General features: G+C 46.2%; 8 protein-coding genes, 4 long non-coding RNA genes and 2 pseudogenes across 30 annotated transcripts; 6 read left to right on the top strand and 8 right to left on the bottom strand.

Annotated features, from left to right (window-relative positions):
* The first annotated feature begins 11,797 nt into the window (after positions 1–11,797).
* LOC140600905 (uncharacterized) lies at positions 11,798–15,963 on the top strand. Its single transcript, XR_012004015.1, has 3 exons — positions 11,798–12,195; positions 14,030–14,247; positions 14,506–15,963. It is a non-coding gene; the product is annotated as an uncharacterized lncRNA (long non-coding RNA).
* Positions 15,964–16,853: 890 nt separating this feature from the next.
* On the bottom strand, positions 16,854–24,786 carry LOC140600907 (uncharacterized). The gene is made up of 2 exons (XR_012004017.1): positions 22,873–24,786; positions 16,854–17,181 (listed from the first exon to the last, which is right to left on the bottom strand). It is a non-coding gene; the product is annotated as an uncharacterized lncRNA (long non-coding RNA).
* On the top strand, positions 24,179–98,297 carry SNX27 (sorting nexin 27). 2 transcript variants are annotated; one of them, XM_072769147.1, is made up of 13 exons: positions 24,189–24,718; positions 50,658–50,889; positions 70,263–70,455; positions 72,575–72,639; positions 75,145–75,249; positions 81,186–81,264; positions 82,888–83,051; positions 85,683–85,772; positions 92,151–92,207; positions 92,483–92,632; positions 92,943–93,071; positions 93,481–93,540; positions 94,446–98,297. In XM_072769147.1, exons 1-13 carry the CDS (start codon positions 24,405–24,407, stop codon positions 94,491–94,493), a joined length of 1,686 nt encoding a protein of 561 aa, XP_072625248.1. In that variant the 5' UTR covers positions 24,189–24,404; the 3' UTR covers positions 94,494–98,297. The 2 variants fall into 2 exon arrangements, with proteins under 2 accessions (XP_072625247.1, XP_072625248.1); XM_072769146.1 differs by lacking the exon at positions 92,151–92,207 and having other exon boundaries at positions 24,179–24,718.
* Positions 60,363–61,077, bottom strand: LOC140600628 (calcyclin-binding protein pseudogene; annotated as a pseudogene).
* Positions 98,298–103,767: 5,470 nt separating the features above from the next.
* On the bottom strand, positions 103,768–117,787 carry CELF3 (CUGBP Elav-like family member 3). 9 transcript variants are annotated; one of them, XM_072769141.1, is made up of 14 exons: positions 117,682–117,787; positions 116,868–116,973; positions 115,700–115,782; positions 110,491–110,539; positions 109,956–110,084; positions 109,742–109,821; positions 108,771–108,914; positions 108,467–108,608; positions 108,040–108,189; positions 107,612–107,677; positions 107,194–107,322; positions 106,788–106,931; positions 105,974–106,112; positions 103,768–104,380 (listed from the first exon to the last, which is right to left on the bottom strand). In XM_072769141.1, the coding sequence occupies exons 4-13, from the start codon at positions 110,537–110,539 to the stop codon at positions 105,985–105,987; spliced, it is 1,161 nt and encodes a 386-aa protein (XP_072625242.1). In that variant the 5' UTR covers positions 115,700–115,782; positions 116,868–116,973; positions 117,682–117,787; the 3' UTR covers positions 103,768–104,380; positions 105,974–105,984. The 9 variants fall into 9 exon arrangements, with proteins under 9 accessions (XP_072625242.1, XP_072625236.1, XP_072625235.1 ...); XM_072769135.1 differs by lacking the exon at positions 117,682–117,787 and having other exon boundaries at positions 107,194–107,319; positions 116,868–117,601; XM_072769134.1 differs by lacking the exon at positions 117,682–117,787 and having other exon boundaries at positions 109,956–110,081; positions 116,868–117,601.
* LOC140600901 (uncharacterized) lies at positions 111,201–119,881 on the top strand. Of its 3 annotated transcripts, none has more exons than XR_012004014.1 (6): positions 111,201–111,240; positions 111,487–111,554; positions 114,233–115,258; positions 115,529–115,604; positions 119,002–119,071; positions 119,746–119,881. It is a non-coding gene; the product is annotated as an uncharacterized lncRNA (long non-coding RNA). The 3 variants fall into 3 exon arrangements; XR_012004013.1 differs by lacking the exon at positions 111,201–111,240 and having other exon boundaries at positions 111,262–111,554; positions 114,233–114,631; positions 115,029–115,258; XR_012004012.1 differs by lacking the exon at positions 111,201–111,240 and having other exon boundaries at positions 111,262–111,554.
* On the bottom strand, positions 117,962–122,290 carry LOC140600899 (uncharacterized). Its single transcript, XR_012004011.1, has 3 exons — positions 122,065–122,290; positions 118,904–119,081; positions 117,962–118,625 (listed from the first exon to the last, which is right to left on the bottom strand). It is a non-coding gene; the product is annotated as an uncharacterized lncRNA (long non-coding RNA).
* A 248-nt stretch (positions 122,291–122,538) lies between these two features.
* On the top strand, positions 122,539–131,640 carry RIIAD1 (regulatory subunit of type II PKA R-subunit domain containing 1). 4 transcript variants are annotated; one of them, XM_072769129.1, is made up of 6 exons: positions 122,539–122,920; positions 123,886–123,962; positions 125,127–125,251; positions 128,464–128,510; positions 129,604–129,719; positions 130,335–131,640. In XM_072769129.1, exons 1-4 carry the CDS (start codon positions 122,837–122,839, stop codon positions 128,475–128,477), a joined length of 300 nt encoding a protein of 99 aa, XP_072625230.1. In that variant the 5' UTR covers positions 122,539–122,836; the 3' UTR covers positions 128,478–128,510; positions 129,604–129,719; positions 130,335–131,640. The 4 variants fall into 4 exon arrangements, with proteins under 4 accessions (XP_072625230.1, XP_072625229.1, XP_072625231.1 ...); XM_072769128.1 differs by lacking the exon at positions 130,335–131,640 and having other exon boundaries at positions 122,547–122,920; positions 129,592–129,682; XM_072769130.1 differs by lacking the exon at positions 125,127–125,251 and having other exon boundaries at positions 122,636–122,920; positions 129,592–129,719.
* Positions 131,641–137,863: 6,223 nt separating this feature from the next.
* On the top strand, positions 137,864–138,715 carry LOC140600896 (protein lin-28 homolog A pseudogene; annotated as a pseudogene).
* Positions 138,716–153,628: 14,913 nt separating this feature from the next.
* Positions 153,629–157,961, bottom strand: MRPL9 (mitochondrial ribosomal protein L9). The gene is made up of 7 exons (XM_072769127.1): positions 157,803–157,961; positions 157,474–157,630; positions 156,977–157,101; positions 156,710–156,760; positions 154,856–154,957; positions 154,279–154,362; positions 153,629–154,163 (listed from the first exon to the last, which is right to left on the bottom strand). Exons 1-7 carry the CDS (start codon positions 157,920–157,922, stop codon positions 154,029–154,031), a joined length of 774 nt encoding a protein of 257 aa, XP_072625228.1. The 5' UTR covers positions 157,923–157,961; the 3' UTR covers positions 153,629–154,028.
* Positions 157,962–160,229: 2,268 nt separating this feature from the next.
* OAZ3 (ornithine decarboxylase antizyme 3) lies at positions 160,230–163,636 on the top strand (the record flags this gene model as incomplete). The annotated part of the gene is given in 6 exon segments (XM_072771332.1): positions 160,230–160,402; positions 160,687–160,747; positions 160,749–160,823; positions 161,533–161,708; positions 162,379–162,464; positions 163,389–163,636. Coding segments are annotated over 6 exon segments (714 nt in total), but the record flags the coding sequence as incomplete, so codon positions are not given.
* Positions 163,637–165,618: 1,982 nt separating this feature from the next.
* On the bottom strand, positions 165,619–179,902 carry TDRKH (tudor and KH domain containing). The gene is made up of 14 exons (XM_072769126.1): positions 179,805–179,902; positions 173,117–173,265; positions 172,297–172,403; positions 171,521–171,710; positions 170,481–170,620; positions 170,056–170,383; positions 168,781–168,941; positions 168,395–168,567; positions 168,111–168,175; positions 167,473–167,624; positions 167,139–167,240; positions 166,771–166,867; positions 166,500–166,587; positions 165,619–166,320 (listed from the first exon to the last, which is right to left on the bottom strand). Exons 2-13 carry the CDS (start codon positions 173,238–173,240, stop codon positions 166,535–166,537), a joined length of 1,692 nt encoding a protein of 563 aa, XP_072625227.1. The 5' UTR covers positions 173,241–173,265; positions 179,805–179,902; the 3' UTR covers positions 165,619–166,320; positions 166,500–166,534.
* A 7,068-nt stretch (positions 179,903–186,970) lies between these two features.
* LINGO4 (leucine rich repeat and Ig domain containing 4) lies at positions 186,971–192,097 on the bottom strand. 3 transcript variants are annotated; one of them, XM_072769120.1, is made up of 2 exons: positions 191,871–192,097; positions 186,971–190,003 (listed from the first exon to the last, which is right to left on the bottom strand). In XM_072769120.1, the coding sequence occupies exon 2, from the start codon at positions 189,479–189,481 to the stop codon at positions 187,532–187,534; it is 1,950 nt and encodes a 649-aa protein (XP_072625221.1). In that variant the 5' UTR covers positions 189,482–190,003; positions 191,871–192,097; the 3' UTR covers positions 186,971–187,531. The 3 variants fall into 3 exon arrangements, with proteins under 3 accessions (XP_072625221.1, XP_072625223.1, XP_072625222.1); XM_072769122.1 differs by having other exon boundaries at positions 186,971–189,326; XM_072769121.1 differs by lacking the exon at positions 191,871–192,097 and having other exon boundaries at positions 186,971–189,326; positions 189,876–191,228.
* Positions 192,098–193,528: 1,431 nt separating this feature from the next.
* On the bottom strand, positions 193,529–214,505 carry RORC (RAR related orphan receptor C). Of its 3 annotated transcripts, XM_072769125.1 has the most exons (12): positions 214,396–214,464; positions 212,330–212,359; positions 206,110–206,229; positions 201,463–201,548; positions 201,004–201,145; positions 199,336–199,848; positions 199,009–199,130; positions 197,975–198,107; positions 197,724–197,831; positions 197,450–197,560; positions 196,065–196,174; positions 193,529–194,175 (listed from the first exon to the last, which is right to left on the bottom strand). In XM_072769125.1, exons 5-12 carry the CDS (start codon positions 201,014–201,016, stop codon positions 194,014–194,016), a joined length of 1,272 nt encoding a protein of 423 aa, XP_072625226.1. In that variant the 5' UTR covers positions 201,017–201,145; positions 201,463–201,548; positions 206,110–206,229; positions 212,330–212,359; positions 214,396–214,464; the 3' UTR covers positions 193,529–194,013. The 3 variants fall into 3 exon arrangements, with proteins under 3 accessions (XP_072625226.1, XP_072625224.1, XP_072625225.1); XM_072769123.1 differs by lacking the exon at positions 206,110–206,229 and having other exon boundaries at positions 214,396–214,505; XM_072769124.1 differs by lacking the exons at positions 197,724–197,831; positions 206,110–206,229 and having other exon boundaries at positions 214,396–214,505.
* Between the last annotated feature and the right edge of the window lie 2,624 nt (positions 214,506–217,129).

Here is a 217,129-nt window from a genome sequence, read left to right as displayed (position 1 = left end):
TGGAAAGGGAGGCTCTCAACCCTGGCCTTGAGGGCTTGGTGGGGTGAGCAGAGACTTAGACTGGAGGTGATGAAGTGGTCTGGAGACCAGAACTGGAGTTCTGAGAGTCCTTGAACCAAAATATGCCTCTGCTGGACATTTGCCACAGTTTGATTGTATCACCATGTAAAGGAGCAGGGGCTTGCTCCAGGGGCTAAGGAGGGTCTATGGGAAGAGGAAGTAGTCAGAAAGGTGGTTTATTTATACCTTTTCTATGGAGAGCAGCGACAGGAGGAGGGTGATAAAGCCCAGAGCCTGAGGAAGGGCGAGGTGAGCAAGCTGCTCCTGATTTCAGCAACCTGTTTATTACCTGTGTTAGGTCACTGGTAAGCCAATTCTTCTGCGCTGCTTGAGTATTTTGTGGACGGAAGATTGAATCTGCTTGCCTGGGACCTTTGCCATCAAGGTCTGTTTCTTTGAGCTGGATGCTGAGAGCTGCCCGGACACGCAACTGTCAGCAGCCAGCTTCCTGCAGATCTGGTGCATTGGCCCCAACGTGGGAAAAGCAGCTTGCAGGAGCACTCCTTGCTTTCTGAGCAAGAGCCCCTATTCCTGTGTCTCTTCACATGTCCCCTTCTGCAAATAGAAAAGGCCTGACATGGCATGTCCCCAAGAGGTGCATGGCAACTTTTTAAATTTTTACTTATTTTCATTTTTATTTAAATTCCAGTTAATATATGGTGTGGTATTCGTTTCAAGTGTTTCAAGTGTACAATTCAGTGATTCAACACTTCCATACAACACCCAGTGCTCATCACCTATTTAATGATTGCATCCCCCCACCCATGGCAACTTTAAATTTTTCTTTTTTTTTGTCCCCCCTCTGTCCGCCCACCCCACACGGACCTGCCGCCCAACTTTATTTTTTTTTTTTAGATTTTTTATTTATTCATAGAGACAGGCAGAGACACAGGCAGAGGGAGAAGCAGGCATCATACAGAGAAGCCCGACACAATCCAGGGTCTCCAGGATCACACCCTGGGCTGCAGGCGGCGCTAAACCGCTGCGCCACCGGGGCTGCCCGCCGCCCAACTTTAAAATTTTATTTTTTTTTAAAGATTTTATTTATTCACAAGAGAGGCAGAGACACAGGCAGAGGGAGAAGTAGGCTCCCTACAGGGAGCCGGACACAGGACTTGATCCCAGGACCCGAGGATCACACCCTGAGCCAAAGGCAGACACTCGACTGCTGAGCCACCAAGGCGTCCCACAGCAACTTTTTAAAAAAACTAAATTTCTAAAAAAAAAAAAAAAAACAACTAAACTAAATTTCTAAAGCCCAAAGGTGATTTGTGCATCTTCATCTCTATTCAAAAGAATCTTTCACCATGAAGTGTTCCAAGATTTACCTTGGAAAGATGCTCTGATAAGATACAGCTTAAAACAACTTAATTGACGAGAAGGGTAGCATCCCTTGGGGTTCTGAAGCAGCTTTAAGGAGATCTTCGGGAGGTGTTGCTGTTTTTTGTGGGGCTTCAAGTAATCCCTGGGCTCCTTTGTTCCTCAATGCCAAGTGGCAGAGCCAGGGCCTGGGCTTCTTCAGGCTCTGACCTGACAGCAGATGTTAGCCTAGGGCGGTTGGCTTCTTTTCCATGCTTTGATTTAGTACTCTGGCTTCACAAGGAGAAACTGTGTCCTGTCTTCCATGCTCCAGTTCTAAGCGCCATGGTCTTGAAACTCAAAGTTGGAGACCTAAATACCTTCCAGACCCTCTTTCTCCAGACTGAAGACAAAGTTGTTTTTTACAGGTAAGTGATTTCGAGCTCCACCTGTGCAGAGAGTTGGCAGTGAGACTTCTTTGAACTCTGAAATGTGTGTGGCCTTTCTGCTGGAATCTTCTCTTCTTCTGGAGCCTTTCAGGACACAGGACTGAGGGTAGATGGTGACGGGATAATTAATTTCCTGACAAGGTGTTAGTCACCAAGTTGTAGAACACAGGATCTCAGATGACAGCTAGGGAGGAATGAAGCCATTCACCCTCATCACTTAATCTGTCAATTCAGTGCTGCGTAGACATCTAGGCCTTTCCTCCCACTCCCCACTATGCTGGGTACTATGTCTACAGGAGTCTGGGGACCCTTCAACCTATTTTACGTCTATTTACATGTGTGTGAGTGTGTGTGTGTGTGTGTGTGTGTGTGTGTTGGTGCGTGAGCTGAGCCATCCAGGTCCCCCAGGACACTTCACTTCTGACACTCCTGGTCACCAAACGTGTAGGATTTTCCCCCATACCAAACCACTGAGGACACCTGCTGGGTGTCTTGCAATTTAACTCCATTCTGACATGATTTGCCTGGAGACACGTGTCCATCCTGTCCCTCAGGATAAGGACTCAGTCCACAAGGCTGCCCCCCACTGCAGATGCCAGTCACAAGTAGCAGGTCCCCCAGGTGCCTACAACTTCTGTCTGACTTGGCTACAAACTGGAAGTTCCCACAACCCCCTCATTAGCTTCGATGAATTTGCTAGAGTGGATCACAGAACTCAGGGAAACATTTAAGTTTCCAGTTTATCACAGGACATGATAAAAGATACAGATGAACAGCCAGGTGAAGAGAGAGATACCTAGGGTGTGGTCTGGGAAGGTCCCAAGTGCAGAAGCCTCTGTCTCCATGGAGTTGGAGTGCATCACTCTCCTGGTGTTTGGCAGCCTGAAAGTTCTTGGAACCCTATACTATTGGTTTTTGAAAGCTTTCTCAAATAGGCATGGTCAGTTATTAATTCCATTTCCAGGCCCTCCCCTCTCTGAAAATGGGGGATGAGGCTGCAAATGCTAAGTTTCTAATCATGGCTTGGTCTTTCTGGGGACCAGCCCTCATCCATGAGCTTGCCCAGAGTCGCCTCACTAGAACAACGATGCTTCTGGTGTTCTTTTATCCCTTAGGAATTCACAAGGTTTCCAGGAGCCCTGTGTTAGGAGCCAGGGCCAAAGACCAAGTAATTAGAGCAAGAAATATTCCTCATGCTCTTATCACTTAGGAAATTACAAGGGTTGTCAGAGCTCTGTGCCAGAACTGGGAGCTGAGACTAATATATATAATTTTTTCTATTATCTCACAACTGGTCTAGAGGGCTGACCTCTCTCCTTGAATATATTGTAATCTTAGGATAAGGAGGACAGAAATTGACTACCTTCCAAAATATCTCCCCTATTCTATACTTTCTGTTTGTAAACAGTCACTCTCTTCAGTGATTCAGGCTAGAGACTTGAGATTTTTTTTTTTTTTTTAAATTTCCTTGACAGAGCACAAGCAGGGGGCGTGTCAGGGAGAGGGAGAAGCCGACTCCCTGAGCAGGCAGCCCGATGGGGTCTTGGGATCATGACCTGGGATCATGACCTGAGCCACCCAGATACCCTGAGACTAGAGACTTTAAAGCCATCTTTGATTCTTCTTTCCATTCCTTTGTCCTTTGTGTCCAGTTGGTCAACATGTCCTAATGTATCCTAGTTTGAAAAATCCCTCAGACTTGCCTCTTCTTGTGTCTACAGCCTTGTCTCAGCCAGTCTTGAAGGCTGGATTGCCTCAGAAGCAACGTCTGCCAGTCCTCTAATTTCCCAGTCTTTCCTACCCCAAGCCCATCTTCCTTACAACCATCATTTGAATCTTTCCCAAATGCTAGTTTCATCCTATCAGCTGAGGTTATTCAGTCCAGATAAAAAGAGGCTGTTGGGAAACAAGACAGTCTCCAAAGATGAAAATCTCTTCTGTAGGGAGAGGGGCAGTTTTACCTACCCTCCTCCCCGCCTGGCTCCAGAGGGCAGAACTCAGGTCTGTGTGTGGCTTTGGTGGGACACAGCCAAGAAACAAAAGGATGCACTGACAGAGAGTCAACTGGACTGTGATATCCAGTTGGCAAGTTTCCCCCATAGACACCAGTAACAGCCCAATCGGAAAACACCCTGAAATATAAAATACCTGGAAGTTGGGGTGCCTCTGTGGCACAGTTGGTTAAGTGTCCCGACTCTTGACTTCGGCTCAGTGGGCTCTGTGCTCAGTGCAGAGTCTACTTGGGTTTCTTTCTCTCTCTCTCTCTCTGCCCACCCCACCCCTGTGCTCACTCTCTCTCAAATAAATAAATCTTAAAAAAAAAAAAAAAACTAGAAATAGTCTTTATTGGAAATGTCAATTATCAATATGAAGACAATGACCAAATTTTGTTGAGAAATATGGGAAAAGTCAATGAAGAAAAGGTTCTCTGGGTGGCATAGTTAAAATTGTAAAGATGTCAATTCTTTCTTATTTTCAGGCTTCATGTAATACAGTGAAAAATCCCAACAGAATCCTATTTAGAATTGGGTATAATTTATCTGGAAGAATAAACAGGGGAGATGGCAAAGAAAACGTTGAAAACAGAACTTAATTGGGAGGAGTATGAGCCTTGGCAGATAGTAAAACATATAGCTCACACATCAATTAAACAGACTGGCTAAGCAAAAAGACCCAATTTTATATTAGGATTTAAAAAGAAAAATCAGGAGAAAGGCATTTGAACAGTTGGTTAAAATTTGGGGGATGAAAAAAAATTGGGGGGATGGGGGGAAGGGGAAAGGCTCTATTCTTGAACAGTACACCTAAATAAATTCCAAGTAAAGTAAATATTACAAGTTAACTAGGAAAAAAAAACTCTGAGAGGAGATCCTCAGATTTAAAATTTAGAATTTTAAAAGGTCGTGAAGGTATATGTCAATTACACCTCAATAAAAAAATTTTAATTCATATAAATGTGAATTCTTAATTAAACTAAAGAAAGCCAAAAGAGGGATGCCTGGGTGGCTCAACGGTTAGGCGTCTGCCTTAGGCTCAGGGCGTGATCGCGGAGACCTGGGATCGAGTCCCACATTGGGCTCCCTGCATGGAGCCTGCTTCTCCCTCTGCCTGTGTCTCTGCCTCTCTCTCTCTCTGTCTCTAATGAATAAATAAATAAAATCCTAAAAAAAAAAAAAAAAGCAAAAAGACTGAGGAATTATTAGTGACAAAGATGATGAAAATGTAGGATTTTTATTGATAAGCTCAAACAAATTGATAAAAATACGAAGATCCCATTAGACCACGGGTCAGTATAAGAATGGATAGTTCATACACATTAAGCTCCTACTCTGTGCAAGCCACCTAGCCTCAGACTGAGGATTCAGGTAGGGTGATAGCAGTGAGACAAGTGTGTCAAGTGGGATAATGTGGGTTGCAAGTCCAGTTGGCTTAAGCAATAAAGGATCAGTCTTATGGTTCAGGTAACAGGGGGTGGAAAGTCAGAGATGCTTTAGGCCCTGGCAAGTGTTCACAGAGTATTTTGAGTCTCACTAAAGATCTGGGGGATCCCTGGATGGCGCAGCGGTTTAGCGCCTGCCTTTGGCCCAGGGCGCGATCCTGGAGACACGGGATCGAATCCCACGTCGGGCTCCCTGCATGGAGCCTGCTTCTCCCTCTGCCTGTGTCTCTGCCTCTCTCTCTGTGTCTCTCTCTGTGACTATCATAAATAAATAAAATAAAATAAATAAAATAAATAATAAAAAAAAAGATCTGGGTTGTTCTCTATCCTCTCTCAACACAAGAGGTTTGTTGCCATGCTTCTTCTAACAGTGTAAAATGGGAAGTGTGTCCGACAAGAGAGAAACGGGTTAAGTACGTGAGGATGCAACCCCCCTGGAATATTGTGCATGCACTACAAATGGCCTTTATGAAAACTATGTTGCATCAGGGAACAGTGCTTAGAATGTTAAGTGACAAAAAGTAGGGCACAAAATTGTATGGGCGCTTACTACAGCTTTGCAAAGGGCTAGCAATAAATACTCTGAAACACTCACCAAGCTAGGGCAGCATGGTTTTTCTGTTTGCTTTTTATTACCTTGACCTTTCATTTTCCAAATTTCCTGTGGCCTTCATTCTTCTCCCTCCAGCAAGGCTGCTTCCCATGCTGCCTCTGCTCATGCGGGGACCATTCCTGTCTCTGTACGTTTTCTGGTGTTATTTCCTTCACCTGGAATGCCTTCCTCTTTTTTTTTTTTTTTTTTTAAGATTTTATTTATTTATTCCTGAGAGAGGCAGAGACACAGGCAGAGGGAGAAGCAAGCTCCCTGCAGGGAGCTTGATGTGGGACTCCAGGATCACACCCTGAGCCGAAGTCAGATCTGCCTTCCTCTTTTGACCTATTAGCCCATTAGATATTTCCTGACACAAGAATATTGTGTTAGCATCTGGAAGATAATGTACATGAAAACACTTTATAAAGTGCTTTACAGATACTAGTTTTTGTTAGGAATTAAAAAAGAAGAGGGGGAGGATGATAAAGAAGCCTATCATTTGTACAGTATTGTGCCAGGTGCTAAAAGGGAGGTCAGAAAGGAAAAATCCAGAAGCTTACAATCTTGCCAGGTGGATGCAGGGGTCGGTGGGGTGAGGGTGGGGGTGGAAACATGTGGAAAGTTAATGTGAGAGGCAAGTAGTGCTGTGAGAGAAGGGTAGGGAGGATGTGGGGTTAGAAGCAGACCCTGGGGGCACCTGGGTGGCTCAGTGGGTTAAGCGTCGTCTATCTGCCTTCAGCTCAGGTCATGATCCCAGGAGCCTGGGCTCAGGCCCCACATCAGGCTTCCTGCTCAGCAGGGAGTCGGCTTCTCCCTCTCCCTCTGTGCTCTCTTTCAAATAAATCTTTTTTTTTTTTTTAAGATTTTATTTATTCATGAGAGAGACAGAGACATGGACAGAGGGAGAAGCAGGCTCCCTGCGAGGAACCTGATGGGGGGCACTCGATCCCAGAACCCCAGGATCATGAGCCGAAGGCAGACGCTCAACCACTGAGCCACCCAAGCATCCCAATAAATAAATAAGTCTTAAAAAGAAGCAGACCCTGAAGGATTTGAGCAGGTAGGTTCCAGGAGAAAGGGCAAAAAGAAAGCCGAGTTAGAAAAAATCAGCCTGTGTGGGGGATGGTGAGCATAACTGAAGAGTCTGGCTGGAAAAGTAGTGGAGGATTAGAAGGAGGGAGAAGTGGCTAGTCTGGACTCTAACTTCATAGCAACAGGTCTCCAATGGAGTTTTGTTTGTTTGTTTGTTTGTTTGTTTGTTTTTTCCAATGGAGTTTTTTAAAAAACTAGTATGTAGGTTTCAGGTAGGGGGAGGGCAAGGATCTTCCTCGCCTGTCTTGTTCAGCACTGAATCCCTATTGCATAGAAGAGTAGTACCTGGCATACAGTAGGTGCTCAATAAAGATTACTTGAAGGGAAGTGGGAATGAAGGCTAATCCCAAAGAAGCGGATGACACAGATTGAAAAAGTAAAGGCTGGTGGCAAAGAGACAGGTTAACAGACCGTGAGGGCCCTCCAGGCATGAAGTAATGAAACTGACCTGGAATAATGGCCATGGAGCTAGAAAGTAAGGGACTGCTGTGAGAGTCATTTGGAAAGATCAGATAGTTCTTGGTGACTGATCAACTGAACGCAGGACGTGGCAAGAAAAGAAAGATAACATCAAGGAAAGTCACTTATGCTTCAAGAGAGCCTGGATTCCTCTTCCAAAAAGTCTTCCCAGAATTCTCAAGCCTGTGCTGTGTATTCCCTTTCTGAACTCAACACAAATAATCTGTATCACCCTGTTTTAGAGTGTAAATATTATATTCCAGAGAATGCATATGTCTGTTTCCCCAACCAGACTGCAAGCTTTTATTTATTTATTTTTTAAAGATTTTATTTATTCATGAGTGGCAGAGACAGGAGAAGCAGGCTCCATGCAGGAGCCCAATGCGGGACTCGATCCCAGAACTCCAGAATTATGTTCTGAGCCTGGGGTAGACACCCAACCGCAGAGCCACCCAGGTGTCCCAGACTGCAAGCTTTTAAAGGTCAGAGGTATCTCTAATCCCTTCAATGCCTGAATCTACTACTGCCACAAAGTAGATAGATGCTCAAGAAGTCTTTACTGATTTAGAAGAAACCTGTATTCTCATCTGTGCTGAAGAGGGCGCTTTACTTCCCTTGTGTTTTCTTTTTTTTTAATTGTTTTCATCTTCTCTTAGTTGGCTCCAGGGAGTGAGAAGGAGGCACATCCTGAGTCCTAATACTTTCCCCATGGAAAAGTCAAGTGCCAGCTATTGGCATTGCCACCAGCAATGAAGAATTTCATTCATTCATTTGTTCTTATACTGGGTTAGTCATAGGGGAATATTGTAGCATAGAATCTAAGCTCAGTGGGGGCTTTGGATCTTGCTTATAATCTTAGATCTATCACTTACTGGCCATGTTGATTTGGAAAACTTATTTAACCTCTCTTAGCTTTAATTTCTTCATCCATAAAATCAAGATGATAATGTCTACCTAGTAACATTTACTGAGTGCTTACAGTGTGCCCAGCACTGCCATTAGTTCCCACTTTACAGATAAGGAAGAGGATATACAGAAAGAGTAAGGATGTATAGGTAGGAGATGTAGAACCAGGGGTCAGTTATAGGCAATCTGATCCCACAGCTCTTGTGCTTTGGTGCTGTGCTTTATAACCTCACAGGTGGGGCAGTGGTCAACACAAAGCCATGTGGGAGGATCACATGTCATGTGTCTGGCACACAGTAGACACTGAGTATGCTAATTATTGTTAATATTTTTGAGCATCTGGGCAGGTCGGGTGGCTCAGCGGTTTAGCGCCGCCTTCAGCTCAGGGGGGGTGCCATCCTGGAGACCCGGGATCAAGTCTCATGTCGGGTTCCCTGCATGGAGCCTGCTTCTCCCACTGTCTGTGTCTGTGCCTCTCTCTCTCTCTCTCTCTCTGTGTGTCTCTCATGAACAAATAAATAAAATCTTAAAAAAAAGACAATCTAAATAAAAAAATATTTTTAAGCATCTAATATGTCAAAAGTAGAGACATGGGCTTTGGGATGTGAACAGGAAAAGATACAGACTCTGCCCTCAAGTGGCCACCAGTTTAGTAGTGCCACCACTATTTGTGGGCCAAGAGGCAGACAATCATAAACCATCACTGCTCAAAGAGACCGCAGAAAACCATAGAACTTCCTCACTTTACAGGTGAGAAAATTGAGGCCCAAAGTGGAGGTGGGAGTGGGGGTGAGTCACTCAAGGTGAAAGCTTGGACAACAATCTAGATCTACACTGGAATGCTGTGTCCTTGGCATAAGAAAATGTCAAAAAAAAAAAAAAAGTAGGAGATGGTCCTTATCCAAGGCCTGTGTGCACTTACGAAGCAATTTCCCTTGGGGAGCAGAAGACGGGGTGGGGGAGTCACTGACAGGTGGAGAGAAATCTATTAGATCTTCTCTGTTCATCTGGCTCACCAAGTCTGCAAATTTTTTTTTAATTTTTTTAATTTTTATTTATTTACTTATGATAGTCACAGAGAGAGAGAGAGAGGCAGAGACACAGGCAGAGGGAGAAGCAGGCTCCATGCACCGGGAGCCCCACGTGGGATTCGATCCCGGGTCTCCAGGATTGCGCCCTGGGCCAAAGGCAGGCGCCAAACCGCTGCGCCACCCAGGGATCCCAAGTCTGCAAATTTTAAGTATCATCATGTCTTTCCAAACTTCAAATGGCTACTCTTCTCTTCCTTCCTTGTCTTTCAGTGAGGATGGGAGTTTGATTCCAGACTATTTCCCTAACTGGGATGTGTCATTGACCAAGTAACACAATCTCTCTGATCTTTGGGCTCCTTCTCTTTAAAAAAAAAAAAAAAAAAGCCAACAAAATTGGGGTTGGACTAAGGTCCCTTTCAGCTCTAAAATGACATGGATCTTGTGGGGAACGCTTTCAGAGCAGCACAGTCACTCAGTAAACCTGAAAAATAGAGGATGTTTTGTTTGCTAAGTGAAGGTAGCACTGCACCGCATGTTGTAGGCACCAGAGGGCAGCAGGTCCTCCAGCACCTGGGCAGGTGGCCATGGTGGGCCCCACAGGAAGAGAAGCAGCAGCCTTTCTCCTGGACCTTGCCTGGGGCCCCAGAGTTTCCCTGTTGTAAAGGCCAAACTCACTTCTTTAGCTAAGGGCAGCCAGCCAGGTTGCCAGCCAGGTTGGGGTGAGACAAGGGAGCAATTTTGCAAATTAAGTCTAGCACCAAAAAGATGAAAGACCAGGCCTAAAAAAAAAATTGGATTCTAGGAAAGTAAATATTTTATGAAAAATTTTAAATGCATCCCTGTCCTAGTTTAAGTTGCCTAAGCTCACATCATCAGAGGCAGAATTTTGAGAAGAGCTGGGAACATTTTACAGGCTGATAAAAAGTTTGGCAGGCTAAAAGGTGATTTTAAAAACTTATTTGTGAGGCTCATGGGTTAGATCAACATTTCCTAAAGCTACTTGAGAAGTTTTGGTTTATTTTGCTCATGTTTAGTTAGGCCTTACTCAGGAAAGAATTAGTTCTGGAAGTTTCCAAAGAGCTCAGCCAAGCCATCACTATTTTTTTTTTTTTTTTTTCTTGAGAGGGTTAAATAACCCAGATTATCATGTGTCATTGGGTGAAGAATACCAGCCTGGGCACATTAATGTGTGGAAAGGAGAGGAAGTTTGGTGAGGGTGTTGAGGAGAGCTGGGTGCTGGCCTGGCTTATCCTCCAGAGTTCCAATCAACAATAATCACATTTCATACATTTTTTAAAAATTTTATTCATTTATTCACGACAGACACAGAGAGAAAGAGAGAGGCAGAGGGAAAACCAGGCTCCATGCAGGAAGCCCAATGTGGGACCAGGTCTCCAGGATCAGGCCCTGGGCTGAAGGCGGTGTTAAACCGCTGAGCCACCCAGGCTGCCCTCACATTTCGATCACCACAAAAGCCTGTAGATTCCAGATGACCTGCCCAAGGGCCTTTTCAAATGTATAAAAGACCTTGATTCCTTGAAAAGAGAGTTCCCATTGTAGATTATAATTTTGTAAAACTTCTAGACCACCCATAGAACAGACTTACCTGGAAAGATTACCTTGCTTAATTACCAGCAGTAGAGGTAGAGCTTCAATTTCTTTTGCCCCCACCCCAGGGCCATGAAGGGGTGATGGGATTAAGCTGCCCACTGCCTTACTCATTCAGCCTCATTTCTGGACCTCTACTACCCTGTGAGTTTCCAAAACACACTGTGTCTTTCACCATTTCTGCTTTTGCATATGCTGTTCCCTCTTCCTGTCATTCTTTCCCTCCCCTTATCCTTCTAACAAGCTTCTATTCAACCTTCAAAACCTCACTCAAATGACACTGTTTGGTGAGGTCTTCCCTGACTCCCCAGAGAATCCCCAGACTGTTAATCAGCACTCCCATAGCAGCTGGCACAAAACTTATCCCATTGTACAGTAATTGTTTTCATGTCTGCCTCTCCCCCCAGACATGAGAATTCCTAAAGGGCAGGGCTGATGATTTATCTCTATGTCCCCAGCCCTGGCTCAGTGCCTGACATGTTGTGGATACTCAGTCAATGCCAGCTGAACAGAAATGGATTCTCTTTCCTGTAACTGGCAGAGTGTTTTGCAAGATGACTAACCAGGATCATAGAACTAAACAAAATCATTCCTGAAGGGAGCCCTGGAGCACTTGCCTGGTATCAGGAACTAAATGCAGAAAACTGCTAACGTTCAATGTTTGTGCTTTGGAGGGCACACAGCATTCAAAGCTTAATGGAGGGCATTTGCCTAGAATCTATTTTAAGAAGAAGATTACATGTAAGGAGAAATTTTCTGATCATGTGATTACGCTCTGGGACATGAATTTAAGGGAATGGCGGGTGCTCCTGTTGAAGATCTTCACAATCTATATTTTTTGGAAAAGACTTACGAGTGAGTAGGTTAAATATGAACAGAGACTTCTGATTACAAGTTTATGTAACAGAATTGCCCAGCTCTGGGCACTGGACATGGGGTGGGGCTTTGGTAGCTTCCAGTGGAATGACGTGGCCCTCCATGAATGGGTGTTGGGGTTGGAAACAAAACTGTCACTTCTCTGCACAGCTCCTCACAGCTTTGCCTCATTTGCAAACATCTGAGAGATTAGTAAATATTAGTAGATACGTGTTGTCAGTAAATAGACTTTGTTAGAGCTGTCGACACCTGCTGGTGCTAAGTGTGCTTCTCTCTGGCTCTGAGTCTTTCTCTCTGCCTCCTTGTCCCAAAGGCTCTTGGCATGGATGTGGGGAGATCCAGCTGTACTAAAGAGGACTGAGAGACAAAGGAAGAAAGGTGCAGGTAAACTCAAGGGGAAAGTAAGTGGGTATTGCAGTTGGTTGCATTCTGTGCAGGGGATTCCCTTGCAGGAAGCTTTTGGGGGATGGAATTTCTTGATCTGTATGTCAGTCAAAACAACAGTGTGTTTGAGAAAAGAGGGAAGGATGACACACGAAAGGGAAAGAAGTGATTGCTGAGGCTAAGAAATGATTCTTGGGGATCTCTGGATGGCTCAGCTGTTTGGCACCTGCCTTCAGCCCAGGGCATGGTCCTGGAGTCCAGGATCAAGTCCCACGACGGGCTCCCTGCATGGAGCCTGCTTCTCCCTCTGCGTGTCTCTGCCTCTCTCTGTGTGTTTGTCATGAATAAATAAATAAAATCTTTAAAAGAAAAAAAAAAAGGAAATTATTCTCACCCACAAAGTGGGCAAGAGTTCAACATAATGGTATCAGAGAGAACCATGAATTTATATTGCTTTTCATTATAGGCTTTTTCAAGTTTAGTGCAATTCCTTCATTGTATATCTTAAATAGCATATTAGATTTTTTTATTGTGATAAAATAGACATAACATAAAACTTATCATTCTTTTTTTTTTTTAAGATTTTATTTATTTGACAGAGAGCAAGAGAGCACAAGCAGAGGGAGGGGCAGAGGGGGAAGCAGATTCCCCACTGAGCAGGGAGCCCAACATGGGGCTCCATTCCAGGACCCTGCAATCATGACCTGAGCCAAAGGCAGACGCTTAACCTACTGGGTCACCCAGGCGCCCCAAAACTTACCATGCTAACGACTTTTAAGTGTACGATTCTGTGGCGATAAGTATATTTTCATTGTTGTGCGACCATCACCACCATCCAAGTTGAAGAAGTTGAACTTCTTCAACTTCCCAATTGAAAGTCCATACCCATTAAACACACTAACCCCCCTCATATCCTCTTCCTCCAGCCACTGGCAGCTACCATTCTGCTTTCTTTCTTTTTTTTTTTTTTTATTTACTTATGATAGTCACAGAGAGAGAGAGAGGCAGAGACACAGGCAGAGGGAGAAGCAGGCTCCATGCAGCGGGAGCCCGACGTGGGATTCGATCCTGGGTCTCCAGGATCGCGCCCTGGGCCAAAGGCAGGCGCTAAACCGCTGCGCCACCCAGGGATCCCCCATTCTGCTTTCTGTATAAATTTGACTACTCTAGGAATCATATAACTGGAATTATACAATATTTGTTCTTTTGTGACTTGTTGGTTTCTCTGGCTCTTCTTTGAGACTCATCCATGTTGTAGCATGTGCCTCACTGTTTATTACTATTATTATTTTTAGAGAAGAGGGAGAGGTGGAGGGAGAGGGAGAGAGAGAATCTTAAGCAGGCTCAATATCCAGTGCAGAGCCCGATGCAAGGCTTGATCTCACAACCCTGAGATCATGACCTGAGCCGCAATCAAGAGTCGGATGCTTAAATGACTGAACCACCACTGTTTTGTAAGTGTACCCTACAAAATCTTATTTCTTAAAGCATCTCCATGTGTAGATTGTGGGTAGCATCATCTCTAGTTTACAGTCAGAGAAATCAAGTTGAAGAGAAGTGCATCAGATACAACTGGCTGCTTCTCTGAATCCATATTCCCCTGTACTCTCTCCCTCATACCCTTCTTTCTTTCAGCAGAGCCCCAATTGTGTTATCATATTTACTGGCAAGCCATGCTAGGGACTATTCTTAGCTCCATGAGTAACTCCTGATTAGTTTGGATCAATCTAATTTTAGGTCCTTTGCCAATGATTGGTTTAGACGATACACCTTCGGCCAATGAGACATGAGAGAAAGCTGATGCAAGACTTTTACAATTTCTTTGCTTTTACAGATAGACACAAGAAGAAATTTCCTATTTTCTGCTTCTCAAAGTGGCCGTGTGCCTGCGTGATGCTTGGAGCTCAGCAGCTATCTTGCCACCATGGGAGGAGTTAGCCAAATGTTGAGGTGGCAGAGAGAGATGGAAGGAATCTGATCCTTGATGAAATGAATAAGCTGTTGAATTAATCAACATGGAACTCCCTATCTTAATCTTGCTATTTGTTTGAGGTCACAAATTTCCTATTTAAAGCACTTTACTTTTTTAAAGATTTTATTTATTTGAGAGAGAGAGAGAGAGCGCGCGTGCACAAGGTGGGGGAGGGTCAGAGGCAGAAGCAGACTCCTCTCTGAGCAGGGAGCTTGACACCAACACTGAGTGATCATGGGACTCTGGGATCAATACCCGAGCCAAAAGCAGACGCTTAGCGGACTGAGTCACCCAGGTGCCCCTTGTTTAAAGCATTTTTAAATTTTCTCTACTTGCAGCCGAAAACATACTGAATGACACGTTAAGGATTACAGCTAAACAGGAATGCAGAGGACCCAAGTCTCACTCCCCTTTTCTACTGGATGATGCTAATGACTCAGGATTGGTCTTTTTACTATGCAATCTCCCAACCTATTGTATTATTTCTGAACTGTTGGCTCTAGGAAGTGATTTCTGGGGAAAAGGACCCCTGGAAAATTAAGTTTCGTTTTGAGGAAAGAGTGGGGGGCACTGGAGAAAATTAAGAGAGACACAGATAACAGAGTGACAACTGCCTAAGGAGTTACAACTGGAAGGATGGTGTAAAGTGTTATGTGGGAATGACCCTCTGAAACATAGTGGTCGGGTGTGGTGAGAGGGGATGACAGAAAAAAGCCAGCCAGTGTGGCTGTAAGAGCCATGGAGCTTTTCTTTCCAATGGGAAGCCCAGCAAATCTGGGAGAGGTGGTATGTAGCAAACTGGACAAGGCATGATAAGAAGATGGCCGGGTGAAGGGCATGAACCACCACAACTACAGGACGCTAAGAGAGAAGTAACATAACTACATACCAAGCTGACACCAGTGCTCACTTAAGCCTGTGGTAGATTGTACTGGCTACTTTTTATAGTTTACCCAAAAGCTTTCTTTTGACATGTGCCCTGGGTATGGGATCTAGGTTTGGATATAGTTTTCCATTCTCCTGGCTACTTTAATTGTTCCAGGTGATGGGCACATGACTCAATGGAGGGCCAAAGTCCTGCCCTGAGATTAATATATGAATTCTGAGAAAAATAAGGTGTTTTTTGCTAATAGATAAAGAGAAGCAGAGATGAACAAAAATGAAAGGCAGATGAAAAAGAATTAGGTCGCCCTGAGTTCTGTCTGACCCTGAGGCATTGGTTCCTATGGCACTTGGCTTGAATCCAAGAGCCATCCCAATGTGGAAGATTATATTTTTCAGGGATGGCCATGCTGATATATCCCAGCAGCCATACTCTGATTAAGCTGCAAAATTGACACTCTTCTCATCTAGTGGTGGTTGTGTCTGTGTCCCCTTCATTGTACTTGGGCAGAACTTTGTGACCACTTGGACCAAAATAATATGGTAGAGTGATGTCATGTGACTTTCAATGCTGAGTCATAAAAATTTCATGCACTATTGTTTTATTCTGGAACATTTGATTTTGGAACCCAGACACCATGCTTGAAGAAGCCAAGAAGAAATCACATGAAGAGGCCATGTGTGGGAGTCAGGTCAACAGCTCCAGCTGAAGTCCCAGAAGCCAACCAGTCTCAATTGCCAGGAATAAGAGATTCCCAGATGACCTCAGCCATCCAGTCACCCTTAGCTTTTGAGTCTTCCCAGCTGAGGCCCCAGGAACTGTGGGGGCAGACATCAGTCAACCCTATGTGTCCTATCTGAATTCCTGACTCATAGGGTCCATATGCATAATAAAATGATGGTTTTATATGCCACTAAGTTTTGGGATGGTTTGCTATGCAGCTACAGTTAACATGAATACCCAGTGTCCTTCTTAGTTATGTGCAAAAAATTCTCTTTTTTGCTTAGGCTGGTTTGAATTAAGTTTCTGTCACTTGAAAAAAAAAAAGTTTCTGTCACTTGCAACTAAAAGAAATTTGATTCATAAGCCCTCTAATCTGTAGATGTTATTCACTTGCAAATCAGTTACTCAATTTACAAAAAAATAAATAATTTTTCATATGGTCTTTCTTCATGGAAAAAATACTCTGTAAAACAGTGAGGAGGATAGAAGAGTCAGAATTAGTCTGAAAAAAGGGCCCTCTTTTTGTTTTCTTCAACCCATGAATCTGTGGGTAATGACATAGCCTTATTGCCTCACGTAAGCAATTTAATTTTTCTTCTTACTGTTGAGGTCTAGCCACTGATCTGCTGAGTGACCTTTGATGTCATGATACATTGCTGAGTCTGTTTCTGTTTTTAGAGGGTGGTAGTGGAGAGAGCTATTTCTTCATCAGCAAAATGAGGGAATGGGGCTAGATGTGATATCTATTAGTATATGTATCAAAGATAATAATGTACTAAGCATTATGTCAGGTGTTTTCCACATATCACTCATTTTACTCCTATACAGCAGCTGTTATTAGCCACTTTCTGGTTCTTCTCTAGACAAGACTCCATCAATATTCCTCTTGTGCCTCTCACTCTCCTACCCTCTGAGGACACAAGTCACATGTGACACATTCCTTGTTTTCCAGAAACTTAAAGGTAAAGCTAGACTAGATATTAAATTATTTTGGTCTAAATTGAGTGGCACACCATAAATACAACCGGAGTTACATTTGTTATCTCCTGCCATGTAACAGATGACCACAAATTTAGCAGCTTAAAACAACACACCACACATTTATTACTTCATAGTTTTTGTGGGCCAGGAGTCTGGACCCAGCTTAGCTGGGTCCTCTGTAGTCTCACAAGCCTACAACCAAGGTATTGGCTGGGCTGTGTTCTTAAAGGAGCCCAGGATCCCCTTCCAAGCTTATGTGGTCATTGGCAGAATTTCTTGCAGGCACTGGACTGAGGGTCCTATTTTCTTGTTGTCAGCTGGGGGCAAATCTCAGCTTCTAGAGGCTCCTGCAGCTCCCTGCTGTGGGCCTTCTCCATAGGCAGCTTTCTTCTTCAGAGCCAACAGGAGACTCTTTCATCCTAGTCTGCTAAAAAGAAGTTATATAACGTAACTTCAGCATAAGAGTGACACACATCACCTTTGCCACATTCTATTTCGTAGAAGAAAGTCACAAGTCCTGCCCACAGGCAAGGGGAGATTACACAAGCGCGTGACTCACTGGGAGGTGGTGGTGGGGGGTGTCACTGGAAGGTGTGTTTGCCACAGGAATTTAGAAAAAAAGATAAGTCAGAGTGAATTGGAATCCTCAAGGGAGGCTTTATGGAGGGCCTTAAGCTAGAGCTTAAAGGATAAGTAGAATTTAGACCCAGAAAGAGGAAAAGAGAAGAGGCTGACCACCCAGGATCAAAGGACTATATACATATGAGCAAAGGTGTGAAGGTCAGGTACTCATTTAAGTTAATGCATATACAGGGATCCCTGGGTGGCTCAGGGGTTTAATGCCTGCCTTCGGCCCAGGGCATGATCCTGGAGTCCTGGGATTGAGTCCCACCCACATCAGGCTCCCAGCATGGAGCCTGCTTATCCCTCTGCCTGTGTCTCTGTCTCTCTCTCTCTCTCATGAATAAATAAATAAAATCTTTAAAAAAAATGCATATACAAAAACCTAATGGAAACCTGCTGACTTTTTACATCACAAAGGATAGGAGGAACTTTTTCTTTTTTTCTTCTTAAAGATTTATTTACTTATTTGAGAGACAGAAAACCCATGAGCACAAGTGGGAGGAGGGGCAAAGGGAGAGGGAGAAGCAGACTCTGTTGAGCAGGTAATGACCCCCAGGATAGAGAGCCAAAGGCAGATGCTAAATTGAGCCACCCAGGTGCCTCCCGCCTTTTAAAAAAAAGATTGGGGATCCCTGGGTGGCTCAGCGGTTTGGAGCCTGCCTTTGGCCCAGGGCGCAATCCTGGAGTCCCGGGATTGAGTCCCACGTCAGGCTCCTGGCATGGAGCCTGCTTCTCCCTCCTCCTGTGTCTCTGCCTCTCTCTCTATATATATATATTTATCATGAATTAAAAAAAAAAGATTTATTTATTTATTTATTTATTTATTTATTTATTTATTTATTTGAGAGACAGTGAGTCAGGGGTGGTGGGGGGAGGGAAGGGCAGAGGGAGAGGGAAACAGAGTCTTAAGCAGACTCATGCTGAGCACACAGCCCAGGCAGGGCTTCATCTCATGACCCTGAGATCACAACCTGAGCCAAAATCAAGAGTGGAATGTGTAATGGACTTAGCCACCCAGGTGCCCCAGAACTTTTTTTTCTCTTTAACCGAAAAGAAACTGCGTAGCGAAGAGAGTACTGGCCATAGTGTCAGAAAATTTGGGTTCATGGTTCAGTTATGCTATAAACCAGCAGTATGACTGGGGCCTTCTGGTTAGCTAAGGTGGTTCCCTGTGGATGATTCTATTAACACGTCTATTGTGAGGACTAGGTAAGCTCTAGGGTGGGAAGTGCTCTGCAAACATCCTGGGTCCCATTTCCAAAGGCAGCGTCAGTGAGTTCCAAAACCCCAGTCTCCCCAAGGCTCTCACTCTTGGAATCCTCTTTATCACTGTCACCAGGTTTCTCTTGAGGTCTCCTGAATGTCTCCAGGGAGGCACTCTCCAGGTTCTGGCCTTGGCACCCCAGTCACTTTGTTACCTGCTCTGCCTTGGTGCACTCCACTTCCACCACCCACCACCTGGAGCCCACGCTCACCAATGCATGCCCTAGCCACCCCCTTCCCCAGGGCCAGCCTCACAAGTCCAAACCATTACTCATCCATCCCTCCTGGATGCCCCCAAGACCCCTCAAATCCTTTGTACCAAGAACTAAACTCATTGTCCTCCCCACAAGTCTCTTCCTCTTCTGCTTTCGCCTGGTCTTGGGAAATCACACCACAGAATCTGGGCCCTTAGGCCATTCTTTTCTGCCCTGCCCTCACACCTGAGCTCCAATTGGTGCCAAGTCCTCTCCGACCAGTGAGGCCTCTCCCACCACAACTGCCAAGCCTCATTCTCGTCAATTCCCGGAAATCACAGCACTTCGGTCTTAACTGATCTTCTGGTCCACACTTCCTTCAGGATGAACTTCCTCAAGCACAAATTTAATGTCTGTTCTGCTTAAAAACATTCTCTCTCTCTCTGTGTGTGTGTGTGTCTCCCATGAATAAATAAAGTAAATCTTGAAAACAAAATCATTCAGAAGGGGATGCCTGTGTGGCTCAGCAGTTGGGTGTCTGCCTTCGGCTCACGGCATGATCCTGGGATCTGGGATCCGGTCCCACATCGGGCTCCCTGCATGGAGCCTGCTTCTCCCTCTGCCTGTCTCTGCCTCTCTCTCTGTATCTCTCAAGAATAAATAAATAAAATCTTTAAAAAAATAAAAAATAAAAACATTCAGAGGCCTCTAAATACTTGAGAATAAAATTCAAACTTCTGGACACTATATTCAATATCTGAAATCCTCTCAGATCTGATTCTTGGGGGCACCTGGGTGGCTCAGCAGTTGAGTGTCTGCCTTTGGCTCAGGTCATGATCCCAGGGTCCTGGGTCAAGTTCCACATCAGGCTTCTCTTGGGGAGCCTGCTTCTCCCTCTGCCTATGTCTCTGCCTCTCTCTGGGTCTCTCATGAATAAATAAACAAAATTTAAAAAGCAAGGGATCCCTGGGTGGCGCAGCAGTTTGGCGCCTGCCTTTGGCCCAGGGCGCAATCCTGGAGACCCAGGATCGAATCCCACGTCAGGCTCCCGGTGCATGGAGCCTGCTTCTCCCTCCCTCTGCCTATGTCTCTGCCTCTCTCTCTCTGTATGACTATCATAAATAAACAAATAAAAATTTAAAAAAAAATTTAAAAAGTAAAAAGATCTGATTCTTCCCCACCTCCTCTGTCCCTGCTGCTTCAGTCCTACTGAAGTGCTGGCAGTTCTTACATTGCATGTTCTTTCAAATCTCTTCGTTTGAATGCACTGCTCCCCTTGTCAGAAATACAGGACCACACCATTCTTCTCTGCCTTGCCAACCTTTTTCTTTTTCTTTTTCTTTTCTTCTTTCTTTCTTTCTTTTTTTTCTTTCTTCTCTTTCTTCTCTTTCTTTCTCTCTCTCTCTTCTTTCCTTCCTCTCTTCCTTCCTTTCTTTCTTTCTTTCTTTTTCTTTCTTTCTTTCTCCTTCCTTCCTTCCTTCCTTCCTTCCTTCCTTCCTTCCTTCCTCCCTTTCTTTCTTTCTTCTTTCTTCTTTCTTTCTTTCTTTCTTTCTTTCTTTCTTTCTTTCTTTCTTTTTCTTTCTTTCTTTTTCTTTTCTTTTCTTTTCTTTCTTTCTTTCTTTCTTTCTTTCTTTCTTTCTTTCTTTCTTTCTTTCTTTCTTCTTTTTTGCCATTTTCATCCATGATTGCTCAGCCTATTTGCTGTTCCGTGTTCAAGGCCCCTCCTGTGGACACTCTTGCCAGCTTGTGTGGGCCTCCATCACAGCTCTTATTACTCTGGAGACCCAAGGCCTCTGTTGTAATGTTTTTTTTGTTTTGTTTTGTTTTTTTTGCTTTTGCTCTCTTGCTAGATTGAGTTCTCGAGAACAGTAATGGTATTTTATTTTAGTTTCTTTTCTGATGCTCTGATCACCTTTTCTTCCAAGCTGATCCTTTCTACATATTTTATGCATTTATTTTTTGAGTAGGTAACACATTCATCTGTCTAAAAATTCAGAAGTTACAAAAAGTTACAGAATGAAAAGTCTCCTTCCAACCACTGTTCCCACTCCAGCTGTCCAGTTCCTCTCCCCAGGAACAATCAAAATGATCAGTTTCTTGTGAATACTAGAGATAGAAATACTTTAGAGATAAAAACATATCATTCCCCTTTTATACAAAAATGCTATGATATTCTACAGACTGTGCTGTACCTTGTTCTCACATATGTACTGTATCTATGGGATCATTCCACTTTAGCACATAAAGAGCTTCCTTTTTCTTTATTTTCAGTCTTCCATTGTGGTTGCATTCCAAGTTAACCAATGAGCATTAGGTTATTTCCAGTCCTTTGCAAATACAGAAAATACTTCAATGACTATCTTCACAAAAATGTCACACTTCACACATGTACAAGTGTGACAGTAGAATGAATTCTAGAAGTGGAGCTGCGCCAGATCAAGAAGTATGTATTTGTGAGTTTCACCATGTCCTATTGCTCCTCATCGAGTTTGTAGATAACATCTTCTTTATCTTTGTATCTCTAGCCACCATTGCAGAGTCTAGAACAGAGCAGGCATTCACTACATTTTTTTTCAAATAAACAAATGAAAAAAATAGCTCTTTCAGTGGAAGCTCCCTTTTTCTTTTCTTTGAGGCCTTTAGTGGATAAATTCCATCCCACTCAGAGCTCAGTTCAAATCAAATGACTGCAGAGTATTATTGTATAGCAAAATCCTTATTCCAATTTGTATTAATTTCCCTATTTGTGCAATTAATTGAGACCCTTCTTCATTAGGTTGCTTACAAAATAAGGTTATACTAACTTTTACGTTCCAATAACGGAATCCTCATTCCACATTTTAAGACATGTCTTAATTATTCTACTACTCTCTTCCCCCACATTCCAAGCAATTACTAGAAACCCATACACAGTGCATGAATTCTTTCAGGAGGTTGTTTGCTGCTTTTATTTTTATTTTTATTTTTTTTTTAATTTTTATTTATTTATGATAGTCACACAGAGAGAGAGAGAGGCAGAGACATAGGCAGAGGGAGAAGCAGGCTCCATGCACCGGGAGCCTGACGTGGGATTTGATCCCGGGTCTCCAGGATCGCGCCCTGGGCCAAAGGCAGGCGCCAAACCGCTGCGCCACCCAGGGATCCCCTGTTTGCTGCTTTTATAAGTCACCAGACCTCTCTGTGCAAGGTAACTTTACTTTTCTTTTTTTTTTTATGACTTTATTTATTCAGTTTAGAGGTCAGAGAGCAATAAAGGAAGAGAGGGAGAGAATCTGAAGCAGACTCTGCACTGAGGAAGGACACCCACCTGGGGCTTGAGACTAATGACCTCAAGATCAGGACCGCAACTGAAATCAAGAGTTAGATACTTAGGGATCCCTGGGTGGTGCAGCGGTTTGGCACCTGCCTTTGGCCCAGGGCGCGATCCTGGAGACCCAGGATCGAATCCTGCGTCGCGCTCCTGGTGCATGGAGCCTGCCTCTCTCTCTCTCTCTGTGACTATCATAAAAAAAAAAAAAAAACGACTGAACCACCCAGGTGGCCCACTTTTACTGACTTTTTAAAACTACGAATCCGTTACTTCTCCTGGATTGTTTACTAACTGTGTGGCTTCTCTACGCCTGGTTTATTCATCTATAAAATAGGGCACATTACTGAGTTGTGAAGACTAAATAAAATTATAGATGTAAAGTGCTCAGAATAATGTTTGGCACACAGTAATGTTGAGAGAAACAGTCCTTCATGGGTCTGTCATGCTTCTACCCATCTTCCTGGGTATGCCAAAATGCAAGACCCTGACTGCTTTTTAACATAAGGGTCATTTCTCAAGATTGTGTTTATAGTGAGCAACTTTAAGGAATAAGGTAATGTCTCTCTCCAGCACAAAGAATAGGTTTGCTCACTGCTTCCTATAGAGGACAGGTTCCCCAAACCCAGTGTTCTTCAACTGCGACATAAATCCACCAAGTAAGTGCACATTCATGTGAGCCCTCCCTGTCATCCCCATAAAACGTGGGGGAAGAGGAATTGACACCAACCTGCTGAAGCTCATGTCGCTTCCTGTGTCATAATAGTCCTTTGTCTCTCATCCAGGAATTCTGTCTTTTGTTAGCATCCACAAAACAGTAACAGACTAACTAACTCACTAGCCAGTCAGGAGGGTAAAATGAAATACCAGACTTGAGTACTACATGCTTCAGTAAGCTATTTTCATTATTTTTGCTCTAGCTCTTCTTGTCTTTGCTAGGCATCCTACACACACTATCTGTGAGTGTGTGTTTGGGTAGGTAGCTGACAAACATCAACTGCAGCCATTGCCAAAGATTTCTACTGTGTCTGTTGTGGGAAACAAAATGAATTAGAAATAAAGGTAACTTGGGGCACCTGGGTGGCTCAGTTGGTTGAGCATCTGCCCTCTGCTCAGGTCGTAATCTCAGGGTCCTGGGATATAGCCCCACATCAGGCTCTCTGCTCAGTGGGGAGCCTGCTTCTCCCTCTGCTGCTCCCCCTGCTTGGGTTCTGTCTCAAATAAATAAATAAAATCTTAAAACAACAACAACAACAACACTTCAAAATCGTTGCCCAATTTAAATTACTGGACTCCTCTAATATCCAGTTCTACATCACTAAGGCCATAGTCTTTTTTGCATATACACACACATATACATATTTTTTGTATAGTTGGAACATAGTTTTTATGTAGTTGCGATACATGAAAGTTGCGAAAAAAGCAGCCCGGTGGCTCAGCGGTTTAGTGCCGCCTTCAGCTCAGGGCGTTATTCTGGAGCCCCGGGATTGAGTCCCACGTCGAGCTCCGTGCATGGAGCCTGCTTCTCCCTCTGCCTGTGTCTCTGCCTCTCTCTCTCTCTCTCTCTGTCTCTCATGAATAAATAAATAAAATCTTAAAAAAAAGAAAGTTGCGAAAAAATAACCGGGCCTTAGTTCCTGTTACCTAACAGCGGGATGACTTTGGGCTCTCTATGGTTCAGTTTCCAAATAACTGAAGTAGAGAAACGAATTCATGATCCTGCCAGCTCACAAGGTTGTTGGGGTTGTTGGAATAAAATAATGGATTCATGTGAACACAAGCTATTGAACAAATGAGTTGTTATAATTTAACGCTGCAACTTAAAGCTGTCGTCACAAACATCAATTTATGCACATATTATTGTCTTAGAGGCTAAGAAATGAGTTAGGAAATGAAAGAAGCAAAAACGCGCCCCAGGTCAACAGGTTCATCAGTCGGCTACAATCGGTGCTGGCTCAGCGGCTCAAACTACAACTCCCGGCAGGCTTTGTTCCTCAACGCGTCACGTAACCTCCGCTCGGGCCCGGGCCCTGCCCTCTCCCCCGCCCCCACCGTCCAGAACTCCAACTCCCAGGAGGCTCCACTGGGCGCAACCGTCAGTCTCCCCTTTCCCCCCGCCGGCAGCTCTGTGGCCGACTCCGGTCCCGCGGGCGGCGGAGCGGGCGCGCGCCTGGGGGTCGCACGGCTGCTGAGCGGGGCGAGCGCGCTCGAGGAGGGAGTGGAGGCGTAGGAGGGCGGGGGTACGGCTCGCTCGCTCGCAAGATGGCGGACGAGGACGGGGAAGGGATTCACCCTTCAGCCCCTCACAGAAACGGAGGCGGCGGCGGCGGCGGCGGGGGGTCCGGGCTTCACTGCGCGGGGAACGGCGGCGGGGGAGGCGGCGGCCCGCGGGTCGTACGCATCGTCAAGTCCGAGTCCGGCTACGGCTTCAACGTTCGGGGCCAAGTGAGCGAGGGCGGGCAGCTGCGGAGCATCAACGGGGAGCTGTACGCGCCGCTGCAGCATGTGAGCGCCGTGCTGCCCGGGGGGGCGGCCGACCGGGCCGGGGTGCGCAAGGGGGACCGCATCCTGGAGGTGTGAGTATCCGGCTGCCCGCCGCCCCGCCCCCTCCGCCCGCAGCCCCTGCCGCCCGCTGGCCGCCCCGTCCCCGTCCCCGTCCCCGTCCCCGTCCCCGTCCCCTCCCCCTCCCCACGCGCCCCCGAACCGGCTGGGTCCCGCTCAGGCCCTTCCGCCTCCCTCCCTGTGACCCGTCAGAGCTCCCCCGCTGCTCTTACCTTCCTGCCCCCCCTCCTCCCCCCCCCCCCCCCCCCGCACGCTGCCCTCTGCCCCTTCTGCCCTCGCTGACAGCGTCTCTTCTGAGTCCGCTCCCGGCCTCCTCCCCAAGTTCCCATCTTCAACGTCGTAGTTTCTTGTCCACCGCTGCCGTCCGCCCCGCGGACCGTCCGTCTGGCTTCTGCACCAAGCAGCCAGGGCCTGCGCCGCCGCTTCTCTCCTTTTGCTCTCCTCGGTTACCCTCGCTCGGGGCTAAGCACCCCTGCATTTTTCTGCCCTGCGGAGTGTCCTTTCCCCTCCCTCTTGGAGCCACGCTCCCGCTCCCGAGAGCGCACCTTCTTCCCCGACCCTTTGTGAAGGCACGCCTTTGCGTTTGTTTTGTTTTGCCGGTTGGGGAGGGTGTCTGGCCGCTGGTTTCTTTGCCCCGTTGTACCGTATTACACCGGGATTTTGCACCCAGCGTCTCCTGTCTCCACGTTCCTGGGAGGGCAGCATCCCTGCCCTGGCCCATCTTCACTTCTGCACTAACTCCTACTTCTTTTTAGTGAGATTTGTGGTGGAGCTCTCCTTCGTCCCGACTTCCCCCCGAAACTAGACCCGTCTTTTGGGTCTTTGACCTCCTCATTTTTTCAGGGCATGCCCCTCTATTCTCTCTTTCGCTCTGTCCTCTTGTGCTCCCACGCTCGACTTTCTTCATCCTATTCTTTATCCCCTCCGGGCTGCTTTCCTTGCTCTTCTTAGGCTCCTGCTGCAACCCATCCTCTTCCTTACTGCAGCCTCTCCCTCCCATACTCCTTCATCCTTCCTTCCCCCCAGCATCCTAAAGCTCTAGCAGGATGCTGCCTTGTCTTGCAGTTTCTGTGCACACCTCCGCTACTCTCTTACCGGTGTTACCTTTGTGGATTTGTACTTTGTATTAAAATTTGTATAGTGGTGGCTGGTAGGTGGCATATGCCCTCATTACCTCCATTCTCCTCAGCAGCCCTCAATCTTGTATCTCTTGCCTTTTTACTGAACCTTATTTTTTCACACTTTGGCCCTCTCCCTCAGTACTTGGATTTGCCCTCATGAAGTCTTCCTTATTTTTTGTAAATGTTATTTTAGTTATAATTTCTACAACCTCCAGTCTCCAATAAAATAGTAAGTTTGCTCAAGGTTTCAACAAGGTTAGTATCTTGAACATCTGGCCTATAGAGGAGTCCATCCCTTTTTATTTACCTTATTCCCCCTGCCCTTACCTTGACATTCTGTTTTTTTAAAGATATCTGTCTATCTATCAGAGAGAGTGTGTGCACAAACAGGGAGAATAGCAGGCAGAGGAAGAGGGAGAAGCAGCCTCTTCACTGAGCAGGGAGCTCTGAGCTTGGGGATTGATCCCAGGACCCCGGGGGATCATGACCTAAGCTGAAGGCAGACGCCTAAGTACTGAGCTATCCAGGTGCCCATTTGACCTTCTTACTCAATGATATTCACTCATTCTCTTTCCTCTTACCTTTCACCTGAAGAAAGAGTAGCTCACTAAAGTAAGTTTGGAGCTATTAAAACTTCCGTTTATGCTTTCTTTTTTCCTTTAATGTTCTACATGCTCTTTTCTTATTCTCTGGTAATATGTTCTTAATCTTTGAGAGCCAGGGTATTCAGACTAGAATGCAGTAGTGACCAAAATTTTGCTCTGTACCTGGGCATATAATTCTTTTTTTGCTAGATAACTCAAAATCTGTGGCTATTTCCTTCAGATAGAAGCTCTTGGAATTGTCATTTTCCTTTTCTTTTGCAAGTTAACTTTGGATCCAGCTGTTTATTTTTAAATTTAAAATTCAAGTATTGGGATCCCTGGGTGGCGCAGCGGTTTAGCCCCGCCTTTGGCCCAGGGCACGATCCTGGAGACCGGGGATCGAGTCCCACGTCGGGCTCCCGGTGCATGGAGCCTGCTTCTCCCTCTGCCTGTGTCTCTGCCTCTCTCTCTCTCTCTCTATCATAAAAAAATAAAAAAAATAAAATTCAAGTATTTATTTGAAATTATAAATTTATCATAAAATTATAAATAATTTACTCTTTATAAGAGTTAAAAGAACTAAATGAAAACAACTCTGTAGGGGCAGCCGGGGTGGCTTAGCGGTTTAGCGCCACCTTCAGCCCAGGCGGTGATCCTGGAGACCTGGGATCAAGTCCTGCATCGGGCTTCCTGCATGGAGCCTGCTTCTCCCTCTGCCTGTGTCTCTGCCTCTCTTTCTTTCTTTCTCTCTCTCTCTCTCTCTCTCATGAATAAATAAATAAAATCTTTAAAAAAAAAAAAAAGAAAACAATTCTGTAGATGACTACAACTAACATCAACCATTTCAAATATATATATATATATGTTTATATATCAACTAACATAGTAGCTTCTTGCCTTTATTATAATTTTGTAGTGAAGTCTAGATATAAATTAGGTATTGTAAGGGAGACCTCAGATGTTCCCCTAGGACAGATGGAAGGACTTGTGTCAGGCCCATGTTCCAGTTCAGGCCCATTCTTCCTTCAGGGGAGAAAATAGTGAATTTTGGCACATACTTGGTGGTGAGCAGAGACTGTCTTGAAAAAGACAACAGAGTGGCCAGGACAAAAGAATACTCTTTGCTTAGAGAACCTTACTCTGGAAGGTTGTGATGATCAGACTTCTTCCTAACAGTGGTTTCTCACCTTCCAACTGTATTTTGATTCCAAATTCTATGAAGCTTCTTTGCTACTATAGTGGAAATGGTGGTGGTTACAGTATAGAGTCAAGCAAGTTGGCAAATTCTCAAAAAAAAAAAAAAAGTTGGCAAATTCTCTGAGACCTCAGCTATACAGTCTCTTTCCTTTTTCTAAAGTCTGCATCTTCTCCTTAGGTTTTCTTTTCTTTTTTTTTTTAAATTAATTTTAGAAAGATTTTATTTATTCATGATAGACACACACACACAGAGAGGCAGAGACATAGGCAGAGGGAGAAGCAGGCTCCATGCAGGGAGCCCAATGTGGGACTCCATCCCAGGACTCCAGGATCATGCCCTGAGCCGCAGACGCTCAACTGCTGAGCCACCCAGGCATCCCCTCCTTAGGCTTTCAAGTGAGAGGAGGAAATCCGTGATCAAACATGATTCTTCAGAGATATCTGGGTCTGCTACTTGTTTTGATTTTGGTTAGGTTGATGCTAATTTTCCTAAAGCATTCTTTAGTCAGCACTCCTTAGGGCTTTTCTGTCTCCCACAAATTCGTAAATTAATCTCTCTGTTGTCTCAGGAAAGTTTTGCATGTTATTGAAGTGCTAAGTGGGGTCAGGGTTAGGCATAGGTAGATTATTATTGTGTAGACATAGTTTGCATGAAGTCATAGGTGGATGTCTGGTCCTTGATGATTGCTGCTTAAGACTTGTCCCTATTTTAGACACTTTCCTCCTGTACACAAATTATTCCAACTTTTTTATATTGTGGTCCTTTGGACAACTGATTGAGATGTGAAAAGAATAGAGTAACTTTGAGATTTAAGAGACTAAAATCTTGGACAAAAGTCAGAGCTTGTATTTCTTTTAAAGTCTGCCTACAAAGGCCTTGTCCTCATTGAATCTTAGAACAGTCATTAAAGGGGGATTCCCCGGGTGGCTCAGCGGTTTGGAGCCTGCCTTCCGCCCAGGGTGTGATCGTGGAGTCCTGGGATCAAGTTCTGGGATCGAGTCCCGCATCGGGCTCCCTGCATAGAGCCTGCTTCTCCCTCTGTGTCTCTGCCTCTGTGTGTGTGTGTCTCTCATGAATTAAAAAAAAAAAAAAAAAAAAAAAACAGTCATTAAACTAAATTCAGTATGGTTCTGTTTGTCCTTTCTCCCTTCAAAACTGACTAGACTTTAACTGGTTTGGGAAAGAGAGATGTTGCAGGGCTTAGTAGGGTATGAACAAGCCCTCTGGGCTCTAAGTTTTACTGCAGATGGAAAGTTTTGTACTAGCAATGTTAATCTCCACCTTGTAATTTTTCCCAGTATAACACATCGAGAAGGTTTCCCTTTGATGTGTATATACCTGGAGGTATGCTTTCAAAAAGTAGAACCAAAATAAATATGTCTTTGTACTAATTATATAGTATATGAAGTAACATTTAATTAACTTCAGGTTAATTTTCTTAAGGTAAAGTATTTCCAAGGGCTCTTGATTGATTTCTTGGGTGCCCTTAGTAGGGGTTTAACATGCAGTAGATATGGTTGTGGTACCATCTATATTTTTAAGGGATTAGGTTTGTGTGTTGGCTAGTTTGTTTTATCTCTTTGGTATTTGGGTAGTGTGGTCTTTAACAAGCCAGTAAGATTGGCTTGCAAGCGTTTAAAATCATCATATATTTGTGCAGGGTAGAGTATGTGCTTTCCCTCTTGATAGCTACAAGATAATATACCCATCAACTTTCCCTTGTTAAAGTTACACTTGCTCTTAGCCAAAAGGCCAAGAAGCAATTCTCTTGTTAAAGTAATCCATAAGAAAAATTAATGCTATGTATATGTATGTATGTATATGTTTATTGGGAGTTCAATTTAATAACAGGAATATCTCATGGTCTTTTTTTTTTTTTTTTTTTGGCTTCATTTAATGTGAAGTTTGAGATAAAGAGCGTGGTGCCACAAGAAGCATTTTTACAAGTTAAGTGTAAGTCATTTAATGTTGACTGCTAAGTACCTTCTCAGGAGAAAGCATTCTCAATTGTAGATGAATTCTGTTTGGCCCAGATTTTCCAGGTAGGTTTTAGAAATGGTGTTTGAAATCATGGTTATTGGTCAAAGGAAAAGTGTATGGTAGTGATTCTTAAGCTTTAGGGAGCATAAGAATTACTAAGTATGTTTGTCAGAAACATAGTTTCTTGGGCTTACTGTTTATATATATATTTTTTTTTTTTTTTTTTACTTTTTTTTTTACTGTTTATATATGATTCAGTAGGTCTTGGTGGAGATTGGCTAGAAGTCCTTATTTATTATTTTTTTAAAGATTTTATTTATTTATTTGACAGAGAGAGAGAGCGTACACAAGTAGAGGGAGGGGCAGAGGGAGAAGCAGAATCTCCTCTGAGCAGGGATCTGGACACCGATCATGGACCCTGGGATCATGACCTAAGCCAAAGGCAAACTCTTAATTGACTGAGTCACCGAGGCGCCTCCTAAAAGTCTTTTTTACTCCCTTTGCAACCTGTGTACCCAACCTGTACCTGGAGCAACCCTGCAGTCTAGGCCTTGAAATCTTAGTCCATTTTATCTTTGTGGTTATATTGAGAGTCATGAGCTAAGACTGTACTAACAAAGAGTAATTTTAGGCTCTTGAACTCCAGCCCTTAACAAAATCATTTCAGTACGATAGTGGACTATTTATATGTGCTCATCTAGATTTTATTGAATCTTCCTTAATGTAATAAAGATGTATGGTGAAGAGGTAGAACAAGGTAATAAAAATCATTGTATCACTTTGCAATTTTTTTGGTTAAAGATTTATTTATTTATTTATTTATTTATTTATTTATTTATTTATTTAAGAGAGTGCATGAGAGAGTGGGTGTGAGCTCGAGGTGGGGGTAGTGGTGCAGAGGGAGAGAACATCAAGCAGACTCTGCTGAGCACAAAGCCCAACTCAGGTTTTGATCTTACCACCCTGAGATCATGACCTGAGCCAAAATCAAGAATTGGACATTGAAAAACAACAGTGGGATATTCAACCAACTGACCCACCCAGGCACCCTCACTTTGCACTTTATGTAGTGTGTTAAAATTTACACAGTATTTTTACATTTGATTTTTACATTTTTACATTTGATTTTCACAACAGTTTTGTGAGATTGGGAAAATATAAATTCCTTGAGGATAGGAGCTACATACATCTATGTTGTTTTCCCAGGCAAACATCTAGTGGCCCATATGGAGTATTAGTCAATAAATACTTAATGAATGTATGAGTATTATTTGTCCCTTTTTCATAAGAAAAGAAACTGGTGTTGTAGTAGCGAATGTTAACCAGAATTAAACCCAGGTCTTTGGATTCTGAATCCAGTATATTTTGTATATCTTTGTTTTCTCAGCTTTTGTTGACTGTTAATAGTCAACTATTCTTGACTGAATAGTCACTTAAAATTCAATCGCATCCCTATAAACTTGGATAGCAGTTGAGCTTTGGGGTTTTTTGTTTGTTTGTTTCTTTGTTTTTTAAAGATTTTATTTATTCATAGATAGAGAGAGAGAAAGGCAGAGACACAGGCAGAGGGAGAAGCAGGCATCATACAGAGCCTGACGTGGGATTCGATCCTGGGTCTCCAGGATCATGCCCTGGGCTGCAGGCGGTGCTAAACTGCTGCGCCACCTGGGCTGCCCTGAGCTTTGGTTCTATTGTAAAATGTAACTGTCTCATATCTTTATTAACCTGGTCTCTCTGATTATTAAATTGGGTGGGTGACAGGGAACCAAATCGGCTATTCTTTGCCCTTGTTTGTTGATACCTTTATTGGTTATCAGCAAAGAGAGCCTGACATAATTGCAGCCCCAGGAATTCCTTTTAATTCCCTAAGTAGTTGAGGTAGCAAACAAAACTAAATTTGAAAATAGCATTATATTCCCCTTGGAAATCACTTCCACAACATTGCTGTTACCAGGAAAAGATGTTGTTAGCACCATGAAGATGTGGCTAGGTCATATAAATTATTGTGAAGAAGGGTTCTCTTTAGCCCACACAGACTGGTTTGTTTTAGGTGAGGGTTTGTTACCATGCTCTCAAAGATAATTATTTTTTAAGATAAATCCCGTTGGGAGTAATTCTTATGATAAGCAAAGAGACTCAGTTGACATGCAGACACTTAAAATTTATGATCAACTGTCCTATGCTTTGGGAGCATGACCTGTGGTGAGTTTGTTAGATGATGGCAATACTGACACAGTGGATATTGTGGTGGTTTAGGTTAGAGCCAGTTGAGATCATTCCTTTTGACTATCAGCTGTATAGATGATTTCTGTGCTTTACTTGGGCAATCCCCTAAAAACCTATGTATGGGTGGTGCAGTTCCAGCCCCACACATGGAAAAAAATATTTAGAATTTTTTTTCAAAGTAGGTTCCATGCTCAATATGGGGCTTCAACTCCATGATCCTGAGATTAAGAGTTGCATGCTCTACCAACTAAACCAGCCAGGTACCCCCAAAATAGGCAGCTGTAAAATATTTTTTAAAAACTTGCAACTTTCTGTAAGAGATACATTTTATATTAGAACCAATATAAATGCAAAAAAACCCCACCTGAAGCAAGTTTCACAAAACCATATGTAGTAGTATCTTGCTTCCTGCCATTTTTTTAGTCTGTTCAGTATTTCGGAGTTTTTTGTTTTGTGATTTGAAGCTTGATGGTGGTCTACATTAATTTCATGACTATTAGGTTATGATCCATTGTTTGAAAAACAGTGATACAGGGCATCACTTATCTGGTGTTTGCCCACTATCACTTCATATTCAGTCTGGTTTCGAAATTAAGTACAAACTATGTGTAAATTACTGTTAGGCTTGTATGAGTCACAGAGTCTGCATCTCTGCCCTTGAGAAGCTTACACTGCAGTAGGGAAGTGTACAATTTACTGTGTGTAAAGCAAATGAATTGATGAACATAAAAGAAAAACAATGGGAGTTTTAGTTTTTTTATTAGTTTTTAAAACATTTCTGGTTCAAACTTAAGGCATTTATTTATTTATTTTTAAGATTTTGTTTATTTATTCATGAGAGACATAGAGGCAGAGACACAGGCAGAGGGAGAAGCAGGCTCCCCACGGGACTCAATGTGGGACTGGATCCCAGACCGCGGGATCACATCCTGAGCTTAAGGCAGACATTCAACTGCTGAGCCACTCAGGTGTCTCCACATTGGAGTTTAAAGAGTGAATATAGTTGAGATGATTGGTGGATAGATAGGTCATAAAAGACTTTTAAACTGATTGAAAGGACAAGTGTAATTTCAGGAGGCAGAGAAGGGGGAAAGATTTCATAGGCTGAGGGAACTGATTGAAGGGAGGAAGACATGCAAAGTTCTTGGGATAACAAAGAATCTAAAGTTATTTGTAGACAATTGTGCTTGAAGTTAAAAAGGGTTTTGAGTGCAATACTGTCAAGTTTGGATTCTGTTCTGTTTTTGAGGTCAGAATATAATTACATGTGCATTAATACCTAGGACTCCCTGTGAATTTAGTTTTTATTTAATTATTTACCTGAAGAGGTTGAATAACTTCCAAGGCCAAAAACGAAAATCACTATTAGAAGAATTTCAGAGCATCAAGTCTCTTGGGCTGTCTTGTACTATATAAAGAAGGGAACTAAGAACAACTAAGCTCTTAACACCCAGAGCTGGGAACAGCTGCTAAGGAGCTGGTTGCCTTTAATTTGTGTATGTTTTACCTCACAATCTAGTCCAGCTTGTTGAATATCCACTCCTCAGGTTTTTTGTTTTTTTGTTTTTTTAGATTTATTTGAGAGAGAGGCGCAGGGTAGGAAGGGCAGAGGGAGAGGATCTTCAAGCAGACTCCCTGCTGGGTGCAGGGCTCCACACCGGGCTCATGACCCTGAGATCTCATGACCCTGAGATTATGACTGGAGTCCAGATCAAGAGTCAAATGCTTAACCCACGGAGCCATGTAGGCACTTCTCTTTAAGTTTTATTTATTTATTTTTAAAATTTTTATTTATTTATTTATTTATTTATTCATTCATTCATTCATTCATGAGAGACAGAGAGAGGCAGAGACACAGGCAGAGGGAGAAGCAGGCTCCATGCAGGAAGCCTGATGCGGGACTTGATCCTGGGACTCCAGGACCACGCCCTAGGCGGAAGGCAGGTGCTAAACCACCGAGCCACCCAGGGATCCCCCTCTTTAAGTTTTAAATGAGCATACTTACTGTTGTGTTCACAGTTGATTAAGTTTGATCCTTATGTGCTGCAGGCCCACTGTGCTCTGCCCTATGATGTTCTGTTTTAGCTGTTCTAAGAATTCCTACTCTGCTCCTCTGATTTGAAGATGCCTCCTTTAATTTAAAGCTTTTGTTTCTGCATACAGTATATTGTTGGGAGTTGAGGGGACTGAAGACCGGCAACTTAAGATAGTACTAAGGTTTATACCTGCTGTCTCCCTTCAGAATGAAAATCCATATGAAGGTCCTTAAAATAAGAATCAGTGATGACCACAAAGTCAATTTTTGCTTTCTCTCAGAAGTGTGAGGGGTACTTCAGGATTAAATTGTGTGATATGGTATTAGTCAAATAATAGGTAGTATGTATGTAGTCTCTTTTGTTTATTACTTAATGCGCTCCCTGCTAACCAAGTAAGGTTCTCATATTAGTTGAGGAAATACACCTTTCTGCAAGGTATTAAAGTTGCAGAGTAAGGAACTGTATTTGAGTACTCTTATGTATACTTTCTTCCATGAACTTAATGTTATTATGAAAACATCTTTTAAAAAATGATTTATTGGGACGCCTGGGTGCCTTAGTGGTTGAGCATCTGCCTTCGGCTCAGGGCATGATCCTGGGGTCCTGGGACCGAGTTCCACATTGGGCTCCCTGCATGGAATCCGCCTCTCCCTCTGCCTATGTCTCTGCCTTTCTCTCTCTCTCATGAATAAATAAATAAAATATTTTAAAACAATGACTTATTTTTGCTTAAGCTATCTAAAACTGTAGCTTCTTATGTCAGACCTCAGAGCAAAACTAGAATGACAGATTTATGTATTCTGTGGACTTGAAACAAGTAATGAGTTTCCTTCTCTTTGGAAAAGTACAGAGTGTCTGTAGAGAGTCAGCTGCTTGTGTGGGTATTCTCCCAGCTGTGTTCGGGCAGCTGATTACTCTCCGAGAACTATTCAAGGAGCTTAACCCGGAAGTTGTCTTTTTTTCCCCCCAAATACTGCAGTACTTTTGTATTTATATGTCTGTCTAGTTTTAGTTATGTTTATATAGTATGTTTTAAAAATTGGGTGATTGATTAAATTAATTTTTGGTGATCTTGAAAATGTCAAAGTTTTGGAAACTTCTTCCACTTCTTTGCTGATCAGTTTAATCATCTATAAATTCTGTAACTTGTAAAGTGTGTTGTCTACTGAATGTACCATGGATTACTTAAAATTTTTTTACCCAATATTATTGTCATTTTGATTTTGGTAGGGTTAAAAACAACTTTCTGAATCCATTTTCTCAAGGTATGTAACCTGCGTCTGTCTTAGCAATGAGTTTTGTTCTCTGGCTGGTATTTTGAACCCAAGGAAATGTGACACTTTGATGAGTTATGTGCTGGTAGATTATTTTAGATTTCCCTACCCTGCCCAGTTATCCTTTATATTGCTGATTCAGAAAAGTTCTTACTATACCTTTTTTTCTTGTTCAGTGTGTTAAAATAGACCACAACATAAACTGTAGTTTGTGTTCCTCAGCTTCCAGGAGAAAATTGCCCATATTTAATTTGGATTAAAGGGTAGTATTTGGTTACTAAAGGACTGTATCCCTTCAAAAGTATATCTTTTTTGTTTTTTAAGATTTTATTTATTTAGGGATCCCTGGGTGGCGCAGCGGTTTGGCGCCTGCCTTTGGCCCAGGGCGCGATCCTGGAGACCCAGGATCGAATCCCACGTCGGGCTCCCGGTGCATGGAGCCTGCTTCTCCCTCTGCCTGTGTCTCTGCCTCTCTCTCTCTCTCTGTGACTATCATAAATAAATTTTTAAAAAATTAAAAAAAAAAGATTTTATTTATTTATTCATGAGAGACAGAGAGAGAGGCAGAGACACGGGGAGAAGCAGGCTCCATGCAGGGAGCCCGGTGTGGAACTTGATCCCAGGACTCCAGGATCACGCCCCAGGCCAAAGGCAAGGCGCCAAACCACTGAGCCACCCAGGGATCCCCAAAAGTATATCTGTTGATATTAATTGTTGTTGTTATGAATTCTTAAAGGCTGGCTATCATAGATGAAGGTATTTTTGAGCTTTTTTTTTTTTTTTCTTCCAATAGTAGTGATCTACACTTTTTTCTGTATACTTATGTATAGTACCTCTTGAGAGTAATTGACTATTTAGGAAATAGGTATTAGGATTCAGGGTGTAGGCTGTTATCTTAGAACAAACTTACCAGATCACAGGAGTAGTTATGCTTTTAATTACATTATGTAGTAATCCAGAAATAGTAGTGAAATAGAACTTTTAAAAAATTAAGATTCCTTCTTTGGTAATTTATGTCAGTTGCAAGCTAAGGTTGTTGATAAAACTGGTAGATTTTATTCTTTAATTAACTTTCACTGTGATCAGTATACCAAATTAAAAGCATTTTGGGGATTGTATTTAACTTAGCCATGTAGGCAGTGGTTCAAAATAGAGCAGATTTCAAACTCTTTGAGTTGGTGTTGGGAAATGATTTAGAACTGATTGTTTTCTGGTGAATAACTGAAGGAGGGGTTCTCAGCAACAGTAGTATATGTAGGAGGCAGTGTCAGTTTAGGGAAACCATATGGCTAGTAGCAACTTTCTTTTATCTAGCATTCATTATCCCACAGTGTAAAGAAGGAACCCATTTTCATATCCAGCCTTACATTTAAATAAAACCATGAATTGCTACATGCTGATCAAATATTTAAAGACAAAAATTGAAAAACAAAATCCTATCAAAACAGAATAAGTTAATGTTACAATTTTATTTTATTTTAATATTTTATTTATTCATGAGAGATACAGAGGCAGAGACATAGGCAGAGGGAGAAGCAGGCTCCATGCTGGGAGCCCCATGTTGGACTCGATCCTGGGATGGTGGGATCATGCCCTGAGGCCAAGGCAGATGCTCAACCTCTGAGCCACCCAGGTGTCCCAAGACTTGAGCTTTTTAAATGTCAACATGTTTATTTCTTACTCCTTTTCACCTCATTTGACTATCCTTGGAGTTAGTATTTATATTTAAACATTAATATCAATTAAGTTACTTTTATTTTCAACATCTTTGAGTAAAAGAAAACAGCTTCACTTTGAAATTGCTTAAGTAATTGAATGCCATATTTTACTGAAGCATTATTTCTACTACCTTCCCATAATAGAAAGCAAAATGATCACTAGTACTAAAATTTGAAAAATGTAGAGCTTGCATAATGTTTTTAGTACTTCCCCCTAAACAGTGAAACCAGTATAAAAGTTAAAAATAAGGAGTGGAATTAAGAAAGTGCATGAAGGAGAACCATTATTGGATGTTTTTTGTGCTAGCCTTAATAATTTTTTCATACATTCAGAGAAAAGTTTGAATGAATGCTTACTACCTAATGAACATGGGATTAGACACTGGGGATAGAAAGCTGAATAACATGTAGTCCATGCCCTTAAGATATTTATGGTCTGGTGGGGAATGGGCAGAACAGACAATTTGTTGTTGGAGTAAACCCTGGGGAGGCTGAGGAAATAGAGATGGCACCTGACCAGACTGGGGTTGGCAGGGAAGGAAAGATAGAAGCCTCAGGTCATCCCCCACCCCAGGACATTTTTAAAGCCCAATTGACCTGATGTCTCAAACCTCCTCTCCTCTCTCCTCCCAATGGGATGAACAAACCTAATTCCTTCGGTTCCTAATAAGTACTTTTTTGCCCCAAGTTATCTGAACTAGTAAATGCAAGTACCCAAGAACCATGTGCATTTTAACAGAAGGCTCCCAGACAAAATGTACTAAAATTATAAGGACTATATATAGTTTATCACCCAAACCAAGACACTTGAAAATGACAGAGGACTGTGAATTATGCCAGGACAACAGATATAAAATAGGTGTGTCCTGGCAATCTGGAACATAGGTCTGTATAACTTTAATGATTTAAATATAGAACGCTTCCTTTTCTTTTTTTTTTTTTTTTTTAAGATTTTATTTATTTATTCATGAGAGACACAGAGAGAGAGAGAGTCAGAGACACAGGCAGAGGGAGAAGCAGGCTCCATGCAGGAAGCCCGATGTGGGACTCGATCCCGGGACTCCAGGATCGCGCCCTGGGCCAAAGGCAGGCACTAAACTGCTGAGCCACCCAGGCGTCCCTAAAGAATGCTTCCTAAGTGGAAGTGAAATACTCTTTTAACTCTTTTAAGCTGTGGCATTTTTCTTTTCTAGCTTTTTATTTTATGTTTTAAGTAATCTCTATGCAGAGTGTGGGGCTTAAGCTCAACCCCAAGATCAAGTCCTGTGCTCTCCTAATTAACCAGCCAGGCACCCCACTAAGCTGTGGCATTTTTCTGATTTGAAGATTTCAGATCTTTGTTTGATTTTCATAACACAAAATGGAATAGCTCACTCCATCTTGTTATTGAATTATTTATTTACTAAGGAGTCATGATAAAGTCCTAGTCTTTTGGTTTAGAATTTTAGTGTTTGACACCTGAGGTTAGACCCAGTTTGGTATACATTCTTTTGAGATTTCATTCTTGATTTTTTAAAATTTAAATTTTTTTTTTTTTTTTTTTTTATTTATGATAGTCACAGAGAGAGAGAGAGAGAGAGGCAGAGACACAGGCAGAGGGAGAAGCAGGCTCCATGCACCGGGAGCCCGACGTGGGATTCGATCCCGGGTCTCCAGGATCGCGCCCTGGGCCAAAGACAGGCGCTAAACCGCTGCGCCACCCAGGGATCCCGATTTTTTAAAATTTAAAACACTTAGTAGGTTTTTTGTTTTAGAGTAGTTTTAGGTTCACAGCAAAACTGAGAGAATATAGAGATTTCTGTATACCTCCTATCCCTACATATGCATAGCCTCCATTATAAACATCCCACTAGAGGGGTTCATTTGTTATAGTTGACGAACCTACATTGAAACATCATTGTTACCTGGAGTCCATAGTTTACCTTAGGGTTCATTCTTGGTATTGTATATTCTGTGGATTTGGACACATTTATGACGACATATATCTACCATTATAATATACAGGGTGGTTTCACTACCCTAAAAATCTCTGTGCTCTGCTTATTCATTCCTCTCTTCCCCTGAGGCCTGGTGACTACTGATCTTTACTATCTCTGTAGTTTTGCTGCTTCCAGAGTTTTTATATAGTTGGAGTCATACAGTATGCAACCTTTTTAGACTGTCTTCTTTCATTAATATTATACATTTAAGTTTACTTCATGTCTTTTCATGGCTTGATGGCTCATTTATTTCTAGTGCTGAATAATACTCCATTGTCTGGATGTACCACAGTTTATCCATTCCTCTAATGAAGAACATTTGGTTGTTTCCAAGTTATGGTAATTATGACTAAAGCTTCTATAAACATCTGTGTGCAGGTTTTTGTGTAGACATAAGTTTTCAACTCCCTTGGGTAATACCCAGGAGCATAATTGCTGGTTCAGATGGTAAGAGTAAGTTAGTTTTGTAAGAAACTGCCAGACTGTCTTCCGAAGTGGCTGTACCATTTTGCATCCCCACCAGCAATGAAGGAGCATTTCTGTTAATCCATGTTCTTGCCATCATTTTGGAGTTGTCAGTGGTCTGGATTTTGGTCATTCTGATAGGTGTGTAGTGGTATAAAATTCATTCTCTAAATTATAAAAGTATTGTAAATATGTAGGAGAAAATTTGGAGACTAAGGAAAAGAAAAATAATCCCCCACTTTATCATCCTAACAAAACTACTTTGGGTATTTTGGCTGTTTTATTTATGCATTTTATATGAAGATGAAATCATACCATCATGTATAACCTGTAATCTAATTTTTAAAATTAATACTTTATTTTCCAGAACAGTTTGATTTACAAAAAAAATCAAACAGGTCCCATATATCCTTCTCCCACCTCTGCCATATAATTTCTCCTTTTGTGAACATCTTACATGAGTAAGTCCATTTGTTTAAGTTAACCAGTACCGACATGTTATTACTAACTTATGCCCATAATTTATTCACATTTCTTTGGTGTCTAGTCTAATGTCTCTCTGTTCCAGGATCCCATCCAGAATACCATAGTACATTTACTTGTCATGTCTTTTTAGACTTGTTTTGACTGTGACAATTTCTCAGTGTGTTTTTGATGACTGACAGTCTTGAGGAGTATTGGTCAGGTGTACTATAGGATGCCTGACTATTGGATTTGTCTGATTTTTTTTTTTTTCACAATTAGACTGAGGGGTTTTTTTTGGGGGGGGGGAAGGAATATTACAGAGTTGAAGTACCATTTTCATTAGTTCATACTATCATGATTTGTGATGCTGATCGTCTGACTGGTTTCTACACTGCAAAGTTATTCTCATCCCCTCTGCCCTACTGTACCCTTTGGACAAGAGTTACGCTTTGTACAGCCTACACTTGAGGAGTGGGGAGTTATGCTCCCCTATTCTAGAGTGTAGTACCTGTATAATTTATTTAGAATTGTTCTGTGTAGGAGAAGGATGTGTCTTCTCGCCTATGTATTAATTTTTTCAGTCATTTATATCATTATGGGCTCATGGATACTTATTTTATAATATGGGCTATATAATCTGATATTGCTTTATTTTATTGCTCTAGTTGTTCCAGCTTTGTCCATTGGTAGCTCCTTTCAGTTGGCCCCTGTGCATTTTTGCCACAACCCCCATTAATGTTTTGTTTTGTTTTTGAGTACTTATTTACTCTGTGGCACTACAAAAGGCTCCAGGCTCATCTTGTATATTTTCTTCCCTAGTCCCAGAATCAACCATTTCTCCAAAGGGTCCTAGTTCTTTTTATTGGGGAATGGTATTAGAAACCAAGATCTGGGCACTAGGTGTGGTGGTTGCTGCTAGGGGATAACTTCTTTCAGGTCCTCTCAGCTGACAGCAAAAAATATATGTGTATATATTAACCCCTGTATATCACATATCTATAAATATTTCTATATGTAACCTTCTGTATCTATATTAAGTTAAACATGACTTCTAATTCCATTACCATATGGATCTTTTTGTCACTCTCCCTTGTAGACCTGTACCAATTCAACAGTTAGAAATTTGGCTCCCCACATTCACCATTCATTTACCTAATTGTTCAATTCCAGTATACATGTATAGCAATTGTTAATATGTACCCTGGGGAAGCAATTTTATCGACTAGAGAATAGTACTTCTGTGCAATCCCTTCATTCCAGTTACTTAGGTCTGTACCTACCTCCATCAATGAGGTTGTTTGAAATACGTTTGAAATACAGTTAGATTCTTTTTTACAGTCTGGGATTCTCTCAACCTCCTAGCTGATTTTTTAAAAATTTGCGTACATTAAGGTTTACTCTTTGTGTTGTAAAGTTCTGTAAGTTTTGAGAAATGCATTATGTCGTGTTTGTGCTGTTACACTGTCATACAAAATAGTTCACTGTCCTAAAAATCCCCTGTGCTTCACTTATTCATCTTCCCCCTCCCTGGCAACACAGTGATCTTCGTGTTTTCCAGAATGTCTTATAACTGGAATCATACTATATAGCCTTTCCAGATTATCTTCTTTCCCTTAGCAATATGCATTTAAGGTCTCTCTCCTTATACCATATCTTTCTGTGACTTGATAACTTATTTCTTTTTATAACTGAATAATATTCCATTGTCTGGATGTACCACAGTTTTGTTTATCCATTCACTTATAAAGTAAATCCATTCACTTATGGTTGCTTTCAGTTTTTGGCAATTATGAATAAAGGTGGTATAAATACTTACGTGCAGGTTTTTGTGTAAATATAAGCTTTCAAGTCAATTGAGTGAATACCTAGTAGTGTGATAGCTGGATCTTGTGGTTGAGACTATGTTTAGCTTTTTAAGAAACTGTCAATTTGTTTTCCAGAATGGCCATACCATTTTGCATTCCCACCAACAGTGAATGAGTTGCTCTTGTTCCACATCCTCATTAGTATTTGGTGTCCTTAAATCTTTTTTATTGTAGCTATTCAAATAGGTGTGTAGTGGTATCTTGTTTTGATTTGCAATTCTCTAATGATGAATGAAGTTCAATAACTTTTCATATTCTTATTTGCCATCTATGTATCTTCGTCGGTGAGGTGTGTCTGTTCATATCTTTTGTCCAGTTTGTAGTTGGGTTGTTTTTTTTAATTGTTGAGTTTTAAGAGTTCTTTCTGTATTTTGGATACAAGTCCTTTATCAAATATGCATTTTCCATGTTTTTCCCCAGGCTGTGGCTTTTCATTCTCCTAACAATATCTGTCACAGAGCAAAAGTGTTTAATTTTTTTAAAAGATTTATTTATTTATTCATGAGAGACACACACAGAGGCAGAGATATAGGCAGAGGAGAAGCCGGCTCCTCACAGGGAGCCTGATGTGGGACTCAATCCTGGATCTTGGGATCACGCCCTGAGCTGAAGCCAGAGGCTCAACCGCTGAGCCACCAGGCGTCCCAAGTTTTTAATTTTAATGAAGTTCAACATAGCAATTTTCTTTTTCATAGATCATGTTATTGTTGTTGTATATAAAATCTCTTTGCCATACCCTAGATATTCTCCTTGTTACCTTTTAGAAGTTGCATTTTATAATCTACTTTTTTTTTTAAAGATTTTTTAAAGATTTTATTTATTTATTCATAGAGACAGAGAGAGAGGCAGAGACACAGGCAGAGGGAGAAGCAGGCATCATACAGAGAGCCTGATGTGGGACTCGATCCAGGGTCTCCAGGATCATGCCCTGGGCTGCAGGCGGCGCTAAACCATTGCGCCACTGGGGCTGCCCATCTACTTTTTAAAACAATTTTTATTTATTTATTCATGAGAGATACAGGCAGAGGGAGAAGCAGGCTCCATGCAGGGAGCCCGATGCAGGACTCGATCCCAGGACTCCAGGATCATGCCCTGGGCTGAAGGCAGGCGCTAAACCGCTGAGCCACCCAGGGATCCCCTATAATCCACTTTTTAAAAAATATTTTATTTATTTGACACAGAGTGATAGAGCAGCATCAGAGGGAGAGGAAGGAGAAGCAGGCTCCCTGCTGAGCAGGAATCCTGATGCCGGGCTCAATCCTGGAACCCTGGGGCCCTGGGACCCTGGGAGCATGGCCTGAGCTGAAGGCAGATAGTTAACCACTGAACTACTACTATAATCTGTTTTTAGCATAATATTGGCTCAAACATATTTCTAGATTATTTTCTTCATTTCTGTAATTTTAAGTGATTGCTTTATGGTTCATTTGTGCTATAATTTTCTTAACCATTCATCCCTCTATTATTGACTTTTTATTAGAACAGAAATTTGGAAACAGTCCAACTTTTCTTTGTTGAGTATTATTTCATTCTTTCAACATATATTTGAGAGTGGTCTACATGCCAAGGTAAAGTTCTTGCCCTCTTAGAGCTCCTATTTTGATGTTTTCCTTAAGATAAATTTTTAGTAATGCCATTTTAGTTGAAAAGATAAGAACATCTTTATGACTTCAGATGCATATAACCAGTAAAATTGCTTTCCAGAAGAATTTTACCTATTTATGTAGTTATTGTTTCATTTTCCATGTAAGTTAACAGTAAAAGTACTGAGATAATCGTTTTGAACTTTTTAAGTTGTTGATAAGATTTGCTGTTGATTAGAAAAAGCTCAAACATTTTAGAAACCTTTGGCCATTTACATTCTCTTTTCCCATCAATAAATTGTTTTAAAATGTAGGATGCAAAATGTTATTATTTTTGAAACAGATTCCAAAAAATTTCTTTAGTGGTCCAGAATAGTAATTTTGCATAGACATATCCAAGCTTCACTTCTTGTGACTATGTTCATGGCATATGCGCTTGTTTGAATATCTTATCCCAAGAGTTAAGGGCAAAGTACAGCATGATTGCTAAGACAATTAGTCAATAAAAATATTCTCTGACTTTATTGTTTGCCTAAGTAATATAGCAAGGAGGCCGACTTAGTTGAAAAGGAGCCAATCTAAGCCAGTCAGATGACTTAACTGCAAAATTGGAAAGGACAGATTTTCACATTTCAGTAGAGTAGTTCCTTATTTTTATATGGTCTAGTGTCTAGTATTGCTGTGTACCCACTAAGTGACAATGAACCAGTGAAAAGTCAAAGGAAATGTCACTCTTCTGATGTGTCAGGAGTCTATTTTTCTCCAACTTGTGAGTCTTCACCCAATTTCCAAAAAGATATATTGTGGAGAAAGTAGGGAGGTTATTTAAAAAGCTTTGTGTAATTGAAGATATAACAGGTATGTAAAATTTTTAAGAATTACCCATAGTTCTAGTCACTCTAACTCAACTATTTTCTTATTTTACACATTGTACCTTTTCTTGGGCAAAAATATATTACATGCTTATAATCACTATAGACAATATTTTGCATTTAACATAATGTAAGGATTTTTCCATGTTATATTGCACATAGTCTTTATAGATATTTTTTAAGAATAACTGGTCAAGAGTGCCTGGGTAGCTTAGTCAGTTAAATGACTGACTCAGGGCTCAGGTTGTGATCTCAGGGTTATGAGATTGAGCTTGCACCAAGTGCAGAGTATGCTAGAGATTCTCTCTCCCTTTCCCTCCCACTCTGTTCTACCCCATGCTCGCATGTTCTCTCTCAATAAATAAATAAAATCTTAAAAAAAAAAATAAACAAAATAAAAAGCCAGAAAAAGAATTGTATGGTCCATTTGCTTGATGTACTTCAGTGTCTTTATTCAGAGTAATCTAAAGTAGTAGAGGGATTATGATGGACGACTGTTTCACATTTATAAATGAGGATATTGTAGAATAATTTTTAATTTTTTAAGATTATATTTGTTAAGTAATCTCTATACCCAGTGTGGAGCTTGAACTCACGACCCTGAGATCAAGAATTACATGCTTTAAAAAAAAAAAAAATCACATGCTTAAAGATTTTATTTATTTAAGGATTTTATTTTTAAGTAATCTGTACACCCAGTGTGGAGCTTGAACTCACAACCGTGATATCAAGAGTCGCTTGAGGCACCTCGATGGCTCAGTTAAGCGTCTTTTGGGTTCCCTGCTCAGCAAGGAGCCTGCTTCTCCCTCTTCCCCAGCTTGTGTTTGTTCTTTCTCACTCTCTCTCAAATAAGTAAATCTTGAAGAAAAAAAAAAGTGTCATATGCCCCACCGACTGAGCCAGCCAGGTGCTCCAGTAATTTTTATTTTATATCTACTTCATTGAGGTTTAATTTACATACAGTCAGATGCACACATCTTGAATGCAGAGTTTGAGTTTTGACAAAGGTATAGACCCATTTAACCACCACCCAATCAAGATATAGAACTCTTCTATAGTTTTTGAAAGCTTCCTTGTGTTCTTTTGCATTCAGTATTTACCCGTCTCCCAGACAGCCACTGATTTGATTTTTACCACTGTAGAATAGTTTTGCCTATTCTGGAACTTCAAATAAGTGGAATCAAATAAATCAGACCCTTTTCTGTCTCGCTTCTTTTGCTCAGTTTTTGAGATTCATCCAGGTTGTTGTGGATACCAGTAGTTGGTCCTTTTTATTGCTGAGTAATAGTCCATTGCATAAATATGTCACAATTTTTTTTAATCTGTTCACCTATTGAGAGATATTGGGCTATTTTCAGTTTTGGACTTTTATGAATAAAGCCTCAGTGAATACTCAACTGCAATTGTTTGTGTGGATATGTTTTCACTTCTCTTGGATAAATACCTAGGAATGGCATTATTAGGTCATATAGTAAATATGTGTTTAATTTTATAAGAAATTGCCAAATTGTTTTTGCTTTATGCTCCCATCAGCAATGTATGAGAATTCCAGTTCTTCCACATCTTTGGCAAAACTTGATTTTGTCCTCTTTTTTTATTTTAGCCATTCTTGTGGGCATGTAGCCACAGTGTTTTAATCTACATAATTGAAAACAAATCATATTGTTTGCATTTATAGGAATTTATTGTCTATTTTTTTAATGGACTGCCTTTGAGGGACTAATTGCCCTTTAATTTACTTTCTTTGGAACACCTGGGGTGGCTCAGCGGTTGAGCATCTGCTCTTAGCTCAGGGTGTGATCCTGGTCCAGGGATCAAGTCCCCGCATTGTCTCTGCCTCTGTCTGTGTCTCTCATGAATAAATAAATCTTTTTAAAAAATTTACTTTCTTGAATGTCACAGGGGGTCAAGATAATATTCTGCTTACTATCCAGAATGGCTCCTTGCTGTGGTACATTAAGTGATTAGCTCTGTCATATTTCCATCCATAGTTTTAGTGTATACAGCTTCCTTCACAGTATACAAATCCTGACTATTTAGAACTTTTTTTCCCCTGCATTTTGGGGTGTTTATATTAGCTTTACAATTTCCCCAGCTGGCTAACTTTTAGTTGAGTAAAAGTCTTAATCTAAAGCCACTCCCATTAGCTAGCTAAAGGCCCCTGATTGGGCCAGATTTTGGTCTTATGTAAAAAATGAGAATTTTATTAAAATTATTAGGTATATTTTTATAATGCTGAAGACACAAAGAAAATTTTGGGTATCATCTACTTACAGAAACAAGATTTTTGGTTTTGCAGCACCTGGGTGGCTCAGCAGTCGAGCATCTGCCTTTAGCTCAGGTGGTGATCCCGCAGTCCCGAGTTTGAGTCCCACGTTGGGCTCCCTGCCCAGAGCCTGCTTCTCCCTCTGTCTGTGTGTCTCTGCCTCTCTCTTTGTGTTTCTCATGAATAAATAAGCAAATCTTAAAAAAATTTTTGGGGAGTCTTATTTGTGGATTGTTGGGAGTTTTTTTACTAGCCTTCTTTTTTTCCCTCACATTTTATTATGAAAAATTTCAAACAGAAAAGTTGAAGGAAATGCACAGTGAATACTTGCATAACTACCACCTAGATTTTATAATTAACATTTTGCTGTTTTTGCTTAATCACATATTTGCTGAAAATGTTTTGATAGTGTGTTTAAACCATGCCCTTTCTTTATGGAAGAATATAAATGAGTAGGACCCATTGGGCAGTAGTTACTTTTTGTGTGGTGTATGGTTAGCTGATTCTCTGATGCAGTGGTCTTATAAAGGTGATTCCCTTCTTGTAATGGATCAGCATAAGTTGAGAGCTCAATCATTTCCTTTAAAAAAAAAACAAAAAAAACATTTTATTTATTTATTCATGAGAGGCAGAGACATTGGCAGAGACAAAGGCAGAGGGAGAAGCAGGTTCCATGAAGGAAGCCCAATGTGGGACTCGATTCCGAACTCCAGGATCACGCCCTGAGACAAAGGCAGACGCTCAACTGCTGAACCACCCAGGCGTTCCTCAATCATTTATTTTCAAATGAATTCCAGCTAGATTATATTACAAAAACAGAAGAAAGGCAAAGGAGGTTGGTGGTAGAAAGGATTTGTGTCATCATGAGGCCAACATACTACTAACCTGCTTGCTCAACTGATATATGAGTAACTATCATTTATTGAGTGGTTACCTTCTTCTAGAGCTTTATCACATTTTAGTTCTCATTCTGTTAGTCATAGGTATTATTAGCACCATTTTATGGATTGGGAAACTATGTTAGTGAGATTGAATAATATCTGTTAAATGGCACAAGTGATACTCAAACCCAAGCCTGTCTAAAACCTGTGCTTTGAACCAGAAGTCTACTGCTGAAAGTTCCCTTTATTGCAGAACTTACAGTTTACATTTATGTCTTTAGAATTGTCCAAATTGGACCACACTTAATTTGAGCTTGGTATAGTGGCATTCTTGTGGAAAAGATATCACAGAAACATTTTTATGATTGTGAAGGCCTCTTAATTCTTGAGGAGGGAGGACCTTTTTTGAAACTAGACGTCCTGGGGTTTTTACTGACCTCATTTCATTCTCTGAAGAATGAAGGCATTTCTAGCCTTCTGTGAAATTGTGGAATGTATAGCATTCCTTCTGTAGTTGAACCATATAAACATTAGCAAATGTGCTTAGAATGTGACACTGGTAGTTACCTTTCTCTCTCTCTCTCTTTCTTTTCCCGTTTATAAAGAGGTTCTTGGGATGATAGCCTATTTGAAGCTTGGTCTTACTGATAAAGAAGTGAAACTAAGCAAGCTCCCTTGCTCCCTGGCTCTTGGAATAAGACTCACTTAAGTTTCTCTGATGACTTTCACGGCTTGTTTTTGTGACTTTAAGAACAGTGTATTTTTCTAACTTAAGTGAATGGGTGAAGGAAATGTGCATTGAAAGCAGTAGTTCTTCACCTTTCTGGAGGTTATATGCCCTCTTTTGAAGTCAGTGGAAACTGTGGACCCCATCCTCAGGGGAAAAAATATGTATATGCACAAATACAGTTTTACATACAAATGCTATAGGTGTTCACCAACCCCTGACCTATTGACAGAGTACCCAGATTAAAGATCCTTTAAAGGGAAAAATTGGGGAGCTGGAAATGAAGATTTGAGCATAGTTAAACTTTTTTTCATAAATGTGCATCTCATAAAATTAATTGTACTAACATAAAAATCTTGTTTTAGTATCCAAGATGTTCAGTTTCTTTTTTTTTTTTTTTTAAGATTTTATTCATTTATTCATTGAAGACACACAGAGAGAGGCAGAGACACAGGCAGAGAGAGAAGCAGGCTCCATGTAGGGAGCCTGATGCGGGACTTGATCCTGGGACTCCAGGACCACGCCCTAGGCGGAAGGCAGGTGCTAAACCACTGAGCCACCCAGAGATCCCCTGATGTTCAGTTTCTAAAGCGAGTTTTCCCCGCTTTGTTGAAAAAATACTGAAGATATTCATGTGTAAGCTAAGATTTTTAGGGTTGGACGAAGTTCTCTGTGTTGATTTCTAATTTTTGCTTTTTCAATTTATTACTTCTACCAGCAAAATATTTTCTCAGAACTAATAAGGCTAAAGATTTAGATGAAATCCTTTGGCAATCCCCAACTTCAAGTTTCCATTTCTTCTTCAGCTAACATTTCTTCAACAGCTTCACAGTACTTCCTTATACCTTCTGATGTAAATGTTCAGGTATTGTTCCCAGCGAGTTAACATGTTTCATTACATTAATCCTCACAGCAGTCCTTGTAGGGGCTTATTATTGTCCCCATATTACAAATGCAGAAAACAATTATAAGAAATTTTATTTTATTTTTTAAGATTTTATTTACTTATTCATAGACAGAGAGAGGCAGAGACACAGGCAGAGGGAGAAGCAGGCTCCATGCAGGGAGCCCGATGTGGGACTTGATCCCGGGGCTCAAGGATCACACCCCAGGCTGCATGCAGCGCCAAACCGCTGTGCCACTGGGGCTGCCCTATAAGAAATTTTAAATGACTTAGTGAAGACCAGTGCCTGTTCTAAAGGCAAGGCCAGGATTTGAACCCATAGCTTCAAAGCCCATTTTCTCTCTCTTATCATCTGGCTCTGTGATCAGAGTTGACCATTTTTTTCTGATTTCTAGTTTGACCTGATACAAATTTTAAATATTCAAATTTCCATCAGTGGAAGGGGTGCTTTTATTTTCTTCTATAGCTAGCCAATTGTAAAATTACTGAATATTTTTGTGTTAGACTTTAGGTTGTGAAATGTCTAGAGTGCTGAATTTATTGATTAGATTGTTAAACCCAAGTAGAAAGAGGCTTAGCTGAGTGATCTGCCTGTTCTGTTTATATAAATGGATGTTTCAGATACCAGAGTCTGATAGAGACAATTCTAGTGACTGAAAAGTCTGTGGAAAACTTGTTACTAAATTTAGCATCATTTTCAGGAAGGAAAAATCCTAATGGTTTGGAACTGAAAAGAGCTTAACTCTAAAGGGTAGATAAGCTTTTATCAAATTGACTAAAGGCCAGGTGTATGTTTCCTAACTCTCATGGGATAGCCATGGAGGGAACCTGCAGGCCAGGTAGCTGCCTAGTGGTTTTTGCTGAGACAGCAGGAAGGGGCAGCATTATAGGAAAGTAGTTCAGTTTGCTAAGTGAGTTTTGTGAGACTCAGCATCTTTCTTGACAGAATTACCTTTCTTAAACCTTGTACTTTTCCTAGTTGCTGCCTTTTATCCAGTGAAACAGGGAAGACAATGAGTAGGTTGATTTACTATATAATTTAAGATGTAGATTTTTTTTGGTTTAAACTGATGACACAGGGCTTTAAGTGAGATAGCACAGAGGCGAAAGAAGAGTAGGTAAAATGCTGAGAGATGTGATTGAGAGGACAAAGGAAGTTGATTCAGATAATGACATTTCAAAATTGCCTTTTTAAAAACCAAGTGATAGAAGAAATTGTGTGTATGAAGATAGATAACATTTAACTCCCAAGGTGATGAGACTTGGTATGAAGGTAAATTAAGTTGACTGATTTGGAGATAGACAGGGTGAAATCAGATCTAAATATAAGAATGATCTTAAGTCATACTTTTTGAGTCTTTACAGATTATAGGAATGCATTTTGTAAAAAATTTCTTCTAACAGAAATTTCAGGAGGTTTAAAAAGAACTTAAGTACAGTTCAAATAGCAGCATTGTTAAAAGCCACTTTGTGTTGTATACATGCTTGGTTAGGATGAGGAAATTAGCTTTGAAAGCTTTGTTTCCTCTGCAGCTTCACCATGTGCTTTCCTGAAGCTATGTGTGGGATTCTAGCATAGAGGAAGGGCAGGTCCTCTCACCTGTTTCCATTTTTTCTTCCTGCCATAAATTCACAGACACTTTTTTACATTATGATCTATAAAAATATAAACAGCTTTTGTGGAACCAAATTAATCTTGATTTTATAGTTCATATTGTGTGACACTAGAGTGGGGGCAGGAGGGTGGAGATATAAGGTGTTTGGACCCTTCTGGTTTATGGGATTGTTTTTTTCCCTTTTTCCCCTTAGGAACGGCGTGAATGTTGAGGGGGCGACACACAAGCAGGTGGTGGACCTGATCCGAGCAGGCGAGAAGGAATTGATCTTGACAGTGTTATCTGTACCTCCACATGAGGCAGATAACCTAGATCCCAGTGACGACTCGTTGGGACAATCATTTTATGATTACACAGAAAAGCAAGCAGTGCCCATATCGGTCCCCACATACAAACATGTGGAGCAGAATGGTGAGAAGTTTGTGGTGAGTGTCAGCCCAACTCAATCCTCAAAACATTGAGCTTTTATTCCCCCCTCCACCCAGTCTTGTCATTTATAATATATATTAGAGTGCTAAAAGTAATCACCACAACCTAGGTCAGCTCATCTACCAGGAAGGTGGGTTCACACATAAATAAAAGACACTGACCATGATGTTTTGCAAGGGGTAAAGTACACTAATGGAAACAATTTCTATTTCTGCTTAAATATAAATTCGTTTTCTTTCCAGACAGTTTTATGTTTGCATTCTGGTCTTTTGTAAACGTGCAAGTTGGTTTTGTTTGTTTTTATTTGATCACCATATCTATTTGCTAATAGCAGTCTCTCGCTTACTGTTGACTCTCTAGAGCTATAGAGCTAGTTTTAAAAGATGGTGTCTCCCAAAACATTTGGGTAATATGGAGTTTGTCCACATCAGAATCTACAGGTGCCCTACACTCCTCTCCACCACATCTTGTTCTTTTTCATTTTCTTTCAAGATACCTGTGTGAATGATTAATTTGAGTTTTCCCCAAGCTCCTCATTATACTCTGAATACAGTTCACATGAACTATTCTATATATTTCCAACCTGTTGCTATTGTAGATATGCAGGAAAGTCCACCCTGAGTTCTGGGTGATATGTGCCAGCCCCTTTTTTGAGTGCCTTTGCTTGTTCCTCAAAACCTAATAGCTGCTGGTAACCTACTCTACTTACTTTTTCCCTTTCTCTCTCTTTTTAAACTTTTTCTCTTGACTGAAGTATGCTTTATTTGCCTTTGATTATTTGAGGATTGTTGATATAATGAGAAATTCATTATTCTTTGTAGACAGTGCAGTGAGTTCTGTTGGATATTGGCAGACAGACTACGTGTGTTTCAAGCTGAACTACTGATTGAAGTTGCAGTCTTGGAAACTGAGATTTGTTTCCCATATAGAAATGAGCCACAGGACATTTATGGTAAATTCTTAGTGGGGAGATGAGAAAAGCGAGCAAAGAAGCCAGAAAAGTTCAGAAGGATGTAAAAATGTTCGACTGCATTCGTAATTTAGCTGGTGATGATAGCATGTAGCACAGTGTTCTCCAGCTTAGTCTATGGATTCCCAAAGCCATTTACCCAAAGTTTAGAGTTTTGTGTTTTGGAGGTGCTATGTTTTGAACCATAAGGCATGTAAAACATAGAAACCAAGGTCAGCTCCTAAAAGTAGAACAGATTAGATGCTGAGACCTTGGGAATGTATGTAGACTTGAGAAAAGGAATGAATTATCCCTTTTAAGAAAATCAACGTTATTGAGCATAATGTATCTGCATTAACATTCACTTACATAGGGGATCCCTGGGTGGCACAGCGGTTTGGCACCTGCCTTTGGCCCGGGGCGCGATCCTGGGGACCCGGGATCAAATCCCACGTCGGGCTCCCTACATGGAGCCTGCTTCTCCCTCTGCCTGTGTCTCTGCCTCTCTGTCTCTCTCTGTGTGACTATCATGAATAAATAAAATCCTTAAAAAAAAAAACAAAAAAGGGATCCCTGGGTGGCGCAGCGGTTTAGCGCCTGCCTTTGGCCCAGGGCATGATCCTGGAGACCCGGGATCGAGTCCCACGTCGGGCTCCCGGTGCATGGAGCCTGCTTCTCCCTCTGCCTGTGTCTCTGCCTTTCTCTCTTTCTCTCTCTCTCTGTGTGACTGTAATAAATAAATTTAAAAAAAAAAATTAAAAAAAAAAAACCTTCACTTACATTAAATGTCCAGTTTCATGAATTTGGGTAAATGTACGTAGCTTTATTTTACTTTCTTTTTTTAAAGATTTTATTTATTTATTCACGAGAGACATACAGAGACAGGCAGAGACTCAGGCAGAGGCAGAGGGAGAAGCAGGCCCCACACAGGGAGCCCGATGCGGGACTCGATCCCAGGTCCCCAGGATCATGCCCTGGGCTGAAGGCAGACACTCAACTGCTGAGCCACCCAGGCGTCCCTGTACATAGTTTTTAATCACCATCACCACAATCCAGATACAGAATATTTTCACCACCACAGGAAGTTCCCTCTTGACCTTTTGCAGTCAGTCCTCTCCCCATAATACTACCCCTATTGACCGTTATCAGGTTCCTGTTAGTATATTTTGCCTTTTCTAGAATGTTAGATCAACAGAATCACATAAGTGGTTTTTGGTGTCTGGCTTTGTTCATTTAGTGTAGTCTTTTTAAGGTTGATACGTGTTGCGTATATCAGTAGTTTGTTCCTTTAATTGCAGTTAATTTTTAATTGGATAAACTTTACTGCAATTTATTTATCCAGTGACTTGTTGATGCATGTTTTGGTTGTTTCCAGTTTTATTATGACTGAAGGTGACATGAAATAACATTAATATATGGGGCTTTATGTAGATGTATGTTTTCATTTCTCTTGCATAGCTAGAAGTGGAATTGCAGGATCCTATGACACATGAAACTTTAACCTTATAAATAACAAATTGTCAAACTTTTCCAAAGAGGCTTTACCATCTTAACATTCTCATCTGCAGTGGAGTTCCAGTTGGAGTTCCAGTTGTTCCATAACCTCTTCAACACTTGGTAATATCAGTTTTTTAAATTCTAGGCATTCTAGTGGTATCTCTTTCTAGTTTGTTTTTTTTTAAGATTTTATTTATTCATGAAAGTCACAGAGAGAGAGAGAGAGAGAGGCAGAGGCACAGGCAGAGGGACAAGCAGGCTCCCCACAGGGAGCCCAATGCGGAACTCGATCCCAGGACCCTGGAATCGTGACCTGAGCCAAAGGCAGATGCCCAACCACTGAGCCACCCAGGCATCCCCCTCTTTCTAGTTTTAATTTGCATTTGCCTAATGACTCATGATGATGAGTTTTTTTTTTTTTTTTAAGATTTTATTTATTTATTTATTTGAGAGAGAGAGAGGGAAAGAGCACAAGTGGTGGGAAGAGGCAGAGGAAGAGGGAGATAAGCAGACTCTGTACTGAGGAGGGAGCCTGACTTGGGGCTCCATCCCATGACCCCAGGATCATGACCTGACCAGAAGGCAGATGCTTAATAGAATCAGCCACCGAGGCACCCCAGAGTTTATTTTCATGTACTTAGTAGCCATCCTTATATTTTCATTGGTTGAAGAGTTCAACTTTTTTTTCCCATTGTAATTAATTTTTTTTTTAATTTTTATTTATTTATGATAGTCACAGAGAGAGAGAGAGAGAGAGAGGCAGAGACACAGGCAGAGGGAGAAGCAGGTTCCATGCACCAGGAGCCCGACGTGGGATTGGATCCCGGGTCTCCAGGATCGCGCCCTGGGCCAAAGGCAGGCGCCAAACCGCTGTGCCACCCAGGGATCCCCTCGTTTTAATTAATTTTAATTAATTTATTTTTAAAGCTCCTATCTATTTATTCATGAGAGACAAAGAAAGGCAGAGGCACAGGCAGAGGGAGAAGCAGGCTCCATGCAGGGAGCCCGGTGTGAGACCTGATCCTGCAACTCTGGGATCACGGCCTGAGCTGAAGGCAGACACTCAACCACTAAGTCACCCAGGGGGATCCCTGGGTGGCGCAACGGTTTGGCGCCTGCCTTTGGCCCAGGGCATGATCCTGGAGACCCAGGATCGAATCCCACATCAGGCTCCCAGTGCATGGAGCCTGCTTCTCCCTCTGCCTATGTCTCTGCCTGTCTCTCTCTCTCTATGACTATCATAAATAAATAAAAATTATTAAAAAAAAAAAAAAACTAAGTCACCCAGGCATCCCTTTATCCCATTAAAAAAAAAAAAAAAGATTTTATTTATTTGAGAGACAGAGTGAAAGAATGAGTGGGGGGAAGGGCAGGGGAAAAGGGAGAAGTGGACTCTCCACTGAGTGTGGAACTGATGGCAGGGCTTGATCCCAGGACCCTGAAAACATGAACTGAGCTGAAGTCAGACGATTCATCTCTTAACCATCTGAGCCACACAGGTGCCCCTCCCAGTTTAAAATTTAAATTGTTTATCTTCTTATTTTGTTGTTAAGAGTTCTTTATATATTTGGAGTCTTTTTTTTTTTTCTTTAAGATTTTATTTATTTACTCAGAGACACAGAGAAAGAGGCAGAGACCCAGGCAGAGGGAGAAACAGTCTCCATGCAGGAAGCCTGATGTGGGACTCGATCCTGGGATCCTGGGATCACACCCTGAGCTAAAGGCAGACACTCAACCACTGAGCCACCCAGGCGTCTCTGGAGTCCTTTATCAGAGAGATATTCTTTATTTACTCATGAGACACACAGAGAGAGGCAGAGACACAGGCAAAGGGAGAAGCAGGCTCCATGCAGGAAGCCTGATGTGGGATTCGATCCCAGTACTCCAGGATCACGCCCTCAGCTGAAGGCAGACGCTCAACCACTGAACCACTCAGGCATCCCCTTTTTATTTTCTGTTTAGCAGTATCTTTCAAAGAACAGAAATTTTAAATTTTGATGAAGTCCAGTTTGTCTGTTTTGTTCATTTATGGATAATTCATGTTCCAAGACATCTGTCTAACCCAGGGACACTATCTTGTAAAAGTTTTATAGTTTTTTTTTTTTTTTTTTTTTTTAAGATTTCATTTATTTATTCATGAGAGACACAGAGAAAGAGGCAGAGACACAGGCAGAGGGAAAAGCCAGCTCCCCTAGGGGAGCCCGATGTGGCACTCAATCCCAGGACTCAGGGATCACGCCCTGAGCCAAAGGCAGATGCTCAGCCACTGAGCCAACCAGACATCCCAAAAGTTTTATAGTTTTATTTTTGTTTTTGTAATAGCTTTACTGAGGTGTGATACATACTAGCAATTGTATACCTTGAGTGTATATAATTCAGTGGTTCTCCCTTTGTTAGAGTAGTGCAGCCATTTACCATAGTCAATTTTAGAACATTTTCATCACCTCAAAAAGAAACACTATACTTTTTAGCCACAATCCTCCAAACCTCCCATCTGCTCCCTATAAATCTTTCTGTCTCTATAGATCTGCTTATTCTGGACATTCCATGTAATGAAATCATTTGTGTTCTCAGAGTTTATCCATGTTGTAGGATGTATCAGCCAAGTAACATTCCATTCTCTGGACATACCACATTTAATTTATCTCCAGTTGATGAACAGTTATTTCTACTTTTTGACTGTTATGAATAATGCTGTTTGGAGTATATGTATACAATTTTTTATGTGGATACATGTTTTCATTTCTCTTGTATATTACATAGAAGTGAAATTACTGGGTCATATGGTAACTCTTATGTTTTAACCTTCTGAGGAAATGGCAAACTGTTCTCCAAGAAGTGGCTCCGTCAGAGTTTTCACTATTATGTTTAGGTCTGAGGTCCATTCAGAGTTGATTCTTGTATCAATACTGTATGGTATATAAGTGTTAAAATTTTTTTCCCCCATATAGATATCTAGCTGTTTCAGCAACTTTTGCTGAAAAAAGAATATCCTTTCCTCATTGAAATACCTTGGCTTTATTGTTGAAAATCAGTTGAACATATATATATATATAGTTCTATTTCTGTATTCTGTTCCAGTGGTTATATCTGAACTTTCTTTTTTTTAAGATTTTATTTATTTATTCATGAGAGACACAGAGAGGCAGAGACACAGGCAGAGGGAGAACAGGCTCCATGCAGGGAGCCGATGTGGGACTCGATCTCCGGACTCAAGGATCACGCCCTGAGCCGAAGGCAGACATTCAACTGCTGAGCCACCCAGGCGTCTCTATATGTGAACATTTCAATGTTTATGTTATTTTGAGATTGTCCTTTGTTTAGTGTCTTTTCCCTTAAAAATGAGTAATAGCCTCCTGGTTCTTTGTACAGAGAGTAACTTTGGATTGTATCTTGGATATTGTGAATGTTGCATTGTGTAGGCCCAGAGTTCTATGATGGTCCCCTGGGAAATGTTGATGTTTTATTTTACCTGGTGATTAACTGTAAGCTATGCCCCTAGTTCAATTCTTTCAGACTTTTCTGTGCTAGTTTAAGTCAATTCTGCATGTGTATTATTCAGAGAGAGATCAGTGTGAGAAGGATGTGGTGTTCATTCACAAAATTAAGGCATCCTTTTCTCTGTTTCTCTCCTCTGGAATTCCCTATTCATTCTGGTGGCAGTTACAGTTGCCTAGAATCTTTTCTCTCTTCCCTTCAGTCAACAAATGTCAGAATTTCTGCTGGAATTTAGGTTTCCGAACTTAGGTTACTTTGTGACTGCTGCCTACTATCAGGACAAAGGCCCTGAAAACAGGAACTCCCCCCACCCCACCCAGCCCCGTGGGGGTCTCCAACCCTCTGCAGCCTGCCTGCATTTAAGTGTAGTATTCAGAATTCTTAAGTAATTGATTTTGCATTTTGTCCAGAGTTTATAGTTACTGTTACTGGAAGGTTGTTCTGTAGAGGACTCTTCAGTTCTATCAGTGTTTTTTGTTTTGTTTTGTTTTGTTTTGTTTTGTTTTAATGTATAAGAAACTTGCCTTCTTGATGAATTGGCCCCTTTAATGTTACAAAACATCTCTTTAGCTTTTGTAATACTCTTTGTTCTGAAATCTCTCTGATATTATCATATAGCCACTAACCTCACCTTTTTCTTTTTTTTTTTTAATTTATTCAGGAGCAGCCCTGGTGGCTTAGCGGTTTAGCGCCGTCTTCAGCCCAGGGTGTGATCCTGGAGACCTGGGATAGAGTCCCACGTCAGGCTCCCAGCCTGCTTCTCCCTCTGCCTGTCTCTCTCTCTGTGTGTGTCTCTAACAAAAAACAACAACAACAACAACAACAACAACAAAATTCATCTGAGAGAGAAATAGCATGAGTGGGGTCAGGGGGGAGCGGCAGAGGGAGAGGGAGATTCTCCCCCCCCCCCCACCAGCAGACTCCCCACTGAGCATGGATTCCCAACACAGGGCTCCATCCTAAGACCCCAAAATCATGAGCTGAAATCAAGAGTCTGCCACTTAACCGACTGAGCCACCCAGGTGCCCCTCACCTTTCTTGTAGCTATTAATTTTCATTGCCAAATTGCATAAAGAAGCAAGACACAGTATATGCTGTCCTAAGACACTCACCTTAAGTACATCTATTTAGATAAGTAAAAATTAAGTGAATGGAAAAGATATCCAATGAAAACAATAATTATTTGGAATGTATAGTCTACTTATAATTTCATTTAATTATTGTATAGTCAGCTTTAAGTCTACCATATTACTCTTTATTAACTATATCTTATGTTCTTTATTCCTTTTTTCCTTCTTTCCAGCCTTCTTTTTGATTAGTGGAGTATTTTTTTAGAATTTTTTTTTTTTTTAAATAATCTCCACATCCAACATGGGGCTTAAATCTACAACTTTGAGATCAAGGTCGCATGGCACTACCAACTGAGCCAGGCAGTCCCCCCAGTGGAGATTTTTTTTTTGTTTTCATTTTTGTTGTTTTTTGTTTTTTCAATATTTAATTTATTTATTCATGAGAGACACACAGGCAGAGACACAGGCAGAGGCAGGAGAAGCAGGCTCCACGCAGGAGCCTGATGTGGGACTCCATCCTGGAACTCTGGGATCACATCCTGAGCCAAAGGCAGAGGAGATGCTCAACCGCTGAGCCACCCAGGCGTCCCTGTGTGGTTTGTTTTGTTTTTGAGAGAGAGAGAGCACACAAGGAGGGGCAGAGTGAAAGAGAATCCCAAGCAGGCTCCATGCCCAGCACAGAGCCTGATGCACGGCTCGATCTCACAACCTGGAGGTGACCTGAACCAGAATCAAAGTCAGACACTCAACTGACTCAGCCACCCATGAACCCCTGGGGTATTTTTATAATGATTCTGTTTATGTCCCAATATTATATTACAGATAAACTTGTTTTATTTTATTAGTGGTTGTTTCAGGTTTATGGTATTCATCTTTAGAAGTATTACCTTTAAATAATACAGTATTACTTCTCATATAATAAAAGACTTTTACAACAGCATATATCATTTCCTTCTCTCATCATTTGTTCAGTTGTCATATATTTTACTTCCATGTGTATTATAAATTCCATGTTACTTATCATTGCTTTAAACAATTCAAGAAATTAAAAATGAGGAAAGAGTTCTTTTATATTTAACCACATATTTACCATTTCTGGTGCCCTTCATTCCTTTGTGTAAATTCAATTTCCATCTGGTCGCCTATTCCTTCTGCCTGAAGAATTTCCATTAATATTCTCATGGTACAGATTTGCTGGCAATGAATTCTCTTAGCTTTTGTTGGTCTGAAAAAGTCTTTATTTTGCATTTATGTTTGAAAGATATTTTTACCTGGTATAAGATTCTGAGTTGATGATTTTTTTCCTGTCAATACTTTAAAAATGTGACTCTGTTGTTCTGGCCTGCATAGTGTCTGACGAGAAGTGAGAGGCCTGCTTGTTTTAGTTTTTGTTCCTCTCTATGTAATGCTTTAGCCCCTTTTAGTTACCTTCAAAGTTTTTAAACTTCAAAACTAAGTCTTTCTTGGTATTTATCCTGCTTGGAGTTTCCTAAATTTTATAGATCTGTGGTTTGATATCTTACTATTTTTCAAAAATTCTCAGTATGTCATCAGATATTTCTTTTTTTTTTTTTTTAAGATTTTATTTATTCATTCATGAGAGACACAGAGAGAGAGAGAGAGAGGCAGAGGGAGAAGCAGGCTCCATGCAGGGAGGCCAACGTGGGACTCGATCATGGGTCTCCAGGATCATGCACTGGGCTGAAGGTGGTGCTAAACCGCTGAGCCACCGGGACTGCCCTCACCAGATATTTCTTTAGCTGTGTTCTTTTTCTCTTGTCCTTCTGAGATTCCAATTACATGTATGTTAGGCTGTTCAATATTGTCCTACAGCTTTTGGATGCTTTATTTATTTTTTCTTTTTTTCTTTTTTTGCTTTATTTTTATTACCCTGTTTTGTTTTCTTTTTTTTAATAGGATCCTATTTAATTATTTATGAGAGATACAGAGAGAGAGAGTGAGAGCAGAGACATGGGCAGAGGGAGAAGCAGGCTCCTTGCAAAGAGGCCGATGTGGAACCCAATCCCGGGGCCTGGGATCACACCCAGAGCCAAAGGCAGACACCCAACCTCTGAGCCACCCAGATGTCCCTACCCTGTTTTTTTTTAATGCAAAAATTCAGGTTTTATTTTTACTTACTCTTATGTTGGTGGGAGCTGATTTTCAGGAACTTATAGGCAAACAAGAACTTTTCTACCTCTTAGCTGAACAAAAACATGCACAATGTGGCATTATCATTAGGCAAGACATGCTTTTTTACATTTCACACAAGAATACAAATGTCCAGATTACTAAGGAAACCATCTTTAGAGGAAATGTTTAATAAGCATATTTTATTTAAATAAATCCTCCAGGAGGAAATGGGAGAATTCACTGTCTTTACTTAGAAGGCAGCTGTTAAGTAGTTATTTGTCAAATTTATCCGTGCAGCTCACCAACATTTCTTTTTTGGAAACATCAATATTTCCACATCACAGTTCCCAAAATGACTTTAAGAGTCTTAAAATTCTGTGTCTCCTTTGGCTTGCTTCTCTTTTGATGTTCACTTCATATGATCATCTCCATCTTCATAAATTTCTTTTAGCAGGTTCATCAGTCCCTCATTAGGATCTATTTCAGTGTCATAGGAGGGCTTTTCTTTCTCTTTACATTCTTTTTCAATCTGAGTCAGATAGTCCCACTGTGTGTTTTCTGCTTTCTTTCTACATTAAAGAAGAACTGTATCTGTCCTGACTTTTTTTGAACTGCCTTCCACAGAGCTGGGTTTTAAGAGATTGTTCACTATCATGGAATAACTCTCTTCCCATTTAGATTCTTTACCAAAAGATCAAATCACTTCTCTGTGAGATGCACTTGCACATTCTCAGTGGGGACTTGAACTCCAGTTAAGGTAATTTAATTTTCACAAATTTATCTGATTGATCCTATCTGTAATTACTGATTTTCACTGTATATCCTGTTGTAATGGGAGCAACCATAGCAGCTGGCTTCTCATTGTCAAAAAGTTCTGCCTTTCTCTGTGATTTCTGCTGCATCTTGTTCTTGATTTCTATCTTGATCTTGGATTTTTCAGCTTTAAGGGCATCACATACTCTTTTTCTATTGGCCTTTTCTAGAAGTACCTTCACCTCTTCTAGATCTTTCTGTAGCTCTTCCAAAGCTGAAGCCATGATTGAGCTGATCAGGCAAGGCCCAAGCTGCAGCCACACAGGGGAGAGAACTGTAAACACTGCACAGAATATGTTCACCCGGACATAGGCCCCAGCTGCACGAGTCACATTGCCCAAGCTTGCATGCACACCCAACCTAGCAAGACCCGGCCTGCCTCCCCCCAGGCCTATTACCCTATTTTCAAGTTCACTGATTATTTCCTCAGCTATGTCTAATCTACTGTTGAACTTGTCAGAAAAATCCTTCAGTTCTGATGTTGAGTTTTTTACTTCTATCATTTCCTTTGAAATTCTCCATCTATTTATACATGTTGTCTGCTTTTTCCATTAGATCTTATAATGTATGAATCATGGTTATTTTAAGGTCCCTGTCTGATGGATTTGACACCTATCTCTGAGATTGCCTGTCTCTTGACATAAGTGGGGTTTTTTTGTCTTCCTTTTTTGTCCTATAAAATATGAATGAGTTCCAGGCATCATGTGTAGAAAAGTAGAGACTGAAGTAAATAGTATTTGAACCCAAAAATATGCATATGTCTTCTGTTAGGGGATTGAGTCAGTAGGTTCAATTTGGGTATTGTTTGGCTTTTGGTACCTTTATTGTGCCATAGGCTTCAAATCCCTTTAATAATAGGCTGCTTTGTGCTTAGAGTAGGAGCTGGGATTAGAGGCTCTGTTTTTCTGTGTTCTGCTCACCTTTCCCTCCCAGCTTTTAGCCACGCCTGCATGCCTGCACCACAGACAAGTTCTCTCCGTCTTTGCCTCTCCGTCACTGGTGGACTGTTCTTGCTTTTTATTTAGACCAGATTTGTAGTAGGGGTTCTCTGTTGTCTGGGCCAGCTTCCATTTTAGACAGGTCTACAGATACTCTCTGCCTATGTCTTGGGAGTGAGGCTTTTTTCATTTTTCTGCCCTTCTTCCTTATCACAGTGAAACTCTGCCGTGTGTCTGTGGTTAGTCTTGGAATTGTTGCTTGTCCCTCCCCAGCTATAGCAGACCTCTACTTAGTATCAATATAGGAACTTGGGCCTACAATAATTTCCTGCCTCTCACCAGGAGTAAGGAGTAGAGGGGTTTTGCTTTACTTTTTTCCAGAAGCAATGGATCTTTGCCAGTTGCCCTCTGTATGAAAAGATTTGCTGCCCATCACCTTAAGACTTAAGGCTTTTGCTTAATAGAAGAGAAAGGGTCTAGGGGAGATAGGGCATTGTGTCTGTCCCCCAACAATTGCCAATCACCTCTCTCATGCCTAGGCTGCCACAGTAGCCCATTTCTAATGTCCTGCTCTGTCCCTAGTCTTTATTGTGAGCACAAGAGGCCCAGGGGGAAGACTTGCACGTGCATGGGAAATCTCTTATATCTGGTGTGGGATTACTGTTCTTGCAGTTTCCTAAATCCTAGATAGAAGCAGCCAAAGATAACTGCTTGATATATTTGTCTGCTACTACTTTTATTTCTGTCTGTTCTGTTTCTACTGCCTGGAGTTTTCTCCTGCTTATAGGTCAAATTTTCATGCTTCTTTATATGTCTGATAATTTTTGATGTGATATTGGACCCTGTTAATTTAATGTTATTCTGTATTAGATTTTGTTATATTCCTTTAAAGAATCTCCCTCCCTCCCTCCCTCCCTCCCTCCCTTCCTTCCTTTCTCTCTCTCTCTCTCTCTCTCTCTCTCTTTCTTTCTTTCTTTTATTCTGGCATGCAGTTAAATTACTTACAGATTACTTTGATCCCTTTTCAGGTTTGTTTTTAAGCTCTTTTAGGGTGAGCATAGAGTAGCTTTTACTCCAGAGCTAATTCACCTCTACTTGTAAAGCACGACCCTTTTGAATTCTTTTGAATGCCCTGGAGATTCAAGGGAGTTCTCTTTATTCTAGCTGGAGGGAAGTCAAATGATTCCAGATGCTCTTTGAACTCCAGTAATTGTTATTTTTATAGCTCACCCTTAATAGTTCTTTGTTCAAATTACTATTTAACCAGAATTCAAGGGGATCCTATGCAGGTTTCTAGAGCTCTTGTCTCTAGCTGCCTCCTCTTGTGTATTCTGTCCTACAAATCCTACCTGCTTTGGCCTATCTGAACTCTACCTAGACTCTTTTCTCCACAACTCAGTGAAGTTGCCATAGTTTGGATGCCCCTGTCTGAGCTGCAGTGCAGGCGTTACCTCTAGACAGAAAGCCTGGGTTATGGTTAAGGCTCATCCTGTTTGTTTCTCTTTTCTCAGGGAATCACAGTTCTTAGTTGCCTGTTATCCAGTATCCAAAAATAGATGTTTCCTATGTTTTCCCCAGTTTTCTAGGTGTTTACTGTGGGAGGTTAATTCTAGATCATTCAGAATTCCCAGATTATCCTATAAAAGCAGAATATTTTTATTTATAGGTAATTCAATTTAAATTTGATTTTCAGTATTCTTGATTTTAAAAGAAATACCAATAGAACCCTGCTTCATACTATTTAGAAAAATTGATTCCAGATGGATTAAGGACTTAAGTGACAAAATAAAAAAATTAGAATCTCGTAGTAGAAAGTATAAGTGAATAGGTTATTGATTCTGGGTATAAGAATTTAATACAGAAAACAATGGCACTAAAATATTGATAAATGAGACTCCATAAAACTGAGAAATTTTTTTTTAAAAGATTTATTTATTTTATTTTTTAATTTTTATTTATTTATGATAGTCACACAGAGAGAGAGAGACAGGCAGAGACACAGGCAGAGGGAGAAGCAGGCTCCATGCACCGGGAGCCCGATGTGGGATTCGATCCTGGGTCTCCAGGATCGCGCCCTGGGCCAAAGGCAGGCGCTAAACTGCTGCGCCACCCAGGGATCCCAAAACTGAGAAATTTTAAAAAATCAAGTCACTTAATAAAGTGAGATGACAAATGATGCAGGAGAAGATACAACATACACACATGAAAAAGATTATTTCAAGAATTTATAAAGAACTCTACAAATCAATGAGAAAAGCACAAAAACTCGATGTAGTACTGGGCAACATATATGAATGTGTATTTTGCAGAAGAGGACACTTACATGACCAAATAAATATGTGAAGAGATGATCAACATGATGAGATGAAACTAGAGAAATGTAAATTAGGACCACAGTGAGAAATCTTTTCACACTCATTCCCCATTGGCAAGAATAACAGGATCTTTTTATGGTTTACTGAAAGGAGTATAAATTGATGTAACCATTTTAGCTTATAGTTTGACATTATCTCTTTAGGTTGGTTATTCACATACTTTATAACCTTGCAGTTCTACTTTGAGTATACCCAAGAGAATCTCCTACAGATGTACAGCAGGGGGCATGTGTACAATTTCATAGCAATATTTGTTCAAGATCGCAAAACTCCGGCAACAACTGAAGTGCCATCAGCGGAATAACAGAGACTTAAAAAGCAAAACAACAGGGACACCTGGGTGGCTCAGCGGTTGAGTGTCTGCCTTTGGCTCAGGGTGTGATCCGGGGTCCCAGGATCCGGTCCCACATCGGGCTTCCTGCATGGAGCCTGCTTCTCCCTCTGCCTGTGTGTCTGCCTTTCTCTCTCTGTCTCTCATGAGTGAATAAATAAAATCTTTAAATATATATATATATATATATATATATATATATATATATATATATATATAAACAAAACAACAAGCTGTTATATACAACAGAATAAACCACACAGGTATGTAACATTGTGGATGAGACCAAGGGAAAAGATAATCCATGGAAGGTCTCACTCTGCATGATAACCTTTTTATAAAACTAAAATACCCCCTTTGTAAAAAATTAGTTTCAGAGGTAGAATTTAGTGATTCATCAGTTGCATATAACACGCAGTGCTCATTACATCAAGTGCCCTCCTTGTTGCCCTTCACCCAATTATCCCATCCCCCACTCCCCAGCAACCCTCTGTTTATTTCCTAGAGTTCAGTGTCTCTTATAGTTTGCCTCCCCCCCAATTTTTATCTTTATTTTTTTCTTCCCTTCCCCCATGTTCATCTGTTTTGTTTCTTAAATTCCATATAGAGTGAAATCATATGACATTTTTCTCTGACTTATTTCACTTAGCTTAATACCTTCTAGTTCCATCCATGTCTTTGCAAATGGCAAGAATTTTTTTTTGTAATATTGCAGTAAAACTAAAATACCTCTTAAAAATTAAAATAAAAAAGTACAAATTTAAGAATTACATATAAATACAGGAAAGTACAATAAAAAGAAAAGCAAGAGAATGATAAACATGGTTGAGTTTGGGGGTCAGGGAAGCAGGGAGAGGGGATGATGAAGTTGGTGGAGACTATGGTTAGAAATTATCAGGGTCTTAGCTTACAGTTCACTTTTTACAAGGCCAAGAATAACTAATTAAATATCCAAATAAAGAGCTTGCCATAATGAGACTGTATTGTGAACCAAGGATTATGATTAATCCAGTTCGGTCCAAATAAAGAAATAAAAGTAACAGAGACCATTTATAATCCTTCTTAGGGAAATACACATATGCGTGCATGTGTGCACACACAAGGAACCTAAGTTATTTAAGAGCATATTGTGGCCTTTATGCTTTTTTATTTCCAAGAAGGAGCCTTTGGGAAAAACCCCTGAGTTAAGAAATCTCCCCTGATTTACCCAGAAATCAACTAAGAGTACTGTGTTTCCTTTTGCTTAATAAGCAGCTTGTGAATGGCAAATAATGTAGTCTTTTTAAAGATGAATTTTCAGCTAAAAATAAGATTAAATGGCAGGGTGGTGTTGGAAACAATTTGTTGGTCATAATGTACATTGAAGATTCATCTAGATCAATAGTAGGAACCAGGACAGCTTATATTTTACTTTTGGAAGCTGAACCTGAGTGGTGGTATTGCCATGGCCAAAATGTCGTCATGCTATTTTTTTTCCCTAATAACTTTTGCATTATATAAGGAGATCCTCTTTTTGTGTTCAGTAGCACAATTCTGTTAGTTACTAGAGATTTGAGAAAATAAGAACTTTTTGAATATCAGAACCTATATAGGATGAGGCATTATCATTTAAAAGCCTTAAGAAATCTATAGGTGGGGGTTAAGGAACTAACAAAATGAAGATCTCTGATATCTGGGATTTTGGTTTTCCTACTGAATGCAGAGGAATAGAATCCAGATATTACTAGAATTGCTTTCCCTGTTACTAGGGTTGTGCTCATTGTAAGATTTTATCAGTTACAGGGCTCCTGGCTGGCTCAGTAGAGCACGAGACTTGATCTCAAGGTTGTGAATTCAAGCCCCACATTGGGCATGAAGCCTATTTAAGAAAAAGAGAAAGAAAAGAATGTATCAGTTACCATCTTCTGGCATTCATTATATAGAATTAAATCATGAGGCTAGAGAGAGAAACAGCATGGCATGAATTTTCAGCATTTACATATTAGAAATTATTTTGAAGCTGAATTTTTAAAAATTATTTATTTATTCATGAGAGAGACAGAAAGAGAGGCAGAGACATAGGTAGAGGGAGAAGCAGGCTCCATGCAGGGAGCCCGATGTGGGACTCTATCCCAGGACTCCAGGATCACGCCCTGAGTCGAAGGCAGACAATTAACAGCTAAGCCACCGAGGCATCCCATAAATTTTGAATCTTAGACTTGCAGAATCCAGAGAAACAAGATTAGACCACTGATGGATGAGTTTTACACTTTCCCCACCTATACTATACGTCATGCCATTTTCCTTTTGGGTTCTTACTAAGCAAAGAGGAACTCAAGAGGACTGAAACTTGTTGATGGCACTAGGAGCGGTGCTGAGCATGCTGGGTGCAGCTTGTGGGCTGCCTCCCAGCTCAACACGTCCTGCCTGCCCTCCCCAGGAGCCTGAGGGCAGGTGCTGTCTGGACTCTGTGCACAGGCTCTACTCTGCTCTCCATGTGTATATTCACAGACAAACATGAATGGGTAGCAACAGATAATGGTATTGGAAGGGTGAGATTCAGCAGTTTTGCACAGAAAACTCTGGTAGATGTTGTTTAATGTAGTCTTAACCTGAAATTGGGACAAAATTGAACAAATGATGAGTTTGGTGCTTTGGAAAGTGGAAACTGCTAGTGAACTCTATTCTCTATCAGGAGAAGCAACTGAAATTAATGAAACTCTTGCAGAAAACCCAGTACTTGTCAACATACCCTTTTATGAAGAAGATTGGGTGGTCAAGATAATACTCAGTAATCTTTAAGAATTGGATGAATTAATGAGTGAAGAAGCATATGAGAAATACATAAAATCTATTAGCAGTGAAAATGGTACCCCTAAACAAACTAGTATGAAACAAAAAAAAAAAAAAAAGAAATTTGTTGCTTCAGACAGCTGGCATTGTAGTGTGAACACCCCAACTTTTGAAGTCTTATAGGATATAGTCAGATCAGAAAGTGACCAGTGATCATTAAATTCAGTGTACTGTCACAAGCTAGAATAACTTCATCTATTCCATTTATAAGCCAGCCAGTCTTAGGGTTTAAATTAAGGTGGAAGCACCCAGGTGGCTCAGTGGTTGAGCATCTGTCTTTGGCTCAGATCGTGATCCTGGGGTCCTGAGCTGGAGTCCCACATCAGGCTCCCTGTGGGGAGCTTGCTTCTCCCTCTGCCTGTGTCTCTGCCTCTCTGTGTCTCTCACGAATAAATAAATAAAATCTTTTTTTAAAAAAATGCAAGTGGAAAGATCCCAGAATGCATTAAGTGAATCAGTCTTTTTTTTGTTTTGTTTTGTTTTGTTTTGTTTTGTTTTGTTTTGTTTTTGGCAAATGAGTGTGTCCAAACCAGGGAAATAGGAATACTAATAGATCTTGGTTAATTTTAAGGACCAGTGAAGAACAATGCAGTCTCTGTTGGTACCTATTTTAGTATGTTTTTCATTTGCTAAGCACAGTTAATTTAAAAATGGTTTGGCTCCTGTGGAAGCCATTCCTATTTACATCAAAGTACTACAGAATTGTCAGATGCCTGGGTGGCTCAGTCGGTTGGGCATCTGCCTTTGGCTCGGGTCATGATCTTGAGGTCCTGGGATCAAGCCCCAGTTGAGCTCCATGCTCACTGGGGAGTCTGCTTCTTCCTCTCTCTGTGTGTGCTCTTTCTCTCTGTGTCAAATAAATAAGTAAATCTTAAAAAAAAAAAAAAAAAAGACTATCAGGGCATACTATTTATATTTCTGTACCCTTTGATGTCACATTTAAATTGAGAGTGGTGAGGACTTAAGTGAAAGTCTATTTGATGTTACTCTTCTCACTTTATAAGAAGTTGCAAGTTGAATCTTTTCAGGTTTCTTGTTGAAATTATCACAAAGGCCTCTCAGGCCGTAGGGTTCTTTTTGCCCTAAGGAAATGTTTTACTGGACTTGAGATCACTCATGTGATCACCTTTGAAGAAATGCAGTCATAGTCTTCATGTGCATCATCAAAGACTTAACTCTACTCTTCTTTGGAAAAAGACATTGAGGAATATCTTTGAACCGAAGTGTCATTAACTAGTTTTACCTCCCTCCCTTCCTTCCTAGTATGAGGAACTCAGGCTGATATATATCACCCTTAGTGTTATAGACTTCTTTTTAAGCAAAGGAATGACGCTGTTATTGAGAAATTTGGATAGCTTAGTTTGAGAAGGAAGTATACAAGACCAGGTTGACTGAATAAGACTTTCTAAGACTTCCGGCCCTGAAGAGAACTGTGGTATTGTTCTAAGGGGAATGCTCTTCTTCATTTTATGCATTTGTACCTCAGGAGGCAGTGATTGGAGTGCTTCATAATATATGTGATCCATGACAATTACAACTTTGAGTGATAATCACAGGAAGAAAGCTCATTGATCAGGATCATACTCCTCTCTGGAGACTGTTGCATAGTGATTAGAGGCTCTGCTTTTAATTGAGGAAGGAATCATAGGTGGGGTATTAGGGGAGAGGAGTCTTGAATGAATAAATTATTTTATGTTTGCATTTAATTCATGCTTCCTAAATCACAGAAGCATGGGAAAGATAACTTCTTGAGCTTTGAAGGAAAGGCTTTGGCTCATGCATTCTCGGTGATTAACTCTTGATTCCATGAGTAGATGATCTGTTTTTTGCACATTTGAAATTTGGAATGACTTTTGCAAAACCAGTAAATATGATTAGGGGCCAGTTTTTCCATCTCTGCCTCATTTGTATGTTCTAAGAATACAGAGGAATTATTAGATGTTTTTGGATTGCACATTCTCTCCCTTTCCTTTATGAGGGTACATATTCAAGAATTTCACGTATATCCGTTTATTTCTTCATCAAATATTTCCTGAGTGTCTGCTATGTTCCACACCCTGTTCTGGAAGCTTGGCATGTATCTATGAACAATAGACAAAAATCTCTAACCATTTCTTCATGAGGATTATTAATTCTTTGTAATTACAAGGTGGTCCTTAAAATACATTTATTCTTCAACTTTTTGTTAACCCTGTTTTAATGATGGAAGGAAGAACAAAACTAAAGATATCTGACTTCAGGAAAGGAGTTTTTTTTTTTAAGATTTTATTTATTTATTCATGATAGTCACAGAGAGAGAGAGAGAGAGAGAGAGAGAGAGAGAGAGGCAGAGACATAGGCAGAGGGAGAAGCAGGCTCCATGCAGGGAGCTCAATGTGGGATTTGATCCCGGGTCTCCAGGATCGCGCCCTGGGCCAAAGGCAGGCGCTAAACTGCTGCACCACCCAGGGATCCCAGGAAAGGAGTTTTTGCAACAAAGACACTTTGCTAACAAAATACTACTGTTACTTAGATCATTTTTAGACCTTCCTCTGGATGTTTGGGCTACACACAAGTATCAGTCACATTGCTTTATAGTACGTCCTCACTAATAAAAGTCCACTCATAAAAGCTGATAATTGCCTTTGAAGATATTTAAAACAATGTATCGGAGGTGATTTTAATAGCAAAAATAAGATTATGGGCCACTTGAAAGGAGTAGCACTCTTTTGTACATATATCATTTCTGGCATGTTAATTAAAAGTTAGCCTTATTTTACAATGACCTTGAACACATTGTCTGTTAAGTACATAGCAGAATATACCTCACCAGTTACCGGTCTGTGTTTTATTTTAGATGATTCTGTGATTTAATTTGTAGTAAGTAGGCTTTTTTTTTTCTTTTCTTTTCTTTTCTTTTTTTTTTTTTTTTTTTTGTTCTTTCCCCTCACCAGGTATACAATGTTTATATGGCAGGGAGGCAGCTGTGTTCTAAGCGGTACCGGGAGTTTGCCATCCTACATCAGAACCTGAAGAGAGAGTTTGCCAACTTTACATTTCCCCGACTTCCAGGGAAGTGGCCATTTTCTTTATCAGAACAGCAACTAGATGCCCGACGTCGGGGGTTGGAGGAATATCTAGAAAAAGGTAAGCTGGCTACTAAACTCTACTATTTTAAATAGACATAGAGTCTAGGTATGTGTTGCAACTCCTAAACTTCGTAGCTAAATTTCCTGAAACTCAGTAGTGAAAGCCAATCACATATCTGACCATCGGTGTTGAATGATCTGAGCTTTGAAGCCAAGACTGAAATGTCCAGTACAAGGATTAATAGCCTATTTCACTGACTTGTTGAGCACTTAACAACAACAGAAAAATGTGTAGTTTTTGGTGCATTAGGGACCTAATTATTTATAGGGTTATATTATTTGCCAGCAGACACATACAGACTCATCAACATGCTAAATTGATGGGAACTAAGTGGGCAGTATTTAAAACATTTTTATTAAAATGATTCTCAGTTCACTAGCCTATCCTACTTGAAAACTCGTTTTTCATCCTACAGGTGCCAAGTTGTAAGTAACCTAAGGTCCCATTGATATAAGCAGGTTATAGGTTGAAGTATTGAAACTCACTTGTTATCTTAGGACTTCCAGATAGTACATCAGAAGTCTGGAATGTGGATGCTGAAACATTTGCTTATCTGAAAGGCAAGGAGAAATGACCCAGATTTCCAGAATAAGATAGTCCATTTTGTGGCTCAGAGAAGAGATCTTGCTTCACTATATTACAGAGTCATATAATTTGTCATCTGTGCAGTAGGCTTTTCTTTAAAATACTAATTTAATAGAATAATGGTCCTTTGTGATATTTATTTTGTCCTTGTATAAGAACTAATTGACCTGGTTGAATTTTTTTTTTAAAGATTTTATTTATTTATTTGGGAAAGAGGGAGCATGAGTGGGGGGAGGAGAGAGGGAGAAGGAGACTCCCTGCTGAGCAGGGAGCCCAATGCGGGACTCTGTCCTGGGGACCCGAGCCAAAGATGCTCAACTGACTGAGCCACCCAGGTGCCCCTGAATTTTTTTTTAAACTTTAGTAGAGAGCCTTATCCCTGAAGAAAAACTATTTACCCTGTAGAAGGTAGTAAGACTTTATCTGTTTTTAGCTTTCTTCTAACATGGGTTGGCCTCTAAACATACTCCTTGAGAAATGAAAAAGGATATAAATTTTTAAATAAAATGAAGTAAAATCATCAGTATAACTCAATATCCACATGAGAGTGTCAGGAAATTAATTTTCTTAAATTTAAACAATTACCTACTTTCCTTCCTTCCTGTTTCCTTCCTTCCTTCCTTCCTGTTGTTTTGAAGCTAAAGTTAGTGAGGTGAGAAGATGTGCTGAGCTTAGTGCTTAATTACCCATCCATTTTTTTTCCAAAGTAGTTCTAACTGCTTATGGTTCTCTGACTGTCCCGGTTCCTAAGCCAAGTAGACATTTTTCCTTTTGTATTTTAGTTTTGTGTTTGCTTTATTACTTTTTTAAAATATTTTATTTATTCATGAGAGACCACAGAGAGAGAGAGAGGCAGAGACACAGGCAGAGGAAGAAACAGGTTCCATCCAGGGAGCCCGATGTGGGATTCGATCCCAGGACTCCGGGATCACGCCCTGGGCTGAAGGCAGGGCGCTAAACTGCTAAGCCACCCAGGCATCCCTGCTTTATTCCTAATTGACCTTACCCTTGCTCTATTGTCTGATTTGTTCTTAATTCACATGAGATCACAAAGTTAGATTTACTCTAACGTTGTTTTTTGGGGGTGACTTCCTTTGGCTATGTTTAATATTTTTAGGAAGCTTGGGGATCCCTGGGTGGCTCGGTGGTTTGGCATCTGCCTTTGGCCCAGGGCGCGATCCTGGAGTCCCGGGATCGAGTCCCGCATCGGGCTCCCGGCATGGAGCCTGCTTCTCCCTCTGCCTGTGTCTCTGCCTCTCTCTCTCTCTCTCTCTGTGTCTATCATAAGTAAATAAATAAATCTTTAAAAAATATTTTTAGGAAGCTTCATCTTTAAACATCCTCTTATTCCCCTCTTCTAGTTCATATTTATAAGAATGTTTGTTGTGCCTTAACATGTCATATGTCAGGAATGGCATACCACCTCTGCATTGCCTGCTACTAATGATTTACACTTAAACCTTGATATGTTCTTGACTTTAAAGTCTTGATTTTAGGGCCTCATGCCAGATTCTATTTTTATTTTCTACAGTGTGCTCAATACGAGTCATTGGTGAGAGTGACATCATGCAGGAATTCCTATCAGAATCCGATGAGGTAAGTCCCTTCAGTGACTGTTTATCCTTTGGTTCCATGTGCAGGAAAATAAGATCAATTATAGATGGAATTGCCATAAATTCCCCATATGACTGTTTTTTCAACTTTCCCTTTCTTCTGTATCTTGCTTGTCTTTCAAGACCAATGCTAGGTTCACCTTTTCTTTGAAGCCTTCTCTGATACTCAAGTCATTGGTTTTCCATTCCACCAAGAACTTATATAGTCAGGACTACTCAATCATCACTTTGTTGCTCTCTCATTCTCTAATTTTTTATACATTTAATCAAATTATCACTTTATATTTTTAGTTCACTATACTGTGAATTACCTATAGATAAGAGCTAAGTCTTTTTTTTTTTTCAGTCTTCAGGTAGAATTGACAAATAAGAGTTATCTATATTGGGCAGCCTAGGTGGCTCAGCGGTTTAGTGCTGCCTTCAGCCCATGATGTGATCTTGGAGACAGGGGATCAAGTCCCATATCGGGCTCTCTGCATGGAGCCTGCTTCTCCCTCTGCCTCTGTCTCTCTCTCTCTATGTGTGTGTGTGTGTGTCTCTCATGAATAAATAAATTAAAAATCTTAAAAAAAATCATCTATAAAATGAGGCATACAACTTGGTGTTGTATATATATACATTGTATGATATATGTATACATTGTGAAAGATCACCACAATCATGCTAGTGAACATATCCATTACCTCATAGTTACTGTTTTTCTTTCTTTCTTTTCTGTGTGTGTGTGTGTGTGTGTGTGTGTCTGTCTGTCTGTCTGTGTCTGGTGAGAACACTTAAGATCTACCCTCCTAGCAAAATTCAAGTGTATAGTATAGTATTGTTAACTTTGGTCACTGTGCTCTTATACATTAGACTCAAGAACAAGAGCTAAATCTTGGTCATCTTTATATTCCCAATGCCTTACCACAATGACAAGCATATTGTAGGTGCTTAATAAATATTTATTAGGTAAAAGAATGAATATGTAATGCTGCTATATTAAATAATGTGTAATCTGCTAATTAGTTTATATGTATATGTCTTATTTTCCCAGCTAGATTATAAGTTTCTTGCAGACAAGGGTATATAATGAGTAATGCTTAGGACAACTAATCTAGGTTTTAGATGATAAAAATTTTTTAAGTGGTAAATGAAGATGGACTTGCTCTTAAATAGTTGTTTCTTGCTAATAAAACTTAGAAGGTCAAAAATCCGTTAGAAGAAGGGCACCTGGATGGGTCATTTGGTTAAGCATCCAACTCTTGACCTCAGCTCAGGTCTTTTTTTTTTTTTTTTTTTTTCCAGCTCAGGTCTTGTTCTCAGAGTCATGAGTTCAAGCCCCAAATTGGGCTCTATGCTGGGCATGGAGCCTACTTAATAGAAGTCTGGGGGATGCCTGAGTGAGTCAGTCATTTAAGTGTCTGCCTTTGGCTCAGATCATGATCCTAACTCAGTAGGGAGTCTGCTTCTCCCTCTCTCTCTCTGCCTGCTTGTGTTTTCTCTCCGTCAAATAAATAAAATCTTTAAAAAAAAAATCTGTTAATCATCAAAAGCAATAAGAAAGAAGGATCTTTTGAAATTTTTAAAAAATTTTTTATTTATTTATGATAGTCACACACAGAGAGAGAGAAGCAGAGACATAGGCAGAGGGAGAAGCAGGCTCCATGCACCGGGAGCCCGACGTGGGATTTGATCCCGGGTCTCCAGGATCACGCCCCGGGCCAAAGGCAGGCGCTAATCCGCTGCGCCACCCAGGGATCCCAGGATCTTTTGAATTAAGGGATAAGACTTGTTTACTCTTCCCTGGAAGAAAATTGGGCGTTACATTAACTCAGATTTCCTGCATTTCATCAATTTTTCCTGTCAGAGGTGTCATGATGACTTCAGGGTTCAGAAAGGAGCTTGGGATACTACTTGAACCAGTTTAGCATGCCTAACCATTTAAACCCAGAGAATATTTGTCAAAACTACTGCTTTCAGTTGTATCCTTTTCTCATTTGCAAGTTCCCAGTGTTTGGAAGTAAGTCAAAAACCTCTCCCTGGGTGTTTGACCTAAACTGCTTTACACAAGTGTTCTGTTTTAAAATGTGAACACGGGCAGCCCCAGTGGCGCAGCAGTTTGGCGCCGCCTGCAGCCTGGGGTGTGATCCTGAAGACCAGGGATCAAGTCCCACGTCAGGATCCCTGCATGGAGCCTGCTTCTCCCTCTGCCTGTGTCTCTGCCTCTCTCTCTCTGTGTCTATGAATAAATAAATAAAATCTTGAATAAATAAATAAAATGTGAACACATTGGCTTTAACATTTCTTTCCTCCCTCTTCTTAAAGGTTAACAACGTCTGCTGTAGCCTGAAATCAGCTTTTTGATTTATAAAATATATTGACTTTAATTCCCCCCCCCCTTTTTTTTCCCCCTTTTCATTGGAACATGTTTAGATTATTGCTTAGCTAGCATGTTACAAGGAGAATGAGGATATGCTGGCTCATAAATTCTGTCTATCTTTTCCCCCAGAACTACAATGGTGTCTCCGATGTAGAGCTGAGAGTAGCACTACCAGATGGAACGACTGTTACGGTCAGGGTTAAAAAGAACAGTACTACAGACCAAGTATACCAGGTAAATTAGACTTGAACAAGTAGACTCATCATTAGATGGCTTAAAGCTACGGAAGATGGATTACATGAGTTAGTACATACAAAATGCTTAGACTGACATGTAATAAGTTTATTAAATGTTAGCTACTATCAGTGATGTTATTATTAATGTGAAAGTATTTTGCTCTCCTTGAAAGAAAGGTACAGTATATATCCTGGGCCAGAGTGGTTGTGATTAGCCCTCATTTTAATTGTAAAAAGTTTTAACATACATGAAAACAGAACAGAACCTCCATTTTTGCATCATTCATATTTAATTATCATCAAGATTTTGCCACATTTGCATTATATCTTCTTTTTTCCTTTTCCTTTGTTTAAATATTTTAAAGCAGGTTCCATTTTTATTGGGCCTGTGTATATTTCAGTATAAATCTCTAAAAAAATAAGGACATTCTTATATAAACACAAAGCCATGATCAGACCTAAAAAATTGACAGTAGCCCGGGTGGCTCAGCGGTTTAGTGCTGCCTTCAGCCCAGGATGGGATCCTGGAGATCCGGGATCGAGTCCCACGTCGGGCTCCCTGCATGGAGCCTGCTTCTCCCTCTGCCTGTGTCTCTGCCTGTCTCTCTCACTCTCTCTCTCTGTCTCTCATGAATAAATAAATAAAATCTTAAAAAAAAATTTAATAGTATTTCCTTGGCATTAACTAATCCATTGTCAAATTTTCCCAGCTGTCTGAAAATGATTTTTTATAGTTAATTTGTTAAAATCTAAATCTAAACAAGGCTTGGTTTTTATGTTTGTTTTAATATAAAGTAATCTCCCTTCTCTTCCCCAGCTTTTTATTTCCATGTTATTGGTTTGTTGTGGAAACTAGGTCTGTGTTGCACAATGTCACACATTCTGAATGTATCTATTTCTCTTATCTATGTCATTTAATACGTCCATCTTCTTACATTTTGCATAAATGGAAATTTGCTCTAGAGGCTCGATTAGATTCAAATTCAGTTTTTTTTAATAGACTACTTCATAATTGGTGATATATATGTACATCCTATTGCTTCTCAACAGGAGATATCCCACTTTTAATGATTCTAAGATTAATCAGTGGGTTTAGGTGGTGATAACATGGACTCTTGATTGTAAAATTCCCCATTTATCTGTAATCAGGTGAGTGTATCATTGATGGTTGCTGCCTTAACCAGTGATTTCATTAAGGGTTGCAAAATACTGATTGTCTAATTCTGTCATTTATTCATATTGGTTAGGTAGAATTCTTCTGTAAAGAACTTTTCCTTACTAACTAAGACTATGTAGTTATCCAAAAATACAGTTTATAGGAAAGGGAGGATAAATATTTAATTTTCTTATTGCCAATTTCAGAGTAAAGAATTAGTGTCCTCGTTGGTTCCAGTGATGTCCAATGAGATAATTATTTTTGTTTTGTTTTATATTATTTTAATATTGTGGGTTTTTAGATATTCCATGTGATTTAATCAATAGCATATATTATCTTTGATGCTCACATTGTTCCATTTTTGGCCAGTGGAAGCTCCTTCATGTCTGCTTCTGTATTTTTCTGATGCAACTTATTTGTTTGTGATATAGCATTCTTGCTTTTTGGTACAAGATGTTCTGCCCTCACCTTTGTATATTTCCCATCCTAGTTCTAGAACCAGCTACTTTACCCAAGGAGTCCTGGTTTCTTTCTTTTTAAATTTAATTTTATTTAGGGATCCCTGGCTGGCGCAGCGGTTTGGCGCCTGCCTTTGGCCCGGGGCACGATCCTGGAGACCCGGGATCGAGTCCCACGTCGGGCTCCCGGTGCATGGAGCCTGCTTCTCCCTCTGCCTGTGTCTCTGCCTCTCTCTCTCTCTCTGTGACTATCATAAATAAATAAATAAATTTTTTAAAAAATTTAAATTTAATTTTATTTAAATGCAGTTAATTAACATATAATGTATTATTAGTTTCAGAGGTAGAGTTCAGTGATTCATCCATAGTTTATAACACCCAGTGCTCCCCCTACGTAATGCCCATCACCCAGTTACCCCAACCCTGTACCCCTCCCCTCCAGCAACCCTCAGTTTTTTTTTTTTTTTAAAGATTTTATTTATTTATTCGTGATAGACATAGAGAGATAGAGAGAGAGGCAGAGACACAGGCAAAGGGAGAAGCAGGCTCCATGCCAGGAGCCCGATGTGGGACTCAATCTCGGATCTCCAGGATCACACCCTGGGCCAAAGGCAGGAGCTGAACTGCTGAGCCACCCAGGGATCCCCCTCTCAGTTTGTTTCTTATGATGAAGAGTCTCTTATGGTTTGCCTCCCTCTCTGACTTGGTCTTGTTTTTCCCTCCCTTCCCCTGTGATCCTCTATTTTGTTTTTTAAATTCTGCATATGAGTGAAATCATACGATAATTGTCTTTCTCTGACTGACTTATTTAATTTAGTATAATAGTTCCATCCACAGCATTGCAAATGGTAAGATTTCATCCTGTTTGATGCTGAATACTATTCTAGTGTGTGTGTGTGTGTGTGTGTGTGTGTGTGTACACACACCACTTTTTTTTTTAAGATTGTATATATTTATTTGACAGAGATAGCGCTAGTGGGGTAGGTGGGAGAGGGAGAAGCAGGCTGCCTGTTGAGCAGGGAGCCTGACGTGGAACTTGATCCCAAAACCCCAGGATCTTGACCTGAGTCCAAGGTAGACACCTAACCAACTGAGCCACCCAGGCACCCTCTACCACCTCTTTTTTATCCATTCATTGTCAGTGGACATATGAGCTCTTTCTATACTTTGGCTATTGTGGACATTCCTGCTATAAACATTGGGGTGCAGGTGCTCCTTTAGATCACTACATTTGTATCTTTGGGGGAAATACCCAGTAGTGCAATTGCTGGGTTGTAGGGTAGCTCTATTTTTAACTTTTTGAGGAACCTCCATACTGTTTTCCAGAGTGGCTCCACCAACTTGCATTCCCACCAGCAGTGTAAGAGAAATCCCCTTTCTCTGCATCCTCACCAACATTTGTTCTTTCCTTACTTGCTAATTTTAGCCATTCTGACTGGTGTGAGGCAGTTTCTCGTTGTGGTTTTGATTTGTACTTCCCTGATGGCAAGTGATGTGGAGTATTTTTTCACGTGTCTGTTGGTTGTTTGTATGTCTTTGAAGAAATGTCTGTTCATGTCTTCTCATTTCTTGATTGGATTTTTTGTTCTTTGGGTATTGAGTTTGATAAGTTCTTTAGAGATTTTGTATACTAGCCTGTTAGCTGATAAGACATTTGCAGATATTTTCTCCCATTCTGTTGGTTGTCTTTTGGTTTTGTCGACTTGTTTTCTTTGCTGTGCAAAAACTTTTTATCTTGATGAAGTCCCAATAGTTCATTTTTGCTTTTGTTTCCCTTGCTTTTGGAGATGTGTCTAGCAAGAAGTTGCTGCAGCAGAGGTCAAAGAGGTTGCTGCCTGTGTTCTCCTCTAGGATTTTGGTGGATTCCTATCTCACATTTAAGTCTTTCAACCATTTTGAGTTTATCTTTGTGTAGGGTGTAAGAGATTGGTCCAGTTTCATTCTTCTGCATGTGCTGTCCCATAATCCCAACAACCATTTGTTGAGGACTGTCTTTTTTCTTTTTTTTTTTTAAGTTTTTTTTTTTTTTTTTAATGATAGAGAGAGAGAGAGAGAGAGGCAGAGACACAGGCAGAGAGAGAAGCAGGCTCCATGCACCGGGAGCCTGACGAGGGATTCGATCCCGGGTCTCCAGGATCGCGCCCTTGGGCCAAAGGCAGGCGCCAAACCGCTCCGCCACCCAGGGATACCTCTTTTGTCTTTTTTCTATTGGTCATTCTTTCCTGCTTTTTTGAAGATTAGTTGGCCATAGTGTTGAGGGTACATTTCTGGGTTCTCTATTCTGAGAAATTATATTTAAAGGTTATAATCTGGGTGCTGGATATAATCCTTGCTTTTAGGCCTTTTTATTTATCTTTAATCTGATTTGATTAAGACTTTCAGTGGGACTAACAGGTTTCTGGATATTAATGTTTATTTTTCCTTTGTAGCAAACAATGTTACCCGTTCATTTTTTAAAAGATTTTATTTATTTATTCCTGAGAGACACAAATAGAGAGGCAGAAACAGAGGCAGAGGGAAAAACAGGCTTGCTCCAGAGAGCCCGATGTGGGACTTGATCCCAGAACTCTGGGATCACGCCCTGAGCTGGAGGCAGACACTCAACCACCGAACCACCAAGGCGTCCCTGTTCCCCATGCATTTACTCTTGTACTGTGTACCATGGCAAAGGATATATGCAGAATGTGAGGTATTTCTGAAATTACAAAATGCTGTGATGATTGTAAGGAAAATCATATGAGTGATGCTCATATGATTGCTCATATGGTTGCTGATGTTTTGTTTTGTATTCTTTTTTACTCCCAGTATTTCTCTAACAAGGCCAATTAATTTTTTGGCACTTTTCTCCTTTCCCGGAGACTTGTAGTTATAAGCCATTTTCCAGATCTTGAAAGCATTTCAGTTTCTGTTCAGTATAGAATGATGACTTAGAATATTTATAATCTCTAGTTTCTACCTCACATTAGGGATGAACTTAGGTTTGATATGTGAGCAGATCTGGGAAGCAGGGTATAATTGTGTTTGATTTACTGAGACACTAATATTTAACAATTTTATCTTGTTCAATTAATACCTTATGTATATTGCAGTTGATCTTGAAGAAGAATTGTACTATTTTGTGTTTTTTTAATTTTGCTGTTGTTTGTAATCTCAGTTTTCATTTATTTACATAGTCTCTTTCAATTGCTTTTTGTCATATGAGCTCCTAGAAAGAAGGACTAATACTTGTTTAATATGCTCTGTTGTCCTAACATTTTGCTGTTTTCATGTAGATGTTCATGATGATAATTCTTAGGAAATGGAGGTCCCTAACCTGAGGCATGGATCATCCAAAAAATAAATGAGAATAATTTGTGAAGCATGAACAAAACTGACAAACTATTTTAAACTCAAGAACCAAAGACATAGACTTTGTATGTTAACAGACTGTATTAAATGTAGGCTACATGTGTGAGAGTGGATATTTAAGAATTTATTTTCTTCTTAAGATCTGTTCTTAGGATCCCTGGGTGGCGCAGCGGTTTGGCGCCTGCCTTTGGCCCAGGGCGCGATCCTGGAGACCTGGGATCGAATCCCACATCGGGCTCCCGGTGCATGGAGCCTGCTTCTCCCTCTGCCTATGTCTCTGCCTCTCTCTCTCTGTGACTATCATAAATAAATAAAAATTAAAAAAAAAAAAAAAAAAAAAGATCTGTTCTTAAAAAAAATTTTTTTAAAGATTTTATTTATTTATTTATTTATTTATTTATTTATTTATTTATTTATTCATGAGAGACACAGAGTGAGAGAGAGGCAGAGACACAGGCAGAGGGAGAAGCAGGCTCCATGCAGGGAGCCTGATGTGGGACTCGATCCCGAGACTCCAGGATCACACCCTGGGCGGAAGGCAGGCACTAAACCCAGAGCCATCCAGGGATCCCTTAAGATCTGTTTTCATCAAGCAGATGACTTAAAAGTGTTGTTAAAAAAGACCTTTGTGGGATGAAGTCATATTTCAGAGAGGAAAGATGATATTTAAGAAGAGATTACTATCAGCTTGAATTGGAGGGGGAAACTCCTATTTAGAGATGATAGCTGTTTGGGTCAAATACAGGTATTTTTTTCCCCTTTTATTTCATATGTATGTGTGCATGAGTACATGTACACATACATACAAAGAATAGCTATCGGTCATGAATTTAGTTCATTTGAAAGTAAGATGGCAGAAGTCCTTCCTCTCCCCCAACCCCTCCGCCCCCCGCACATGCACACATCTGTCTTTTCCCACAGCATTATCTGATTTATTTACCCTGAAATGCATCTATCCTGTTTATACAATAGGCTATTGCAGCAGAGGTTGGCATGGACAGTACGACAGTGAATTACTTTGCTTTATTTGAAGTGATCAATCATTCCTTTGGTAAGTGCCAGTCGGCCAATTTTAAGTTTTGTCTGTGGGTATTTTATTCTAATACATCAGTCTGAAGCACCCAGATTGAAACTATTTGCCTAGAGAAGAAGAGCTTGCAGAAGGGGAGATCCCACTTATTAGGACTATCTCCCACAAGTGGACCAGGCAAATCCTATTAAGCCCAAGTCAAAAGGGTGTCTGATCACTGTCAATCCTTTTTCTTCTTTTATAAGTCCAACTTACTTACACCTAGTACTAAAACAGATACTTCATAGTTTTTTAAAAATCAGAGTTTCAAAATTAAGATATTTCAATGAAATAGCCAAAAAGAGGGATGTTTTGTTTAGCCACAACTTGGTTTAGTGTGCTTTTATGCTTTTTGTAGATAATTAAGAATAGCTTTTTATTTTCAGGAGTTAGAAAAAGCCTTTGCTTTAATGCATGTATTGAAGTTTCCATGTAAATAGATATTCTTTTTCTAGGAAATTTTATTGCATAGTGACAGGAAGTTTCTCATATTATTTTATAAAAACTAGAAACAGTGGTGACATTGGTTGCATTGAGATCACAAAGAGAAGGATGTCTGAGTGCTTGCTGTGAATGTTGTAGATTTCCTATAGTTTATGGGTCTTTTCCACATCATATATATATATATGGGGCTAAGTCCAGAAATAACAGATAATATTGATTGATCACACCTTCCTCATCCAGAAAGGGGGAAAGTTTGGTAGGTTTGGGTCATCTTGCCATCCCTGGTCAGGGTAGAACAAGGTCGGTTTCCTCTGAAGCAGCCATCTCATTATTCTTCATCTTCCCAACTCCCTGTGGTCTAACTAGGCAGATAGAAATGTGCAGAAGATTGCTAAACCAGGACACTTGGATTCTAATCTTATCCTTTTTTTCTAAGCTTTAGTTAAGAAATAAAATGGGAAATACTAAATCTTTTTGCAGTGTGACAAAGTCAAGTAAACATTAAGAGAAGAAAACTCTGAGCCTTTCCAAAGTGAAGTAACATAGAAATTAAACGTGGTAGTGTTTTATCCTGCTTGTGCATTGTTAGAAAGAAGAAGAAACATTAGTGGAAAGATACTTTTCTCTTTGATGAATGTCTTAGAGTTGGGGGTGGGGAATGGGAAGAGCCTTTTGGCTCTTAACAATAGAAGCAGTTCATTGAGAATTGCCACCTGAGAGACTCTGAATGAACCATAGCTGGGTGGGTAAGAGGAGAGGCTTGCTTTAAAGATGTTCAGTGGAAATTGCTGTAATTTACCAGATAATGAGTAAGATATCTTAATTGACTTTGGAATAGATGCTGTCAGCACAGTCAGCATGTTAACTGAAGGGCGTGTCATACAGGTGATAGATTTCTGTCACTTTGAGGCTCAGTTGGCCATAGTTATAGTTAGAAGGGATATATTTGGCTAGAGAAATAGTTATTTTGTGGTCCCATAGCAGAGCTCCTTGATGACTCCAAGCTGATGTTCTGGTTAAGGATAGCCTGTCATTCTTGATCTGCCTCACACAATTTGTGCTGAGCTAATTCCTTATGTATCTTTTCACTCTAGCTTTCTTTCTTTCATTCTTTTCTTTCTTTTTTTTTTTTTTTTTTTTTTTTTAATGTCTTCCCTTCAGTACGTAAGCTGGCACCTAATGAATTTCCTCATAAACTCTACGTCCAGAACTACACGTCAGCAGTGCCAGGCACCTGCTTGGCCATTCGAAAGTGGCTTTTTACCACAGAAGAAGAAATCCTCCTAAATGACAATGACCTTGCTGTTACCTACTTTTTTCATCAGGTGGGTGAATTGATCTTCCTGGAAAGGCTTGATTTCTTTTTTCTGTTTATATGTAGTGAATAATTTGCCAATTCAGTGTGAATGCTTAGATAAAACTGCTTTGCCTCCTGGATCGTAGTTAAGTTGCATTTTTAAAATATTCTAACATGGGGCGACTGGTTGGCTCAGTCAATAGTATATGGTGTTGGGTTTGTATATTTGAGCCCCATGTTGGGTGTAGAGATTACTTAAAATCTTTTTTAAAAAAATATTTTACTTATTTCAGAGAGAGAACGCATGTGTACATGGAGGTGGGGAGGAGAGGCAGAGGGAGAAGCTCCCCGTTGAGCAGGGAGACCGATGTGGGACTCGATCCCAGGATCATGGGATCATGACCCAAGGCGAAGGCAGACGCTCAACCAACTGAGCCACCCAGGTGCCCAAAAATAAAATCTTTAAAAAAATAAATAAAATAAAAAATGTTCTATCCTATTTATGGAAGATAAATAAGTTTAAGAAGTAAAGATGTCCTGGAGTTAAGAATAAATTTATTAGAATGGCTCAGTGGTTGAGTGCCTCCCTTCGGCCCAGGGGTGATCCTGGAGTCCCAAGATCGAGTCCCACATTGGGCTCCCAGCATGGAGCCTGCTTCTCCCTCTGCCTGTGTCTCTGCCTCTCTCTCTTTCTCTCTCTCTCTCTGTGTCTCTCATGAATAGATAAATAAAATCTTTAAAACAATTAATTTGTTATTACTTTTTAAACAACAGGAAATGAGCATATGGCTATGTACCTATTAAAAATTTTTCATCAAAATTATGCATAGAATTTAAAGCATCAAGTAGGGGATCCCTGGGTGGCGCAGCTGTTTGGCGCCTGCCTTTGGCCCAGGGCGCGATCCTGGAGACCCGGGATCAAATCCCACATTGGGCTCCCAGTGCATGGAGCCTGCTTCTCCCTCTGCCTGTGTCTCTGCCTCTTTCTCTCTCTCTGTGACTATCATAAAAGAAAGAAAGAAAGAAAGAAAGAAAGAAAGAAGAGAGAGAGAGAGAGAGAGAGAGAGAGAGAGAAAGAAAGAAAGAAAGAAAGAAAGAAAGAAAGAAAGAAAGAAAGAAAGAAAGAAAGAAAGAAAGAATCAAGTAGTTCTACACAGGTTATTATGTATTAGTTACTCCACTTATCTTTATCTCCCCTCCCCTTAGGCAAACATTTTTCACCTCCCTTAGCTTTTGTTTGTTGTTTGTTTTATATTTATTTCCATGTCTCTGTTATAATTTGGTTATATTGCTCCTACTTGAATTTTCAGATTCAAGCAGTATCTCTTAATTTCCCACTATCAAAGATGTACTCTAGCTCCATTTCCTTCTCCTTTCCCACTACATACCATACCCATACTGAAGTGTATTTTGCTAGATCATAGAGCTAGAACGTTGAACTAGTTTCTTGACTTCAACTCTGAATTTATTCTATTATGTAAATATTTTCCCTTAAAAAGGCTATGGGGAATGATTTCTACCTTACCAGTCTTCTGGTAAAAGTTCAAGTGGCCCCTGCCTAGTGCTTGCAAAAGTTGTCCTTGTAGTAAATCACTGCAATTGGATTCTGAAATGCCCTGGACAAATGATTCCATTTGTTCTTTCCCTTCCTTTTTTCTCTCTCCTACAGAGGAGTTTTCCCTTCTATTAGAATTCAAAAGTTTTTCTTGGGGTAGAGTGAGGTGGGGAAGGGGATGTAGCTAAGTCAGGAGTAGTTTAGAATTAACATATTATATCTAGGTACCTTCATGCCTATATCAAGTCCTGTTGGGGATTTTTGTTCTTGTGCAATCTCAGATTTATTGACTCTCTTCCAATTGCTGCCACCCTACACTTCATACTTAAAGCACCATAGCATCATCAGTCTCCCTTATTTTATTCTCTTTATAGCTTGATTCATTTGGCACTCATGTATAAATCAGTCTGTCTTTTAAAAATAACACAAGTTTTTATTGCTTATTTTACCTCTAGTAGTCCTTAGTGCTATCCTTAAGTCTAAATTTCTGTGCCTGTTTTCTGGGATCCTTCATAATCTGTTAATTTACCCACCCAGCATTATATTTTGTTGTCCCCTGACATGTACCTTTTATTTAAATCAGGCAGATCTGTCCTCTGAGTGTATATAAGCTCGGTTGCATTCCTGTTTACTGACTTTGGTTTGCAGTTTCTTCTGTTCAGCCTAACCTTTGGGGTCCAACTAAGGCTTCCCTGATACATATAATTAGCAAAAAACTCTGCTGTTCTTATTGAGTGTATTACTTACTATCTAAACCATACATCTTTGCTACCTCATTGTTACCTTTAACAATTATATACTGTTTCTCAGTGTTCTCTCATTGTTTCAACCTGTATAAATTAACTGGAATTTAAATCTCTTAACAGGAGAAACAAGATCCCTGATGTATCTAGAACAATTCTTGAGTACATTTAAGGCACTCTTTAAATGCTACTTATTCCAAAAAATATATCCTTGTGGCAGAGTTCACTGGTGATGATGATGATGGTCCAAATGGTTAAGAGTTGTTCTGAAAATGAATCTGTATCTCTTTATTTTTTATCAAGAATGTGCTTGATGATGACTTTAATGTTCCTTTCTTCCCTGCCCTTGTTTTGGTGATAGGCTGTTGATGATGTGAAGAAAGGTTACATCAAGGCAGAGGAAAAGTCCTACCAATTACAGAAGCTGTATGAACAAAGGAAAATGGTCATGGTAGGTTTATGTCTCCATAATCTCTTTATAAAATCCCCCTTCTTATCTCTTAAACCTGTTGTTCCAGTCATTTTTGAAAGATGTTACAACTGGTCAGTGGCTTAATTAATTAAAAATAAAAAATAAAAAAAAAGGAGGGGGGATATAGACCTTCATGTAATCGCCCCCTATGTTCCTCCATTTAGCATATAAGAGGATATTTTGCTATATATAGATATAGAACTTTATTATTGACAATAACCAAACAGCATTATTTTTTGATTAAAAGAGTTCTAAAACAGGGGATCCCTGGGTGCGCTCAGCGGTTTCGCGCCTGCCTTTTATCCAGTCCCGCGTTGGGCTCCTGGCATGGGGCCTGCTTCTCCCTCTGCCTGTGTCTCTGCCTCTCTCTCTCTCTCTCTCTCTCTGTGTCTATCATAAATAAATAAAAATCTTTAAGAAAGAAAAAGGTTCTAAAACAAAGAAGTGCAAAACATTTAATATCAATTCTCTTAAGAGTTGATTTTTTTTTGTTTGACTTTTTTAAGATTTTATTTATTTACTTGACACACAGAGCACAAGCAAAGGGAGTAGCTGGTGGAGGGAGAGAGAGAAGCAAGCTCCCTGCTGAGCAGAGAGCCCGACTTGGGACTAGATCCCAGAACCCTGAGATCATGACCAGAGCTCAAAGCAGATGCTTAACCAACTGAGCCACCCAGGAGCCCCTAAGAGTTGAGATTTAGATTTTTAACATTAGAAATTCTTTTATTTTGGCTCAGGTCATGGTTTCAGGATCATGAGATAGATCCCTACATAGGGCTCCATGCTCATTGGAGAAACAGCTTGAGATTCTCTCTCCCTCTCTCCTCTGCTTCCCCGACCCCCTGACCCCCTGCATGCATGTGCGTGCTTATGCGCTTGCTCTCTCTCTCTCTGTCTCTCTCTCTCTCAGATCTTTGGGGAAAAAGTTATTTGTGGTTTAGCAATTGCAAAATTATGTGTCTTTACAACTTCCTTCTCTGCAGTTGCTTAAAACATGTATACTCAATGGTGTTTTTTGGTTAGTGTGATATCTTAGAGCTGTTCTGTTTGATTTGATAGCTGCTGGCCTTATGTGGCTATTTAAATTTAATTTTAAATTCATTTAAATTAAATAAAATTTAAAATTCAATTCCTCAGGTGCACTAGCCTCATTTCAAGTGTTGAGTAGCCACATATTGCTAGTACCTACCATGTTGGACAGCTCAGATACAGAATATTTTCATCATCATAGAAAGTTCTATTGGAGAGGGCAGTCGACAATAGTCCTTAAATGTTTTTGTTTTTTTTTTCCTTCCTTAAATGTTTTAAAATGAGTATTCAGTTGCACTTGCCATAAATACAAGGATGGAAATTGTCAAAAGTAAAATTTGTAAAGAACAGTTATGTAGGAATGCCTGGGTTGCTCAGTGGTTGATCTGCCTTTGGCTCAGGTCGTGATCCCGGAGTCCAGAGACTGAGTCCCACATCAGGCTCCCTCTGCCTATGTCTCTGCCTCTTGTTCTGTGTCTCTCATGAATAAATAAAATCCTTAAGAAAAACACAAACTTTCACTCATAGCATTTTAAAATTTCTTTCTTGACAAATTCACATATAGTGGAAAGTTTTCCAGTTACAGTTTTTCATGATTTCACACAAGGCAGCTACTAATAGGTCACTTGAATTTCTTTTGTACCCTCTGTGTGAGCACTTTCTTTTTTTTTTTTTGAGGAAATATTCTCTTTCTAAATTAATTGGCTTGGAATAAGAATGCAAATAAGTCAGTCATTGAACTCAGCCCATAATCTTATGTCTAGCTGGGATAGTTATTTTATCACTTATATGACAACAAGTAATAAATCTGTTTGTCTTAGAAAACTGCCAGAGATCATGGAACCATTTACCAATGTTCATACCAATAGGCTAAAGTAGACAACACAAAAATCTTTTAAACAGAATTAATTCTTGGCAGAATTTTGGTAAAGAGAATTTTACTGTGTGAGAAATAGGATTTTAAAACCCATTTTGGGATGGCTCAGTCAATTGAGCATCTGATTTCCACTCAGGTCATAATCTCAGGATCCTGGGGTTGAGCCCCTGTGTCAGGTCCCATGCTTAGGGGGGAGTCTGCTTTTCCCTGTCCCTCTGAACTACCCCCCCATCTTTCAAATAAATAAAATCTTTATTTAAAAAAAAATTGATTTCCACCTGTTCTTTAAGATCATGGCATTGTCTTCTGTATATTAACACATGATTCTGACCAGCACATCTACATCTTTTTGGTGAAAAGGACCAAATGCTAAAGGACCATCAGCCTCTGAAATACTTTGCCTTTGCCAAAGGCAACAAATATTTCATAAGGGCATTTGATAACAGCAGTATGGAATAGAAATTGTTTTTTTGCACATGTGGTACTCTAGACACACTATCTTTCATATATGCATTCAACAACGAATATTTGTTGAATACTAAGTGTGTGCTAGGCACAGTGGAAAATGTTTAAAAAATATAAATAGGTTTGAGTTCTATGGCAAAATATAGAAGATCTGAATTTAACAAGTATGGTAATCTACTAGAAAATTACTTTTAAGCTCAAATTTATATCCTGTAATCACTCAACTGAGAACTTAAGTACAAGAGCGCTTGGGTGGTACAGTTGGTTGAGCATCCAGCTCTTGGTTTCAGCTCAGGTCGTGGTCTCAGAGTCTGTATCTAAAGGTCATGAGCTCTGAATGGGTGCCTCTGCTTAAGCTCTCACTCCCTCTCCCTCTGCCCCTTCCTTCACCAAGCTCATGCATGTGCGCTTCCTCTCTCTCTCAAAAATAAAAAAATGAATTAAAAAAAAAAAAACAAAACTTGTGTACAATTGATGTATCCCCCTTAGATCATTGGAATTGAGTATAAGATATGCTTAAACATTTATGGAATTCTGTTGTCTTGAAAACCTAGTGACAAGTGTGTACTAGCCCTATAATATTGCAATTAGATTTTAAATAAAATCCTACCAAAGTTTGAAAAGCTTGAATTTCATTCAAGTATAATTTCATGTATTCAAGTATTAGTGTTCAAAGACATTAGCCTACGCAGTGGTCATGTTCAGTACATTGAAACTTCCCATACAGATGGACCCTTCTGAGCCCATGCATCTTGATACTATATTATCTGTGGCAACTTAATATGGTTGATAGGCCTAAGATCAGGCCAAATCACTACTATTAGTTGCCAAATCACCGTGAGACCTTCAATTCAGTCCACTTCTCAGTTTTAAGTTTTTTTTTTCTATAAAATGGGAATGTTCAGATTGCCAGCAATATATCAAGTAGACTCTTGACAAAATACTCCAAAATTCTGAAACATTCTGTAAGTTCCCTGTTTTCCAAATATAGAGGACAGCTTATATCTTTATACTTTGAGCGTATCTAGGAATATAGAGATTTACTGAAAGCTGAGAAATACTACGTGAAAACCTTACATTTCCCATACGAGACTTTACCTCTGTCATCTGACCAAGGCCACAGGTGAAACCTGTTTTCCACAACAGTGGAAACCTTAAGTTTCCATTCAGGTTATTTTTTGAACTTAACACCGTTAGAAAGTCCCTTGAAGGTCCTTTGCTTTCAGGGACTACATTCTTGAATATAGAGGGATAAATCAGGATTTTGATTCAAAGGCAAGAGAGAGGGGCACATACTGTGTGCCTGATACTGTTCTAGGCACAATATGTACATTCTCATTTCCTCCTTAGAACAACCATGCATGGCATATGTTTTTCCCTCTAGCAGGGAAACGAAATTGGCAGCAGTGTCCTTCATTTCCAGATGGCAGAGGGGAAGCCCCCAGGCAGAGTAACTTACACAAGGTCACAGAGATAGAGTTCAGGGTATGCATAGCTTCATGCCTCATCTGATGTCTTTTCCTAATCCCTCCCTTTGTCTACAGGTTTCTCGTTTTGAGAAATAAAATAAAGCTCCCTATTAGGAATATGGCAGAAATATTTTTTAAACAGTATTGGTGCATTTCAGAGAGGAGAACTCTCAGCAAATGTGTCATATGTGAGGTTGTTTTGGTAAAGGACTCAAGCAGAACCAATTCCAAGGCTATGTGATGACACCTCCCAGCATTTGCAGAGATCCTAAGCACCTTTGAGCAGAATTTGCTGCTTACTGAGGATGCAAAAACTTTCCCATGACTGTTAGGGGAATGCCTTGGATTGAGCACTGGAGGGCTGCTTGCAGGACACTCTTCTTTTTCTCTTTAATACTTTATTGTAGAAAATTTCAAATATGTAAAGAAGTTGGAATAATAGTACATTTAGCCCCTATGTACTCATTACCTAGTTTCAGCAACCTTCCACTTTTCTGCCATTCATGTTTCATCTGTCTCACATGCATGCTTTTTTTCCCTTGGAGTTTTGAAGAGTAATTTCCATACACATCACTTCACAGGGCATTCCTGAGAGAGAAAATAGTTGAGCCCTCTGGCTAAGGATAATGGAGCCTTTAAAATTATTTTTTTAAAGCTATCATTTATTGAATACCTAATTATGTACTAAGTATTATGCTAAATACTGGTCACAAATAACTGTGATATAGGTTTTATTATTTCCCTTTTCACAGGAGAGGAAGCCAAGGCTCCTGGGATTTGGTAATTTGCTGAAGCGCAAGTACCTTGCCCAAGGTTACATAGTTAGGAAGTGATGCAGCAAGGATTCAAGCCCAGGGTAGTCTGAGCCCAGGCCCTTGACCACTCTTTATCCTGCCACCTATCTCAATTTTTGTTTCTGCTTATAACCCCAGAAGAGTTCGGTTCCATGGCATGCCTGTTCTATATACCAAAATTTAGGGGCCAGAGATATCTTTTTGCTCATAATGCTAATGGCAGGGCCAAGCAGTATCTACTTTTAACCCTAGTACAGGAAGGATGATGAGATATGGGGTTGGAGTTGGGGTGATGGAAGGAGAAATGAGAAAAGAAATGATGCAAATCAGGTATTGTGGCACTTTTGAATCGACTCTGTTGCTATGTTCTTGCTATCATTTTATTTTCCCCTTCAAAGATGCCATTATTTTATTTTACTTAAACAGAAATAAATACAAAATAGGGAAGGGAGCATGTGGTGTGATTTTTTCCCCCCATGGGCCTTTAAGTCTTTCCAGATAGGGACGCCAGGGTGTCTCAGTGGTTGAGTGGCTACGTTTGGCTCAGGGCATGATCTTGGGGTCCCGGGATCAAGTTCCACATCGGGCTCCTCACATGGAGCCAGTTTCTCCCTTTGCCTATGTCTCTGTCTCTCTCTGTGTCTCTCATGAGTAAATAAATAAAATCTTTTTTTAAAAGTCCAGATAGGGGATCCCTGGGTGGCGCAGCGGTTTAGCACCTGCCTTTGGCCCAGGGCGCGATCCTGGAGACCCAGGATCGAATCCCACGTCAGGCTCCCAGGATCGAATCCCACATCGGGCTCCCGGTGCATGGAGCCTGCTTCTCCCTCCTCCTGTGTCTCTGCCTCTCTCTCATCTCTCTCTGTGTGACTATCATAAATAAAAAAATAAAAATAAAAAAAATAAAAGTCCAGATAGGGCAGCCTGGGTGGCGCAGTGGTTTAGCGCCGCCTTCAGCCCGGGGCCTGATCCTGGAGACCCAGGATCAAGTCCCACGTTGGGCTCCCTGCATGGAGCCTGCTTCTCCCTCTGCCTGTGTCTCTGCCTCTCTCTCTCTCTCTCTCTCTCTCTGTGTCTCTCATGAATAAATAAAATCTTAAAAAAAAAAAAAAGTCCAGATAATCTCCAGGGCAGTAGCAGTGGTCTTGGGTACCATTCATTGGTACCAGAGCTACAAGTTGTCCAGGGTCCTTTTTTGTGCCTCAGTCCCTTTGTCTCTTCTCTCCTAGGCAGGTGACTCTCTGGTGTGTTCCAGTCTCCCTTCCATCTAGTGCAAATCACCTAGTGTGCTGTGCCTCTGTCTTCTCTCCAGCACTTCCCACATGTCCCCGAGTGCTCTGTTCTCCTGTGTGCTGGGCAGCTGCGGGTGTGGGGACTCAAGGCTCTTTGCTTATTTCATAGTCAGTGCCTGAGAGGAAACCGGGTCAAGAGTCCATGCGTCTTTTTTAATATATATATATATATATATATATATATATATATATATATATATATATTTTTAGTGGCCAAGAAGTTAAACCCGGCTTCTAATCCTGATTGCACCATTTATTATTACCTGTGACCTTAAGCAAGTCTCTTGTGACTCTGGGTCTAGCTTTAACAGTTTTTTTCAACTTAAACATGTTATGAGTAGGAGATTTGGGGTAACCTATGCCTTGTCACAGAGATCCTTATAACTTTTGATTTGGGAGGAGACATGAGTTCCCTTTCCTTAATCATGCAGATTGGTTTGATTCCCATCTGGGAAGCAAGTGAAAGAAGAGACAGACCTTCAGGCCTTGTGAGTTCCTCTAGACAGAGCACCTCTTCTGGCTTCGTTTGTGTACTTTTTGAGGTAGAGAAAAGAGGTGGGGTTGGAAGTCTGAAGATAGAAGCTGGAAGTGGAACAAAGGATCAGCTCAGAGTCCTGGTTCTTCTTAGGGCTGAGACCAGAGCATGGTCTTCAGGTTACTGGGTGGGAGGATTCTCTTTTTTCTTTCTCTGTTGCCATACCAGGAGCCCTTCATGGTGGTTTAATACCACAGTAACCTGTTTCACCTTTTTTTTTTTTTTTAGTACCTCAACATGCTAAGAACTTGTGAGGGCTACAATGAAATCATCTTCCCCCACTGTGCCTGCGACTCCAGGAGGAAGGGGCACGTCATCACAGCCATCAGCATCACGCACTTTAAACTGCATGCCTGCACTGAAGAAGGACAGCTGGAGGTGACAGTTCAGCATGGGGCTGGGACCGGGAGCACTAGGGACACTCTTGCTCACTTACTTGCTGAGATTTTTGTTTCTATTGCGAGGGGAGATTAAATCAAAGCTATTTTGATGGGGTAGGTAAAACCATACTGTATCCACACTAATTCTTATCTTTCTGGCTACTCACACTGACTCTTACTCTTCAAAGTCTTTTCTTTGGAATGATGCAGACAAGTCACTCATTTCTCTTCTGCTGTCTGGTTCAGAACCATCCTAGCTAAGCTCCCCAGCATTCTCAGACTTACACTCTTGTTCTTCATTTGTTTAGAACCAGGTAATAGCATTTGAATGGGATGAGATGCAGCGATGGGATACAGATGAAGAAGGAATGGCCTTCTGCTTTGAATATGCACGAGGAGAGAAGAAGCCTCGATGGGTTAAAATCTTCACACCATACGTGAGTGGTAGACAGGGAAATACTCTTGGGGAAGGTAGATTGGGTTTGAAGTTCTCAGGCCTAATGCATAAATGAGAGCTGTAGAGATGGCAATTGTGTTTTGAACCCTAGAACCCCCAGGTATCTTCCTGCCTTTCCTGGAGGACCGATTTGACTCACAACTACCACTAGAAGGAGCCAGAGAATAGTAGATGAACCAGGCTTGTTTTGGTTGGTTGGTTGGTTGGTTTTTGGTTTTTTGGGTTTTTTTTTTTTTTTTTTTTTTTTGTGGTGCTTGTCAGGGTTTTTCTCTAGGCTGAGCAAGTTTGGAAGGTGGGGTTACTGTGGGCAAGAGTTCAAAGGCATGGCCCTGTGGTGCCTGGTCTTGAGAAGTCAGTGTTGCTATGCTGTTTTTGTTTTTGTTTTTCAGTTTAATTATATGCATGAATGCTTCGAGAGGGTGTTCTGTGAACTCAAGTGGAGAAAAGAGGTAATTGTAAACAATCTTGAATTGACTTTTCATCTTTTTGTTTAAAATAATAGGCCTATGGCCAAATACCTGGAACCTTCACCTCATCTCAGTCTTTTTAGGAATATTAGTTAGAGACTGTTTATTCTTCTAGAGAGATTATTCTTCTAGCCTTTGGATGCTGAATAGACTGTGCAAAAGAAGCCCTGCTTCTTCCCTAATCTGATGGGTTGCCATTGGCTGCAGGCTGTTCTATCTCCTGTGATTTCATGGACCCTCCTCTGCTGGTTTTTTTTTGTGTTTTGTTTTGTTTTGTTTTTTAAATCAAATCACTGCCTTGTTGTTCCTGACCCAAAAGGGCAGCTGTCCTCAATGTTAGCTGTTCTGACTAGAACGGAGTCATGACAGAACCTGTCTGGGCTAATCAAGAATGCATACGTGTGGGAAAGTTTCTGCTCCTGTTTTACTGTTGCCCATATATGCCAGTGGCGGAGCAGAATTTGGAAGATTATGAATAATTGCTACTTATTCTCAAAGACAGTGTTTCTGAAGTTCAGAAGGTAAAGTCAGGATTATGAAAATTTATTTTTTTGGTATAGTAGGAACCACACTGGTCTCTGAGAATCAGATCAGGATTCTCTCTCAGCTTTTTTCTTCCCTGCAACATGGGGCAAATGAGCCTCCCTAGATCTATTTTCTTGTCTTTTCTCATTTATAAAATGGGAAAGCTGATCCAGATAATTAATATCTAAGCTCCTTTCTGGGTCTAAAAGGCTGTGTTTCTAGATGGGAACTTAGAGGAGAGGCCAATCAGATTGAGTAATCTAGCCATACATTTTTCTCTTTCTGTCTGAGGCTGGCCTCCAGGTGGGAGGAGATGCAGACACCTCAGGCTTCCCAGTAACTGTTCTCTGTTTTCCTTTCAGAACATTTTCCAGATGGCGAGGTCACAGCAGAGAGATGTGGCCACCTAGCCTTTCCTCACCCCCTTCTCTTCACCTTCATCCTCTCACCCCTTTCGTCTTCTATGTCAGACAGAGTAACCATTAACATAAAAGAAGAGAAAAAAGGAAAAAAGTCATTATGTTCAAAAGCCCTAAACTAAATACTATTAATAATCCCTCTGAATGTCATGTCTCTGGAATTGAGCTGGTAGAGAACAACAAATTGGTCAGCACCAGGACTCAGCTGAGTTAAGACAGGAAAATAAGCCCAACAACGCGCCAAAGGTATCTTTGTCCTTTCACCTGGGCCTCATACCAACAGACTCTCCTTGTACTATATTTTTAAAACTGGAACTATGAACTCCATCCATTTGCACTGTTCAGACATATATATGTATGTATGTAAAAATTATATATACACAAATTAGCTGCACGTATATACATATATATATTTCTTTTTAAATTTCATATTGATGGCAGTACCTTTTTTAGCTTGTGTTTTTACACACCTTTCACTAGAATTCATGACTTCTCTCTTGCTCTCTTTATTTTGAAACAAACTTTAAAAAGGAAAAAAAAATATTTTACCAGGAAAATACCTCTCCTCATGAAGGACTCAAAAAGTTTACAACCTGCTTGGGTTTTTTCCCCCCTTTTTTGTATTGAGTGAAGATTCTGGCTCATGGGTTGCCATAGAGTCTGAGGAGCAAGGAGCATAGTTTCTTTATCTTCCAAGAGGCTGCTGAGGAGGAGAAAGAGGAGTGTCTCTCAAGGGCAGCAAGGCTTACAGATCTGCAGGGAGAGTCTAAAGACTTGGTGTGGTCCTTGATTCCAAGACAACTTTCCTGGTCCATCTCTCTCTCTCTCTTCCACTCATGGCTTTCTAGCCACATTCCACATCTCCTCACTTCCTGAGGGCCCCACTCACTTCTGGGCCTCCACTGGCCTAGAATGGAAGGGAAGGCCAGCTCAGGAGGTGGATGCCACAGGAAGCTGAAACATTTTGTGGTTGTAATTTCCCATTTCCCTGCCATTTCTGAAGCTGGCTGAGTACTAGGGACCAGAGTTAAAGCCAATACCTTTAGGCACAAAGATTGGACTTAGGTAGTTTAGGCACAGAGATTGGACTTGGGTAGGGGAAAGGAAGGAAGAAATGCCCCAAGTACCTAAGCTCTTCCCTATCCATTCCTGACCAATAACCACCCATAACCATTACATTCTCAGTGATTTCCTTAAACAACCACGTTGCGGAGGGATCTGACAATATCCCTCAAGGCCTTGGGGAAACTTGGAATGAGTCAGTAGTCTGTGCCAACCAAACCGGTGCCCATCCAAGCCAGCTGAGGACCCAGGAAGGACCAGTAGGAATATGGTTGATGTGAATTGGATCTCAGCTTTGAATGAAAAGGAAACTGAAGGGAAGCCTTTTTGTCCCTCAAAGAGCTCCTCATCTCACCTTGCGGTTTGAGCTTTTGAGACCTGAGAGTTGCATTCTAGGACCCGAGGGCCGGGCTGACCAGGCGGGGCAGTACTCTCAGCCCCAGGCTCTGTAGATACTGCATTGTGAGCTGAAGTTGGGCTCTGATGCAACAGAAACACATCTGTGAGCCTTCTTTTCTCTTCTCTACCTTCTAAACAAAAACCTCCATTGGGTGGCAGCTTTTGTCTAACTGGGAGGCAACCATACTTGGTTTAACCACTCCATTGAGCAGTGGTAGGGTGGTTTGAAGTTTCTTTTTTGGTAATTTGTTTTTGCAGATTGTTGTGAGGCCACTTTTATTTCTCTCTCACTCTGTTATCCTGGCAGCTGCTTGCCCCAGAACAGTGTGGCATCGTACAGGACACTTGTCTGCCCTTTCCTTCTCCAAATCTAGGTAGAATCACAGAATGCAGAACGTAGGAATGCTGAATGTTTAAAGATACAGAGAACGATCCTTGATTTGAAAGTTTTGATACAGGATTAAGTTCTTTTGGCTTAAATAAATTTAATAATGAGTCAAAGAGCCCTAGAAAGAAGATATGCTGATTCTCACTCCAAGATGCTAAAAGAAGCTTTTGGCACCAGTTTTGTTTAGACTGTAAACATAGCAGCAGTTTGCCCCTATTCCCTCATAGTAGGAGAAGAATAAACAAATCTGGAGGCCATGCAGTATCCCAGTTACTGACCTCCTGTTGTGAGATGTGAGATGTGGGGGAATGCCGTTAGGATGGATGCCCTTGGGGTAGGTGGATGCTGCTCTGGTCCCTTCATGGCAGAGCATTCATTCACTTGGTGCTTTGGAGACTGGGCGAGAGCCCTGTAGGTATTGGCTTGTTGGCAGAATCTGTTTAGGAACAGCCCCTACTGTGGCTGTACCACTAGCAAAGCACCCATTTGCAGCAAGGAGGGGGAAGGAGGGAGCCCCTAGGACAGCACCTTCTCTTCTTCTACCCACAGCAGGCCTCCTGGACCAGGGCAGAGGTCACTGTGGCTCCATAGGGTCAACATCTTTTTTTGCATGAAGCAGTGTTAGTGTGACACTCCTTTCCCACCTTGCTCTGTACTTCTTTCCCTAATCCCTGCTATCTTTCTTTGTCCTGGGTTCTGTCCAGCGAGCCATCTGCCCAGTTTTCTTTTGCAGTTTGTCTCTGGTGAATAGAGGGGCTTCCATGCCCCTCTGCTTTGCCCTTGCAGAGCCAGCAGGATCTTCCTGATCTGTTGTCCTTCCCCTCTGCACCCAGTTTCTATCCTTTTTGGTAAAATCTCCAAGTTTTGTATAGATCAGGAGAAAATGCAGGCCCTGAGAAACCTGTCCCTGCAGAAAGGTTCCCTTGGGTCATTCTTTGGGCTCTCTGCTCTTTATATTTTTGTTCTACTCTTCCATTTTCTTGCCCTCCCCTAGCCCTTCGCCTAAGCTCAGCCCAGGTGTGTGCTCAGGGCAGCTCTTAGGCCTGGCCCATCTAGTTTCATTCTGTCATCACCCAGGCCGGTAGCTAGGTTATCCCCTCTTGTAGCTCCAAACCTAGTGCTTAGAGCAGCAGTATAGGGCATTGACAGGAGGATACCTCTCTCTCAGAAGTTGCCAACCTATGGCCTGGCTCCTAGGAAGCAGTTTTCCTTGAGGGGAACTGCATCCTGGTTGACCTGGAGTCTTCAGACCTAGAAGGACTACTGTGCCCCCTTTTTCTCTTCATTGTGCTTTCTGGCTAGATCAGTTCAGCATAGAGACCATTTGGGCTGTTGGAGCCCAGTACATTGCTAGGTTTCCTTGTCAGGCTGATTGTGTCCCATTGGCTTCCTTTTGAAGGGAGGACAATGCAGTTGATACTCAGGAGAGAGGCAGTGGATTTGCTTCTTCAACTCCTGTCTTCCAGTTCCACCTCCTGCCTTCCTTTCCCCTAACCTGAGCATGTCATGCCAGGCCTCACTTCTACCAAGACAGCAGCTCACTCCTCAGCAATAACCTCAAGTGTGGGGAATGCTTAGGGTTATGGGAAAGGACAGGAGAAAGAGGGGAGTGCTGTGGGCTCGAGGCACTTGGCCAACTGCTAAATTGGACACCAGTTTTATATCATGCCCCCTTTTTAAGCCGGTGAGCTGGGCTTCAGTTTCCCCCTGGCCATGCATACTTTTAATTTATTTGAGAAACTCTTAATTGTATTTTCACTGCAGTATCTTGTATTTTTTATTTGTGATTTAAGAAATGTGAAGAGAAAATACACAGACACATAATGGCTAACAGTGTTTCTTTCATTCCTTGTTCTAGAGCTAACCACTCTAAAATTGTTTGGTAATGTCACTTAGTGTAATTAATTGTAACATATTCTTTTAAATAAATTGATTTATTGATGAAACTAGTCTATGCCGTCCTACACTACACATCCTTTGGGTTGCATGGAAAACAGTGAAGAGGGACCTTTGAGATTGGAGTTAGAAACGTCAGTCTGAAAATGGGAAGGAACACCTGACTGCTTCTCCAAGTAGCTAGAGGGGCAGTTTTTTGAGGGCAGAAGAAGAACCTAGGAGGTCCCTCGCCTAAAGTTCAGTTTCCTGTGGCTCCTTTGAAAATGCCTTCTCCTCCTCCAGATGTCAGAGTTGATTGTGCCAGAGCCTCCAAATCCATGGTAAGACTCACAGGACTCCTCTTCCTCAGCCTGGCAGAGTCTTTGGGACAGATCTTAGTACTGACCCCCTTCCCCAGCAACATGATACTATTATTCAAGTACCTCAGGAGGCTGGTCTCCCGAATCTGAACCTTGTGAGTGGCGGCATTATAACAGGTATTCTGGGTGGTTCGTAGTCCTTCCTCTGCCCACACCCTGAGAATGAAGGTAGTCCTGAATGTACTTTTATTTTACAGAGAAATCTCAGGTGCTGTGGCCTAATGACCTACTCCAAAGAGTACCTGCTCCTCTCTATACATTAGCTCATGGGCTGAATCTGCTCTGGAAAGCTTAGTTGTGTAAGGTCAGATATTTTTGTTATTTTTATAAACATTTTTTATTTTTATAACCCCTGACCATACGTTTTTGCTCCTTGATTGAAGACTGTAAAAGCAAGAACTAGTTTGACATTTCTTTTGGCAGTTTAGGGAGAGAAATTTGTTCTGGGTCTCATTTACTCAGCCATCAGCATTAAATAATTGGAATCTGATAATGATGAAATAATTTTTTTTTCTTTAACAAGGAAAGAATCTGTAGAGAAATAGAAAGTGGAATCCCAGAGTTGGATTACAGAAGTTTAAGTCAACAGACAGGGATCCCTGGGTGGCGCAGCGGTTTGGCGCCTGCCTTTGGCCCAGGGCGTGATCCTGGAGACCCGGGATCGAATCCCACATCAGGCTCCCGGTGCATGGAGCCTGCTTCTCCCTCGGCCTGTGTCTCTGCCTCTCTCTCTCTCTCTCTCTCTCTCTCTCTCTGTGACTATCATAAATAAATAAAAAAAATTAAAAAAAAATTTAAGTCAACAGACATTTACTTATTGGCTATCTGCCACGCGTAGGGCCTCATGTTCCATAGCACAGCAGATACAAAGGCGAAGTAAGAGCCATTGTTCCAGCTTTCAGCCCAGCAGAGAAATGAGAGATTTATGGAATGACACAATATGCAGCAGTGGAGGGTTGAAGTGCCATAAGACTAGGAAAAAGAGAGGGAAAAAAAGACCTATGGATGAAAGAAACTAAGGAAATCTTCATGAAGAAGGTGGCATTTAAGCAGAATTCCAACAAAAAGGTTTTCTGCAAACTTTGTTGAGCTGTTAGGTGCCTAACACTTGTAATTGGGAATGAAGAGCCGTGGTGGGGAGGGGAAGGATCAGACATGTCCAGATGAACAATGAATAGTCCTATTTGTTTTTTTTTTTTTTTAAAGGATTTTCTTTTTAATTTTTATTTATTTATTTATTTATGATAGTCACACACAGAGAGAGAGAGGCAGAGACACAGGCAGAGGGAGAAGCAGGCTCCATGCACCGGAAGCCCGATGTGGGATTCGATCCCGGGTCTCCAGGATCGCGCCCTGGGCCAAAGGCAGGCGCCAAACCGCTGCGCCACCCAGGGATCCCGAATAGTCCTATTTGATTAGACCTTAGGGATGTGTAGGAATAATAAGATGGAAGATGAGGCTTTGAAGAGCCTTGAATGCTAGAGTGAAGTGTTCTACATTTTTTAAAAACAGCATTGTTTTTTTTAATCAGCTGCACTTTAGAAACATTAGTGCTTCAGAATACATACAAAGGATCAATTAGGACACTGCTATGATTAGTTGATAAGTGGAGGCAGTAATAATTGAAAGGAGGGACATTGGATGTGAGAAAAAAATTGTGGAAGTAAAACCTTTTGTGATTTAATAACATTGAATGAATGTGTCAGGAGCAAAACACTCCCAAGGTTTCATGTCTAGATGGCTAAAAAATAGAAGTATTTAAGAGTTGGAAATAGGGAGAAAATATTTTAGCTTTGTACCTATTATGATTTAGGCATGGGTGAGAAATCTATATAGATATAGAAATACAGATATATAGGTATATAGATATATAGATATAGATATATCTATCCAGAAGTTACTTTTCAGTTCTTCGCTGAGGGCCTTCTAATGTTCTGGGCACTGTTGAGGGTGATGCAGATATAGTTGTAAACAAGGTGGAGGATGGACTCAGTATCCATCTGTGAACGGATCTATAGAAGACTCCCATGTAGAAAACAGGTTGTAGGAGGGCAGGAGGGAAACAACAGAAACATGAGGATACCACAGGGCTCTGGGGTGACTTTGGACTCTGTGGCCATGGAGATGGAGAGACAGATGTGCGAAGGTCAACAATATATTTGAGAGAGAGGACAAATAGAGCTTTGCAGCTGGGTTGGCTAGGAGGTGTGAGAGGGTAAGCAGTAGTGCTGGATACCTCTGAGGAATACTGAGGGAGAAAGACACTACTCTGACTGAGTTCAGGACAGAAGTTCAGTTAGAAACGCACTGGTGGGAGTCCTCATCAGTGGATGAGAGGATGCAGTGTATTGGGAGGGAGACCCCATCCATGGAGGGCAAGAGGAAGCTGCCTCATTACTCAGGGAAGAAGAAGGCCCAGAGGATGGGAATCTTGAAAGGACCAGATGCTTGGCTCAGGGTGACTCAAGTTGTCAGACTTGGAGAAGAGGGAGTCTTGGCCACAAGTGGAAACGCCTACAGTCGCAATACTAGAAGCCAAGGCTGCGAAGGCTTTGACATTTTAGCAGGAGAGTGAGAAGACAAAGGAAACCCTCCAAGTTGGGCTGGTCCTGCAGGGTCTCTGCCTGAGGAAATGGAAACACCTTGCCTGACGTTTGTGCATTTCTCAGCTCTCAAAATCTGGCCAGGGCATGGGGCTGCATTGGAGGAATTATCCAGAGCTTTTCCTGGCCACACTCTCATCCCTGGAGCCCCCCTGACTCAGGAGGATATTTTTTTAAATGTCTCTTTTCGTTTCTATAAATTGGAAGGCTTCTCCCAATCTCTGCTATGAATCTGTCAGCTCCACTCTTCTTGCCTTAAATTCTTTTCCATTTCCCTTCTCTTTTTTTTGCTGCCATTGAGCATTTTAAAAGTAGCTTAGTTTCATGCTGCTTGGTCTGACTTAGGGGATCCTATTGTCCTCATTTCTTATTTCTACTGCTGCCCCATTTCATTACTGCTCAGAAGAGATGGTAGTGAGCTTTGAGGGCTAACAGAACTACCCTACTTTATACCCTTCCTACTCTATTTGAAGCTAATATGATGCCTGAGAAATTTGTTTATTCAGAATACAAGTTCGAAGTTTCCATTTCTGTCTCCAGGTGCCCTACGTTTTGCCATTAAAGTACCTGGAGATGATGGGCACTGGATGACGTATGGAATTATTGAACTACTATATTGTATACCAGAAACTATATAGCACTGTTAATATACTGGAATTAAAATAATTTTTAAAAAGGACCTGGAGAATCCCTGCCCCCAAAATGTTTTCTTTTCCCAAAAAAACCCCTCTGTGTCTCCATCTTCATCATTCAACTTCACTTTTCTCTCCTGCTTCTCTGGAGAAAATCTGGCTAAAGTGTGTTGCAGGGAGGGGTGCAGCAGTGAGCAGTGAGACAATAAGTAGTTTCCAGTGTTTGGGGAGAGCTGCCTGAGAGCAGGGAGGATGCCAGGAGGAAGAGACTTCTGAGTCCTTTTGCCTCCCAACTCCCACATCCTTGGAGAACCCATCAGTCAGTATGCCATTCTGGGAGATGCTCTTCAGTCTAATATTCACCTTCTATCTTTCTGTCCTGACCCAGAAACTGCAGTGAGGCCATGGCAAGACAGTTCAAGGGAAAATTCTAGTGTTGATACCAACTCCTGCTATCCTTGCAAACATTTTTGCCTGTCTGTGACCACACACACACACACACACACACACACACACACACACACACATCTGTATTTGAGATTTCAGATTCTCCTAGCCGGATTTTCTTCCTTCTGAGTAAGGCCCCATCCCTAATCTCTGCCAATCTAAGAGACTTTTTTTCCTGAAACAATGTCCACAGATATGTTTCTACTGCACTTCACATGTTGCTTCTCTTTTTACTACTCTCAGTTTGGGGCAGTTTTAAGAGGTCAAGGTACAGGTCTGAGGTACGGGTGAGCAGTGAGGATTTACACAGCTTTGTGCTCTGGTGGAACAGCTCTGGCCTAAGGCTGGCCGGGCTGGAAGGTAAGCAGGTGGGGGGGGGGGGGTGCATAATAAGGGTGGGGGTAGCAGATTGTTGCAAAAAGCAAATGGCCCAGGTGAAGAATTTAAGAACCGAACCAGAGGGACCTTAGGGTTTATGCAATCCACTTTCCACTTGGTGGGACTCACTGCCACAGCCTGCTTGATACTTGTTGGGATCTTTGCCTTGGGTCAAAAAAACAGGTTGTTGACAACACCTGCTTGACAAGACCATCATGGGCTCTGGAGTCTAACGTACTGGGCCTCCTTCCTGCCGCCCATCCCTTTGTAGTTCTAGGACTCTGGGGAAGTTGGTTACCCTCCAAAGACCTTATTAACCTGTCTGTAAAATTGTATCCTGCTTCCCAGAGTCGTGGCAAGGTTAAATGAGGAAATGCACACTGACAGCCTGTAACAGAATCACAGAGCAAAAGCTTAGTTCCCTGTATCCCCACTGGTAGGTGCAGGGGCAGCTCACCCCCATGAACAAGGGAGACCTGGAGATCAGGAACAAGAGAGTCCAGTCCCAAGCCTTCAGAGGGGCAGGGCTGGATATGGGAGAGGCCTACTGCCCTGTTTCCTTCCCTGTGCCTGGCGTTGCAGAGCATGTGGAACTAAACCCCAAGGAAGGGTGAAAGAGTGCCATCATGAGCCATGGTTAAGGTCTCTCTCCCAAATCTCTCCCCTCCCCTTCCCAGCACGCAAAAGTCCCTGCCCTCAACTCTCCAAGACTCTCATTTGATGCTTTTAAACTTTTTTCTTTATTTAGACAGAAAAGACCAACTCTTTAAAAGTAAAATGCAATAAATAAATAAGTTAAGCATAGAGAAGTGTCTGAAACAGACTCCCAGTCTCCCCTTACCACTCCCACCCCCCCACCCATTTATGTCCCCTAAAACCTCTTCCTAAAGAAAATGATCAGGTAATAAACCCTTGTAACCCTCCCCACACCCATCCTCCCAAATACCCAATTACCCCCAAAGCAAAGGGAGAAATCAAGAGAGAAAAAATCCAAGGGAAACATTGTCTAAACTCCCAGAAAGAGAGATGGCAGCGTCCGGGCCGGGCCGGGCTGGATAACGCACGGGTGGTAGTGGTATTTACACGGAGGGGACCAGCAGAGACTGTAAACATTTTTAAGGGTTTGGGGAGGTCTTTTCCTCATATGAAAGGAGGAGGGTCTCTGTGGCTGACTGGTGGCAAGGCAGCCCTCAGGGCTCCCCCACACCCTCCTTAGAGGGGGCCCATGGGGGAGGCAGTGAGTTTTAGGGCTGGGAGCCCAGGGTTCAGGGATATCCTACCTCTAACTGAGGGTGGTAGGGAGTTTGAGAACCAGCTTCTGAGAAACCCCTAGTATGGGGAAGAGGCTAGGGCGAGGGTGAGGTGGGGAGTTTGTGGGAGGCCCCTCTACCCTTCCAGGGCCACAAGCCCGCTGGTGGGGAGGTGAGTGTGAAAGCTGGGCACAGGAGGTCACCGCAGGAGCCCCAGCAGAAGGCAGATACCCCGGAGCCTTCGGGCCTGTCCCACGCTCCCTCACAAAGGCCAAAAGGGCACCTGGGAGCAAACAGGCCCTTCAGGAGGGCGGGGTGTTGGGAGTGGGCCACGGTCCTGTTCCCCCAGGGCTGTGAAGCAGCTTTTGCCCCAGAGCCCCATCGAGGCCCGAGCAGGTGTGCAGAAAGGGCTGGGACCACGTGGGGCGAGGGGTTTGGTGCCCCTTCCTCTGGTGTCTCCAGACCTGTGAAGGAAGGAGACACGGGTGACGCTGTGGCCACAGTCCCCGGTGGGGAAGAGTGGCTGGGCTGGTGGACGCAGCCCAGGAGGGAAGGGGACCGCCCAGAGAAGGCAGGGCGGCGGCAGAAAGCCTCAGCTGCTGGACGGGGGCAGTGGTGGCTGGCGGGGACGGGAGGGAGCGGCCCACCATATGAGAAACCCAAGGATATCCAGAGGAGGTATTCACACAGCCCAGGAGAAGGAGAAGAGCTGGAAGGTACGGAGACAGGGACTGGAGGGGACGAAGCAAAGGAGTGAGACAACAGGCAGGCAGGCAGAGAGAGCAAAGAGAAAGGAGAAGGGGCAGCAGACAGACGGACACCTGGAGGAAGAGCAGGGCAGCCAGGCTGGGACCTGGGGCTGGGCTTGGGGCCGCAGACTTGAGGGCCGGGATCCCCAGCCCCTAGACCGTGCTCTCATTCCTTTTCGGAAAGGAACAAAGAAAGCAAGAGAGAAACGCACAGAACACAGAGCACAGTCACCAACCACTGTTGACCAAGCACATCCCGCGAGCTGCCCCCGGCCCTGACCCTGGGCTGAGGGGCGCTTCCCTCCGCGGCCCCCTCCCCAAGTAACGAACAATCGGCTGCAAAGACAACACGCTCGTTCCATGCGACTTACAGGGGCCCGGAGCGGGGGTCCGGGGTGGGGGCTTCGGCCGACAATAGACACGGGCCCTGGGCAGGGGGGCCCCCAGGGTGGGGGGGATTAAGCAGCCAGGATTGGGGGGAAAGGGGGAGAAACAAAATGTGGGTATTGTTCTTGGGTTGTGTTTTTTCAGGGGTTTGGTCCAAAGGAGATCAAACAAACACAAAAGTCACCAAAGCTCACAGCTCTGTGGCCATGAGGCCAGGGTCGTGTGGGTAATGGGTAGAGGGGACCCAGTTAGTGAAATGCAGGCCGTCTAGCATTTTGGCCTTCTCCACCTAACTGGAAGCTGCTCCCAGGAGGCCTGAAGCTTGGATTTCCCCAGTCTATCCTGTACACTCCGCACTGTCCCGTGGCTCTACACTACAGAAGAGTCCACGGGCTATGCTCCCCGGAGTCCAGGGCACGGAGGGCCCGATGTCCCCACCTCTCAGGAGGATAGACAGTCCAGGAGCTATGATTCTAGAAACCAGCCTCCTTACTTCCCCAACTCTACTCCCCTAATTCCACTCCAACCCAAAGGAAAACCAGAAAGAGAGAGACGCACAAACACATGGACACTGACCAGACAAGACCAGACACAGGAAGACCTGGGGAGTGGACACAGATATAGACAGACTCGGCTCTCTCTGGGGTCACTGTGTGTGTGTGTGAGTGTGCACACATGTGTGTGTGAGAGAGAGACTGACTTGGGTGACTGAAACATGTACATGTGTGTCTGAGAGAGAGACTGACGTGGGTGACTGAAAGAGCAGGAGGAGCTATACCAGATCCCTTCAAGAGCCCAGACTCAGGGGTGGGGTGGGCATCCCTGATGCTGGGGGGACGTGGGGTAAGGGACAGTCCAAGTGAGAGCCCTGGCTTCAGTGTGAGGGAGATGAAGAGGTCACAGGATGGGAACAGGACCCACCTGGGGGGCCCTCAGTAGGGCCGGTTGGCATCCTTAGGCCGCTTTAGCTGGACTTTGAGGCGCTTCATGCCAATCTGGAAACCGTTCATGGCCTGGATGGCAGCCTGGGCACTGGCCGGATTGTCGAAACTCACAAAGCCTGAGATGAAAGGGGCATAAGGCCCAGCCCAACCCCACCTGACTCGCCTGTGCTTAGGGCCAGAACCTGCTTTTTGGTTCCCCGGCACTGCCCGACTTCCTCTCGGGATCTTGGATGGCTGGCACACAGCAGGCATTTGATGGGCAGCTGCTGATGGGTAGGTTGAGTGAATGAATGCAGTGCAGCCACTCACATGCACTGGGACATTCTTTCGGGCACTCTTTGAGGGGCAGCCCTTCTCAGCCCAGAGAACTGTGAACCTGCCTTTTGGAAACACCCCTTGTGGCCCTTCACGACTTCCCACACAGGGAGGACCAAGGCTCCTCTCCCCTGAAGCAACCTTTCAAGACGAGGCAAAATACTATGCTCCCTAGGCCTTCCTCTCGGAAGCCAGACCTCTCATTCCTGAGCTTCTCCCAGGCCTCACGGAGCATGAATTTGACCAGTGCTCATAGAGAAGAGTGAGGCTGCAATTTTGGGAGAAGCTGGGCCTGGGCAGCAGCAGTATGTGATGCCAAGAGGGTAAGAAAGGTTCTTTCCCACTCTTGATTATCTGGATTTCAAAGTTTGGGCCCACTGTGACCAAAAACGCCTTCAGATGTCTCGGACCTTGTCCACATTTGGAGTTTGTCAAAAATGTGCCATAGTTTATCTTTTGGATCGTCATGTTCTTACCAAAACACTTGCTCTGATTGGTGGCCCGGTCAACAAAGACTTTGGCTGAGATGACGTGGCCGAAGGGGACAAACATCTGGAGGATCTCTGAGTCTGTGAACTCCTGGGGCAGGTGGTAGATGAAGATGTTGCAGCCGTCAGGGCCTGGGTGGCAGCAGAGACAGAGGAAGAGCTCAGTGATTGGGCAACACTCCTGGGGCCTGGGCCCCACAGGGAACGGGCCGGGAGGACCCTCCAAACCCAGCCCATGGCATGCAGACCGGGGCACCAGACACCTCATCCCCACTCGCTTTCTTTCCAGGTGTGGAGCGAGCGACAGGGAGCCCACAGCCCATGACAAGGGCGCTCCTATCCCTGGGGGCTCCCGGCCAGGAGGAGCACTCTGGGAGGAGCGCTCAGGTCACACCTTCCCGTTGCTGCTGCTGCTGCTGCTGCTGCTGCTGCTGCTGGGGAGGAGGAGGGGGTTGCTGGGCGACCAGGGCAGGAGGCTGCGGGAACGCGGGTGCCACCAAGCTGTAGGCTGCTGGGTAGGCTGCTGGGGTGGGAGAACAGAGAACTAGTGAGGGGGTCTCGAGGTTCCTAACCTGGCCCCCAGGAACCCCTGACCAGTCCCACAACATCCAGCCCAGGCCAGCAAGGGGGATGGGCAGAGAGGTGCCACGGAAGGAGCCGCTTGGACTCTGGGCACATGGCCCCTAAGAGTAGGCCCCATAGGACCAGGAAGGAAGCCCCAGGAGGTAGCTGGTGCCAGGGGCAGCTGGCAGGGAGCCTGGAAAGCCGGCCTGTCCCACACAGTCCCTCCCATCAGGGCTCGGGCTCCTCACCTGTGTAGTGCTGCATCCCTGCGTAGGCCTGCTGCAGGGGGTCCACGGGGGCCGCGGGGCTCTGGGCTGGGGAGAGCAGCACCGACTGTGAGGGGGGGCAGGATGCAGAGCAAAGGCCAGGCGGAGAGGGGGGGTACTGCCTCCCAGGGCCCGGGGGTGGCAGGAGAGCATGCAAATGCACAGAGCCACAGGGAGGAGAAGGCAGAGCGTGGAGTGTGTGATTGGCTATGCAACTGCGGACTTCCCTCAGCCTCAGCTTCCCTGGCTGATGGCGGGCAGGAGCATCCCTGCCCTAGGATGACAGGGCAGGAGAAAGACCTGATGACCCCGAGGCCTGGAGACGGAGGCTGTGTCACGGCTGCCCACCGGCAATGGGAGCGGAGGCTGGGATAGTTGCTGGATGGGGGGGGGCAGGCAGAGACCCCCACCTGGGTAGGGGTGAACCCCGTTGGGATACAGAGCATCAGGGGCAGGCTGCCCGGTGGGCTGGGTAGGCACGGGGCTGTAGCCGTTGACGCCCAGGGCAGCAGGGATTGCAGACACGGGCGTGGCAGCGATGGCAGGAGGGGTGCTGGTTCCTAGGGAGGAGAAGGCGACAAAGACAGAGCAAAGAAGCAGGCAGACATGCGCGCGCACACACACACACACACACACACACACACACACACACACAAATGCAGAGGACCAGTCAGCAAGTCTGAGGGCAGAAGGGAGGAAGCAGGCCACTCTCACCCCTGAGTCCCTTCCAGACCCTGTGGCTTCCCTGAGCAATGTGCCCCCCCCCACATACCATGTGGTAGTTCATCTCACCTGTCCTGTTCACACCCAACCCAGCCTGCCTTGCCTGGGCCTTACCTGAGGATGGGGTGATGGGAGTGGCGATGAGGCCATTGGCATTGATGGCAGCCATGTGCTGCATCTGCACGGCAGCCATGGTGGCCATGGGGCTGAGGTAGGCACTGTGAGCCGCTACCAGGGCCGCCTGCTGCTGCATCAGCTGGGGGAAGGGGAGGAGAGGAGGGTGGGGCCGGGTATCCCACACCCAATCTGGTTCCCCTCCCAACTCTGGGTGTTGGCCTTGGGAGAGTGGGGACTGGTCCTGGATGCCAGGAGGAAACGGGGATGGGCCAGGCCCAGCACCCCAGGGGTCAGTGCTCACGGCCTGGGTGTAGGCGCTGTAGGCTCCAAACTGCAGTGCGATGGGGCTGAACATGCCCAGCTGGGTAGCCACCTGCTGCATTCGGCGGAGACCTCGCTCCTTCTCCGTGTCAGCAAACTTCACCACCAGGCTGGATGAGGCACCCTGGGCATGGGCCACGCATGTGGTCAGAGGGACAGGATCAGGATCTCTCCTCCCAACAGCCCTCAGGGCCTGGCCTCAGTTCTACCCCTCCTGGCCCAGCTTCTTCGGGAGGACAGCCACATTGCACCTCTGTCACCGGGAGGATTTTAATCCCAACCTCCTCCTGTGCCAGGATGTGTGAGAGACTAGAAAAAGTTGAGAAGCTTGAAGGCGTGTGCTTGAAAAGGGAAAGGCCTACTGGAATCCAGAGGGCATCCCTGGCTTCTCTGTGAGGATTCTGAGCTGGAAGTTATCTCCAAAGAGGATCAAGCCACAGCAAACGTTTCATCTCAGGCTGGTCTGCCAGGGAGCTGCCCTAGACCTGTACCGTGACTTCTATCCCCACACCCCAAACCTCACAGTGTGCTCAGAGGAGAAGCCTTAAATTGCCATACCACCCTGCACTAAATAAAAACCAAACCGAAGCACAGGGATTGTTGTAGAATCCTAGAGTCTAGAACGCAGCTCTCTATTCAGTGTTGCATCCCTTTGCCCGAGTTCCTGCTAAATGCTTGCTGGGCATCTGCTGAGGGAGCTTCAGAGTCAGCTAGCTCCGTAGGAGAAATTTATTCTGCGGGAAAGCCCTTCCACAGTGCAGTCTGCTCATGTGCAGAGAGCATAAGTGTTCAGATGCCCAGCCAGGGAGGGTGGGGTGGGAAGATGAGAGAAGAGACCGGAGACGGAGTGGCCAGACAGGAGTGCAGGGTATGTGGGCTGGAGGGGATGGCTGAGGTAGGGGTCAGAGGTGGGGAGCGGGCATCTAAAACATGGATGTGAGTGGGGCTCACCGGCAGGGTCCGGCTGCTGTGAAGGGTGTTGATGGCCGCCTGGGCCTCAGCATGGGTCTGGAACTTCACAAAGGCGCAGCCTAGAGCATCCAAGAGCAAGAAGGAAAGGGTGAGTGCTCCCGTCAAGGGCCCCCACGTCCTGTTGCCCAGAAGCCAGTGGAGAAGGGGAAGGAGGGCCAGAAGGCCTGTCGAGGAAGGGGCAGCAGGCAGGTACCTTTGCTGGTGCCATCTGGCCCCCGGAGCACAGTGCACTCGTCTATGGTCCCAAAAGGCTCGAACATCTTCCTGACGTCCTCATCTGTCTGCTGCTTCCCTAGCATCCCCACAAAGAGCTTCCGGTCTTCTGGGGGGTAGGGCACAGGATGAGGGGGACATTCAGGGTCCCCTGGCTGCTTTCCCAACTCCATTCCCCCTGGGACAGGCTGAAATCCTGCCCTTTACCCTCAGCAACTCCCTGGAGCTCCAGGCATTCCCCTCCCCCGGGACTCATGCTTCCAGTGTGTAAAATCTGTGATGTTGGGGGAAATGGGGTACAGTTACAGAGTCCTCAGCCCAGTTCTGAGGGGCTTGCACTTCACTCCCGCTTCCCTACAATGGGCTGGATGACATCCCCTCTGACCACACTGACTTCAATCCCCACCTTGACTGGGAACCCTTTGGAACTCTCAGATTTTCTTTTTCAAGAGAGGCTGCCCCTCACTGCTCCGAGCCCTGGGCCTGGGTTCAAAGTCCAAAGGTACAGAACCTACCTCCTCGGCTCTCGCTGTCGGCTGGCTTGACCTGGATCGGCCTGTTCATCTAAAAGGAAAGAAGAGAAGGCACTGCTGGGGATCTCCCCTGAACACCACCCCCCAAGAGCCCTCCCTAGGCCCGGAGCTGCAGAGGGGCTAGAGAGAGTGAACCCCAGGCCCTAAATTGCTGATGGGAAGGAAGGGATCGGGGTTTCATCTTGTTTAGGATTAGGACCTGAGGGGATTAGAGGCATTGGAAGGTGAGGATGTAGGGAGGATGCTCCTGGGGCCAGCTCCAGGCTGTGAGGCCCCAGGTGACTTGGCCAGGGGTAAGTGATGTTCTCTTTAGGGGGAGAACGGAACTTCCTATAGGACATGGGTCCTGAGGCAGAGCCCAATTGAGGGGCTATTCAGCAAGAGCTGCCTCAATTTTACAAAGTAGGGGCAGCAGAGGCCACTCCATGAAGGAGCCCCAAAGAAGACTCTCAACCCAGGGGCACTGCACAGATGCCCCGACTTCCTTCTGACCCCCAGAGGTGTGTCTGCTTCTCTATCTGCCCCCCTACACCCCGTGACCCCAGGGGGAAGGCACTCGGGCAGCACAAAGGGAGCAGATGCCCAGTCTCCGTGGCAACGGGAGAATGCGCGCCATGGCAACCGCCCACTCAGCCTGATTTATCCCTCCCGTCGCCCTGGCGACCGTGGTGACGTCATCACTTCTGTTGCTCCACACACCAGGAGAAGGAGTGGGGGGGTGGTGGGAACAGGGTATGCTGGGGGTGGATTCGGTAGGACTGGGAGGTGGGGGAGGGGCTCAGGACAAGCTTCCTGATTCGTGTGGAGCAGGCTCTGCAGGGCCACACTGTCCCCTCCCTGCCTTCCTGCTCCAGATCAAATCCTTGGAGTCTGGCAGCTGAGAGGGCTCTGAAGGAGGAGCTGCTGTCCCATGCTCCTTTGACATTCCCCCTGTACCCTCAAGTTCTCCAGAGCTCTCCCTTCTCTTTGCTCCTGCAGCATCTCCCTTTGTTCAGTCTCCAGTGGAAAGGCAGACGCCCCCCAGTTCCACTCTCCGTTCTTGTCTGGTGAGAGGGCTCAGCAATGACTCCAGCAGGTTGATTTCCTTAACTAGGGCAGGGGACATCTTCGGAACCGGAGGGAGGGGAACGACTCAGCATTTCGCGTCTGAAAATACTTGGCTTTTGAGGACTAGGACCCTGGGGGCCGCACATGGTCACCCCACCCTCTCATTTGACGGTGGGGCAGTCCGAGCTCCAGTGACCAAAAATTGATATTAAACAAAAGCAACCATTTATCTACATTCTGAGGGAGGCTACGGGCATCCTCAGGAAAAGCACTGGGTTGCGGGTCAGGAGACCCTGCTTCAAGAACTGGCTCTGCCACTCTCTAGCTAGGTGACCTTGGCCAAGTCACTTCTCTCCTGGGGCCTCAATTTTCTCATCTGTAAAACCGTGGGGGTGGGATCCCTGGGTGGCTCAGCGATTTAGCACCGCCTTCAGCTCAGGGCATGATCCTGGAGTCCTGGGATCGAGTCCCACATCGGGCTCCCTGCATGGAGCCTGCTTCTCCCTCTGCCTGTGTCTCTCATGAATAAATAAATAAAATCTAAAAAAAACAACAACAACAACAACAACCATGGGCAAATCAGGTGGTGGCGAGTCCGGTTCCCTTCAGTTCTAGAGTTCCAGCTGTGGGTCTTGTGTGTCCGCTTCACACAGAGAAATGCCCCCTGCCCCTTCTCACACCAACCCTTTTCTCTGGTACGGGCCATTCCAGTCAGTGTGACTGACTGGACTCTGGTGAGGTATTCCCAGCCCTGGATCCAACCTAAGCCCCACCTCCGCGGACACTCCTGTCCTGCCCCACCCCCACTTAGGGATCTGAGAGCAGCTGGCTGGGGGAGGTGGGGAAGAGTCACCCAAATCCTCCAACCAATCCGCCCCCAGCTTTATCCTCCAGCAATCTGGGATTATCCCATGGAGGTTCAATCTCCTCAAGAGCCTGTGTGTGTGTGTGTGTGTGTGTGTGTGTGTGTGTGTGTGTGTGAAGCCCAGGGCCCTCAGTCCTGAACCCTCTTCCTCTCTGTATTCTCCCTAAAGCAATCAGGAAGTGCCCCTGGGTACTCAGCACCAGCCATAACCCCTGGATTAGGGTCTGTCCACAGCCTCAGGGAATTCCTTACTTGACCCTAAACCCTTCCCCAGATGCCCCTAGGTATTTGCTATTCTAGTCCGGGTGGGGACCCTGAGGTCCAGAGAGAAACAATGCCATTCCCTAGCTGCATGGCGGGCTCCCAGGCACAAAAATAGCACCTCAATAAATATCCACAGCTGATGGGAATTTGCACAAAGACACACACAAGCGCATAGGCCGCAGTGCAGACCACAGTGACAGAAGGCTCCCCTCACTCCCTCACAGCCAGCCTCCCTCGGTGGCCCCTAGTGACCCAGGCCCAGGCTCTCCTCCTTGGCCTGGCACTTCCTGTGGGGAGCTCGGTCTTTGTTAGCTCAGCTCGGCACACCTGCCCCCTCCCCTGAGTCCAGCTGGGCCCTGTTTACCTGGCAACATGGAGTCGGGCACCTCTGCTCCCTAGCCACCACCAGCCAGGTGATAAGCCCTCCCCAGGGCCTCCCAAAGAAGAGGCTATTTATATTCCACGTATCACTGAGACCGCTCCCCACCGCCAGCCTGGTCATTCATAAGGCCCTCATCCTTCTCACCAATAGCAAAGACCCCACTGCTCTTCCTGTAAGGAAGAGCTCACATTCCAAAAAATCTAATTCTCCTGAGGTCACAGGTCTGCTGCTCTGCCTCCCTGGCTTCAGGCTTCCTTCCGCCCAGTGTCCCAGACACACACAGAGTCCTTTCCACCGGGTCAGAACTCACTGACCAACAGTAAGCCGATGCAGCCCATTCCCCAGAGTGGGATTTTGGCCCAAGAAGAGCACATCGGGCAGGCGAGGCAGAGGTCCCTCCCACCACCACCTCAAGGAGGCCACACCCTTGGGACAGGAAGAATCCAGGGGCCTGTGGCACAGCCCCTCCTGGGAATGCTCCACGGAGAAAAGGAAATGGGGCTTGACAGCCACAGGCCCAGCCTCCATTCTTCCTTTCTGCTGTGGAAGCATCATCCTGATATGGTGGCACTGGTGACAGAGACGGGGAGAAAGGAGAGAGGGCTAAATGCCTCCACTAAAAAAAAAAGCCTGTATTAGGGCAGCTTGCTTGGCGCAGTCAGTGGGGTGGGTGACTCTTGAGCTTGGGGTCATGAGTTTGAGCCCCACGTTGGGTGTAGAGATGACTTAAAATATATATATAAAAAAAAAAAAGGCCTATACTATATTAGGAGGGTTTGGAGATTAGACAGCAGGAAGAACTTCCCACAGGGCTGGCACACTGAACCCACATGTGTGCGCGCACACACGCACACACACACACACACACACTGAACAATTGAGGAAATAATGCTGCCAGGAGGGCAGGTGGCAGAGAAAAGACCTGGGGCATACAAAGTGTCAGGGAGAGTGGGCGCTGACATCTGCTCCCCAAGACGGCCGGTCTGCTCCCCTAGGATCCTGGAGGACAGGAGCTCCATCCCCTGCTGGAGGCCCTGTCAGACCACTCTGGATCCTGCCCCCAGGCCTCGGTGTCACCTGGGAGCTCACTGGCTGATCATTAACCAGGCATCCTTCTCCCTGAGCCTATATATATTTTTTTTTTCTTTTTTTTTTTTTTTTTGCAGGAACGGGAGGCAGAGCCTTTCCACGTTGCCAGGCCTGCCGCTGCCGACCACAACCAGAGCCCTGCCCAAGCACGGGTACAGCTGGGGGGAGGCCAAGGCGAGGCCAAGGCGGCACCCCTGCTAGCAAGACCAGGAAAAGCCGGGATGGGGCCATGGAGATGAAAACTACCGATTTGTCAGGGTCTCCACAGAGAACAGGAAAGCAAGGAAAGTTGAGATGTGACGTGATCGAAACCAGGCTTCCCAGGGCTGCGTGTGCCCACACCCACACACCCGGGCCACGTGCACACGCACGCGCACACGCAGGCTCCCCAGATCCTGAGCCTACTCACACACACCGAGGGTCCTCGGTTCCGCGGGCAAGGACCCTTCAGCTACCCTGCCACCGGCTAGGACAGGGTGAGCTGCGAGGGTTGAGGGCCACAGGGTAGGTGTCACAGACCTACCGAAGGCTTGAAGTTGGGAACAGCTGAAGTGGTCTCGATTTCCCTGGATGCCCCCACCCTTGTTGCCCATCTGTTTGGTCTATTTCCCTCCCAGGAAAGAATGGAGAATCAGCCTTTTTTCTCATTTCCCACACAGGGGAAGGGGTAGAGGTTGTGACACATGTGCCTCCAGCACCCAGGCTGGGCTCAGGAAATGTTTGCTGAAGGGACGGATGGGGTTAGCTCTCAGGACTACTTCCTGGGCCTGAGGGGCAGGAGACAACAGAAGCAGGTAGACGTGGAACAGAACAGGACAGCCTTCCCCCTGGCTGCATGGCTGGAGGCATCTCGAGATTCTCTCTCTCTGTCAGCCCAGGCCTGGGGCAATCAGCAAGGCTGTCTCAGAAGAAAAGCAACAGAGCTCAGACTCTACAGGAGAGAGGCCACGTCAGAGGGCACCTCTGCCACCTTGGACACCTTTGCGGGTCAGGCCTGATCCTCCGCAATGATGTCCACCCATGCCCTTGCTCGCACCCCCAGCCCGGGCCGGCCCAGGCCCTGCTCCACCCTGATGCCCAAAGCTCTCCCTGGGAGGCACCAGGTGAGTCCATCAGAGCCCAGCAGCCAGCACAGAGATGCTAGTCCAGCAGGCACCAGCCGCCCCTGTCACAACCAGACATCCCACCTTCAAGAGTGCCTGGGTGCCTCCTGCTTACTTTGCCACACACTTGGTGTTCAGAGTCTGTCCCCACGCCTCCCAACCAGCTCCGTTCCCTAAGTGTTGAGCGGGTTGGGAAGTGGGGAAGGGGCTGCATCTGCTCCTTACAAAGGTCACATTTGCTCCGCTAACCACTGTCTTTCTTCTCTCCAGGTAAAAGACATGAATGGATCTCCAGCAAGAAAGAGGAATGTTAGAAGGAGAGGGGGCTTCCTGGTGATGAGAGGAGGTAGGAAACAAGCTCCATGTCTCAGGAAGGTGGTGAGCCCCTGACCCCTTCCAGGGCCCTTCTCAGCCCTCTTGCCCTATAAGTATAGGACTCACCCCTGGAAGCGTCTTCTGTTCGTGCAGGGCACTCTGGGCCTTCAGGGCTGAATCGCGGGCACAGTATGTCAGGAAGGCACATCCTGAGGAGGAGCAGGGGCAGAGGAGATGGGGTTGGGATGAGTCCCCAGTGTCCCCTCTCTAGAAGATTCCCTCCACCATGAGACTGAGGACGGATTGTCTCTTCTTGCCACCTTCTGCCTGCTGGAGTTGGGAGGTGTCTGAGAGGGAGTCTCTGGGTTGCTGAGCTCAGGGAAGAGACCCAGAGCTGGGAGGTTTGTGTGGTGGTGGCATTGGGAGAGGGGGCTTCGTGTGGGGGCAGAAGGGGCCTGTAGTTGCCAGACAAGCATGTGTGCCCTGTGACTTCTTTCCTCCTTAGCTGGCCTCTTCCGTTTCGCCTTTGCCTCCACCTCCCTCCATCTTGCTCCCTGTCACCCCTCTCCTCTCCCATTTTCCCTATTTCTTCATCTCTCTCCAACTCCCCAGGAGGCAGGTACAGGGTGAAGCATGGGAGAGAGGGAAGGAAAGGGAAGAGCAGTTCCCTGCATGTTCCCAGGCCAGTGGAGGGGGAGGCAGTGCCCCCCAGCCCCTCCCCCCAGCTCTCCAAGTCCTGACCAGGGCCTGACCTGGCTTAGCAGGAGCACACAGCCCTGGACAGGCCCAAGGAGTGCCTCTGGCTGGCTCTCTGAACTTCCTGCCCCACACTTCCAGATCCACACCCTGGAGCTTCCCTGCAAAGTCCATGTCCATTCTTGCCAGGTTGACCCCCACCCCAATAGTGTCTAAGGCTACTAATAATCTCAGGCGTGTGTGCACACACACGCATGTGCACACACACACACACACACACACACCTGCCTGGCTCCTTATCTCCCAAGCCAGATCTCTTGGTCCCCCATCTTCCTTTGAGTTCACCCACAACATCACCCCCTCATCCCCGGGATCTAACATCTCTGTGTCCCCCAGGAGGCCCCCCTGAGGCCTGCATCAGAGTCCCCGCTTGCTCACCCTGCTGCTCTCTCATGGCTCCTCCATCCACTCCTTATCCCTGAACTCTTCCCATCCACATCAGCCCTTCCCAGCCGCTCCAGCCCTGCAAGCTGGCTTCCCTTCCTCCCAGTCTCCTCTCCCAGCCCTGCTGCCTCCGCAGCCTGGCCTGACCCCTCACCCTTGTGCAGCCCGGTGTACTTGTCCTTGATGACAGTCAGCTCGAAGATCCGACCAAACTGTTCGAAGATGGGCTTCAGGTCCTTTTCCTCCAGATGCCTCGGGATCTGCCCCACAAACAGCTTGATGGCATCCGGCTCCTTCATTGGGGCGGCCCAGGAGGAGGGGCCCAAAGGCCTGGGGGAGCTGCCCAGCGAGGAGGCAAGTGGCGGGGGCCGGAGCCCAGCCGGGGCTGGCTTTCCCTTTGGCCCCAACCACAGTGCTGAGCGGAGGGGCAGCGCTTCACACAAAGGAGGCCCAGGGAGTTGAGGGCTAGGGGTCAGGGGTCTAGGCAGACACTGTCATGCCACCAGGGGGCATAGCCCAAACAAATGATCTTCCTCCCTGAGATCTGGCAAATATCCCAGGATGGGGGGCAGTGTGCTCAAGATCTGGGGGGTGAGAGGGGTATCAGGGACGCTGGGAGCTGGGGTGAACAGCTGGAGTCGGGGAAAGGGCCTGAGGAGGGTGATGGAGAAGGGGGCTGGGGGTGGCCAGCAGCGTGGGGGGGGGGGCACTCCTGATGTGGGGCAGGTGGAGCTCTCGTCGGCTTTCCCGGGAAGACACCTCCCCTGTGGCCGATCCTTCTGCTGGGTCCGAAGATCCCTGATGCCAGATGCTTGGTCTCTGATGGCGGCAGGGCTCTGGGGTTCCCTTTCGCCCTGCCGCCCCCCTTCGGGTCCTCCCCTCAGCCCCCCTCCCACCCCACCCTGGTCCCCGGGCCTGTGCTGCTGCTGGCTGCTCCCGCTGCTGGGGCTGCCTGCTTTCCCGGTCACCTGGGTCCCGGAGCTCTGCTCTCCGGCCGCGCTCTCCTCAACAAAAACCTCCCCCCTCCACACCCCCCTCCCCACTCCCACCTCCTTTCCCCTGACATCAGTGATGTCAGTCTCAGGGGTGGAATACAAATTCTCCACCCTGGAGAGGGACGCACAATCCAGACGAGAGCCACGCCCTCTTTCTATCTCCTTCCTCTCTGACTCCTTTCCCGCCCCCGCCCCCGCCCCCAGAAGAGCAGCTGGTCCTGTTGATAATAACCCTTCCCCCATCGTACTCCCCAATCACGAGTTGGGCAACACACTAAGATGGAGAATTTATAGAGGAGCCCTAAGGTGGGGTCCATTGTTCCGGGGGCTGGAGCTGTCCCCGGTGCTGGAAGCGAAGACCCAGGAGAGGGGAGCAGGGGGAGGAGAGGGGAGCCGGCATCTGGGGAGACTGAGTGTGGGGAGCCAGGGAAAGAATCCAGGGACGAGAAAATAGCTTAGAAACGGTTGGGCAGGTTGGGGGTGGGGAGAGGAGGGAGATGTAGGTGGGGCGGGAATCAGGTCTCGGAGCCTGGGGGAAAGGGCAGAAGAGGACCCGGAGAGGAGAGGTGGAAAGGGGGGCGGGGAAGGAGCGAGCGGGTGAAATGAGCACAGAAAGAGAACTGTGTATTTTCCAGAAAAGGATCCAAGTAAAACTATGTCTTGCTGGCATTTGCCAACGCCCCCTTCTCTCCCTCTGGGTGGTTTGTGTGTCGAAGTGCGTGGGCAGGGAGGCGGTGGTGGTGACGACTTCCAGAGCTAGCACTTCTAAGCTCCTTGAAGACCAGGGCACTGGTTAATTCAACATTTCACTGTTTGGGGTCTAGCACAGTGTCTTGCTCAGACGTAGCTGCTCAACAATTATTTCTTGAGTAAACAGCTGATGCAAAGAACCTCTGAGAAGAGCAGATTCCTGATTCCTTTAGGGGAAGGAACCACAGTTGGCAAGCTCCTCTTTAGGGCAGAGGAAACCCAATTTCTCTTCCCTTACCCTCCCCCCCACCAAGTTAGGTTCCTTGAGTGGGACTCTCAAAGTGAGTCAGGTAGCCAAAAGCGGTGGGGGGAGCACATTTGGGGGCCATTATTATCCTAAACAACTATTCCTTTTATGGAAAATCTGTTTCCCCCATAATCCCAAGGGAGCTTAATTCCTCCAGGCGCTGGACCCACTCACAGTACCCTTCCAGGCAGGGAGTACCTGCTGCCATCAACTTTCCTGAACAGGACAGTCCTTGTGGGATGCCCTGTCTCTCGTCATTCCTTCTTCACCCCAGAGTGGGGCTGATGTCTCCACAGTGCCACTGGTGTCTCTGAAATGCATCCCAACTGGATCCCAGCAGCCGCCATTCCTCAGCTATCACAGCAGGCAAGCTTCTCTTCAGGAAGAAAAGTAATAGTAACAGCCCTTAGATGACACTTAGGGTGTCCCAGGCACATTGTTCCAAGTGCTTTATATTTACTGATTTGTTTAACCCTCAGCACCACCCTATGATGTAGGTTCTACCATTACCTCCAAATAAAGACAAGGGAACCAGGGCACCAAGAGAGAAAATGGGTTGCCTAATGCCACACAGCTAGAAAGAGGTCTCCATGAGGCTGGGGTCCCGTGAGACTGGGGTCCCTGGCAGGCTGGTTCCTGAGTCCTGACTTTAACCCCCACACCAAATGCTCCCTGTGGGAATGGGAGGAGTTGTTAAGCCTGACTTTCTTCCTCTTATGTCTTCATTTGAGCCCCGTGTGAGAGATGGCCTTTCAACTGCTTGTTTCTCTGTTGAACCACCTTCCATCCTTCCTTAGTCTGGGTTTGAGTGTGTGTGTGTGTAAATACAATTACACTTCATGATATGGATGCCCAGGTCCCCCCAGTTGGGCCACTAAGATGGGGGTGGGGTGGGAGATGGTAGAGGACCCAGTACTGGGTGGTCAGAACACGTGATGGCAGTGCCAGGGAACCAGGAGTGCAAACACATCTGGAAAGTAACTTTCTACTCCCTACTCCACCCTCACTGCTCCTTTTCTTCCCTCCTAATCTGATCTTAGTATTTATGGAGATGCTAAACAGATCGCACCCTCTGAGGATGGAGTCCAGGAAGACCCCACAGCCCTGTTGATCTTGTTACTCTGTGTCTTGTCAGCAGATCTGCTGCCCTGCTGCTCATTCTGGCTTGAGGCTAATCACATTAATTGAAATATTAAACATTTACAAAAATGAATTATAATGAACTCTCCTCGTTCTTCCTCCCAATCAGCAATGGGGGTGGGGTGGGGAGACAGCTGCAGGCAGCAACATGCTTCCAACCCTTTGCTTACTTTGTGTTCCCCAGATGGAGGCTTCCACCTGAAAGGAGAGGCAGGGCTAAGGGAAGAGTGGGAGCTTGTGGCAGGCCATCCTTGCTGGGGACTGGGGGCACATCTCTGTCCTGTGCTGTAACTCCGGGGTGGGGTTAGGGGAACCTTACAACTCAGAATCTGGGGGATGCTCTCCAGGAGGAAATGAGGATTCCAAGCCCTAGTTCTCCCAAGGTCCTTTCTCTTTCTGCCATCCCCAAGCTCACCTTCTTTCTTACTCTTCTGCACTCAATGCTAAGCTGCCCTACATAAAAAGATTGACTTTATGAAGGCAGAGCTCTACTCCTAATTTAGATTCTTAGAAAATGAATAATTGGGATCTTTTTCAGAAAGGCAAATGTAGTGGTGATTTATGTGGGCAGAGTGGCTAGTACCCAAACACTTGCTGGCCTCACCAACTGAAAGCATAGTGAAGCCACATGCAGCAGAAACCATGAGACTACAGAAAGAATCTACTCTATGGTCTTCTTTTCCTTAAGTGGCTTCTACCTCAGATAGCGAGTAAGACAGGCCAACACCATGTGGAATAGTGAGGACTGAGGTGCTGTAAGAAAACAAAAGTAAGTTAGAGGTAGCCTCTCTTATTTACACATAGTGGTATTTGTGTCATGGGAAGTGCTCAGTCAAGAAAGGCTTGGTTGATTCTCAAAGTGTAAGACCACAGACTAGCAGAAGAAGGACATTACTTATTTTATGCACAGGGATGGGAAGATGGAGAAATTTTACATATTTATGTTATGCATGTGTGTGTGTGTATAGATTTGCCAGTCCAGACCAGCAGTGTTTAATATAAGGCAAGCCATAGATAGAATTTAAATTTCTAGTAGCCACAATAAAAAAGAAGTGAAATTACTTTTACTGATAGATTTTATTTAACTGATATATCCCAAATATTACTCAACGTGTTTATATGATATATCCAAAATATTCAACATCATCAATATAAAGATGAATAAGATATTTTACTTTCTTTAAACTATACGTTCAAAATCCAACGTGTATATTTTACACTTTTTTAAAAAAAGATTTTATTTATTTATTCATGAGATACACACAGAGAGAGATAGAGAGAGGCAGAGACACAGGCAGAGGAAGAAGTAGGCTCCATGCAGGGAACCTGATGCGGGACTTGATCCTGGGTTTCCAGGATCACATACTGGGCCAAAGGCAGGCGCCCAACCACTGAGCCACCCAGGCATCCCAAGATGGTGCAGCTCTTTTTTTTTTTAGATTTTTAAAAAATATTTTATTTATTTATTCATGAGAGACACAACACAGAGAGAGATTGAGGCAGAAGCAGGCTCCATGCAGGGAGTCCAATGCAGGACTCGATCCTGGGTCTCCAGGATCCCACCCTGGGCTGCAGGTGGCACCAAACCGCTGCACCACTGGGGCTGCCCAGATGCTGAAGCTCTTAAGCTAGCTGGGTTGTCCCAGTAGCTTTTCTGTGGGTGGAGGGGTGCGAAGAAAGAAGTCTGGCCAACAGGAACTATCACCTCCAATTAACCTTTGCTCCTGCCTGAAAAAAATCACTTGTGACAGATGGCAGCTTATCTACCTCTCTATTAACCCTTCCTCCTAAAAAACCAAACAGCCACAATGATTACTAACTTGGATGCGGTTTCTGGGAAGAGGCCTGTAGCTCGCTACATAATCTATCTTCCGTGGTTTTTTCCTGGTGTGGGTACTGCCAACATTTTCTGTTCTCCTCAGTGTTTGCGGAGGATAGAGCTATACCACTGAGAGACCCCCTCCAAAGCCATGGTCTAAATGCTAGGTTTGTTTCTCCTTGGGCAGTTGTTCTCAAACCTGAAGGACCTGCCTCCCTTCGGAGGTCTGGTCCCTGTCCCAGGGGCCTCTGCTGGGCATGGTCTGGTGTGTGTGTGTGTGTGTGTGTGTGTGTGTGTGTGTGTGTGTGTGGACAGACAGGCTCCTGCCCTTTCCAGGCCTATTTTCAGTTCCCTTTCTTAGTTAACTTCCCTTTCTTGGTTAGAAACTCAAAGAACATACCTTGAAGACCAACTGTCCTTCCCCTCCTCTGTTCCACTAGGAGTGGGAGAGAGAATTGAGCTTATGAGGAGCAAGTGAACCTATATATAGTCAGTTCAAGAGGGAGAACCTTTGGCAGAATGTCCCCTAGGTCCTTTCCCGTTTGGTCAGTGCAAGGACCTTTCTTCCTTTGCAGAACTCCCCTCCATCCAAGGGATGCCTTCGTGTTACTAAGTATCAAGTTCGGGGGCGGGGGTGGGGGGGGCGGGGGGGGCGGCGGGAGTGGGGGGTGGGTTGGCTACTAAGCCTTCTGAAGGGGAAGGAGCTGGGTTTCTGCGGTCTGGCGTCGCCCCCCCCCCCCCCCCCCCCCCCCCCCCCCGCAAGCCCCGGCCAATAGGGCTTCAACAGCTGCCAGAGAACCGACAGGGTCATGAATCAGGTTCTGTGAGACTTTGCCTTAGGAATTCCTTCGCCAGTTTTTCTCTGGAGTCAAGAAAAACAAAACTATTTGTGGCTGGGTGGGGTCAGGAAGGAGGCCTCCTTCCGTGCAGGACTCAGCCAGGAAGTGCGCCCCCCAGTCTGAGGGAGGCGATCCCACGGGGGCGCCCCCAGTCTCGTCTAGAGCCTCCTCCCCGGCTTCTGAAGGCCCCGCTCACTTGTCCCCCAGGGACCACCCCCTGCGAGCCGAGCAGCCGAGGCCCCGACCGGCCTGCGCGGGGGGGAGGGGAGCGGAAGGGGTGGAGGGGCGGGGCCTCCGCGCCCGCGTCCCCGTCGCCCTGACGACCCGGACAAGATGGCGACGCTGCAGGGCGGGCTCCTGGGGCCGGACCCCGGGGCGCTGAGCCCCGCGCAGCAGGAGCAGCTGCGGGACTTCAAGGTGGGCGCATCCCGACCCCGCGTCCATCCAAGTGCAGCCGCCCGGGGCGAGGGCCGTAGGCCGGGGGGGGGGCGGAGGGGCGGGGAGCCCGTGCCCAGGTGAGGGCCGGAAGGCCGTGGGGGGGGGGCTAGGGGGAGGGGGGCTGGGAGGGGGCCCGGAGGAGGGCGAGGAGCGGGGAGCCCGTGCCCAGGTGAGGGCCGGAAGGCCGTGGGGGGGCTGGGGGGGCTGGGAGGGGGCCCGGATGAGGTCGAGGAGCGGGCCCGGGGGGGAGCCCGTGCCCAGGTGAGGGCCGGAAGGCCGTGGGGGGGCTGGGGGGGGCTGGAAGGGAGCCCGGAGGAGGGCGAGGGGCGGGGAGCCGGTCCTCAGGTGAGGGCCGGAAGGCCGTGGGGGGGCTGGGGGGGGCTGGGAGGGGGCCCGGAGGAGGGCGAGGAGCGGGGAGCCCGTGCCCAGGTGAGGGCCGGAAGGCCGTGGGGGGGGGCTAGGGGGAGGGGGGCTGGGAGGGGGCCCGGAGGAGGGCGAGGAGCGGGCCCGGGGGGAGCCCGTGCCCAGGTGAGGGCCGGAAGGCCGTGGGGGGGCTGGGGGGGGCCCGGAGGAGGGCAAGGAGCGGGCCCGGGGGGAGCCCGTGCCCCGGCGAGGACCCAGGCGGAGCCCTACGGCCCCTCGCGGTGCGGGAAGGTCCCAGGCACCTGGCGGGAACGGCCCGGGAGGACTGGCGGAGACGGTGACTCGGACACCGAGACGGCGCCCGGACGGCGCAGAGCAGACACCGGCAGTTAGCGGCGGGGCCCCGAGCCCGACGGAGCTGGGCGGCCTGGGGGGCCTGGGGCTGCGGGGCCGCGGCCGGGCGGGGCTGCGGGGCGGGTGAAGGCGTCAGACCTCCCGCTCCGGGGCGCGCCCGGGGCCCGCGGCCTTACCCCAGGGCTTGCCCGCGAAACCTGCCTCCTCCTTCGCCCTCTTACCCCCAGATTCAGACTCGGATTGCTAACGAAAAATACCTGAGGACCCACAAAGAAGTGGACCTGCTCATAAGCGGTTTCTTCAGGTAGGTGGGTGTTCCCAGTCGGCCTTGACCACCAGTGGAAGATGCTACGAAAACTTGCTGCGGAGATGAGCGCCTGCTGCCCTCAGGGTCAGAGGTGGCCGACCATAAGGTAACATAACAACTAAATAAACACACACACACACACACACACACACACACACACACATTTTGGGTAGACAAGTATTTTAAGATTGTTTTCTGAGATCTGTATCATCCAGGGCATTCTTGAGTTATCTCTAGAGGTTTCCTTCAGTTAATCTGTAAATTCTCAAAAATATTAATATTCAGTCATTTTCGCTGTTAGGGTAAATATATATCTTCTGACTTTTGGAAGAGGTAATTTGGCATTGAGAAACTCAACAGGCAGCCATTGGGTGTAGAACACTATTTCTGCATCAGAGGAGCTTAACAAGATCACTAGAACTTAAAAAAAAAAAAAAAAAAAAAAATCAGAGTCTGGCCCTTCTGTCCCTGAGAGCTTTGTTGTGGAAAGGCGCCAATGGTTGGAAGCCATTCGCCTGTAAGTCTTGGGGAAAAGACTGTTTTCCACCATATCCTGGGGCATGTTTTTCTTTCCCCTACATTGCCCTTAAGTGTGTCATTTGTTTCAATGGAAAATTCTCCTGATGGGATGGGATGAAAGGCAAAGAACTGTAAAAAAAAAAAAAAAAAAAAAAAAAAAAAAAAATCTAGCAGCAACAAGGATAAAAACAATAGAACTATTTCCAATACCGTTTGGCTATAGATAAGTAGGCAAGGTTTAAATGTTAATAATGGCTTCCAATTCCAGGCACTGTGCTCAATTTCATGAGCCCTTATCACACTGAACTGTAATTTCATTGTCCTCTTCTGCTTCTGTCCCTGGTCAGAACGCCAAGCCAGCGGAGCCATGTCTGTGTCTCTGGCATGTGCATAGCGTGCATAGTGCATAGCGTATGGCGTCTTGGTACTTGGGCTGATCTTCCCAGCAACGACAAAACACAGCTCATCTTCACTTCCGTTTTATAGGTGGAGAGGTGAAGTACCTTCCCCAGGATGCTGAACCAGGATCCAGACCCCTGGTATTTCCACTGTGTTGGGTTGAAAGCTCACAGAAGGGGAGCCAGAGGCAGGGCTCTTCTTTATCTTCTCAACAGTAGACCTGGAGCTGTGTCTTTTTTCCAGGCTCCTTTCTTTCCCGGATCTCCTCGTCATTGTCCTTGATCTCCTCGTCATTTCTCCAGAGGCTGCAGATTCTCACAGGGCAGATAGGGGATGGAGAAAGGGAAGACAGAAACTTCTCTGTGAAGGTTGGTTTTGTTTGGCTCAGGGCTAAGGCTTAGGCAAAAAGATGGTGTAGGGGTCTTCTGTCAGTGTCAGTCCTGGGGATCAGGCTATCATTTTTTGCACTTTTTCTTCTAAAGGGAAATAAAGGTTGACCTCATTCCTATCGCGGGGAGCTCCAAGTTAGGAATGATTCCAGCAGGGAGGTTGAGGATAGATATTAAAAGCCTGAATTAAATCACCATTTGCATTGTTCACAAACACAAGGAATGGGTAGTGGTGGGGACAGTGGTGAATGAAGAGGGTAGTGTTTTTAGTTACATGTCAGGGATGGCCCAGCTTCTCTGTCCAGGAAGTTTCCAGGAGGAACTGGGTGTCTGCTCCTGGCTGCCTCGAGAACAGCTTTCCTCCCTTCCTTATTATCCCCACTACCACCACCCCACCCACCCACCCCTCTGGCCAGGTAGGCCACCAGGCTCTCCCTTTGCTGTTCTTGAAGCTACCTACGGGAAATTCTCCTGCCCCTTTCAGGCTTTTTCTCTTTCTGAGGTGGAGGTGGGAGGGGGAGAAGAAGTGTTTAAAGTTTGAGGGTTTGCTTTTGTTGTTTTTGGGGTTCCTGTTACTTCTTCAGAAGAAACTGGGATGAATTAGAATCAGCCCCCATCATTTATACTGGATACTTCAGATGGTATTCCCCTTAGGAAAAGAGGAAAGGAGAATAGGGGACAGAATTCTGGGCGGCATACCTGCCCTTACCTCTTCTGCAGGTCCCTGCACTAGACTTACTCCAACCCATTGAGGAGCTCCAAGATGTTTTTGTTGGGAAGCGAGCCCCCTACTTGGATTTTCCAGATCCTATAGCGATTCACTTACAGCTCTTCAGGGTGTTCTTGTATACACAGTGTATGAAACTCTTAATACCTTGAATTTTGGACCTGAAAAATAGAAAGGGTAGGGATCTAACTTATTTTAGGCACCCAGGGATCTTGGGTTTTAGGCTGGAGATATGATCGCAAAGTATGAAATTGTAGAAAGACTTTATTAGTTATTTTTCTAAGTAGCCAGGCAGATGAACCTTCCCTTAATTAATTAATTAATTAATTAATTAATTTTCCTTCCCCAAATTTAGAACTGATTATGTCATTCCTTTTTTTTTTTTTTTAATTTTTTATTTATTTATGATAGTCACAGAGAAAGAGAGAGAGAGGCGGAGACATAGGCAGAGGGAGAAGCAGGCTCCATGCACCAGGAGCCCGATATGGGATTCGATCCCGGGTCTCCAGGATCGCGCCCTGGGCCAAAGGCAGGCGCCAAACCGTTGCGCCACCCAGGGATCCCTGATTATGTCATTCCTTAGCCAGAAAAATCTTCAGTGGCTCTACAGCATTGCCCCCCCCCCACTTTTTTTTTTTTTTTTTTTACATTCCGTTGAAATATAATGAAAAATGGCATATCCTAAACTGGGTGAACTTTTACAAGATGAGAATATACATGGTACGAGGGTCCAGATCAAGAAATAGAACCTGACTAGCATCACAGACTGTCTGTGGCCTCTTCCAGGCACTTCCCCCCGAAAGGTAGCCAGTATCCTGACTTCTCTTGTGGCACAGATTTGTTTTGCCTTTTTTGTACTTTATATAAGTGGAATTCTGCAGTATGTACTCTTTTTGCCTGGCTTCTGTTGCCCAACTGTGTCTTAGAGATCCTTCAATCTTGAAACTGCTGGGGATGTTCCACTGTGTGACTAGTGTGAGCTTTACCCATTCCCCTTGCCTTTTGAATTGATATACATGTCTCTCCTTGGCCTTCCAGGCTCTCCATAGTAGAGCCCCTTTGCTCCCTACTGCTCTCTGTGCTGGCCCCCCATTCCAGCCAGATGGAAGCTCTGATCACTCCATGGACCTCCCCACTGTCAGGGACACTGACACTTTAAGTGCTCCTCTGAACTCTGGGGATACAAAAGGTGGATATTCTGGTTCCTACCCTTGAGGAGTTCACCATCTATAGGACACAGGCTGTTTCCTTTGATTTCTTGATCTTTATTCTTGCCACTTCTCTGGGTCTGGGATGCCCTTATCCTGCCTGCCGAAACCCTGAGTGCACGGGGTACCAGCTGCTCTGTGAAGATTGCTGGGTCTGTGCTCTCAGAAACCATCCTCCTTGTCCGTAGCACAGTGTTAACACCCTCTTAGAGCACTGCCAGGAGGTTCCTTGGCCTTTTGGACATTTGGGAACTTACCCGTTCCTTTTTACTTGACTAATTTCTTTGAGGTGGTGCTGTATTTTATTTATTTATTTTTTAAATCAATCCCTCATATCTAGTATAGTCACACAGAATTTGTGCTCAATGATTATCAAGTGGAATTCAAGGAGAAGGAAGGCAAATTCTTAAGGCTTGGGAGGTAGGGGCTTTCAGGGCCAGGAAGCCTTCTTCCAGGCTGGTGGGCAGAGCGGCCATGGCCAATTGGAGGTGTTGTAGAGAACACTGGCCTTGGAATCATAAGACCTGGGCTCTCTGCCTTTTATTTACATGCTTTGTGAACTTGGGCAAATGATTAACCTTTTGAAAGTTTGATTTCTTCATATGTAAAATGGGGCACAGTCGTTGCTGTTTCACAGGGTTGTTGTAAAATGAGATAATATTTGTGAACATTCTTTATGAACAATAAAACTCCATGCGAGATAAGGCAGTTCCCCTCCCCAGTGGCACCAGCGCTGTAGGCCTTATCAGTGTTCTGGTCAAGGCAGGGAAACAAGCAGCCTAAGTCTGCCCTCTCAGCATTGCTGATGGCATTGCTCCCCCCACCTCGCCACCCCTTTGGGCACCCGTGGCTAAATGCAGTCACCAGCTGTGGGGTCGCATATGTGTCCAACCACACAGGAAGCCCTCGAGGACTAGGCAATGTGTCCTTCATCTTTACCTCCTGTCCCTAGCTTGGTCTCTGGTTCTGTGAAAATGTTTGTTGAATGAATGACATGCTTTGCCTGTCTGTGGCACAGCTGTCTTGTGAGGTGAGCTTGGTGCCATTTTTAATGTTTTGCCCTTTGCTTCAGAGCCTGACCTGAGGGAAAATAACGAATGCAAGGGTCTTGGTCAGGAGGTCCCCGGCTTACTGACTCCCAGAACGCTGTGTCTCAGGCCAATCTACTCCCTGAGGGTGGGGACCTGTGGCTGAGGCTGAGCGCAGCCTGCCTTCAGGCCTGCTTTACTCTTGCCCTTATTCCTTATGTCTTCCAGAGAAATGTTTCTGAAAAGACCAGACAACATCCAAGAATTTGCTGCAGGTGAGTGAGGCAGTGTGCGTTGTGGGTGTTTGAGAAACCAGCCTAAGGGATATTGTTGCAGATGTAGACTCGGACAAGCCCCAATTCTCCCTGCAGAGTCTGGGGTGCTTCTTCACTCCATGTCCCCTTAAGGAGCTTTTTTCAGAAGGCTACTTCCTCCATTGTCATTTCCTCAAAATGAGGACAGATGAAAAATGAGACAGAGCTTCCTTGTGGGGAGGGTTAAGAATTTTGAGATTCCCAAAGGAACACATTGGTGGCTCTTTACCTGGGCATCGTAAAGCAAGGTTCCCCAACCTGGCTATACCTGGGGAGCTGTTAAGGAATGCTGATGCCTGGGCCCAGCCCAAGAGGTTGGTGTTTCAGTAGCTCAGGTGGGGCCAGGCCCCACAATTGAAAAAGTCCCCAGGTGACTCTAAGGGGTTCTGCTGCCCCAGCTGCCTTAGGTCAGTGGTACTGAGAGGGAAGGGCTGAGCTGGCTGCTTCCTTGGGTCCTGTTGGCCCAGGGACGTAGTTCTGGCCTTGCACCATTTCTAACTGAATTTGATGTGTCTGCTGCCACAGCAGATGACGCCTCTGGTTCACATTATGCTGGGTGTATAAAAACTCTCCTCTGTCGTCATCATGTGAGAGCCTGGCTCTCCTCTGAGAGGATATTCTCAGAGAGGAGAGGGCGTGATATCTCAGAGATGAGCTGGCAAGCTGAGCTGAGATGAGAATAACATTTGGCATTTATTTGGGCCTCAGGATGGGCTGGGAGCAGAAAACCCAGAGATCCCTCGGCCCTCTGATGGCTCTTGTGCATCAGGAAGCTGAGGAACTGCAGGATAGTGAGGAAGGGACAGGAGCCATCCTGTGTAAGCCCCTCTTGGGAACGCTTGAGCTCACAGGCTCAGCACCACTCCAGGCGGGGACAGTGACCACGGGATCTGCTGTGACTTCTAGTGTGTTGGAAAGCAGGGCCGCCTCGAACAGCCCTGCGAGGCTGAGCCATCCTAGCTCTTGAGCAGAGTAAGTGATCTCCCTCCCTGCCTTTCCCCTTTGGGTTTAGATAATTTTTTCTTTTCGATTCTTATCCCAGACTATTTCACAGATCCAAGACTTCCCAACAAGATTCACATGCAGCTAATTAAGGAGAAGAAAGCAGCTTAATTAGCAGAATCATGATGCTCAGCTGCCGAGAGAGACCAGAAAGAATCCAGCCTTAGGGTGGGTGTTAACCTCACTTACAGACAGAGGCTTCTTTACTCTTGTCAAAATAAGCACTGGCTTCTCAGCCCAGGGTGTGAAAGAAACCAAAGGGAGAAGCTGCAGAGAAGTTTCATGCAAGTGTTTCGTTTTCTTGACACTATTTTGGGGAATTAGGGGCTGTGAAGAGCAGCCCGGGGTTTGTCTGGCATGTCCGTGGCAGGAAGAGACAGCTGTCTTCTGAGCCTAGTGAAACGTAGTCAGAGAGTGGAAGCGGAATCGTGTGGGAGTGAAGGGTGGCAGGGAAATGGGGGTGGGGCCTGCCAGCATCCAGACCCCGCTGTCAGACTGCAGAATATTGAGTGCTCCCCGCAGATGGCCTTTTCCTTCTTCCCTGGTGCTGGGAGCAGAGGGGGTTCCCGTTGCTTCTGGAAGGGGCGGGAACCATTTCCCTCGTTGTATCTCTTGGACTAGGGACTTTCCTGCTCCCCCTCATCTTCAAACCAGGCTCTACTGTGAGAGCCATCTCACATATCTCAGGATGATTTCTGAAAGGATTCTGCAGATTGGGAATTTTTCACGTGAGGTGGGCAAAAGCCACATTCCTGATTTCATAGCATCATTTGTATTTTGCAGGGTCTCCTGGAAGCAAGGGAGCCCTTTGTCATCATCAGTGTGTGGTTCCAAGCCTCCTTGGGCCGTGTCTGCTGTTGCAAAGGCTTTTAAAGATATTCATTAAAAACAGACCTTTCCACTCTTTCTGCTGTATTTCACTCCAAAGGAGGAAGCCATCCAGCACAGAGGGCTGTTGTGCCCCTCCTTTGACCTGAGAAGCCACAGGGCGGGTGGGCTGTCTGCGGCAGCCCATGGGCCTCCGCTAGGTCAGGGGCTGCTCCCACATGTGCCTCAACACTGTGTCCTCTCTGCCCCTCCAGGCCACTTGCTCCCAAAGCCAAGGCTGGACAAAAGAATGAGGGCGGGGATCTTGCGAGGACCACAGTTGATCAGGGTGGTACTGAAGCCCTGTCCACACTTTAGCATGGCTTGTTTGTTGTTTGTTTTTCCCATCTTCCCTCCTGGGTTACTGTATGGGGTGTACAGGTGGTGGTTTAACTCTTTTCTACCAGCGATAACAGCAGCTGGGCTGGAAAGACAGTAAAAAAATGAGATTGGACAAAGAAAACCCATTCAGGGCCATGCCACTTGTAAAATATGAATCTAACAGGTGACTCAGAGGTGGTGGACTTTGTTCTTGAGGATTTTTACCAACAAGCCACCCGTCCATTTGGTTTTCAGCTAACAGGCAGGGGAGTGGGCCAGTTGGCCTTTTGACATCCTTTTCAGGCCCAGAAGGCATCCATGTCTTCTGTGTTATGCCCCGTTTCTTTGGCCTCCACAATCCACTGTATGAAGGACCTCTCACCTATGTGTGTCGTCCACATCACCATGGCAACAGAGGCTTAGCCCAAAGCAGGGGCTGTGTTCTTTTTCTTTCCCTTGTCCCTGTCCGTCTCATTCCCAGCTACCAGCCCCTGCCATGGTGGAAGGGCAACAAAACCAGGTGGCAAGAGAACTATTAAATCTATGCATAATAAGCGATGTAGCAGGAACCGAAGAGTTATTTCAAGTGCTTTCAGAATTACACTTCAGTGGCTATGGCTCTGACAGTGAGGTATCCCTGTTTAGAAAATCCAGATGAAGCCTTCAGCAGAAAACACATGTACCAAGGACCTCTGATGAGATGTGTTAAATTAGACTCTTGAAGGCTTTCCTGGGAAGAGAGGTCTGCAACAAGGTGGGGGAAGAACAAAGTGTTTTTCAGATGCTTGAGTGCATGATATGATACTGCAAGAGTATAGTGACTCATTCTTGGGGGGTTCCTGGCAGAAATAAGAAATGCATTTCAAAACAAAACAACAACAACAACAACAACAAAAAGAAATGCATTTCAATTAGAACATATTTCCAAGCCAAGGAAAGAAGGCATTTGGCACACGGTCCAGAGAGCATCTGTTCTGTATGACATCGTGTGCCAGGTTCTGAGGGTAAGGTGGGGAGGTCATCCTGCCACGCGGTGCTGTATGGTCTGGGAGGAGATGTGGAACTTATCACCCCAAACTTTAACTGTCCAGATAGCTCACCTTTTAGACTGAAAGCGCCATCAGAACAGGGACAAAATCTAAAAATCGGACCTGTTCACTGTTGAATTCCTGACTGCTGGCCCGGTGTCCGGCGTAGAGGAAGTGCTCAGTGAGCATCTGAAGAGAATGAATGCTCATAAAATTGAGTGAGCAATCATGTTCTATCAGCCCCTATAAAGATTATAAAGCAGGATGCCTGGGTGGCTCAGCAGTTGAACATTTGCCTTCGGCTTGGGTCGTGATCCTGGGGTCCTGGGATCGAGTCCCACGTCGGGCTCCCTGCAAGGAGTCTGCTTCTCCCATTGCCTGTATCTCTGCCTCTTTATGTGTCTCATGAATAAATAAATAAAATCTTAAACAAACGAACTATAAAGCTACACAGCTCTGATGGATGTAGATACATCTACAGGAGGGGTAAGAAAGAATACCCAGTCTACCTGCAGCAGGAAAGAGAGGGACCTCAGGGAAACTGGCATGTGATGGGTGGGAAAGTACTTGCCAGGCGATGTGAAGGGCAGTGTGGGGGGAGCCAGGGTACGGCAGGTGCTTCCATTTTGCTGAGCAGGGTGGTGGTCGCCGGCCCTGTTTGTCACCTGCCCATCCTCCTTACCCCTTTCTTCCTTGCTGACTGAACACCAGCTTTGTTGAGGGCAGCAGTGGGCTCAGCCCCAAGTGGTAGATGGTATTCTAAGCCAGCCACAGCACCACTTTCCCTGGTTTCCCAGCCTGCCTTGCAAGGGGCAGCCATGTGTAAGTGTGCTGCAGGTTTCTAGGAAAGCTTTTGCTTTCTTAACAAGAATAAGGGGAGGGGGGATGATAAAGTCGGTGTAGCCTTCCCTTTACCCACCTTTCTGTTGTGACCCTGAATGTGATGTCTAGAGTCGAGTGGCCATGGTAAGGCCATGAAGTGACCAGCAGGAGGAAGACAGCCCGTCCTCCAAAGTGGCAGAAAGGAAAGATCAGAACACTGAGGCCCTGGTGGCGTCTTTGAGTACTTGAACAACCCAGCAAATGCCTGCCTTCAGACTTGTTGACAAGTGGGAAAAATACATCTCTAATTTGTTTTGAAAGCATACCGGTGTTTAATCCCGACCCACCACTTACTAGATGTGTGGCCTTGGCCAAGCCACTTTTCTTGTGAGGTTTCTCATAGGTAAACCAAGACATGTAATTACCAGCTCTCAGGGCTGCTGGGTTAGGAACAAGGAGGGGCAGTGCCTGACACATGGGCAGTGTTCACAGGGGGCTCTGACTGGAGGTGGGCACGATGCAGGGAGAAGAGGCCAGACAGGAAGATGGGACCAATTGTGAGGAGCATCACACATGAGGCACAGGAGGTTGATTTTTATCATCTAGGCAATGGAGAGCCAGCACAAAATTTTAAGCCAAGAGGAGTTCCTGAAGAGATTTACATTCAGAAAATGCCAGAGTGTGGAAGACAAACTAGGGGAGACTTAAGCTAGAAGTGGAAAAACCCATGGTCCAAGCCATCACCAACCTCTCTCTGCATCTTGTCACTCACGTCTCAGCAGGCCTGTGCTGACTCCTGCCCGCCCCAGCTGAGAGCCAACTTCACTGCCTGGAACAAAAAACCCAGTTCATAGCTGCTTAATTTTTCTCACCTGATAGAATGTCTGGCTGTAGGCAAAATTCAAAGGTTCAGTGGTATCAGTAAGGACCCAGACCAGGCTTCCATTCCCTGCCCCCCTCCCGCCTCAGCTGGCTCTGGCCTGTGGCTCACCTCGCAAGGGGCTGCCTCTGTCCTCCAACAGGGAGAAGGAAGTGGCCATGCCCGCCCCGCCTGTACCTTTTTGTCAGGAAAGAAAGTTTCCCTGAAAGTCCTTTCCACCTGTGTTTCACAGGGCCAGATCAGGGTCCTGTGGTCCACCCAAGTGCTCCAGAGACTTCTGGAGAAGAAGGTGTCCAGAGGAGAGTGGGGGCTGCTGGTGGGTCAGCCCCAAAGCTGTGCCTGCAGCTTGCTGGTTCCTTCTCCACGTCTCAGAATGGTTGCTTTTAAGGGGTGCCTGGGTGGCTCAGCAGTTTAGCGCCTGCCTTCTGCTTAGGGTGTGATCCTGGAGTCCTGGGATCGAGTCCCACATCGGGCTCCCTGCAGGGAGCTGCTTCTCTTCTGCCTGTGTCTCTGCCTGTCTCTGTGTCTCTCGTGAATAAATAAAGGTTCAGAATAAATAAACAAAATCTTTAAAAAGGGGGTGCCTGGGTGGCTTGGTTTTTGTCTGCTCAGGTTGGGATCTCATGGGTCCTGGGATTCTCTGTGTTGGGCTCCATGCCTGCCAGGGAGTCTCCTGGAAGATTCTCTTCTGCCCCTCCCCTGACTTGTGCTCTTTCCCTCTCAAGTAAATAAATAAATAGAAAAATAAATAGAAAACAAACCCAAATCAGAGCCTGCCTGAAACCCTACCAGTGGTCTTCCAGGCACTTAAACCAGATGGCTCTCCGGGCTTTTCAAGACCCTCTCCATCCCTCAGACTTTTTCTGCCCCCTGCCTCCCACCTGCCCGTGTTCTAGACACACAGGTCTTTCCTCCCTTCTTCAGGTATACCAGGGGAATTTGGGAGTTAGGGCCTTTGAACTGTGCCTGGATTTTTCTTCACAGGTCTTCACAGGGCTGGGGTGCTCTGCTCTGAAAGGAAGCTTCTAAGGGAGCAGGCCATGCTTTTCTCACATGGCACAACTCACATGGTTGGTTTAGGACCTGCCTCTGCAGCTTCCTCCTTTTCCCTCATGGCCAAAGGATGAGCAGGAAGGACTGCAGCAGCGATACTTGTCTTTCTTTTCTGGAAAGCAAGTCTTCCCTGGTACAGCCCCTCCACCTCTGCCAAGTCCCCCTCAAATCTCATTGGCCAGACCTGTGTGCATCTCCCCCTTTAAGGGAGGCTGGGAAGTTGAGTCTCCAGCCAGCCAACAGTGCCCTAGAGAGCTGCTTGTCGCTTCCTCAGAGTCCTTTCCTAGGGATCTAATTGAAGTAGCCTCACCCACATATTTTTAATACTTAATTTAAAAAAATCTAATTAAAAAAAATCCACCCCCATCAGCCCTGGTCGTCTTCTCTCATACACTGTCTTCTTCACAACATCTGTCACTGTGATCTTGTCTGCTGTCTGTGGCCTGGAGAATGCGAGCTGTGGCGAGAGCTGGCCTGGTCAGCCGTGTTTGTCACCCGGGGCCACGCAGTGGGGCCTGGGACTCAGCTGCCCAGAGTGCATTTGCTGTGTGAAGGCTGACCTGCATGGGGGCAGGGCTTCAGGAGATGGAGTCTTGAATTTAGGAGGAGAGCTGGCAGGATTGTGGTTCCAATGGGCTAAGTCATTCTAGATTCTAGAATGACTTCTCAGTTTCCTTCACAGGCAAAGGGAGAGGTGTGGGGTTATATCCGTTAACACAGAGGGAAGTGGATGGGGAGATGGATTTAGACTGAAAGGTGTCTTCTGGGTTTGTAATTAGGTTTTTTTTTTAAATTTTTATTTATTTATGATAGGCACACAGTGAGAGAGAGAGAGAGGCAGAGACACAGGCAGAGGGAGAAGCAGGCTCCATGCACTGGGAGCCTGACGTGGGATTCGATCCTGGATCTCTAAGATCGCGCCCTGGGCCAAAGGCAGGCACTAAACCGCTGTGCCACCCAGGGATCCCTAGTTTTAGGTCAAATTAGGATGAATCACTGTGCTGGGGTCAATAGGAGTTGGATTGAGTGGACTTCTAGTGGTTGTGAGATGGGGATGTGGGTGTGGATGCACATGGCTTTCTGGGAGGATGGTCATTAGAGGAAGGGCACAGGTTAGAAGGGGAAGCTGGGTCAAGGATGGGCTTCTGTAAAGGGAGGTGCTGGAGCATACAGGGGCCTGGTGTCTTTCATCTTTTGAGATCTGTATTTTTAATTTTTTAAAAAAGATTTTATTTATTCATGAGACACACAGAAAGAGGCAGAGACATAGAGGGAGAAGCAGGCTCCATGCAGGGAGCCTGATGTGAGGCTCCATCCCAGGACCCCGGGATCATCCCCCAAGCCAAAGGCAGATGCTCAACTGCTGAGGCACCCAAGCATTCCATGAGATCTGTTTTACCCTCAGGCTAAAAACAGTAGGAGCTTCTTGGAAATGTTGCACAGGGCAGCCCCGGTGGCTCAGCGGTTTAGCGCCGCCTGCAGCCCAGGGTGTGATCCTGGAGACCCGGGATTGAGTCCCACGTTGGGCTCCCTGCATGGAGCCTGCTTCTCCCTCTGCCTGTGTCTGCCTCTCTCTCTCTCCTCTCTGTGTATTCTCATGAATAAATAAATAAAATCTTAAAAAAAAAAAAAAAAAGGAAATGTTGCACAGATCAGACCTGATATCAGAGGTAATGGGGACCAACAGGCAGGCCTAACTGCCACCGTGTGACCTGCAGTGACCTGTGTCAGCTGGGGCAGTGGCTCTCCCAGGCCTGCAGTGAGAATGCCCCGGTCTCGTAGCACAGGTGGAAGGAAGGGGGAGGAGCAGCATTCGTGCGAGGCGCGCTTCTTCTAACCAGACGGGCCTCTACTGCCCTCTGCTGGCCATGGCTGCAAAGCTGGAGGCCGCCTGAGGGACAGCATCAGCAGGAGAGAAAAAGGGCTTAGGAAGAATGAAAGTAGTCACCAACTCACAGATTCTCCTAGAAGGAAGTTTCTTCAGAAGTTACAGCATCCAGGGCCTTGTCTCTAGCAGTCCTGCCCTATGAGCAGCCTAGATGTTTCCTTTTTTCAAAAAAAGATTTTCTTTGAGAGACAGGAGGAGTGAAAGCAAGAGAGCACGTGGAAGGCAGAGGGCAGGAGGCAGAGGGAGAGGGAGAAGCAGACCCCCCACTGAGCAGGGGGTGGCTCAGTGGGTTAGGCATCTGCCTTCCTGCGCAGGTCACGATCTCAGGGTCCTGGGATCAAGCCCCACATCAGGCTCCCTGCTCAGCAAGGAGCCTGCTTCTTCTTCTCCCCACTGCTTGTGCTCTCTCTCGGTTTCTTGGTCTCTTTCTCTCATAAATAAATAAATAAATAAATAAATAAATAAATAAATAAATAAATAAATAAATAAAATCTTTTTTAAAAATGAGGGGGAAAAACCTTGCAAAGTTGATTATTCATTCATCCATTCATTTAGTCACTTACTTGCCTACTCATTTATTCAACAAATATTATGGTACATTATGTATTGAGGATGCAGTTTTGGGAATAGGATATTCTTTCCTCAGGGAACTCATGATCTAGTGACTAAAGACAGATACATAGATAATTATAATACAGCTTCAAAGGTGAAGAGAAACACACAAGGCATGATGGGTGTGCAAGACAATGCCTCCCAAAGTGGATGCAGAATGTTAACAGATGGATCAGGACCAGGACAGGGCCTAAGTTCTGCCTAATACCATGTTTCTCATTGTCAACTCTGAGGGGTGATTTTCATTTTCTACAAGGAAAGTTCTTCCTGAAGTCTTCCTTCACTTTTATCTCTCTGATACAGTTGTTAGGGCCTTGCTTTTCACATCTATAGAAAGAGGGATGTACTGCTAGATGTTAAGGCTGAATATCATTGACATGACTGAACTCTATGAATGCTAACATTGATGTGTTAAAACATCTCCCGGGAGCAAGGTGGCATGTGCCTATGGCCATCCTTGGGGAAATTCAGCTTTAGGCCCCCGGAACCAAATGTGCCTTACAAACAATTGCCTCTGCCTAAATGCTTGTTAAAAAACAACAGATTCTTAGTGTTCCTAAACCATTCCTGTTCTCTTGGGTGGCTGAGTTTCTTCATCTTTAAAGGGGATAAGATGTCCCTTGTGGATTTTGTTGTGAGGGCTGATACTGCACACCTGGGCATCCATACTTGTGTCCGGCCCATGGCAGGCCTTCATAGATAGCAGCTACTATTTCAGTGAAGGGCAAAACCCAGTGCATTATTTTCCTAGAGCCGGGGCAGCCCCTGAGGAGAGGTCACAGGTGTGGGCACCCTGGCAAGAAGAGGGAATAAACTAAAATTAAACGCAAGTTGACATGTTGGAGTTTAGGACTATTTCATGTAGACAAAAAACTTAGAACTTTCTCAAGAAAGCTTCTTCAGGCCTCCGGACTTTTCTGGGGCCAGCAGCCACCTGACCAGTGGCCAGGAGCTGCAGGCTCAGCTAACTACCATGGGCTCTGTGTCAAGCCAGCAGTTTGCAGGTGGCTGTGCCAAGGCGCTGGAGGACGCTGCCCGGGGAAGCAGAGGAGCCGCGGCTGCTGCATGGTGCTGGCATCTGTAAGTGGTTCAACTTGCACAAGGGGTTCAGGTTCCTGTCCATGATCACCCACGCCAGGATCGCGCTTGACTCCCCAGTGGATATCTTTGTGCACCAGAGCAAGCTGCACATGGAGGGCTTCCGGAGCCTGAAGGAGGGTGAGGCAGTGGAGTTCACCTTTAAGAAGTCTGCTAAAGGCTTAGAATCTATCAGGGTCACCGGGCCTGGTGGGGTATTTTGTATTGGGAGCAAGAGGTGGCCCAAAGGGAAGAACATGCAGAAGCGCAGATCAAAGGGAGACAGGTGCTACAGGGGCCCAGACCACCATGCCGAGGAATGCAAGCTGCCCTCAGCCCAAGAAGTGCCACTTGTGCCAGAGCATCAGCCATATGGTGGCCTCATGTCCACTGAAGGTCCAGGAGGCCCCCAGCTCACAGGGAAAGCCAGCATACTTTTGGGAGGAAGAAGAAGAGATCCATAGCCCTGCCCTACTCCCAGAGGCCCAGAATTGAGCTATAGTGAGTGAGGGTAATTCATTTGTGATCAGGAAGTTTGGAGGAGCAGGCATCAATCGGCAGAGTGGAGAAAGTGGGGACAAAGTGGGTAGGGGGCAGCTGGCTCTGCCGTACATCTCAGGCCAGGGTCCCACAGCATCACCCCCTCTTCCCTCTTGGCAGGGTTGGGGGGAAGGGGTGAGGCAAATGAACTACAACCGTGCTCTATCCAAATGCTTGTGGAGAGTTCTGGAGAAAATCCCTCCCAGTGTGCTTTACCTGAGTCTCCACCCTCAGATTTCCAGCTTTTGAAAGTGGCCTGGATAGGGAAGTTGTTTTCCTTTCAAAGAAGGACATGTAATAATAATTTTCCCATGCCAGAGTGTGGAGATGAAGCATGAGACCAGATTGATGGGCCCAACCCACAAACCACTATATTCTGTGGGGAGGGAACCTCTAAGGGGTAAGGCAGGGTTTTTCCACATCTTGTCCCATAACCCACTCTTGGGATAGGGTGCTGAGGACTGGGTTGTGACAGTAGCCACAGGGATTGTTGGGGGAATAGCTACAGACCTTCTGCTCCTAAGCTTAATCCCACCCCATTCTGGGCCGATAGGGTTTTATTTATTTGCTCCCTTGGACAACCTTCCCTTGGGCCCCACTTTCTCCAGGATGCCAACTGCACTAGCTGTGTGCGAATGACGTATCTTGTGCATTTTAACTTTTCTTTTCATAATATAAATATTCTGGTTTTTGTATTTTTGTGTATTTTATTTATTTATTCATTCAGAGAGAACGAAGAGAGAGGCAGAGACACAGGCAGAGGGAGAAGTAGGCTCCCCGCAGGAAGCCCGATGCGGGACTCGATCCTGGGTCTCCAGGATCACACCCCGGGCTGCAGGCGGCGCTAAACTGCTGCACCACCGGGGCTGCCCTATTTTTGTGTATTTTCATCTTAAGGCCCTCGTTCCTGCACTGTGTTCTCAGGTACATAAACAATCTCAGGGATAAGTCAGCAGCAGCTCCAGGTCTGCACAGGAGGAATACTTTTTTGTTTTATCACCAGGAAGAACAACTATTTGGAGTGCATAGCCTATTGAACTGCCTCATTTTTGCCAATTAGAGCTGGCTTTTCTGCCATAGTGTTCTCTTGAAACCTCTCTTACCTTCAGTGTTCCACGGGAGATGAGGTTTTGTTTGTTTGTTTTTAAATATTTTATTTAAAAAAAGATTTTATTTTATTTATTCATGACAGATATAGAGATGGGGGCAGAGACACAGGCAGAGGGAGAAGCAGGCTCCACGCAGGAGCCTGATGTGGGACTCGATCCTGGGTCTCCAGGATCATGCCTTGGGCTGAAGGCAGCGCCAAAATGCTGGGCTATCAGGACTGCCCGGGAGATGAGGTTTTAACTCAGTTGCCCCATGACTTAATCTCCTTCTAGTGGAATATTGGAAATTGGTCTGAACAGGAAAAACTGGTACAGGAAGTAACATTAGGAGAGGCCGCACCAGCTGAAAGGTGTGGAGGGGAAGCCAGGATTAGTCAAGAGGTGTCTATACGTGTAATAAAGGATTCCTGTTCCAGACTTCTAATCCCAGGGTACAGGACTCACTTTACATACCAGATACATCCTTCACTGGATTGGGCTAGGCCTACCATGCACAACAGAGAGTGTGCATGTGTGTGCGTGCGTGCATGTGCGCGTGCATATTTTAAAGATGAGTTGGTAAGGATAGGTTTAAGAATAGTAACTCTGGAACCCATCTTGAGCTGCCCAGGGATGGAGTGTATGAAGCTAACTTTCTTTTTTTTTTTTATTTTTTATGTTTTTTTTTTTTAATTTTTATTTATTTATGACAGTCACACAGAGAGAGAGAGAGAGAGAGAGGCAGAGACACAGGCAGAGGGAGAAGCAGGCTCCATGCACTGGGAGCCCGACGTGGGATTCGATCCCGGGTCTCCAGGATCACGCCCTGGGCCAAAGACAGGCGCTAAACCACTGCGCCACCCAGGGATCCCTGAAGCTAACTTTCTTAACCTTTATAAATTCCGGGCTTTTCTTGTTGACTTCTAGAGAGACCATAAGCCATGGCTTCTTTGCAGTGTCCAGAACCAGTGTCCTGCCCTGCTGCAGCAGTGATTAGTGTCATGGTAGCTAAAGGATAAAAGAAGGTTTTACTTAATATGCTATGAGATCACCACAAACCTACCTCACTGTGTTGAAATGGGGCAGATGTAATAGAACATATTGAGTGATGTGTGTCTGATCCTGGGTTCTTGTCTTCCCTGCTTGCTGCCCCCTCTAGTGATTGTATTTGGGTTTTGTAGGTTTTCATGAATAGCTGATTGGGTGATTGCTAGGTGGCCTGGTTTGTATAAATATAATGTGTTGATCTTCTCCATGTTCTTTTGGGGTTTTATTGTTTACAAACTTCTTTTTGTATTGAGAAAAAGAGCCAAAGCATCTTTGACAAAAGGTTCTGCACCAGGAAAAGAAACTGGAACATAGCTTGGTGACCCCTCTTGAAGTGTGGCAGCCTTGGACTATTATTTTGTGTTCCCTTCCCGTATTTCCTTTTTTGGGCCAGATCTTCTGTCCTAAAAACTTGACTCCTACCCTATCCCCCACTCCCAAGAAAAGGCCCCACACATACACATTTCACATTCTCCCTTGTTCCCAATCTCCTGTGTCAAGTCCATTCCTTGATGTGATTCATACTAATACACTTGTATTTGGATGGAACAAACCTACTTTAATCTCTCCAGGCTGAGGGTAGAGAAGCAACAAGGGGGGCCGAATGTAGAAAGTAGGGTTGGGAGACCAAGAAAGGAAGATGAATGTATATCCAAGTCACTCAGGAACTCTTATGCAGGTGCAAGAAACTTCTGTCAAAGTGGCCACAAGATTGTTTAATAGGAGATGGACGAATGTAACTCCATGTTTACTGCTAGAAACCAAAGCTTTGTGTGAAATCTTGAATTTATTGGGGTGGGGGTGGGGGTGGTAGGAAAGCTATACCTATCTGTTCTTAACCTGATCCCTTCCCCTCATTTCTGAACTGCAGGAGACTGAGCCCTCTTGGGCTTTAGTGACTCCATCTCTGGGGAGTGTTTATTTGATGGTTGGTGTTGCTGTGCCAGGTACTTCCTTTCCCACTTGCTATTGTCTTGTAATGCACATGCTGACCCTTTTCCCTTCTCTTTTTACCTTGGGAAAATACAATGAATAAAAACTTATTGGTACTGAAAAAAAAAAAAAAAAAAGAAAGCTTCTTCAGAGCCCTATACAGTGCTTCAGTAGTCATACTTCTGACACCATCTCTCACAGCCCCCAGGTGGACTGGAATCAGGTCCTGCAGAAGCAGGACTTCACAAAGTACCTGATTCTTTTCTCATCAGGGTGGAGAAGTGAGAGCACAGATCCCTCAAAGAGTTACAGGGATGAGAAAGATTCTGGGGGCTGGGAGAACAGAATGCCAGCAGTTGTCTGGTAGCTGGAGGGTAGCTTTGATGTCCAATTAGCAAGTACCTGAAAACAAAATCTGATGGAGAGGCTAAATCCATTACTGGATTGGAGAGGCAGTCAGGGTCTGGGTTTGACCAACGGAGTGCCAGAGGTCACTTGTGGAACATGGCTTTCCGGGTAACGAGGTAGATGGCACTCCACAAGGCTATTATTGCTCGATCTGTACAATAAAAAAGAAACCAAGAATGGATGATAGGGAGGCTGAGGACAGCTACCTTGATAAAAAGTTACAATTCCTTTCTGTTTCTACACCCTGAACCAGTCAGCTTTATTTTTTTTAAAGATTTTATTTATTTATTCGAGAGAGAGAGAGAGAGAGAGAGAGAGAGGCGAGACATAGGCAGAGGGAGGAGAAGCAGGCTCCATGCAGGGAGCCTGATGTGGGACTCAGTCCCAGGACTCCAGGATCATGCCCTGAGCTGAAGGCAGACACTTAACCTCTGAGCCACCCAGACATCCCAACCAGTCAGCATTAAAAAAGAATTCTTTATTGAGGTATAATTTACTTACATTAAAACACCAACTTAAAATGTACACTTTAGGGGCACCTGGGTGACTCAGTTCATTAAGTATCTTCAGCTCAGATCCTAGGCCCAGTGATGTACCAGAGCCAATTTGTACCATCTAGTGAGATCCAGTTGTTAGCTAGCACCCTCTTCCATACTCAGTGTCTAGTGATGTTGCACTGGATATGTGACATTGTCAGTGGAAAGGATATTATACAAGAAACTGGCAAATGTGGGGCACGGGTGGCTCAGTCAGTTAAGTGTCCAACCTTGCTTTCGAATCAGGTCATGATGTCAGGGTTGTGAGATTGAACCCCACATCAGGCTCCGTACTGAGAATGGAGCCTGCTTACGACTTTCTCTCCCTCTCCCTCTACCCCTCTTCTTGTGCTGGAATGCATTCTCTCTCTCTCTCTCTCTCTCTCTCTCTCTCTCTCCCTCCCTCCCTCCCTCTAAAAAAAGAAATTGGCAAATGCTACAAACCAGGACTTCCTTCTCACTGAAAGCTGATTGTTAAACATTTACTAGCCTATCATTGCTCTTGCCCCTTTGCAGTCCACTCCCCATCCAAAGCTCTGGCTCTTAGCCACTGCTAATGCTTTATCACAAGAGTTTCACATAAATGGAATCACACAGCATGTAGTTCTTTGTGTCCAACTTCTTTCATGAGCACTTTTTAGATTTATCAGTGTGGTGTGTATCATTAGTTCCTTTATCTTGCTGAGTAGTATTCCATTATTTATGTAACACTGATGGCCATTTGATTTGTTTCCATTTGGGGTCATAAAGTTCCTATGAACATCGATACATCATTAGTAACTTCATTTCTCTTTGGTAAGTGCCTGGGAACAGGATGGCTGTGTTAAATGGTAAGGGTATTTCTTTGTAAGGAATTGCCGAACTCTTTCCCAAAGTGGCTACCCCATCCTGCATTCCTACCAGCAACATCTGACCATTTTTTCTGCATCCTCACCAGCATTCAGTATTGTCACAATTTTTAATTTTAGCCATTTTGATAGGTGTATAGTAATATCTCATTGTGGTTTTAATTTGCATCCTCTCATGACTAATTGTGTTGAACATCTTTTCATGTGCTTATTTTCTCTCTTTATATCTTTTTTGGTAAAATTTTTTTTTTACCCACTTTCTGATCAGATTGTAGTTTTTTTTCTTGAGTTTGAGAGTTCTTTTTACACTCAAGATACTGCTCCTTTATTAAACCACTGAGCCACCAGGGCTGCCCATTTTTCAAAATTCTTTAAGCTATTCTAGTTTCTTTGCCTTCCACATAAATTTTAGGATACTGTTTGCAAATATTGTTTCCCAGTAGCTTTTCTTTTCACACTCTTCACATGGGCTTATTAGGAGCCTAATATTTAAATTTTAATGAGGTCCAAATTCTTGATTTTCCCTCTTATGGATCATTTAGCATCCAATTCAAGAACTCTTTGGGGTGCCTGGCTGGCTGTAAATTTGAGCCCCATGTTGGATGTAGAGATTACTTAACAATAAAAATCTTTAGGGGCACCTGGGTGCCTCAATTAAGCATCTGGTTCAGGTCATGATCTCAGAGTCCTGGGATTGAGCCCCACATTGGGCTCCCTGCTCAGTGGGGAGTCTGCTTCTCCCTTTCCCTCTGTACCGTATGTGCACATGCTCTCTCTCTCTCAAATAGATAAACAGAATCTTAAAAAACAAAACAAAACAAAACAAAACTAAGACGCTTGTTTAAAAAAATCTTTAAGGGATGCCTGGCTGGCTCAGCCGTTGAGCACCTGCCTTCGGCCCAGTGCATGATCCTGGGGTCCTGGGATCGAGTCTCACATTGGGCTCCCCGCAGGGAGCCTGCTTCTCCCTCTGCCTATGTCTCTGCCTCTCTCTCTCTCTGTGTCTCTCATGAATAAATAAATAAAATCTTTAGCAAAAAAAAAAAAAAAAAAACAACTCTTTGTTTCTTCATAGATCTTGAAAATGTTCTATTTTTATAAAACAGTTTTATAGTTTTAGTTTATTTTTAGGTCCTTGGCCATTCTGAGTTAATTTTTGTTGTAGGTTAAGTCTCATTTTGTGCCTATGGCTATCCAATTACTCTAGCATTTGTTGAAAAGGCTATCTTTCCTCCACTGAATAGCTTTGGTAACTTTGTCCAAAAAACCAAGTTTGGGCATATTTGTGAGCCTGTTCCTGGGATCTATATTCTGTTCCATTGATCTATGTGTCTATCATTCCACCTATAGAGTATACACAGCATTGATTATTGTAGCTGTATAATAAATATAAAAATTGTGTAGACTAATTTCTCACACTTTTTTCTTTTTCAAAAAAATTCTTTTTTAAGATTTTTATTTATTTATGAGAGACAGAGAGGCAGAGACATAGGCAGAGGGAGGAGAAGCAGGCTCTATGCAGGGAGCCCGACGTGGGACTCGATCCTGGGTCTCCAAGATCAGGCCTTGGGCTGAAGGTGGCACTAAACCACTGAGCCACCAGGGCTGCCCATTTTTCAAAATTCTTTAAGCTATTCTAGTTTCTTTGCCTTCCACATAAATTTTAGGAAAATCTTGTAAATGTTTACCAAAAATTTTGGGATTTTGATAGTAATTACATTAAACCTGCATATCAATTTGGGGAAGAAGATTCAAGTTCTCTCACAAAGCTGTGTTCACCAAGACATTTTGGTACTGGCACAAAAACAGACACATAGATCAATAGAACAGAATAGAGAACCCAGAAATGGACTCACAACTCTATGGCCAACTAATCTTTGACAAAGCGGGAAAGAATATCCAATGGATAAAAGACAGTGTCTTCAATAAATGGTGTTGGGAAAATTGGACAGCCACAAGCAGAAGAATGAAACTGGACCATTTCCTTATACCATACAAAAAAAAAAAATAGACTAAAAATGGATAAAAAAAACCTAAATGTGAGATAGGAATCCATCAAAATCCTAGAGAAGAACACAGGCAGCAATCTCTGTGGCCTTGGCTGCAGCAACTTCTTGCTAGACAGGTCTTCAAACACAAGAGAAACAAAGGCAAAAATGAACTATTGGGACCTCATCAAGAGAAAAAGCTTTTGCACAGCAAAGGAAACAGTAAAAAAAACCCCAAAAGACAACCGATAGAATGGGAGAAGATATCTGCAAATGTCTTATCAGATACCGGGCTGGTATCTAAAATCTCTAAAGAATTTACCAAACTCAAAAAAAAAAAAAAAAAAAAAAAAGAACTTACCAAACTCAACACCCAAAGAACAAAGAATCCAATCAAGAAATGAGCAGAAGACATAGACATTTCTCCAAAGACAAATGACCAACAGACACGTGAAAAAATGCTCCACATCACTTGCCATCAGGGAAATACAAATCAAAACCACAATGAGATACCACCTCACACCAGTAAGAATGGCTAAAATTAACAAGTCAGGAAACAACAAATGTTGGTGAGGATGCGGAGAAAGGGGAATCCTCAGACAGTGTTGGTGGGAATGCAAGCTGATGCAGCCACTCTGGAAAACAGTATGGAGGTTCCTCAAAAAGTTGAAAATAGAGCTACCCTACAACCCAGGAATTGCACTACTGGGTATTTACCCCAAAGATACAGATGTAGTGATACAATGGGGCACCTGCACCCCAATGTTTATAGCAGCCATGTCCACAATAGACAAACTGTGGAAAGAGCACACATGTCTGTCAACAGATGAATGGATAAAGAAGATGTGGTATATATACAATGGAATATTACCCATCAGGAAATGGAATCTTGCCATTTGCAACGACGTGGATGGAACCAGAGGGTATTATGCTAAGCAAAGTAAGTCAGAGGAAGACCATTATTCTATGATTTCACTTGTGAAATTTAAGAAACAAAATAGAGGATCATAGGGGAAGAGGAAAAAATAAAACGACAAAATCAGAGAGGGAGGCAAACCATAAGAAACTTCATTTTTAAAAAGATTTTATTGGGGTGCCTGGGTAGCTCAGGGGTTGAGCATCTGCCTTCAGCTCAGCTCGTGATCCCAGGATTCAGGGATCGAGTCCCACATTGGGCTCCCTGCATGGAGTCTGCTTCTCCCTCTGTCTGTGTCTCTGCCTCTCTCTCTGTATGTCTCTCATGAATAAATAAATAAAATCTTAAAAAAATAATAAAAATATTTTATTTATTTATTTGACACAGAGAGAGTGAGAGCACAAGCAGGAGGAGTGGTAGGTAGAGGGAGAGGGAGAAGCAGGCTCCCTGCTAAGGGAGGAGCCCAATGTGGCCCATTCTAGGACCTTGGGGTCATGACCTGAGCCAAACGCAGATGTTTAACGGACTGAGCCACGCAGGTGCCCCCATAAGAGACTCTTAATCACAGGAAACAAAGTGAAGGTCGCTGGAGGGGAGGTAGGTGGGGGGAATGGTGTAACTGGGTGATGGGCATGAAGGAGGGCACTTGATGTAATTAATGAGCACTAGGTGTTATATAAGACTGATGAGGCACCTGGATGGCTCAGCGGTTGAGCGTCTGCCTTCAGCTCAGGGCGTGATCCCGGGTCCGGGGATAGAGTTCCGCATCGGGCTCCTGCATGGAGCCTGCTTCTCCCTCTGCCTGTGTGTCTGCCTCTCTCTCTGTGTCTCTCATGAATAAATAAAATCTTAAAAAAAAAAAAGACTGATAAATCACTGGCCTCTACCTCTGAAACCAGTAATACATTATATGTTAATTGAATTTAAATTTAAAAAATAATACAAATTTGAGGACATATTTTTACTATGTTGAGTCTTTTGATCCATGAACACTGTCTCTCATTTATATAGATCTTTGATTTTTTCATCAATGTGTGATTTTCAGCACATAAATCTGTATTTTACTAGATTTATACCTTTATACCTTTAAAATTTTTGAGAAATTTTAAAGAGTATTGTATTTTTAATTTTGGTGTCCACATGGGATTTATGTGCTTATGTGTGCGTGCGTGCATGCATGTATGCATGAGTGCACGTGAATGTGTATGAACTTATTTTTAGTTTCTTTTTGTAGATTCCCTGAGATTTTCTACGTAATCATGTCATCAGTAAATGCGAACAATTTTCTTTTCTCATCTGTATGCTTTTTACTTCCCTTTCTTGCCTTATTGCAAGAAATAGTCTAGAACTGCTAGCATTATGTTGAAGGGGGGGTCTGCCTTCAGCTCAGGTCATGAACTCTGGGATCCTGGGATTGAGCCCCACTTTGGGCTTCCTGTTCAATGCAGAGTCTGCTTCTCCCTCTTCCTCTGTCCCTCCCTTGTTCATGCTTGTTCTCTGTTCTCTCTCAAATAAAATCTTAAAAAACAAACAAACATGGATGGGCATAGGCTTGTCAAATGATTCTTCTCCATCAATTGATATCATGTGATTTTCTTCTTTGGAGTGTTAATATGGTAGATTACATGGATTGATTCTTGAATATTGAACCAGATTTGCATCCCTGGAATAAACCCCACCTGAGTATGGTATATAAAGCTTACCATAATTTGATCAAATCTATTTGCTGAAACTTTGTTAAGATTTTTACATTTATATTCATGTGAGATACTGGACTGTACTTTTTTTTTTATACTGTTGGGGGTTTGTTTTCATGGTAATACCAGTTTCATAAAAAGAATTGGGAAGTATCCCCTCCTATTTTGTGGAAGAAATTATATAGGGGGACACCTGGGTGGCTCAGCGGTTGTCTGTCCTTGGCTCAGGTCGTGATCCTGGAGTCTCAGGATTGAGTCCCACATTGGGCTCCCTCTGGGAGCCTGCTTCTCTCTCTGCCTGTGTCTCTGCCTCTCTCTCTCTGTCTCTCATGAATAAATAAAATCTTTAAAAAAAAGTATACAGAATTAGTTACTTCTTTAAATTTTTGGTAGAATTGTTCAGAGAAACCATATAGGCCTGAGTTTTTTAGGGGAGGCGAAGGGGGGAGCTTTAGTATATGTGCTGCTGAAGCGAGCACAAGGGGGGAGCTTTAAATTATGAATTAATTCTCCTTAATTGTTATAGGGCTATTCAAATGATCTATTTCACATTGGGTCATTATGGTAGTTTGTATTTTTCAAGGGTTTTTGTCTGAGTTGTCAAATTCATACATATAGAGTTCATACCAACTTTCTGGTATCTGTAAAGTCTCTAGTGATATGCTGTGTTTCATCTCTGATATTTGTAGTTTGTGTCTTAGTCTTGCTAGTGGTTTGTCAATTCTAATGGTTTTTCAAAAAACTAGCTCTTTGTTTCATTGATTTTCTCTATTTCCTCTCATAAATTTCATTGCTTTCTGGTAGTTCCTTTTCTCATTTTTATTATTTCCTTGCTCATGCTTGCTTAGGATTTACTTTGCTCTTCTTTTCTAGGTTCTAGAGGTGGGACTTTAGATGATTGACTTTAGACTTTTCCTCTTTCCTAATGTATTCATTCATTCATTCATTCATTCATTCATTCATTCATTTAATTTATGATAGTCACAGTGAGAGAGAGAGAGGCAGAGACACAGGCAGAGGGAGAAGCAGGCTCCATGCACCGGGAGCCCGACGTGGGATTCGATTCCGGGGCTCCAGGATCGCGCCCTGGGCCAAAGGCAGGCGCCAAACCGCTGCGCCACCCAGGGATCCCCCTAATGTATGCATTTAGTACTTGATTTTCCCTCAGCCCTGCTTTAGCTGTGCCACAAATTTTGATATGTTGTTTTCATTTTTATTCAGTTCAATGTATTAAATTTCTTTTTCCTTGAGAAGTCCTCACTGACCCATGGATTACTTACAAGTGCATTTAATTTTGAAGTATTGTAAAATTTTCCTCCTTTCTCTCATTGATTTGAGTCCATGGTGATCAGAGAACACATTCTGTATGATTCCTTTTTTTTTTTTTTTTTTTTAAGATTTTATTTATTTGAGGGATCCCTGGGTGGCGCAGCAGTTTGGCGCGTGCCTTTGGCCCAGGGCGCGATCCTGGAGACCCGGGATCGAGTCCCACGTCGGGCTCCCGTCCCACGTCGGGCTCCCGGTGCATGGAGCCTGCTTCTCCCTCTGCCTGTGTCTCTGCCTCTCTCTCTCTGTGACTATCATAAATAAATTAGAAAAAAAAAAAAGATTTTATTTGAGAGAGAGAGCACAAGCAGGGGGAGCTGCAGGCAGAGAGAGAGAAGCAGGTGAGGAGCTCCTTGCTATTTGCTTGGGTGAGGAGCCCGATGCAGGGCTCTATCCCAGGACTCTGGGATCATGACCTGAGCCAAAGGCAGATGCTTAACCGACTGAGCTATGCAGGCTCCCCTGTATGACTCCATTTTCAAATTGGTTGAGATTTATTTTTTGGTCCAGGATATGGTCTATCTTGGTATATGTTCTGTGGGAGCATAAATAAAGTCTACTTCACTGTTGGGTGGAATGTTTTATAAATGTTGACTCAGCCCTGTTGGCGATCATGTTGTCATCTCAGTATCAGCATTTACTATCTTTTTTCATTCAGTTTGAGATCTTCCTGGTTCTTGGTATGATGAGAGACTTTTTTCCCCTCAATATGTAACAACCTTTTTTTCCCCAAGTAATCTCTATGCCCAAGGTGGGGTTTGAACTTACCACCCCAAGATCAGGAGTCCCAACTGAGCCAGCCAGGCAACCCATGAGGAGTCTTTTTATTGGAACCTGGGACATTTTTGTGTTATGAGATTGAATCAAAATTTAAAATTGTTTTAATAAACTTCCTGTGAACTTCTTTGGCATGGGAGGGGAAAGTGATCCTCCATGATCCTCCACCAGCTCTAATCTCTGGCTTTATTTGGGATTCCCCCCTCTGTACTGCTCCCTACACTACAGTGCAGGAAACTACCTCTAGGCAATAAACTGAGGCAATCAGAGGGCTCACCCCATTTATTTCCCTTTTCTCATTTAATGAAGTTCTGTACTACCTGCTTTTCAATATCCATAAACATTAAAATTTTGTCCATTTTTTTTGTTATTTATAGTGGAATGGTGATTCTTTTTTAAGATTTTCTTATTTATTCATGACAGAGAGAGAGGCAGAGACACAGGCGGAGGGAGAAACAGGCTCTATGCAGGAAGCCTGACCTGGGACTTGATCCTGGGACTCCAGGATCACATCCTGAGCCAAAGGCAGGCACCCAACTGTTGGGCCACCCAGGAGTCCTGGGAAGGAGATTTCTATAGCTGTGATCACTTCATGGGTAGAAATGGAAGTCTTCCTGAGCCGGTTTTTCAGCTGGAACAACTGATGTGAAAGGCTAGACTCTTAAGAGAAAGGACCTTGAAACAGCATGACAAGTGTATAAGGTAATAATTCTCCCAGTCCTATCCCATAAGGACTTATGACCTTTTGTTTGTACAAGACACACTGGAAAAAAGGGGATATTCAGACATTTGAAGAATTATCTCATTCAGGGTCCTACGTGATAATGATGTCCACAGATCTGAAGCATCATCACTGACCCATTAGATTGGCAGTATATGGTGATGAGCTGACAAATGGATTCCAGACCCAGGTATGGCTCTCAGGGGTTCTACTGGGTTCAATAGATCCACCTAGCAGTCATTTCACTGGTCTTTAATGGGGTAACTGAGATGGGCATAGTTGATAGTTGGCAGAACTACATTGACCAATACAGGGTAAAAGCTATCACAGTGAAGGCCAGCATGAAGCTCTTGAAACTGCCTCCACTATCTCAGGCCAAGATAATAAAACAATTGCATCAGTGGCCCTTGAAGACCTAAAGGTATCTTATCAGGTAACCTCTCTGAACCAGAAGTACAAGTTGAGGGGTATAGATAGGAATCTAGATGGGGAGTAGAGGAGGGAGAGAAGTACCCTTTGCAGACAGGATGGCTGTAGCAGCAGGGGCTGTGAGCTGTCCCAGACCCTCCTCTGTTAGTTTTCCCAGGAAAAGGGGCCCATCAGGATCCTGAAGGGATTATTCTAGAACTTATGAAGTAAATGGATCTGAAGAGCGCTGAGCATGTGGCTCTGATCTCCCATTCCAGGACTAAGGCATTCATTTCCCAAGCTGCTGAGAATGCTGCCAGCACTCATCTGGGTTCCCCCTGGGAAATGCCTTTGCCTGAAGTCAGTCACCTCACCCAAGCACATGACCCTTCCCTGGCCCATGTGGGGGTATGCATGTCTGGCCACTTGGCTCAACAGGTTACACATTTCTACACAGCTATCCTAGCTTGAGGGTGAGGGGCTGATCAAGATCTTTGTTGAGACCACTCAGTTCAACCTCCCCCTACCCAGTCAGGCTTCCTCCACAGGTACTGATTCGGAGGACTCCCCCGTCATAAACTTCCTGTGCACAAGTTTCCAATTCAGTCTGTTTTGCCAGGGACTCACACTATAACAAATTAAAATTTAAACACTTTGAAATTAGCTGTGTGGAATGTTGTGCCCGCTGCTCAGACAATTTCAGAGAACTCCATGATGCTGATGGTCGTGGTGTGGATTTTTTTTTTTACAATTTTATTTATTTATTCACGAGAGACAGAGAGAGGCAGAGACACAGGCAGAGGGACAAGCAGGCTCCCCGCAGGGAGTCCGATGCAGGACTCAATCCAGGGATCACGCCCTGAACCAAAGGCAGATGCTCAACCACTCAGAGCTCAGAACCACCCAGGAATCCCTGGAAAGATGTGTTAAATGAGCTTTTCATCCTAACAGTAGGGATGGAGATTATCGAAATGGCAAATTTCAAACAGTACCATGCCAGACTTGCGTTATGGAGTCTGGCAAGTGTGAGGCTGGCTGTAGTTATCAGTGCAGCTGATGCCAGACCTGTTAGCTGGGATGGCCTCATGTGAATGTAAGTTACTCAGACAGTAAGCTCAAACACTATGATAGAAACAAGTTTCTGTGAGCTTCTGGTAAGGAGAGGAGAGTCAATGGTCCCTTTACCCTTCCTAACCTCTGTGACCTCATATTATATTTGAGTGACTATGGCGACTAGCATAATCCATCTGTCAACAGCTGGTCTTTGGCCCATTCACAAGCCTTGAATTTAGGCAGAACTGTCTACTTCCCTTATCTCCCATCAAGATACCTATTCCATAATTACCCAATGACCAGCCGTAGGTCTTAACCCTAGTCTAGAAACTAAGGGATCATCTTTTTAATAATTTCAGGAGCTGGTCATAGAAACAAAACAGAGTTCTCCTTAAATTTCTTTCATCTTAGTTTCATTTTCTCCAACAATTATCCTTAGGCCTTATTTGGATCCCTTTAGAAAAGTAGAATCCATTGTCCATTCATGCCTTTATCAATATACCTAACAAAAATAATTCTTAAGACCAAAGACATATCCACTTAAGTACATTGCCCACAGCACCCATGGGATGTAGCCTACAAATGCATTCTCCCTTTCTGCACCAAACCCCAATAGCTCAAGAGGACAACCCACTTGGAGGTCCTATCTCCAGTCTACTCAAGACTGGTAAACAACATCTAAAAAGAACACCACCTCTATAGTCAATGGTATTGTAATAGTGTTACATGGTGACAAAGGGCAGCTATACTTGTGGTAAGCAAGGCATAACATACAGAATTATCCAATCACTATGCCTACACCTGAGACTAATGTAACATGTAATGTACTAATGTAACATACTTTGATTGAAGTATACTACAACCAAAAAAACTTAAAAAGTTTTAGTGGCTCAGTGGTTTGGCGCCTGCCTTTGGCCCAGGGCGCGATCCTGGAGTCCCGGGATCAAGTCCCGCGTCGGGCTCCCAGCATGGGGCCTGCTTCTTCTCCCTCTGCCTGTGTCTCTGCCTCTCACTCTCTCTCTCTATGTCTATCATGAATAAATAAATAAATAAATAAATAAATCTTTAAAAAAAAATTAAAAAGTTAAAATTCATTAAAACATGTACACGAACACTTAACCATACATAGCACCGTTTGCAGTTGAGGGAAATGTAAACATGAAGGTGCAGTATTAAATCATAACTGCATAAAATTAACTATAGTACATACTGTATCACTGCCATAAAAAAAAAATACGAAAAATAAAAAGAACACAACCTCTTTATTTCCTCTTGAGATACAAATGTTCAGTTTATATGAGAATGAGACCGGTACTAGAGACAGTAGCTAGCTCTTCCATTTGTTCCAACAAATTCCAGGCTCAACAGGATCTAGACTATTTCATCTATTAATATTCAGCTTATCAAATCTACAACCTGGTACTCCTTGAGTAAGACCGTCCCAGGAAGGCCTGATGTGCTAACGGTCAAAGTCGGGGGTGGGATATACAGAGGGTTCAATGTGTACACGCAGTTTAGGCTGATGTCCCCATATGCTAACATTTCATTATTTGGTCAGAGCTGAGAGTGGTAACAGGGCGCTGGCCCACTGTTGCTCCACTGCTCCTCTGAATCTGTTCTTCTGCTTTTGAGGGAGAGAAGGTTCAGATCGTCTGGGAGTTGGTGGGGGCCATTCCCTTGGCAGCTTGCTGAGCTAACCAGTACTTGTATCTTTTGGTCTTGGGCCTCTCAAACTTCACCACAGACATAGGTACTCTCACAGTGTCAAGTCCATTTACCTGTACACAAAATGACAGGAATCCTCAGAGGTCAGCTGGGCAGATAAGAACTACTACCACCCAATCCCAGCTTTTTACCCAGCCAGAGAAAGGAGACAGTATGTGACACACTCACCGTCACCTCACACCAGTACTCGCCCCACCGTGTGATGGGCTCTTCTGGTAACTTTAATGCATGTGGGGCGACCACAACACCAAGCTGCAAAAGGTCATAACCAAAAGGAGCTCTGTTTACATTAATGCAATTGTAGGCAACCTCAAAGAAGGTTCTGGAATTTCCTGTATAGGAATGAATAAAACTGAAGAGTTTACCCTGGCTGATCCTATGGGAGGGCAGAGACCTCCATGGATAGTGGTAGAGAAAGTCCTAATTTCTCAGAGAGGGAAGAAGATTCACTGAGAGAAACAGGTCTTGAGACCAAAATCACTTCATCCACAAAAGTATAAACTACTCAGTGAGTCACATTTCCTAGGTTTTCCCTAGCTAGAGAGGAAATAAATGATACCATCTTTTCCTGTCAGTCTTCAAATTCTGATCATCCTTAACCCTTAGCCATTTCCCTCCCACAACCCCTGCCACCAACCAACACTTTCCCTAACTCCAGCCTTCCCTAACAAAGGATCAATCCTGGGCCTCCTTCCCAGGGGTAGCTTCTACCCTCTGAGGTATAGTGGTATTTGGGAACACTCACATTTTTGAAGAAATGGCGGGCAACTATTTCGGGATTTAGTTCCCATTTGATGTTGTTCTTCATCCCCACCTCCAGGTGACAGCTTCTCAGAAATTTCACTGTCTGACAGGAATTATAAACGGGACATAAGTTAGAGTTGTGATCAAAGAATAATGTTGTTAGCAAGAGGCACGAGGTCTGAGTTCAGGAAACGGCACAATTTCTGCCTCACAAGCATATAGGCGAGAAGATGAAGGGGAAAGACAGAACATTCTTATTGTCTCAGGGGTGATTTTGTAGAAAGATGTTTTAGTGATACTGCAGAGGGGAAGGTTGTTCCCCCTGTTATACCTGGTTGTTCCTAAGCAAGGAGAGATAGACCATGTCAAAGTTAGACTTATCGGGGCACCTGGGTGGCTCCGCAGTTTGAGCATCTGCCTTTGGCTCAGGTCATGATCCTGGGGTCCCAGGATTGAGTCCCATATAAGGCTCCCCACTGGGAGCCTGCTTCTCCCTTTGCTTATGTCTCTGCCTGTCTCTCTGTATCTTTCATGAAGAAATAAATTAAATTTTAGAAAAAAAAAAAAAAACCCTAAAGTTAGACTTGTCAATGGGGATCAGTGGTATATCTCAAGACAGACTGACTTTCTTCTTCTTCTTCTTCTTCTTTTTTTTTTTTTTAAGAGAGCGTATGAGTGGGGAGGGGGCAGAAGGAGAGAGAATCTTAAGCAGGCTCCACACTCAATACAGAGCCCAACGTGGGGCTCAGTCTCACAACCCTGAGATCATGACCTGAGCCAAAATCAAGAGTCGATGTTTAACTAGACTGAACCACCCAGGTGTCCCAGGCTAGAATGACTTTCACAGATCATATATATAATATATATATATATATATATATTTTAAAAGATTTTATTGATTTATTCATGACAGACACACACAGAGAGAAAGGCAGAGACACAGGCAGAGGGAGAAGCAGGCTCTATGCAGGGAGCCTGATGTGGGACTTGATCCCGGGACTCCAGGATAACGCCCTGGGCCGAAGGCAGGTGCCAAACCACTGAGCCACCCAGGGATCCCCTCACAGACCATATTAACTCAGTACTTCTGGCCCTTCAATCCTACCACTACCCCATTAACAATTTCTCCCTGTTTACAGAATGAAGTAAGCCATATGTTTTATAATATTACCCTGTGTAAGTCTTCTGCTTTTGCTAGAAGATGTTTGTTAAAAACATGCCTGGGGACTCCTGGATGGCTCAGTGGATGAGTGTCTGCCCTTGGCCTAAGGCATGATTCCGAGGTCCTGGGAGTCCCACATTGGGCTCCCTGCATGGAGCCTGATTCTCCCTCTGCCTGTCTCTGCCTCTCTCTCTCTCTCTGTGTCTCTCATGAATAAATAAATAAAATCTTAAAAGAAACAAATACCTTTATATCTTTTCTATCCTCCTAGATAGAAAGCCTACTAAACCCTCAATTCGATCCCATCTGAAAAGAAGCCCTCTCCAATCACCCTAATCCTTTTTGGTCCACATCATTCTTATACTGCCTTGAGGTTACTGATCACTTTCTCACATGTCTCTGTTCTCTGCCACTTGTCTGAAAATACCCACGGAGGCAGAGCCCTCATCTCATACTCTTCCATGGATCCCCTGGTACTGGGCTGGCGCCTTCCTCAATAAGCTAGGGCACTTCATCCAATGAGTAAGGACCTCCCAGGAGGTCTCAATACCAGTTATGGCAGCCAGACATTTCCCCTTTCTCCAACATTTGTGTCTGCAATTAGGAGATTTCAAGGAAATCAAGGAGCCTCAGGAAGAAATTGGTAATTCCTTAGGTGACAAATAAGTAACAACTTTCTATGTTTTTACTCACCATCTCACCTGTCCTGGTCTGTATTTTCTCTAATTTTCCTTCTTGTCTTAGCTGGAAAAGGGAATTAAAGATAAAAAAAAAGAAAAAGAAAAATGAGTCCATGATAAATATCGAACTCTTACTATGCTGGACATAGGCCAGGTTTCTGGATTCCTGTTCTTGTAATCCCCACTTCATTTTTAAGTTAGACAGCAAAGGAAAGGAAGTTGCTAGAAGAAATTTTAAGATTCTATTCCTCCAAGTCCCTCTGCTTTCCTTTGTGCTCACCAATTTCTCCTCCTCAAACAGTTTCTTGTTTTCAGGGGATGCATATACAGCCAGACCTTGAGGTAGTAGTCGATTCCGGCCCAAAGATTTCTTCACCGAGACCAGGTCACCCCGGACTCCAAGTCCTGACAAGGAGAACATGAGACATTGCACTTAGGAGGGCCTAAGGAGATGATCAAAGAAAGGCACGTCTCTTAGTCTCTCGCGGAGCTTATTCCTCCTACAAAAAATGTTAATAGTCACTAAGAACAACACTTAAGAGACTTCTAATTCCCTTTGCAAAGAAGAGCCGTTCCCTCCAGGGCTTCCGTGGCTGTGGCACGCGCCCTTCGGCCTCCCTCTCCCTGCACACCGTTCCTGACGTCGCTGCATTCGCGGTCCTTGTTCGACGCGGGAAGGCAATGGCGCGCCTCTGACGGCTGCTGCTTCTCGAATACAGAGAAAGGGCGAAAGCAGCTGAGCAGCCAGCCTCGGCAGGAGCGTGTGGCGGGCCTTACCTTCCACCGACCGCGTGAGGATGAGCTCCAGGCCGCCCCTGGGCCCGTGCTTCGTGTCCTCCACCAGCCTGTAGACCCGGTGTCGCCGGTGCAGGCGCGGCTTCCGGCCCTCTCCGGCCAGCGGCACCTGCCACCAGCGCTCCACGATGACCGTGCCCTGGCGGCGGGGAGCGGGCGAGCGGGCGTGAGCGAGTCCCCCGGGGCGCCGCTGCCGGCCTCGGCCCGCCAGCACAGGGCTCCCGGGGGCCGCCCGCCACCCCCAGCCCGCGCTCCCCCGGAACAAATTCGGGCCAGGGGAGGACCCGCCCCCGCTCAGAGCTGGCCCTCACCCGGCTGTGAGAGAGGCTGAAGTCGCGCTCTGGGCCGGGGGCGGCCCCCGCGAGTCTCGGGAGCAGCAGCCCACGCGGCGCTCGGCGCAGCAGCAGCCACAGCCCCGCGGCGGCCGCCATGTTCCCGGCGCAGGCGCACGACAGGCCACGGCGCTGCCCGGGCGGCGGGGGGGGGAGGCGGGGCGGGGCGCGGGGCGGGGCGGGGCGCGGGGCGGGGCGCGGGGCGGGGCGGGGCGGACCCGAGCTACGGGGCCTGAGCCTCACGGCGGGGCGGGGAGCCCGGGAAGCTGAGGCCGCGCGCTCCTCTCCGGGAGCTCCTCTCTCACTTTTCCTTTAGATTTTTTTTTTTTTTTTTTAAGATTGTACTTATTTATTCATGACACACACACAGACACAGACAGAGACAGGCAGAGGGAGAAGCAGGCTCCGTGCAGGGAGACCCACGTGGGACTCGATCACGCCCTGAGCCGAAGGCAGACGTTCAACCGCTGAGCCACCGGGGCGTCCCTCTGATGGACAATTTAAAGTTAACATGCTTCACACTAAACCCATCTCTATACCCCGCCTCAAACTGCCTCCCCTGCAGCCTTCCCAGCTCAATGATGGAAACTATTCTTTCAGTTCTCAGACTCCAGGAAATTCGGGGGGTTCTATCTTTAAACTATTTCCAGAATCCAACCACTTCCCACCACTTCCAATGCTTTAGCCTGGAATGAGACACTGTCTTTCTCCTGGATAACTGCAGGAGACTCTTGGCAAATCTGCCTTAGTGTTCCACAGTTTATTTACAACACAACAATCAGGATCTTTAAAACAAAACAAAACAAAACAAAAAATCCAGCATACATCAGGTCATGTCATCCCTCTACCCAAAACTTTGCAGTGACTTCCCTCCTACAGTAAAAGAAAAGGGCTGCGTAGTCGTTTACAAGGCCTCCCTAATCTGGCCCATTAGCTGACTTCATCTGCTTTTCTCAAAGCTTACACTATGGCCTATTTCTTGAAAACCTCAGGCATTTTCTTCTCAGGACTTTTGCACTGGCTGTAGTTTAGGAATGGAATGCTCCCCCCTCCACCCCATGTTGGCTTGGCTAAACTCCCTCACCTCCCTCAAGCCTTTGACTAAACATCACCTTTTCAATGAGGTCTCTCTCTTTGGATCACCCAATTTATTTCTCTAGCCTGCCCCACCCCTTCACACTCCTGATCTTCCTTTATCCTGCTCTTTTCTCCACAGCAGTTATCACCTAACATACTAAATTTTGTTTATTGTTTATGTTTGTCTTCTCACTGTTAAAGATTTACTTATTAAAGAGAGCATGTAAAAAAAATAAATAAAGAGAGCATGTAAGCAGGGAGAGGGAGAGGGAGACAGACAGACTTCCCACTGAGCAGGGAGCCCCATGCTACATGACCTGAGCCAAAATCAAGAGTTGGGTGTTTAACTGACTAAGCCACCCAGGTGCCCCTGTCTTCTGTTAAAAGCTAAGTTCCATTAAGCAGGGATCTTTGTTTTGTTTACTGGTGTATCCCGATCACCTAGAATACTGTCTGGCTTTCAGTGGGCCCTCAATATATGTTGAATGGATGAATGAATATGCAGAGGCCTCAAACTGGTGACCACAGAATCAAATTTTGCTCACAAATGTTGGCTTTTTTTTTTTTTCATCGATTTGAGTTAATAGCCACTAGTGAAAAAATTTGAGGAATTTAACTTTCCATTTTATGTTGAAAATTATACAAACTGGGACCACGGAGTGTATTTCTTCAACTGGTTGGAGCTGAGTTGTCAGCTTCTTTTAGGGTATGAACTTTCCCTTTTGCTACAGCCCCACCCAGGAGCTCTACTAATTTTCATTAGCTGTCCTGGCTCCTGGAGGCTTTTAGTTTGCAATTCTTACTTTACAAGGCAATGAAATAATTCAACGATGTGTAGCACCCCTGGATTATTAAAGGTAGGGATGGTAATAAAAATATCAAATTGATAGGAACTGGGAACCAACATATCAGATCAGACATTGGATCAGGGCCTTGGAAATCTACAGTGTCAGACACGAACCATTTAGTTGCTGAAGTGGGACGGTGTATGTGTGTATTGCTCGATAGTGCGCACACACATGCATGCATGTGCCAGAATAAGGGGCCAGGTTGGGTGCCCTTGACAAGTGCTCAGGCAGGGCTGTTTACAATCAGTACAGAAAGTAAAGTATTTTAATGGCAGTACAGCCATGAAATACATACTAGATGAACAGGAGCCTTAGTTAAGGGGGCTGGGTGGGGTAGGGGAGCAGCAGAGTGGAGCCCTGAAGCGACCTAAGGGCTGACTCCTTGCCCATGTCATAGTGCCCACTGGGTCACAATGACACCAGGTTGCCTGAACCTCTGTCACCCGTTTCTGAACCTCACTTTGCCGCAGGGAGGCACTGAACTGAGAAACTGCCTTGTTACAGGTCACGCCCCTCTGCCTTCTCCCTTTCTTACATCAAGAGGGGAAAAACACGGAACTACCTCTACCCGATCTGGTCACCATACGCCTATTACCTTTACTGCTACAAATACCGGATCACCCTCCGGGAGAAGATGCTGCCTTGTTATAAAAGGTACTTACTTTCATCTCTACTTATAGTTGTTTATGTAAACTGTCAGGAAAAATAAAAGAATTTGCAGGAAATTTCCAAGTGGCAAGAGATAATAGCAAAATAGGATAGAAGGCTGGCATGGAACTTTAAAATTATTCCATCTGGCTGGCCTGGGAGAATGGAAACAGGCTGGTTCACAGAAGATACAGAAGACAGTGCCAGATCCTAGTCCTATGTACCTGGAAGTTATGATCCTCTCTTCTCAGATGCAGAGGGAACTAACTTGGGGCTCTTTTTCCAACCAGCATCACTTATAAGGAACGGGAGGACTTGACACTCCGGCCCCGTTCCTGCCTTCAGTGCTCCTGAGTCCCTAGCAGGCCTTCAGGTGGTCAGAAGCACTGAGCAGGGTGATCACAACCAGTTTAAAGAATTATACTCGGTAAGTGGACTGTGTACTGGTGCCGTGCTGGGGAACCCCTGGCGTAATGTTAATAGTACCTTGTGAAGAAGGGGTATTAGCTAGTTGGAAAATTGTAGATCTTGGAACTCATGTATAATAGCTACTTGCTTTAGAAACAAGGACTCTGACCCAGAAATATTAAATCAAGGTCACAGAGCTGGTGGCGAAAAACAGAATAGGAAAAGAGGAAGTGGGAACAAAGAGCAGAGCAGACTTCTGGGACATAAAGTTGCTTAGATGCTAAGCAGGAACTAGAACCCAGAACTCAACTTGCCCCTGTATCACACTGCAGTAACATGCCTGTGGGTGACCTCTGCACTTTAAATGAGAAATAGAATTCAGAGAAAACCCCTATAACGGAAAGAAGTGGAAGAGCATTATCAGTGAGACAGTAAACAAATGACACAATGTTGCTTAAGGAATAAACGGATTTAAGTTTCTGAAGGGTTGGTGCATCCCTCAGGTGAGGTGAGCAGGCAGCGGTACTGCAACTGCACTGACTCCTTTCTAGATTGTTTGATATCAAGAAAAGCTCTACCATAGAGAATTAGGTCCTAGGATTACGGGATAGAGTAAGACTTTGGCTCCAATTCTCCCAGGCTCCCTGTCAGCCAATTTGCTTTCTCAGACACAAATTGGCCTGCAATTTGAGATGAGCATAGGAAACTATTACTTTTTTCTTTTCCAGGTTGGGAAGCTGACGGTGCTGGCTACTGACCCTCTGCTCCACCAGGACCCAGTGCAGTTAGACTTCCATTTCCGCCTCACCCCCCAGACCTCTACCCATTGGCACGGTCTTCTCTGTGACCATCGACTCTTCCTGGATATTCCATATCGGGCCTTGGATCAAGGCAACCGGGAAAGGTGACTAAGCCCAGAAGGGAAAGCAGGGAAGGAGGGTGAGAGAGGAAGAGGCAGGAGGTTTTCTTTTTTTAAGATTTTATTTATTCATGAGAGACAGAAAGAGGCAGAGACACAGGCAGAGGGAGAAGCAGGCTGCGTGTAGGGAACCCGAAGTGGGACTAGATCCCAGGTCTCCAGGATCACACCCTGGGCTGAAACCGCTGAGCCACCCGGGCTGCCCAGGTTTCCTTCTTTTATGTCATAATCAGGTAGTGGGTAGGTTAACCTATGAGGGTTGATACTTTCATACCACTGAAGTGGTGTGCAGACAAGCCTGTGAGCCAAGCGAGAATCTGGACTTCCAGGAATAACAGCCCACAGGAGGCTGCTGGACTCAGATTCAGAAACACAGAAGTGAGGATCCATAAATAGTTGAATAATAGGATGTGCGCCTTCTGTTTGTCTTTATAGAGCAGTTTCTTCTCCTCAGGCCCCTTGCGGGGCATGGGTGTCAGTTCTATTGTGTGCAATCCTTGGCTTTCAGAGAAAAAAAAAAAATCAATGCAAGTTCATCAACTTTCACTTCCTGGCTTAGGTCAAAAAACATTGAGCAATAAGATTTCTTCTACTCCAAGTAAGGGTCTGGATTTTTAGTTCACTAAACACTGTGATTCTTCCCTCTGGCCCCTAGTTTGACTGCAACACTGGAGTATGTGGAGGAGAAGACCAACGTGGACTCCGTGTTTGTAAACTTCCAAAACAACCGGAATGACAGAGGTGGGGATGGGCTGTCCTTCCTGGCCTGTGGTGCTGAAGCAGTTGACAGCAACTTTTCCTTTGTAGAGGACCCTTTTCTCCTCACTCTTTAAGAGAAGAGGCATTTCAGGGATTTAAACTGCCCCCCTCCCCAAATGAAGGCACCTAGCACTTTTGTGTATTCAAATTACACTGGGATTATGAGGAAGGCCCTGCAGGTAGAGGTCAGAAGCCAGACTGAAGCAGCACTGGTGATTTTTTTTTTTTTTAAGATTTTATTTATTCATGAGAGAGAGAGAGGGGCAGGCAGAGACAGGCAGAGGGAGAAACAGGCTCCATGCAGGAAGCCTGATGCGGGACTCGATCCTGGGACTCCAAGATCACACCCTGGGCCAAAGGCAGGTGCTAAAGCGCTAAGCCATCCAGGCATCCCAACAGTGGGGAAATTAACAGAGAACCATTAAGGCATGTAACTGGTGGGATAGAAGGGACCTCAAACATGTTAAACATGGACAGTGTGAGGCATAGGGCTAGGAGGGTAGGAATATATTTAACCAGATGCTTGGAGCACATGTTACAGAAACTATGACCTATTCCCTCATACTCTGTTGGTCATTAAGGCAGTAGATGGTCAGGAGCTTACACCATCATGTTGGGCTTCATAAACATCGGCTTATTTAAAGTTCTGTGAGGAAGGTTCTATGACTCCCATCTTACAAATGAGAAAACTGGAGTTCAGGAAGGTTAACTTATAGAATGTCACAAAGCTAAGTAAATGTTAGAGCCACGGCTGGAGTCTAGGTCTGCTAGTCCATACCACATCACCCTAATGCCTATACTACATGGCTTCCCCCCAGCCACTCCCTCGTTCTTGAAAGCAGCCAAATCTAGGGGAATCATTGTATGGAGCCTCAAAAGTGTTCTAATTTTCTTCTCTTTTCACAGGTGCCCTGCTACGGGCTTTCAGCTACATGGGGTTTGAGTTGGTCAGACCAGATCACCCTGCCCTCCCTCCCTGGGACAATGTCATCTTTATGGTGTATCCCCTTGAAAGGGACCTTGGCCACCTGCCCAGTGAGCCTCCTTGAACATGCTTATTCCTACTGAGAGGGGCTGGGAGCCTTGATAAATGGGAACCAGGATGTGACTTAGGATACCTTCCATCCTAGAATAAAGGGTAGTGCAATCCTCAAGTGTTCACGATTTCTTGGGAGGGGGAAAGGCACGGGGTTGGCTGAAAAAGAGCCTTATAGAGCTGAATTGACAATAAGATAAATATTTAGTGGGGGGAAAAAATCAGAGGGACCTGAACCAGAGGGAGAAGGGAGCCAAGGATTTTAGGTTCCTTTGTGTTTCTCCCTACTCCCAAAGCCATTTACTTATCCTAACCATTTACTGAGCACTTACCAAGAGCAAAAACCAGGCTCTAGGGAATTCAGAAAGACTTAAGCCTTGTTGGGAAGATTTTTTTCCATATATTTCAGTTCAAATTAGAGAAGTACTAATTCCTCCACTTTAGACATGGAGGAAACCCAAGAAGGTACCCAGATTCCACAGTCCCACAGCTTTGGCTTGAGAGGATTTCAACAGACAAAATAAGAAAGCATAGAAGAGGGCAACCCAGACAAGTACAGGGTTGTGTTGAAAGAATAAGGAACCTGCCTGATTGGGCTGTTAACTGACGAGACCTAAAGGCCATATTAAAGGCACAGACTTGTATGCAGAGTAATAGGAAGTAATAGGAATGAGGCCCCACTCATTTCCCTGAGCAACAAGTCCTATGAATGATTTGTATCAGGGATCGTCTACTTAAGGGTGAATGCCAAGGGGCCAAGGACCTGGCAACTATCAGGCCTCATGACCCGGTTGTTGAGCAGTGCCAACCCCTCAGGTGGAGCCTGCTTGGGGGGTGGGTTCACTGCCAGACCAATGGCAGCCCTTCACCGATTCTTCTACGACCTCACAAGCTACTCATCAGAGATGCTCCTTTAGCCTTTCTGCTAAAACCTTTCTTTCCCATAGAAAAATATGGGAAAACATAGTTGCTATGCAGTATATGGGTAGGTGTAATTCCTAGATTTAAAACCCTGCACAGGGATCCCTGGGTGGCGCAGCGGTTTGGCGCCTGCCTTTGGCCCAGGGCGCGATCCTGGAGACCCGGGATCGAATCCCACATCGGGCTCCCGGTGCATGGAGCCTGCTTCTCCCTCTGCCTGTGTCTCTGCCTCTCTCTCTCTCTCTGTGACTCTCATAAATAAATAAAAATTAAAAAAAAAAAAAAAAAAACCTGCACAGGCATGCCTGGGTGGCTCAATGGTTGAGCGTCTGCCTTCGACTCAGGGCATGATCCTGGAGTCTCAGATTGACTCCCACATCGGGCTCCCTGCATGGAGCCTGCTTCTCCCTCTGCCTCTCTCTTTCTCTGTGTCATAAATAAAAATCTTAAAAAAAAAAAAAAAAAGAAACTGCACAAGGCATCCTTATGTGCTAGTTTTAAGTTTTGCAATTCACCTTACTGGTCCTTAAAAAGCCATCCCTGTTCATTTGCCATTAATCCACCACCCACATTACTATGCCACTTTTGATATCCACTTCCAAGTCACCTCATAGTTCTCACTGGCTGCACAGTACTGCCCACAATGTGGGGGACACGAGGACATGGTTCCTGAAGAGTAAGTTCACAGTGGAGATCCACCAGAACCCAGACCTCTTCTTCCAAGTATCTAGTCTGGGTGGGTTTGTGTGTGTGTGTGTGTGTGTGTGTGTGTGTGTGTGTGTGTAAGATTTTGAGAAAATACACATATGTGGGTGGGGGTGGGGTGTAGTGTCATGGTGGTGGTGGAGGGGCAGATGGAGAGAATCTCAAGCAGAATTCCAGCTGAGCCTGATCTCACAACCCTGAGATCATGAGCTGAGCTGAAATCAAGAGTCCAATACTTAACCGACTGAGCCAACCCAGGCACCCCAATGGGTTATTTACATAACCTAAACCTAAATTGGTCTGGTTCTTAGTGAATGGTTAATTCTGAAGTAACTTAGGGAAAGGATAGGATCTGTGCATGGAAGGGACACTTGTTTCAAAGATGGGCCATCCCTGTGAGGTGTGTGACAAATTCTACCAGGTTTATGTTCAGAGGATACCCATAGGCCTACCATCATCTTGATTCAACCAACATTTAGTTTTTGATAATTTTCTTGAGAACTTTATTCAGCAAAGAATCCCCCCAAATGATTCAAACAGCCATATAAGTTCTCTTTCACTCTATGGACGTGTGTGTACATATAGATACTACACTAGCACTTTAGAACATTTCCTGAGCCGCTCTCCCGTTGTCTACTTATATTTTAACCAAAGTTTACAGGGAAATAGCTGGAGCAACTGTTTCAAAGAACCTATCTCCAATAACATATCAGCAGTTAAGGCCAGGAGGCAGTGTTTTCTTCCCATTTCCTGAGGCTTTTTAACATAGTCATGTTGATTTCTGCTTCTGCCTCCTGACTCAACTGTAGTCTGAGTTCACCACTCAAAAACCTTTAAGTAACAGAGTCACCTGATGAGGTGAGTTAGAAGTCTGCAGAATCATCACTTCTGGCTGCTTCCCAGCCTCAGAAAGGACACAGCCTTGCAGAAACATCAATGTCTGGCAGAGAACAGTGAGCCAGATGTTGAGCATCCTGGAAGCAAACTCTGGAAGAAGACATCCCCCTGTAGGGACATGTACTTATCCTCCTCTACCCCACACTTTTTCTGGTAGTCCAACAGAAGAGGATGCATTTGGTCCACAGTAAGCCAGATCACGTACGTAATAGAGGAAGGACTGCACATATCTCTTTATCATAGGCCCCTCTCTCCAGGCACCAAATCCTGTGCCAAGTCCTGCCAAAGACACAAACACACAGACACAAAAAGCTTGAAAGGGCTCAACCTGAGAGTGAAGCTGCAGGAAAGCAGTGGCAGAGTAGTGTTGAGACAGGCTAGGGAAGAGAATAAAGCAAGGCCCCTGTTGTCACTCTTGTACTTTCCTGTTGCTACAGACAGATGAGAGCTGCACTCACAGCAAAGCAGGCAGCAGAGGTGGCTGAAGCCAACTTCAGAGTAAGTAGTCATCTTCCAGGTTATCATCACCAGACATAGAGGCAGCTTCTGCTTAGAAGGAATGGAGGGGAAGTTAGGCACAGCCATGGAGACTCAGGGGAAAATGGGCTTCTTAGTGCTCAGTGATCACTTTGCTTAAGAGCCAACTTTTACCATCGTCCCTAGTTTGGAAAGACTCATTGAAAAACCGTAACTTCCAAAGATACTCTAGGGAGGAAATGCAGCTTGTACCTGATAAGCTGAGGCAAGACAGGGTATTTGCTATCTCTCCAGGGCTCTTCTTGGGCTCAGTGAGCATGCTGCCAAGAGAGACATCTGTTTCTGTGGCCTATAGGGATGAAGACGAGAAAAAGGAAGAATGCAGTGTTGGCTGGTGGGTAAGGAGAGGCCACCCTATCATTTTGCCCACAGGATCTGGTTAAGGCAGTTGAGTTTGGCTACCAAGAGAGACACAATGCTTCCATCGACCAACCTGTGTAACAACTCCTTAGGAAAGCTCTCCACAAAATGTCACGCCTAACTAGAAGCCCTCATGTCTCTCTGGGCACCAGGTCTGCCCCGAGGCAGTGCCCTGCATGTAGTCACAATGGCTCACTCACCACATCGTGCAACATGTCTGGGACAGCTCTGGTTTCTTCCATGTCTTCGGGAAGCTCAACTGCATATCCTTTACGAACTAATTCTAACCCAATATCAAGTTTCTGAGAAGAAAAATGAAAAGGGAATGATGTTCTTTCTATAGGGAAGGGAATATCTGAAGAACTAAGGAGTTAGGATTGATACTTCAAAGACATTCCTTTAGTGGGGAACAGTAAGCAGCAGGATCTTGTGAGGTAGGAGTAATATCAGATAATGGTTTCTGGGAAAGAAAAAGTGAATGAGACTATAAATATACTGAAGAGACAGTGAGCAATGAGTGGACCCCAGTCGTACCTTCCCATTGCTAGTATCATATAAGTAAATCTTGGGCCAAGTTGAGATCCCAGTCTGGACATAGCTGGAGATCTTGGCCATCAGGGGCTTCCAGTCAGCACAGTGAGTCAGTCTGTCAAACTCATCCAAAGCTTCCTCTTCCCACTGTTCACCTGGCAAAAGATTGCAGGGATAACCTAAGAAGGGGTCCCTACTGACGGGGTGAGATTACACCCTAGAGAGAAATTGGAACCACCTCTTTCTACTCCAGAAGGTATGTATGTCTGCCTGCCAGGTTGCTGCTTTCTTCTGCTGGGGAGGAAAAGACACCTGAGCCCCCAGAACTCAAAAAGCCTGGGAATGTGAGAATTCCTTCCATGTGCTGTATTAGAGTTATTCTATGTGGAGGCAAGGTCAATAGGCGATATGACCAATTTACCTGAAGGGGGGATCCCTGGGTGGCGCAGCGGTTTAGCGCCTGCCTTTGGCCCAGGGCACGATCCTGGAGACCCGGGATTGAATCCCATGTTGGGCTCCTGGTGCATGGAGCCTGCTTCTCCCTCTGCCTGTGTCTCTGCCTCTTTCTCTCTCTCTCTCTCTCTCTGTGACTATCATAAATAAATAAAAATGTAAAAAAAAAAAAAAAAAAAAAAATTTACCTGAAGGGGCGATCCGTGCCAGACTACACTCTATTGCTTGAAATGGAAGGCTTAGGAAGTCACTCCTAAAGTGAAAGAAACTGAAATTAGAATCCCAGTGCAGGAAGGATCTCTTATAGTCCTTGTTTCTAGAGATCACCAATTAACTCAGCTGGAGAAGATAATCATCTGCTCTCTGTATGTAGGTTCTCTTCCCAATCCCCCTAAGTGAGAAGTGCCTAGAGCACACCACCAGCTATGGCCAAGGCCGAGTTAACTGGGACTCCATCCTGGCCTCCACAGACCTGAGTGCTCGGAGGTCCTTCAGTGGGCAATCTCCATTATCTCCAAAGTCAACGAAGTACAGGTCCAGGTTCCCATTCTCCAAGGTGCCAAGGACCCGAGCTCGATACCAGGAACCGTTTGTAGGTAAAGGTGCTGCTACAATGTCTCCCACATGCACAGTCAAGTCTTCAGGCTGCACATGAGGATAAGGATCAAAATGGGGAGAGTTAAGATGGGCAGGCTAAAAAAAAAAAAAAGATAAGCAGGAGGAAGAAGGAAGAAAGAACAAGTAGTTGGAAGGAAGAAAGAACAAGTAGTTGCTTCCCAGGAAAAGAGAACATATCACAGTGAAAAAAAAATAGGCCCCCTTTTCATTCAACCCAGCCCTGCCCCTATGGCAACTCACTAGACTATTCTCATAGTGCTGGGTCATCTCACTGACAAGCTTATCCAGCTGCAGGCTGCGGGAGCCAATGATTTGGATCCAGAAGTGGTTGGGATGTTCGGAGGCAGAGACGTAGACTTCCAGGAACTCATCGGCATGAAAACTGAAGTCAGGACTAGGGACTAAACACAGGGATAAACAAGCTAAGCTACAGAATCCTAAGCTGGTGACCATATCAGAAGCATCTCTGGTTGAAATGGGGCCTCTCTATCAGAGGTACAAACACCAAGTGGCTATTACATTTTTTTTTTAATTTTTTTTTTTTGGCTATTACCATTTAAAAAAACAATTGAGGGACAACTGGATGAAGCCTACAAGACTATCCTGAAGAAAGGTAGTAAGCTGAGCTGTGTACCTTTCTATGTAACAGAGTAGTAAGAGTTTACATTCCTAATCATCTGCCATGTATTCAAGTCAGACATCAATTATAATGAAGGTAAATCCTCCATATGCTAGCTGCAGCATGAACCAGTGGAAATAGGTGGGCCTATTCCAGATCCATTCTATCACTAACTCATTATGTAACCCTGAACAAGTCTGCAAACCTCTTAGGGCCCCTGGTCTTCCCTGCCCATCCCAGAACCTATGCACAGAAGAGGATGCTCACAGTCTTCATTCTTCTTAACGGTGATGATTTTTAAAAGCACTAATGAGATAGGCCAAAACAAACCAACAAAACCCCACCAGGCTGAGTATTTTACTTATTTAATAAATCTGTGAAAGAATATCACATAAATTCAATTTTTAGATATATTACTTTTAGATATATTTAGAGTAGTTTCCTGTGAACTAGTATATTTTTTTAAGATTTTATTTTTAAGTAATCTCTACACCCCACATGGGGCTTGAACTTACAACCGTGAGATCAAGAGTCACATGGGGCCCCATGAAGTAGCATATTTCTGTATCATTCTCAATCACTAGCTGGTTTGTGTTCCGAAAATTATTATTTATGTTTAGTACTAACCCTAGTTACTAAATATCATTAGTACTTATATTAAATATTAAACAGTAATGAATTAGTATTTATCCATACTAAGTATTAACAGTATTTAATATGGATTATAAATAATAAATATTAATACTAATATATTACCATACAAAGGAACATCTGTGAAGAGACTTATATAAGTGCTGTCAAGAAAACAAATTACTTTTACTGCTTCCTATTTTGGGTTATCCAAGCCAGTAATTCTATCTTCCATATAGCAAATGGGTTTCCATTTTGTTACATACTTTCAAACATGGACATCTCAGGACTGGTCTGGACTCCAGATTTCTGAAAGTTGTCACCATTGGGTTTCTCCCAAGCACCTTCTGGCCCTACACCAGCCATGTCACCACCTCCTTTTTGGGAAGGAGCTCCCAGTGGCGTCGTAGCTGGCTCTGGCTCTGTGCCAGTACCAGTGTTTTTCCACAAAGCTGGCTCTCCAGCTCCACCAGACTCGGTGACTTCCTCTCTTCTTACACTGATTGGCTGTTTGCGTGGGACTCTGGTTTCTGCAGAATGGGCAATTCTCTTCCGAAGTTCTTCATCTTCTGAAACTTTCTCCAGTATCAAATGCTGTAGTAAGAGAGAGCTCTGTGACCAGATATTTTCACCGAGGATGGAGTAAAAGGTTCTCATTCTTAGACACAATTCAGGCCTATTAGCTACTTGCCTTGGCTGCTGCCACTTCCTTCTGTGTTCCTGAGATTTTGATAAGTCTTGATAGTAGTAACGTCCCCTCTGATTCTTTGTCACAGGTAATTTTGGCTCCAGAGGCCTTACAGATAGAACGAATCGTCTCCCCACCTCTCCCTGCATTGAAAAGCACACAAACACTTGTGCTTCCCTCCTCACCAAACTACTAGAGGAATCACTATTTTGTATATACTGGGAGAGAAGAGTCACTTCCAAAGTGAACAGAATATAAGATACTGAATAGAAAGCAGGAGCTACTGCAATTCTTACTGTAAGAAGGGGACTAGGGCCTATCTGCTCTTTCTCTTTTACCTAAACTCTTGGTTAGTATAACTTCATGTCATTTCCACTTTTTGACCATTCAGCATACTTTACACCGGCACTTCATAAGAAGATATCCTACACAGTATATTGAAACATTGGACCAAGGACAGACATTTCTCTGTCTCTAGTAGCAGCATAAGGAATGTGCTTGGGGAAGGTGTAACAGGTTACTATCTTGACAGCTCTGGGGGGTGCCTGGTGGCTTAGTTGGTTAAGAGTCTGGCTTTGGCTCAGGTTCTGATCCCAGGGTCCTGGGATGGAGTCCTGAGCCCTACGTTGGGCTTCCTGCTTAGTGGAGAGTCTGTTTCTCCCTCTGCCCCTCCCCGTTTGTGCTCTCTCTCTCTCAAATAAATAAATACAATCTTAAAAGAAAATGAAAAACCTGGGATAAAACGAGCAGGCTTAGCTTCCCTTTAAATATCTATTATGAGGTAAATACATTTACCCGAACCCTTCTGGAATCTATTTGTAAGGTTCAGATCATATACCTTCCCGAGGTAATGGGTTTTGCTTTACTACTGGTTCTTTAAAAAAGTAAAGCTCTGGTCTCAATGTCTCCCCAGCACCACCACCAAACGCCCCCACCCCCCACAAGGTGAAGGGAAGTAGGCCAGGAAAAATCCTTGAGAAGACGTGAAAGAAAGACAAAGGTGAAGAAAAAAGTTAAAAGCAGAGGAAGCTGTCCAGTGGTACCTATGATCCTGCCCACGGATCTCTGGGGAACTGAGAGCTGCTCAGACACTGGGGTATTCTCTGTCAGGATCTGATGGATGGCTGCTTTGGCCTTGCACACCTGAACAGGAAACCCACTGATAAGCAGCACCCGCTCATCACCTACATCCTCTGTGTCCACATCAATCCGAGCACCTGTCTGTTTCCGTAGCTGCAGAGAAAAGGATACATGGCTGTACGCTCTGGAAACAGCTCGTCAGCTAGGTATACTCTCAACGTAACCCTGGAGGTAGATGGAACTGGACAGTAATTAGCTAAATCAGGATGCTATAAGCAGTCCTCAATTACCTGTACTTATGAAAGACTATTAATGACAAAGGTAACCTCAAATAGCAGTTAATTCAAAACAGTTTCTCTTTGTGTTTCCAACCCTCTTTCCCCCTAATTTTATTTGGATAGAGAATCAAATATTTTGTTTTCTTGACATTTCAAATGAACAAAAGAAAAATTCGGCAGCAATTCAACATTTACTAACAATAAGGGCTCATTAATTCCATAATAGAAAAGAATGGTTCAAGCTATACCAAGCTGAGAATCATACAATCAAAAATCCCCATTTCTAACTGAGTCCTTCATTTTCTAGGAAGTAGGACTCCTCTCTAGAAGGAAAAGAGCATAGTTAGCTAAAAGTTCTGTATTTTCTAAAAACATACATAGTGTGAGTGGAGGCAGAGGAGGGAAGCAAGATTAAGCAGAATCAATCCCTGGGAAAGCCAACTGCCTGCTTGCACACTTACCTGTTTAATATTGGTTCCTTGCCGGCCAATGATGAGCTTCACAGCCTCCTGGGGAACTCGCATCTCTATTTCGATGTCGTCCTCCCCAACAAATGTCAACCGCTCTTCTGCACAGATCATGGCTCAGATCAGACTTAGCATCCAAAGTACCCCAGCCCTCCCCTGAAGCTAGCTGTCAAGGAGAATGATCCATGAGATAGAACAAAGATCTCAACCATAATGACAAGGAGAAGCAGCATCTGAGTAGGAACTGGAGAGTCTCAGAAGACTGGAAGATGGGCACTGTCTCTGGAATCCTATCTCAGATGCTAAAATGTGGAAAGCATTTGGACCTGCAAGGAAAGGGTGCTGGATTCTGCGTAAACTGTATCTCCCAGGAGAGGACTCCTGGAGAAGAATGAAGGCTAAAAGGAGTCCACTGGGCTCAGAACTTCCATTTGTACCTAAATCCTTTCTCTAGGTCCAGCCTGTAGGGAAACGTGACCCTATGATTACCCTTGTAACAACTAAATACAGGGAGTGTATAAAAAGGAGAAGTATAGACGCTTACAAAAAAGATCAAAAAAGAACCCATTGTAGTGCTGCTGTTGAAGGGAACAGATAAATAGAATTATAAAATGAGCTTATCAATTCAGACTAGCTGCACATTAAAAACAAAGAAAAGAAGAAACTAGTTTCAAAGATCCCTCACAGAAAGCCAATTACATCCCAACAGACATATCCAGTCCACCAAGGAAAACTTTCATTTCAATTTAACAAGGCCAGAGCACAGTTTGAACATCTCCATATGTACACCCGGAGGGGGGGGGGGTTCACATACCTCTGCTTTCCCTGTATCTGCGGTATAGGATATAGGCAACCGTTGCGCTGGCTGGGATCCCAAGGCCCAGTGCTATTTTCTGAATAGTGGACAAACTTGTCCAAGAAGTTCGTTCAGTGGACATTTTCTGCTGTATTCAGACTTACATCCTGAAATAAGTAAGTGACGGAAAAGAAGCTTTCATCCTATGTCTTTATGATTGGCAGAGAGGCATGGGAACATATTACAGCATTATTAAAAAGAATACTACTGCCTACCTTTCCAAAACAAGAGCTTGAGCCATCTCAAAATCTTTTTTTTTCTTCTAAAACCTACTTCATGTAAAAGGTCTCAGGGTATTTTTAAAAGTTACCAAGGGACATATACAATTAGAGACATACTTCATTCCCTCCCCCTCCCAAAGAAAAGCATACATTGACCACAATTTTATAAGATGAAGGAACAAAAAAATTATTAAATGAATCAAACACTACAAAAATAAGCCTTCAGATTTCACATCAGACTACTTAAAATCCCTTATCTGTGCCCTTCCATGCCTCTAGGGCTTTCCAGAAGCTGTAGTCTCTGCAAAGAGTGGCTTTTCAGGTCCAGTTTCAGGTTCTGCTCCTTCTATTTTTTTTCTTTTATCTATACTCCTGATTTCTATTTATTTCTCAGCTAACACTGAAAGGATGTCTGCCCTGCTCCTTCACCAAAACTACAACTTCCCAGATAGTCAACCTAGATGGCATGTATAAGCCCTACCTAATCTCACCTCTGGGACCTTTCTCTTGGTTTCTCCTCCTCTTTCCCTGGAAGCGTTTTTACAGCCTTGGGCTTGTCTTCCCATGGCCTCTCTCCACTGCTACTGCCACTCTGCGGTCCATGGCAATTTCATCTACACCTGCAGCTTCAATGAATACCTAGATGCTAACATCCAACATCAACTGTGCTGGATTCAGCTCATCAGATCTCATTTGGACCACTGCAATGGCCTCATTATTCTTAGACTGATACTGTACCTTCATTTTGCTGCCAAGCTAATCTTTACATCATCACTAGATTTTCTTATAACTTCTCTCACCCTTCCAGACAATTCATACTATTTCTTCTCAAGCCTCTAGCACTTCCTCCATCCTCACTCTCATCTGGTATCTTCCTTATTTCCTATGCCACTGAGAAAGTACAGCATTCTGAGAAAATATTAACTCAGTTCTACCACAATTACCCACCTACCCCTATCTATGCTCAAATCTTTCTGTGGCCATGGATGAACTGTCTCTACTCCTGGCACTGAAGGCTCTCATAAAAGTGTTGTTGCTCTCCTTCCTTCTCATGTATTGTTGATGTTTTCCTCTCTACTGGATCTCTTTCAGCAAACATGCCACTGTTTCTTATTTCTTAAAGAAAATCCTCTCTTGATTCCACTTATTCCTCCAAACACTTCTGATTTCTTCCCTTCCTTTTATAGGAAAACTCACCAGTGCCAATACTCTTGTGCTCAATTTCTCTTGAATCCACTCCCACTGCTCTTGCCAAGGTCTCCAGGGACGTCACAATGACCAATTCTCTGTCTTCACTCTACATGCCCTCGCCCCTGTATCTGGCACAACTGAGGACTGCCCCCTGCTCTGACCCTTTCTTCACTTGGCTTCCACAATAGCACCCTTCTGGTTTTCCTTCTCCCTTTCTGGGTGCTCCATCGGTCAGTTTTCTTCTCCTGCTTGTAACCTCTAAACACTGCAACACCCCAGAGCTCTGTCCTATGCCCTCTTGTGGGTTCTACCTCACTTCCTTAGTGATCTCACCAAGTTTCATTCACAGCTTGGCTTTAAATCCCATCTGTATAATGGTAACTCCCAAATTCATAGATCCAGGTAGGACCATTCTCCTGAACTTCAGGTTTGTATACCAACTGCCTATGAGACGTCTCCATTGGATATCTAATAGGCATCTCAAACTTAACAGGTACAACGCTGAGCTCCCGATCTTACCCTCTGCCTGTGGTCTTGGCTGACTTAGTAAAGACAAGTCCATTCTTTTACTCTCTCAGGTAAAAAAATTTATTCATCTTCTCCCTCAAATAGCACCGTTAGCCTGTCAGCAAATCCTATTTATTGTACCTTCAGATTTTCCAGAATCTGACCACATTTTGCCTCTCCACTGCTAAGACCACCAATATTTCTTGTCTAGATTATTGCAATCCATTATATTCTGGTATTTGCCATTGTCCAGTTTATTCTCAACAGCTGATGTCAATAACATTATTCATCCACTCAAAGCCTCCCAGTGGTTTTCAATCTCACTATATGATTATAAGCCAGAGCTATCATAATGACCTGTGATGTCTTCATTTTGATTGTATTTCCAATAGAATGTACACTCCACAGAGCAGGAATTTTGTTTTGTTCATCAGTGCTTAGCACACAGTAGCTAATCAATAAATATTTGTTGAATGAATAAACTTCAGCAACTCTGTTGTCTACATAAAAACTCATTAATGGCATGAAAAGTTCTTTATAATCCGATCTCTGCCTATGACTTTCACAACCTTATACTCTTAATTCCACTGCTACCAGGGGGACAGGACATGCTCTATGTGCCTGTGTGTCCCTGCTCTGGCCTTGTGTCACTTCTTTCTGGTTATACACCTTAGCCCATCTGGTCTCTCTGGCAAAACCCTACTCCTTCCTCACGTCTCAGTTCTACTACTACACTTTTGAGGCCTGTGGGATTTCCCCTAGCTGACTTAGGGTAGGTTTCTCCTTAGCTCATGCTGCCCTTATGATACTTCCATGATAGCACTCGTTCACACTGTATGCAACTGTGTGTGTCTGTTATGCCTATGTCCTCTAGACTGGCTTCAAGCAAGCTAGGTCAACCACATTTATTAAGCACTTCCATGTGTTAGATGTTATTGTGGCACTAAGGATGAAAAAGATGAAAAGATAAATGTGCTGAGTAGCTACTATGCCACCAGGCACTTTACTTCCATTAACTTAATCGCTATGCAATTCTGTAAGGTAGGAAATGTCAACTCCAGTTTTACAGAGGAATATATATGCTTAGAGAGGTTACCCAGCTTCTTACCCAGGGTCTGGGTTATTATTTGGTTATTAAAAACCTAACAAAGTGACTTTAGAAGCCCCCCCCCCCTTTCTCTTACACAGACTCAGCAGAACAGTACTTGGTGTCTTTATTCAGGAAATTCAAGATTAATAAACACTAGTGAAGGGATGCCTGAGTGGCTCAGTGGTTGGGCGTCTGCCTTTGACTCAGGGCGTGATCCCAAAGTTTCAGGATCGAGTCCCACATCAGGCTCCTGCAGGGAGCCTGCTTCTCCCTCTGCCTGTGACTCTGCCTCTGTGTCTCTCACGAATAAATATCTTTAAAAATAAGAAAATATAATTTTATGCTATGATTTGCCTCCAGGTACACAAATTCAACCCAGATGATTATGATATCCAAGAAATTGTTTTTTAAGATTTTATTTATTCATGAGAGACACACAGAGAGACAGAGAGGGGTTGGGGCAGAGACACAGGCAGAGGGAGAAGCAGGCTCCATGCAGGGAGCCCGACGTGGGACTCAATTCCGGGTCTCCAGGATCAGGCCCTGGGCTGAAGGTGGCGCTAAACCGCTGAGCCACCGGGCTGCCCATTTTTTTTACCTTTAAAAAAAACTGGTTGTATTCCAGGAAGGCTAAAAATATACTCATTAATACAGGACCTATTCAGGAATAAAACTTTGACTCTAAATGTGATAGAAACTCCAGAAGTTTGCCTATGTTTTTAGCCAATAGCTTTAAATAAATTTCATCCATTCTCTTGCTCAATCAGGCCTGGAACAGAAAAAATACTTTTTCAAGTGTCTTGTTATTTCAGGCAATTCATTACTCAGTAAGAAGATCCAATATATACAGTATATATCCCTTTTGGAGATCTAGTATAGACATGGAGGAATACGGTTGCTTTTTTTCCTTTTTTGGTAGGTAGAAAGGAAAGAATGGAGTTTAATGGGTGTTTGAGTTATGAGGTTCCTTTCTTACCTGGATCAAAAAAAGAATCAGCTTCTCTCTTTTCCTCACCTTTATTTTTAAAAATTTTTTCCCCTAACCTTTAAATAAAACCTTTCACTGCTCTCTGTGCAAGTTTGGGTGGTATCACTTTTGCATATACCAAAGGAAACAAGCTCTGTTTCATAAAGATTTTTGCTTAAATTCTTGAATTTTTTGAACCTCAGACTATTTTCTTATATTAAGAGATAGTTTATTTGGAGTATCTAAAAAAAGAGTTCACTTCTTTTACCTAGTGGTTACTTCATATATTTTCTCATATGGTCTCTGAAGTGCAAAGCTTGTCTTCACTATTATAGTGCTAGTTCTTTGTTACCAGCTGCACATGCTGGGAACACAAGTAGGAATAAGAATTCTTGCCCTGAAATACAGTCTAGGAGGAAAAATGACCACCAAATCAAATAATTAGAGGCAGTGCAGAGACAATATAAATTCTTGGCTAAAGTAACAGCTGAGTGGAACCGAAACTTAAAAGATTTCTTAGATGGCACAGAATTGAAACCACCTTGTTAAAATACAAATCATTTTTCTGCATTCAAACCAATAAATACTGAGTATTCAATGTGTGGTTGGCTCTGGGGCATACAACAGTTCAGAAAGACTTGGTAGCTTCAGTCATGGGGTTTCCTATCCAGCAGGGAAGGTCTTACTTGATAGGCAAGAGTCTGTAGGCATTAAAGATTTGGGGAAATAAATCTTGTGAACAGAGCAGTAACTTAATCAGCACTCTAATGCTGTTTCCCTTTTAACACCACCTTTCTGGCCACAATTTATGCCTAAGAAATCATAGAGTTTTAGAATCGGAAGGACCAAAGAAATGATCTGATTCTACTAATAACGTTCCAACTGGGGAAACTGAAGCCAAGTGAAATAAAGGGATTTCCCTAAGGTTATATAGTCAGTCACTTCTATACAATGCAGTACACAATGTGGTTTGAAGACCAGTCACAAAGGGACCTCTTTAAGGAGACTCAAAGAACTAATAGCATTTTCACCCCAGTTCAGAAACTATCAAGATCAAGGCAAAAAAAAAAAAAAATCTAACATCTGATATTCCTCTGGCTCTGCTGCCAACTCCCTCACCCCTCGCCCCCCCCCCTCCCCCCCGCCATCCTGACCGTCTATGCTTGGTTGGGTTTCATTACCATGGGCTTCCATAGTACTCCAAACATCCTTTCACAACATATGTTGCTTGTGATTCTTAACTGCTGTGTCTGTAGTGAGAATGAATTGAGGGCAGCAAGTGGGGGGGGGGGGTAGGGAGACCAATTTAGAGGCTAGTTCAGGTGCCAATGATGGAGATGACAAGGAGGAGAGTTTTAACAGGTAGACTACACAAGACCTAATAATTGATTCAAGGAGCCCCCTATCAGGTTTCTCATTTGAGCACTTGGTGTTTGAGACACAATATTAATGATTTGGTGGTGGAAGGAATGTAGTGGTGGGAAGATGAAAGTCCACGACAAGGATAAATTAGGTAACTTCTATTTTAATTGAAACCTAAGTTTCACTCAACTCCTTTTCACATATTACAAATGAAGTTTATGTCGAGTTAGCTGAAGTCTCAAAGAATGAATACCTACTTGATTCATCAAGTATGATTTTGCGATTATGTGCATATTAGTTCGTTTGATTTCTCTTTAAAAATAAGTGGGGAAACAATACAATGGCACCAGGGATATAACCATAGTACTGAGTGCCAGCTTGTGTTTGATTTTATTACTTCAAATTGAACGTGAAAAGGTTGGATTTAAGATCATAGTTTCTAAAAAAACAAACAAAAAACACCCAACAGTTTCTAAGGGAAGCTGAGTAAAGAGGAGACACGTGGATCATGTCAAGGTGAGACATACAAAGGATGCTTTTCAGAAGCCAATTTTGAAATTTCTTGACATTTACACGAAACAGTTGCTGACTATTTAATAGGCATAAGGAAAGCTTACTTTTGTGTTATTTTAGAAACATCGTTGGGAGTCACCTCATCTTAAGAATGTAGCAAGCTCCATGGGGGCCAGGACCTCTCATCCCCTTATCTCCTAACAACCAGAACCTACAGAGTAGCTGGAACATGGTGACGGGCTTGTTGCACTGAAGCAGCTTGCTCAGTTTTCTCATCCTTGCCACACTGATTTTTACCCAACGAGTGAAGAAAGCCAACCCGTTTCACGTTGAGACGAGAATAAAAACGTGGCTTCGACAGGGGAGTCTTCAGCCCGAACCCACGGGGGAGATCTGCTTGGTGAGAAGCGAGACTGGTAAACAAACCCCCGACTCAAGGAGCCATCCTTTTAGAGATACCGGAGGAAAAAAACTGGAGAAAATACGAGGCAAACTGCTCCACTGACGGCGGTTCTCGTCTCAAACACAGCCCGTCCGAGGAGCCCCACCAGCTGGGGGCGAACACGCGGGCAGCGGCCGCTGTGGGCCCGAGCACGTCCCGGGGCGGTTGGAAGCTCACACCCGGGGCGCGGCGGCGGCGACGGCGACGCCTCCTCCGCCGCCACCTCCCCCCCGCCCGGCCGCCCGCTCTCCCCAGCCTGTCCCCCGGCGCCTTTACCGCCCGTCCAGTCAGCCGCCGCGCTCCGCGGCCCTCAGCCCTCAGCCCTCGGCCCTCGGCCCGGCCCCCGCCATTACCGCTCCTCCAGTCAGCTGCCGCGCTCCGCCGCGCTCCTCGCACCTAGCCCCGCGCCCCGCCGGCCGCCGCCTCCCTCCTCGCGCCCCGCCCGCCACGCTTCAGCCCCCGCTTCCCCGCCCCTGCAGCCCGGCCGCACCAATCAGCGCCAGGCTCGCGCGGCGACCAATCCTCCCGCGGGCTGCCCCTGAGTGACGGGGCTGCGGCGCGCTGGCAGCCAATCACCGGGATGCGCCGGCCCGGGCGCTGGCCAGTCGGGGCCCGGGAAGTCAGCCGCTGCCCCCCGGCGGCACCTGCTGAGAATTAGGCAGCCAGTTAGAGGCTCTCGGAGCGCCGCCAGCCCGCCTCGGGCCAATTACCGCGGGCGGGGGCCGAGGTGCGAGGGCGTGGGGTCACGCGTGCGCGTCGCCGTCGCTAGGCCACGAGCGCCGCAGGGCACAGCCACGCCTCGCCACCGGCCCCCAGGTACCTCGCGGAGAGCGGCCCCTCGACGGGCGGCGCCGCGCCACTGGCCTCCTCGGTGCTGTCCTGCCGGGACCCGTCCTGACCCGCGGCAGGCCCTGGGGACGCACGGAAGGGCCCGCGCGGAGAGGTGGACGGAGGAGCTGCGCGCGGGAGCGGGGCGGGCACGCGGCGAGGGCGGGGGGCACAGGGGCGCGCCCTCCCCAGGGGCGGAGGGGACCGGCGCGAGGGCACAGCCAGGGGTGGGGGTGGGGGTGGGGCACTTGTGCGGAGGGCGGCGGTTCCCTTCGGAGGAGGCATTGCAGCCGCCGTCCAGGACCCGGGCCTGGGACGGTCAAGGACGGTTGGGCCTGTGAGCGCCTCTGGGCGGCGGGAGCCTCCTCCCGAGCCGGACCCCCTCCGCGGCCGGGCGCCCCCGGGGTTGGGGTGCGGCGCGCCCGGTAGCCCGGAGCTCTCTGCAGCAGCTCTGTCGCTGTGCCCGGCACACGGTGAGCTCTCCGTGGATGCTCAGGTTGTGTCTTTGGTCAACTAGGGAGTCGATGCCTTTGGGCCTCAGGGTTTCGATTTGTATTGATTTTTATTATTTTTTTTATTTTTAATTTTTTATTTATTTATGAGAGAGAGAGAGAGAGAGAGAGAGAGAGAGAGAGAGAGAGGCAGAGACATAGGCAGAGGGAGAAGCAGGCTCCATGCACCGGGAGCCCGACGTGGGATTCGATCCCGGGTCTCCAGGATCGCGCCCTGGGCCAAAGGCAGGCGCCAAACCGCTGCGCCACCCAGGGATCCCTGTATTGACTTTTAAAATGTGCATTTTGAATAAGTAATACGCATTCTACAAAATTCGTAGGCACAAAAGGTTATTACAGTGAATAAGGGCTCCCTTCCCTCAAGAGGCAGCCAGTTTTATGGGATTCTTGTAAATTTTTCACAAAATATTCTGTAGCGAACATACCCATGTTATATCCATACATTATATGCATCTTATATATATTTTTTACTCAGTTGATATTTTTTGCAATTTCCTTTTGTATAGCCCAGATACCTGACCATAGCAGCACGTGTATCTGCTTCGTAGTAAGTTTCACAGTAGCCTGAGGGTTAGATTAAGATATTTTTAAACAAGCCTTTCATATTATGTTGCTACCCAAGTATATTTCATCTGGCTTTTGTATATATGTATAATGAATCCTTAGGGCTGTGAATACTAGGTCAAAGATTTATGTGCATTTTTTCATTAGGATACAGACAATTTTGCAAATTCCCTCCCTCCCAAAGACTTCTCATTTTCATTCCATCAGCCATATTTGAAAAAAATTTGGTAAAGGTGTTATGTATTACCAAATTGCCTCCGCAGAAGCTTTATATTCTCTCATCAGCAATGTGTGAAAAGGACTTGTTGGATAACATACTTCTGCTTTTTGTTTTTTTAAGATTTTATTTATTCATGAGAGAGAGGGAGAGGGAGAAGCAGGCTCCATGCAGGGAGCCTGACGTGGGACTCGATCCTGGGTTTCCAGGATTATGCCCTGGGCAGAAGGCAGGCGCTAAACTGCTGAGCCACCCAGGGATTCTCCCATATTTCTTGTTAAGATTATTCCTTGGTATTTGAGTGCCTTGGTTGCAATAGCCATTTTTACTTTCAAAAAGGTAAAGGAATAGTTCAGACTCAAGGAAGAATGTCCATTGTTGCTGTAGAAAGTGCAGGCCTGCTTTATGGATCCATTACCTTCTAGCTCCAATAGGACGTGGTGGGCAAAAAGGATTACAAATTAATGGGCAGCCCCGGTAGCTCAGTGGTTTAGTGCCGCCTTCATCCTGGGGTGTGATCCTGGAGACCTGGGATCAAATCCCATGTCGGGCTCCCTGCATGGAGCCTGCTTCTCCCTCTGCCTGTGTCTCTGCCTCTCTCTCTCTCTCTCTCTCTCTGTGTGTGTGTGTTTCTCTCATAAATAAATAAAATCTTTTTTTTTTTAAAAAAGGATTACAAATTAACCACATGAGGAATTTCTTAATCAGAGCAGCAGAAAACCAGTTGTAATCACTTTTTTTTTCCCCTTAATTTTTTAAAGGAAGGTTGACTTCTAATTAACTTCTAATTTGGCTGAGCAGGGAGGTTGGGCAGAAGGGATAGTTCCAGGTGAGAGGATTCCAAACTCTCAAATCCTATTTGGGATTTGTCATCTCATGCACCCCTCCAAGAGCCCAAGTCAAGATAGGGTTATGAGGCTGGGATTCGGTGAATTGCAGTTTCCGTTTTCTCCTATTAAGTTCCGAAGAGTCTGTCCTTTTTCCTTGAAGGGGTGCTCTAAACAGGGTGCAGGAGTAGGTGATACCAGTTAACTTAAGGTCTGCGTTTTACAGAACATTCAGTTAGCAGGTGTTTCCATTCAATAAGCCAAACAGGAAAGGGGACTTCAGCTAGAGGGCTGGGCAGTGAGGGGTTCTCAAAGGCAGTAGCCTGGTTCCATAGCCTTTGCTCTGGAACTCAGAGTTCCCTTCTTGGACAACAAGCAAACAGTCCAGTCAAACAGTGTTCAGCCATCTGTTTTTCTTTTTTTTTTAAGATTTTATTTATTCATGAGAGAGAGAGGGAGAGAAGCAGAGACACAGGCAGAGGGAGAAGCAGGCTCCATGCAGGGAGCCCGATGTAGGACTTGATCCCAGGACTCCAGGGTCACGCCCTGGGCCAAAGGCAGGCGCTAAATCGCTGAGCCACCCAGGGATCCCCCAGTCATCTGTTTTTTTAGAAAACAGTCATTTTTTTCTTTGTTGTAGGAGTTACCCCTTCCTCCCCCATGATGCAAGGCTCTGCATCAGAAACCAGCAACCCAACCCAGAGGTTGGGCCTTAGAGTCAGCAATTATGCTGTGCTGCTCTTTAGTCTTTAGATCAGACTGATGGATTGTGGCAGGTGTCCCCTGCATATGTGGCCTCCACCACTCAGCTCTATGCCTGCCTACTTAATTTTCCTTACAGAGTAGTTTGGAGGAAGAGGACTCAGGAGTCCTTGGTATCAAGTGCTCTCCATCCTGAATCACCACATACTCACTGCTTTGAGCAAAAGTTCCTCCCTACCCTGAAGTCTCCTGTCTCTCCCTGAGAGAGGGAAGCTGGTGGGAGGAGTGGAACAGGAAAAGGGAGAAGCTGCTTTGACCTATGCTAACATCCACTCTGTCTTTCCCGGCCTTTTTTCCTTGCCTATGACGGACGCCAGAGAGACCAGGCAGGCTTGTCCTCAGCCTTTCCCCCCAGACCCTCACCTGCTGAAATAGTTCATAGATTATTCTGCCACACTGGAAATTCCCAAGCAGCTTCTCTATAACCTAAGAGATTGTTGAGGTTAGAACCCAGAAAAGGACCCAGGAAATCTGAAGCCTCCAAAATGTGAGAGGCTCTGTTGCTGGCATCTAGGATTTCTTTTTGTTTGTTTTAAACTATTCACAAGAGGCACAGAGAGAGGCAGAGACACAGGCAGAGGGAGAAGCAGGCTCCTGGGGAGAGCCCGAGGCAGGACTTGACCCCAGGACCCCAGGATCACGAACTGAGTCAAAGGCATATGCTCAACCACTGAGCTACCCAGGCATCCCTGACATCCAGGATTTCAGTTCAGTCCATCTGATCTGTGGAATTTCTGCCCCTTTCTGCCAGTCCCTGGAGCAGAGACAGTGAGGACATTTGGAGAGGGGACTGAGGAGAAAGGGTACCAACCAACCAAACAACCCTCAGCTTCCTGAGTCAGGTGCCTTTGAGTTCCTGAAGGCTGGGAAGGGCTAGCAGCTGGCCTGGTCCCCCTAAGAGACTTGTTCTGAGTGGTGGTGTGGAAGAGGCCCTGGGTCAGGCTCTTCAGCTGAGAGGTGGTGAGAGGTCAGAAGAGCAGGCAATGATTAAGGCAGTACACCTGGTGGAAGGCATTTGGGTTTGGAAGCCAAGAGCCCCGAGTTAAAAACAGTTCCCTCACTGACTAGCTGTGTGTCCTGGAGCAAGTTACTCTATTTGACCTTCAGTGCAGATGTCCTGTGTCATAGGGTTGATGTAAGGATTCAATAAGAAAACATACAAAGCCATTGACATAGGACAGATTCTTGATAGATGTTATTTGCCTTCTCTCTCCACTCCTGTGCTGCCCTGGGGAGAGGCTCTATCAGCTTGCGCCCCCCACTCTGTGGGCTGTGACATCCCTACACATGCACACACACCACCAGTGTGTGTCCTTGGTTGCATTCACACACACACACACACACACACACACACACACCCCAGCCTGTGTGTCCCTGGTTGCATTCACATACAATCCCCACAGCCTGTACAGTCGCATCTGGGCTATGGGCAGCCTTCCCAGGCAGGTAAGATAAGGAACTAACTCGCTGATGATTGGACAAGCTGTGGAAGTGCTCATCACAGTGACCTAGTCACATCAAAGGGCCTTAGGGAAAAGTGTGGGAAGGAAAATAAGAGGCAGTAGTGGGCGGTCACTTCACAGGTGTTTTCCCCAGAGGAAGGTGCTTCTCAAGGGACACTTTGCCCGCCTCTGCCAGGGAGGCCCTTGTCCATGCCTGGAGGTGCAGGGTCTACAGCTCTCCTGCCCATCAGAGTGGTACTGGCTACATGTGGCTTTTGAGCACTGGAAAGATGGCTAGTGCTACCAAGGAGTGGACTTTAAGTTTATTTCAATTTAAGTTAGTTTATTATTTTTTAAAAGATTTTTTATGTATTTATTCATGATGGATACACAGAGAGGCAGAGACACAGGCAGAGGGAGAAACAGGCTCCACGCAGAGAGCCCCATGTGGGACTCGATCCCCATCCATGGTCTCCAGGATCACGCCCTGGGCTGAAGGCGGCGCTAAACTGCTGAGCCACCGGGGCTGCCCTAATTAAGTTAGTTTAAATGTTAAAACTGACACTTGATCTAGTTATTGGAAAACTTTTCATATGTTTGGGACAACTTGGATGTGTGAAAATACGCGTTTAACAATGAATTTTATCGAGCCTAAGAACAGCTCAGATCTTTCTGGTGAAAATTCAGTGATTGAATTGAGATGTGCTCTACGTGTAAAATACACACTGGATTTCAAATACCTAATATGAAAAAGTAATGTAAACTATTTCATTACTAATTTTTGTGTTGATAACATGCTGAAATGATACTTTGGGTACCCTGGGTTAAATAAAATATAGTGTCAAAATGTAATCGTATCTGGGTTTTTTGCTTTTTGAATGTAATACTAGAATATTTGAAACGACGGGAGTGACTCACATTCTATTTCTATTGGGCAGCGCTGCCCTGGAGACTTTGGGACCAGGGCAGCTGCACCTTCTGCTCTGGGCGCATCATCTGTTCCCCACCTCCTCAGGGGGCTTCCCAGAGATCTGTCCACACAGCAGTGCTGCTTCTGCCCTTCACTGCACCACAGAGTGGGTGGGGGCTACCACAGAGTAGGAACCTCCAGTACTGGACCCCCACTCCCCACCTAGAAAGCTGTGGCCGGAAGATTTTGGAGAGGAGAGGGCTGTGCCAGGGAAACCTTTCTGGGTGCCTGTAAGGAGAGGGGAGGTCGCCAGGATGTAAGAGAATTGTGTGTGGGGAGGTGAGGGCAGGGTCGGAGGCTCAGGGATATCGTTTTCTCAAGATTGTTGGACTCTTCAATCTGTGGGGTTCTCATCTCTGGCCCCACCCCCATCTCTTCCCCGGGCCTCACTGAAGAGCTTGCCTTCGGATCAAGTCTGGCTGCCTGCTGGAGGGCACCTGCTCCTCCCTGGTCAGGGACAGCTTGCGCTGGGGAATCTTCTAATGAGTGGAGTCTCCTCGAAGCAAGGACAGAGCAGCAGGAATCGCTAGGAAGCTCATGATGCTTGCATACTGAAGGGTGGTTGGGGGCTCTTGAGCGTGGAGGGGAGCTAAGGACACTGAGCAGATGCTGCTGCAGAGAGAGAGGCTCCCCAGGGCCATATGACTCCCTGCTTCTCAGTCCCTCCTCCCTGCCCCTCCTCTCTTTTCACTCCTCCCCTTCTGACGATGCTGAGGCTGCTGCCTCTCCAATCCCCGGCTCTGCCTTGACTTCTATTTGAAGCACACTCGGAGGCAGTCAGCATCTTCTCCCATCACGCCTCTGTACCTGGGGTCTCTGGCAGGCAGTGACCTCTCTCTGGAGTCAGCGTCCCCCTTGGGCTGCACTAAACAGACAACAAAGGGCACCTGCTGAAAGCCAGATCCTGCTGCTGCCTCTTCCTCTGCTTTTCACTATGGTGCGTGGTGCCACTCCTGCCTGTTTTCTCTAAGCCCCGGGGCCTGCTGGGTTCTGGGACTCTCTCTTAGGACAACTGCAGCTTCTTGCCTTTGTTAGGCATTTTCTAGGAGCCCTCTTTGTACTCTTCCTCCAAGCACCAGAGATTTGTGATTGGGAGATCCCAACAAGAACGGGAAAGAAGGAAGGAGCTGGGTGTCCTACAAAGGGATTTCTGCAGAGGGATCCCTTGGAAGGTGGAGGACCTCTCCTCCAGCTGCAGAGATGCAGAGGACAGGGAAAAGGCTGAAATTGAAACAGAGTGGGAGTCTCTCCAGAACATCTCTGGCGGGCCTTCTGTGTCAAGCCTGTATGTTAGGCAAGCCCATTGGGATATGTGTTCAGTGGGCAGGTGGGAAGGGAGAGATCTACTAACAGTGAAGGGGGAGAAAGTGAAATAAAATTCCGGATATCACACTTAGTTTAGGCTGCTACTGTTGTGGCCATTTGGCAGCAAGTTTAATGATGAGACAGATGGAACGGGTTGGAGGCTCATGCAGACACAGCACTGATGTGTAGTCTGCACCACCACCCCCATGGCACACTCACATCTTCTTTGCCTGAGGTCCTTGGCCCTAGTTCCTTGTGCCTGGGGAGAGGACAGAGCAGAAAAAAGAGGGAAGCCTGCCTGGTTGAGGAGTAGAAACTCTGAGAAGCAAGCAACACTTTGCAGCCTCACCTCTGCAATAATTTTATAGCTGTGGTTGGCAATTGGTGGTGATTGTAAGCGTGTGCCAACAAGTAGACTGGAGCCTTGAGAATGTTTCCTGCTTCGTGGGGGGTGGGGAGGGCTGAGCTGACTACAGGTCTACATCTTCTCCCTGGGACCCTCAAACTGCAAAAGCAGGGGGAGGCAGACTCGCAGGAGGCGTCATTAGCTGCTGGCACAATGTGGGATTAGGTTCTGGTCCAATCAGCCTTGAGTTTCTTCCCTTTTGGTACCTGAAGCTGGCTTGGCTGGAATTCCAATGTGGAAGGAAAAGTCAGAAGAGCTTGGCAGTGACCCGGTTACCCCCAGAGTTCTTATCCCCAGAGGACCGAGGTGCCACAAAGTCAAAGGTCATGTGATGTTTGACCCGGCCTTTGCCCTTGCTCCAGAGGGCAATGAGGCCAAAGCAGAGGGTCACTGAAGTGAGGAAAGGAAGGAAGCCAACTGCTAGCACCATAGCTACCCCTCTGCTATCCAGGAAGAAGGGCCCCGGGATCCCTGGCATGGTGATGTTGGAGCCAGAGAGAGTGCCATTTGGTGGATCAACCTGGATTACTTCCAGCCAGGTCCTCAGGGAGTCATTCCCAGCGACATTGCTGACCATGCAGACGTAGGCCCCTCTGTCCTGTAGCTGCACTGAGCGGATCTCCAGCGTCCCATCCTCTAGGACCCTCACTCTCCCAGCCCTTCCCAGCCAAGCCCCCTGAGGCCTCATCCAGGAGACAGTGGGGGCTGGGTCTCCGTCTCCAGAGCAGGAAAAAACAGCATGCCCCCCCTCCTCTGCAATGACCCATCGCGGCCCGGACTTTCGGATCAGGGCTGGTTGGCAGGTGAAGTGCCCCGGAGGTAGGATGTCTGAGAAGTCCTGCAGGCTCTTGCCCTGGACGTGCCGGGGGCCGGCACAGGCAGGGGGCGACGTGCCAAAGTCCAGGCGGCGGCGGAGCCGGAGCAGCCAGAGGAGTCGGCAGTCACAGGTCAGGGGGTTGCCAGACAGCCTCAGGGTGACTAGTTTGTCTGGAGAAGGGAAGGCTGTTTCCTCCAGCGTCTGCAGGGCGTTGTCTGCCACGTCCAGGAGATGGAAAGCGGTCAAGCCGTGGAAGGCGTGGGCCGCGATGGAGGTGAGGCATGCCCCTGACAGTCGGAGCTCCTGGAGCCGCACCAGAGCACTGAGCCTTCGGGCCGGAATGGCCGAGATGGGGTTCTGAGACAGATCCAGGACCCGGAGGAAGCTCAGATGGTGGAGCGCTTGGAAGGGCACGGCACTCAGATTGCAGCGGGTGATGGCCAGGCTGCTGAGATTGAGCCCCAGCAGGCTCCCAGGCTCCAGGGCCTCCAGGCATGGCCAGTGGTGGATCTCCAGCTCCTTTAGCTGCCCCAGCCCCCGGAGTGCCCCGGCTGGCAGCCTCCCGATATCTAGTTCTCGAAGCCTTAGGGTCAGCAGCGCTGGGAGGCGGGCGAGGGCCAGGCCGGGCACTGTGCTGAGGTTGCAGCGCTCCAGTGTGAGGGCACTCAGCTTGGCCAGCCCTGCAAAGGCCCCTGGGGCCACGAACACCAGGTGGTTATCTCCCACCTCCAGCTGCTGGAGGCTGCCCAGCTCCCCAAAGGCTCTGTCAAGGAACAGGACAATCTGGTTGAGGCGGAGGTCCAGCAGCTTGAGGGCGGAGAGGCCTGAGAAGACCCCAGGCCCCATGATTCGCAGTCGATTGCCCTGCAGCCTCAGGGTGAGGAGGCTTTGGAGGCCGTGGAAGGCTCCAGGCTCAAGGATGGAGAGCTGGTTGTAGCTGAGGTCCAGCTCCTTGAGCAGGCCCAGGCGGGAGAGCATCCCCTGCTGAAGCCCCCACAGGTGATTCCCACTCAGGTCCAGGAGCTCAGTGTCCAGTGGGAGTCCCCCAGGCACAGTCTCCAGTCGCCGATGGGCACAGAGCACTGCCCGGGGCTGGGAGGTACAGTCACAGACGGCAGGGCACCCGCCACAGCTCCCTCCAGGCAGGAGGAACAGGAACAGGAGAGGGAGCCATGGGGCCGGGGCTCTCTTTGGAGCTGTGGCCATAGCTATCCCCTCTTCAATCCTGGAACAGATGATGACATGGTCCTTTTTGGAAAGTGACTTCAGAGGCTGGTGACCCTGGACTTCCCTGGACCTCCTCAGAGGAACGAGAGACTGAGCTATCTGTCTCAGCATTGCTGGCATGTGGGGTGCAGACCCAGGAGCAGATGTTCCCATCCAGGAGCAGTTCTGGTGGGCCACCTTCTCAGGGGCCTCCTTGGCCTCCTCTCTGGGGAACCGCTACTTTCCTCCTGCTCCCAGGCCTGGGTCATAGGCCAAGGACTTCCTGGCTCAGGGAGCCCTAGTTAAGCCTGACCTCAGTGAGGAAAGCTTGATGTGAATGGGACAGGAAGCAAGGAAGTAACCCGGAGTCTCCCTGGGATGGGTTTTTCCTGTATCTGCAGATCCAAGAATACCTCAAGTCCCTCCTTCTCCCTGATACTTGTTCTCCCCAAGGTTGGCCATCCACCCCCATGCCGACCCTTGTTCCTCCTGTGCCATCTACCTACAGCTTTGTCTAAGGCTCAGGGGGAACCACATCCCTGGATTCAGATTGGAGCTAGGTCCTCACCTTGATTAAGTCCTCCAAACACATTTGGCTCTGCTCTCCCAGGCTCCACTCACTGTCCCTCTGCCGTCCTGCAGCCTAGCCCAGGGCCTGGTGCCCTGAATTAGTAGGATCCAATCTCCCCGAAATGCCTGCATGGACAAAAGCCCAGTGGCACCTTAGCTCTGGCACGGGCTGCAGGGGGCACTTGAATCCCTCACAAGAACCCTCAGGGCAGCGCCTGTAGATGACATTGGGCTGTGCAAGGGACCCAGGGGATGCCCACATTTCGAGTTTTGTTGCTCAGTCCTCAGTCTCAGGCTTCTCTTCTCTCCCTACTTGATGGTATTTTGATTTAGTCCAAGGTGTGAATCTGAGGGCCGTCGTGTCCCTTTGGGATCCAGCTGCCTGAGTGATACTCTAGAGCCAGACTTTGTGACCCAAGGAGACACAGGCAAGGGGGAGACCACACCTTCCACATGCTGCATGTGGGAAGGCTGGGAGGCCATGTGCATGGCCCGTAGACTGCAAGTGGGTTTCTGGGCACCGTGGGCCTGGGCAGAATCAGGACGATGGTGAGCAGAACGGCCACGGGCACTGGTGGAGGTTATAGAGACGGGCCTCGTGGGTGGTGAATTTACCCTCAAGTCTCCTGGGTTGGTGTCAACAGGCATTGCACAAGGGAGGGGAGGTCCTGGAATTGGCAAGGGAGGGCTAAAGGGATGGAACCAGAGACAAGTGATGCTCCCTGGGAAGCAGGATGCCTGGCTGTCTTTGTAGCTGCAGATCCAGATGGCTTTGGAGCTTCAGGCTGCCTGGGCCCTAAAGGGTCAGCCCTCTCCCACATGCCCCATTTTCTCCCATGTGGAACTTAGGAGAGGCAGTTTAAGACATGGTCTGACTTGTTCCCATCCAGGAGGATCACAACCTTGGATCCTGATTGGAACTAGCCTCTGCAACCCTCCTTCAGAAGGGCAGTTCTGGTGGCTCTCCTGCTGTAGTAGTTGGAAATTGGAGATCAAAGAGGCAGAGCGATGTAGGACACCATCCCAAGGCTTGGGATGAGAGAGGATGGCCCGGGGCAGGCAGAGGCTGCAGACCAGGCTCCTCTGGTCCCCAGCCCAGCCTAGCAGGTATCTCTGGCATGCTGAGAGTTCTCCAGGGACAGATGTGTCCCAGTCTCCCTCATCCTCCCTGTGCCTGTTCTGGGAAGTCCATCTGACAGCTAGCTCTTTATCATTCCCGCTGCAGTTCCTGCTCATCCTTTTTGCTCTGCATTCAGCAAAAGTGCAGTGAAGCATGTAACCCAGCTTCCCTGCCTCCCACTCCTGTGGGTTTCTTCTTAGTCCTGAAAGCCTGCTGGGCCAGGGGCTGGGGGATCTGGGGACAACCCCTTTTCTTTATTTATAAGGTGGCTAATTTAATCACAAACTTCCCTTGCCAGTCTCCATGGCTACAGGACTGGCTTCCAGCCACTTTGCAGGAAGAAATGGGTGTCAGAGCCACTTCTTTCTTTAAATGAGGTGGGGTCTGGGGCATTATCCCTTTAAGGAACAGGAAACTTTCTTCTTCTTGTCCCTGTCTGGCAGTCCAGAGATACATCTGAACCTGGATATCCCCTCTAAGGCAGACCTGATAGGCACAGGGACCTGCACGGGGAGGAGGCTCTTGGGGGAAAGATTTCTGGAATTTCCACACTGATTGTAGAGAACCCTTCCCAGAGGTAGAGGAAGCACTGGGGAGCTGGAGGGAGGTCTCCTTAGAGTCCTTCCCCCCAGGGGCCTCTGGGACCTTTTAGTTTTCCCATCAAAGTCCAGTGAGGCCAGGATCAGGGCCGGGATCAAAGGCTAGCTGGGGACAGTGGGGCTGGCAGGAGGGAAGGGGCATGGGGCGGTGGGGAGGTCTGGCAAGAGGGAAAGGAGGGGCACAAACCCTCTAGCCTGCTAGTCTGGCCTTGTCTCTGAGAATGTTACCGAGAAGGGCAGCTGCAGCTTCGGGACAGGAGGCAGGGTCACTTACCGGAGAAGCTTGGGGGGGCATCAAGTTGGACACTGCATCTGTCCGGGGCTGGGGGCCTTCCTATTCAAGCTGCACCGGGGGAGCTCTACCTCCTGGTGGGTGAGTCTCCCTCCTTGCTGCCTGCCCGCTGCCTGCTGCCCTCCCGCCTGCCCACTGTGACTGCTGTTGCTGCTGTGGCTGCTGCTGCCAAGACTGAGGTAGAGAAAAGAGCCAGAAAGCATTTCTCCTTTTTTTTTTCCTCTCTCTCTTTTTAAACCAGGCGAGAATGAGTCTGCAGCAACCCTGTTGGTGCAAAATAAATAAATAAAGCAACCAGGGAGGGCTGCAGCAAGAGCCACTACAAGGATGGCGAAGGGGGGGAGCCGAGAGGGAGACTTTGGGGGTTCAGGAGGGGTCAGGAGGTAGAGGCAGCTAGCGGCTCCAAAGGGTCTCTTGTGGGCATCCTGACTCCCCTCTGGGGAGCTCTGGGACCAAGCACCTTCCTGTGGGTTGTCTTTTAGTCTCCCAGATGCAGGGCGATTCTGTGCAGCCTCTCAATCGAAATGTCTCCCACGGGTATCATTTTGTGGGGAAAGTTCTCAGTCCAGAACATCTGCCATGGAGCTGAATTTGAGACTCCTTCAGTGAGGGTTCCTGAGGAGCGGCTCCAGCCTCACTGGGGTGCTGCTCAGAGCAGGGGCTTCAATCCTTATGATATTCATGTGTTGCTGGGCTAGAAGCCTGGATCTCCCCCAAGGGAATGAGACAGGAGAGCTCTTTGTCTGTAATCTGATTTAAGAACCCCACCCCTGCCCCTGCCACACACACCTCTGGCCTTTGAAATCATTTTATAAAGAATAGCCCAAGTTGGGGTTTATGTTTAGCCAGCTAAAGCCCTCCCCTGAGAGGAACACAACACCCCCACATCACTTGCTGTTTATCCCTCAGAGGAGGGCTCACAGCGATTTGTAAAGCCAAGAGAAGTTCAGGGGCACAATCCCAGCCAGAAAAACAGGTGTGTGTCCTGTTCCCTGGTCTCCTCCCTGCGGGAGTTGGGATGAAATTGTGTCTGGCTTCTTTCTCCATGATGACAGGAGGACTCTTCCAAGGGTCTGTCTGGGGCATCTGGCTGACCAGTGCGCAGCCGTCTCTTCTTTTGGGGTTCCTTGTGCTAGAAGACAGCTGGGGCTGGGATTGAGTTTGGGCATCCCCCAGTCTAAGGTTGGTGTACCATGAAAATGTTCTGGGGTCCCTCAGGATGGGACTTTTTCCCTGAGGCCACAAGTGCCTCTGAGCTGTGACCTCAAAGAAGACAAAAATTGTGTCAGATTAAATGAGTCTACAGAGACGCATAATTGCAGTTTGAGTTTGTGAGTGTTTGTGTTTCACCTGCATGTGGATGTGTGTCTCCCATCAGATTTGCGCTGACCCCTAAAGTCTATTTCTAAAGTGCACATAAGAGACTTGAGTTCTAATTCTATCTATGATGCTCTTGGCCTCCATTGTACTCTATCCCTATACCCAAATTCCATAAAAAAAAAAAAAAAAATTATCCCAGCCCCATCCCCCCATCCCATCCTTATCCTCCACATATCTAGTTTTTTTTTTAGACCCCGGGAAAAGGGCAGGGCGCCCAACCACTTCCTTGCTGAGCTGAGAGGAAGGGGGAAGGCAGAAAATCTAAAGATCTGGATTCATGTTATATACAGGTCCTTCTGGGCTCCAGCTGCCAGTCTCTGAGCTTGACACATATCCCCAGCCAAAGCCCACAGGGAAATGCAATGAGGTATTTTAAAGTCCTATTCTTAGCTTCTGAGCCCAGAGTCGACTGGATTCTCCTGGTGTCCTGAGGACACCATGGTCCTCCTAGAGGTCCTTATGTGCCACCCCAGGCCTCTCAGAAGCTGGGGGTGAAGGGTCATGGGAGAGCAGATGCAACAACGCTGAGGCTGGAGATGGTGTTCCTTCATCACCACCCTCTGGCTCTTGGCCCACTGCCAGGCACGCCTGTGGGCAGAAAGCCAGTCTCAGCAATTGCTCATCCCTAGAGAATAGGCGGAGACCACCCTCCCGGGGCACAGGTAAGAAAAATATGAAGGTGGGAGGAGATCCAGGGAAGAGGGCCAGTAGGCTCAAGGGGAGGGAAAGGAGTCCGTTCTTCAGGTCACTCGGACAGCCCTTCAGGTGACTCGATTTCAGTGCTGAAGAGTTCCTTGTAGAGTGGAGGGAAAGTGGCTTGGACCATGATGGGGTGGAGATGTTGGAAAGTGTGCAGCTTTTCCACATGCTGGCTGCACAGGCTCCGAAGCTTCCCCTTGGGCGGCAGCTGGAGACGGGTTAACAGGGGAGGAGGGTCAGTACTCCAGCCTTCTCCCCAGAGCACCGATGTCCTCTCCTTCCTGGGTAGGGAAATCCTCCTGCTTTCCCCTCTGCACTTGGCTCTGGAGGAGTGGCTGGATTAGATCCCATGGCGGGTGGGGGCTGGGGGAATATGTTCAGGAAACTGGAAGCAAGCGAGGGCTGCTGCGGGAGGGGTGCATGTTTTCTGAGTGGACCCCTGCTACTCCTAAAATGAACCCTGGTAAATACTATCACAGTTTCTGCCCTTATGATACGGAGACCCTGCGGCCGTTGTGTTCTATCACATGCCTCTTGGCCTTCGTGCTCTGGAAGCCCTTCTCATCTGGAATGCCTTTCCATTTCTTCTTTGCCTGACTAATTCTTCCTCAGTTTCAAGTGTCCCTCCTCTGGGAATATTTCCCTAGCTACCTCTCCCTGGATTAGGGTCCTTCCCTCTGTGTAATAGCACCTAGAGTTGCCGCTCAGCAGGACGGAGACTTGGGCTGTGTGGCTGCTGCAGGACGGAGGAGGGACGACCAGGGACCTCTCTAACAGGCCACGTGAGAACTGGTAGCTGGCAAAGGAGAGGGGTGACGGTGGAGGGTTTGTATTCTGAAGGTGGAGCCAACCAGATCTGCTTTCCAGATGTTTCCCCAGGCTCCAGTCTGCCCTTCCAACCTGTCCAACTGGACTTGAAGTTCTTTAGGACATAGGGTGTGTATAAGTCCTTTCTCTATCCTCGGCACCTAGCACTCACTGTGCCCCGCACATAGCAAGGGCCCATTGCTTGAACGATTATATAAATGGTTCCTTGACACTGGTTCCAAATTAAATTGCCTAAATAATAGGTCTGATGACATCATTTCTCTAGCCTTCAGAGCTCTTCATTGCCTGGAAGTAAAGCCTTCACTCTTTAAGATGGCACTGAATGTCCTCTCTGATTTGCTACCTGACCTAATTTCAAGCTGGTCTTCTACTCCTTCCCTGCCCTCATCAATCAATGCCAGCTCCCAATCTTATGCTTTAGTCACAATGTACCACAAGCTATTCCACATATATGTGTTATTTTGCCTCCTTATTTTTGCTGATTGTTCCCGTAGTCTGGAATGCCTGCCCCACCCCCATGAATGTCCGTTAAAATCCGACATGTTCATGGCCTACCTTAAATGCTGCCTTCCCTAGGATTGCGTGTATGACCCTCTCCTTTTACCCTGAATTATTTTTAATCCCTTGTTCTGTGCCGCCATTAACATTTCCCCAATATCTCTTATCAAAGTAACCTACCAGGAGTGCAGGGATTCCGTGGGAGAGCACTGGCATTGAATCTTGCATCTATTACTTACCAATCAGGGAAACTTGGACAAGTCACTTAAATTTTTTCATCACTAAAGAGAGATTTTAATACCTGTCCTATTGATCGAGTTACCCTGAGGATGACAGCATGTCTGTGGTAGCACCTTGTTAATGGTATGACTATCGTATCTAATACCGTATACCACCCTGTATTAGAGTTACTGGGACATGGGCCTCTTCTTCGTACCACACTAATGACCCTGGGTGGGGGCAAGGACCACCTCCCTGTATCTTTCTGTTCCATGGTGCCTTGTACAAAGAGATGCTGAGTGAGCATTGGCTCTATTAAAGCCAGATTACTTCCGGGTGGGGCTTCCTCCCGATTCCAGATTCTCCTAAATTTCAATCTGGAAGTTCCACATGGAAGTGACGGCCCGGCCCATCCCCTTACTCCCCATTCTGCCACGAGCCCTCTAGCACGATGTGGGGCTCAAGTACTTCCTCCTCTGTGCCCTCAGAGCCCCAGTGTCCCAGCTGGGGTGAAGGGCTTGACCTCTTCCCCCTCAGGGACTGCCATCCTACCTTTGCCAGGATGCCTTGGCGGTGAGTCCTGTAGAGATGGTGATGAAAAGCCTGCTCCAGGTTGTGCTGTAGCTGTTCTACTTTCCTCTTCTCTTGGAGCCCCGGACGGTCTGGAGGAAGGCGTGGGACCATCACAAGAACAAGAAAGAACATGGACATTAACTTCTCCTGGAAGGGGGAAGGCTGTATCATGTTGGGCATCTGTGCTGGATTGCGGCCTTCTAGGCTGAGTGCGTGTGCGTCCTGGTTTGAGCATGAAAAGCTCTGGGGCCTGGGGCTTGGCTAGCTGTCTATAAGGAAAACTGGGGAGAGACTGACTCCAAGTGGCCTTCTCCCTGGTACCCTGATACCTCACATAGTCCATTCAATGCTAGAATTCCATTGTGGGGGAAAAATGAGAGGGATTCCATCCCCTAGCCAAGGATGAGCCCAGAGAGCAGAAGGCCTTGGTGAAGTCTCCTAGGCCAGCACCCGGGCCTCTGCAGCAGTCTGTGGCTAACTTCAAAAGACAAACCACCTTTGGCCCTGACTCCATAAAATAGCCAGAAGTCATCTTTTACGTCTTTATTTCTAGTTTAGGTCTCTGCTCGTTGGCAGAGCCAGACAACAGATTATCTCGATCTGTAAATTCAGGTTAGTAGCACTTCTCCAGGGTCTCTGAATATATAGCCTTCCCTGGCTCTGCCCAGCCCACTCCATTCCAGCGGAGTGCGGATCCAGAGTCCTGCCATTATGGTGCACAGTCTCAAAATCAGCTCACACAGAGCCGCGATTCTCGAGCCTGGTGGCACATGACAATCACCTGGAGAAGCTGTTAAAAATCCTGGTGCTCTGGCTGTACCCCAGATCAATGACCTCAGAGTCTCTGGGAGTGGAGTCTGGGGAAGAATCACTTTTTATTTTTTTAAAAGATTTTATTTATTCATTCATAGAGACACACAGAGAGAGAGGCAGAGACACAGGCAGAGGGAGAAGCAGGCTCCATGCAGGGAGCCCTACATGGGACTCGATCCAGGGTCTCCAGAATCACGTCCGGGGCTGAAGGTGGCGCTAAACCGCTGAGCCACCGGGGCTGCCCAAGAATCACTTTTTAAAACTCCCCAGGTGATTCCAGTGTGTGGCCACATTGGACTCGCTGACATGAGCTCATGAGCAAAACTAACTTGTCTCTGGGAGGTGGCCCACTTCCTCTCATCCTCATGGCTCCCCGCCTCCCCTCTCTCCAACTCCACCTTGGAGGGTGTTTCCCCCTCTCAGGCTCCTCTGAATCTTCTTTCTGCTCTTTAAAGCAATTTCCCAGATTTAACCACACTTGAAGGTCCAGACCCATTTCCATGGCTCCCCTGCCGCCTGACTGTCCCTTAGGCAAGCCCAACGACACTCACTGGCGTTGATGAGGACCAGGGCCGTGTAGAGAGCAATCTCATCCTCAGAAAAGCGCAAGGAACTCAGGGAGCGGGAGAAGTCAAAGATGGAGCTGATGAGCTCGCTGCAGCCTGAGGGAGAGAAAACTAAAGGATGAGCAAGGTGGGTGAGGCCACTCGCCCTCTAGGTGTCCGGAGTACAGGGCGGATCTGCCCTGAAAAGAGGGTGCCTGGTCTTGAAGCTTTAGATGGGCTTGCCATCCAGCTCCCGCCTCTCATTCCCTCTGCCCCTCACCCAAGGCTCGGAACAGCTCCATGCCACCGTATTTGCCTTCGAAAAAGACTGTGTGGTTGTCAGCATTGTAAGCCCGGCACATCCGGACCAGAACCACTTCCATTGCTCCTGGGGAGAGAGGGGGACATGCAGGCCGGTGTCATGAAGCCAGGAAGCTCTGCCCCTCCATATCCTGCTTTAAGCCACCTCCATCCGCTCAGCACCCCCCATGCTCTGCCCCCCCTTCAGGCCAGCCCACTCTCCCTGGGCACCTGCTTTGAGAAGCACAATCTGGTCATTCTGGCAGAGCTCCATAAAGCCTGAGAGCCTCTTCGCGAACTCCACCACGTACTGAATGGCCTCGGTGAGGCGGTGGGCACAGCGTTCCCACATCTCCCACATGGACTGCAAAGGAGGAGGGTCCTGCGGTTGCCCCATTTATGACCCTGCCACCCTCCCAAGGCCCCTGGGAGCCCAGGCTGAGGTTCAGAGCTCTCACACTCTCCTCTCTGGCTATTTAGCCTGTCCTAGCACAGATGTACACGTGGGTCGCACTCACCGAGCACCCACCAGCCGTGGGCACTCAGCCGTCATGGTGAAATAAAAAAACATCTGAGATGCAGCTTTGCCTCAAAGAGCTTGCATTCTGTTGAAGTGAGAAGGACATACTGACCCCTCTCCCCGAAAAGACCTACCTAAAGGTCTTAATAACGTAGAGTGACAAAAATTCCGTGCCAAGTGGGTGTTTTTTAGAACAGGTGGTCTTGTTAAGAGTATGATGAAAAAGAGCATAAACCTTGGAGCCCTGTGGATCTGAACGTGCCTGTGGCTGCACTACTTTGTGACCTAGAGTAAGTCTGTTAACTTCTCTGAGCTCCGCTTCCCAGTCTGTTAAAAACAGAAATAAATGCCAACCTCACAGGTTGCCATTGGAAGGGTAGAGGATGATCTCTGTGATGCATTTAGCACAGTGCCCGGCAGAGAAGGGGTGCTTGACAAACGGTAATCAGCGTTCTGACTACTGCTGTCATTGAGAGGGTACAGGGAAGGGGAGTATACCAAGGGCTGCACACACCAAGGTCTGGGTGCTGGAGGAGGTAGGATGAAGGCCAGACAAAACGTTAATAGGCAGGGGCCAAGGACAACCCCTCACCCATCTGCTAGGGTGTAGACACACACGCACACGCACACACACACACACCCTATATTTAAAAGTGGGGACACACTCGTGTCTATCTGTGATGGACATGCAGATAGCCACCTCTGCACTCCCCTGCGCCCTTCCCACATGGTCTCCTGGCCTCACCTTCCTCTGGTAGCTGGCCACCTCCTCCCGGGAGAAGATGTTAGGGCGCTGCCGTAGCAGGTCCTCCAGCCGCAACTGACACGTCTCTCGGTAGGACTTACAAACATTCTGTACCAGGTGCTCTGGGGCCAGAGGAGGAAGGGCATGGGCTCCATCTCAGCCAGCTGCTACCCTATGCATGCTGAGGGCCCTCCTCAGCCTGGCCTCCCCTCGCTCTGCCTCCCCTCCTTGGCCCCTCAGCACCCTTAGCCTCATGTTTAGTGTACACAGGATGCTGACTGGGGCCCCCCTCATCATCCCTACCCTCCCTGTTGCCCAGCTGCTCACCAGTCTCCATCAGGGAGGCATAGGATGCCTCCAAGGCGCTGTGGGAACTGGGGCTACAGTAGGTGTCTGGGCCCCGTCCTGGCTCCTCCAGTCCAGGAGGCCTGGCGTCTTCAAAGTGAAGTGCGCATCTTTCCAGGCTCAGCTGGCTGCCTGTGCCGTAGAAGCCACCGCTGGCCTCAGCCTTACCCCGCTGGGGGCTGTATTCCAGGTGGTACGAGGCCCTGTCGGGCCCAGCCTTGGCCAGGCTGCTGGGGTAGGAGGAGCCGGAGCCTGGGGCTCTCAGGAGGCCAGGGGGGCAGGCCGCGGCCTCGGGTAGGTCAGGTGATGAGCCCAGGGGCAGCTGCCCATCTGGGAGCCCTATGGGGCAGGCGAGGGGGTCAGCTCCCTGGCCCCCCGCTGGTGGGGTCTTGGCCACCTGTCCTCGCTGCTGCTGTTGCTGCCGCTGCAGCTGTTTCTGCACCTCGGCGTGCAGGCTGTCCCTCTGCTTCTTGGACATGCGGCCGAACTTGACAGCTGAAAGAGGTGGGGATCAGGAGTTTTCAAGGCAGGAGCGCAGGGGACAGGGCAGCATCGACAGGCATTTTGATCATTACAGAATTCATTTGCTGTTCCCTGAATAGCTGGTTCCGAGCAGAGCTTCTCCAGTGTGGCATAATAACTTCCCTCAGGGACCCCCACTTTTGCTCGACACCCCTCCCACCTCCTGCAGGTGTTTGCCGCAGGGTTGGTCCAGCCCAGGCATTTCGGTCTCCCAAGCAAACTCTCCCAGCTGGAAACCAGCTTCTGCCAGGAGCAGAATTCAAGCAGTAAGTCTGGACTGAGGACTGTGGCCTCCTGATTTTGGGGCTGGGGGGTGGTCGAGTCAGTGGGGGGGGGGGCTCGAGCTGTATTGGGGTCACCTCGCCCATCTAGGAGGGTCGGAGGAAGAGGAGAGCTGAGAACACAGGTCTCCCTGTGGTCAGGCCTGCAGGCTCCCTGGTGACCTAGATACTCACCACAGCCCAACCCAGGCTCCGCGGCTTGTTTCTGAACATCCTCTTCTGCTCTTTCTTTCCTGCCTTTTCACTCCCCCCACCCCTCCCAGGTGTGGGGGTACAGCCCCTCGCCCCGCCTGCCCCTTTGCACCCCTGCGTGTTTCCTTTCACTTTGTTATTTTGGGCGCTGAAAAGTGCTGACAGCCTCTTTCTGGCTCCTCATCACCTCATGCCTCCCCCAGCCCCGCCCTGGGCTCCCTCTGTGGTCGTGATGGGGGGCTTCGTGGAGGCAGAGGGCGAGGACCCAGGAGAGAGGCACTAGGAACAGCAGCCGCCCTCCCTACCCTCATGCCTTCCAGGCGGTTCTCGGGCTGATTCTGGCTCCGTTCCTAGCCACTGTGTCATGTTGTAGCACGGGGATAGGAGACCAGGAAGATGGAGCTGGTATTGGAGCCATGGAGCAGGAGGCAGGATGTGGCCGCTGGATGGTGTGTGGGCCACAGGCAAAGGGGGTGAGGAGAATCCATCCCAGAAAGAAGATGAGGAGTCTGGGATGTTGGGGAAAGGAGGGCGGGGGACCACAAAGACCTCTGGTGCTTGGTCAGCCCGTGCCCCACAGAAGGACGTGTCTACAGGGTGATGTCTGCCCTGGAGACTCCGGAGAGACCCCCCGGGGCTGCCTGCGTGGCCTCACCATCTCGGGACATGCCCAGTGCCAGGCATTTCTGCAGGCGGCAGTGTTGACATCGGTTTCGGCTGGTGCGGTCGATGGGGCAGTTCTGCTGGCGGGTGCAGGAGTAGACCACGTTACACTGCTGGCTCCGGCGGAAGAAACCCTGGGGGAGGCAGGCAGAGACCTGGGCTGCAGTCCTGGCCAGGCCCAGTTCCGTCCCCAGGGCTCCCTGCCCAGGCTCTGGCCCTAGCTTCCCCAGGTCCGACAACCAGTTTTCTCTCCTCCCCTCTCTTAGCACGATTACATTTTGCCAGGCAATCATGTCCCCAGGTTAAGACAGGCCCTCCTGTGTAGGGCACTCTTAAGCTGCTCCCTAGCCGCCTCAGGAGACTGTCCCTGGAGTCAGAGCAGAGGCCACAGGGCCCCCTCTCCTCATGTTGGAAGATACCTGGTTGTGCGTGCACTTGTGCACAGGCTCACCTTGCATCCCTCACAGGTGATCACCCCGTAGTGGATGCCAGATGACTTGTCTCCACAGATTTTGCAAGGAATCACTTCGATTTGCGCTGGAAGAGAGAAAGAACAGGAGTCATCCCAGGAACCTTACCTGCCTCGGCCCCCATGTCCTGGGCTGTAGACACAGGGACACGGTGGGACTTGGTGCTCCCCCCCCCCCCCCGACTCAGGTTTGTTCTTCCCCTGTTGCAAAATGGAAGAAGTGAAGTGCCGAAAGCTGCTCAGCCAGGGGTCCAAGAAGGCTGTTTTTGGGTTTCACAGGGTAGCCAGGAGCTGTGTCAGCTCTGCAGGGGCAGATGAGGCGGCTGCAGAGAGACCACCTGCTCAGCCCTTTAAGTTGAAAACCTCCAGTTGCCTCCCTTCTGCCTGAGGAGCCAGGAGTTCTCGCTGCTTTACAACACCTGCTTCCCGCCCAAGGGGCTTCCTCTAGGCCACCCTCCCCCACCAGGCTCTGCTCCTGAGGGCAGTGGGTGAGGCATGGGGGTGGGGGGATGTGGTGCACCAAGGCAGGAGGCACCTGGGGACTGCCTAGAGATGCCAGCCATCCTCAGCCGGCCTGTGAAGCCTCAGGCACCCGCTGGGCAGGGATCGGGTCCACAGGGTGGGGCCCAGAGAGGGCAGGAGAAGGTGGAGCCCAGGAGAGCCCTCAACAAGCCATGTCTGTCAGATTGTCAGATGCTGGCGATCCAGGGAGAGACTGAACCAGGGTGCCCAGGCCCCTGGCCCTGGCGCAGCGCGTGGGCAGCTCTGTGTGCATCGACACATGAGAGTGCGTATGTTCATGTGTGTACAAGGCCCTCTGGGTCCGGTCGTATGCACAAGTCATGAATGTTAGCTTTGGCTGAGATTAGAGACCATCTCATTCAATTTTTTTCCTTTCCAAGTGAAGGAATAGACGGATGAGGTAAGGTTGTTGGTCCAGATTCATGCAGCTAGTTTGCCCCAGAGAGGGGTTTACACCCTAGCTCCCTTGCTTTCCATCATGCTGTTCAGTGTACACAGCTTTGGGGGTACATACATCAGTGGGCATGTTAAGGCATGCGTACACATGGAAGGCCATGTGACTGTGAGTCAGTGGGCACATTTGCCTGAGCCAGCAGGCACGCCCGGCTGTTCGTGTGTTTGTGTTTGCTCATTGGCCAGTAGGATGCCTGCTGCCCACTGAGCTCACTGTGGCCTCCCAGGGCTCCAGATTCTCCTCTACTTCCCCTGTCCCTGTCAATGCCGATGGTTCTCTACTGAGGTTCAGGGACCAGCATTTGGCCTCTTCCCAGCTCAACTTTGAAGGGGAGTGGGGATTCCCACTGTGTTGGAGGTCTTCACCCATCCCAAGGGGGGTAGGGGGTCTCTTCTCTGCCATTGGGGCCCTGTGGTCTCTCCTTTGAGCGGGGAGGCTTGGGTGGAGTGGGCCAGAAAGGTGGTCTAGGAATATAGCCCTGACTAGGTCTGACGTGCCCCCATCCATGTCCCACCCTGAGGGCCTATAGGGCAGGCCTATGTTCCCATAAGTGCATGGCCCATGCCTGGCCCAGGCCTGGACTGTGGTCATCTGGAGGGCCTTCTGATGAGAGGTGGGGAGAGGGACTGTGGCTTGCCCACCACCCTCCGAAATTTCATTTCTCTCCTCTTGAAACTATTGTCCCCTCAAGCTGGCTTCTAGCTGAGCCAGTGTAAGCAGCTGCCTCCTTATGGGGGACAGGGTCCATGGGTATCTGAATCTCTTCCATGAGGAGTCCATTCTCTCCCCTGTCCCAACCCTCACTTGCCTGCCCAGCACCCACCCAGGAGGCTGTGATCATTGGGGACAGATGGCAAGTGAGCCTTTCAGATCCTTTCCAGTAAATGAGCAGATTGGAATGCATGGAAGGGAAGAGAGAACAAGAGGGGATTGGTAGCTGGAAACGAGGCAGAAAATTTGGAGGCGCCTGCATGTCAAGTCATTTAGATTCCCTAGGCCTAGGATCCCTTGTCAGTGACATGAGAATAAAAAATAACATTGTTTGTCCATGGGATGTTTGTAGGTAGGACGGTAGGCGTGACAATATTACCTGTGGAAAGCACTGTGTTTAAGAGGCAAACTCTATGTGCACCTGTTACCATAGAGCAGAGCTGAAGGTAAAGACACACAGTGGGTACCCGAGGCCCAAAAGAAGCACTTGTGCCCTGTACAGTCTGTGCTTGTCTCCACACCTTCCCCTCCGACAGCTCGAACCTCTCTCCACAGGAACCCTCAGCCCAGAGAGGGGAGAAACCAACGTGGGTCACCCAAAAAAGTAAGCAGAGGGGAGATTAGGCCAAGCCACAGTGGGAACTCAGACTCCAGCCCAGCAGTCAACCACAGGCCTCCCTGCCTCTTCCCTTCTCCCAGAGCCACATCCGTGTGCGTGTGTGTGTGTGTGCGCGCGCCAACCACACAGGTGACCCAGACACATGTCTCCCTGACCCACTGCTGGTCCCAGCCTGAGGAACCTCACAATGCTGTAACCGAGACCTTGCTCTTCTCATGGGATGATGTGGCCAGCCTTGGACCCCCCTCACAAATACCTGCGCTTGTTGGGGGGGCGGGGGCGCTGACGTTTGGACCCCAGCCACCAGTCCAGCCACCTTTCACTGTTTCCTAACCATGGTCCCAAGACAGAGGTACACAGTGAGACAGAAACGCAGAGTCAGACGTCCTGAGGTAGGAGTGCCAGACACTGTAGCCTCCGAGCTAAAGAGACCAAGAGGTTTGGCAGACAACAGAGACTTAGACCCCAAGATGGAGAGACAGGTGCAAAAACACAGGAAAACCCACAGTGATGTCCCAGCGCCAACGCCCTGCCCCTGGCCCTGTCTGCAGCATCAGGCCCTCAGCTCCCACTGCTACCTCCTTCCCCTGCCACCTGTACCCCTTTCAATGCCATCTGCCTGAAACCTCAAAGAGAAAGTACCGGTGCGCATGAGTGTGACTGTGGAGGCGGGGAGGGGAGAGAACGGGAAGGGCTGGCAGAGGTGGCAGTGGGGTGAGCAGGAGCTGAAAAACACCTCGGATCCCTCACCTTCAACCTACCCCTAAGCTCCTGCCTGAAGCTGCAGGTGATGGGAACCCAGATTGGGGAGGGGGAGCTGAGTAATCACAGGATTACTCAAACTGTTGCCCTGGAGCCTGGCCTGCCAGGAACTTACCATCTAAGGGCCTGACAGTGCCAGGAACTCAACCAAGCAAAGGTCAGGCCCTTCTAGGCCAGCCCCTGCGGCCCCCGCTGCTTCAGGAAGGGCTTTGTACCTAGCTGCTGCTCTCTCCAGGCCCATCAAAGGAAATCCTCCCAGGAGACAGGAGTGCCTTTGTGCTTTGAAAGCTCCCAAGGCATCTAATGACTGCGCGGCTCTAGCACTTTGCGTTTCAAACAAGATCAGCCAAGGGGCTTGTGAACATTTTGTGAGCTGGTCCCTCCTCAGGTCTGAGGGCCCGGATCCTGCATTTGGACGAGCTCCAGTTGATGCCCAAGCTTGCTGGTCCTCAGCCTACATTTTTGAGGAGCAAGAGTTTAGTCCCTTGTGACATTTTTGTGCCAGGCGCTGCTCCTCGGGGGTGGGGTTGGCCATCCTTTCCTCAGCCCATTCTTGTGTCTTCTCCTCAGCCTGTGAGACCTCTAAAGCTTCATTCTGATACGGTACTGGGAAAAGAAAACGAACCTCTTCTGGATCCTTCAGCGACTTGAAGTATCCCCAGGGAGCTTGTTATGTGCATCTCCTCCGTGTGGAAATACGGGAGAGGCAGAGAGGAGGTGGTCTGCCTTCCCCTCCCTCCAATCCCTCTAACCTCGCCCTTCCCACAGCTGTGAGATTCATTGATAGCGCTCTCTGAATGCATCCAGAGCCTGGCCCTGTGCCCCCTTAGGAAGCCAGCCCTGGGCCCCATCCAGGTGCCCTATACCTCAGAGAGGAAGTGGTAGGAGCAAAGGAGGGGCTCTAGCCCAGGGGGGTCTCTCCTCTGCAACCCCAGAAACTTCCCTAGCCCTGCTGGAGAGTGGATGGAGTCAGAGGAGCCAGAGGGTCCTTATCTCCTCCTGGTGCTTTGTCAGCCTCCAGCTGAGCCTGCCTTCTCTTGTTCTCTCTCCTTTTCTCCCATGGTCAGTGAATAAGGGGGGATAGTAATAACAGACGTAAGCCTTGGCTGAATTCTTACTCTGTGCCAGGCTTTGGATACATGTTTCATGAATGATTACGACAACCCTGAGAAGTAGGTATTACTTGTATTGTGCCCATTTTACAGATGAGAAAGTAGTCCAGGAGGGAGCAAGGCGCTCGACTAAGGTTACACAGTCCAAAGCCGCATATCTGGCATTTGAACCCAGGTCTCTGTAACTCGAGAGCCCAGTTCTCCAACTAGTAAGCTATACACCCTGTAAGGATGAGATGCCCAAGTGCATCAAGGAAATGGGATGGGGCCAAGGTTACTGGCTGCAAGGGGAAAGTGTGAAGTGTGGAGGTGGGGTGGGAACAGAATTCAGAGAAGACACCCCCCCCCCACCACCACCACCATGGAACTAAAGCCAGGACTCATATCCAGTGTAAAGACCCACAGACACATGGTTCCCTCTGTCCCGGGTCTTCTTCTGTGGTGCCCACCTCCTCCTGCCTCTACTCAGGTCTTGGGGCAGGCTTCCAAGGCCAAGGTGGAACAGCCCTCCTCACCCAACTGAGCTCCTTTGGGAGTGTGGACTGGCTTTCACACATCTTAGTAGGCCTCTGCAGAAATGAATGGGTGAATGGGAAAGAGGGATGCATCTCTTTTCTTAGCTCGGCTCCCCCCACCCCCACCTGCACAGAGACCACAACTCTGGCCAGGGGTCCCCTGTGTACCCCAGCCTGTCAACAGCCTCCCTCCTTTCTCAGCTCTCCTTCCCGCAGCTTCTGCAAAGCTGGAAACCACGCGGTGGGTGGCAGCCCAGGGGAGCAGGAGGGGGAGGGCAGGGGGTGGAGTGCCAGGAGAGGAGCAGTTCTCTACCTGGTGAACACTCCTCCCAAGTCAGGGCAAGGATGTTTTGCTGATACACCCAGATCCTAGGGCTGAGAAAGTATTGACGCTAAGACTCAGGTGGGCGAGGGAGAGTCTGGGGTTCTGAAAAGCCACCAAAGACAGCCAGCCACCTGAAACCCCTCCTGGTGCCCCCGCCACCCCCGCAGTCTGGGACGGGAGAAAGGAGGGGAAACAAAAGAATTGAGTGAAAACAACCGGTGAATGGTGGGGAGGGGATGAATCACCAGGAGGAAGCTCTGAGGAGTGGGAGCCCCAAGTCACAGTCAGCGGCTTCCCTGCCTCCAGGGTTGGGTCTCCTTTTCCAGAAGGGTCTGCCATCCTGGGAGATGCAGAACCCAGGGACACTGGCTCTGGGTCTGAGGCCCTGCCCTGTAACTGTCCCTCCCCTCAAATAGACATGCCCATCTGTTCTGAGCCCAGAGTCCCAGGACAGCACTGCAGGCGCAGGAGTAGAGATTAGATCTCAGAAAGGACTAGCCAGGGAGGATAAGAGGAGACCCCAGGGCTGCCTTCCTTACAGGGCTCTCAGCGTGGGAAAGTCCCTGTTCCCTGTTTGAGTCAGGGGCAGAGGCAGGGAGGGGAGGGAGCCCCTGGGAGGGTGGAACCCAACGCCCAGGCTTCCCTGTGCTGGGACAGGCTGGGATGCTCCAGCTTCTAGTACCTTAGGCTGGGAGGTGGGGGGGGGGTGGTTCCTGTTAGGAATGGGAGGAGGGGAAAAGGCATAGGTTTCAGGGTGGTGCGAGGAAGGAGGGGGTCCTTTGTAAAGGCTTCAGGTGGCCCTGGGCTCTCAGGATGAGAGCTGTGGCACCCGGGGGGCCTGGACTGCTTCCTGGCCCACCACTTCTCATTATCATGAGCAGCCTTGGAAAGACCAGGGCACAGCAAAGACAGGCATGGGACCTCACACCTGCCCGTCTCCCCCTCTTCCCCCTACCTCACCATCCATACCCAGAGCTGGAGCCTCACACCTCTTGGCTCCACACTGGCCGTGTCCTTAGAGAGAGATGACTAGGGCCGCCGTCTCTCTGGCTGGCTGGGAGTCTGTTTGGCTAATGGACATTTCCTCTTTACTTAGCAGCAGGTCACCATGGCAGGGAGCTGTGCCATCCTTTCAGAACCCCCATGAACTCCCACTCTCTGACTTCCTAGCCTCGATCAGTACTCAGTACGCGGCGCCCCCCTCCCCTCTACTGCCTAGCCCCCTCCCTCCAAAACCTCTGTGTCTCTATGCCTCTCTATCTTCGGTGCTCCGGCTCTGTCTCGGGCTTCATCATGTTTGGGTGGTATTTCCTGGTATTTCTCCATTTATAGCCCATCAGGACATCATTCTTTCCCCAAGTATTTCATAAATCTGTCCTTTGGGTTTGACCTCTACACCTCTTTATTTCCTGGTCTGTTTCTGCTCCTTGTGTGTCTGCCCCTTGGTCTCTGGGGTGTCACAGTCCCCAGCCCCTGGTGTACGGGCTCTCCCTGGCTATGGTCAGAGGGCGTGGAGGTGGCTAGGACTCACTAGGTATGTGTTGGGGGGGAGGGAGCCAGGTAAGCTGGGACTGTGAGATACTGAGAGATGTCTAAGCGAGAAGGACCAGGGGCATCTACCCCCACATAGAAGGGCCCTCTCTCCTACTACCAGCCTGGATGGAGCTGTTGGAGGGATATCATATAGAGCTGCCTAGTGGCTTCCTCATTCAGGAGGGGCTCCTGCTCTCCTGCCAACCTCCGAAGCATGCTCAATCCTTGCTTGCCAGGGTGGATTTGCTGACTGGGGAGCATTTCTGGGGAGATTGGTCTTTTAACATTTGAAGCTGGAAGGAAACGGAAGCTCCAAAAGGCCTCTCTTCCTGTGGAAGTCTTTGGCTCTTCTCTTTACCCCTCCTGACCCACCGCAGCCCATATACCTGCTCTGGGATCTCTGTCCCAAGCTCGCTCTTTTCTATGGCCTCTTCTCCAACTGTCCTGGGAGAGTTGAAACACCTTCACTAGCTTTGGGAAGCTCACCTCGGGGACCAGAGCTCTCACCTTGGTCTTGGGTCCTCAGAACTGGGAGCCTCTCCAAAGCTGGTTTTGTTTTTAAGTTCAGCTCTCTTGTTCGCTGATGAGGAGACCAGGGCCCAGTGACTTGCCTAAGGCTACGTGGCCAGTCAGTAGCAGAGTTGGCACCAGAACCTGGTCTCTAGACTCTCGGCCTATGGGTCTTTCCAGGACCCAATATGGCCTCCCTCCTGTGGTTTGTGGGAAGACCCCAGGTTGAGGCTGGGGCTGCCTCAGGCCTCAGGCCACAGGGACGTGGGCTTCCTATTCCTCATTTGCTCTCTGCTCCGAGAGCTTCTCTAGCTTTCCTTACATGCACACAAGGATTGTCTGATTTACCCAGCCTTGCTCTGCTAGGAGGCATGGGGGCCCCAGACATCTACCCACTAGCTGTTGGCCCACAGCTCCACGCCAGGAAGGGGCTGAAGCCAAAGGCTTTCTGCTCCCGTCTCCCCTGCCATATCCATCTCATTGAGTGGGTGACTGAACCTGGGGACACACACAGACACACAGACACACTGGGACTTCTAACCCTCTCCACCTGACGATCTGGCTTTCCCCTCCCTGTCCTGTAGCTTCGGGGTACAGTGACCCCTCTGGCTCCTCTCTCACCCACTTTGGGACAGGCTGGAGGCACTGCGGGTGGGTGGGACGCTGCAGGGGGAGTCGGGACGGTGCCTGTCAGTTACCAGCCTCCCTCTGCTGCGGCTGTGTGACCTGGGGTGAAGCGCTGGTCGCATTGGGGCTCAGTCTTGTTAGGCGAAAGGCAGAGCACCTCGGCTACTCCTGCAGCTCCTCTCCAGCACTCCTGACAGAGGCATCTTCCACAGCCCTCATCTCCCCCTGCTCTGAGAAAACTGCCTAGGGAGCAAGCCTCCAGCGACTGCACCCATCCCAACAGACCTTGGCCTGGACCGGGACACACCCTGCCAGGAGGAAAGAGCACTCAGCTTTGCTCACACTGTTCAGTTCCAGAGGCCCAGGCCTGACACTGGCGTCCCATCCAGGCTTCCCGGTTCCCAGGTGGCCCATTCACTTACTTCTCATGACTGGGCCTCAGGCTTCACAGCCCCAGCTCTCTGTCCTCAGCCGGGGGTGGTCCGGGGCGGGGGCACAGATGGCAGCTGGGTTGGGGGTGAGGCCCTTTCTGTGGAGCTCCAGCCCGCAGCTCTGCACCCAGCTCTCTCCAGTTCTTCTGGGCTGGGGTGGGGGGGGTTTAAGCCACACCACACAGGTGGCCGAGTGACAACCCCCCCACTGCATCCCCACCCCCTCTGGGGTGCAGCAAGTAGGATGACAGGCTCCCCACGTGGCCAATCTGGGCCTGGGGCAGGGTGTGAGGGGCGGGGCAGCCATTGCAGGGGGGCGTTGGAAACTTCCAAAACCACATGCGACAGCCACGCGTGGTAAGAGCTGTTTCCACCCGCCAGAGGTAGTTCTGGCTGGGGAACCAGAGTGGAGCTCACAGGAGCCTGGCCATGTTCCCACTCCCCCTCCCACCGAGGACCTGAACCTGACCCTCTGCCAGGTGACTGACTGCAGGGACAGGGATGTTTCTGGAGGTAAGTCACAGGATGTCTGCCCTGGGGGCAGTGGCTGTGCCACCTGAGACCCTGTGGACTGCCAACAGCTGCCCAGTGGGGTGTAGTCTGGGAGGCTGCCCACCGTGCTTCTGCCCTCCCTACAGACGTGGTGTATGCCTCAGGCCAGGGAACAAATGATAATAGCAGCAGGAATAATCATCAGACAAATACCCGCTGACTGCAAGAAGGGTTAGTCCGTCAGACATTTCCTCAAGAGCAAAACTACTGAAATCAGAATGCAGATGATGATGATAATGACAATGATGATGATGGTGGTGGTGGTGGTGATAATAATAATGTTTACTTTGTGCCAGAAACACTTCTTATGGTTTTATGTGGATTATCTAATACTCACAAAATACTTTATGGGGTAGGTACCATTATTCCCATTTCAAAGATGAAGAGAGGTTAAATTACTTGCCCAAGGTCACATATAGCTGTGTGTGGTGGGTTTAGGATTTGAATTCAGGCAGTCTGGCCCCAAATCCCACCTAAGGAAGGGGAGGGTTTCTCTGGTTCACATCTGCTCTTGACGGTGTCTTAGCTTGGGAGGTCTTCTGGCATGTGAGTCTACAGTTTCTTGGCCTGGGGGTCCTTCTGAGGGGCTGTCTCAGCCTCTTATCTGCTCCATGGGCTCCCCCAGTCTCCCTCAGAAGAGGGTTCCCCTCTTCGGGGCCCTCCAGTAGCTAGGCCCTCTCTTGGTCTGGGGGTCCCTCCTGAGTTCCTCCCTTCTTGGGGTTGTCTCAATTTGGAACCTCTTTTTCTGAGCCTCCCAGCCTGGGGGAGTTAGTCCCTTCCAGATTCTCTGCACCAAACTTCCTAAGAGGTCTCTGATCTTGCCAGGCCTTGAGCAGCTCCTTGGTCTGCTACAGGCCTTTCCCACTGGCCTGCCTCTGGCGCGCAGGACCTGGCAGTGGACTGGGGAGGGGCTGTCACCCCGGTTCCTCACAGAACATCCTGGGATGAGGTGGGGCATGGTTGCATGGGACCGGTGGGCTGGGAAGGGGGAAAGGGGTGTAGCCTTGGCCATGGTTTCCCCCTTCTCCCCCCCACCCACATATGGTCCCTGGCTCCCATCCCCCAGCTCACGAGCACAAGCACGTCACTCCTTGACCTGCTTTCCTCACAGGGCCCTGCTCAGCATTTCCGTGGGGCCCTGTGGCTAGGGGCAGGCGAGGCACTGATCAGGATTATGCTGAGCAAAGCAACCTTCCAGCCAGGAGGATGAAGCATCCTGGATGGCCCCCCAGCTCCTGTCTGCCCGGCCTAGGGACCAGGGGATGCTGTTGCCTCCGAGATTTCTCCGCTTAGAACAGGGAGGCTCTAAGCAATCTTGGAAGCCAGAGCAGGGTCAGCGAGCTCTCAGAAGGAACTGGGAGGTAACCCAAGGGAAGGCCATGGAGAAATGCAGGTGGTCTCTCTTGCCCCAGAGTGGTCCTCACTGATTCAGGGACATATGCGTCTGGAGGCCTTCCCCCAGAGCACCCTCAGGCCGCTAAGGGCATGCATGGCCCTGATGTGATAGAAGCTTTGGGACTGAGGTGGAGTGGCTGCATTTTCTGGGAGAGTAGCTTCTCCCACAAACCAGGGGGGGTGGGTAGATCTGATGTGCTGAGAGGTCCACAGAGAGGATGCATATTTGCCAGTATCTGTTGGGAAGTCCTTCCTGAGCTCTAGCCTCCTTCCCACATGCTGTAGCCTCAGTCTTTCAGGGCTTGGAGTGTTCCTGTGTGTCATGTTTCCTACAGAGGTGAAAGCTTTCCTGCTCTCCAGCTCTGCACAGCTTGGCTTGTTCACACTTCAGGATGTGTTAACCACCAAGACGAACACCAAACGTGGCTCAGCTGCCACAAAGCCTAGTGGTGCAGGCTCTCTCAGTCCCTGAGGCTGCCCCTGTCTCCCTCCTCCCTGCTGCCAGCTCCTGTGCCTCCGTCCAGCACCCTCCTCTCTTTCTCCCGCCCATCCCTTTCCTAATTCTCCTCTCCTGGTGTCTGTGGTGCTCCCTCTCTGCAGGCAGGCTTCCTCCTCCTCTCCCATAGCCCTGATCTTGAGGTTTCTTCATCCCTTCTCCTCTGGGCTCCCCATCTTCCTTGCTTCCCTCAGTGCCACCTCTGCACATGCCCCCTGGAGCCCCCTGACTTCTAAGCTGTCTCTCCACACCCAGCACCAGGTGCTGCCCCAATCTTCTACTCACAGGTGTGGGTCTTCTTGGCAGCCAGCAGCTCTGGAAAGAGAAGAGAGCGGTTGGGGCCAAAAATTGAAGATGGTGGGCCCTGGGAGACACCCTCCACCCTGTCATAGGCCCTATCCTACCCTACTCCTTCCTCCAGAACCTGGTGTCTGAGCAGAAGGCGAGACCATCTGCCACAGCAGCCCTGTCTTCATTCTCTGCCCTGCGGGTCCTCAGAAGCACTAGGCTTCGCACTACCTCCGGCAGTCCCCAAGCTCGTCCTTCCCCGAATGCCCTTTCCTGACACCCTGCTCAGGGTAAAGCCAACTTGCCCTTGTCCCTCGAGCTTCCGACTGCAGAAGCTGCATGTCCCCCCCACCCCCCTCGGCCTCGTGCTGACACTCAGCACCGGGTGTTTGCTTTCCCGACACTAGAGCCATGTTGTCCCGTAACTGCTGTCATTGTGTCATGATTCACAACGTGGGGCTCTCCCGCTAGCTGGGAAGCCGCCTGCCCTATTGATTGTGTGACCCCCAGAGCCATCCATAGCGGCTGGCCCGTTAGAGATGCACCACAAATATTCTGCGCCAGTTACATCCTTGTGGGACTTAAGTCTCTTGTTTGCTTATTAGTGCCCCAAAGCACCTGGGACTGCCAGAGGTGTGCAGGCTGAGAGTAAGGGGGTGAGGCTGCCTGGAGGCAGAGGAGGGAGAGCTGTGAGCATAGACCCCACTCTGCCTTCCCGCTGCTCCCCTGGCTCACCAGCCTGCCGGGAGGGAACCCCTTCCTGCGGCCCAGGTAGAGAGTGGGCAGTAGAGGGCCCCGGGGGGTTGATGTGGGGTGGGCAGGGATGCACATACGTCCGAGGGGCACTTGCTGAGGGAAAAGCCTCAGCTAAGATGCCACGGCAGTGGCGGTGGCAGGCGGGTAAGGTGGGTGGTCATTCATTTATAGCATTTATTGAACACCTACCAAGGGAGCCCCCTGGGAAGAGGCTTCCCCTGCTAGACCTTGGTCCGTTTCCTACAACCACGCAGCAGCACCTCATAGAGCACGAGGCCAGCCTTTTGTCCCAGCAAAGCCTGCAGGCCTGCCTTGTGCCCCCTGTAGTCTCCCTAACCTCTGAATCTGCGATGATCCCTGCCGATCCCTGCCTGGAGAAGGAGTGGCTCCATCCGCCCCTCCCACTCCCCCTGATCCTGACCAGCCCCACCCAGCTTCCTCCCTGACGTGGCACCCTCTCTCTGGCCTCCAGCCTTGCCCCTCAGAGCAGTCCTGGGGTAGGGTGCTCCCTGGGCAGCTGCCTGCCGGGCAGTGGATGTCCTCCTCCACCAGGTGGCCGAGCTGCCGGCACTCACTCTCCTTGGTGCTCATGGCAGACCAAGCATGTGGCTGTGGATCCTGCTCCTGTGAGGGTCTCTGTTAGACCACGGGAGGCCTGAGGACTACCTGGCCCCTTGCCCCTCACTGTCCCCAGGCTGGTGCCCCGCATTCTCTGCAGAAATGAAACCCCATGCTCCTGGGCCAGTGGGCATGGGCAGCTGACAGGGTGTGGTTCCTTCCTCCCCCAACCCTCTTGCTTGTCACCCCTCAAGACAGGCCAGGTTCCTCCCCCAGTGAAGGAGCAGAAGGTGGAGAGGCCGGCCTTCCAGCCCCTGCTGCCCTCGGCCCACTGACCCAAGGAGGGTCACCACCTCCTCTCAGGGGGCACTCACGCTGCGGAGGGCCTGCCCCACTCTGACCTTCCTCGCTCTGCTCTTCACACACCCCCTACCGCCCCACACCTGTCTCTTCCCTCTCCACTGCTCCCTGTCTTTCCCCTCCACGTGTTTCCTGCTTCTCCCCCACACTTCCCACCATCTCCTCCTCTGCTGCTGCCTGAGCCCCTCCTCCTGCTTCTCCTTGTTTCCATCAAGACTGGCCTATATCCCCTGCCAACCCATCTCTCTCCTCCTTCTTTGTCTCGTTGTCATCGTCCTCCTCCTCCTTCTCCTCCTTGCTTTTTTGACCAGACTCTTTCAATCTCTCTCTCTCCTCTGAACCTCCAGGCAAGTTCTTGCCACCTGCCTGCAGAGCCCTGGGCCTCTTACCCTGCGAGGCTCGGTGCTGTCTCTGTGGGGCCCTGTCCATGGGGCAGCTCCCTGGGTGCCGTCCTTGCTGCCCTGGCTGCCCAGGAGGGCAGGGAGCAGGGCCCAGGGGAGGGAGGAGGGAGCAGGGAGGGAGCACCTGGCCTGTCAGCAGGCAGGGGAAAGGAGTGGCTGGCAGAGTGGCCTGGCAGCGGGAAGGGACAAGGGGAGAGACTGGAGGAACAGAGTTTAGAGCCTCGAGGAGACACAGCAGAAGTGAAGGCAAGGGGAGGAGCATTTATCAATCACCTACTGTGTGCTGGGCCCTTTGCCAGGCACTTTATGTAAAGCTGTGGTTTTCTTCAGTCCTCCCAACATCCACCATTATTCCAGATTTCCCCATAAGCTACATGATGCTCAAAGTTGTTACTGACTCGCCTAAGGACTTACCCCAGGACAGTAAGTGGCTGCACTGTGATTTGAAGCCAGGCATTTGTGACTTCGGAATGGTGTGTTTTCTACCTGACCAAGAAAGGCGACAAGAGCAGGGGAGATGGGGAGGGGATGGCTTCTCCGGGGGGCAGCAGTATGTGTGTGGGGCATGTGCTGCTTCTCCGGGATGAGGTCAGACTCATCCCACAGTCCCTCAGCTTCTTGAGGCCTCTGCCTGCTTGGCCCTTGCACCTCGCTGCCCTTCCCTACAATTCCCTGGCTTCCTGATGCCTCCACATTTTCTTGGTCTGTTGGGGGCACATTGCAGGCTGGAGGAGCATGGGGGTGCGGAGGAGGGGAGAGGCCTGGAGAGCTGCTGCTCTGTACCATGAGAGGAAGTAGAGCCCCTGGACTGGGTGGGCCTGCACTGAGGAAGGGCTCTGCCAAAGGCTTTAGGACAGAATGGGGCTGGTGTGGGTCCTGGAGGCCACTTCTCTCCTGCACAGCGTTGGTCCAGAGTTTGATTAGCTGGGCCTGGCTCTCCTAGTTACCCAACAGGCTGGCTGGCCAGGGGCCAAGATGCAGTGGGGCGGCTCCCTGGCACCACCTCCTGCTCTCGCTCCCAGCTGGTAAACAGCAGAGCAGGAGCCAGCCACACCACAGCACGTGGCACCTGGCGTGGAGAGGGCAGGCAGCTGTCCCGGCCTTCTCCTGCCCTCCCCCTCACCATCCTCCACTCCTGCCCCACCCTGGAGCTTCACAGGCTGCTACCATAAGCACCTCCGCTCCAGGGTGGTTCCCCACGTCTCCCAATGGCTGCAGCTTGAGGGACGAAGATTAGAAGTAGAGAAGGACTTCCCAACTCATGGGATGGTAGGCCAGGAGATAGGGAGTGAGGAAGAGTGGCGTGGACACTTTTGGGGACCTCCTTGTGCCAAGAGTCTGACAGTGTATATCTGTGCCTCTCATTATCCCCATGCATCTCGGTACACTTCTCAGCACAGAACAGGATGCTGGTCTGTTCTGGGGCTCTACCCCTTGGGCAGGCCATGCTCTCTGAAGCACTGCCCCACCTAGTACCCTCTGGCAGACAAGGAGGGCCAGCCAGAGGCAGAGGGACAGGGGCGCCAGGGGAGGCGGGGGACAGGGCTGGGGGGTGGGGCACTGGGGTCATGCTGTACTGCTCTACCCTTCCCAGCCTGATGGTTGGCTTTGCTTCCGCTTGGGATCCTCTCTCTGTGTCTCTCCCAGCCAGCCCCTCCCTGTCCATGGTTCTGCTTGCTGTGCCTCTCTGTCTTTTCTCCTCTTCCAGCCTATCTTTCTCTGTGACTCCGGGTCTCTCAGGGCCCTTTCTGACCTCCTAGTGGTGGGCACGGAGTGTAGGCGCACCGCACCAGCCAGTCCTGCCACCCCCGCCCCCCCACCAGACACCACAGGTAGGGCCGCCTCTCCCAGCCAAGTCATTGTGCCACTGTGCAGGGCAAGGAGGAAGTGACGGGGGCTTTGGAAGACAGGGCCCTGGCCTCTGGGCCTCACCAAATCACATGCCTCCTGGACATTCTTGGGTCTCTACCCCTTCCCCATCCCAAGCATGGGTGTCTGGGATTCTTTCTCCCTAGGGCCAGAAGGTGCCATGGTCATCCTTTTGGGAAGTCCCCCCCTCATACCTAATCTTCCTCGCTCCTGCTCCAATCACGGCCCCTTTTCTGGAAGAATCAGTCCTTTCAAAGTGGGGCAGTGATTTTTTTCCTCCTCAAGTTCATTCTTACTATTCTTAGGCAAGGAAGAGGAATCAGACAATCATTTCACCCCCCATGTGCCCAAGTTCCCTTATCAGACTGGGGAATCTCTATGCAGGGGCAAGCAGCCTGGAGGGAGAGAGGGTGGTAGTGGTGGCTTGGAACTGGGGAGCAGTCACCAACTTGTTTTCCCTTCCTCCCCACCCCTTAAACCACAGAAACCACTTAAAGCTCGGTGTAAGCCTGCACTTCCAGGGAGGGCCTGGTGGTGTGAAGGTGGAAAGTATGTGGGGCTTGGGCAGCTGCATGCCACATACTGCCCCAGCCCCATCCTTCAAGGGCCACCCCCTCTAGGAAGCCTGATGCAATGATTAGGACAACTTTTCTTGGGTCCTTTCTAGGAGGTCCATGCCTGAGGAGATCTGAGCCACGGGAGTGACCCAGGGACGGGGCTGTACCTCCTCCTCCCTCAACCATTAACACAAGGGAGGCTCTGTAACATATGTAGCTCTCCCAGCCTCTACCCCTCCCCCTTCCTGTCACAAAGGCCACTGTGGGTGGAGGGAACAGTAGGAGTTTGACCCCAG

The sequence above is a fragment of the Canis lupus genome, chromosome 12 (assembly GCF_048164855.1).
Source record: "Canis lupus baileyi chromosome 12, mCanLup2.hap1, whole genome shotgun sequence".
In the NCBI taxonomy this organism is placed as follows: domain Eukaryota; kingdom Metazoa; phylum Chordata; class Mammalia; order Carnivora; family Canidae; genus Canis; species Canis lupus.
This window is presented reverse-complemented; position numbering and strand designations above follow the sequence as displayed.

Bases quoted from the DNA above. Each gene is read 5' to 3' on its own strand.
- SNX27 (XM_072769147.1), top strand. From the start codon at position 24,405: ATGGCGGACGAGGACGGGGAAGGGATTCACCCTTCAGCCCCTCACAGA. The intron at 50,890-70,262 runs GTGAGTGTCAGC...TCCCCTCACCAG, and splicing joins AGAATGGTGAGAAGTTTGTG to GTATACAATGTTTATATGGC. The intron at 92,208-92,482 runs GTGAGTTCCTCT...TTTTTTTTTTAG, and splicing joins GAGACAGACCTTCAGGCCTT to TACCTCAACATGCTAAGAAC.
- CELF3 (XM_072769133.1), bottom strand. From the start codon at position 117,012: ATGAAGGAGCCGGATGCCATCAAGCTGTTTGTGGGGCAGATCCCGAGG. The intron at 108,915-109,741 runs GTGAGCCCCACT...GCCCATGCCCAG, and splicing joins ACAGCAGCCGGACCCTGCCG to GGTGCCTCATCCAGCCTGGT. The intron at 107,323-107,611 runs GTGAGGAGCCCG...CTCCCACCCCAG, and splicing joins AGGGATGCAGCACTACACAG to CAGCCTACCCAGCAGCCTAC.
- RIIAD1 (XM_072769129.1), top strand. From the start codon at position 122,837: ATGGCGACGCTGCAGGGCGGGCTCCTGGGGCCGGACCCCGGGGCGCTG. The intron at 122,921-123,885 runs GTGGGCGCATCC...TCTTACCCCCAG, and splicing joins AGCAGCTGCGGGACTTCAAG to ATTCAGACTCGGATTGCTAA. The intron at 123,963-125,126 runs GTAGGTGGGTGT...TCTTTTTTCCAG, and splicing joins CTCATAAGCGGTTTCTTCAG to GCTCCTTTCTTTCCCGGATC.
- MRPL9 (XM_072769127.1), bottom strand. From the start codon at position 157,922: ATGGCGGCCGCCGCGGGGCTGTGGCTGCTGCTGCGCCGAGCGCCGCGT. The intron at 154,958-156,709 runs GTGAGTAAAAAC...AATTCCTGTCAG, and splicing joins AGACCAGGACAGGTGAGATG to ACAGTGAAATTTCTGAGAAG. The intron at 154,363-154,855 runs GTGAGTGTTCCC...GACCTTTTGCAG, and splicing joins CCCGCCATTTCTTCAAAAAT to CTTGGTGTTGTGGTCGCCCC.
- TDRKH (XM_072769126.1), bottom strand. From the start codon at position 173,240: ATGTCCACTGAACGAACTTCTTGGACAAGTTTGTCCACTATTCAGAAA. The intron at 168,942-170,055 runs GTATGTAACAAA...CCCTGTGTTTAG, and splicing joins TGAGATGTCCATGTTTGAAA to TCCCTAGTCCTGACTTCAGT. The intron at 168,568-168,780 runs GTGAGTTGCCAT...CCTCATGTGCAG, and splicing joins AGCACTATGAGAATAGTCTA to CCTGAAGACTTGACTGTGCA.
- LINGO4 (XM_072769120.1), bottom strand. From the start codon at position 189,481: ATGGGAACATCTGCTCCTGGGTCTGCACCCCACATGCCAGCAATGCTG.
- RORC (XM_072769123.1), bottom strand. From the start codon at position 214,435: ATGGACAGGGCCCCACAGAGACAGCACCGAGCCTCGCAGG. The intron at 198,108-199,008 runs GTGAGGCCAGGA...CCTCCTTTGCAG, and splicing joins TGGCCAGCTACCAGAGGAAG to TCCATGTGGGAGATGTGGGA. The intron at 196,175-197,449 runs GTGAGTGTCGTT...GCCTTCCTCCAG, and splicing joins CCTGGTCCTCATCAACGCCA to ACCGTCCGGGGCTCCAAGAG.